This window comes from Rhopalosiphum maidis, chromosome 3 (genome assembly GCF_003676215.2).
Source record: "Rhopalosiphum maidis isolate BTI-1 chromosome 3, ASM367621v3, whole genome shotgun sequence".
Lineage (NCBI taxonomy): Eukaryota > Metazoa > Arthropoda > Insecta > Hemiptera > Aphididae > Rhopalosiphum > Rhopalosiphum maidis.
In genome coordinates this window covers 9,493,875-9,781,465 of record NC_040879.1, presented here as the reverse complement: position 1 = coordinate 9,781,465, position 287,591 = coordinate 9,493,875, and the positions used below count along the sequence as shown (strand labels likewise).

General features: G+C 25.9%; 12 protein-coding genes and 1 long non-coding RNA gene across 22 annotated transcripts; 5 read left to right on the top strand and 8 right to left on the bottom strand.

Moving 5' to 3' along the window:
• Window positions 1–21,365: 21,365 nt before the first annotated feature.
• Window positions 21,366–27,834, bottom strand: LOC113559858 (coiled-coil domain-containing protein 25). The gene is made up of 6 exons (XM_026965634.1): window positions 27,523–27,834; window positions 27,370–27,417; window positions 24,027–24,118; window positions 22,611–22,790; window positions 21,880–22,079; window positions 21,366–21,448 (listed from the first exon to the last, which is right to left on the bottom strand). Exons 1-6 carry the CDS (start codon window positions 27,545–27,547, stop codon window positions 21,367–21,369), a joined length of 627 nt encoding a protein of 208 aa, XP_026821435.1. The 5' UTR covers window positions 27,548–27,834; the 3' UTR covers window position 21,366.
• Window positions 27,835–31,445: 3,611 nt separating this feature from the next.
• LOC113559864 (TP53-regulated inhibitor of apoptosis 1-like) lies at window positions 31,446–34,771 on the bottom strand. Of its 3 annotated transcripts, none has more exons than XM_026965645.2 (4): window positions 34,491–34,698; window positions 33,566–33,737; window positions 33,343–33,496; window positions 31,446–31,740 (listed from the first exon to the last, which is right to left on the bottom strand). In XM_026965645.2, exons 3-4 carry the CDS (start codon window positions 33,385–33,387, stop codon window positions 31,531–31,533), a joined length of 255 nt encoding a protein of 84 aa, XP_026821446.1. In that variant the 5' UTR covers window positions 33,388–33,496; window positions 33,566–33,737; window positions 34,491–34,698; the 3' UTR covers window positions 31,446–31,530. The 3 variants fall into 3 exon arrangements, with proteins under 3 accessions (XP_026821446.1, XP_026821445.1, XP_026821444.1); XM_026965644.1 differs by having other exon boundaries at window positions 31,600–31,740; window positions 33,566–33,759; window positions 34,638–34,771; XM_026965643.2 differs by having other exon boundaries at window positions 31,600–31,740; window positions 33,566–33,759; window positions 34,491–34,693.
• Window positions 34,772–43,693: 8,922 nt separating this feature from the next.
• Window positions 43,694–45,051, top strand: LOC113559679. The gene is made up of 5 exons (XM_026965428.1): window positions 43,694–43,819; window positions 43,896–43,996; window positions 44,346–44,474; window positions 44,549–44,661; window positions 44,955–45,051. The coding sequence occupies exons 1-5, from the start codon at window positions 43,717–43,719 to the stop codon at window positions 45,049–45,051; spliced, it is 543 nt and encodes a 180-aa protein (XP_026821229.1). The 5' UTR covers window positions 43,694–43,716.
• A 7,410-nt stretch (window positions 45,052–52,461) lies between these two features.
• Window positions 52,462–55,610, bottom strand: LOC113559680 (uncharacterized protein PFB0145c-like). The gene is made up of 7 exons (XM_026965429.1): window positions 55,477–55,610; window positions 55,037–55,340; window positions 54,798–54,979; window positions 54,602–54,738; window positions 54,202–54,428; window positions 53,144–53,670; window positions 52,462–52,507 (listed from the first exon to the last, which is right to left on the bottom strand). The coding sequence occupies exons 1-7, from the start codon at window positions 55,608–55,610 to the stop codon at window positions 52,462–52,464; spliced, it is 1,557 nt and encodes a 518-aa protein (XP_026821230.1).
• Window positions 55,611–58,157: 2,547 nt separating this feature from the next.
• On the bottom strand, window positions 58,158–58,804 carry LOC113559856 (protein GVQW3-like). 2 transcript variants are annotated; one of them, XM_026965630.2, is made up of 2 exons: window positions 58,529–58,804; window positions 58,158–58,468 (listed from the first exon to the last, which is right to left on the bottom strand). In XM_026965630.2, exons 1-2 carry the CDS (start codon window positions 58,773–58,775, stop codon window positions 58,194–58,196), a joined length of 522 nt encoding a protein of 173 aa, XP_026821431.1. In that variant the 5' UTR covers window positions 58,776–58,804; the 3' UTR covers window positions 58,158–58,193. The 2 variants fall into 2 exon arrangements, with proteins under 2 accessions (XP_026821431.1, XP_026821432.1); XM_026965631.2 differs by having other exon boundaries at window positions 58,158–58,441.
• A 3,071-nt stretch (window positions 58,805–61,875) lies between these two features.
• Window positions 61,876–65,974, top strand: LOC113559681 (pre-mRNA-processing factor 39-like). The gene is made up of 7 exons (XM_026965430.1): window positions 61,876–61,948; window positions 62,014–62,103; window positions 62,177–62,263; window positions 63,562–63,669; window positions 63,739–63,798; window positions 63,862–65,435; window positions 65,903–65,974. The coding sequence occupies exons 1-7, from the start codon at window positions 61,876–61,878 to the stop codon at window positions 65,972–65,974; spliced, it is 2,064 nt and encodes a 687-aa protein (XP_026821231.1).
• Window positions 65,975–81,857: 15,883 nt separating this feature from the next.
• LOC113559646 (ankyrin repeat domain-containing protein 50-like) lies at window positions 81,858–93,198 on the top strand. Its single transcript, XM_026965400.2, has 17 exons — window positions 81,858–82,294; window positions 84,753–85,532; window positions 85,649–85,912; window positions 85,978–86,258; window positions 86,359–86,602; window positions 86,665–86,928; window positions 87,790–87,879; window positions 87,945–88,351; window positions 88,418–88,644; window positions 89,043–89,289; window positions 89,359–89,542; window positions 90,291–90,507; window positions 91,245–91,415; window positions 91,482–91,726; window positions 91,798–91,954; window positions 92,560–92,650; window positions 92,714–93,198. Exons 2-17 carry the CDS (start codon window positions 84,861–84,863, stop codon window positions 92,886–92,888), a joined length of 3,936 nt encoding a protein of 1,311 aa, XP_026821201.1. The 5' UTR covers window positions 81,858–82,294; window positions 84,753–84,860; the 3' UTR covers window positions 92,889–93,198.
• A 5,144-nt stretch (window positions 93,199–98,342) lies between these two features.
• Window positions 98,343–106,781, bottom strand: LOC113559612 (dynamin-1-like protein). Its single transcript, XM_026965361.1, has 12 exons — window positions 106,276–106,781; window positions 103,113–103,257; window positions 102,822–103,030; window positions 102,544–102,754; window positions 102,382–102,482; window positions 102,157–102,303; window positions 100,736–100,899; window positions 100,305–100,671; window positions 100,068–100,244; window positions 99,338–99,566; window positions 99,034–99,245; window positions 98,343–98,960 (listed from the first exon to the last, which is right to left on the bottom strand). Exons 1-12 carry the CDS (start codon window positions 106,375–106,377, stop codon window positions 98,904–98,906), a joined length of 2,121 nt encoding a protein of 706 aa, XP_026821162.1. The 5' UTR covers window positions 106,378–106,781; the 3' UTR covers window positions 98,343–98,903.
• Window positions 106,782–111,239: 4,458 nt separating this feature from the next.
• On the top strand, window positions 111,240–121,226 carry LOC113559723 (mucolipin-3-like). The gene is made up of 13 exons (XM_026965466.2): window positions 111,240–111,821; window positions 114,819–115,012; window positions 115,083–115,274; window positions 115,936–116,086; window positions 116,326–116,519; window positions 117,641–117,737; window positions 117,811–117,929; window positions 117,999–118,148; window positions 118,594–118,701; window positions 118,783–118,905; window positions 119,498–119,704; window positions 120,337–120,494; window positions 120,671–121,226. The coding sequence occupies exons 1-13, from the start codon at window positions 111,728–111,730 to the stop codon at window positions 120,735–120,737; spliced, it is 1,854 nt and encodes a 617-aa protein (XP_026821267.1). The 5' UTR covers window positions 111,240–111,727; the 3' UTR covers window positions 120,738–121,226.
• A 6,872-nt stretch (window positions 121,227–128,098) lies between these two features.
• LOC113559948 (trehalase) lies at window positions 128,099–218,564 on the bottom strand. 7 transcript variants are annotated; one of them, XM_026965737.2, is made up of 8 exons: window positions 218,200–218,564; window positions 204,185–204,378; window positions 154,501–155,045; window positions 147,728–148,510; window positions 147,311–147,444; window positions 143,635–144,188; window positions 142,967–143,241; window positions 128,099–131,140 (listed from the first exon to the last, which is right to left on the bottom strand). In XM_026965737.2, exons 3-8 carry the CDS (start codon window positions 154,626–154,628, stop codon window positions 131,035–131,037), a joined length of 1,980 nt encoding a protein of 659 aa, XP_026821538.1. In that variant the 5' UTR covers window positions 154,629–155,045; window positions 204,185–204,378; window positions 218,200–218,564; the 3' UTR covers window positions 128,099–131,034. The 7 variants fall into 7 exon arrangements, with proteins under 7 accessions (XP_026821538.1, XP_026821541.1, XP_026821539.1 ...); XM_026965740.2 differs by lacking the exons at window positions 204,185–204,378; window positions 218,200–218,564 and adding an exon at window positions 164,847–165,083; XM_026965738.2 differs by lacking the exons at window positions 204,185–204,378; window positions 218,200–218,564 and adding an exon at window positions 164,851–165,083.
• Window positions 218,565–242,238: 23,674 nt separating this feature from the next.
• On the bottom strand, window positions 242,239–250,095 carry LOC113559837 (MOB kinase activator-like 2). Its single transcript, XM_026965608.1, has 5 exons — window positions 249,470–250,095; window positions 243,356–243,516; window positions 243,198–243,294; window positions 242,871–242,995; window positions 242,239–242,805 (listed from the first exon to the last, which is right to left on the bottom strand). Exons 1-5 carry the CDS (start codon window positions 249,472–249,474, stop codon window positions 242,405–242,407), a joined length of 789 nt encoding a protein of 262 aa, XP_026821409.1. The 5' UTR covers window positions 249,475–250,095; the 3' UTR covers window positions 242,239–242,404.
• A 26,920-nt stretch (window positions 250,096–277,015) lies between these two features.
• LOC113560214 lies at window positions 277,016–278,166 on the bottom strand. The gene is made up of 5 exons (XM_026965982.1): window positions 278,033–278,166; window positions 277,798–277,941; window positions 277,567–277,742; window positions 277,242–277,395; window positions 277,016–277,116 (listed from the first exon to the last, which is right to left on the bottom strand). The coding sequence occupies exons 1-4, from the start codon at window positions 278,059–278,061 to the stop codon at window positions 277,316–277,318; spliced, it is 429 nt and encodes a 142-aa protein (XP_026821783.1). The 5' UTR covers window positions 278,062–278,166; the 3' UTR covers window positions 277,016–277,116; window positions 277,242–277,315.
• Window positions 278,167–279,086: 920 nt separating this feature from the next.
• On the top strand, window positions 279,087–281,182 carry LOC113560196. The gene is made up of 3 exons (XR_003406086.1): window positions 279,087–279,325; window positions 280,909–281,048; window positions 281,132–281,182. It is a non-coding gene; the product is annotated as an uncharacterized LOC113560196 (long non-coding RNA).
• The last annotated feature ends 6,409 nt before the right edge of the window (window positions 281,183–287,591 follow it).

The window sequence follows — 287,591 nt, the reverse complement described above, 5'->3', positions numbered from 1 at the left end:
TCCTCAAATTATTAATTGTATTTTATTAGTTGTATTGTCGATTTTATTGCATATCTATCTATTTTAGTATTTTACAGTCGTCATTTTCAAATATACGTATTTTAGAAATATAATTTTGTTTATTTATTACAATTTGTATCACATTCAGTGTCACTCATCAGTCATCACTGTTGCCTTCAGCATTCTAAAAAAAAACAACAATTTCTTCGTGTAAAAAAATGTCAATTTATAGATTCCGAACATTGCGTCGTTGTTAATGGTTTATAACGATTTGTTTTTTTTTTTATATACGTGTAAACACATAATGTAGTTGAAGGACTTTTAAAAGTTGTGTAAGTCAACGCCTTACTATATATTGATTGGAAATTGGACTAAGTGCCCATCGTATATGGTACTTAGTACTTACAATGGTAAAACGGAAAGGTAATTTTTTATTAATACATACACTTCAGAATAATACTTTAAAATTCAACGCAATAATTACAGTATTCCATAATATTAATATACATTTTATTAAATGTCAACAAATTATTATTGTTTATTTTTTCTAAGCAAAAAATATTTCTATTCTTATGATCATATTCTACCATAATAATTTATGATCTGAATCATTATTTAAATTGCATGATTTAATAATTATGCAATTAATACATCGATAAATCTGTTGATAATAAAAAATGTCATAATTATTTTCGAAATATCAACACGGGTGATTCCAAGCTCAGAAATCACATTTTAAATTCTATGATATCAGATTTAAAATATCAAGTACATATTAATCTACTATTTTTATTAAGTTTATTTTTAAGAACAATTTTCAGTTGTAAAAAATCTTATGAATCATCTTCATATAATAACTCTAATATTCTACAAATTGGAAACTGAATACAAATGGTACTTCTGACTTTCACAATGGCACTGATTTTTGGAAAAAATGTTTATAAGAACAAGAAAAACTATGAAGTAGTGACGACTAACAAGTACTAAATTTAAATGATGGTGTTGATGGTGAAATAATTTAAAATAAAATAGTTCACATTTTGTAGTGGGTGAAATGATCTAAAAAGGAGATTAATATAGGAATTTCCATTGAACTTTAAAACTTTATATAGGTAAGTACTAATTACTAAATTCAGAACTTATAATTTTCTTAATGATAACATTATTTAGTCTGTTATATAATATATTTTATCGTGATTATAAATGTTTCGAAATTTTTTGTTGGTACAGTACAGTATTATTCCTAAAAATAAATTAAACTTTTGAGCTCAGCACATAAATTTACATCGGTACCTTATCGCAAGTATCATCTTCAACAAGCCTCCGATATCGAATAACCAACATAACGGTGGAACGAAAACAGCTATGTTAACAATCGTTATAACTTATAATAGCAATTGTTCAAAACGAATAAAATTTATTAAAAAAAAATATGCTAGACGCTTGTTAAAAATACCATCGATTATTAATTCATTTTTATAAAAAACATTTTCAAATCTATTACAAGTTAACAATGCCTAAATGTATATTTTATAAGTGGTTAAATTTTTTAGAAATAGAAGATTCAATATATTTTGATATTATTAAAAAAAGCACTAAAATAATCTTTAGATTGTTATAACAGTTCTTAAACATACTATTTTAAACAATAGGTAGCACTCGTACCAGGTACGTATTTTCAGTGTTTTGTAGTAAGTAACGTTACAAATGTAACACGTTACTGCAGCGAAGTTACTTTGTTTACAACACAATATGTTTCATAATAATTTTCTTTTAAATTTTTCCACAGTATCGAAAATATAATGAAAAGTATTTCTGGTAAGTAAATTTAAAATATAACACGTTGCCATTTTGAGTGTTGAAAAATAAAATAAAAACAAATGTCAATTGAAAAAAATAATAGTTCTATAGATGTGTATTTTGAATGTAATCAGTATAATACGATTGTAAAAGTATAATGATGTATGTTGTATTAATTTATACTCTAAACATTTTAGTAGTCAATATATTGTACTTTTGTACAACACTACAACTTATTATTTACTTGAACTATACTTTATTTAATTAATTCTTCTCTTTTATCGAAATATACGTTCTAATCAAAAATGTTTCGTCGTTGGTATTTTTATCCGATGATTCAGTTATTTACATGTTTGTATGTAAATATTAAAGTTACGTCATTACCTCTCAATGTCCAAATAAAAATAAGGCACGTTGATGAAAATAGTGGATTTTTAAACCATAAACAACTAACATCAAATAAAAATAACCGAAAATTGATGTTGAATAAATATTTGGAAAATATGAATATTTATTATTAACAATCAAAATTATTCAATAATAAAAATGACGTAAAAATCGGTTTAATACCTTCAAACACATACTATACAAATTATCAAAGATATTTAGCTCGTTCTAAATGTACTCAGATTTTAACATCACCAAAGAAAAATATTTAGATATAAAATATATACAAATTAAACCAAGTCAATAACAAAATAGGACTTTTAAAAATATAATGAAAAAAATATATAAACACCGAATCCTATGATTCTAACAAATTTTAAGTATAAACGACAGCACTAATTCAGACTTCTCCACTAAACATAATATAATCATCAAATATGACATCTACCGTGAAACTAGGAACAAAAAAAGTATCCAACGGCACATCAAAAAATAATGAAATATTGAAACCCTTCAGCCCTTGAACCGAACTTTCAAATACCAATATACTATCATTCTTTCTAAAATCGGGACTGGACAAGTTAATATAATTAAAAGTATTTGTATGATGAATTTATCATTATTATTTAATTTATGTATTTCACTAAAAAAGATTATCTAAGGTGTACTAAAAAAAAAATTTGTTGATCTACTAACTCTACTACTAAAATATTAAAAATGTAAAATTAACCATACTAATTTTTGTATAATATGATACAAATAAAAAGTTTATCCGTTGACCGTTGATGAAGTTTTTATGAGAACTTTTTAATATTTTTCAGATTTAAATAAAATCTACATACATCCATCAAAATCATTAACAGCCAAATTTTGAAAGCTTCCTGAAAGCGAAAAAGAAAGTAAAAATTAATTAGGTGCGCTTTATAATTTACGATTATAATAAAACGATTTTCTCGCGTAAGACATTAGTTATACGCCAACATGACCTATATATTACCGACAGCTTGACGGATAATTACAATATATAGTAGGTACATATTTAGGTAAGTATATTATATTTTCTAAAATATTATATATAATGATGTAATATAGTATAATACAAAGAAAAAAAATAGTAACCAAGAAATTTTTAATAAATTGGCATGCTTACTAATGGTTTTATTCATAATAGTGAAATAATGATTTATTTATGTAAGATGAATAGCATTTTAAGGGTCGTTTAAGTATAAAATACTGCGCCTTCCGACGTTATAAGGTAAGTAGTTACAGTAATTATATTATAACATAGTGAGTGCATAATATGATGAGTTATGACCCACCCTCGTTTATCGTCTAATTCAATTACACTTAACCACAAGGTATATTGGTTGTGGTTAGTGGTTAGCAATTATCATCCTATGTCAAAAAATATTTTAGGGACATAAGGTAATTTCGAATTAATATAAAAAATACAAAGTTAATTAAATGGTAACTGGCCGGTATTATTCAAATTACAATAACAATATAAACAAAACCGGGGAAGTCACCCTCTGCTGTATAGCGGGTTTTCAGCGAACCTCGTCATTAAGTAGGTTCCTGTAGTAATGGATGAGTTAAATTTTAATTCAACAGTAAATCAGATTATTTAACCTATTTTATTAAATTTTGAATCTTAAATAATTATAAAAAGAATTGTGTCTTTGTAATTTTGATATTTTTTAAATTGTTATGAACACATTTTATGAAGTTATTACCTACTTATATTACCTTGTGATACATTCTCAAGCATTTTGGCTAATTATAAAATATTTATCAACTAAAAAATGCAAATATCTAAAATGCTTATTTTAAATTTTGAGTAACTAAAAATTAACAAAATTTTTTTCAAAACGTCACTTCTTATAATATTTATAATTAATAGTGGAATGTTTCAAGTTTCTTATATTAACCCTATTTTATGAATAACTATATTTTCATTTTATATTATTCTTCTTTTTTTTAATTCAATTAAAATAAAGCAAGCAAGTAGATATAATTGCTTTGCTATATAATAGGTGCCGAGTATACGTCGTAAATGAGTAGGTCGCTGTAACGGATGTGTTAAATTTTAATTAAATGATTAATCGTCGCATAGGTAAAAAAAACGATTCTGAGCAGATGGTTTATCAGTATAATTTTACATAAATAATAAATGTATAGGTATAGCTATAAATTATTATAGTAATTTATTTTACTATTAGTTATTATTATACAATAGATTTAATTTTTGTCAAAAGCATTTAATAAATTATTGATTATTTTAATAGTATATTATATTATATACTACATAATATTCACATTATATAAATTATTGTTATTAAATTTTTAATCAGTATCGACTTACTACTATAGAATGGTATGATGAATACAGGTTCGTATTATAAATACCCAATAGGCAATAATTTAATTTTCTAAATATTTTAGAATAGTATTGCGTAGTTAAAATATGTAGTAAAATGCAATAGTATTAGTGAAAGTTTATTTTTGCACGAACTTTTATTAAATACAACTAAAAATATAACTTAAACAGTTATTTTGTATTAAAAAATATCCGCTTATCTTAAAATTTGTACTTGAAATGTCTTTAAAAAAATTATTGTAAATCTTTGGTTCACTTTATTTTTTAATTTCAGTTTTAAAAACGTACGAGGAAACTTGTATTGAATTTTCAAGCTTACATAAAAATCAATAAAACAATGACATTTAAAAAATATTTAGATTAATTTTAAGTTGATTATGCCACGAACCTTCTCACACCATTCTACGGTACGTTGGTATTGACCTATAAGTTAATAACGGCCAATAATATAATTATTACCCTCATGAGGCCCAACACGTATTAAAAAAAAAAAAAATACCTAATGAACTATAATAAATATTATTACCTACATAATAAACGAAATTTATTTTTGGTATAATTGAGTCTACTTATACAATATTAATGATGGCAAAATAAATTATTATATCAACACCAATTTATAAAATATTCCTAGAAATATAGGCTAACATACCTAAGTAATAATGAATATATAAATAATAAGTATATACTTTTACAAAAATATTTATTGTTACGGGGTAGTAACTATAAATCGCTGTAATGTTTGATACAAAATATTAGAAGCCCAGCAATAAACTCAATCCTTATAATACCTAATGGATACATAGTTATTATATTTTTATATTATAATAATTCCAAATTCAAATATTTTGAAAATAATTAAAAACCAAATATTTTTTTTTTATTTCATTATATATTCATATCCTGCATAAACTTAATATATATAAGTGTTAACAATTAAATTATATTTTATAGGATTAACAACAAACATAACCTACAACAGCTTTAACAGTAAATATTACTAAAAACAACTAAAGAATAATAGTATGCAATATAAAATATTTTAAACAAAGGTTCGTTTATAGATACACAATTTTACTATTATACATTAATTTGGATAACACAACTTCCTTTTCCATAAGAAACCATTGGAAATGTTATTACTATTACTGTAATGACACTTTTTAGAAGGTATTCAGAATACTGCTATATCAGTAAAATTGATCGATTGTCCGTCAACGTGTTAACTAAATTGATTATATTTTTAAAATATTAGTTGAAATATTTCAAAACTTTCTGAGAGGTGTAAAATATATTCAAGGACCTAGTGTTATTGTTTATCAGGGAAAAAATGGTAAGCTGATTTTTAATTCACATGATTTCATATTGAAAATATGCATGGTTAAAAGGTCAAATATCTTAGGTAAGCCTTAATTTGGTCGAAAATGAGGTTTCAATGAAATAATAAATGTCTTAAAACTTTATTGTGTTGTAATTAAAATTTGTTTTTACCATATTATGATTTTAGATTCTAAGCGGAGAGATGAATATATGTGATAATGAAATGCATTTTTTATTTTTATACCTGGCATCACCTTTTAAAGAAATAAGCATTTTTAGATTTTCAATTTGGATATATTTTCTGGTAGGAAAGAAAATATAGTTAGATTCTTTAAGGGGTTAAAATTTGTGTAACCTTTTACTAAGTCATAAAATAAATAAAGATAATTTTGATGATATTTCCGGACTCGATTCTTCGTATTTTCATCAATTATCAAAGAGTAAAAAATAAGTACTTTGTGATTATATTATAGTAATTGTATATTAAATTGATAAATATCATGTTTTAAGTTTCCTCTTTAAAATTACATTTATACGGATAACGATAGTTGACTTTTTAATTATTGGTGATAACTTAATACCTTCCTTACTGTCACAACAAGTGAATGATTTGCATTGTGAGATATTGGCGATGCAAGTATATATATAGGTATCAGGGATACACCGGTACTAATACAGTACAATATTTTCATGTTAATAAATTATTAGCAAAATTAAAAAAAAAATACTTTAAAATACAATCTTTGTATTTGAAGTGTTTCAAAAATATGGATAGTTAAAATCCATGTGGTTTTAAACTTAAGAACTACTTAGAATTCCATTTAGTTTAATAATAATAATACAACTGAAGCATATTGTAAAAAATATAGCGTGTGCATTTTTGGGTGACATTGAAAATGTTTATTTTGATGATTTATTAGTGTTCGTTATTCGATGAGACAGTCACGAAGGTGGAACATATGATGAACGATGAGCATTACGTCAGGTTTTAGATTTAGAGCTTAAAAATAATATCAAATATATAAGGAAAAAGATTCAATTTCAAGTAAAAACTATATAAATAGCAACCAGGTCGGTGACATATTTTATTTTTATCAACAAAAAAAATGTATATTAATAACGTTTAAGGTATTAAAAGTTGACGTTAACGTGTATCGAAAGAATATTTGACTATGTAGCACTAATAAATTTATAATTAATTTTTTGTACAAAAACTCTGTGAAAATTATACTACAATTATTATATCCAAACAATTTATTTTTAAAAATTTTATTAATACAAAAAAAAGTTACAATTCAAACCGATAGTTTGACAATTTGGGTGTGTTTCATTACAAGAAGGTCAACTTATTGCAGTTTATTTTAGTAAGTGAAATCAATAATATCGTCAAGTTAATAATAAAAACTCTTTCCTAAGCTCGCTATACTATCATGTAAAGTGTTTCATCGTTATATTTTCGTCAGGCATGTAATTCATGATACGAACTGACCATTTTCTTACTAATATTTGAAGTATTTCAATAAATGTTTCAATAAACTATTATTAAAGATAAAAGCAAAAACTTATATTGACTTGAATAAATAAATAATATTAAACACATGTACATATTCTTAATTAGTAATTACCCATTTTGCCTACCTAATCTATCATAATAGTACAGATGAATTAAAAAAAACTTAAAAACTTGAATATTTCTGGTGCTGCAAAATAATAATTTTGAAGCGCCTAAAAATACAAGTGTTATTTATTATGGTATAGTTACCTAATATCTATATTTAATAAGTATTGTATACCTATACACAGAATATAGAACTAAAAGGTATTATAATATCCTTTCCCTGTTGTGTAGTATGTTAATTATCATTAAATTTCAAGCGTTTAAAAAAAAAGTAGAAAAAAAAACAGAAAAATGATTGAAAATGTACACATTGATTGATGTAAATAAGCTTAAACTTATTAATGTTATTATTTTATTACATTTCCTTTTTATAGTAGCTAATATATACATTGGATATTATTATAATTTTTAATTAGTTTCCAAAACTTTTAATTGTATCAAAGTACCAAGTTAAACTATTTATATCATTATAAATATATGTATATATATATGAAAATACATTAATTACGTTAACTGAAAATATGCGATCAAATCGCAAATTATACTAATCAAAACCATACAAATTATCAGCTTTAATCACTCAAACAACTTAAACCTTTTCTTTTTGCAGGAAAATAACTGAAAATATGGATAATTTGGTTCATTGTAATTAGAATCACGGTAGTTGTGACGCATTTCACTTTTTACTTTACTATTGTTTAAAGAATTGCTCATTAGTATATTTTATATTTCTATTAAAATACACTATCCCAGAACCCATACTTCTAGACCGTAAAGTCCAAATACAATTTTTAAACTTTCAAAACAATAAATAAATTATAATTGAAAAATGTTGATGATAAAAATGTTTTAAAGTAATCTGTATTCTATACTCACTACTCTATAATCGATAATGTGCCTATCACGTCAATATAATAGGTATTATATTGATGCATACACAAAAATACTGATAAATTAATTTTTTTATTAAATTGATAAGATATCGGTACTAGTTACATAAGGTTATTTTATTACCGATATGTATATACAGTACAGTGAGTTGTCTATCGCCCTGTTGGTATTACAATATTTCGTAATTTGTCCAACTGTAACGGAAATCGCACCATATACGTATTTTATATAACTCCTTTTAGTTATGAATCTCTTTAAAAATACATTTTGTTTTATTTATATAATAAATATATTATAATTGTCATCTCAACCAAAAAATAATTTAAATACGTTTTATCTAATATTGTGAGAGTTGGTGAATGTGGCAAACTCTCTAGCTATATATAAAAATAAATCTTTTAATAATGAATTGTAACTAAAATTAAAATTATAACTATACGTCTATACAATTAGGTTGCAATGATTCAAACTGTTACTCTAATGATGATTGATGTTACGTGAAAAAAATTGGGTTGTTTGATATTTAAATAGTTTTGGGTTTTTCACCATTATTTTGCTATTTATGTATTTTAGGTTTAAGATACCTAAAATCGTAAGTTAAACCAAAAATATTATATATCTTTGTTCATTACTGTTTATTAACTGTAAAGTAATAATGGGTAAAGTAACATAACAAATAGTGATACTTAGCGATACTCAAAATCGGTTGGTGTAAAAAAATTAAAATATCTATAAGTATCCAACTTAAAAACATACGAGTATCGAGTATATATTATATTAAAAGTGGAGCAAACTGGAGAAATAACGATTTTTTAAAAATAAAAATACATTATTTATACAATATACATATTACGTACTAGGTATTATCTAATATTATACTATTTACATTGTAACATAAAATTGTTGATTTGCATTGAAGGAAAGATAAAAATAGATTTTGTGGGCAATAGCTTTTGGTTTTACATATTTTAAATCGCGAACTCATAAATAATTAATATTTAAGTGTTTTTCACAATTAAAAAGATGTTTGGGTTTATATACATAATTTAATTTAAGAATTTATACATACAAATAAACAATTAGGCAATGATAAATTACCTAAAACTCAAAATAATAAGATATGAAATAATAATATAATACTAACTTAGGTATTATTAAATATTATATTCGTATTATAATCAATGACTCAATGAAAGCTTACAATTAAATTATTAATAATATAGGCACGTATTATGCATGGCGTAGTATAGAATGGATGACAATAAATATTCATTACACATTGTCACGAAAAATTGAGAAAAACGATAAATGATTTGGTATAAGCATAAAACATATCATATATAAATATAATTCATAATTAAGATTTCTTTATCCATAATTCCAGAGTATTTTTATGGATTTATTTTTATTATTAATAAATTATTATACAATTGTTAAAATCAAGTTTTTTCATAAATGTATAAATATTTCAATATCTCAAATATCAAATCAAAAATAAAATATAGGTATGCACTTTGTAAATTAATCATTTATATTGGATGTTTTTACATATTTTAGAGATCAAGAAAAGTACCTAGAAATTTTTATAAATATTATTTATGTAAAATAAATCATTATAGTCATTGTTTTATTATTCACGAGATTACTGAGTTCACAGAATATTATGCTAAAATACTAAACGGATGTTCATAAATTTACATATATTATCAAAATAATAGATTTATGAATTTTATGAGGTGTACCTATACATATTTTACTTACTATTATATATTTTTTAGTTTCCTAGTTGTTAATGTCGTTATTATAATTGATAAACTATTATATTTTGAGTGAAAATATATAATGTTGTAAAAAAAAAAAATAAGAATTGGCAGACTTAATATTATTATAAATATATAAGAGAACAATACAATTATCCGATTTTTCGCAATAAAAATATTATTACATAAAAACAATGAAACAACAATTTTTAACATCGGTATAAGCTGAATAATAATTAGTAAATATCAATAGATTAGAATGTAAGATATAAAAAAAAATCGGATACAATGGGTAAGTAAATACTGTCTATATATTATTTTGATCACGATTGCGGAATAACAATAATATAGCATAGTAAAGACAGTATTGGAATAAATAAATAACTATTATGCTAATGCTTACGTAGGTAGATATAGTTGTTGTATAGTTTACCACAGGTACTTTATGAAAATATTATTTTAGTTACACTTTATTTCTGACGTTTAAGCATTTATAATTCAAGTACAAATCAAGCACTATACCTTAAGTGAAAATTTGTACATTTTTTAATGTATACGACCACAAATAAATCTGTCCAACGTGACGACTATCCATTATACGTAGGTATTATATCTAAACCGATTCGAGATTAAAAAGCAAATAATTTATAATTGAATAGATTATAATTTATTTATACAATTTAATTATTTTTTAGATTCTGAGCAATAAATGTATTCATTTTACAATGATGTATTTTTTTCTTCGAGTTTCAATTTTGGGAATGGTTTCTGGTAGCAAATTGGTTCTAGATGGTATACTTTAAATCAAGGGTGACCAACCTCAATAGACTTGTAGTCGGCCTCTGAGTTTTCCCAGGTTGTTGCGATTGTCAAAAAAAAAAAAAAAAGTTTCTCAATAAACATAAATAAATTGTATACAATATATGCGTGTTTCGCTTATAAGTGGTGTTTTAATTTCACAATTTTACTCTTCACGTTACACGTATTTTAATATATTTGATTACAAATTATTACTTTTAACTTATTATTATTATGTTAATTTAATTAACCTATATGTATAACCAATGTACCTATATGTAGCAACATAGGTAGGTACTCGATAACAGTGTATAATCTCGTTTTTTCATAATTATTTATTGCCTTTTTCAGTTTTCTTAATCTAACTCTTATATTTATGGGTTTAACAAAAATACACAAATTTACAACAACAAAAGAAGTTATTTGCTTTCAGTAAACATCTTAAACTTCAAGAAAGCACGTGATCGATTCAAACATATGCCACGATCGACCTGTTGGTCGCCCCTGCTTTAAATAGGTCAAAATTGAAAATTCTCAGTATTTTTCAAAATAATAGAGGGAAAAAAATAAAGGGAAAAGTATAATTTTTACGCAAAACTTGGTTTTGATAATTCTATTTTGTTTTTTTTTTTTTGTGTAACTCAAAAAAGAACAACCGTAGATATTTCAAATTTTTCCTAAATACTTAAGTATATTAAAATGTTCTATACATGCTATACAATTTTATTTATTTTGATATTCTTTTACTTTGTTGTCTATAAATTTTAATTTGATAATTTAATACAAGGTTTGTCTAACATGCATTACCAATTAAAAAATATTGAAAAAAATAGCCACAACATCTTTTAAGTATTTTAATTGTTGAGTATATTTTTTTGGAAAGATCCATAGCATTATACTTATCAATAGTTATTATTTTAATATTTTTATTTACAAAAATTAATTTTTCATTTATATTTTATTTTTCTATGATGTGGGTACGACATGATTATAATTTATTATGAATGAATATTTAAAGTAGTTGTATAGAAAAATTCGAAAAATTCTCATAAGGTAGGTTTATTTTGATTATTATCGTAAATCTGGGAATTCAAATTTCGTGGCGAAAATGCGATAATGGCTCACACACACTAATGTTCATTTACTTCACACACATTGACATAGCCAAAATATACATATAATATGAAAGGCCTAAACACTAGTCCTTAAAACATGGTATGTTTCAGCCCCCTTAAGACCATAAGCGCCTATACCACGAGACTTGCAGGCATCTTGAAGTTCGCTCAACGTTAGAGAACAAACGGCTTCTTTTTTAATCATCTAAATAATTAAAATAATATTATTATAAATTAATAACATTTAAAATATTATGCAGTTCACCTTATCGTCAACTGTTAATGCTCGAAGTTTAAGAGTCAAGAGATATTTCAAAACGCTTGAAAGTTGAAGTTCCAATCGGTTGTAGATCGAGGACTTGACAAAGTGCAACCATTTGTGGTCGAGGTAATGAGTCAAGAGTAATTTCGTCTTTAAATAGTTTTGGAAACTTAAGTATTTCATCAGCTGGTATAATAAATTAACAACGTCTTCTTTTCTTACTTAATATGCAATCGAAAGTAAAATGTATAAAAATTAAAAACTTACAAAATCACTTAATTACCTTTTCGAAAAAGTCTGCAAATTCACTGGTATGCCCTTTACTACACACGGACAACATTGTCTAAAGTATCTTAAAGAAATGTAGCCATTTTGAGTTTCACTTTAAGAGATAGTTTAAGTATTGCTTCCTAAAATAATTTTTAAAAAGGTAGAATATGATTTTTTTTTTTAAATTAGCCAACCTTCTGATCCTTTGTTTCAAATGTTGTTGGTAACATACCCGGAAAAATATTTATAAAAATAGGCAAAGTAAACTCGAGGAATGGAACGATAATGAACACGGAGAAAGGTACTAATCGGCCATAGTTTGAATTAACTGAAATTATGTACTCGTATAACAATTAATTCATAAAATGAAAATAATGTAAAATTTAAAATTTAAAATAACATAATAATACATTGTAGAAATAAAAACATAATATATTATATATATTAAAACATATACATATAACAATATATATTATTATTATTATCATACACATTTATGGGTTAGTCACTTAAGTTATTCTCACTTCTGCTGTCTTTGTCTGTTGTTGCTGATTTTAAATTTTTATAAAATGTCCAATGACTTTTTGGAAATGCATTACAATGACAAAGGGATAAAAAATTTTTTTTCTTGAAATCAATTGATTTTCTTTTTTTTTGTCTTACATTAATATTTTTAAATGTTTTTTTCGCTATAGCTTGTCTTGTATTTCAATATTGTAGGATTATCCTTTTCTATTTTAAACATTTTGATTGAATCACAACACTTTATCACCATCTTCATTAATATTATTATAATTATTACCTAGGTCTGTTGATAGTTTTTTCAAATCATAAAATTCATCTTTTTGTACTTCATTAACTATATAGGCTTTTCCGTTTTTTTTTTTTTTGCACATTTGATTATACTCACCCAAAGAGACGGTTCATAATTTGGTCCCCCCCTTTAGTATTCTTTGAGCCTCACTTTCTATTCTTGCATGCATTGAATCTCCTTCATTTTGAGTATGACCTACAGTAAGAAATTTTAAAGCAATGGAATGCTTAGAGTCATAACACAGTACATTAATATTGATGCTATAAATTTATTTTTATTCTGTCCTCCACAATTATCACAGTAAAACATAATTTTTTTCCCTTTATTTTCTTGTTTTATAATAAACTGAAACAGACATGATCCAATTTCACATGAACCTCTGATAGCCATTTCTTCATGCCAAAAATAACATATCCCTTCTTTATCTTTCACTTTATAAACAGTAAAATTATAACATGCTAGGCGTCTTTTATAATAAAATTGAGAAACCTCTCCACGTGGTGTGATTAATATAGCCTGTAAATCAAAACAGCTTATTATGGTATTTTTATCTTGAGTGTCATATTCTTTTTCTTGTCCACTTAAGCATTTTTCCTCTTGATATTTGTTATACTTGTCTTCCACATCAATTTTATCTTCATCTGATTAATTTAAATTTTTGAACGCTTTAGAACACATACATAAATCGTTTTTTGGCTTAAATAATTAAATATTAAATTCACTGTTAAAAATATTTTGATACATATTTTTTTTAGCAAATTCAATATTTTGTTCTTTACATATTTCTATGTACAACCTGTACATCATTGTAATATTTAAACTTCCTTCAATAAACTGTCTGGAATTATTTGCCTTTTTAATTAACTTTTCGTCCAATATTACCATGTTTACCACGTTTATCAACACCAAGTATATCATCATTCATTTTTTTTTAGTGGTAGTAAAAATAACTCTACTTGAAATACCTAATGTTGACATAAACATTGTTTTACAAACTCTAATAGTAATATTGTTAACTTCTAGATTATAACCATAATTTAATGATCTCGTATTATCAAGGCGAGTGCGATACTTTGGATTTATTGAAAAAATATGTCTCATTAAAAACTCACGTTATCTGTTTAAATCTCCCATTTCCAAATACTTTTCATGTATTACTCTACGCTCATTAGTAGTTATATTATTAATACACTTTAACCTACATTTTTCATTGCAAAGAATTCCTAATTTTCTTGCAGCAACTACTTTCAAATTTGAATTTGATACATATGATTTTCCTTCATTTCTTAACTTTTTTGTACAATATTTTTCCATTTACCTTCATTCCTGATTCTTTTTCTTATCAAAGTCTTCTGTTTTTCTTGACTATGTTCATTGGATAAGACTTTTGATTCTTTATTTATTATGACTTCCTCGTTCAATTCAACAAAATCAGTTCTTTGGACTAATGGAGACTCATAATTTTTGTCTTTGACCTCATCATCATAAACCTCATCAAATGAATCATCTAATTCAATATCACCTAAAAATCAAATAATAATATTAATAATTGCTACAATAATATAATAATAATAAAATTATTTTTTTTTAATATTATAATGTTAATTTTACTTGTTAAAACACATCGTTATATACATTGATTGAAACAGGAGTCACGGTTTTATTTACCCATTCTTACACATCAGATAATTTAGTTGCATCCATAAATATTGATACATTATTTGTAGTTTTATCAGTGACAGTCACTTTCTGTTTGTAAAAATAATATTAAAAAATAAACAAATTGGTAGTAATAATAATAATTATTATTATTATAATACTGAATTTTAACAATATTATTTCAATTTCAAATTAATAGTGGTAAAAATGTTATTAATTTATACTTACAGTGTTAGATGTAGCAACTTCTGCCATCAATCTAGCCCTTTTAGAACGTATCATTTTGTTGAATAATAAAATAATCAGTATGTTGTTAAAACAATATTATAAATTATTTTCAACACGCATCTCGTGTTTAAAATATTTTTTTGGTTGATTGTAACTTAATTGTAATGAAATGTTGATAATAATCAAAACATTTTATTACAGTAATTTGTATCGACCACAGTTGTACATGGTTTATAATTGTGGAAATAATAGAAATATTCATAATAATATTGTTGTTATTATGTAGATATTCTATTTATAACCATAGTATCAATTCAGAAATTACAAACACTTTTCAGTTCAATAACGCAATATGTTTATTTAGTTCACTTTTGAAGTAACCATGCCATTACAAAACTACTGGTTCTATAATGAAATAAACGACAACGACGAGGTGAATAATTTAACTAAAAGTTATTGCATTATAGAATTGAAATCGTTGTAATTTTTCAAATAATATTACGTAGATAACTCATTTTTGAATATTTTAGAGTTATTGCAGTATTGAACTGAGGCGTCTTGAAGATAAAAATTCATACTACCTACTACTCACTAACTTAACTACTGGTATTTAAATAAATGTAAGTAAAATAATCTACTTCAACTTTTAAGCCAGTATTTTAAATTAATAACCTATTTTGGATATTATATATGTATATTGTCTAAAAATGTACTATACTTGAATATTGGATTGTAATCAAATCTATATTTAAATAAATATTATTAGATGTTATCATTTAAAAATAAATAAATAAATAATAGCTGTAAGCACAAAATTACAACTTTAATAACTTAACATTTTCAAAACCTAGTTCGTTTTCTTGAATATTTTCAAAAACTTTTTAAAAACGAATAAAGGTACCTATTTATAGTATTAAAAAAAATTGGTTGGCATAATTGATTTGTTTCTATACTTATAATAATCAAAAGTAATTTGTAACTTAAAAGCGTGACATAACTATATGTACAATATGTACATTGTAAAATTAACTGTATAAAATATTTTTTAAAGAAATTAATTGATTTTCTGGATAATTTATTTTATATATAAATACATAAATACATTCCTACCGGCTACCAAACTAAAATAATTAGCAAATGGACACTATACTTTTATGTGTGATTGCACTGATTGCAGTATTCGAAAACCATTCGCAATTACCAATTTCTTCAAATTATAAATTATAAATATTATTGGAAACAAACACAAAAAAATATTTACTTAAAACCGTCACTTACTTTTGTCGGTTCGTATAGAACTAATTTGACGACTCTTGTTAAATTCACTGTGAGAATGCTTTTATAAATAACTTTAAACGACTATTGTAGAATAATTTATACTTTTGATCCAATGAAGATGGGATGTAAGTATTACACACAGTATAACATATCAGTATTGTTTCCCAGTAATAATAAAACAAATTAAACGAACTCGTAATAAATGTGGGTCACAATGACTTATTGTTCCCCTGACGACAATATATTGTTCGTTACTACAGCGACTAATTAATTGATTACCGTTGGAGAGTAAAAACATAGTGATTGATTAAATTAAACAATAATAGTAATGTTATACACATTAATGTATTATTTAAATACTTAAAGTTTAAACATAAATTTCCTATTTTGTTTTAAATTTAAAAAACGGAGGTAGTACAGTGTGCTATAAAATCTTATACCCTTTATTAGTTCAATAGTACCTACGCTTTTACACTAACCATGACGTGTGATATCATTTAAATACCTACATATCTATATAATAATAGGTAACTATGTAGTTAGGCTTATATAATTTGCCCCAAAAACAACCTAAAGAAAAAAATATTTATGCAATTTGCGCCACGTTTGAAAATTTATTTGGTAATTTGCGCCACTTTTTAAAGTTGTAGTTTGCGCCACATAAAACTAAACAAAAGGACATTATATAATCTGCAATATTTTGTACCTTCAAAAATTGTAATTTGCGCCACTTTTTAATAACTAAACAATTTTTTTTACGAAATAACATAAAATACCATCTCCCATGTAGTTAGATACCTAGGTAGGTTAGATCCTACTCACTATAGTTTTACTTTTACAGGATATCCGCATGAAAATAAAGCGTTCGACAAAATTAAATAGGTAATTATAGGTAGGTATTATATTTAATGTTTAAATAGGTTTATTTGCATGAAAATGTTTTATAAAGGAAATAGATAAATAATAGATTAGATCTGTTTAGGTAACTGTATTTTATATTGAAATAAGAATATCATATGCTTTTATAATATGATACCCATCGTGTACCCAATTGAATATTTCTAGTTGAAAGTCTACTGACGATGCAAGTTATGTTTTGTAACATTGATACCAATGATTTAGTGGTCTAGAATATAATATATTTTTTTCACGTAGAATAGTTGTTGAAAACTGAACGAATGTCTAATTATTAATCTTCACCAGTATAAATCGGATCAGCTGGATACGGTTTTTTGGCAGCGTCTGTTCAGACGTTCAGTGTTTTTAATGTTTTTATGTTAGATGGTAAGTCTAAAACTGAATTCAGATTGAATAGACCTGCGGTTCATTGGACACGGTGTGCGGCCAGTGTAATTAAGTTTAAGTCCAAAGTTTAATTCACTCTTGTGTAGTGTAAGTACTAAGTAAGTGACCTAGTTAAACAATCCAACAGCGTCGAATTGTGAATTACGCTACAGTGCTATCTGATATATTTTGAATGGAAAAAAATTAAAAATTTAAAGCTGCGCGAGTTTAGAAGTTGAGCTTTTAAACATCGCTGATGAAAATCGATTTCCCCGTTGGAAAATCCACCCGTGCTGGTTTGAATACATCTCCAGTATACTTTGGTTTAAATTGTTATAAAAACCTACAATAATTTTTCAAGTGGGGAAAAAACTAAAAGCTGAGTCGAATTCTATTTAATGCTAATAGGTAGGAGGGTAACCAAAATCGCTTTTATTTCAATATATTCGAACTTCGAAATGTTGACATACTTAACTCAAATAGTTATAATTATTTAGTATATATTATGCTAACGCCGTGATGGGTATTAACAGGTGGGTAATATAGATGTCCCGGTAATAAATAAAAAAAACATTAATAATGATAAACGATGTTTTTAAATAACATTTTACACACGAAAGACGAACCGACAAGCTACTCAAAACTCCCACCCCTCTAAAATGTAATCAAAGCTCCGCCAATGCCACGAAGCTATATCAAGAAATATGCATTTAATAATTATGATCACAATGTTTGAAAGCAAGTTTTAAATCCATATTTATCCATGTTTTATCAGGTGACTCAAAAACGATTGACGTCAGAAAATATCAAAGCAAGTAATACAATGATGTCCTTTAAATACTCTATCTCCTGTGACAGTTTCTTAACTACATTAATTCACAATAAATGGTGTATAGGTATATTTATAAATGATTTTTTTTTTATCTTAATAAGTTCCTAATCAAAAGAATTATTAATTATTATGACCAGTTATGATCTATTTTTGCGTATTAAATACATTTATTTCGCAATATCAGTTATCAATTAGGTATAAATTATAATTTTTCAAATTTCCTAGACTTGTTTATAAGTTATAACATTTGAAGGTAAATATATTCATTGTGATACAATCATAATATGGTATAAGTTCTAACGATTTTCAAACTATTTCCTTTAAAAAAAATTCAATTATTACTTAATTTAAATTGTTTCGATGACAAATTTTAGGTAGCAATACTCTCATACATACACTATGCGAATAAAAGTGTATAAACTTGCAACTGATAACTTTATATATTAAAGTATATTTACATTTATAAGTATTATAGCTGTCAGAAGTTACCCTTCATTTGTCTTACGTGTTATTTTCATGGTAAGACAAATTTAGAAAAGTAAGAGGTAGGGACGGTAGGGTTCTCATAAATAATGATAAGATATTTTCTTTTAAATTTATCAACCATAATGATTATTATTTGAACAAAATAAATTTATAAAAAATCAACAAAAAGAAAGAATTACTTTGCCTTGTGTTATCAACAAAACTATTTAAAAATCATTATGTATCCAAAAGTACATAAAAGTCCAAATGTCACAAATGTCATATTATAATGGTACTTAAATTACAAGTATTTCAAATTAAATGAAGGTAATTTATTTCCATATGCGTTAATTTTTAAAGTCTTAAATGCCTTAACATATAAGAATAAAAATATTTAACTTATACAAAAAATGTTCAATGAATTAATAATTTATCTTATTAATTCATAATTCATCAATATAAATTATATAGCTTTACATAAATGTGATAGATTTATATATATTTTAATATTAAACAGATAAGCATGTTATACATTTATGTAGTTTATTTATGAGACTTAACAGTGCATTATAATATCCAAAGGTCGCAAGTATTCGACTTTTTTCATTCTACAGTGGCTTCTTTGTCTCTTCACATTTTGGGGCTATCAAATTATTAAGAATACAAAAAGAAATGTTTAATAATTTATTGAAACATATATTATTAACACATCAATCAAATCAAAACAATAAATTTAAATATGATTATGCATAATAACTGAAATTCAATTGTTTTAAACAATAGTTAACTAGATAAATTTATAATTTTTACCACTCAACATTTATAACCTACTAAATATCCTAGCAAAATCAGATAAACAACCCAAAACCAATCTTTAAAACATGTATACCCCTGTAATGAGGCTTATACAGTTTTCTGTATATTAGTCATTTAATCATCCATTTAAACCAGTTTGGAACTGATTTTATAGATAATGTGGCACATATCATAATAAATTAATACAAGATAATTGAATAAATATACCAAAAATATTATTTAAAATAAAGCATTTGTATTGTCATTAAAACTAAATTAATTACATTATTATTGGTGTATAAAAACTCAAATAGTTCATGTTGAAAAAAGATAAATACTACAGAGGATAATTATTCTCACCTTACATATAAAAATGCATTATAATACATTAACATATTATCATATATATACTAAATAAACGTATCTTATTTGATTTATTCTTTTATTAAATTTAAAATCCTATTTTTTTCTTAATTTTACAATTATATATGATTGTGTTCAATTATTTTACTATGAGTCATTTGTTTATTTATCTCTCAACATAAAATATTTCCATAATAATATATCTATTTTTTTAAAGTATAAATACATTATTTATGTTCTATTTTGCAAGTATAAAATAAATGTAGACACAGTATGATATATAAATGATATATGTTATAAAGTGAATGTATTTTAAATGTAATAATGATAATCATACACAATTTAACTTTATGATAAATTTGTTGATGTATTGTATATATGGCAGAGAACAATTAATAGATCATGTTTATGTAAATAAATTACAAATGGTAAACATTATTATTGTTATGCCAAGATTTAAAAAAAAGTGTGATACATATTTTGATAGATAAATTTCTTATTTGTATTCATATGAATAAAAAATAAATGAAAAAAAATTAAGTAATGCATTTAAATATTTTCTAAAAAAAAAAATAAGGGAAGGTGATAATGTAATAGTGCTTTTTTAAGTACACAAGAAGAGATAATATTAATGTTATTGTTCAACTTGGCAAATACATACTTTGATAAATGTAACAGGCATTATATTCAATATCATATTGAAGCTTTTTATTAAAAAGCTGCCCCTTTGCTAATAATAGCTATTAGTATATTGTAATTATGTATTTTTAACAACCTATTAAAATATTTCTTATAATAAATTTATAAGAATTATATAATAATAATAATATATTTGTATTTTTAAATGTAAAGCATTAACTTATCAAAAAATTTCATTACAACCAAATTAAGCTCATTTATTTTTATAAAAATACATTGATCAGACAGTAAAAAGGTATCAATAATACTTCTATGATTACAAATTTAAATGTAAACAAGTAACTACAAATAATAATATAATGATGATAAGCTCGCTGAATTTTGTAATGTACTTTTTTTTTTTTTAAATGTTTACATAAAACTGTCTGAATCATAGCCAGAATAATCAGTATTGGCTGTCATATTTTCCGTTTTCATAAGAGATGAGTAAGATCTGAAAATGATTATAAAATAAGTTAAACATTTATTGATTCATATTTTAATCAAGTAGGGGTAATTGTAAATAGGAACAATTATAAAAATAGTCATATAATCATATTATTACATTAGTTTAAAGGTAAAAACATATTTTGGTATTGTGCATTTGTATTTAGCACAAACATTTGAGATTATATAATAAAATATAAAATATTTCATTTTATAATACCATTTGTTTTCAAAAATAAAGATAAAAAGTACAGCTTTGTTTTGTTATCTTTCTTATTGTGTACAACACACAATTCAAGAATCCTTATTTTTAAAAAATCGTTAACTTAATTTAAGCACAGATACAAAAACTAAAAATAATACATTCAATTTTCTTTATAAAGATTGCATTATATTTTTACAATTACCCCACTTCACCTAACTATATTTTATAATTACTTAAGTTCAGCAGCTTCGCGATTTCTACGCTCTTCTTCCTTTTTCTTTTCTAAATTAATTTTTCTTTCTGCTTTCTTCTTCTCAGTTTCTTTTCGATCCCAATCAGCTCTCTCACTCTCATAATCAATAACTATACTTTTTTCGGTCTTTTGTAATCTATTAACAATAGTCTTTTCTTTTTTCACATTAACCTTTTTTACCTATAGAATATGAAATGTTATAAAAGTGTTATGCTATTAATATTAAACTAAAAACATATTGTACAAATATATAAGTATATGCTACAGTCAAAGTATTAATAAGTAGAATTGTACATGGTGATTTTTTTTCTATCAAATACTCATTCTTTCAAAATCTAGTAACGTTTATGAAAATCATTTTTTAGTTTTCAGTTGAAATGAATCTTTAAATAGAGTATCCACATATCACTCCACACACCAACATTTTAAATAGTTATAAGTTTATATAACTCATAAACTACTTGTGCAAAAATTAAATTTATACTTAATTTAAATATATTGTTTGGTTTTATAAGAATAAACTATATAAATAAATGGTGAATGTATAAAGAATAATAAACAATTATTTATTTTATTAGAATTACTCTGGATTTATATAAAATAATTAGTCAATTTTGCTTATTCTATAATATTAAATGACTAGAAATCGTTTAGAATTACTGAATTACATACTTTGACTGTAGCATAATATAAAAATAAATACAAACATACACTACTAGGATTAACAAAAGACACTTCACCAGGTTTCATGCCTGGTAATTTTTTAAGATTTGACCACATTGTGTAGACAACTTTAACTTCAGCTAATTTGCATCCTTGAATACTGTTTGCTTTAACTAATTGGCATGCATCCTCTAATAATGGTTTAGGTATATCATCAATTGTTTGGCCCTGTAAAAATAATTAATATTAATAAAACAAGCTATACTTCATTTCAACAGTATAAATCATACACAAATATATTAAATAGTATTTAAGAGAACACCATACACCCAAGGTGTAGTTTCTATGAACTATGTCTTACATTCATATAGTAGAAAATGTACGTTCGGTAGAAGCCATTTTGTGTTATTAAGTTTAATATTAAGAGTGAATTTACCTATTATTAAAGTTAAAGGTTAAAACATTAACAGTGATGTAATATTCATTTTTTTTGATATTTTAATTTTTAAACTAAATATGAGCATTTTTAATTTTTAATGATTTACAAACATGTATTTACATACTTATATTTGGCTTAAAAATAAAATATTGAAAAAATCTAAAGATACATCATTAATAATGTTCTAATATTATAACAAGTGAATTTACTCCAACATTAAAGCTAACAACACATTTGGTTAAACATTTTGGTATGTTGTGTTTATGTAAGACAAAACATGCAGGTATAGCGCCCCCTTAATAGATAGATTAAATGAGTTAATATTTATCAATAAAATAAAATATAATATGTAATGTTAATATCTTAGGGTAACTTTATTTTTCATCAGTTATAATGACCTAATTTTCTGGTTCACTAAATTTAATTTTGTATTTAAATAAGCAAAACATTAGATTTGAATGAGCGTTTAACTTTGCCCAATTCATAGTTATTAAGAAAAATAAAATCCTAGCTTTAGAATTAGAATAAAATATAGGTTTTTTGCTAAAAAATTATAGTTCAAAATAAAGTTGATATTTGGCTGTAATAATGCTTCAAATACTAAAATAGAAAATTCAAAAAAAGTCACTCAAGAATTAAATAAATTTATTTAATTACAATAGTTTAAATTTATTAATATATATTTTAATGACTATAAAGTAAAATATTAATCGTTTAATAATTTCACTGTAAAATATTTTTTAGTTACAGTTATAGTGTAAATAAATATAAGTAATAATTCAAATTCAAATTTTAAAATAGAATTGTTTAGAGTATACAAATATGAAGTTTAAACTTTTCTATAAACCTAGGGTCTTATTGAGCAACTCTTAGCATCTATCTAATTGAACAAACGACCAAAATCAATTAAATACATAACCTCCTATACTTTGACTTATCCCTTTTGATAGCCCAAAATAATAATAAATTCAAAATTAATTAAAAGCAACATAAATTTGATAAAATAATTAAATTATTAACAATACCTCTTTTAACCTTAGATACACATGAGCTGATGAGAGGCTATCCACATGAAACCACACATCTATAGGTAACATATTTTCAATAAGTTCATCATCTAAAAGAAAAACAAATATTGTATTGAAAAATATTTTATTTATTACATAATAATGTAATTCAAATATAATTTCCATGTCTATATTATAACCTATTTTTAATGTTAACTTTTATAATGATTATCTACATTTATAGTAGAAAATTACAAATGTTGGTGTAAATATTAATTATCATATTCAATGATGGATTCAAATTCAATATTAATAAAAAAAATTAATTAAATATTATATACATTGACTTTTCTATCTTAAGCTATTAATTAACTTTCTAAGCTATACATTTTAAATGAGTAAAAATAGAAAAAAGAATATATAGGCACGCACATAGAGTATTTTTTTTTTAAGTAAAAAATGAAAAATAGATAACCACTCTTTTGTACCAAATGTACCTTGTCGTTGAATGGGTCACATATATATAATATATAAACACATATAATCATTATTCATTGAACACAAAAATCCATTCTGAATAAAGAGGATCTGTCAACCTTTATTACCAATCATATATTTAAATTTTCATTAATTACATATTATAGTAATTCATTTTATTATGAATATGGTATAAACTATAAATAGGCAATAGCTTAAATAAATTTAAATATTTTGAAAATATCGTTGTGCAGTCTGTTTAGTAAAATATAATAAATAATGCAATGGATGCCACCTATAAGATTCACAGATATACAATTCAGTTGCTTATTAGACTAAAATTTGTCTAGGACGGTCTGGACGTATATTAAAAAAAAAACTGTTGCATGACAAATTCTGTAAGAAAAATGGTATTAAATTAACTTTTTTAGTAAAATATAAAAATAAATTGGTTTTGAAAAACTAAAAATTTGTGCTAGATTTATTATTAAATATTAATAGCCGTAAATTTCCAGTATACTAATTGAAAATAAAAACAAATCAAAATCACTAATTATTTTATTATTGATAAATGCATAATATTTATCTAAAAAAAAACTATAAAATCAAAATTGTATTCAATTACATATAAGTTTTTATTTATGATAATAAGTTCAAATAATAGTAAAAGTCCTGTAATAATATTAAATATTTAAGTACAATTATATTTATTTAATAATGTGAAATATATATTAGCAACATAAAATTATTTAAAATCTTGTTCAATTTTCCCCATTTCGTCTATAAGACTCATTTTGTGTTGGTCCCAAAGCTGCGTCTACTGTACTAATATATTTAGACATTTCAAGTATCTGAGAATATTTTTTAACTATAACAAAATAACTGAAATTGTTCTGTTTAAATCGAAAAAAAAAACTGTAAAAAAATTGTAATTATACAAACTTAAATTTTTGGGTTTCACTAAGTACTACACAATGGGAACGATGTTTTAAATTGTTGAGCCTTAGCTATAAAAATTTAATATTTTATTAATTTTTAAGTACAAAATAGTTAGGAAATTTTTATGATATTTACAAATTTTGTCAAAGTATAAACCTCACTCTTATAGAAAAAAAATGTGGATTTTTCTCAACTTTTTTTAAATTCTTGTATTAAAAAAGTATCTTTAGTATTTCTAAAGTATCTAAAGAATCTTGTCTTAAATGTTTAAGCTTTTGTAATACTAATATTAAATAATTACAAATGTTTGTATTTTTTTTCTGTTTATTTTAAAAATTATTAATAATTTTTTATTTTATTTTTCTATAATTACGTACTATATATAATTTGTTATTGGAAACCTACTTATATATATGTAAATGTTACGGTCAAGGTATATAATTCGGGCATTGTAATTTGTAATACAGTGCCTGGGAATTGTGCACAATGCTCGTCATATTTGGGCAAAGCTGAATCTGCTTTTAATTTGGGTACATTGCTTAGTCATTGTAATACAATAGCCGGGCATTGTGTACAGTGCTTAATTGTTTATGGGCAATGTAAGTTTATCACGATTCTGCAACTGCATGTATAGTTTATACCAGGGGTCGGCAATTGGCGGACCGCTGAAGTCAAAACTCTGGACCCTGTCAACACATTGTACTTTCTTCATTATATATAAAGACTTGAAAAAGATTTTTTTCACTGGACCTCATTGACTTATTATTTTAATCTTTAAGACTCCAATAGAAATTACTTGTCGACTCCTGGTGTATAACCATAAGCGCAATTTGAGGGGGCTCAAATTCATAAGCTCCATCAAAATCAATCATAGCCCCCCTTCCAAAAATGGTTTGTATATTCCTTTCCACCTTTATATATCTTAGGGACCATACACACAGTACATACATGCAAATTATAATAGCTCCCTTCCCCAAATTTAAAACTCAAACTGCGCCAATAGGTGTAACTGTAATCAGCAATGCAAAACAAATAAATGTAAGTGTAGGGTTGCAGGTAAACTATGTACTTCTAAATGTCATGATAGCTTAAGTTGCAAAAATAAATAAAAAAATTTGTTTATATTCATAAAATAAATTATTTTAAATTATTAAGATAACAAAAATTGTTTTATACATTGTACTACAACGCCCAATTATACATATTGACCGTAACATATTTATTACATAAATGGAATTTTTACCTTTAAAATAAAGAACAATAATATAATATTAACATATGAAAAATTACATTAAAATAGTAAATTAAGTTATAAGATTTGTTACATTTATTAAGTTTTCATTTCATTATAACTTTTTATGCATATATAATTTATATATAATTTTTTACTGCTTATAATAAAATTATGACTATGGTACTTTAAATTCTGAACTCTAAAATTGGTTATTCAGTTACAATAACAATGTTCATGTGTAGTATACTAATTATATTTAACAAATGTTTTTTTTTTTTTTAAGCACCTACCTAAATACACAAAACTTCTTATAATATTTATGATTATAAACAGTTGTGATAACTAATTTTATTTGCATTTTTATAACAGCAAACTAGGGAGAGACCGTTTTCAAAACTTTTCTAACATATAACAATACATAATTTTATCTTATTTCAAACTATTCAAACCAATACATATAATGTTAAATAAATGCATTAATGCAATAATTTACATACAAATTCAACAACATGCCAATTATTTTTTTTTTCTAACATACTCAACACAGCCTTCATTTAGGTATTTGAATATTGTATGAATTTATTAACTGCCTATTTACCAATTATATTATTTATACTCGTTGATAAAACAAACAAATGTTAATTTTTAAATTTTAATCTAAAGATTCAAGCAATTGAATGCAATCAAACAATAAAGTAACCTGGTACTTACTTTCATAGCTGTCGACACCTCTCAGCAGCGTAACAGGTGGGTCGACGGCTGAAAAAAAAAGAAACATCATAAGATCACAAAAATTTAAATGCTGTCGAGTCAAATGCACTCGTCGACGACGCGTTGAATTTGTATTGCATCTGATGCACGCACCTGTGCTCGTGTACTGTAACACCATCGTAGGTGCCGCTTAGATCTTCGGTGCGAATTGGTAGGCGGCGAACACCTAATGTGAAACTATAACGAGAAACGACAAACGCGATTCGTTACAGATGTGCGATGGTGAACGAAACACTGCCGATCGACAATCAAACGTCTACTGCGCTAGTCGAGAGCACTAATAAATTGCAGCGGACGGTATTGCGACGACACCAGGCAGTCGGTATTAATAGCCAATAATTTGTCAAAACGAATTCGACGACGAAACGTGCGCGCAGTGTATCGCGTCCCCGCCGATTTCGCAATTACCCACTATCAATGTAGGATATCGGTTAGTATCTAATGGTTGATAACAACTGTGGGTGGTCAGTCGCGGGACTGCGATACGTTTTCTACCGCGCGCGCATTAGGTTGCCCGAGTGCGATTTGACACGGCACCCGTTTCATAAAATTAAAAACGTCTACATCCGATGGATAATACATAATGAAAAAAAAAAGCACACACACGAAAAAACCAATAACAGGACGCCACACCCTCGTGTGTTGTCACCGTCTCACTAATGTGAGACACAGCAATTTTTTTACGAATCCATTTTGTACTGTTTTCTTTGATATTAGAGTCGATTTATCCATTATCAAACTTAGAGTTAAGAAAATGTTATGTAGGACGTCGGCGCTTAAACTCTGATATTTTTGTTTTAAAGTGAGTTATGATCACTTTAAACTTTTAATATTTTATTACATAGCTATAACTCACACTTAAAAATAAATATATCATTAAAGTCCCGTGCGATGTCCTGGATAATATCATTTATAATATGATTTACATTAAATTAAATTTAGAACATGGAACATGGAAGTCAAATAATTGAACCAAACGTTATTCGAATCAAGAAAATTAATTTAATATACATTAAAGATATGAAATATATTGCGATATAGCTGTGGGTTTATATTTAATTTAATAAATAGCTTAATATTTCCTACATTCGTTAAACATTTTAAACCATATTATAATATAGATAGTTATATAATGTATTTAGTTTTTAAACCATTAAGACTCACAATTTATTTTACTAGCTTAAATGTATAAGATACATTTTTAATTCTATTAACAATGTTATTTATTTGTAACTCTCGTTTTGGATAAAGGTAAAAAATATTACTTAAATATTTAAATGAATTACCTAACGTTTTCTACTTAATCACTCAACAATAATTGTAATTTTTATTTTTTATTTGAAAAAATGATTTATTTATTACATTAAAATACTTAAAAACAATGTAATAAAATGAATTTGTTCTTTGAAACAAAACATAATATTACGATTACCTGAATGAATAATTAAAAGCAAATATAGTACATACAAAATTATTAGTATTATTATAAATTCTAAAAACATTTATTTTGATTTTTTAGTGTTTAATGCCATAAAACTATGGTAAAACCATATATTTTGTTGGTGAAAGTGTGTATATAGTTTTGTCTAATATTAACCTAGGTATTATTAACAACTTCAGTTAAGATATGAGTATCATCAGAAAAAGAAATTAACTCAACATCTAAATACAAACAAAAAACACATTCAGTAAACTTTAATTATAAATTCAAAATAACAAAGGACCCAGTATGGGACCTTGGAAGTTGTAGTATAGTTTATACTGTGTACCATACTTTCAATATTATCTAATATTCACCTTCACACCTTAGTTCTGCTTGATAATTAATGATAAATAAATTTAGAACAATTTAATACCAGGATGCTCAAGCTACAGACTTCTTTATTCGTTGATTATAAATTGTAGTCAAAAGATTTTTTTATAATTTATTAGTTTATTTAATCATATTATTAGATTCTTTCTAATACAAAATTTGGCTTAAATTAAGGTATCTATAGTTGATTTTTCTGATTAAAAACAAAATTGATTTTTTAAAATAAAGTTATTATAATTTAAAAATATTTAAACATTTATATATACATTTTAAGAAATGTTTCAGTAATTTGACTTTAAGTCAAGCATAATGCAATTGGTGTATAGCTTTCACAGTATATTATTATCAGACTTATATACAAGTAAAATAATACATTTTCAATAATATTTAGAAAAAACCCATCGTTAATGCCCTTATTGCAAATTAGGGAAATAAGTAAGGATATATATTTAACAGTCTTCTTTAAAATTAATTATCTACCTATATCATATTCATAAAATTACAATACTTGTCAAATAGGGATTTAAGTGTTTTTTTCTTAAATAAATTATACATCAAAAATGAATTTTTATTGAACTTTTTTTTCTAGCAATATGCCAATGTAATTTCTTATAACTAGTATTTATAATTTTATTTTATATACTTTTACAAGCATAAGAAAATAAAAATATTATACTTGTTAACTATATCAGTTTTATTATTGAATTATAAAAATTGTATAAATGAGTATAAATATAATTGAATCAAGGAAAACCAAAAGAATAAATCTAAAACTTAAAAAATCAAATTTGTATACTTTATAAGATATGATAAAAACTAATGTTCTGATTGTAAACTTAATTATAATTGTACCTGATTAAAATTATTTTTGTCCAAATTATATATTTTTTATTATATAAAAACTGTTAATATTTTTCTGTATTGGGAAATTCTAAATGCTAGAAGTGGTGTCTTGTCTGTGTAAAAATGATTGACATTTTATAACTTTATATACATATAGGTGGTATTTTATACTATACAGCTTATCTGTGGTATTATTAAGATAAAAAGGTACCTATCAATTATTGTATATATTAATGTAATTTTTAAATAAAATTGGTGTATTGGTGTTAAAAATAAGTAGGTAACTAACATTGGATTTGGATTATACCTATACAAATTAACATTATTGGTCATTATCTGAAGTTTTGAAAATGTTTAATTTTAATTTTTGTTTTTTCTTATTTTTTAATATTTCATTTTAATTAATTTAAGCATAAAAATAGTTTTAATAATTTTAATTTTAATTTAAAGGTTATTTCATATTTGTACTACATTACTTATTAATTTCAATTGAATCCTATTAAAGTAAATAGTTATTTTAAATAATGTACACAAATCAATAGAGATAATTTGAAGAAACTAAAAATGTACAGTAATGATTGAAGTTTAGAATTATATTTTAAATATATAGATTATTAAACATGTAAATTTAAATACTTTATAGAATGTAGATTATCTTATAACTAATTCCTGTAAAATAAGAATAAATATGATAATTTTGATTACACAGATTATAGTTAGAAAAGCCTTTTAATATATTTATGAATGTACTTAACTTACATTAAATAGTTAAAACTTTTTATTATTATATTAAAGAAGCATAGATGCTAAATGTAAAAAATTTAAACATTACAAATTTTTATTTAATAATATATGAATATTATAAAATTATTACTAAGTAGCGAGAATTGCTAGAAATATATTCTTAAATTCAATGAATTCTCGAAAAATACATTGATCATAGTTAAAATCTTATTAATTTGTAGAAATATATATTATATACATAAATAAATATTTTTCTAAGTAAAATTAAATTTGCTAAATTATTTATAATTAATTAATCATTGAATATGGTATATTTAGTAACATTTAGATAGAGTAAAAAAACTTAAAAATGTTCTGAGCATTGTTGTTAATCAAAGCATTTTTCAAACTTAATTTAGAATTTATATATTATAATCTTGTAAACACAATTTTTCTTGTAGATATACATCAAAAAATTAATATAAAATCAATTACTAACTTAAAGTGAATAGTAACAGTATCTATATATCTATAATTACAACATAATTATAATTAAATGAATATAATATATATATATATATATGTATATATTGTTTTAAAAACAATTGAGCAAATTTAAAACAAATCAATCACATTTTATAGTTAAGTACCATAATGAAAGTATTATTTTTTAAATATAAATATTTATAAAGCAAATATGTCTTTAATTATAATAGTAATATTCAATCGGATTCGAGTAAATTATATTTTCGATGCATTTCGGCTACAGTTACTCCTTCTAGAATAGCTAATCTTCCCAAAACTTCTTGAGTAGCATCTTTAATGTCATTGTACTGATGTAATGCTTTCATAATGTCATCTTTTTCTTTTTTTTTCATTTTCAGCTTTTCCAATTCTATATCTAATGAGTTTTCCAGTTCATGCGAGTCCTTCTATATAAACATTAAGTTGTAATCAATTAAAACTTTTATGTAAGTAATTTTTAAAAATTATTAAACAATAAAATTAAATTATGATGAATGCAAAATATAACTATTAAAAACACTTTTATAAATCAATCAATAGTATTTTTACAATCAAATTTAAACATAATTAAAAAAAAATTTTAAAAAAGAAATAAAAGGTACATTTTTCCTAAAGCATCTAGACACAGCAAATAATAGCATGGTCTCCATCACATTATGTATAGACCTTGACTATGTCTAGATTCTGGATATTGCAGAAAAAATGTACCTTAAGCAAATTATTTTAGTAAAAAATTAGAGAGAAAATTAGTGAAGGAATCGAGAATGGAAATAGTACTGAATAGAACATAATAAGGAATATTGAACCTGTTAATATGCAGATAGATTAGTGCATTTTGTTATAGAGCAGGCGTGCCCAACTTTTTTTAACTTACGGGCCACATTTAAAATTTATATTTTTACTGTGGGCCATATATCAATTTTATTTTGTTCATTTTGATAAAATGTACAATAGATAAAATATTATTTTTGTTCACTTATCAAAGTTTTGGCTCTAATCATGTGTATTTAAAGTACTGAATCTTTCCACACTAGTCGCAAGTCTGTTTATGTCATTAAAAAATGCAGGTTTATATATCTTGTTTGAAAAAAATAATTCATTTCATTTCATCTATTAAAATGTCTCAAAATAAAAAAGTGCAAAATTGAAATTAATACCAGCTGAATGCTGGGTTTTCAATGATAATTTGTAATTTTTTAAGCTAATTATAATAACATTTTTTTTAAATTATAATTTTTATTTTTATTTATACATATAAAAAATGTTAATTTTTATAAAATAGTGACAGGTCGGTTGGAATATTCTTGCGGGCCACAAGTTGGGCACGCCTGTTATGAAGGCATATAAGATTATGGATTAAGGCAATTTTCTACAATGAAACCTTTAAATACCCTTGGTTGTTGAAATTTTGTTCGTTACTCGGAGGTGTCTGCTTTTCAGTGATTTCAGTTGTTTTTCTCAGAAATCATCCGCTATTTAGAAGTGTTTGTTAGGGGAGTTTTCAATGTCTTTATTATTTATTGAAGTTTTGTAATAGCTGTTGTAATTTTTTTAAAAGATAACCAAACAATAGTTTATAAATTTATATTATATAAACATTGTTTAGTTTTATTCACAGTATATTAAGTTTGTTATAAAAGTATAAAAATTCTTTAGATATTAATTTTTTTAGATTACAAGATCTTAAAATTTTTATCAATCATTTCATACTCTTAAAAGGTCATCATATCCGCATGTGTTGTCTCCATCTTGTACAACATAGCAAATTCTAATACAAAATCACTAATTATTTAAATATTTTCAATAACCTTATCTACATTTTTTTTATAAGAATCGAGTTTTATTTATTATATTCACTTTTTAGCTTCAAAAACACATGGAGCTACAAAAATGTTTTCCTGTTTTATCATTAATAAATATTTATTATTCATTGTAAATTGTATTAATTTTTTTTTTAACTTAAATTATCTTATCAATAAGTAAATAAAAATAAATAAAAATTGTCATACTTTTTCTGCCAGATTGTTTATTGCTATCTTTTTATCGTTGTTCATTATTCTACTTTGGCTTTTCTGTATCCGTTAATGGAGTTTTTTCTTTGTTCGTTCCCAAGTGTGAAGTAGTTGTTTGTTCGTATTGCAATCCGTATTCTTTCATACCACGCTATTTGAAATATTGATAGTTATTAATTCATTGAAATAATAATTCATTAGTTTGTTTATTTAAACATACTTTTACACAGTCTGTATACAACTCAAATACTTTATTACATCCTTCATTGTTATAATGCCCATTCATATAATGTTCAGTGAACCATACATTAAAGCATTCATCATACTTTTGTTTTAATTCATCGCAGTCAGGGTGGAAACTGTTAAGTCGATCAACCTTTGTAGGAGCAGGGCTAGAATTATTATCACCCATCTCTATTACACAAATGATAACTTTATATAAGTATTATAATTCAAAATTAATAATTTAAGAAGTAACAAAAATATATCAAAAAAATTAAGCATCAAAGCATGAATATTTAATAAAAAATTTTAAGTACAAATCTTTATGAACAGCCAATTAACAGTTTGGACAATAGACTATTATTGAATCATTACATATATGTTAATGCTATAGTGTAAAACAGTAATACAAACCCTCTTGGGTCACGTTCAAAAATTAAAAACTTTGGTGAGCCAAACAAAAATAAAAATGTGTATAGATTTGACTATAAAATGTTTAGTTAATAAATATGTAATTGGTTAATTAATTGAAAATATTGTTTATTATCTAGAAATTTATGGTTAAATTTGTATTGAAGTATCAGGAAAGAAAATTTAACTGTCGAAAAAGAAAACGTTAACGATTCATAAAGATTTGTACAGGCCAAAAGTGTGTTATTTCGGTATTTAATTATGGAGCTACAAAAGTTATCCTTTTTATTTCAAAAGATTAAATATGAGACTACATATCAAAAATAAATTTATTTTTATTTTGCAATTAATTTTGGAGTGTGCCGTAAGAAAAAGATGGTTGAAAATCACTAGTGTAGAATAAATAATATTTAAAATTTAAAATATGCACATGTACTTCTAAGATACGAAGAATAGATAGGTATTGGAATTAAACTAATACCCATCACTGGATTTATTAAACTGTTACATACCTACTATTTTTCTGAATGTACGCGATAAATGGAAAATAAACTAGTGAATAATTGTGTAATGGTACTAGGCGGACGAAATCGATTTTAATGATAGAGAACCGGTGGTAATTATTGAATTGTTATAATTTTCAAAGGTTATACACTTACACTTGAGTCAAATCAATAGCGTGACATTTACTATCAATTATCATGAAAATAATAACACTGAAAATATAATAAAATGAATTAAATTATTATCTTGGTTTGTGTTTACAATGTTTACAACGCGTGAAGTATCGAGATAAAAGAATTTCTTGATGGCGCGAAACCGTGAATGATAATACGGTAATTGTTACTGATAGTATGGTGGAAGGTGGAATAATAGGTACTATTAGGTATGTTATCAAGTGAACGACTGCCGACTAGTTAATTGGTTTCTAGTTTCTACTGAGGCACCTAGTTACTTGTCAGTTGTCAGTATAACTATACATTAGTCTCAAACGTATACACTCATACACTAATACGAAAATAATACATTTATGTTTTTAATTGTTATGATAAAAAGTTTTAGCTGATGAAATATAAAGTAGTATTTAATAAATAAAAAAGTTTATTTTGTTGATGATATTTTTCGTGTAACACAAATATTGCTTATACACAACCAAGTTACAACCATACAAGCTTAAAAAAATTGATATCTATGATGAATCGTGGAAGCAATTTTTAAAGATAAACACCTAATTATTAATTCCGTATCGAACATTTAAAACTGATATTATCCTTTTATCTCTCTCGTTTCACTGCACGACAATTATTATTCGAAAGATAACAATTTCATAGCAATACAAATTTACAGAATATATCTCAAATTCCTATAGTATTTTAATATTTTTAATACTTTCAAAATGACATATAATGTAAATAATGAAAAAATAAATTATAATAATGATGCTCCGATATAGTAGGTGTACTCTACACCTATGACATACTGCTTTATATGTTTAATAAATTTGATAATAATATAATATACGTAATCGTTATAAGTTCCAACAAATAATGTTTGTAAATCAAAATAAAATATTAATAAATTAACGGTTAAATAAGTAGTTTCGTCCAAATTTGAACTAAAAATATCTTTAAAAATAATTGTCTATACATTTTTTAAATTTTATGGTTTCAATATAAATTACTAATGAAGAATCTTATTACTTATAAGTTATAAGTATTACATTTTCAAATCTTAATCTATAGTAGGTACAATAAGACATTTTTTATATAAATGTCAATAAAAAAAAAAAATATTAGTTTAGCCAAAAAGCTTGAAAATAGAATAGAAGGTTCTTCATAATTAGTACTTATCATAACAATTTAAAAATATTAAATGTATTTAGATAAGCATGATTTTTTTTAAAGACTATTTGAAGTAAAATGCGATAATAGTCATCAAGAGCTTGAAAAAATTTCGCTTGAAATTTTAAATTCGTTTATAAATATAAAACATACAAAAATAAATTATATGCTTAAGAGCATATACTAATTTGAGAAATTAATATAGTTATATTCATTTTTGTGAACGTAAAATTTGCTATGTTGCGCGTAGGTTAGAGAGAGATAACAAATACTACGCTGGCATCCTATTAAGAGGACGCCATACTCGCTATGTTGTCTGTCTTATTAATGTATATCATAATAAATGTTCGTTCAGCAAAATATATTTTGTGATGTTAGCTTTAATATTGGAGTAAATTTACCTATTGTCAAATTTAAAGGTAAGAATATTATCTAAACAATGACTTATGCTTTTAATGATATTATTATTTTAAAGTGAATTACAGCTATGTAAAATATTGCAACTTTAAAATGTTCATTACACACTTTAAAATAATAATATCAATAAAATTATAAGACATTGTTTATATAATATTCTCATCTTTAAATTTGATAATAGGTAAATTTACTCCAATATTAAAGCTAACATCACAAAATGTATGCTTCTGAATGAAACTGTGTTATGATGTTAGTCAGTAAGACAGAGACAGCACATGCGGGTATGGCGTCCTCTTAATAGGATGCCAGCGTAGTATTTGTTATCTCTCTCTAACCTACGCGCAACATAGCAAATTTTACGTTCACAAAAATGAATATAACTATACTAATTTCTCAAATTAGAGTAAAATGACTTATGATAGAATTTGAAGTCAAAAACATTATCTAAGGCATTTCATAAGTGTTTTATTATATTTTTATTTTAAAGCGAGTTATGAGTTTTTTAAGATGTATAAGCAATTTACAATTTTAAAATACTCATAACTCGCTTTAAAATAAAAACATAATAAAACGCTTATGAGATACCCTAGATTATGTTCTTAACTTAAAATTCTATAAAAGGTCATTCCACTCTAATTTGAAAAATTAGTATGGTTATATTCATTTTTGTGAACGTAAAATTTTCCATGTTGCGCGTGAGTTAAAGAGAGATAACACATACTACGCTGGCATCCTCTTAAGAGGATATGGTACCCGGATGTGTTGTCTCTGTCTTACACACGTACGACATAGACAAAACGCGTTTACGTAGTTCGAGTAGAACTTGTTCAATTTTGATTCTAGAGTAAATATACCTATTATAAAATTAAAAGATGAAAATATTTTGGAGAGCAAGACGCTGAGTTTTTCCACGTTCCTCAATATAATGTTCATTATAATTGTTTAGCAAAAATTTCAAAATTTTTAAATAACTTTACAATTTTTCAAAATTTTAATTTTATAATATAAAACTCATCGTCTAGCCTTCCAAAATATTGTTTTATTTTAATTTTTTAATAGATATATTTTTTCTAGAACCAAATTTGAGCGACTGCGTAAACGTGTTTTGTCTGTCGTACGTGTATAAGACGGAAAAAACACATGTGGGTACCACGTCCTCTTGAGAGGCCGCAAAACCCGCATATCTTGTCTTCGTCTTACACTAGTAGGTACATAAAATAACAAATTTACGCTTAATAGATCACATCTAACTCCATTAGTTTAAAAATTAGTGTATCGACCTATTATAAAATTTAACGGTAAGAACATTATCTGTGTTTGAATGTTGGTTTTTTTACGATAGTTCAATTTTTTAGCAAGTTATGCGTATATAACATAGCGTAAATTAGAAATGCTAATAACTCACTTAAAAACTGAATAATTGTAAAAAAAAACCAACATACAACATAGATAATCAACATAGTGATCTGCTGAGCGAAAATTTGCTATATTATGTACTTGTAAGACGGAGACAAGATATGCGGGTATGACGCCCTCTTAATTCACCATCAAATGTATTAAGATGACGCCATACCGCATGTGTTGTCTCTGTCTTACTATCGTATATCATGACAAATTTTCGTTCAGCAGAATACATTTAGTGACATTAGTTTTAATATTAGAGTAAATTTACCTATTATCAAATTTAAAGGTGAGAATATTATATAAACATTGATATATGATTTTATTGATATTATCTGTTTAAAGTGTGTTATGAACATTTTAGAGTTGTTATATTTTACATAGCTGTAACTCACTTTAAAATAATAATATCATTAAAAGCATATGTCATTGTCTAGATAATATTCTTACCTTTAAATTTGATAATAGGTAAATTCACTCTAATATGAAAGCTAATATCATAAAACGTATTATACTAAACAAAAATTTGTTATGATTTATGTTAGTAAGACAGAGACAACATATGCGGGTATGGCGTCCTTTTAATGCCTTCAGATAACTATGTACAAAATATTGATTATTACTTTTATGTCTTTAATATATTTTATAACTTATAAGAATGATACAATAAGCACCTTTTTAAACAATATTATATTTATATTATTATAATTAATGTATAGTAACTTCAATAGTTATATCTTTAAGTTAAATAACTTAATTACTTTTTAAAAGTGACTTACCTTAATACTGTCGATAGTAGTTGGAAACTTGGAACGACGAAGAAACAAAATCGGTCGAAATCGTGATTGAGAACTTTTGGTGTGGAAGAAATACAAATAAAAGATGGCGTACTTAAACGGCGAAGAACTATATAGTCTAGAATATAGGATGCTAATAACGTGTTTGGTTTGGTTGCGTATTACGTTTCGTGTTGAGAGAGAACTATAGCAGTGACAGTAGTGTACGAGAGAGAGCTATGAACCATATTGGTCCAGTGCGTCCGCAGTAGCAGATTCAAGGTTTGGGCGCCAAAAATAATGTAAGCCATGACCTAACAGTGACGCCGAGGAGAATATTGTCCAGTGGCGCCAAACAAAATTTTAAATGAACTGGTCAACCCCATTTAAATTTTACAATATTAGTGATATTATAGTGATTTATAGGATAAATGCATTTATTATTCGTATACCAAACCTACCATTTAAAAATTTGCTCTGGTCATGACTAGACTTCAACCCCAAGTTCGACGCCATTGGGTCTATCATATTAACATAGGCCATTACAGGTCTCGGACTAATCCTTTCTCTGAAATAATCTTCTAAACGATTAAATCGGAGTAGATCAAAATGTACAAATCTCATTTCCCTTACCTAAAATGTATTTGTTTTTAAATTTAAATATTAATGCATACGTGTTTTATTGTTTGATTCAAATATTTTAGTAAAATTTATTCTATTATTAAAAAATTACTCTTACAAGTTAGCTTGAGTTTTTTCATAATAGAATATGTAATATATATAATTTAATTTTTCAAAAATCTGGCACTAAGGATTTTTAAAACCTATTGTTTACCTATCTTTCATATCAACATTTTGGAAAAATATTATTCGTAGGAACTTGAAATTTTTAACATAATAACATAAATCATGATATTATACTCATAAAAATATACGAACTAGTGATCAGTAAAATAACTGGAGGTTGTAATGATGAATTTTACTTATTGAACAAGGGTATGAGACTGATATTAATATAAAAATGTGTAGCCGTATGGTTAATAACAATGAATTACTGTTGAATTCATGATTGGTGTATTATTTTTTACATTTATTTTACTTATGTATACAATTATTGATATAATCATTAGAACTATTGATAATGTAACTATGATAAATGTGGTCAAAGTAAAAAATAAATTTAAGTATAAAGAAGGAAACGAACATAAATGGCTCAGAAATAAAAATAAAATTTTTAAAAGGAAAGGTTAACAGTACACAGGTTTGAAACAAAATAAAAATGGAGAATATTATTTTTCTTAAAGTAAATATACAAAGCAATTTGGCAAACGATGTGATTCTATTTTTGTATAAATAATTCAGAAATCAGAATATGTCATTTTATTAAAGATGAAGATAGAAAACGATTGTTTATAAATACATATATTATTTTACTTTTTGAAAGCCATAATTAACATAATTTATGATACATTGGTTTTTACTCTGAAATAGTTAATTAATACTATTTTAATAAAGCATTTTTGATATTTTCACATACAAATATTATTTTTCATGTAGGCAACTTATGTACACGAAAGCCGGATAGGCAATCACTACGATTTCAGGGGTCCATGTCGACGTTTGTGATCATTAACTGTCCCGTATTGTCATATAGAATATTTGGTATAATCAGGCACGTATACAGGGGTTTTGGGGTTCAATCCCCCCCAATATTTTAGTTTATGTGCGTGGCTATAATTATTGATATAAATAATGTTAACCTGACAATGGCCACTCGGCCTTGAAGCCTTAGGTCCCAAGATTTATGAAGTATTTTAATTTTAATTTTTTTTAATTAACAACTATTTCATGTATATTGTGCATATTATGTATTTATTCATAGATTAAAAAAATATATATAAAAAACGTCATTTAATTGATCATTGAAAGCTGCAATAAAATAATCAAAGTTTATAATAAATCAGTTGATTTATAGCTAAGAAAATTTTATAAAAATTGAGATTATTTTAATGTAGGTACCTTACTTATTTTAATTATTTGTATTCAACAATTTTAAAAAGTATTTTTTACAAAACTATTAGTGTTGGTCTCATTAGAAATTAAGAAAAGCGTGTATTAATTGTCACATTTAACCTAAAATGAAGTATAGTTATAATATGTCTAATTTTTAATTCAATATTTGGAATATATTTATTGTCAGTAATATTATAATATTGATTTTATTATTTTTATGGGAGATCATAATAATAAAATAAATAATACTTAGGATAGCCACCATTGTTTAAAATATAGATTTCAATGTATAAAATAATTAAAGACATTATTGCTGAAGAAAAATATCTGTAATTGTAGTTAGTAAAATTACTATACAATCAAAAATGTTAAGTACAGTAGAAACGATTTATAAGCAACCTCGTTTTTAATTTTAAAAATTGAACATTTTATTCATTATTGTCAACAAAATAGTTTGAACATTTTTGAGATTTTTTTAAAAATTAAAAATTAAAATGTTTACAAAAATATTGATGCGCCATTTCTTTTATATTTTACAACTGCTATTATAAAAACTTATGAAGACTCTTGTATTAAATTTTCAACCTGTTTGCCCCAGTGAAAAAATTTGTATTCATTATATTATATTTGGGTTATTTCATGTTCATTTAGTTAACTATTCGTCCATTTCAACTTGAAAAAATACGGTTAAATATTTTAAAAATATATAACCTTCATCAAACAATTGGTGATAAAACCATTGATGAAAACAAGAACATTTTTGAACATTTAAACAAACAGCAAAAAATGAAAACATAAATGATAAAGTATATCTTAATTTGATTTATAATATTTTAAGCAAAATTATAATTATGTTGTTTAATAAATAAATGTAGGTTGAACTTTATAAAACTAGTGGAGCCAGTGGAGAAAAGTATTCCCAAATTATGTCAAGTATCAGTGATCAGGTTTTGGGAATTATGGGTGATCGAATAGAAACTCTAGTGAATTCATAAAATTATGACATAAGCTATATAGGTTTATTATTGACGATAATTTTAATTTACATTGACAAAAAAATAAAACTTTTGTAAAAAAAATTGATTCTAGAATTAATTGATAACATTACTAAAAATGACAATCATATCATGTGCAAAATGTAGAAGTTGTTACTTTTAACGATCAAATAGATGAATTAAATGTATCATCATAAGATTTAACATATACTGGTGGTCCAAATCGGATAAAATACAACAGATTAATTTGACTGTTTCTAAATTTAAATTTACTTTAAACCGAAAAGAATTGCCTAGAATTCCTGTATGGTCGTCATCGGATATTTCTGAAAAATAAAAAATAAAAATATTCATAATAAAATATGTATTAATGTCGGAGGAATCACTAATCGGCTTTCGACAGCACTATTTAGAATTTTTGTTGGCACTAGTGAATCATCAGTCTTTTCGGTTCCCCAAATTCTCAACAAAAGATTTAAAAGGTTTATTTTATCTGTTAGTGACACGATTTCACCCAAAACTGATGCGACGTTGCCAGATGTAGTAAAAAAAAAATTACAACAATGTAATTTTGTTTGATTCTACCTGTACTTATATAATACCAATGGTTGACAAAGAATGAATACAACGAAAATCTTCACCCACCATGCACTGACCCCCGCACAGTCACAGCCCGCGCCACACGATCAGTTGCACAAGCTACAAGGACAACCTCAGACGCCAGACGTACCCGCCACTGCTCATTGTCATCAGTTATCATTTTCTTGGTCACAGCCGTCCCGACTACTTGCATAGTGCTACAGTTTTCGACAGTCGCCGCCGCACACTGCTGGTGAGTAAATACTGAATTTTACGTATCAAAATCGAAAATTATACTATAAAGTATAATTTATAATATAATCATAATTTACATCATTAATTTGCCTAATGCAAATTAAAAATTTGTTTGTGCTTCTAATACTGTTTCGAATTGAATTTTCACTAATGAAGTTTTCAAATAAACGTAGAACCTTTAGACACGCCACCGTCAACGTACGGAAACGATTTCTCGCGTACGGGTGCGTACAAACGCAATAATATAATAAGTCAGTGCTCGAATTGGAAAAAAAATTGAGGACGGACGCTGGTTTTAGTTCAGAAAACACCGTTCCATAGCAGATAAATTGTAAAGTAACCCGTTGTGGACTTCGTCCCCCACACTTCCTGCATATATAGTAAAGTACTATAGAGCTAGTATTTTTCCTCGCTTTATTAAATGAATGGGGATGCTGAAATCTATGAAAAAATGAATGCGGACTCCGTCTGCCTGCGTCCTCCCGGCTTTATCTGCTGCCGTTTAGCAGATCGTGCAAATGATACAGCGAAACGTAAATACGTGACACTTATCTTCGTCTTCGGCTACAGTTGCCAGCAGCTATCCTTGTGATCTAAGTTATTTAACGTACCTATCTGTTCGTTCGTTTATCGTTTACTTATTAATTGTGCAGACCATTCGTCGAGAATAATATTATATCTGTACCTATATTTTAATATTATCCAGTGTCAGACAGCGAGCTGCACGCTTTTCGCACATCATCCATTAACTTAACACGGTTTATGCATTTGATCTGTATTTTTGATACATGGCAACAACTATTCATTAGATGTTAAATTATAACAAAATTCTGTTCGTTGTAATTTTATATTTGTATCTATTAATCCATTATATACCCACAATAATTTTTTTTGACGCTGAAAAAATTTACTACTATATTATAATATCCATTTTAAACTGATTTTAGATTTATGTTTTTATTTTTACCTACATTACAAAATTTTAATTTTATCGTTTTCAAAAAATATTATATTATGCTTCAATAACAAATTAAAAATACCATACTATTCATACTATTTTCTATTTCACAGGCCTTAACAACATAGAAAACATAATGTTATCAGACTTAAATTTGCAATTTTAACACTAAATACTCATATATGTATGGATAATAGATCAATACTATTGAATTATAATAATTACTGATTTAATATAATTAGTAAAAACAAAACTAAATTTTAAATAACTACCTACCTATACTTACACAGTTACTTGTTTAGACAAGTATACTATGTATAAATTGGTAGGCACCTACTTTAGCATTTAGATACCTATTGATAAGTGATAAGTGATAAGTGATAACTAAAAAATGTTTGTATTTATATTTTTATTAATATATATTTTTAATGACAATAATAGTGGTAATATTAATACTTATATTTTGTTATGTATTAAACATTGTTGAAGAGGATATATTGAAAATGGACACCAATCCCAATTCAGACACCCATTTGAAGAATACACGTGAACTAGATAATTTATCAACAGAATTTGGCAAATTATCATTAGCTGGAGCTCAACAAAGTATAGTATTAAAAAAAAAAATGTATGTTAATATTTAATTTTTCAAATTTTAATTTAGGTATTAACCAATTTTTAGGTGATACTAAAATGAAGAGCTCTGATAAAATAAAATTACCAACGCCGCATAATTTGATTTTGCATTCAATGCTTAAACTTACTTTCACGGAAAAAAATGAGGTTTTTATGATATACCTAATATTATTATTATTAATATTTGTTATATATTAATAATAATTAAAATATAAGTTAATTAATATTATATATTTTTTTCTTATTATTTAAAGCTAATTTCACTTATAAAATTGCAACATTGAAATGTACAACTATTGAATTCTTTAATTTTTTAATTGAATGATCAATTCATTTGTTTTATAGATTATTAAAAAAAAAAAAAAACCTATGATAATGTCGAATATTATAAGGACATCATTAATATCATAGGTTTTAAACTTAAATTTAATAATATAATTTAATTGGTTTTATATAAATTCTAATCATGTATTTTTTAATATATTTTTATTAACAGACTTTTGATTACATCGACAAACATCTGTATTATTTAAACCGTAATATTTACCAGTCATTTTTAAAACTTAGAGTAAAAGTGTCTCTAAAGACCAAATACGAGTTGGAAATTCATTTAGAAGCCTTTCAGGTAAATTTTTAGTAAATGATTGCTGGTTTAACATTTATAAATGGCTATGTTACTATTATAATTTCTTTCTCCAGACATTTGTCAATAACCATGGTAGATTCTTGGTTGGATGCAAACAGTGGTGTGCTGTTGTGGACTATGTTTTTATAGCATGGAAACATGTTGACAATATACCAATAAATACAATGTATGTAAATACACGTAAAGATAGTTTTCGTTTATTGTTAAGATTTTGTATGATAGCACTCATTAAACTGAAAAACACACTTAGCAAAGAGAAAAAAGAACATTGTTTAAAATAGTGAGTTTTATATTTTGAACTTAGATTTAAAAATAAAAATATTTTAACTTTTTGTTACAATTATTTTAGATGACAAAGTAAATAATAAAATAAAATATATTATTAAATAATTATATTTGTTGTATGTATTTTCTATGAATATTTTAAATATAATTAAAATTATATTTTTTTTATTTTAGTTTGAAATTACTATGTGACACCAGCCAAGATGACATTGTGAAGAATACACAAGATCTGTTTTTCAAGTATATTTATAGTACTGATTTTCTGGAATAATTAAAAATTATAATAATATTATTGCAATACTTTATGAATTATTATTTACTTGATTTTAGTTTTTATATATTATAATACTATTTTGATAATGATTGATTGATTTGAATTCTAAAGTAAATTTAAATTTTATTTTTGTTATTAAAATTTCAGCAGTTTAAATTAAAAACGATGTTTCCAGATAAGTGTTTTTGTAATAATAGGTGAATTAATGTTTTTTTTTGCTTAAGCAAATATTATTTATTTTTTTACAATTAATCTCATAGACAACAGATCACATAAAATGTTTGATCAAACATAATTACATTCTATTTGGTAATATATAATAAAATATGGCTCTTATTTAAGAAATAAAATTCTTTGCCTGGGTAAATTCAAAACTCCTCATGCGAATGCCTATATATAATATAGTTGCGTCATGCTTGTTACGAATATGCATCATACATAAATGGGATTATTTCTATCATAGTTGGTGTTGTCTGAAATTAAACATTAGACTTAGTTTAATGAGAAGGAACTTTAATTTATATTTGAGAAAGAAGAGAAGGAGCATCATGTGGATCGTCGAGTCCTCAATCAATCTGCGTAAAAACATTAAATTTACTTCAACTCTCCTATCTATTAGATATAAGAGTTCAAGTTTATTCAAACTTCAAAAATAATAATTACACAAAATTGAAAATTGTAATTGTAACAAACATTTCCTAAAACAAATAAAACATTTCTTATAGATATTAAAGTACTATTTTAAATTGGTTGAATATAATTAATGTCTATTTATAATCAGATCTAATTTAAGAGATAAGTTCAGAATTAATACCAACGTCCTATGTTAGTTTGAATATTAGGAACCTAATTTTACACATAATTAATATTAAAAGAAACTAAAATTGTTTTAAGTTCAGCCATCTGTGTAAGTGTAATTAAGTAATAGATTACTTTGATTTGGATTATGTTTTTAATTGAAAATTGTATAGTTTATTCATGAGTCAAATTGTATTTATTTAGCTTTGATAAGTTTAAAATTGTTGGTTAATGTTTCTTAGTTAGTAGTTATTATAATTTAAATATTTTACCTAACTAATTGTCTATCGATTTTAACAATAATGCTAGAAGTTTTAACAGGAGATGTTAAAGTTAGATATATGAATAAATCGAAGTTGTAGGTTCAAAATATCCTTACTTGTTAAAGGATCCAAATATCCCATGGATGACTGACATAAAAATTCTCCCACATATAACTAATCCCGATATATTTAACTATTTGGTTTTAACTAAAAGCTCCTACACTTTAAATCAATTTAAAGCATTTAAAAGTTTAGAAGCTTATAATTTCTTTGTAAGCAAATAGATGTATAATTATAAATGGCTTGATTTTACTAATTATGTATTTGTAGTTGTTGAATTAAGATAGCCTAATGCATCATGGATACCATGCATATAACTAAGTTGTCTTAATAATTTTCAAAATCTAAATCAATATTTAAATATTGGCTAACATTATACTAACTAATTTCCAATGTTGACGTCAACTAGTTAAAAGTTGTTTTAATTCATTTTTTAATCTACTTAATAACTTAAAAAGTTGTAGAAATTATTGTAAGAACTTTTATTTAATAGAAAAATAATGCAATCATTTAAAATCATGTATCTACCTAGTACCTAGTAGACTCGTAGCATTCTGTTTAACAAAATCTACGGTTATTATATTAAAAAAATGATATTAAATTGGCATCCTTTGCTAACTTAATTGCAAATCATATTTTAAACATATTTTTGTGTATAAAATATAAAAATAAAAATAAAATATCTAGTTTACTGAATAAAATAATTAATGTATTGTTACCCATGACTTTAGATAATTTGTTACTTGTTAAAACATTAAGTTTCAAAAAAAATTATTAAGTTTTTAATTTTTCTAATTAACTGGTGGCTCATTCTCAACAGTTTAACAATTTTAAGCTTTTGTCTTGGCTTGAAGAGTTATGGGGATATTTGGGCTTCGCATTGTACCTATATAACAGGATTGGGTGTATGATGTTCTCATATTAATGTAATCCTATTTTACTTAGTGTATGTCTGTTTAAAAAAATCACAGTCATCTAAGTCAATACATATATGGTTCATCATATTGGGTATCTCCATCAAACAAAAATAATGTTGAAATCCAAAAAATCAATAATATTAATTTCAATCATCCAATAAACAGAATTCAGAATGTAGACAACCTCACAACCTTGTGGTATTTAACTTCTTTTGATTATCGCTTTCCATTTTAATTACGTTAACAAATCGTTAATAAATCGTTTTTTATATTAAATATAACGTTATTATAACATTTAAAACGTTAAAAGTCATTAATCTAAATTTTTCATTAATCGGAACTGTCTAGCTAAATTGTAATTCAGTTAATAATAAGGGATATTTAAAAAAAAACATCAGCATCAAACTAATCAATTAAAAACTGATGTAATACAAGCATAAAGCTTAATATACTTAGTACATGGATACAAAAAAACAAAATACACGATAACTAATTCGAAAAATATTTCTCTGATTTTATCAAAATAAATAACCTATTGTTCTTCTGCCACTCCCCCAGTGGCGTCATTTGGGGGGGGGGGGCAGGCGAGGGCAATTGCCCCACCCTTGTTTTTTATGGGCTGGTCAAATTTTTGGTACGATAGGGGCATAGGGCCGCTGGAATAGTGCATCTGTTTATAGCGGTATAGCATATAGCCACTTGCCTAAAACACATAACCGTAGAACACCACATTTAGAACTTTTCAGGCCGGATTCCAAATATTAAAATCAAGAATAGACCAGACTTTATTTTTCGATAAAACTTTTTGAGCCGAGCTTTTAAGGATTTTTTACATCTCACCTGGACTTTTTTGGTTTTTTTTTGTTTGACAAATAATTATTATTTAAAATTAAAATGATAAGTTTTAACGTTGTTTGACGTTGGGATAATCACAAATAACGAATATTATGACATTTTTGTACACGAGCAACTATTATTCACAAACATTTTTATTATATAGTTGAATATTATGAATTATGATATTCTAGTGTTAAAAATAAATCTCAGACTGAACCGAATTTTTTTTTTGTCTATAATTGAGATTATTTATGTTTTAATAAGTAATAATAAGTTAAAGTGAATACAGTTTGGGTTACATAAATGATAATATATAAAAAAATATGTTAAATGCGATTCGGGTTATCTAGCGAGCGAAGCGATCGCCTTTTTTTGTACCTTAAAAGTTTTATAGTTATAGGACCAGTCATTATTATGCCCTACCCTAATAAATATTGAAATGACGCCCCTAACTCCCTCCCCTCTCAGGTACAAATGCTTTTTTACGAATTTGTTCTGTAAATAATATACGTAATATAAGAATATTACGTTAGTTTGAATATTGGGTAAATTGACATATTATTAAAATGAAAAGAAACTAAAATTATATCTCATCGTTTATAATTTCCATTATTTATCAAGAATTAAAATTAATTAGAATAAATTAAAGATTAAAATATAATGTATATTCTCGAGTTTTACGAAGCGTATTTTCATTTTAAACCTAGTAATAGCTTTTAAGTTTGTGAACTAGGCTATGTGCCTTGCAGGTCTATAGTAGGTACCTAATATTGCCAAGGCACTCGTTACACGATGATTATTCGATGATCGGGTTAAGTAGCGGATCCAGAAGTCACCCAAGGTGGAGGTCAAATTTTCAAAAATGAAATTACCTTTTTATCTACTTAGCCTGTATTGGAATTCGTAGGCTAATTATTTGCATTATTTCACCTATACAACTAAATAAATCTGAAATTAATGAACTTAAATAATAATAAATAAATAAAATTTATTTTTACTATTTAATAATTTACAACATTTTAAACAATATACTATTGTCTATTATTAACACAATCTTATTTTACAATCAATACAATTATCTACAAAATCAAATTCTTACATGTTTTTTTTCTCCTTGGCAAATCTATCGATAATATCTTCCACATTTAATTATTTGTCCCTATGGACGTGTTAAGGCGCTAAGCTAATTAAATGTTCTTCCCCCATTCGAGATCTAAACCAGGTTTTTAATCGAATACATTTAAAGTAGGTAACAAGGAAGCAAGTAAATTATAACTATTTATAAATTAGAAACTCTAAAACATACATATATATAATATTACACAAGTAAGTAAAAATCATACTATTACATATATTGTAAAACATATTTTATTTTATTTTAAAATTATTAATAAAATAAATAAGCTAAACTACAAAGAGTAGAGAAGCTCCTCTCTACAGAGCCAACACTTACAAGTAAAGTATAAATTATAAAAAACAATTGATTTACAGTTGGATAAATATCAACAGAGCATTCATTTAAAACTAGCAATATTAGCTTTTCCTATAAAATTATTAATACTTAATCCAAGTTCAGACATTATATAAATTACAGTTAACCCAAGCATTTCACCAGTTATTTTTGGTTCAATAATAACTTCTTCTTCAATCTCTTCAACAGTCCCTACTATACCTTGCATAAATACTAATGTCAATCAATAAATGCAATACATTTTTCATATACATTTTCATGAAATGTTATTTCTTTTTCACAAACTTCAATTAATTAATTTTGAATAGTATAGATAATATATGTAGCTTGAGAACTTAACAATTTTAAGTGATTTTCTAATTTAGTATGACCTGCTTGTATTTTGAATCTTTACATCACTCTATAATTACCTTCATTCATAATGGACTTTGTCAATTTTCATAATATTGCAATCATCTCTGTGTCCTCTAAGTGCAATATTTTGCTTTTCTAAAAATATAATTGTTTCTACTATACGTTTAAGACACTCGATTTTATTTTATTTGTTTCATTCTTTTTGAATTTAAAATATTTACTAAATAAGTTTTTTGACAGTCAATAGCAAATTGTATACAGTTTTTGTAGTACCAATTTTTGTTATATTTTTTTAAATATCCATCTTTACTAATTAATTTTGAAAAATTCTTTAATAGTTCAGTAATATGGTTTTTCAGTTGCTTAGTATTTTTTCTACCATTCTTTGTTGACACCAAAAATATTACACAGTACAATTTACAAAATTATCCAGATTTTACAATTGAGTACTCAAGCCAAAAATATTTTTTAAAGTGATTTGATCTTAAAAAATATTTTTTTTATTTGCCGTATTTAAAATGGATAAGTAAAATCTTTAAGAACATTATAACGTTTGAGAATGGAATATTTTGTGAAATCACTTATTTCATCATTATTGTCAATAAAATTAGGTACCTATGTCCAAATTTTCTATAAAAGTGAACAAAATATATTGTTAAAAATAAATAGGTACAAGTAGGTACTAAGTACTTGGACATTCGAAAACATTATTTTTTTAGCACTACGCTGATTATAATAATTATTAAAAATAAATTATTAATTATTATTATTATTAGTAGTAGTAGTAATAGTAGTACATTTGTATAATCTGTATATTGTACAGACATGATAAATGTAATATCCACCTATTTATAATTGTAAAATATTGTAATAAACTGATTAACATAATTCTATGATTATTTTTAAAGTCTACAATAAAATATTTGTCTATATATTTTCTAAAGTATCATCGTTACGTTAATAAAGGAATCATTTTCATATATGGGAACAACTACGACATAAATATGTTTTTATATAGGCGTATAGTTATTAAATATTTTTTAAGATTTATTGTACTCACAACTCACTTGGTGTATTTGAAACACTATTAATCTTTTTTTTCTAAATGTGTTTATAGGACCAAATATTTCCTTACATTTCATTTTAATTGTAAAAAAAATAACTAATAAGTCAAAAAGCAACGAGTAACGTTTTTTAGTAGTTTGTTTTTATCGTTACCTAGTCAATAAACTAATAAGTATAATCTAATAAAAATTTTATCTCAACTTGAGATATGCTCCAAAGAGAGTCAAACAGGACTTCTGTATGCTGTCTGTCTAAACAATTGTATTTGCAATAGTCTCAAATCCGTGGAATTCATCAATAGTCAAAATACTGTTGTCGAAATATCCATTATAAACAGAATAAACGGGTTTTAGTCCACAAAACAATACATTGTAGGCATGGTAGTTAATTAACATCACACGTCAGTTAGATAATTTCATTTCAGGTAACTGTAACGTCCGTAACTACTTTCTCAAAACAACTAATAAATATTAAGACAAAACATTTTTTTTTTTGTATAAACATTTCTACAATTTGATAATAAAATAAATGAGTAGTTAGACATACATAAACGTATAAACGACGACCTTATAAACTATATTTACCTTATCGAGATTGTCACTGTTAAGTGTTATGAACGTTATGATCAACAAGTGTATGTTCTTTTAACGTACCTAGCTATTGCATATTCACCACAATATTTAAAACATTATTTTTTTTATCATTAATTTGGACACATTGATATTTTAATATATGTTTATAACATTTGACATATTTTCTTAAAAACTATTTAAATATATATTGTTATATATTATAATTGATTGTATGTTATTAATAGTTATAATCAATGATATTATAATATATAAATACAGTGCTTGAATTGGAAAAAAATAGAAGGTGGATGCAAAATTATAAAAAATATGTGCGTCCCCGAACGTTTTAATGTCTTATTGTTAAGTGATAGCATATGTCCCCTCCCCCCTAGCTGCAATGACATTTATTTTTACAAAACTATAGCAATAAATAAATATTCCTTTTTATTTAAAAATTAAAAACAAAAATATTTTATAGTACATATAATAATAATTGCTTTTTGTATTATAAATTTAAATATGCCCATAAATGTTTATATGAATGATCTATGTCATGTTAGGCTCGTCCTCAGCGTCCCATTAAAAGGAATTAGAAGGGGTACGCTAAAATATTTTTTAAATAGAAGTGTGACTCCGTCCCCCCGCGTCCCCCTAATTTAACTACTATATAAATATTGTTTTTAAATATATTAAATATTAATGTACTTGTAATTTCTACTTAGCTACTGTTCAATTGGTTTTACTAATCAATAGACCAATAGGTAGGTACAATTTGTTCAATACTTATTATTTTCTTTTCACCCTTCGTTATATTAGCACATACAGTCTGATAATTAAAATTGAACTAAATGTATAATTTTAGTTTAATCTTTATAATATTGTTCAGCAATAATATTATGTATGTCGATATAAAAAAATCTAAATAGTTTATATTTCTGTAGGATTTAAATTTTGACAATTTTTCATAATTTTCATTTAGGTACCTACCTATTTTAGCAGCACATTCATTCGCAATAATTATATTCTCATGGATGTTTATTTTTCAATTTTTCTTGTATTCTATCACTTATTTATATGTTCAGCATTGACTTCATTCGTACGATTCCAGCTTGCTTCCTAAATAAATATTTCATTGTTAATGTTTTACCTAACACATTTGTTGGATCTTTATCTGAGGCTTCGGTTAGTCTTAACAATTGAATTCAATTACCAAACTATCTGACAAATTGATAGTAATAAGTAGATAATGAATTCCTCTAAGATCGTGCATATGATATTATCTTATTTTTGTCACTAACATATTCGTTGTAATTACAATTCATAAGATTCGTCAAAGGTATTATTATAATATAGTAAGTAATAAATATTAATATCATATTATTGTATAAAAACATTGGAATTTTTTTAATATATTAATTAGAATGGACTGAGTAGGGTTTAGTTTATTATCCCTGATAGCTTGATACAATGGCAGCCTTCGTCTGGCATTAACCCTGATCAGAAATAAATGAAAGGAGGTCCAATTACCTAATCTAATTAACTATATAGTTCTATTTTCCTTTTAACCTTATCGCCAAAGAGGTGAATTAAAATGTAAATAGTATTATATATAAATATGTATAATACTAATAAAACATATTCTAGATATTTGTGAAGACTACCAGGCACAGGAAAAGATCCAAACAAAAAATGCGGCCGGCTATCCTTTGGGCCAGTAGACCACTAGGCAAGTCCAGTTTAGTAAATAGTTACTCTTGGCATGTAGTTAACGTCTGTGAATTATTAAGACCATTATCAGCCAAATCATGTGTTGAATGGATTTCTTCCATTTGTAGAATTTGATGCATTTTTACTTCTATGCCATTATAATCTTTAATAATTAGATTTTGTGTTGATTCTCCATCGGATGTCATCGGATCTTCGGTTTGTCCCGTTATACAACTGTTTTCAATGCAGTTTATTTTATATAAAAGTTCAAATGATTTATTTTCTATTTCTGTCATATATTCCAAAATATTTTCTTCGTTTAATGGCTCATTTATTTTAATTTTTAAAGGTCGACATATATACGTGTAGATCTTATCGCATAACTCTTCGTACATTGTTTTCATGTAATCCGTCAATTCTTGTGCCGATGTTAAAATTCGACCATTTGTTTGGATTGTTTCAAAATACTGTTTTACTATGCATTCGTTATTTCTAATTCTATTATCATTTAATATTTTCCTATCAATAGCAATATTTTGATCACGGTTTATAGAACTCTCCAATTCTAAACACTGTTTATTAAAAACAATTAACTAAATTAATCAATACAATAATTAATTTATTAGTTATATTTAATATTAAAAGCATAAATATAACATGTATTGAAAATAATCTAAAGAAGTACTTTCATAAATTTTATTCATATTACAAGTAATAAGTTTTTAATTATTTAATTTCATTAAAAATAGTTATTTTTTACTTTTTTAGGCAAATTTTCATTCAAATAGGTAATTACAAATTTAAAATGTATAAAAATCGGTATTTATATCACATAGATTAAGTCCGGACCCCGGGACCCCCCAGTCATACAACCATTTGTTCAAAAATAGATAATAATTTTATGATAAAAAATATTATTTCCATTTTCACAATTTAAAAAAAAATAATTCAAACTATTCTTTAATTTATCTTGTAGATTTAATACAATTGATTTACTATTGCTAATTATACCAAGATAATAGAAAAATATCAACACGAGGATTTCAAAGACACTTAATTACATAAAATTCACGAAATCACAATTATATAACAATTTTGCTTACTTGTTGTTCTAGAAACATTAAATAACGAAATAAACTCTCTTTATTAGAATTGATTCTTATTACATTTTGTACAATCATTTTTAAATCAGTATCTCCACTCATGTGAACCAAATGTTTCATTAATATTATGAGTTCTTCATTATCGTTATCGTTTTTATTTTGTATTTTGTTTTGCTCAATATCTTTTTTACTATTGTAAATAATATGGCTATTATGGCGTACGCCATCTAAACAAATTAATTAAAAATAATTTAATGATAGAATCAATAACTTATTAATTAAATGTAAAATGTTTATATTTTATTGTAGTTAACAATTATATAGTATATATACAATAAATAATAATTAACCGTAGACAACAATATTTAAGTTTAGATTTCAATAATTTTAAAGCGCTTACGTTTTCTTTGAAGAAATTCGGAACTTTCGAGGTCGTTTTTGAATTTATATTCTGTCAAATACATTCTCAATTCTTGTTGTTTTTTTTCCATCCTACTGGCTTCTTGAAATGCTACTAAATTTCTATGCGCTTGCTCTCTAAATGAAATTACAAAAACATACATCCTCACACTAAAGTATATTTGGGTAATACAAACCTATCCTTGTTAGATTTTATTGCATTTTCACCAATACGTTTTAAAAGCTTAGCTGCTTTATTTAGTTGATACATTATCGAATCATATTTTTCTTTTTTTTTCCCCAGTTGTTGAAGTAATCCATTTAATGTATGCTTTAACTCTTTTTGTTCTTTAACTTTACTGTTGTATATATGGGTATACTAAATCAATTTTATTATGTTGATTGATTTGTTTTGATAAGTTTTGTTTTCACTTACTCTAAATAATACATTGTTCAGGTCACAATTAATTTTCGGTTCATTGTACATTTTCGATTTATGTTTTTTTGAACTTTCGTGTTTTTCTGCATTTTTAATTTTGTTAAGATGAATTTCTTCGTTCAAAATATCTATGTATTCATTGAACATTCGAAGATTTTGGTATGCTTGTGTTTTTTTAGTGAATAGTTTATTAATATCTTTCCGGTTTTTTTTATCTTGTTTCATTTTAGACTTAGTTAATGCAATGTTTAAGTTTGTCAAAAGGTTAGCCTGTTCATTTTCTAGTAGTAAAGTTGCTAGTCTATGTACAGAAAGAATCTAGTTTAGGTAATACTAGAATTTAGTCATTATAACTAATAACAGTAATAACTATAGTCATTGTTAACACATTGTTCTGTAATGCATACATTTTAACCATAGTATAAATATATTTTTACTTATTGTTGTTACGGTATTTCATGGGCACTACATTTTTATGTAATTCTTGTCGTTTTGCAAGAAATGTATACTTCAATAAATTGGCTTGAATTATTTCACTTGTGTTTTCTTTTTTGATGAAATTTGAATACATAATCGATTTAAAATATAGTGGTTTATATTATATTAAATAGATTAAATATTTACTGAATAAAATTATTTATTAAAATAACAGTTATTTTGAGACATAAATTATATACGATGTATATATATATATATATATATTAGTTGATAGGCACTATTCGCATGGCTATATTATATTTTATTTAGTTAATACAATTGTAAGCCAGATAATTAAATTATTTAAATTATATTTGATTTACTTGCTAGTTTCGGCGCATCTTTATTATTTCGTCGAGAATATTATTGATCAAGAATACTCTTATAATTTTATAATCCGATAAGTACTTAATTTATGTTATCTATTTATTATTTTATTAACTACTACGATTTTACTCGGTTTGGATGTAACTCATTTTATGCAATGTACCTTAATTAAAATGGGCAGTACTTTACCATATTTACCCCTACTACAAGGTAAACGAATCTGACGCGCACTTAACCAACTTATTACAGCATTATAGCCCATATAGTATGTTCACCGAAATATCAAATGATAAATAAATACTCAATGTGAATTACGAAACGTAAATAATGAGTTAGATATACGCGTAACTACTCATGTACGACGTACGCAGACTAGTCAACAATAGTAGCCGTATAATGATAAATAATTTCCCCATTAATACAAGGGCACGGATTTATGTTCAAAAATAATTCTAAGAAATGCGTACATATTTATAAAAAAAAAATTAAAAAAGCATCTTAAATAAAGATAGGGAAATTATGTTGAAATGGTTATAATTTTTTTTTTATTATCAAATAAATTATTATAATTTATAATTAATAATGAATAAAATGTAACTGATATAGTGATATAATATAACTAACTATATAACTCATTGTTTCGTCAAGTATTAACTTTTTCTCATTTTTTTTTCAAAAAATATTCTGTCTCGAGCTTTTCTCAAACTATATGCAATTTTTACTTTTTTCACCCTTTAATTTAATAGTGAAACCTATTAGAACTAAATTAATAAAGCTATTTTTTTTATGAATTTGAACGTTCAAATTATTATTTTTCGTTAATTTTTTAGCGAGATTTGAGTTTTTCAAAGTGGGTGGTTTTCGGTTTTTTTAACACTTTTTTATAATCATAATATAAAATAAACTCATCAACTATTGATGTAGTGATGAACTTTGTACCTGTAGTTACCTAAGCCCCATAACCGTAATTACATGTAGAACAAACACCTAAAAACCTCAAACCACTCAACTTTGAGCTATAACTCGATCACTAACGGCTAAATGAAAAATAATAATTTTAATGTTAAAATTCATAAAAAAAATAGCCCTACTCCCCTACTATTTTATGACATTTTAAATATAGATTGTCATTTGAAAATTAAAAGTTTATAGTGATTTCATTATTAAATATAAAGGTGAAAAAAATAAAAATGTAATATAGATTTTGAAAAGTATAAAATGTAATATCTTAAAAAAAAAAAATTGAAAAGTCAAGATTTTTTTAAATAATAAGTGTTTAATGATAAAAGAATCACCCTGTATAGATGTTAGAATTTCACTGTTGTATCGATCGATTTTCCATACTTAACCGTTCGACAATAGCGCATATACTGCGCCTGCGGCCATGCAGGGTTGCCATGTTTCTTGTTGCCGGATAATGAAGTAAATTTTTATCCCCTGCGAAAACGTCCTTATTTTTATTATGGTGTCCATAAAATGAAACAACTCGTTGCAAAAACGAATAAGTTTAGTTCCAGTGATAACCAAACGGGTTTTTTCTAACCTGATCGTCAATAAATAAATTCATGTTTGTTATGTTTTAAACATGAATTAATTTTTTTATTTAATAAAATAATGTAATATTTACAATCTTAACATGCTTTAAAAGATGTACTTTTAGTACATAATATAATATATAATATATATTAACAATGATATATTACAAGGAGGAAGACCAGATAGTATTAAAAACTGTATTGTTTTAAACACTTTGAAAATTATTTTTAAAACCTTTATTTTAATTTTTAACTAATAATACTAAAGATACGAGGTCTAATCAAAAAGTATCGAGACTGTTAAAAAAAAAAAAAAAATATATTAGATAAAGTTATTTACATTCAATCTCCTTCAAAGTATGCTCCTTCTGAGTCCATACATGTTCTCCAACGTTCCTGCCATTTTTGAAAACACCTGTGGAAGTCATTTTTAGAAACTCCTCGTAGCTGCTCCGTCGCATTTTGTTTTATTTCATCTACATCTTGAAAACGTTTACCCTTAAGCGCCATTTTTATTTTTGGGAATAAAAAAAAATCACATGGAGCTAGGTCTGGTGAATAGGGGGGTTGAGAAACAACTGGGATACCATGTTTAGCCAAAAACTGCTGCACAACATGGGCTGAATGGGCTGGTGCATTATCGTGATGCAATTTCCAACTACCAGACTCTTTAAACTCGGGTCTTTTTCTTCGTACAGCGTCTCGTAAACGGCGAAGAACATCAATGTAGTACTCCTTTGTTATAGTCTGTCCTTTAGGAGCATACTCATGATGAACAACACCTTGGTAGTCAAAAAAAACGGTCAACATGACCTTCACTTGACTCCGAACTTGACGAGCTTTTTTGGTCGTGGTGAATCAGGTGTCTTCCACTGCGAAGATTGTACCTTTGTTTCTGGATCGTAGCCATATACCCAAGTCTCGTCACCAGTTATAATTGATTTTAAAAAAAAATCATCAGATTCGGAACACTCTAGCAAATCAGTGGCGATCTGTTTTCGATTTTCTTTTTGCTCACCTGAGAGCAGTTTTGGTACAAATTTGGCTGCAACTCTTCTCATGTCTAAATCAGTCGTCAATATGGTTTGAACTGATCCAAATTAAATTTGAAACTCATTACTAAGTTCCATAATTGTCAAACGACGGTTACCTCGTATTGCTGTTCGTATTTTTTGTATCATTTCCTCATTGCGGCTTGTTGATGGGCGTCCTTCACGTTCATCACTTTCAACAGTTGTTCTACCCTCTTTAAATCGTTTAAACCATTCAAAAACGCGAGCACGGGACATGGTTTCATCTCCATAAGCTAACAATAACATTTGGTAGGTTTCAGTAGCCGTTTTTCCCAGTTTATGGCAAAATTTAATGCACACTCGTTGTTCTGTATTTTCGCTCATTATGAAATCCGACGGGACGTAAAAACATACTTGACTTAATCGCACCTAGAAGCCGACTGAAACAATTTTAATCTAATCTATGTCTAATATATTTTCCCAACATATAAAGTTAGATTAATATAGCACATGCAAGTTCATACTCAAACTGGTTTACGATTAATCGTATCAGTCTCGATACTTTTTGATTAGACCTCGTATATATTTTAAATATTATATTAATGTTATAACTATGAACCTATTTAAGTAATTTTATTGAATTAATTTATATTTTTTATCAAAATAAGTATATAGCTATAAATAAGTCTATAACTTAAAATATTAAATAATCATACATAGGCTTATAATAATAAGACCCTTCGTCAAATATGTGACGGTGTGTCAACAGTTGACAAACATTGCAGTTTTGCAAACATTAAACACCCGAGGTCCCGGGCAGTTTATCATCCAATTCAGTGATTTGCCCTTTGCTGGCTCAGCAAATAATGTTCCTAACAACCGAGGGGTCGGTGCAGGGAAGGGTTGCGAGGAGGTTTCACTAATATTTAGGCGATAGGTGACGTCGAGCTACACCGTTTCCGGGCCCGCGCATGCGTTTATGGTTGTAATCAGTGACGACGACAGCGATAGTCCTGCAGCCTGTAACATCGTCTACGCCATATTCTGTTGGCCGTGGTGATTAGCGATCGTCGTTGCCGTTGTTGTCGAATTGCTGAAGTCTATCTCAAACGTATACATAGTTTCGTTATCATTTGTGGTAAGTCGCATTGTTGACATATACTATGCTTATCGGATCCGTTATTAGTTAAACAACGACAATACAACTATTAATATGATTGAAAAAATGCTATTATTTAAATAAAATTATACAGGTAATCGTCGTCTACAATATATTATTATCACTTTTTTTGTTGCATATGCTGTGCATAGAACCGCAATACCGCATATACTTCATATCTTTATTGCTTCATTTTAATTTTACATCTAGAGCATCATCAGTTGTGTTCTTAGGAAGTTATAATTGATTGGGGTGAAAAAAAGCATGATGGTGTAAACACAATGTGTTACATCTGTACATTCTCAAATAAATTGAATACAGAATAAAGTATAAAAAAAAAAAATAAAAAATAAACAGAATTTTTAATTAAAAAAATACTTGATTTGATAAATTGAATATATTAACAATTAGTGACTGCAGGGTTAAAGGTATTGAAACATATTGTTTGTATAGAATCAGTGACGAATTTACAATAGGTGATCCGTAGTAAATATAATAAATCAACCCCCTTTCAAACCTTTTTAAATTATGATGAGCGATGAGATGAATGTGTTGGTTTTTCAATGAAGTTTTAATAAAATGTATTTCATAAAATGAATTTTTCTGAAATTTATAAAAAAAAAATTGCGTTTAAGTTTAAATTTTAAAAAAGTTTATTAAAATCAGGAAAAATTATAAATAGTTTTATAATTAAAAATCCATATAACTTTTAACCTAAGGGCTTTACATTACATTACAATTTAAATTAAATAATATTTTTTTTTCATAACATAATTCTCTTGATGGCATTCTTTGAAAAATGGTAAATAAAATTCTTTTACTATAAACAATTAATAGCGGGGATAAACAAACAAACTAACGTCATATTTTAAGTATACATAATGATAATATGGTCTATTGATCCATATTAGTTGATCTCGTGAAAAATGTAAGATAACATAAAAGGGTTAACACCCCTTACTCTTAGGAAGAATACGCCACAGTAAAAAGTTATGTTTATATAATAAAAAAGATTTTCTGTGTGCGATTCATGGAAGATACTATGGTAGTGTATGTACAGTAAATTATTATTATAATAATGTATAAAGATTAAGGATACAGCCTTAAGAGGGAATACTTATTTTCGGGTACACATCATGCACACATCAACAATTTGTTGTCGGGTGTAATCACGTATTAATTATTACTATTATATTATTTAATTTACTTTTAAATTGATAAATTTACATTTTTAACTTTTAAATAATCAGGTACTTTCATTTTTCTATCACAGCTTGTGTTTGTTTTTTAATTTAACAGTCTTTTAAAATAAATGTTATAGGTTATCTTATCAATATATTATGCATTAATTTAAATAGCCTTTTAAAAAAATACAAACAATGAAAGAATTGAAGAAAACAAACAACTGGTGAACCATGTATTTTATTCAGAATAGGTTTCTAATTCTTTTAGTGTCTTCTTATGAATTTCGGAGAACTTATTTCCATAATAATGTATTTTTACAAGAAGAACAACTAATCTAGTTTCACAGGTCATCTGTAAAATGTTTTCGATTTTTCGATTGATGGAATAATAGTAATAATAATAATAATATCTTCTTTGTAGTACAAAGTTAAGCAGAAATTAGATAATTTTTTTTTTCTACAAAAGTTGTTATAGCTATTAAAAATTAAACTTAAAACCATACATATTCTTATTAATATATTTCATAATGCTTTTTAATATTTCTGATAAAATAAAGTACAAATTACCTGCGATTCAAAAATAAAGATGATGAATACAAAAAATTTTCCTGAACGTTGTTTTTGTGTATTTGTGATAAGAATAAAATTATATCATTTATATGTTCAATACATATTTTGTAAAAGGTAAAACTACTTTTTATTTGATACAATATTACCACGCATGGTGCAAAGTATCCTGAAAATACGGTATGGAATCCTTCTATATATTATCTATATTTTGTATTATGTTGACTTTATAATAATCATGTATAACTAATGTCTACTGTTTATTTTATATAATATAAATGTTTTAGGTTTATGTTATAAAAATATGGTTAAAATATTTCATAAAAATAAAATGCAAATATTTTAGTGCGTGAAAATGTTTTGATATTATGTTATTATATGCAAAATGAAAATATCTATAAAAATACTCGTATTTCTAAACCAATCGTTTTAAAAGATACATATAATGTGCCTAATTGGTGTTTACGTTCATTTGAATCTATAGGATCATATTTATTCATTTTAGTTCCTATCTATAAACTTAATAATAAATAAACTAATATAAATTCATTGTTTTCAGATTTTTTTTTAAATCATGCCTGATCAAAAACAATCCATTAATCTACAAAAAAAAAGTAACACTACTCTTAATGAAGAGTCTAGGAAAAGTAAGAATACCTATTTCAGTTATTTTTATTTTTATTAATATTAAAAGGTAAAATGTTTGATAAAGTTGCTGCTAAATTGAAATCGGAAGACAAAACAAGTATTGAAGGTAAATCTAAGCATGATGAAGAAATGTTAGTAAACAATCAAGAGTCTGGTAAGAGTAAAAATACTTCATTAAAGTATGTTTTTATTGATATTAATGATGATACACAAAATGTTAAATATAGTTGGTAATACTAAACAAAAACTCGAAAACCAAGTATTTTCAGATAAAGCATCTATGGAAGATGACGATATATATAATAAAGAGTCGGGAAAAAGTAAAAGTATACAATATGTAAATTAATTGAAAAAGCTGTAGTTGTATTTTAAAATATAATGTAGATATGCTATTGTAATTTGTAGTTTTTTTCAAGTTAATTTTTGACTAATACAATGGTCTAAAATAAAAAACCAGTTAGAATTTTTTTTTAAAAATAAAAAAATAGACATTTTGTAGATTATATATTAGATTTTATTTGTAATATGGCTAAAACAACAATTTTGAATAAATAAAAATAACTTCTATTTTAAAAATATGCATATTATTATGTGCATTATGCTCGGGTGGCTATAGAGATTGGTTGAACAATCATTTCCCAGAAATAAAATTCCTTTTTTTATTTTTTTTTATTTTAGACCATTGTAAAAGAGAATTAGTCATATATTACGTTGAAAAACACTGCACTACAATATCTTCGTTATATTTCAAATTACAGTTACTGACTTTCCCATTAATTTATACATTGTATAATTTAAGTTTGTGTCAATTTAAGTTATAGCAGGTAAAATTTTAAATATAGTTGGTGATACTGAACAAAAACCTGAAGAACAAGTTTTTTTTCAAAACATTGAGCTTTTCTAGATTCAATTATCTGTTTATACTTTATATTCCTTTACAAAATAAATGGCATTTTATAGATAGTTTTATTTTCAATCTAAGTGATAATAGTTATAATTTACATATTACTACAATCTGCAGTAATGCACTAAAATGTTAGTTTTTATTAAAATGGTAGCAGTTGAATTTTATTTTTTTCATCAAAGTTTTTTACTCGTATATTGATCCCTAGTATGTTCTATTCTAGAATAGTTTATCACAACTATGATTAGGATGCACGTTGAAAATAAGAAATTTTTATACTGCAATTTATATTAAACTTTAGTTCTTTAGTTCTTCAGTTATTTTGATATTTAATCCCTGGTTGATTTCATGAACTAGAGCAATATGTCTTCTCTAAGCAACTTAGTCATTGGTTCTATTAACTCTTTGGTCTTAGTCTCTGTAATAAATATTTAACTCTCATCATTGTCTACTCATTATATTACCTTTTAACAGTTTTACCACAGCCCTAAATCAGCTTAAAATAATCATGTAACAGTCCCCTTACCAGAATTATTATTACTTAATAATATAATTTCTTAGCATTCTGTATAATTATTTTTCAAAGTGATGTATACATCAGTAGTACACAAATAATTATTATAGGTAATTTATAAATATTTATACTACATAAGTATATCATCACTTTTAGGTTATCCCGTGTTTTATTAAAATGCTTTTTTGATTTAGTTGATGGTGAACTAATACCTGAAGACAAAATATGCATTGTCAATAAACCTAGGGCAAAGTATGGACCATCGTTTTCTCTTCAAATTAACAACCAAGAATCTGGTGAATGTAAATATTTACTTAACTTAATTGAATTTGTTTTATTGATAATATTCATAAATATAATATTTAATTTAGGCAGTGCCAAGTTCTCTCTTGAAGATGAAAAGCGGGTTAATAATAAAGAACCTATTGAAAGTAAGAAAACCTAACTAAATAAGTTTGTATTTGTATTATTAAAAAATACAATTTTTGATTTAGGAAATAGTAAGAATTTACTGGAAGGTGAAAAATGTATTAACAATAAATCTGATTCAGAAGATGGACTACCGCCAACTACTATTGTTGAGAAACATCAATGTGACATTTTGCCATGTAGCCTTAAAACATTGTCTACAACTGTAGTAGACAATAGAAAGCGTTACCAAAATCAAAACGAGGATTTAGATAAAAATGAACCATGCTCTTTAAAGAAAATTAAAATTGAAAAAACTTGTGAATATCAGTTTCAACAGATATGGAAACATCTTGAACGAGACCCTTCAAATTTCAAGGAATGGACACATTTATTAAATGTAATTGATTACCAAAATATTGAAGTTAACTCAAGAATGGCTTACTCTAAATTTCTAGAACTATATCCACTTTGTTACGGTTACTGGAAGAAATATGCTAATTTTGAAAAAAGAATTAATAATATACATGGGTTTAAAAAAGTATTAGAAAATAGCTTAAGTTCCATACCTATAAGTGTTGATTTGTGGACTTATTACATGTCATATCTGAGATTGGAACATAGAAATGAAGAGGATCTTATTCGTAAAGAGTTTGAAAGAAGTTTAAAAATGTGTGGACTTGATTATCGTTCTGATAAGTTATGGCATGATTACATATCATGGGAAGTGGAAAAAAACGAAATATTTAATGCAGTTAACATATACTATCGTCTTATTCGTATACCAACTTCAAACTATCTAAAAAATTTCTTCAAATTTCAAGAATTTATATTCAAAAATTTACCTGAAAAATGTTTAGGTCTTGCAGAGTTTACTAAAAGACGAAATATAATAATTGAATCACATGAACAAATATTAGATAGAAATTCATTTGTTGATGATTCTATACCACCTGGCGAAGATAGTTTACAGATAACTGAATATACTGAAAATAGTATAATGTCCATATTAAGGATTGATATTATTGAATCATGGTACAATATTCACAAGCAAACTGCCAAAGAATTTGAAAGTCGGAAAAAATTTGAGGAAAATATACGAAGAACTCACTTTCATGTAAAGGAGTTAGAGTCTAATCAGATAAAAAATTGGGAAAACTATATTAAGTTTGAAAAAAAATCTGGAAACCATGAACGCATTATTTTTCTATACGAAAGATGCTTGATAACGTGTGTTTCAAATGAAGGATTATGGTTAAATTATTTAGAATATTTATCCTTTGTAAATTTAGATGTTAATGCTTTATTAGTAGATGTATTCAAAAGATCATTATTCCACCATCCAAAGTCACTCTTGCTAAATTTGAAATATTTTGATTTTTCCGAAAACAAAGGTTGGATAGAAAAAGCTATCGAAACTATAACAAAATTAGGGATCATTTATCCAAATTCAAGGGATGTTACTACTAGAATAATGCATTTAGCTAGAAGAAAGGAAGATGAGACCTTAAAGATTTTATTTAAGCATCATTTAAATTGTTCTCAAACAAAGTCTTTTTCCAATTACGTTGCGGTGAAATATGCACGTTTTGTTTGGAAACACGATCGACAGTTAAATCTCGCGCTTGATATTTTAAATGATACCATACGAAAAAACAACGTAAGTGTGAACGACAATCTTGAGATTTATATAACGTTAGTTGAATTGAAAATGGAATTAAATTTAAAAAACCATTTACCAGTTTTACAATTAATTGATGATATAATATCGCAATGTAAATTATTCAAAGAAAAACTTGTATTTTCAAAAAAAAAAATGGAATACATCGAAGATTATATTCAAGATTATGAAGTATTACGTATAGCTAAAATTGAATACAAGAATTTTAAAAATGTGTGTTTTAAAGAAAAAAAACAGTCATTGAATAATACAATAATACATGATAGAAATCGTAGAATATCAACTAATTCACACCTTTAATTTTATAATTTATTAAGCACTCGCTTATATTTCTAGCAAGTTAACTCATTTAAAAATAAACATTTGTAATATGTTGTACTTAGTTTAAAAATGTTCTTAATGAAGCATTTTATAATTTACTAATTATATATGTGTTACTGTTACAGTCAGTAAATAATTCGGGCATTCTACGGGCCCTTATATTCAGGCAGGCGTCGCCCGATTGCGGCCCTAAGTAAACTTTTTACCTTTTTCACCTATCCCGATTGCGGCCCTTACACAATAGGTAGGAAATACTATTTAAGTGGTTATCAAAACTAAATAAATATTCAGATTGTGTTCGATACGTATTTCGACATTAATATAACTATCGATTATACACAATTCACACGATCAGCAATACTCGCCACTCGGTGCTGCCATATATTTAGCTTCTATTATACAACGGCTAAAATACAAACATTTTGTGATTATTTAGTAGACACTTACATTGATGATGATTCTGATTTTCGTCCTGAAATACGGGCTACTTATAATTCCAGTATGTATTTAACAACGATGTGTGTGACAGTTTCCATTCGAAATTAAATTGACTTTCCAAGTATATAATTTTTGGAAATTTTGAAAGAACGTCAAACAGATGCTAAAATAAAAATGTAATCTATTGTTTGGACTCAATTAATTGTATTTTATATTTTCTTTTATATTGTAAACAATTTATTATTTTAATATTCGACTATTTATTTATTGTATTTCATATATAATTTCAAATACAAATACCTCCAAATGGCTCCAATACAGAATTTAAAAATTTAAAAAATTACTTTATTTTATTAATTATAAGCTATTTTGTGAACCAATGTGTGCTTGGACGCAATCGGGATACTTACATTTGTAATAAAATACGATGAACTACATGAATTCGGGCCGCAATCGGGCAACTCCGATTCAGGCATAGATGAATCTATTTTTTTTTTTAATTTGTTTATATTGTCCGAACATTGTATACAGTGCCCCATTCTCCGTAGGCAATGCAAATTTTCTAACTATAATCTATACCTATAGGTAGAATTCTTCTAGATATGTATTTGTTTAACAATAACAGTTATCAATTACGTTCTCTAACATTGGTATCCAAATAATGACTGTATTACAGTAGCGACACTGTGTTTGATTTCAAAATCTGTAATAATAAAGTGAAAATGATAATTTACATGCATATTTCATACTTATTGTAACATAACAACTTTATCAGAGGGTATGTCGATGATAACCTAAGTCAGAAATATAATATAGAATTTTAAATCAGTTTATCCATATTAAAATACATTAAATTTTAACAACACAGATTTTTAACACAGTTATTTGATCAAATTTAAAATACAGGTCTAAAAAAATATCCAATCATAATAACTATTTTATTTTCTCTAAAGAATGACAACTCTATACAAACAAAAAAAATATGTACCTATTTTATCAGCTAATAAATCGTTATAGAACTTTTCTTTAAAATGCAAAATTTAAAAAAATAGCTTTGACGAGTTCACTTTTGGATATAATAAAAGTATAAAATTTCATTATCAGAAGTTTAATAAACTTAATTATGGATTGCTTATACATACACTAACATTGCCTTTTATTAATAAAGATTATTTTAGTTTATAAAATTCAATAGTTTAATTAAAATTACAATATACATCACTTTTCTAACATTCATAATTTACAAAAAAAAGTTATTGTAAATTATTATTTTAAAACAATAACTGTTATAAATGGTATCTTTTTTTATCACAATTTCCTACTGTATTTTGGTAACTTTATACAATACCTGGGTAAAATGGATCATTTTACACATTATTCATTGAAATTGAACAATGTCCTACAATACCCGATTATACACTGACTGTAATAACATTTATTTACATTCATATTACCTTCTACATATTATATATATAATATACATTATACTAAGTGTGCTGTTAATAAACATATTACCTATATTTAATTAATAATTTAATATAATTAAACTTTTTTAACCTAATATAAAAATAATATATAATATTTCAGTTAAAATGTGTGTAATTTCAATATATTTCTCAGATGCTCTAAAATTAGACACCTAGGAAATAAACTTAATTATTATAAGGAATTTATTTATCAAATAAAAATTATTTTTAAGCTCTACAAAACATAAATATTTTTTTTTTTAAATGTATTATATTATTATTAATATTAACTGGCTTTTATTTTAATAATAATGAGGAAATGTTAGCTTATAAGTATATAGATGAGAAAATATTATTATAATTAGTTATGCAATTATATTCCTTCAAATTTTTTGGATGTGACATTAATCTTATATTTTATTATTTATATACAAATTTATGATTTAATTTATTTAAATATAAATAATATAAAAATATGTAACTGTTTGTTTAATTAAAAATACGGAACAATAAAATAAAAAGTTGGGAGTTTTAATCAATTAGAATACCTATTGTGAAAATATCGTTAGAAACGAAAAAATTACAATTTTAGATTTTGAACGTAGGAGTGTTTTTTGGATCTAGTTTGTACTTTGGAGAGGTCAAACATATACATTTCTAGTATTGGCAGTATTTATTTTTATAATTGAAAAAAAAAACAAATAATTAATGAAAAACGGGAGTTTCTATGCTAATCTATTTTTTGACCAAAAATGATTTTATATTTTTTTAATGTAAAAAACAAATATTTAATATCGAAAACGAATAACCGCAAATACTTGAAATTTCCACAAGATGTTTAAATAATCATCTTATATTTATGATTAAATTTTCAAATTATTTCACCTATTTATGAGCTTATTATGAGAATATTATGAGAATAAAACATTATTTTTTTAGATTATTAAATGTCGATTAAAAATTATTTGTGGGTAAAAATGCTTGAAAATTTAATATAAAGCTCCTCGTAAGTTGTTAATATTTTTCAATTAAAAAATATCAAAAATCTATAATCATAATATTTTTTTATATGTGTTCAAAGTTGGAACTTTGATAAAATTCATAAATTTATTTTGTTTTTATACCTGAAATTTAAAAATACAAGGTTCTTTGTTCAATTGTTCAACCCATACCTATGTGAAAAAAAAATTCTACCGGAAAGCCAAATTAATTTTGTATTTTGTATGAACATTTTAAGTTCAAATATTTATGACATTCAATATTTTTTACAAGTAAATATCCGTATAATTATTTCTCTTCTTTGATTTTTTTATTGTATTTCAAAAAAAAAAAAAAAATAATAATAATGACAATAAATACCTGACATTTTCACGAGATGATTATACTATCATTTTAAACATATAATAAAATTTAACAAATGTTCAACTCTTTTTGAGTTATTTAATGGCATGAAAAATGTCCACCTTTTTTTGTAAATTTCGATAAACAATAATTCACTAGTTCAAAATCTTGAAAATTTAATACAAAATCCTACACAATATATTCTTGTACTTGTTTATATATTAAAAATACATAGGCATGCATTATTTTCATATTATGCATTTGAAGTTAGAATTTTAACGAAATTCGTGGGAACTCAAACTTTTATGTATTTTATATTATCATAAACTTAACTATAAGCAATAACATTTTGATATAAAATGTCTAGTACCACAAATACCACTTGATACCACCTAATATACAGCTGCAGAGCGGTATTACTTACCTTTTTCTTTATTTATGTTGAAAAATTTATTTATTTTTCTATTGTAAAGCTTAATAATGTAATTTGAGATATACGAAGTATATGAACTATCTGATGTTAGAGAGTTTAGTTTCATTGTCTTAACATTTTAACTTTTATGTAGAGCCAACGAGAATTTTTGGCGAGCTCACGAGCTGATCGATTCCAGGCCCCCTTTACTTACACTTATTTGTCCGCCAATATATACGTAGGTACCTTTTGAACATAACACAATACAAATATTGCGATTATTGTAATTTAGTACAATACAAATATTCAATTTTTATAAAATGTAAACATCAAAAACATAGTAATTTAGTTAAAATCATTTTGGGAAAAAAATGAATAACAATAACGATCATCAACAATAGATTAATTTAAAATTAATTAGATAAAATTGTCTAAAATAGTATCTTATGGTACAGTGAATAATTATAAAACAATTCTGTATAAAAGGTATCACGGGCTCTCTCGGAGGTATGGGCCCTGGGGCTCTAGCGCTCGCTGCTCCATCCTCTCACCGGTCCTGCTTTCGTGGACTTTCAAAACATAAAAATATAAAACATGAATAACTGTATAGAGTATAGAGTATTGAAAATATCTGTAAAAGTCACCAAGCTCAATAATCATTTCAAGTTGTTAAATTTTTTAAACTTTATTATTTTTTAGTGACTAACATAGTAACATGTATGCAAAATGTTTTATGCTATACGGCATGCATTATTTAGTATATTAAAAAAATTAAAAATGTATATAAATACTGTTTTATTTTACTGATGTGTTTCGTGAAAACCTTTTAAAATTTTAAGTGTTCCGTCATTCGAAAAAGGTTATAAAAACCACTGCTAAAAGCCAAAAGGTCTAGTTGCGGCTATGTTTTTTATATGATAATAATTAAATGATAACTTTTGGTTGTTTTTCATTTCTTTTATAGTAATATATATATTTTATTTTATCTAATTTTCATTTTAAAATAAGCCTATGAGTATTTTGAAATTGTAATTTTTTTTGAATTTTCAAGGGTTACTAAAACGATTTGATTTTCGACCTTGATGCCTGTGGTTTTCAGTACATACGCGGCGTACAAATTATACATCATTTAGTTATCTTACGGGTATCATAATATTTATTTTTGATCTAACAGATTTTTAAAAAAATACTCATATTAAAATGGATGATAAACATCACGACTGCCAAGGCGTTTTGTTTAAGCAGAGCCTGAACGGGACGTCGAGCGCGATTTCCAGCCATCCCGTTGAGTGCTGGCGACAGTGTTCCGCGTCATACGCGTGTAGCCTGTCCCGCTCGTCTCTGGCAAATCATCCGATATTTCACCGACGGCGGACTCGCCAAGCACGAAGATGCGGCAGCCACTGCTTCTCCTCTTCCTTCTTCTCCTCGGCTTGCACCCCATCGACCTCCGACGCGTGGATCTCCTTCTCCTCCTCCGGCGGCGGGTGCTGCCACAAGGACTTCCACATTTGCTGGCCGCCATCGTGAGGACGCTTCCGCCGCCGCTATACGACGAAGCTTCGTCAGTGGTCTCTGCGTCGTCGTCGGTGGTGTAATCGTCGTCTTCATCGTCACCACTACTGATCTGATATTGACGGCGACGCCGCCGGCTGCCACTTCGCCTCCTTCTTCTACTCGCCCTCCTCCTCCTGGATGTCGCATCTACCGCTGACGAATCGTCGTCGTCTTCTTCCGCGTCCGTGGTCATGTCGTCTTCGTCGGTACCGCTACGTCTCCTTACGCGACGGCGACCGGACCGTGACCGACTACGCCTCCTGCGGCTCTTCGGCCGACGCCTCGTTGATCGGCGGCCTATGCGCCGACGATTACGTCTCAGTGTTACTACGTCGCCGATGTCACTAGTCGACCGGCCACCGTTATCGCTGTCCAAAGCGTAGGTCGAAACGCTTGACGTGTTTTCGCGTTTTCTCAGCGTCCCGCCTCGCTCGGCCAACTTTTTCACTTCCGATCGCTTTTCAGTGATCCGTTTTCCGGTCATAATTGTGCACAACGTGGTTCGATCTCACGATTTATTTAAAAAAATAAAAAAAAGCCAGCGCTAGTTAAAACAAAATGGTATAATAATATATTATACGTAATGACTAATGAGCTTTCTTCACATTACTTTCTGATGACAAACATCGTATCCGTACGACGCACCATATAAAATACACAATCATATTTTGATTTTGGCCAGCAACGCTAAACTTAAGTAATCGCAATTGCGCCGTATTTATATGAAAATCATCGCACATGATAAAATAATATTGACCGGAAACAGTTTACCAGCCATTTTTTCTAAGGATAATTTATTAATTACAATACTTATAACCCTATACATAATACATATCCATTGCTAAAAGTAATTTAATTTTCTATTTTATATACGTTTATATAGGTTGAAATAATTTTATCATTATACCTAACTGTTATTAACTAATGAATTATAAGCTAATCATTAAAAATCAAAACATAGGTAATCGCTTTTTTAGTTTTTTGTTTTAAGTATCTAGGTGTCGTGCGTGTACCACATCAATACATCATTAATAAGTATCTAAGTACTTTAATAGTTCAATAGATATTTTAAACTTGAATTCAATGGTAAATCATTTTATTGTTTAATGCTGTAATTTCAACCAACGATTTCTATAACATATACTAGTGAGTAGTGGTTAAGAGTATAGAGTTATTAATTAAATTAAGACAATTTAGTCAAATAAAACATTTAGTTGATATATATATATGTTAAATAAAAAACACAGGCAACTTATAATAAAATCCTTGATATTTTACATTAAATTATTATATTGATATTTAACTATTTGTGATTTTGATGGTTATGTTACAACAACATTTTACTATTTTGTCAATAACCTTAGAGACTGGAGTGTCATTCTTTATTATGGTAGTATATTAGTATCGTTTTTAGGAATTCCCGAGTCTCATACTATTAACTTACGCTTATTAGCTTATATTATAAGCATACTAAAAACGATTCTCATTAGAGATTAGGTCAGTTTGACAGTTTATATCAATAATCATAATTAAGTATCATTTTTGTATCATGAAGTATAGAGTATCCTATATATTATATATGATAAAAATATAGGATACTCTATACTTCATGATACAAAAATGATACTTAATTATGTTTAATGATATAAACTGACATAATCTCTAATGAGAATCGTTTTTGGGTTTTAGTAAAAATTACTTATGAGGAATCTTTTATTCAATTATAAAACCTTAACCACAAAATTAGAACATTTTATAATTTTTTTTAGGTACAAATAATTTTAAATTTTACGTGATTTTGATGGATTTTATCAAATTTTGATAAATCAATGAGAAGTAATGATTAATGAGTATCGTGATTTTACGCGTGAAAGTCTAAATTCATAGAAACTAAAACTTCAAACATTCATAAAAATGATTGTATCGTAGGTACTAATTAATTATTAATTATTTATTTATTTAAACGCAGAAATCCTGTACATATGGCAACCCTAAAATAATTAATAAAATAATCCATCCATTTATATTTTATAATCTATGAATAAGTAGCAATACAGTTATTCATACACAACGTTATAATTTATATTACTTTTTAATATAATTATTAACGTATGGCGAAGTAGAAACGTACCTACAGCCAACCTAATCCTATCTATATTTGAGGTAGAAGTCTCAAATTGGTTCTTATAAAATTTTGGAATCGATAGTTTAAAAAAAAAAACAATTATCTGATGATTAATTTTATCCACTTGATGCACATCATGAAATTGTTTAAATAATATTTGACCGTCAAACGGAGCAAATGAAGTGGAGTCTACCCGGTGGGCATATATTTATAATATGACGGTCGGTCGACGAGTGCCGCACCACCACTACCAGTCCTCACCGAGGAGGTCCGCGCGTATTTGTGTACGTCGCATTGTAAATCATTATAAACTTATAAAAATAACCAAAACAGTAAACACCGATCGTAACCAAAATACGTAGGTAGCAACGGTAGGTATGTTAATAGTAATTATTAAATAATAAATATTATATAGTTTTAAACTTAGGTACTATATAGTTATGACTTATGGTAACTGGTATGTATAAGGTACAGAATATAGACGACCTCGAATGGTCCATATCATGGAGGTATGAAATACTCAACTTATAAAGTCGAGTCTTCACTAAAAGTGATCACTTTGTCATGTTAAGTAGTCAAGTTGAAGTTGATTATATTCAACTTGTAGCTTGTAGCCTTATACAGTTGTAGGTATCGTGTTTAAAATATTTGATTATATATTATGTATATTAAATCTACGAAACACAAAACACAAAATTTTTTTTAAACAATTATCTATTGCTCAATTAGTGTTAAATTCATATTTTTTGTACTTTTTGAACGATGATTTTTATACAGATATACAAATAAAAACAGGAAAATTAAAATTAAATATTTGGTATATCTTTTTCCTTTATTTATAATTTATAATAAAAACTTAATTTACTATCAACATTCAACATAGTTTATGACCTTTTTATTACCAACTAAATTTCAAAAGTCCATTATTTAATAATAATTAATTAGAAACATAACAACATTATACTAATGTTTTAATAATTAAAAAATTAATGAATTGCTCAGTTTTGTAAAACTTTTTCCAATATTATCAATGATAATATTGGTGTTGGGTATCAAGTCAGATTCAGTATCTATTAATATTAGTGACTCCAGTAATTATTGAACAATTGATGATCTCTAAAAGTTTTTGATTATTTTTAACTTTGAAAAAGCTCTTTCACAACATATTTGAGTACAAAATTAGGTTAATACAACATTATATAAAATGATTATCACTTGGTATATATGGATGTGTCATTTTATTACGAGCCGCTGTGCATTACTTGTTATACGTCATGTTAGTAATATTTATTATTATTTTTTAATTATTATAGAAATAAATTTAATCTTTATCTACGTTGAGTTAGTTAGTTGACAATTTGCACTGGATCAATAATGACGTCTCTATTTCAAAGGGCTAATCCAGTTAAACGCTCTTTATTTTTTTAAATATAAGATATAGGTAATTTTAAAAATAAAAAAATTACCTATATAGCTCATAAATATTCAAACTACACTCATATCCTGTATAAATGTATAAATGTATAATACTGTATAGTGTCTAATCGGACTTCAACAGAAAAATTACGTGATGTAATTTATTGTAAATCGGTAAATCGTAATGTCAAACGCTGAAAGGCAACGATTAAAAATGTTTATAAACAATTATTAACAGTATGACCCGTATGCGATCGCCATATGGTAACAGTATTTTTGAAGAAAAGATAAGATAAGATTAACTATTGCCTATTAGTTTTTCAGATCACTTTATTCCGCCGAACAATCGGAACATTAAAGCTTATAAGCGCAAAACGCGGACATTTTGGATAGTTGAGTAAAAATTAAAATAGTAGAACGCGGACATTGTACTTTTAAATAGGTACATAAAGTATATATATAATATAAATGAGTCAAAATAACAGGTACAAAATAACACGTTACCAATGACCACGGCTTCGATGGAGACACGCTAGTCTATGATTGCAGGATAATACTGCGACTATTCCTCTGGTCCTCCAAGCTAATAGAGCGACAGCAGCTTATTGAGATGCGAGACGATTTCACGTGTCTAGGGCGTGGGTAGCACACGCGAACACTGCGAGTATCGGACGACGATGACGTACCTATACACACAATATTGCCGTCGGACTCGCGGCTATACGCGTATAAGAGTGTGGCGATGTAACGCTGTTTTTCCTCACGACACGTCTTATACGTCACAGTTATAATGGACCACAAGTACGCGAACACGCGTGGACGTACGACGGATTGTTGGTGTCGACGATGAGTAGTATCGCTCGAATAAGACGTCGAACTAGGCGTAAAATACAACATAGCATCAGCGATCACGTTGGACGATCGCGTGTGAGGCAGACACGGGTAGGCACATTACAACCATGTGACCAAAACCAGTGTGAAGACTAGGTCCGCACAGGTCGAACGCCGGAGAACAAAACCACAGAGCTGAAAGAGCAACCGGTCAGTAACTACTATGTCGGCTGCGACAGGCGGTGGCGATGACAACTTCGCGAGCTTTCGCCTTACAGTCACACCATAGGCGGAGATTGGAAAGCTTAGCCCCCTCCCCCCCCCCAAAAAAAAGATCAAAAGCCCCCCAAAATAATTGAACATTTTTAAAAGTCATATGTAGATGGCCGGACGTTGGACTTATTTTACAACAATTGGCAATTACCAAAATCTTGGAACTTTACAAAATATATTTTTTCTGTCGCGATGAATTGAAAAATTTAATAACTCTTCAATATTATATACATTAAAAAAGATATAAATATCAGTAGGTATTGACAACGTTATTAATATATTTGCTAATCAAAATAGGTTTATTATACTAAAATAATAAAATATTTATTGTATTATAAATAAATGATTTTAAAGTACTTATGTAATTAGTAATGCGTATTTAGTAGGTTTTCTTTTTAGTTGATAATTATTAGTTGGTTATTTAGTAGTTAACTCGTATTGGAGGTAATATAATGGACGCCGCTTACAAGACTCACTTTGGGACCAGCATAAAGTGAGTCTTAAAACCGAATGAATCATATAGGCGAAGTGGAAAAAAAAGTTGAATTACATTTTTATGAATTTTATTTTACTATATTTTGCTTTAATTTTAATTTATTTTAATACATATAATATTACATATTATATATCTATTATTTAATAAATTTAAAAATTCTGATAAAAAAATTAAAATTATAATACATATTATACATATTATAAAAATTATTATATATTAATAAAAAAATATAAAAGATGTATGATGTATTTATAATTTATGAAAAATATTTGTAATTTTGGTTTGTTTTGAGTATTAATATTTCAAAAATATATTTCTCGAACTCATATTACAATAACAATAATTGCAAAAAATGTGAAATACGATAAATTTTTTGTAAATACACACATTAAAAAACACTGAATTGAAACCAGAAATAACCCAAAAAATATGTAATTTTTAAAAACTAATTTATTTCTAAATTTTAACCAAAAATGTTTATTTTTTTACGAAATTTGAGTCTTATGACCGAATTTTTTATAATGTATTTGGATACGTCCGGATCGTTCCAGACGATTTTGAGTCTAATAAGCGACTGAACTTTATTGTATCTGTGAGTCTTATAAACGGCGTCCCCTGTATATATTGATATTAGTGAGGGGGCGTGGGAGCAAAGCCCCCATGACTTATTTTGTAAAGAAATATTTAAGCCGCCCCCTAAAATTCAATTAAATCTCGTCGCATCACCTTAGGGGGACTGGTTGACTATATGGCGGGAAACGTATCCGTGTTCGAACAATATCTCTAGAAGCATATACACAGCACTACAGCAGTGCATACATGCAAATTATAATAGTCCCCCCCACAAATTTAAAACTCAAATTGCGCTTATGCATAAGAGACAAAAATCCAATGCTGGTGATAAAAATGAACTATTAAATTTATATAATTAGCATCAAAAAAGGAAATAACAAATTTCGATTTTTAAACTCTCTATATAGGCTATATTATACATGACATATTGACATGAATTTTATAACGATTTTTTCAGTATAATTATTTATTTATATTATACACATTTTTAATTTATTTTTTAACATAACTTTTGATAATATAGTAGTAATATATTAAAAAAAACTGATTATTTTGACTTGTGACTAAAGTATTATATTTTTTAACGTTTGTAATATTGACATTTTATAGACTTATTATTTAGATATACAACTTATATTTACAATATACGAACCTCGAGAACCTTCGTACTTATATATAAATTGTATGTATATAATATTAAATACATTAATACGTATAATAGTACCAAGTGTCCACGTTAAGCAGTTTATTAGACCATACAAAGTGACCGTTTTCCTTGATCTAAATTCTAGAGAAATGTACTTAAGTACTAAAACATACACATTTTTGTAAAATCGCATTTCAAAAATATTCATGTTTCTTCTGTCTTTACTCAGCTAGAGGGGGATTCAATAAAATCTACTAATACCTATACAGGATATCCCGCGAAAATTTACCCATTGCGATATCTCTTAAAATAACAGAGATATCATAATTCTTGGTTTTTTAATAAGATTCACAGGGACAAGAACTACAAATATTTCATGTTTTAATTATTTTTATGTTTTGGTAAAACAGTTAAAAAATATATTTTTTTATTTAATTATTTAAAAAAAATTGAAGATAGCCATTTTGTAGAGTTTTTTTTCTAAAAATATTGACGTTTTAACATTTTAATTTCATCAATTTCCTGATTTTCAATATTTTTTCTAGTTTCGAAAAAACTGCGAATTATTTAATTCGATAGTGCCATAGTGATATCATTGTATCAAAAATGTGGCCCGCGTGCTCGTACGGCTGGCGAACAGGTTTCAATGTGGCTCACAATAAACGTCATATTTTATTTCTTCAACATTGTTATTTTTAAATAAAATTAATAACTATTGTACAAAATATCGATATGTACATTTTTGTTATACCTAGTATTAAATACAGTTATATTATAATAATTATAATAAATAGATAAAACAAATGTATTTTGTTTACTTTGAATTTAGTAAAAAAAGGTGTTTGTCCGCAGTTTTTTCGAAACTAGAAAAAATATTAAAAATCAGGAAATTGATGAAATTAAAATGTTAAAACGTCAATATTTTTAGAAAAAAAATTCTATAAAATAGCTATCTCCATTTTTTTTTTAAATAATTAAATAATAAAATACATTTCTTAACTTTTTTACCAAAACATAAAAATAAATTAAAACATGAAATATTTGTAGTTCTTGTCCCTGTGAATCTTATTAAAGAACCAGAATTATGATATCTCCATTATTTCAGGAGATATCGCAATGGGTAAATCCTCGCGGGACACCCTGTATAGGTAAAAGATATATTTTTTAATTAATTAAAGATTATTAATTATATTATTACTTATTTATTTACTAATTGGGATTTTGGCAATGAAGGAAGTTTGACGGTTTGACCCCCCCCCAACCTTTTTTCCTTACCTACACAAATCTTTAGCGAATATAAAATTTCCTGGTAAATTTGTCAATAATTGCTTAGATTTTAATGTATTCTCATTTTTCCGGCTCAGATAGTCGGATGTGTTTTTCAGTTTTCTGTGTGACAGTAAAACGCTTTTCACTGTTGACTATTAATCTTGCACATTATACAAAATAGAATGTTTCCGTCAGATAAAAAATATTTTCTCCAAATTCCAAAACATATTTTACTTTTGATATTATTTTTAATTCATACACGACTACACAAGCACATAATATTACCCCGAAGCAAGGTCATATAAAATCTAAACCATTACTTATCTTACATTATCGTCGAAGAATTTACAAAAAACTTATTTATAATATAATATAATATAATATGTCATATATCTAAATTCTAAGATATGTATGTAATTCTTAATTCTTAATATAGCAAACCGATAATACAATAATCAGTTATTATTGACGATAATTGACCGAAAGTCGAAATACGGGTTAATAGAAATTTAAAAATAATCGAAATGTGAATAATATGTCTAGTAAGTTAGGTAATAGTATTATTATATAACTTAATACAATTTTCTCCCAGTATATGTATATATTTTAGAAAAATGCCAAAACATGCATACAAATTAAAGATGATGAAAATATGCAAAAATAAGAAAAATAAAATTATGTATTTTGAATCTATCGATTATAATTTTTAATTCAAATTTGTATTGATTGTAGCTGATATAGCTATTTTTTGGACTGTTTAAAAAAAAACATGAAAATGCATATTAATTTAAGACCTAATTTTATTAAATTATTATAACAATATATATTTATACCATATTAGTATAATATATTAATATTACTCGTACCTACTTATATCAACTTGCTTGTATAAGATATAACTATAATTTAATATTTTAATAACATCTCTGTAAATATTAAATAGGTACCGTAAATCAGCATTCAACGTGAATAGAATTCATAAATAGGTACCTAAAATTTTAAAATAAATAAAAATGTAATTGCGTACCTATAGTAAAATTTATAGTTATATAAAATACGTAAAAGTTGTTTCCACGAATATTTTTGAATCATAATAAAATAAAGAAATCAATTTAGTCAAACACTGGTTTAACATAAAAATTCCCGTCTTTCCTAAATTATTAATAGTTTTTCCCAATTATAAAAAAAGTACTAAGCATTTTTAATTTGTATCTGTCCAAAGTACAAACTAGATATAATTTTCTACCCAAAACAATCTTCAAAATGAAGAATCGAAGTAATTTATCAATAATTTTTACTTATCGTGTAAGGTGTAACACACGTCACACACACACACGCACACACACAAACATACATCATGACATCATTGTTAAATCTTAAATCAATACATCGCCCTGCTCAAAATTTAAAAAAATAAACATATATTTTAATTATTAGAAAAATAAATTATATTATTTATAAAAATGATTCTATATGTATATTTAAACTTACAAAAATTATAAACGTATTTATAGATTAAAAAATTAAGATGTTTTATGAAAATCGAATATAGATAGGCGATAGCGGATAGTCGTCGAAAACAACAACATTACACATTGTACTTTGCTGTGCTATAATGAGAATATATTTACGCTGCTTACACGTGACATGTATTCCTTATCGCAATATTATATAATTATATCTGCAACAAAACAAAGCGTTGGAGTATAATTTAACGATTTGAAGTTTAAACTACTATTGTATTTCTAATAAAATGTGAAATATTATTTTACAATAAAATTATCATTTAGATAAACAAGCCAAACTAGATATCCGCTTACCAAATTCACATTACATCAACATTTCCACGTGCACTATATACTATACACAGATACACAGATGTAAAAAAACAAATTAAGTAAAACACTATTTCCATCTGGCAAATCAAATGGAACATCCAAACAAATAAGCTAAACCAAATTAAATAAGCGGTCAAAAAATGAAAAGAAGCCCAAGTTTATACTACAAACAAAAAAAAACTAAATTGGGCTAGAATTGGCTACATAAGGCTGACACATAGATATTTGATTGCAAAAGATACTAAAAGACACTAAAGGCCAATCAAGCGGCACCACTCTCGCTATCGAATACATATCCCAGGAGTGCAGACAACGTGAGGAACTCCGAACCAAGAAAGGAACTTAACATAAGCCACCTGATTGAAATATGTCCAGATCTTAAAACAAAATCAACGAAAAAAATATAATTGAATTCTTCAAATTAATTAAAACATTAAATCTAATATAGACAACAATAATTATTACATAAAATATCTAATTAATAGTAATTATTTAATTTAAAATTGTAAATCTTTTCTCTTTTTCTTAAATGTTATAATGTATATATAAATAATAAATATAATGCTAATGGCCTGAGCAGTCGAAGCAGAAATGATTATAATCTCACGACCAAAAGAAAATAAATTATCGTTTAAAATGTGATTTATTATTATAAATTATTTATAATGAAGATGCCATTACATATTTTATTTATTTTTGGCCATTAACGCACCACTAGAACACCCCGAATGGTGAAATCGTTTTATCTAAAGAATATTATATGATTTGGTGAACAAAACGATTTCGAACACTGACCCAGTGACAATATAATATAGCCGTGTACATCCGCGGTGTCTATTCTTATTAACGCTTACTCGTTCTTACTTTCTTAGTAATTTTCTCGAGTGTCGCCGAACAGCGAGTTCTGTAGTTATACAGTCCACGGGAGCTATCACGGATTCCCAAATAGCAAAATAATTGTTTTGGCCCCCCGCAAAGCATAGACCTTATACCCCAGATTAACGTAACACCGGTGTTACACGTAATAATAGCTATAATAAAGTAAACTATATAATCACTACGCGGGCACCGCGGCGTTTTTCGGTGTTATCGACGATGATAAGACGACAACGGTGGCGGCGGCGGAGGAAGCGGTGGCGTGACGTCAGGACGACAACGTTCCAAACACAACGACACCCACTTCACCGCCACCGTATTCGCAAGTCGCAGAACCCAACGCTCGCGCACACGCACACGCGCCGCCCGCACGATCGCCGGATTTTACACAGCAGCGGCGACGGCGCGGATATCACACGCTTGAAATTTTTTTTTTTCTTCGCCTTCCTCACTACCGTCCCCCCCACCCCTACCGGTAGGCCGATTATTACAGCCGCCGCCGCCGCCGCCGATAGAATCCACCGTAGTGCGCATTCGGCCGCACACACACAAAACACACGCACACTCACAAGTCGCAGTCACCGACATCGTTCGGACGGTGCGGAGTAGGAGGAAGAGGCAGCGGTGATATTAACCAGCGAGTATTGGTTTCGTTTATTTATTTATTTTTTTTTTTTTTTTATCCCATTCCGTTTTGTTTTTGTTTACCCGACCGGTGACGGCTGAAATCGAACCGCGTCCGAACGATAACGTCGCGCGTGTCGTTTGTCGTATTTCTTCACTGACACAGAATCAAGTCGTCTGTTCACCGGGTTTTCCCGTTCGAACGTTTTGCCGATCGACGGACGTCCGTCGTCAGCCAGCCACTCACCCAGTGTTTCGTACCGGTCGATCGTTATGCCATCTTCTGTGCTACGGAGGTCCGTCTATCCATTTTCACCGTCGACCGTCGTCTCTGAGGTAAGAACAGCACGCCGCCGAACGTCGAGTGGCGACAGTCTGGTGATTGGACGAGTAGGTGTCACTGGGTAGGTCTCGTTGGCGCCGGGCTCGGTTTGGTTAAAAATAAAAGGTTAGGTTCAACAGCTCTAACCTACACTCGTCGTCCGAGACGCGAAACACATCTACGATTAATACTATTAACTCAATACTCAATTTGTCTCAATAATAAAACATAGATACTTGTATATTCACAAAAATCTATATGATTATTAGTGTTCCAAAGTGTATTCGTAAAGTAGGTATTTATTTTATTCGATAATTTTGTATGGCTCTGATAAATAGATTCATTATCAAAGCCCGTAGCACAATATATAAATATATTATAGACAATATAGAACAGGAAGGAAAGGAATGTACAACGACAAAATTAACATGAGTCATAGATTTTGATTCATTAATCATTATGAATAATATCATATAGTAATATTACTAATACTTTAATTGTTACGCAATTTTATTTATAATATACATATTTCCCTGTATGATGGCTGCCTATATGCCACCCTTCACAATTTTTTTTACAAATTCCCAGAAATATTTTGAGTATTTTAATGAATAATTATCAAATTATTTATGAGTTCAATTTATTTTGAATACAAGCAGCTCCTTTTCTATTTAACAAGTCCTCATAACAAATTTACCATGCTTTGTACTAATACACACTTCGTACCACTATTGAGGTCTACTTAAGGTCTATTAAAAAATGTGTTTATATATGTAATTTACTAGTTTGTGCGATGTTTATTTCTTTGAGCCAATGTGATAGGTAGTTGGTTATATTTTGGTCAGGAAGTACATTCCAGATTGACATAATAGACAATATGTAAAGTCAATATTTTGGTCAGTCACAACAATTATTTTGTCTTATTATACACATACCACGTAAAACAAATTTAATAATAATTGTGATTATTATTATAAATTATTATTTTCTGTACAATAGACTATTATATTTGGTATGAACTGAAGAAAAACACAAATCGCTGATAAAAAAATTTTTTCATTACTTAAGAATCTACATTTTTATGTTATCATTATGATAAAATATAAAAAGCATAGAATAAATATTAAAATTATTATAAAACTTTATATACATAGTTGAAAATAATTGTAAAATATGGTTAATGAAATTAATAAATTGAATATGAATAGAAAATTATAAATAAATATTACATTTTATCAACAAAAAAAGAAAAATAGGATTAGGTACTTAGTTTTAATGAATATTAAGTGGGCGCTTAACTTGTACGTATTGTCTTTGTCTTAAAAACATAGCTTAACATAACAAATTTTACATTCTTAAAAATCCATTTAACTTTTTTATACTTGACATTACTGTAAACTTGCGTATTATCAAAATTAAAAGTAAGAATATTATCTTATTCAGTGTTCCAGTATCTAGTCCCGACCTTTTTGTAATGGCGACCCATTCATTTACTGTTTGTTGGGTATACAACCCTCATTAAAAAAAATTGCTTAGGTCTTTTTACATATTATTATCAGTATAATTGCCTTATTAGTTTACAAACATCACGAGTCACGACCCATCAAAAATATTTCAAGACCCATAGGTTGAGAAACACTGATCTTGGTAACATCCTTGTCATTTTTTTTATTTTTATTTTAAGTGAGTTGTAAACATTTTAAAATAAAAGTCATTAAAAACCTTACTAAAGATATTCTTAAATTGCAATTTGATTATAGGTAGAATCACTGTAATATTAAGCATTAAAGAGTTACATGGATTCTTCATAATGTACAATTTGTTATGCATTTGTAAGACGGTGACAACGTATGCAAGTGTAGTGTTCTTTTGAGTAGTATTCCCACTTTACCTTATATTTTAACATTATTTAAATAAAAAATATTTATAAATTATATTTTGATATAGACCTCAAACATATTTTCTATGATATATGTTGTATATTAGGTATTATGAACATGCGTTAAGTACATTTTTTTTGTATTGCAAATCATGTTATTATTAATGAAGTTCAAGGATCATAAAATAATTTTCATTGAGGTCGACTCATGATAACCTCATTGGTATGTTATGAAAATAATGTTATAATTGTTTATAATGTATTTTAAATACTTTTAAAAAATACATTCATCTTAAATTAAGACATTTTTATCTATCCACTTCCTACATTTGATAAAAGTTATTTAAATCGATTGCTTTATTATAAATAAATATAATATAGTACAAAGGCGCAGTGTTGTAGAATTAAAACAAAACATAGTCTCAGCGATCACTTGATGTTTTTTCTTAATTTATCTTTTTTCACTAGCTCAATATTTTTTATTTTACCTATATGGTTTTATTTTTATAACTTGCTTTATATTTATGCAAAAATATACTAAACTGTAGTTGGTACTTATGATTAAAATTTAATAAAAAAATTTTATGTTTCAGATTACCTATATTTTATAATATATGAATAGTTAAATAAATACTTTTAAATTGACCTATGATATCAACAATTAAGAATTTTTCAACTAATATGAAAACAAACAGATCAAAATGACTTCAAGTGATTTGGCTCAAAAACCATTTTATTGCCGTGAATGGGTATTCCAAAAATTATTACATTGCTTTGATCAAAGAAGCAATTGGAAAACATGTGGAGCACTACTAGTTGGAGGTGCTGGATGTGGAAAAACTTCATTGTGCTGCGAAATTGTTCATCCATCTGGCAGACTACAACGTGCATTAAACAGAAGACTATTAGCTTATCATTTTTGTCAAGCTCAAAATATCAACACATTATCAGTCACACATTTTATTCAAAGTTTGGTTTCACAGTTATCTGATTCATTACCAAAGTCATATAAAGAAAGATTAAAATCTGATCCAGCAATACAAGAATCTTTATCTCCAATAAATTTAGTAAAAGATGCTGATGATGCATTTAAAAAAGCTGTTGTATTTCCACTAATTGATCTTGAACTACCAAAACATACAATGTTTCTTTTAGTTGATTCAGTTGATGAAGGATTATGTACAAATGATAGATCTGATCCAAAGTTTAAGAATAATTCAAGCAAAACTATTACAGAGCTATTAGCTTCTCATCATCATTTATTTCCTCAATGGTTGATGCTTATTTGTACAACACGTAGACAAAATAAAAATATTGCTCGTATGTTCTCTGGTTTTCGTAAAATTTGCATAGATGATCTCCGTAAATCACAAGTATGTATAACAATGTTTTTTTTTCGTAATTTATATTTATCAAAAAATCTGTTATAATATTTTCATTTGTTTGTTATCCATTTTTTATTTTATTATTATTTACTATTTATTCATAGGTCGTTAGAGATATACAACAGTACATATTGAGCCGTTTGGAATCTGAGGAATCTTTACGTCAACATATGAGTAGAGATACAGCTGAAATGTTAAATCAATTACATATAAAAAGTAATGGTTGTTTTCTTTACTTGGAAAGAGTATTAGATGGAATATCTGACGGATGTGTAGTCTTGAGGGAAATTAAAGATATTCCCGGAACTCTTAATGGACTGTATTTATGGTTTTGTCAGAGGCTTTTGAATTCAAAACATTTTTCAAAAGTAAGTATTTTTAAAAATATACTAGTCAACTCCTTATAATAAATCAAACTATATTTGTATTTTAGGTGCGGCCTTTATTAAATGTTATTTTAGCGTCCCCCGAACCTCTATCAGAAGAACAATTAAGTAGTATTATACATTCTGTATACCAATACATGACTGCTGAAGAATTTCACAAACGATTTAGCCTATTAAGGAGAATATTTTCGTTACCAAGAGATTCAAAAGTAATACAATTTCACCACAGTTTTGGAGAATGGTTCCTAGATGTCAAACATTGTACTAGAAGGTTTTTATGTTCTGCTAATGAAGGACACGCTATGATTGCTTTTCATTATACACTTAGGTATTTATTTTCTAAAATAATTTATGTTAATTGATAAAAATAATTATAATGATTTACACTTTTTATATTACCTATGTTTAATTTTCTTATATTTATTTAGATGTTCAAAACCCCCTGGGTATGAAGAAACTCATAAATTAGCTTACCATTTATCAAGAGTAAATCCATTACCAGTCTGGACAAATTTTTCTGACACAAATTTATTGCCATTACTATGGTTAATTGATAGTGGAGCACAAATTTCTGATAGTATGACAATTCCTTGTTATGATAGAAAAACTGTTAATTTTTTGGAAGGAGCTAGTAATTGTTTTAAATCAGATGTTGATCTAAAATCTAATAAGGTAAAAAAAATAAAAATTAGTTTTGAAATTAAATCAAATTTTAATTTGTATTTATTTTTTAGTTTGAAACAAATTTTGGATTAGTATCATCACCAAAATTTGAAAAAAATTTAGCAGTTTATTCAAATACTTCATTACCGTCAAATTTATATGAAGTAGATATCAATGGTAGAAATACTTTACATTTGCTTGCAATGGATGGAAATTTAAATGTTCTTCGAGATTTATTAAAAACTCATTCAGATATAAATTTAGAAGTGAATGACAATAATGGACAAACACCACTTAATATAGCTGCGCGTCATGGTTATCTTGAAGTTGTAGAGGTATTTAGATAAAATATTATATTTAAGTATCCCATCACTGAATATTACAATTTATCATTGATTAAAATTTTATATTTTACTGTAAGTGAAATTGTTCATACTTTTTAAAAGATGATGTCTTTTTATTTTTTGCATTTTGCTATTAATTAAACTTTAAGAGTAATGCAATTTCATTGAGTAGTATTATTTTTTAATTAATATCTAAAATTATGTTTATTACATATTAGTTTGTCTAACTATATTTATTTTCTTTACATTATTTATGAATGAGAAGTGTCAAATTGCATAAATAATATGTATATACATTACAAAATATAAAATTTAAGAGGACTTTATACTCATATGTGTACTCTCTATGTTACTAAGCATAACATACAAAGGATGACACTTGATGCAATAATTATTGCCGTACTTACAACAAATAAATATTATTTTTAACACAAAGTTTAATAATCGGTTATGAAATAGTGATATCTCTAAATAAAAATTATATAAAAGATTGGCGAGGTTGTTTATTAGGTAGTACTGCTTACAAAAAATAGTGTTTTAATCAATGATTTAAAAATAAATACAATTTTTGTATCATATAAATTTATAAACAAAATAGACAATACTTGACAGTAGAAAGGGCTTTTTTTTTTTATATTCTGCAATATTTTTTATTTTTCATCTATAAATATTAATAATTATTTTTTATGTTATTGAAATTTGTCTGTAAATGTTAAACAGAATTGTACTATGTGTGGTAATATCTTGAGAGTTAAAAAAAAAAATTTACCTTTTTATAGAAATATACGCTCAGTAATTTTTATTCATTAATATTTTCACAATAGTTGTTACAGTTAAATGTTTTTGTTTCAGCTTCTATTAAAATATAACTGTAAAATAGATCATGCAGACGTTGAAGGGTGGACTGCTTTAAGAGCGGCTGCATGGGGTGGTCACTCACAAGTAATAACATACATTTTTACTTACTAAATAATAAATTGATTCATTTATATAACTTATAATATTAGGTGGTGGAATTATTACTTAAACATGGAGCCGATGTAGAATGTTCTGATTGTGAAGGGCGTGGAGCATTACGTGCTGCAGCCTGGGGAGGCCACAATGATGTTGTTATAAAATTACTAGAAGCCGGTGCAAACCCTAATACTACTGATGGTGATGGTAGAACTCCATTGATTGCTGCAGCATATATGGGCCATGCACATATAGTAGGAAAATTATTGGAAAATGGTGCAAATATCAATCATCAAGATAGTGATGGCCGTACTGCTTTGAGTGTTGCTGCTTTATGTGCACCCACTAATGGAGGATATGCTAAGGTTGTCACTTTGTTGTTGGAATCTGGAGCTTTTGTTGATCATGAAGATAAAGATGGAATGACACCATTACTTGTTGCCGCATTCGAAGGCCATAGGTATTTCTATTAGTTAATTTTCAAAATAATTGTTCATATTAATTTAATTTATAATTGTTTTCTCAGAGACGTTTGCGAAATTTTATTAGAAGCAGAAGCTGATGTAGACCATTGTGATAAATTAGGTAGAACACCTTTATGGGCTGCTGCATCAATGGGACATCCTGCATGTGTTTCACTTTTACTTTTTTGGGGTTGTTATGTGGACAGCATAGATAATGAAGGACGTACTGTACTCAGTGTGTCTGCAGCTCAAGGAAACAACGTTGTAGTATCACAACTACTAGATAGAGGTACGTGTTTTTGATTTTTGGGCTTGTTAAATATGTTTAGGTTACTGTATCAAGTTTATTTAAAAAAAATATATATAGATCTGTATACATTGTTTTTAAATATATCCTTTTTTTACAACTTGAATCTTGAACCTTTTTTGCCAATTTAGAAAAAACTTAAAATTCCTTTTAAGTATTTTAAGTATTTGATAATAGGTGTTTTACTTTTAAAATAATTGATTAATCATTTGATATAATTTAATTAGTTTGTTTTTGTTTTATACTACATTTAATAAACAGAGATGATTTATTGATTCTTGCCTGATAAAAACTAGTTGTCACTGACTTTCTTATTTTGAATAGAGCCTAGTTAATTTTAACTGTAAAATTGTTATAGTTATAAATTTTTTTTATTTCAGGTCTTGATGAACAACATAGAGATAATTCTGGTTGGACTCCATTGCATTATGCTGCTTTTGAAGGTCATCAAGTTGTTTGCAGAACATTGTTAGAGAGTGGAGCAAAAATTGATCAAACTGATAATGATGGTAAACCACCACTAATGTTAGCAGCTGAAGAAGGGCATTCAGATTTAGTAAGTGAATTTTTAAAAAACTATGGAGCCCCTCCAGATCAAAAAGCTCATGATGGAAGAACTGCTTTAAGGTATTATTTTTATAGCTTAAATAATTAAAATTCTATTAATTATTCCTAATATTTTATGTAAACTTTTAGATTGGCTGCATTAGAAGGTCATATTGAAGTAGTTAGGAGTCTTGTAGAACACGGAGTTGACGTGAACAAAAAAGATGCTGATGGTCGAAGTACTCTTTATGTCCTAGCTCTTGAAAATCATTTAGCAATGGCTAAATTTTTTATTGATCCCGGCGGAGCAGATGTGGAAAGCACAGATTCTGAAGTTAGTACCATTTGTTTAAACAAAAAATTTCATTTTTAAATTTAAATAAAATTATTTTACATCAAATTAAGATCTAAAAATTGTTCAAAATAATTTTTCATATAAATTCAAAACAAATTGTTATTTTTACAAAAACATATTGTATGCATTATCAAATGATAAAAAAACATTTTTATTTATATTGTTCTATAAATAATATTATTATTAGTTATTTTGTAATTCCAAATTTATTTACCAATTGTTGAATTAAAGATTTATGTTTGATAATAATCATTTTTTACTAACAAATATTTATATATTATTTATTTAGTATACTAAGTTTTAGTCGTTTCAGTAAAAATTTTAAAATTTTAATCTTACATGTTAATTTAATTTGGGTTTACAAATTACAAATATATAAAATTACAGACATTTATGCTCTTAGTATAAAAAAATTCAAATCAATATTCATTATTGAAAAACAATATATGATGTAATTATTGTAAACCCATCAAAATATAATTTAAAATATTTGTATATTTAAAAAATAAAATAATTCTTTGTATAAATGTGTAAACTGTGATTTTAGATATTCATAATATATTAATTTTTAATGAATTGTAACCTTGATTTAAACTGATATTTTAAAGAAAGGGTTATCAATTAATTAAATATTTTAATAATGATTAATCTTGTAAAAATATTAAATTCTTATTTGTTTTTAAATTTTAGAAAAAATTTACTAAAAACTTGTGATTTGATATTTTAGGGCCGAACTGCTTTACATGTTAGTTGTTGGCAAGGTCACTGTGAAATGGTATCATTATTGTTAAAACTTGGAAAAGCAAATTTAAATGCAACTGATAATGAAAATAGAACACCTCTTCACTTAGCTGCATGGCAAGGACATTCTGTCATTGTCCGATTATTAATTGAACATGGAGCCAATGTTAATCATGCGTGCAATCAAGGAGCAACAGCCTTAGGTAAATTATTATTATACTCATGATTAAAAATGTAAATATCTTAATTTTAATATTATGCTCTTTAATATAAAATTTATTACCAAGTATTTTTATTGTTTTCAAAATATAAAAGAAATAAGTATTATATTAAATAATTATAATATAACCTATTATAACCTATATCAGATGTCACCAATTAATATTTTTAAAGGGCTATATTAGGAATTTGAAAATTTTTCACAGGCCACCAAAATACTAAGTATATTTTACATGATTCAAAAACCAATAATATTTAACAATAATAATAATGATAAATTAACGTATTATAATGACGTCATACTATTTCTTATTTATTCTTTGACTGTGGGCCAGATAAAATTGTTCCCGAGCCTCCATTTGGTGACCCATGATCTATACTTATATTTATTTTTATTAATATTTTAATTGTGTAATTCTAACTTAAGTAATTTATTTATGCATTGCTTATAATAATTCAATCATATTTTCTAGTTATTGTTGTTTAAATTATTATAAAATATTTGATTGAATATTTTAATGCCCATAAGATTTATTGTACAGTATTAACTTAATATTTTTTGTAGAATAAATTATATTATATTTCTTTAATATACATATATATATATATATTAATAAATACATTAAACTTAACTTCAGTATTAAGAGCATTGTGTTTATTTTAAATGTTATTTAATTTTAAACTTTCATTAATATAAATTCTTTGTTTATAAATTAAATAGGTATTGCTTCTCAAGAAGGTAATGAGACTTGCGTTCGTTTATTGTTAATGCAAGGTGCAAGCCCATTAGTATCTGACCATTGTGGACGGAATGCTATAAAAATTGCTGCAAAAAGTGGCCATGATAACATTGTTAAACTACTTGAACAATTTTGTCCTATAAAAACCGAAAGTAATATTTAAAAAAAATTATATTTAATATTTAATTAGGATTATATCAAATAAATCTTATTTTTAGGTAACGGATTTAATACAGCTAATACTTCTTGTGGCTCTGGTTCAACAACTGAAACTAAACCATCTTCAGCTATATTAGTTAATCCATTATTATCTTGTACCAATCATGCTCCGATTCATGATTCATCACCCATTGAATCACCAGATTCAACAGCAAAACGAACATCATTTGTTTCAAACTATAGCAAATCCAGTTCTAATTTGACTGATAGTACTAAAAGTTCTCACCAAGATTTACCAACACAAGTAAAAATATTTTGCCAACAAACATATTAAGAAGATATTTAAATAATAAATAATATCATTATTTTTTGCAGTTGACACCATTGACTTTCACACAAAAATTACAACAATGTAGTCGACGTATCAAGTCAAGACCCACTTCTAAAGTTCTAAGTCCTTTGCAGAGTCCTATATACGCAACACCACCTCACAGTCCCAATTCAGAAGAACCATCAGCTCCGAGTATTCATGGTATTCCTTGCATTTGAATTGTGCAAACTTTTTTTATTAACATAATATTTTTATGTAACTTAAAAAAATAAATTGCAATTATAAATAATTTATTGAGTGTTAGATTTAAAAGAATGTTTTATTTAGTGGAAGTTACTCTAAAGTGGCTATTTTTTTTTCATTTTTCAATTAGTATATAATGTTAAAAAATAACAAGATCACTTAAATTAAATTTTATCCATAATTGTTCCCAATTTAAAAATTGTCACTTTTAAATATTATTTTTAGCATTGCAACTCAATAGTATTTTTTATAAAGGAATTGTCTCTGTATTAAAAATATCTTATATATTTTCTTCGCTATTATTTTATGTTTTCTATATTAAATACGATAAATTTATAAAAAGCTTACTGTATTAATTGCAAATCTGAATTTAATTATTATTATTAAAATTCCTAAAAATATATAACATTTGTTGAACTTGATGTATTATCATTATCCAACCATGCATGTTTCATGATATATATAATTGCAAAGTATTTAATCGTTTTAAGTATATCTGGTCGGTCTCTACATATAACTTGTATTTTGTATTTGCATATATTTACATTTTATTATCATTTCAGTATTGACAGATGATCATTTCTCACGTGACACTCATATGAGAATTATTCTTGGTAATAAGGCTGTGTTAAAAAAATCGACTTCTGATTCAAAGTACTATATAATTGTGATATTTAATTGTTATTATGTTAATTTTTATAATATTTTGTTTTACAGTTACAATAAAAACTTGGGAAACGTCAAGCAAAAACGTAATGGTATTGTTACTAATCCAGCATTAAGAATTATGCCAGCTATTCGTAATGGTTTAGAAATGGCAGCTGGGCGTAAAAATAAAACACCTCATTTGCCCACTGATAGTTTTAAATGGCGAAAAGAAACGCCATTGTAATTATATTTTTTATAATCCCAAGTGAGTTGTTATTAAAGAGTATTTATTTTTGTTGTAAAAATTTTGATTAAAAAGGTTGCCATTTTGGTTTAATTTCAATGTATGAATTGAAAACTAACTCAGTAATAAAGTTATATATTACCAATCATTCTTTAGGCCTAAATAAATAAAATATATGTACTAAGTAATAATTTATACTGTAGATTTATAGTAACTATGTACATTTTGTATCGAGTTGATCTAATTTTGATGAAATATATTTTTTATATCTTTCCTTCGTTCTCTTAAGTATTTGTGGCCAATATAATATAATTATTATCTTTTAAATATGACATGTTACTAAAGCTAAGTATTTATAGAATTCATCTATTTGTAAGATAATTATTATTTTGGCTGTACAGAGTAATTTTGTAACTTCACATTAGAAAGAAAAAACAGATTAATTTGTACTTAGTTTATAGTATGGTTTAAGAATAGTTAATTTTAAATAGTGCAATCTAATTTTAAAATTAGATGATGTTTTTCAGTGTTTAAAACTGAAATAAATTTAAACATCACTAATCATCCTATATACTTAAGAAATTATTTATAATGGTATTTTTACTGTTTATTGATGATTAAAAATGCTAGTGATTGTGATAGTTTTGTAGAAGTGAGCATTTATGCATCATTGATGTAATAATTTTAAAGAATATTTTCAAATCTTACTGATTCAACACTTGTGTAATATTAAAATCCATTCTAAAGTCTGCATTTAAAATAAACTAATTCTGTGAGTGTATTCATGATTGTTGTACATCAATCAAAAACTTCATTTTTGTAAAGTATACTCTATTTATCAAAAAAAAAAAAGATTTTAATTCATTAAATAAATATTTATTTAAAACAATTGGTTATAATAATTTTAACTTAATTATCACTTATTGTATGATGTCGTATATTGCTTCATAAAACCATATACTGACAATTATACGTATTTTTAAAATTAAACAAACCATAATTTATGTTTATTTAGAATCTAAATACTTTAGCATCTAAATTTTAGATGCTAAAAGTTTGTTTATAGTAATTTATTTCTTGCAAGTCTTCAATTGAGTGTCTATCACTGTAAAATACATATTATGGTTAATGAATGAAAATAGATAACTTAGCATCTCTTTTTCTTGTGGTTATTACATTAACACTTAATATCTATCGCAACATTGTATTTAATGTCAGTAAACAAAACTACCTCAAGAATGTTCATGACAGTAGTTCAAAATGCATACAACTTACTGCATACTATACAAATTTCTGTCACATTTTGGCATAATTGTGATAAATCAAATAATATAGATTGTATTTATTATGATTATAAAATCTGGACTTTTATGAAATTCCTATTTTTTTACAACCTTAATCTTAGAAAGAATTATTATAAATCACCATTACTACTAATACCACTGTGTTCGGTGTAGTGTGTGTTCCTTACTACTTTTAGATTGTCCAACGAACAAATTTTAATTTTCTTGTTGTTGACAATTTTTTTTAATGTAGATTTATTGAGGTATTGTTTGTATGTTAGGTCCATTTTGAGTACATACACTATAAAACGTATTGCTTGAAAATTTCTATTATTTGTTATGTTGAAAAATTAATCGTGTCAATTTCAACAACTAGTTTTTGTGTTTTCGTGTTTTTTTTTTTATTATTATTTTTCTATTTGCAATTAAGTTGTTGAGGTTTGGTAATTATCATAATTTACCATATTAATATAATCATATTTAAAGCCCTGTTTTATAAACTACGATGTAGAAAAACAAGTTAATATTTATTTTTATTTAATGGCGATTAGTTTTATTTTACATTTTAAAGTTTAATCTTTTCCTACTGTTTGTATACGATAATAATAAATTTGCACTTATGTACTAACAAATTACTTGTCCGTATCAATTTTTTTACTGTATAACTGAAACTTAATACTATACTTATTGTATTTTTTTTTAAATACACCTAATAACTAATGATACATCACAATTAGTCTTTATTTATTTTAACTATTTTGTAATACGAATAAATCTTTCTAGTCCTCTTATTTTTTTTTATCAACATTATTACATAAATAATATAATTTATTTATTACTATATTTTTCCTTTTTTTTGTAACTGAAACATTTGTACGAAATAATAACTTTTTTTTAAACTACTTTAAGTTTCTAGTCAATAAATTTGTTAGTACAATTTTTAATGTCGTTTCTTTTGTTTGATAATATTGTACAAGCAAAGCTCAACGGCCGATTTATATACATAATTTTTTTTTTTTTTTTGGTACTTAGTTTTGTATAATTCTAATGTGAAGTAGACTGATAGAATTTTCTTAGTAAAGCTTGAATTATATTGAATTAAATAAATGAAAATATATTTTAAACTATGCTGTGTGTTTTTTTTTTTTAATTATTCCATGAAATTTCTTGTGGTTATCAATTTACAGGGAGAAAAATGCTCATTAAAATTTTTACAGTAGAACTAATGTGTACTCTAGCAAGTATTATGAAAACAATTTTTTTATAATATATTGCATTAAGTAGTTAATTTTACTTATGAACAAAAATCTTTGATAAATCGGAAATAGTAAGTTTTCCTACAAGAGTAATAGCTGATAAAACTGTACAACATGTGGAAGCTTCTATAATAGTATAGATCAATTGCACAATCTTCTTCCTCTTTTAAGCGTTTCATCGGTATTAAAATGCTGAAAATACCTCTAAGATATGAAACAAAGTTACAATTACATTAAAAATATTTAATTTACATAAAAATTGCTAAATTAAAATGATCTAAGTTTAATTAAATAAATTCTATGAATTAAACAACATCGAAAAAAATATAGTATGGTTGGTCAAAAAATGTATCATTCAAATACAAATTTTAACTCAACTATTTAAATAATTAATTATAAGCATTTTAAGGTTAGTTCAAAAATCAAAGATTCACAACAACTTCTCAGCACTTAACTTCAAAAACTATTATACATCTGAAAATGACACAATTTAATATCTTACAATAAATACAATCTGAATAGTCGAATCCAAATTAAGAAAAATGTGCCTTAAGCCAATAATACTATCAGTGTCCTAATATCATAGTTGTTTGTGGAGGCTTTAGTTAGGCAGTTCATGTGGTAGAAAAATTAAAAACTTTTGGATTCCTATAGTGTCCCCTCTCTCTCTCTCTTGTTTAACCTTTGATCTTCAAGATCCTATGAAAGCACCTATTGGTTCTATTAATTTTTAATATATGAATTTAAATAATTAGGTATGTATTAATGTTCACAGTATTGCAAATGATTTACCAGTTGACCTAGTAGTTTTACGAATAAATTATTTTTCAATAACCGCTTATTAATTATGTATTCATTTTTTTTTTTTAATTATTACCAACAAATGTACTGATTTTATTAAATATTTCTTTAAGATCATCACTATAGTTATACATTTTACTATTGAAAATATAAGATATAAATTAAAGTAAATGTAAACATTTATTATTTACATTAAAAATAAAAAATAAATATAGTTTGTTATACATTCAATTTTTTTCAATATCCTGAATTTTCATTATTTAAATGACCCAAAGGCCTTAAATTTTTATAAATATGTTTAACAAATTTACATATTTTACATACTAGTTATAAAATAATATATACAATTTACATTGAGGAAAAGGCATACTTTCAATGAAATGGCTTCTGCTCTTAATTTAAATTGTATTGTTTAATTGTAAAGACCTTAGAGTTGTCTAGTAATTGAATAGCCAATAGATTGACATGGTGATCTTGTCTCGGGATTGCGAGAAAGCCTTTTGAATTTTATCTGCTATTGTAGGGGCAGCATTATATCATAATGAAGTATAATATCACACTCAACTTTTTAGGCTAAATAAAATCAAAGAAAAAATAAATTACCACTGGGAATCAATATAATACTATTAATAGAACATTTATCACAGATATCACAGTTTTTTGATGAATTGTGATTTGTATGTATAATCAATGAATGTTGAAAATCAACAAATTGCTACTATGGTAAACCATTAACTTTATGGTTAAAATTTAAAATAGAAGACAATATACGTAGTTATTTACAATATTTGTTTGTCCCACACCAGTTACTGGTTTTGATACATAGTGCACACTACAGTACATTTTACCTAAATTATGTTATTATCTCAATAAAAAATACAAATAATAATTGTGATGTTGCTACCTTGAGTTTATTACTGAAAATAATTACCTACTAGAGGGATTCAAAAGCATTTACAGTATCACTATAATCACTTACGTCATACGTTCTGGCACCAATTGATAAAGGAATTTTCATGTACGAAATATGAACTGCAGTCGACTTTATCGACTACTGTCATGCTGTATTGAGCATGGTCTTAGAATATCTCTTCAAAAACAGTTAGTATTCTCTACTATAGGCTACATTGACTTATGAGCAAAAGTCTTTATAATATAAGCTTACTTATAAATGGTGACTACTGACTATAGAAAATAGATAAAAATGAACAGCACTCCATAGCAGTAGTATTCTTGTCTATGCTCCATGTGTTATTATTGATATTTTTTCATTGTAATTAATAATAGGTGCAATGAGTAATTTTTAAACTACATTATATAAGTGAATGAAATTTTTCAATTATTCTATTTTTGTATAGTTTATAAGTTCAAAGACATTAAGTTCTAGAAAATAGAGAACAGTCTAATTTTGATTAACTAATTTAGAAAAATTATGATTAATGTCATTTTTTTTTTTTTTTTTTGAAAAAATTGTTATCAAGTAATAAATAAATAATTGAGTTTTTCTACATTTTTGTTTGCTAATTTACAAAACAAATATAGCAACATGAGTACATGTTATAAATATATTAAAGACACATAATTTACCTATTATGACTATAAAGCTTAAAAAATATAATTAGTACATAAGTATAACCAGGGAATATCACCCACAAATTTTTCAACGTTCTAAGTAAATGCCTATTTTAACCTTGCTTTCACCATGACAATGAACATTGTTTGTACCTATTAGGTAAAATTAAGTATCAGATTTGCAGTATTTAATAATTTGATTTAAACATCACTTAAATGTATCATGATTGATTATCAGAAAAAAAAAACTGAAGTTATGGTGGAATAAGAAATATCATTTAGATCAAAGTAACAAACAGACTTCCTACAGACAGTTTGTCACATTTATTATAATAATCGCAAACATCAATTATTATCTTTGAATAACAGGAATATCATATAGCTATTATAAAAAAAGTGCGTTAAGTTATCTTAATCACTAACATTAATTAATGTAAACATTGAACAATTAAACTTGAACGATCTAAAAAAAAAAAAAAAATTATACAATTGAGTAACTAACAGACCACACTAGGTATTGTGTGAAATCAAATATTATAATTATACCACATATGAATAAATAATGTTTTTAAACATAAGTTTTTTTGTTTCATAATTATTAATACAGTATTATAGATTAAATTTAAATATCAAACTAAAAGGTGTTAAAATATTTTTTTATACTGTTTGTAGAATAAAAACCATACATAATATTATAAATGCATTTCATGTTGAAATCATCAACAAATAAAAAAAAGCTGATGGAACTATGGACAAAAAAAAAATGTCTAGTTCTAGTTTCTACATTTGAAGCATACAATAATTTCATACCTAATAAGTTTTTATTGATCTTTTGTAATTATATGTACATGAAAAGTGTAAGGATGATTTTTATTCATAGTAGAAAGTAATAACTTACGCACGTTAAGACATCATTGTGGGGGGGGGGAGGGATTGAATTAAACACTAATGGTACCCCATAGTATGTACTAGGTTATTTTGGTCCGTACATTACATTTAATAATAATATAATAATAGTAGTAATAATAATGGCGGATTCGTAACAATGTACTGAGTGGGGATTTATTTAAAAACTATATACTACACGTTAAATCTTGACATGTTCACCAGACATGCACTTCACGGATCTCACTAATTATGTTGTTAGCATTCTGTAAGGCCTGTTGAAAAGAGAAAAAAGTTTACAACCATTTTTTATGTAGAAAAATGATGGTGGACATAAACACACAATACCTTAAGCATATCGATGGCTTCTTTTCTGCGATTAGATATATGTTCAGATTCATTAAGTAACTCTTCTACTTGTTCGGATTTGTATAAATGTGTTACTAGTTCTGATTGCAAGTAGTTCTTCACAAAATTCACTAAAAAGTGCATTATAGCTTTTGGAACACTATCTTGAATAGATTTTCTGACAATGTAGAAATATGATTTGATCAATCTTTCTATAAATCAATAAGGAAAACAAAATCAAAATAAACATTCAACGAGTTAACAATATCATAATAATTTTCAAGTGTAGAATAATATTATGTACCAATTACGTCACAATCACGTAGTTCTTTCTCAGATAAGTTTCTGTTTGATGGACTCTGCAAATCCATGCTGTTAAAATTGCTGACTACACTCGAAGGCCCACTCATTTCATTTTGCACTTGATGCACTGGTGTTGTCGCTGGAGATGATTCAACAGAATTCATTTCACCGTTCATGTCAGCTTGATGCTGTCTTGGTGTTTTCTTCATTGATCCTGTGCTTGCGACACTCTTTAAGACATAAAATATATTAATACATAGAGACAAAAAAAGTTTTATAGGAACGTGTCCTATTTTTTTCTCTACACTTTTGTGGTAAGCAACAAATACTGGTAAAATTAGATATTATTTTTTATTTGTCCTAGAAAATTAAAAAATTGTTGGTTATCAGTAAATTATGATGTATGGAACAATATTTCAATGTTCAGATAAAAGAAAATAAGTTTTTCAAATGAAATTCAACATGCAAATTATTTACTTTAAAAATAAAATATAATAAATAAAACAATCAAAAACTTCAGCATATAGTATGATTAATTAATATGAATCTTGATTTGTTTTTTCATTCATTAATTATTATTCACTTTAATCATAATTCAGGATTTATAATCTTAATAATTAACAAAAACTTCACAACATAATATATTATATTATAGCTGCAGATGGTTTTGTACGCAAATAGTAATTATCAACAACGTACAAAAAAGTTAAGTATTATCATTGCACACTTACATCTCTATCACATCCAGTAACAGAATTGTTCACATTGTATTTTCTCAACATGCGTTGTCTTGAAAATTCGTCTTCTTCAGCACTTTTCATCATGAGTGATACGAGTTCTGCATCTCTATGAAAATCTGGGTGCTTAGTGTTTATGTATGCAAGTTCAATAGCCACCAAATTTTCAACCTTTAAACAGTAACATAGTAAATATAAATATAATTATTTTTTGTTGTGACTCAAACTTACCATTGCATTTGTTGTAGGTAAACGTCTACGCAATAACTGTGTAACAACATCTACAATGCTTTCATGGAGCTTAGGGAATCTGATCATTTCCTGTTGTGACTCAATTCCGCAGTGTTGAATCATACGCTGCATTTCTTCGTGTACAAGTTCTACACATCGTAAAGATGGTTCTTCTAGTCGGCGTATTTGTCTTTTTACCAACAACTCAAAAGATACTTCTGGGACAAATAATGCGGGTCTTGGCCCTGTGGCATTCCGGATGGCAGTCAACACATCCATTTTGGATAAACCAGTCAGAGGATGAATAGAATCCAAAACCTTGCCAAACGTCTCATGAAATATATAACATATTCGAGCACCACCACACCTATAAATAAATAGAATTACATAATAGAATATTTATTAAAAAACAAATCAATATTTTTAGTTACAGTTCAGTTGTTTCGATATTCTTAGAAGTACCATCAATTGTTGAACAATATGCTGCAGCAAATTTTGTAATGATTTGCAACAGTGTTTGGCTCTTATCTGTTACATCATCACCAAAAGAATATAAAAGTGATTGAAATTGTGAAACCATAACATTCACTCTTGTCTAAAAACACACCATTTATAGGTCAAATAAACTTCTTCAAATTATTTATATTGCTATATAGCAGGGAAAGTGAACCTTTCTACACCCATATGTCAAATAAAAAATTTTAGCGGAATTGTATTTTCCCTTACAAGTCAACTAATTTAATAACTTTTTTCTAGTTAATCCTAAAAAATTTCTATTGCTTTTGGATACTTCCTTGAGTCACTAAAAGTCATAGATTCACAATCTCTGCTATAATATAGCATATAATTAATATCATATGACTTAACCATTTATTTATTTTTTAATACATATTCAATGTTTTGATATATTAAATACAATGGACATATTAAAATGAATAAAACTATACTAAGCATAGATGTTTTTTCTAATAAATCAATCCCTTTTGTGGATAAAAGATATTAATGATCATCAAAATAATTAAATATTTTACTTTTGATTTAATGAGAATATGGTTCTATTTTTAAAATATTAAAATCATACCTATTCTTAAAAATATAATTAAATATACAATTGTTTTATACATTTTTTAATTTTTAAGCAATCAGTTTTTAAAGCTTTTTATTTTTGAATGACGGAGTACATATATGGGTTTTTAGATGTACAATTTATTATTAGAAAGATGTTTTTTAAAACTGTATTAACCCAGGAAAATATAAAACAGTAAAATATTAATGTGGAAACGTATTTTTGAGTATATTATATATTATGTGGAATCATTCCCGCTATTCATTATTCTACATAAATAATATACTCAAAAATATTATTTCAATTTATACAAGCTTGAGCAAAATTTTCCTTATTTAGATGATTTCGGAAAAATACGGTTCCTCATTAATATTTTACTGGGTTAATAGTTTTGAAATATATCATTCTAAGAATATATTCATCCTTGTAAATACTATTTCTAAATTATATCATTTTTTTGAAATACCATTTCATGAAAATAACAATTCTAGTTTGTTTTTTCCTGTTTAATATTCTTCAAATTTATATAGCCCTTCATTAATTATGTTATCGACTAATAACTTAACTTTAATATTAACCATATAATTATAGTATTTAAATTAATAATAATTAAATGATAATTTCCATTCAAAGTATTTAACGTATAATAATACCTAAATACTTATACCTTCATACACTTTTATTAGAAACTATTGAATAAATAATTGGCAATAATAATGATTGATGACCAGTGGTTAATAAGTAAAAATAGTATGAAAGTAGTAATAGACTTTTCTTGATAATTACTTTTAAATTTGGCAAACAATCTCGAATATGATGCATTAAAAGTCTGTTAAGTGTCTTAGTTAAGTATGGAGTTCCATTTCGGTTTGCCAATGAAGGATATTTTCTTTGCAAGAAAGTAGATTCATCTTTTAGAGCATCAGAAATTGACTGCAAAAAAGTTGAAGGTAAACAACAAAATATGTTTTATATATAAAACTAATGCTATATTTAGTTCTTCATAAATACCTTATTGTCATTTATATCTTGTTGTGATCGATTAACAACACCAATTATTCCTAGTTTAACAGGAATCACTCGACCACATAATATATCAACAGCATCAGTACCTGAAAAAAAATTAAGTTACAAATAATATAGCAAATTTAATTTAAGAAAAATAAGTATTACCTGCATCCATTAGATCAAGTTTAGTAATTACAGCTAAAGTTCTCTTTCCTTCGGAATCTACGTCTTTGGCTAACTTCAAACTTTCACTAGTTGACATATCTGTGTTAGCAGTACTTACTGCCAAAATGATTGAATTAGGATTTTGAATATACTTGACAACTAAATTTTTCACTTGAGATTCAATATCTTCTGGTTGGTCACCCACAGGAACCTAAAATATTTAAATTAATAATGTCATGAATATATTTAATTTTAAATATTAAATCATCAGTATCTACTTTAGTTATTCCAGGTAAATCTACGAGTGATAAATTCAATACGTGTATGGAATATATTTTCAGGCTAATAGGTTCGGGACATATTCCTTTATTACTGCCAGCAACCTTGTTAGTCTCAGATTGAATTTCTTCTCGTATTTCATTAAAATCTTTAAAAATTTTATTTTTACAATGCAGAAATTCACCCCATTCTTCCAAATTAACCGTACCTATATTATTGTAAAATAAATAATTAAAATTAATACACTACTAGTTTAGTCATTAATAATGTATGAAAATGAATACTCTTACCATTTTCAGAACTTCTGTGTTCCTTATCAGTCAAAGGGCAGTTGACAAGTTGAAGAATTAAAGGACATCTAGTAACGATTCCAATACCTCTGGGTAAAAATGATCTACCAACAATACTTTCTATTACAGAACTTTTACCAGAACTCTGAAAAAAAAATTATGTATATATAATATTATATATATATTTATGATCGTGTTTCATTAAGATTGATCAAACAGTTTTATAATGAAAGTATAATATTAGAGCTTGGATGTTTAAGCCTTAGCATATTTTTTAGTGCAATCAGAATTATACCAAAATATGAGTTAAATTTGATTCATTAAGTCTATATTCTGTTTACAATAAGAAGGAACTTTGTAGCAGTTAGGCAATTGCTAGTCGATCACTCGCATCAAATCTACCATCCATATCTGCTATGTAGTTATGCCATGCCCTAGTACACAAGTTGGCTGCCGAGATTCCTTCTTATGTATCATTAATTGTTTACGAGTATGACTATATGAAAAACTAAACGTAAAAAATCTTTTTGCAAATTTATATACAAGACATACTCATAGCTTAATGAGTTTTACTTATGAATACAATGAATAAACTCTTTTTAGTTAAACAATACATTTTTCACATTTAAATATATTGCATATTTCTTGTATTTTTTTATGTTATTTTAGTGTATTATATACATAATTTTAAATTTTAAATAATATTTACCTTTTCTTATACAGATTTGTGAATAAATAATCATTAACCACATTTAATAAATATATATTAAGGTATATAATTACATATTTAATTAATTTGTGGTCATTACTCATTAACATAAGAGTTCTAATAATATTGATAAATTGGAGAATCAACATTTAATAAATACATACAAATTCATACTTAATTTACAGTAAATTCTGAATTTAAATTTATGAAAAAGATATTAATTAATAATATTAACTATATTTTTTATTGGATTTATTCTTATTAAAAAATTAAAAAATCAACAACATGCCAAACTAGTTAAATGCTTTAAAATTATTATTTTTATATTTTTTATTATTCAGTAAGTTTATAACAGTTAAATAAAAAAATATATACCTTACTTTTTAAAGACCATAAAATTTTGTTAAAACAGTTATATTTATTTTTAAAAATGTAACTCCCTGCTCTATGGATCTTTAGTTATAGCTTTAAATGTTTTAAATAATAAAATATAATATATGTCATGTGGAAAAAAATTATAATAACTGATAAAGTATTAATACTTGTATTAAAATCACTTTTTATAATTAATAATGATTCTCTACAACCTTTAAATAATTTTAAAAACAATTAATAAAATATTAATGGGTGATAGTGCATTTAATATTTACAAAAAATAACAATTTAAGTAGTATATTATTATTTTAATTATATGCTATAAATCAAAATCATTATTTTCAACAATATTTTTCCTATGCTCAGTGATTGATGTTGTTTTTTTAGCTGGTTGAATGATTTCTATTATTTAAAAATTTTAATTTTTAAGTAAACAATTAAGTAATGACTGAATGTTTTACTGACTAACTACAAAGTAAATAGTATAAGTATTTACAGTCCATATTAACTTGACAGAGAATAAATATAGTATACTATAAGATAATATATTATTATAAAAAACAGCAGCAGTTTCAAAACTGTGAGGCGCGAGGTAAATATTGATATTTTTAAATAAACAATTTTCTGCAGTTGTGGTATTAAAATCTAAGTGTTCAAACTCAATGTTAAAAAGAAATGCGAATAGAAGGAAACATCATTGATGCCTAATTTTGAAGCATTAATAAACAGGAAAAAAGCCCATTGTTCACATCGAATTCTTCATTATATATTAACAGTCATCAATTTTTTAAAAATAATTTTTGTTTTACTAAACAATATGTTTAGCTGAATATTTGTCATAAAATTTAAATACTTAAATATTTAAATAATATGAAATTGTGATTTATTTATTCATGGGAGGCGCGATTATTTATTTTTTTTTTTAAGGATGCGTGAACCATAAAAGTTTGAGAACCTGACCTAATCCTCTGAAACACAGTATAGTTATTACTTTACTTCTTGTTTGACAAAATTAAATTATGTCCATTGGGAAAGTATATACATTTTATCAGCAATTGATGTTCAATGAAATATTTAAAATAGTTAACAATGTGAACAAGTGTTGATAAACAATACCGAATGGTTAAAATAGAAATAATTAGAATAATTAATGCACTATAATTAAATTTATCAATTTTGATTTTAAAAAGCTTTAGGTAGCATAGTATATATATATTGCACCGTGGAAGTAATGCGAAAGCAGTTCTCACCGTGTCGTCAGTTTCAAACATGAAAAAAAAAAGGTAACATAGTATTATTTATCTCACTTATATATAAAAATGTATTAGGTATACAAATAATTATAGAACAATAATATAATGACAGTGAGTAAAATGCTATGTTTTTAAAATGGATAATTTTCATTTTGAAAGGTTGGAACTGACTAATTCGATTGAACCCAAAATCCGTTACTGGACATATCACTGCTATCTTATTTTTTCAATTAAATAGATTTTAGTTATTGTTAAGTACAGTAAATGAACACTGTATACTAGTTTCATTTACAAACAAATACAAATTGATAAATCTTAGGTATATGTTAAAGGACAGTTTCAAACTGTTCAAATAAATAACTCTAGATTAATAATCTATTATTAAACAAAAATAATTAAATTAACTCTAATAGGAATAATTTAATAATTTTAAATAATTGGACAAAAGGAATACTTAATGTTTTTATTTAGTTATATACCTATGTAGATAGAAAAAATAGGTCCTTCTATTATAATGAGTTAAAAATGATTCATAAATAATCTCCTAATATGAAACATATCCAAGGTTGTTTTTTATATACCAGAATAGTTAAATGACACATTGTAATTATTAACTATTGAAAAGGACACAATTAAATTCATATTGCATTTTTTTTCATACAGAATTATTATGTAATATAATTTATAAAATTTAACTTATGATAGAAAAAACAAATACATATGGTAGGATACTTATTAGTAATATGAATCTACACAATTATTGCCTCTAACAAGTAACAGAGTTGGTAGAATGGTGTAGTCTTATTGTGGCAGAAAATTAACATACCTGCGATCCGACAACCACAATTTGAGGAAGCTGTATGGCATCGTAACCGACAGTGTTGAACACATCTTGCAATCGGTTGATGACAGGAATCAATGCCTCCATTGTAAGCGCCGTTGGTCCACCGGCACAGACACCACACAGGCTAGTTTCTTTGGGCACGGAACGATATTAGACCAGCGTGTACTGCTTGTAGGCAGTAGAGCGGGTGACGATTAATTTCTTTATCTTATTTCTATGTATATTAGTATAAGTATGATCGAGTGTATGGAATTCGGTTGTTGATGGCAGTTTTTAGCAAATGTTCTAAAATTCAAAAGGCAACGTCGTGACCAGTGACAATATCGATATAATACCTAACAGACACGATCGATGGTGAACGGAGTTGCGCGAAATGGAAATATTACAATTTACAATGCACAACGACAGCAGACAGCAATGTTCAGTGTTCACGAAATGTCGGGAATCGGGATCGGTGATCGACGGCCGACGCGCTGCTCGTGATAACGATAACGATTTTTATGCCGCGACCCGACGATCCTCCTGTGAGTTGCGCGGACCGTGGTAACAGACGCATCCACTAGTGGACCGTGAAAACGGCTGTGGCGGTCGCTTGATAAGCAAAACAGTGGTGAAGTGATAACCGATTGATTATTATAATATTAATGTTTGAATTACCTATGTATTTAAATTTATAATAATATACGATGGTGTGAACTGTAAAGTCGATTAACTGAAGTACGAATCATTAAGTAATACTCTATATCGACTAGATCTTTGTAGACTATGGTTTGAATACTTACTATATAGGAGACCGTATGTTGTTTTAGTTTGTTAATTTTTGGTAGGTAAGCAGATACCTAAAGTTTGCAGATAATTTTAAAATTATTACCAGGCCACAAATCACAATATACTCATTACACGTGTATCGCATATTTACGCATGATAATTGTTTTTCACAAAATCGATTTTATTATTTGTTATAACTCAAAAACGGATAACCAAACGTTGATGTTAGTATTTTATATGTATGATCAAATTTAAAAAATATTTTAAATCAATCTTCATTTGGTCAAAAACCATCAAAATTTAACGCAAGGTTCCTCATAAGATGCTCTGCTGAATATCTAGTAGACACTAGACATGTAGATGAGTAGGTCACTATAATGGATGTGTTAAATTTGAATGCAATGACAGCCGACAGGTAAGGTATCATATTGTATACGGAAAACGATTCTAAACGGAGAAGATTTGTAACTTAATAAGTCTAGTATAATTAGTAGGATATATTATATTTATATTATTACCTATATTTAGATAGTAATTATATTGTTATTTTATTCGATTTCGTAAACAATAAATTTCATACGCTCATAAAATGTTTTCTTTATTGACCGCTGGAGTTATTTTTTACTGTTATTTGAAGAAAAAGTTTTGAGAACTTTGTGTTGGTTTTATTAACCTTAGATTTAAATCACAAAAATTTTATGAATTTTCAACTTCAAAATTCCTTGCTAATTTTCGCGATTTTGACATATTTTGTAAACATTTGAACTTTTAATACTTATAAACAGAAATTGTGACTAACGATTTTTTTTTTTTTACTACAACAAGAACAACTTATAATAAACCTTGTATTAAATTTTAAAGATTTTTTTGGAAAGTCAAATTTTTTGTCGGCATTTCAAGAAAAAAAAATTCAATGGCCTAATAGTTTAAAAAAATTCTAAATATTTTGAAAATTTAATCGTAACTTTATATTAGCGTTATCTATACGATAACGCTAATATAAACATTTGATGAAAAATCCAAGTATTTACAATGATTCGTTTTTGAGTTACAGCAAAATTAAAAAATCAATTTTGTCAAAAAGTGATTATGCGTAAAACTTCACGTTTTTCCTGATGCTTTTGAAAACTACTAGAGATTTTTTACTTTTGACCTCCTAAAGTACCAACTAGATTCAATTTCCTTTTCAAAGAGGGGCTGAAGTCAAAAATCGAAGCACTACTACTACTACTCCACAACGTGATGACAGACACAAAAAAAAAAACACACATCATTGTAAAATCAATACTCCGTTCAGAATCTAAAATAATAATAAAAATAAATACTTGAAATTTTCACCAAATATTTCCAATATCATTTTTTATGTACAAAAAAACTTTTAAAATATGTCAATAAAAAAATATTCGCTGGGTTCTTAAAGTTGATCATACGATTATTTGTGTTCGTAAATAACTTTTTGCTTTGAATACCTATTATACTAATAACAGGAAGTTATAATTATAGTAGATAGGTATAATTTAATAAAACGTTTTAATTTCTTGCGACATTCATGTGACCTTTATTACTGTCGTAGTATATTGTAAGTTTGCCTCATATGCTTTAATAACTACCTATTTAAACCTTGTTAAATCGTTGTCTGTTTAGGTAGGTACATTAAAATGATATATTTCACTCAGAAACTAGTGACAAAATCACACGGATTTGGATCAGAGTGTTAGGTTTATTTTAATGAGATTTATAAAAATTAAAATAGTCTAATAGTTACCAATTTGTATTATATCTAATCATAAATTCACAATAGAAACTCATACCAATGCGACTACGATGGTAAATAGATTTTTAAATATATAATACATTTATACACATAAATACATAATAATTAAAAAATGATTTCAATTAAAATAAAATTATTAAATCATAAGTATATATTATGTATAAACTTGTAAAGTTTTATTTTAGATATCAAAAACACAAATTTAATTGTTTATAATTAATGTTCGTAATTCATAACAGAAGATTGATCATTCAAGTAAAAAATAAGTGCATCTATATAATAAATTGTAAAAGTTAATGACAAATTTAACTAAAGAAGAACCTAAAAATATTACATTGGTTCTAGTAAATGCAATAGTTGGTGATGGGTGGATGGGTTGTTTAGAAACTTGCTCCTTGACCTTGAGTTATGAGGATTCAAGATTTTTATAGTCTTGTAACTTGTTTTAGGTCTTTTTTGCTTATCACTAGCTTAAAAGTTAATGTAGTTCTAAAATTCCCAACCAGCAGTCCAGCACAAACAACACATAAGTGTACAAGTATACTATTTTTTGTGACGCCTCTACTATCTCTGAAAACGCAGAAAAAGTCATAATCCATAACATACTTTTCTTGTGGTTATCGGTATTTAGATTCATTGGACTATTTTATATAGAACATACTTACACACATTCCACTTACCAGCTAATTGGCAACTATAGTACCTATTTGATATAGGTAAGTAATAGATGAAACTTATCGATACGTTGATTCAGTCATTGGCGACCTTTTGGACTCTCGTGCCACATAAACGAATTAAAAAAAATTCGCGAGCTGAACAAAATAAAAAAATTATATTCTAAAATTATTTACTATGAAAAAAAAATGTCAGCCGGTTGCCCACCACTGCGGTTATTTATGGATACATCTGATTTGAAAAGTAACGAGGTGCCGAAGTCTTTCCACTTTTCCACCCGTTACGTATAGGAATTTTTTTATTACCACATCAGGTAGAAATAATTCATTTACTGTCCGCTGGACGTAAAAAGACTATTTTCCAACACTTCAGTTAGGATTGAAAATTAAACTTTAGTGTAGGCATGACAAAAAAAGTATTTAGCTCAATCTCTTGATTATATAATATGCATTTAGTATTCACAAAATAATATGATGTTATTTATTTTTAAATAATTTGTCCAATTTGTTTAAGTTCAGTATTATCGTCTATCTGTCCCCGTTATATTTACCCTTGACTCTTTCTTTTAATTGTACACGAAAGATTTGAATCAGCTAGCGTGTCATCGGTAATAGTATATTTTTCAATACAGTTTTATTTTCATTAAATACTGAAATAACTCTGTCTAACTTTGATAATTTATTGAACTTGAAGTACCTATACCAAAGTTTGGCAAAATATTATCTAGATAATTATTCGACTGATTTTTAAGTATGATTATTCGAATGTTTTTTTTTTTATAATCATTCCAAAAAAATGTATTTGAATAATTTTCAAGCATAATGCTAATACAAAATACAAATACATTCGAATTCTTTACTATCTCGTTTCTTCTTCTTTAAAATTGTATATAGTTCTATGTTTGTTTCATTTATAGTATTTTTCATTTATTTCAAATAAAAGAATATTTACAATAGTGAACTTAAAATACAATGTCAACTATTATTTTTTAATACGTAGATATTTTAATTACCAAAATACCAACCATATGTTAACTAAGATAAAATTACTGAAAATTATTCAACTAATAATACATACCTACCTATAGGTATATACTTATATTTACCTATATTACTATATTAGTTATGTAACATTAATACATTATACTATTATAGAACACTTAACAAATTCGAAACTGTAGACATGTTATTATCAATAAAAACATAATAGTCAATAAATATGACATTTCTACGAAATTAGATAAAATTAATAAATCGTCATACATAACTGTTAAACTATTTTTTTAACTATTTTAATTTGCGAAAAAAAATGCAATGTTTTAATTCTTTAATTTCAAATGCTTAGTAGTTAGTACTTTATTGAATATTCCTATATGTTGAACGTTCTACATTATACCATATTTCTTACATAATCTATGACTTTTTAATAGAATATATCATCATGTCAAAGTTCCAAAATCAATTAATGCTGTTGGTCTACAGCGTACAATCAAGGTTATTGAAACGTAAACCGAGTACCGATGGCGTAATATCATAATAATATTCATGTTTACAAATTTACAATACTTATATAATATTATTATCTCCGTCGTACGTCTCGCTCACCAGCACATCATATTATCAATAGGTAATTATTATAAATTGCATAGTGTTTATAATATAGTCCGCGCCACCGTTATCGGTAATGTCGTGTTTTGTTTTCCATTTTGATAACGTGTTATCTCGCGCATTTCTATAATTATTATACTTTCACCTGTTACTATGGCCTATGGGTCGATAATCGATACAAATTAAATCATCGCAACGTTAATCTTATTCACACTAATCCGTTTCTGCGTGTCCCGTAATAATATTGTAATAATCCCTAATTAAAACGTAGTATTAAGCCGACTGGCGACTAACGGAACACGTTAGTATCGCTGTGTACAACAATTACAATAATCACTCAATCACCGTTGTGTGGTGATCGCGCTTTTATCGCAACTGTTGTCACTTGTCGTTATTGACGACATTATATCACAATTTGTGCATTTTCGTGTTGGTTTTCGTTTAGACGCATCACACGCACAAGTGCTTAACAGGTTATGTGAGAGCCGCGCCTTATAGGTATGTGACGGCAACGATGTAATCACGTTCATATTATTTTATTTCTATTCACGCGGCCAACGGTATCCATCAGTGTTTGCTCGTACGGTTGTTTAGAAGGCAATCAAGCACAATGAATGGTGCGCAGGATAATGCTAGATACGGACTCACCGACCAGTCTAATCTGTCGAGCGGATCGAACAATGTGGATTTATACAACAGTTCTGGTATGGTTTTGAATTTTCATTGAGCATCCGCTGAGTATGATCTTAACTGTATTTTTTTTTCCATTTTTTACTTAGTTATTGCCTACAGTTTGTAGGCATTAACTACGAAAATGGCTTCGTTCAGTAAATGTGCTTAGTTTTTAAATTCCTTGAGGTATTATAACTTATCTTATTATATTGCTATTTAACATTGATAAGAATTATAAGAATGCATTAGATAAACACATAATGAATTTTGACAATAAAAATCTGAGTTAGACATGATGTATGTGCTAATTCAGTATAGGTACATTCCTCACAAATATGAAATGTGGAAAAATAATATTGTAGTCTAAAATAGATTTTTGTTATACTAATTTATCTAACTTATTAAGATTGAATTATTATTTAAACGTATATTAATAGTATTTTTCTAAAAATGTAGGTGACACCTCCAGAAAATAAGCTCATAAATGCCATTAGGCCAGGAACAAAATGCATGTTACTCATGCTTATTAAATTTTTTTTCTTCAAAACATGTTTTTACTGTTTTTAGCCACTTCATTTGAAATTATTAAAATATTGATTTTTTCAAAATAAAAGTATTCTCAAATTACAAATTAGGTACCAATTAATATGTATTAATAATTAGTATAATTAGTATCTCTAGATATTAAGTTAGTACTAATGACCAAAATTTGATTGTAAACAAACACATTCAATTTATTGATCATAAAAACAAATAGAACTAATAAAAAAATGACTTGTAGTTTTTTGACATTTGCATTAAGGCTACTAGAGTTAAAAAAATTTATTTTAATTTTTGAATATAACTTCTTTTGATAAAAAGATATATATTCAAATACTTTCAGATACCAAAACACATATTTTGAAAAAATATAAAATGGGAATAGTATAATTACATTTACACTGAAAATAATTACCTGAAAGTTCTTCAATTTAAAACTTTTTAAAGTAGAAAATGTTTTACTAAGTATTCTAAATTTTATATATTTTAAATATTTAATGTATAATAGGTATTACATTCTTCAATTTTTATTTCTCAGGATTTATATGCATTAAAGTCCAACCAAATATGCACTAAAAATCTTAGATATGCATAAATATATGAACCAAAATGTTATTAAATATGTGTAAAAATTATATATATTAAATATATTTAATATACTATAGATACTTATCTACTGTATCTACTTTTCTTAATTTTTTTCATCACTCATCATTTTGGTATATGTATTTATTTCCTTGATTATTGATCTTACATCGTATTTAGGAAAACCGTTTACCTATACCTACAATGTACCTTTTAATTTATTTTGATATTAATTGATACTCTAAAAATATTATTGTAATAGACAATTGTATGTATTTCCAAAATGTCTAAAAAAAACTATCAAAATATGTATTAAAAGATGAAATTTGTAATTCAAATTGTAAAATAAGCCTTTAAAATAGAAAAATACGCAAAAATATTCATTGAAAATTAACTTTTAAATCATTAGGTCATGAAACAAATTTTGTACTCAATTAGCATACCATAGGATCACTCAAAATAAATATGCAAATGCATAGAAATCTGCGCTCTATTAATAAGTATTTGGTAGCATACAAGGCCCTTGTGGGGTACACCTCCCATTTGTCTTACTGTTACAATACTTTATTTTTTTGTAAAAGCAAACAACCAAAAAAGTGAACAGAATAAGAAAAATATTTTAAGAAACCTAGAATATTACACTTTTTAAATTATTTATAGTTAAAATTTATAACTAGGATTATTCACTTACTAATATTTTTGAATTAAACTAAATATCTAAAGTCCAGTTCAGTTCAAATTTTAAACTACCCATTTATAATTCAATAAAATCCAAAAACAATGTCTTCTTCAAAAATGTATTTCATAATCTACATTTATATTTTAAGTTTGTATTAATTTATTTTTTAAGACATTAGTGATAATTGTTAAAATTTGAAGTCTTGGAGTTTTAGACTAATATTTTTAGAGTTATGACTAAATAATTTAAGTAAATTTCACAAATTGACCAAAAAATTTTTTTATTTTGATAGTTTTTACTAAATCTTTTTAAAACTATATTGATAATAACACTGTAAAGAACCAAGCTTCAGCAGATTTCAATCTAAAAATAATTTTTTGGACCAGTATCCAAAAAATGTGAATTCGGAATAAAAAGGCAACAGAAACAATATTGTAAATCTTCTCTGGACTCATTTATGCTCATTATTACCGGTTTCCATTTACAAGTTATAGTAATGCATTTAGTGAATAAATAATGTACTTAAATAAGTGTCTGATGATTATTAATATTAGGCATAATTAAAAGATATACAGGTAGTATATTGTTATGCATTTTAATGAATTTAATATGTTTAATATAAAAAGGATATGATTATAGGGCCTTCCAAATTGTTTTGTTCGAGGCATATAAAAATTTAAAACACAGTTTTACATATTTTAGTACTCATTTAAATATTCAATATGCTATTTAGCACACATTTAATGGTTTAGTATGTTATATCCAAAAATATAGGTACCTATCTACTAATAACTTTTGGGTGTAAGTTATCATTTTGAAATTAAGATTAGACATTATAGAAGTGAATATTTAGATGTTTTATGACAAAAATAAAATTATAAATCTGCTTGCAACTCATATGGATCTACATAGTCCAATATTGTCTATTCATTAAGAGGACATTATATTTGCAAGTGTTAACTCAATTTTAAAAATGCATTTTTTATCAAATTTTTAATCTGCATTATCAATTTTGAGTTTTTAGCTTTTAATATTATAGGTAATTAATTTATTATAGAATTTAAAGGTAAAAATATTATTTGTGTTTTTGGTATAAAAAAAACATGAATAAAAACAATATGAACTGTTCATTTTTAGATTATTAACTATAGTTGGTGTGCTAGTAAAAACTTGTTTATGGAATATATTTTTGAGACTCCTGCTTATAATATTTTTAATTGTTTAGAAGCAGATTTGTTGTTGGACAATGAAGAAGATTACATTCATCCTTATTCAGATGAATATGTACTTTTGGAGAGGAAGATGCGTAATCGGTTATCTTTTTTCTTTATGAATCCAATTGAAAAATGGAAGACAAGAAGGAGGTTTCCGTACAAATTTGTAATCCAAATTATCAAAATAATATTGGTTACACTTCAAGTAAGTGATGAGATACAAATATTTTATTATTTCTATTATAATTTAAAATTGTTTATATATTTTTTTAAAGCTTTCATTATTTGCTCATACTCGCTACAGTCATGTAAATTATACATGGGGAAATAGAATTACATTTTCACATTTGTTTATTAAAGGATGGGACCCAGCACGAGAAATAGTTTCTTATCCACCTGCTCTGGGACCATTAGCTATTTATAATATTGAATCATTTTATTCAACTATTAACTATGCTGTAGTTGGAGTAAGTATAGAAATTACATATTGTAAGTGTTATTTATTAAATATTCTTAATTTTTTTTTTTAATTTTCTAAAACAACAAAACTAATACTAAATAGTTTCATATATCACAAAAGCAAAGCTTTCTTCTTTTATTGATATTTTTAGAATTTTTTTTATTTTTACTAAAAACATCAGTATACAGATATTTATCATTAATAAATATGTAAATATAAATAATGTTAAACATTATTTCACTAAAATTGTATGGCATTCAAAAATCAATAAAAATATATAAATCATTTTTTTATTTTTATAGATATAAGTAGTAATAATCGAATAACTAATGAACCATCAAAATAATTTATAATATTTGATGTGATTTCTCATTATTTGTTTTAGTAATAATAAATTTCATATTTTTATGACAGTTTTAAATGAGTTAATTTATTTAATTTAAAAATTTCTAGGTACAATCAAATTAATTTACTCTCATATTTGTTGTTTTTAAAATATAATTATTTTAAACTATTGACAGTTATTTAAAAAATAATAAGATTTTTATCAATTAGAATTTATGTGAATGAAATTTTTTCAATTGATTTATGAATATATTATTATTATTTTTATGATTTTTCTAATGAAATATGAAGTATTTTATTGTAATTCTTAAATATTTATATAGTATGCTAACATCAGTAATGCAATCGGATCATACTCATACATAAGTGAAGATAGTAAAGTTGTGGATCCAATATTTTGTACTGTTCATTATAAAGAAGGTAGTGTGTTTGGTTTTAACGAAAGTTATACTTTTGATGGAGAAATAATACAAGGTAACTTAAACTTGTGCTGTTATAAAATTTATTCTCAATCTTGATAAGATAATACATCACTTCTCGAAAAGAATCGGTTTTCTCTGTGCATCCTTACATAACACCCTGTTATAATGGAACCAGTCTTGATGGCAAGGTGTCTAGTAGGGATTCACAGAACTGATGAATTTTATCACTGGACAGAGTATATGTTTTGGTTACTGTATAAATAATATATATATATATTTTTTTTTTTTTAGAATGCTTGAATGTCACTATAACAGATGATATAAAAAGTAAAGGATTTTCAATCAAAGATTATCTAATTCAACATAATAAGACAATATATTTTTCGTCTTTATTAAAAGCTAAATTAAAATTTGCATTAAAAACTGTTAACTTCAGAGTTGCTGGAAAGTATTCACCTCCTGATTGTTACAAATTTGAAATTCAAGTAATTATGATTTTTGTTATTTTTTAAGAATAATTTAATTTAACATTAATTAATGACTAGATAAGTTAATTTTTTTTTAATCTGAAATCACAAGCACAAGCTTATTACATTTAAAATAAAAAATTTGCAAGACTTTTGAGTCATCTTTAAGACTATTGATGAAAACAAAAACTATGCTATTGTATTATAAAATAATTTATAAAAAAGAAAATTAATTGATATTTTAATTGGTTAAATATATATATATATATATATATTACTGTGAATGTCCGCAATTGGTGAGTGCTGGCAATCACCTAATGAATGTTGACATACACCTACTTAATTGGTGAATATTGAAAAATTAAAATAATATAGACATGTACTAGTGGATGTTGATATTTACATTAGGATTTTGGTCAATGTTGATATATACAACATGGTTTTGGTTAATGTTGACATAGGTTACGTATTCACACATAATATTATAGTATAATACTGTAGAGTATAGACAATAATATAAAATAGAAATGATATGTTTATTTATACTTATAAATATTAACAATTACTTTTATTAATTATGATTATTGTTATTAAACAATATTATACCTGTATTATTAAGTTAAATTATGATTATTTTGCCATAAAAAAATTATTATTTTAAAACAACGGCAAAAATTGTTCTACTTATAGCAACATGATAAACTGTCATGACATTTTGAACTGCATAAAATTCCAACATTTCTACAACCACACTTTGTTTTGTAATTATATTGTGTATAGATAGGTAATAGAATTTTAGATAAGATCAGATTAAATAATATCGGCATTATCAACATTCACCGATATCGTTATATAAATGTCGACATTCGCTAGTAAATGTTTACTAACAGTACAAATTTAATTAATATGCCAATATTCACTAATGACATTGGTGTATGACAACATTAACCGGTGACTGTCAGCACTCACCAATTGCGGACATTCGCAGTAACATATATAATCTATGATTAATAAAAATGTATTTTATACAATAATATGTAATAAGTAATAAAATAAAAAAAACTATAGATTTGTTGTATAATTTTATATAAACAATCTAAATCTTAATACATTTATGCATTTAATGAATATTTTTACAGATAACATTAAATAATGAAGATATGGATGGACAAGTGTTAGTAGACTTGGAAGTAAATCCATTTAGGTTAAATTGTAAAGGTAGCGTTGAATACATAAGTAAGTTTAACAAATAGTTTTTATGGTATGTCAAATTGGTATTAATAATATTGGTATTTTTCTTTTATTTAAGTTGACAACAAAGTTGAGTCGTTTTTGAGAAGTGTATTAAATTATTTTGTCATCATAGTATGTACTATTTCAATGATATTATGTACAAGAGCTATATTGAGAGCACAACTACTGAAATATGTAAGTATTGTAATTTCGAAAATATTAATGTCATTTGTAAATTAATAAAATTTATTTTTTCAACTATAGGAAACTATAAGGTATTTTGAAGACATGCTAAAGTCGACATTAAGCTATAAAGCTCGGTGGGAATTTTGGAATTTGTGGTATATAATGATAATCATTAATGACATACTGATCATATGTGGTTCAGGAATAAAGGAACGAATAGAGAAAAAGGTAATGTCATATATTGTTAAAATTTGAAAATTTATATGTAACATCCCTCTTCTTTCCATTGAAAATGTCAGTGTAAACAACTGAATTATTATAATTACACTAGTTGACCCGAAAAACATTGTTTTGTAATGGTTCAGAGTATTGTTGTAATTAGAACTATCTGTATGCAAAATTTCAACAAATAAACGCATTTGGTCATGAATTCATATAATTTCCCATAGAAAATAACACTCAGTTTTTTCCAAATTTTTTAATTTTTCGGATAACTTTCCCAATTCTTCTTTTCATAAAAACCTCATTTAGGCTATTACATATTTGAAAAAAAATGAACCTAATCGGTCCATCTATTTTCAAATTATTTGCTTATCAACGACAAGCATTTCATTTATATATAGATTAATATTATAATGTTAATAGATTTTGTTTAACTATTATATATTTGTAGCAATTTATTGGTGACCAATGGAATTTATGTAGTGTACTACTTGGAACTGGAAATTTGCTCGTCTGGTTTGGAGTTCTTAGATATCTAACATTCTTTAAAACTTACAATGTAAGCTATACTTTATTGATCATAATTCTTAGTTAATTTATATTATAGATTTAGATTTGTATGTTTAAACATTAATTTCAGGGTGTAATATTAACATTACGGCAAGCTTTTCCAAATACTTCAAGATTCATTTTATGCGCGATTTTGTTGTATGCTGGCTTTACATTTTGTGGTTGGTTGGTATTAGGACCATACCATATGAAAGTAAGTGTTGATGTCAAAGTCATAGATATAATGTTTTAAATTATTTTCTAATATATCCATAAAAATAAACAAGAAATTTGGTTTAAATTATATATGCCTGTTGTAATATTATTCATACTGTAAATTATTATTACTACAAAAAAAAAAAACTATTTGTATACTCTATCCAGCAAGAGAACCTAACTAATTTCTGTTAGACTTTGGTGTGTTCTCTTACGCAACTAAGTATAGATATTAAACGTTTATAATTATAATACTAATGTAATAAGTTGTGATAAAAGTAATACCCTATCTTAAATTTGTAAAATAAATTATTTTCATATTTAATACTAAACTTAAAATACTCTAATTATATTTTTATTTATAACAACATATTTAATATTATGTGAATCTAGGAGTTTTCACTGTTTATGATTAAATAAAAGTAATGCTTTAAATTTTCACTATTAAAAAAAAAAAAAAAAGAAATTGTTAATATCTATTCTATTTAGATATTAAATAATCCTATTTTCAGCTTAAGTTAAATAATTATATAGTGAAGATACATACCTTTTTTTTTTAATTGTTTTAATAAGTGTATTTGTATGTTTAGTTTCGATCATTGGCAAGTACATCTGAATGCTTGTTTTCTTTAATTAATGGTGATGATATGTATGCCACATTTACAATCATGGCTACAAAATCCTCATTGCTGTGGTGGTTCAGTCGTTTGTACCTATATTGCTTCATAAGTCTGTTTATTTATGTGGTTATTAATCTCTTTTTATCAGTAATCATCGATTCTTATGAAACAATTAAGGTAAATATTATATTAATTAAGATATTTATATTTCATTTAAAATTGCTTATTATCATATAAAGTAATTAATTTTAATATGAATTTTTAAGTCTTATTTAATTTTACAGAGTGCTTGCTTATATATTAAAGTTAAATTTATCTAGATTTGTTTTTAATTCTCTAAGTAGTTGTTATAAACAATTGGTATGCATACATTAGTATGAAAAGCTACTACATAATAACTTATGAATAGCATATGTCCATTGATAAAATATGATATATAACTAAAGAATAAGAATTTTTTTAAATCCTCATGTTATGTTACATCAAATGAGATTTTTCATTTGATTTTTGATTTTATCTTTACCTACTTTTTCTTATTAAATATAAACACTAAATTGCTAAATTTCCTCCTCCCAGCACTTAAATATAAAGCTTGTTAAAAGTATTAATTGTAGGCAAGCAATTGAAAAAATAAATAAGAATTATTAATAATATTAAAAATTATATACTTTAAAGTAATATGAAAAAATTAAAAAAAAAAAATTGCTGAGATAAATCTTTATTAATCATGACAAATATTTATAAATAATAATATAGAATATACTTTAGATCACCTATATTATAATTTATATTAAACATATTTTTTTTAGAATCAACCACGTGCTGTTTTACCTAAGACTGACCTGGAAAAGTTTATGGTTGAAGGTACATTTCCTACATCATCTTTTGATATTACAGAAGAGACTGATAATTGGGCACAAGTATCTTTTGCCCAAACAATTAGGAGAATATTTTGTAGTTTTTGTATGTAAGTTCAAGTTTAATATAATTATTTCTCAATCCAAAGATAACAAAAACGAATTACGATTATCGAATTTAATATTATAAACAATAATTGACATACAAGTGACGTTATTCTAATTTGACAATGAGAATAATATGTCTATGATGACATGTTTTTTATTTAACAAGTTTTGTTTTCAGTGATTTCAAAAATTTACGCCAAACATGTTTGTTTATTTATCAAAGAAGCCGACATTTAATTATTTGATTTGAAGATGGCTATGTATTTTTAATTTTGTATTTTCGTTACCAATATTTATTATTATCTAAACTCTATATTTTATACACATATTATAGAAGTTTATTATACTGCATACATATTATAGACTGATTCACTGTGTATCCTATCCTATAAGTGCACTTCACTAATTGAACTATAATTATTAAATTAATTTAGTCTCATAAGATAGTGATCTGATAGGAGTATAAGACAAACTACTATTATAGGTTCATTATGTTTAATACTTAATGTTCACTCAATAGTTTGTTTAAAGATATTTATGATTAAACGTGCCTGTTATTGTTATTGTTTTGTTTGGTAAATATTGTGAGAGATCAGACATAATAATTAATATTGCTTTCATGAGGCGTTCCTAAAGTCAATTATTGTTAACTTAAATAATAATTATGAATACTGTTTATGTAATATGAACTATATTATAATGTTCGATTAATAATTGTTTGGTTATGCATGTTATATAATTTTTTAAATGATATATTATATCTTATTATTAATCTTTGATTTAATATAAACACGAATTGTTGTAACATTATATTTTGTTTGTTCCCATTTTGGGATTTTAATTATGGTATGCCAATGCTACATAAAAGTAATATGTGTATGTATGAAATATTATCTAACTTATACAAATATAATTTGATTTATGTATTAAATGTTTTGTTTATTTTTTAAATAGTGATTATAAATTTTCACCAAATATTTATAAAAAAGTGTTAGCATTTTTTAGAAAGTATGTATAGAATTAAAATTTTTTTTTTTTATGTTTGTTGATGCAATTGTACTTTTAGTAAAAAACATTGAATATTAATTAATATAAGGTTTCTCAAAATTGTTCTTATAGCAACTATAAAACATTGAAAATACAATCTACATAGCTACAATTTATTTTGGTAAGCGTATTTGAACTTCAAATGTTTGTCTTCTTCTTGTTTGTTTTTAGTATAAAATGATTTATTATTCAATTCAAAGTTAATGATGGGAACATGGAATAGCTTATTATTTAGTAGAATTAATTTCTCTGTCTTTATATAATTAATTTCTAAAATATTTATCTGTGCTTGTGCTTATATAAATAAAATAATTACAACTTTTACTTAGAGAATAATGTTCTACATATTTTATATACCCATAAGTTTAAACAACTTTTTATAAATTAAAATTTACTTGTAAATTAAATTATTAAAATAATGTTATATTAATTATAAACAACATTTAAAAAAAAATGTAAGACCTAATACTAACAATGTGTATCTTAAACAAATAATTAACCGATTATTAAAAAATGAGTGGTTTCTTTTTTTACAAATACTCATTTCCATCAAATGAATTATTAGGATATTCACATTCATTAACACAAACACAATTTCTATTCTACTATTAAAAGCTCTTAAATAGTAGTTTTATATAAGATAGTTTAAAATATTGAAAAACAGAATATTATATATTTTAATAAAATGCACAATATATTTATATTAATTGGACATTGTATATGCATGTAGTATGTGTAAGAATTTATCTTATTAGCGTAAAAAATAGCAAATTTTACATTTAGAACAATTTATTAATGTGAATTGGTCAATTAATTTAAAGGTATTACTCTTCTAGTTCATCTAAACACTTGGCAACTGTTAATGATTGAAAAATGTATTAGTTTTAAAACTAATATATTGAAAAAATTATCATAATCCTACAGACCTAGAGACAGAAATTAATTTAATTATAGTTTTTTGGTCCGATGGATTGGATGGGTAAAATATTGTTTTGGGTAACTTGTAGCCTGTAGGATTTTTCAATATTTTAATATGAAAGCAATTCATAAGTTTTTAAAATTGTAAACTATTAAATGCTCATAACTTGTTTATAAAGTTATAACTTACTATAAAAATGAATACAATGTAATAAATTACTTTAATTCAAAATTCAAATAAATACACATTTTAGAAAAAATATGATATATATTATTTAAAAGTATGAAAATAAAATTTGGTGTTTATCGAATTCAGCATTGTTATAACTTAAAATACAATTTAATCGTACTTATCATTTTTTTGAACCATATTATAAAAAATATGCAAATGCATTAAGTCCCAATCTAGTCTTATAAATAATAAAATTAATATGATCAAGTCAAATAAATAATATTTATTTTTATTTTAAATTAAATGGGACAGTTTTTGGTAAATGTTTAACAAATTATATCCATTTTTTATCCAAAATATACAAAAAATGTACTTAAGATTTAAAAATTCTAAAATATTCTCTAAAAGAATTATAATTAAAAAGTTTCATTTTTAAATTCTTTGATGAATGAAATTAATACTGTGCTTAGAAAGTAATGCAGTTTGTATTCAAATCAGCGATCTATTCAAAAGTGATCATTCTGAAGCAGTAAAAATGTTTACGTTTTTTGAATGAAAATCGCTCATGAATTTAAATGTCCATACCTACACAATATGTTGAATATCAATTATCTACAAAAAAAAAATATTTTGTAGTGTCTGTGTAGTTTGTATAAGGTAGGTACTTAAAATTTTCAACAAATATTAGCATTTTCTAGTCATGTATTTTTTAATATTTTTAGCCATTTATTTACAAAGTCATGATATTTTGATAAAATTAAATATTAAAATGAAAAATAATAAGTTAAATCTTGAATGCAATATTTAACAACCTAATATTTTTAACTCAAAATTAAATTAGTTAATATGCAAGATAGATTCCCTTTCCAAGTTGTCACACGGCTTCAAAACTGCGGGTCTATTTTGTACGCTAATTGTTCTGTACATCGAACAATGTACACACGATCGTTGTGTATAACTACATTCGTATGGTGTACAAAATAGACCCCTAGGTGTCATGAGCTAATATTTTTCATCTCATATTCTCATTTGAAACTATTTAAAAGAATTGAATAATTACACATTTATTAGTCTTAAATTGTATTTATAACTCTAGGACGATTAAACCTTCATTAAAGAATATTTAAAACATTACAAGACTTCTCGATTAAAAGCACTCACTCAGTATTTTAAAATCGACCATAGTCGATTTGTTAATTTTTTATGCTTCCGAATACAATATTTTACCAGATGAACGAAGCGATGAGGACAGTATCGATATTATTTTTGTTGTGTATTTCATAAAGCAATATAAACATATATATTAGTGGAAATTTACATCAAACATTTATAATGAAATTGTTATTTTTATCATAGTAAATTATTTGTATAATTAATTTTCAAAACATCTAGATGGTTTTGGGTTATTTATAGCTATTTTAATAACAATTTTTTTAAATTTCAAAAAGCTTAGAAAACTTAATAAAAGATCTTTTAAAATTTATTTTTATAGAGTTTAAAAAATATGGTTTTGTTATTTCAAATTTAAACAAAGTAATAAATATAATATAATATATCCGTTAAATAAGTTATTTTGTTTTAATTAAATAAATAATCATCATAAGAGGACGCCATACCCGCATGTGTTGTCTCTGTCTTACTAACGTACATCATAACAAATGTTCGTTCAGTAGAATACATTTTGTGATGTTAGCTTTAATATTAGAGTAAATTTACCTATTATCAATTTTAAAGTTAAGAATATTATCTAGACAATGATATATGATTTTATTGATATTATCATTTTAAAATGAGTTATAAACATTTTAAAGTTGTAATATTTTACATAGCTGTAACTAACTTTAAAATAATATCATTAAAAGCATATGTCATTGCCTAGATAATATTCTTACCTTTAAATTTGATAATAAGTAAATTTACTCTAATATGAAAGCTAATATCATAAAACGTATTATACTAAACAAAAATTTGTTATGATGTACGTTAGTAAGACAGAGACAACACATGCGGGCATGGCGTCCTCATAGGGATTGGGAACTTAGTGTTATACCTTTCGTAAATTATTGTTTAATATTTCCTATACACGACACACAATATTTAGTGTATTTAATAAAGGTACTTGAATACATTTAAACATTATCATTATTGATTTAAAATAGTTAATAGATGCAGGTTTAGTAAAAAAGAAAAATAATAATTAAGGTAATAAAAATTGAAAAATGTATACATACAAAAGAAAGAAAACAATTTTTCTTGAATTATTATTCCTAATTTAGTTCAATGCGAAACTTAACATTTAAAATTTTAAAACAATTCAGTTAATTAAAGTATTTTGCAAAACCAATGAATTAATCTCTGATTAATTTGGTATATTGAGATTAACTAGATTTTGTAATTTGATGCATATAAGTGTGGATAATATGCACCTAAGCCTCTCTTAATGATTATTAATACAATTATTTTTAATTTGTTTTATTACCACCATTTATCGTATTCCTTTATTCCTTATTGATTCGTAATACTATTTGTTTATTTAATGGTTGTGTTCAATTATTTGTTTATTCATATGGTTCTATAAAATTGTGTTTTTACGGTGTTCTATTGGGCACTAAACACGTTAATATTATCTACTTCAACGTATTTTGTGTTATAATATTAACGTTAAGTACTTGTCTTATGTACTAATGACTTGACTGTCTGACATGTATATCTAATTTAAACAATTCTAACCTGGATGCATTGACAGAGGTTTAGGGGCAAGCTAAGTCCTCCCAAATATTGTACGATTAAATTAAATTTTCAAATAACCATAGCTCCCGTACTCCTAAACTTATATTATCATATGTTATCGTTAGTATACCAAGTGAAATAACGGAAGTCAGTAATTACCTACAATTTTGAATTTTGATTTATATAAATAAATATAAAAAAAAATCATCTCCTTTTTTAACAAGAATGGCTTACATTAAAAAAAAACAGAAGTTGGTATTTTGAAAAATGATTATTATAAAGTTTGTATACTCTTTCAGTATGTTTAAAAATTTAAATCAATTAATTTAAATATTATTTAGTAAGTAATATGCAATATGAATGCTTAGTGAACAACCTATTACCTACGTGAATTTTTTAGAATAGATTATATATTAATCATTAAAATATTATCTTATTTATGTATAAAAATAGAAATAGGACTTCCGCAATTCTTCCAAATATAAGTATATCATACACTGCGTATGCCAAGAGGCATATTGCCTAATTGTTCTAAAAATTAAAAAAAAAAACAACAAACCGTAGTTATTGAAGAGTTGGTAATTAACTAATGAGAACAATAATAAAACAATACAAAATTACATTTTTAAATTTTATTTTTATTTTTTAAAAACAGCCACTATACTTACGGCGAGTACACCAGCTTACAATAATGGTAATTATTATAATAATACTTTATAAATCGTAATAATAATAATAACACGGGCGGTCTACCCGTCACAACATTTGTCAACACAATAATTTATAATATATTATATAGGAATACATTTATTTTTCGAAAGACTCTGCTGGCCGATCACATGTCGAGAGGGTAGACCACACACTACTTACATCATTGCACTCGAGAACCTGACAATAATCAACAAAACGAATTAACAATGTATGATGATGCGCACAACACATGGCACACGTCTCTGTAATTTATACAAACAATAAACATTAAACATTTATACACAATAGGTACTGCCGACATGGTAATCGGGTCATCACGTTATGGGTAACGATTCACAAAATCTCGTGTTAAAAATATAATATATTATTACAATTTACAATACAAGAAACAGCGCGATTCCTAATATATATTACCTACACGAGTATGTATAAATATATGCGATCCTAATCATCTATCAGTCGTAATATTATACCTATATCGTAAGAATTTAAGGAAAAGAGAAAAAATTCGCAAACGTCACAGCTATAATATACCTATTATAAGCATGAGTACCTATATATACTATAAGTACACGCAAAGTAAAAAGATTGTCTTACAACTATGGTTGTACAGCTACAGTAATACACTGCAATGTTTTATGTATCAACATAATATATAAAGCGCTTTGTTACAAACATAAGACGAAAAATACCATATATAATAATTTATATGTTTATGTTGTGTACGATATTTCTAAGAGAATATTATAGATTAGAATAAAAATAATGACGTCGAAGTGTCCGACCGTGGTCGAGCACGTTTTATGTAGCCACGTTGGTAATGTATACTATTATAATTAACTTGTGTTAATAATTATTGTAATAGGCGATATTATAATACAAACACGCTTATAGTACCTACGCTATAATTGCAGATATTAAAGTCACGTACCTACGTGAATATCATATTATAGATAGTGGTGGGCATGCATTCGCTACGCGTCTGAGGATTGAGATTTTGGTGTAGATATTTAACAAATGAAAATTGTCATTTACAAATTTTCGAACATTATAATTGCTAAATAGTTCAACAACGGTTATGGTGGGAGGGGTTTATAAATCATTTTGTTATAATGTATTCTAAGAATGTTAATTTTTGAACTAATCGTTAAGTTTTTAGTTTCAATGCGGCGACATTTTTGCGGGTTATTATATTATAAGGATTTACTGGAAATACAATACATTTTATTTTTTAACTGAAATTTTATTGGAAGAGCATTATTCACATATTGACGGAAGATTAAAATAGTCTCCTTTGCCAACACTTATTTACCCCAGTGCAGTGACCTCGACCCATAGGGATGGCAGAATATACACCATCTTTTTGCGTTTTATTGGTCTACAATATACAATTTATAAATTCACCAATAACCAATGCGTAAAAAGTTTAAAGCTACAAAGTATTATGGTAACGTATTGTAGGTAACGTAGATAATCTATGTATTAGTATACATATACAGGGTGATTCTTTTATAAAACAACACTCATTATTTCATGTAGTATTAATGTTTTTGAAAATATTTTTTTACATAGTTTCAAATTGTTAAAAAAACAACGTTTTTATTAAAAAATTATATTTTTAAAATTTTTTTATCCTTATAATATTTTAAGTTTCTTACTTTTTTGAACGACAACATAGATTTTTAATTTCATATTCCAAAGCAGAATAATTGTTTGAGTATTTTGATACATAAAAATCGAATTTAGGGCGAGTGTTTTATGAGTATTTTACGTATTTAAAATTTAGTTGTGCGGAGTGGAGTGGTACGGGGTTACCCCGCAAAATGTTTGTCCACTACTCCGCTTGTATAAACTTTAAATAAGTATAACTCATAAACTACTTACCCTAAATTCGAATTTTATGTATCATAATACTTCGAAAATTATTTTGCTTTGGAATATGAAATTAAAACACTATGTTGTCATTCAAAAAAGTAAAAAACTTAAAAAATTATAAGTATAAAAAATATTTAAAAATATAATTTTTTAACAACTTGAAACTATGTAAAAAAATATTTTCAAAAACATTAATACTTTTTGAAATAATGAGTGTAGTTTGATAAAGAATCATTCTGTATATATTTGTATGCGTAGCATATGGCACCTCGTACACCAATCGCAATTTCAAATGGCCGTCTATTATGCGGTACAACTTACTAAGTTTTTTTTTCGAATTTTAATGTTTATTTACATAAATTCTCTATGAATTTATGGGATATATAGTATATAAATATTAAAATTTAGGCATCATAACTTTTTTGATGTAAAAAAAATTAAAAAACATCAGAAGTGCCGTGAAAACGATGCTCGAGATTTTTTTATTTATATTTCGTTGACAGCAAACCTGTGCTTTAAAATTTATAATTTAACACTAATATGTATTTATACTCTGCAATGCTCTTCAAAGATTTTTGAAAATTACAAAATTATAATAACGAACATATTTATTTGAAATAGAGATGGATTAAGTTATTTTGAGTAGCATTTTATTGTTTATGTATTTGTATTTTACGGATAAGAATGTCTTGAAAAATTCGGCTTAAGTTTCTGTTTGCCTACGGATGATTTAGTCCGGCATAGGGTCAGTTAGATTACTTTTTTTCTTTAATATTTAGCCAAATAACCAAATCGGAACACGACGGATGGTCATTGGTCAATACACGTTATTTCAATTGTTTATGATAACGTAGCCACTTAGGAATATATTTGTATACATGTATTAACGCTTACGCATACTTAAATTTTGGTCATTAATTTTTTCATTAATATTATTACTCTATTTACTATTAGGAATGATTATAAAATATGTACCTATACTCGAGATAAAAGAAGCATATTATATTACACGAATAGAAATGAATCATATTATTATTACTATTATTATTATCATCATATTAAGAATACCTAATATAGAATGAATTAATAACCTAGATAATTTTTGCTTTCGTTGGTTATTGCCTTAACGCGATTTTTGATTGATCGCTGCGCAGCTAAATCCGAAACGATTATTATTATGCACTTCACTATATACTATATACCTATAGTATGTAATTTAACTATTTGATAGATGGTAATCGTACACATTTTAATAACATAGGTATCAATATTGAAAACCTGTCTGCGGTGAGAGTAGTCAATAGAAATAAAATTCATAATTTTACGACTCAGCATCATCGTCATTGTCACTCGATAATATAATTAATATTTTCACAGTTGCCTAACGTTTTAAAGGAAGCATTTCGGTAATTGTATTAGAAAAATAATGTGTTCAAATAAAATATATATATATGTCCCATTAAAACCTAAAAATTATAAGTATGTATTGAGAACATATAGATATAGACTATAGAATATTGTTTACCTATATATAAATATAGATACATCTGTATACTCGTGGTATACCTGAGCTTTCGCGAAGTGTTAAAAATATTTAAAACTCGAGGGGTAAAAAATAAAACGTTTTAAGCTAACAAGCATTGACGTTATCGGGGGCTGTTTTTTTATTCTCACAATATATTATATTAAATTATATACACATTAAATATACGTCAACGATTAGATGTTTAAATAGATAATATATAATACGAATCTACCTACCTATTTACAGCATTAAATTGTCAAAGCGCGTAAAATCGTTCGAATATGATTACATTTTGTAATAGGTATTATAAACTTATAACAATAAAATATTATTGTTGATTGGTCGTTTACTACCAATGTAAATCGATATTCTATAAAAAAATCTACAAACGACATTTAACTCGATAGTTTTTAAAAACATAGGAAAACACACGATTGCGTGGAAAATCATTAATAAATAAAACCGAAATATATATTTTTTATTAGTACGGAGCAAGCGGTCCAATTGAATGTTCTCCGTCGTTGTTTTCAGCCTGAGTCAACGACGAGCGGTTGGAAAAAACCCAGAATTTTACTCACGTCGTCACAAATAAATTAATAGTAATATACACAGGGAAATTATAGGTATAGGTACCACCGATTCGTGAGGTACTCACATTGCAAATCTGGAAAATATAATTGTACTGAAATAAATCATAAATTGCACGTTTGAAACATGAGCAATCAAAGAGAAACGTGTACTTAACCTCGTGGGTTAAAAATTATCTATCTGAATATCTGATGCATATTATACGAATATTATGTACAGTCATATACATTACTAATGATTATTTTCTGTACCTGTAAGTATAAGTGTATAACCGAATGCAGACCGTGGAAATCACTTTCGTGTCTATTAATGTTCGATATCGGGCTAAGTGCGCGTGGCGTTCCGAAAACGTAAAAATCAAAAAAATCGACGATAAGCATGTATAATACTTATATAATACTTATAAGTTATAATACTTTAAGACCACGAGAATATACATAAAATCATGTATATTATACACGAACGTCGTCTTATATCTATATTGCTCGTGTCGGTTTCGTCAATCTTAATATATTTTTATGTTCCAAGACAACATTATCGTTATTAATAGTCCTACTACTACTAATAATAATAAATAAATAATAATAAATTAATAATGATAATATTAATAATAATAATAATAATAATAATATAACAACATCAAAAATACGTTGGCCGGACGCCAAATATTACGGTGTACTATTAACAATATGTGGTTATATTATATTATATAATATAATATCATCGCACTCTGCAGTACAAGTGGTGTGAGATTTTCGGATCATTTTGTATTCAGAGTGAGTGTTTTTTAGGGGGAGGATAGGGGCAAAGTGGATACGCCTCGCATGGGGTTGACGGAGGACGGGGACGATAATATTATAATATAATATTATAATTATGGTGACGCGCGAGCACCGGACGACTACGTCCAAGAGCGGATGCAGTGAATCGACGAACAACGGACGACGTACTACGGTGTGCAAAATTGTCGGCGTCTCTAGTCGCTCGTCAGGTCTTTGAGCTCTGTGTAGCCGCCGCACATTTTTTTGCACAGGGCTCGGTCGGACGCGTAAAGCTGGTACCGCTTTTTGTACACGGCGAACCTGAAATATATAAATGAAAAAGCAAATTATCCATCGATAATGTTACACATTTATACTCGTAACATATGTATCTATTATATTAATATTATTTATTATTATTGTATAGACATTATACGTATCTATTAATTATTATTATGGTCATTGTTCGTATACCGTACATCAGATATCACGGCGTCGGTCAGCCAGCGATTGTCGCGGCCTTATTGTCGTGGGTTTTGTCAACGAATGATTTTGGCCTTTTATACACTAATCATCGTGTGCATGGCGATTTTTTTTAACATAACTTACTATTTCACAAATTTTTCGATATATTTTTTTATTTGATTAAGATAAAATATAATCTAAGATATTCATTATAGTATTTTTAGTGTCAATTATTTTTACAAAAAGTTGTTTTAAACTTAAATGCATAATATGAAATTTAGTTTATTTGACGAGCGGAGTAGACAAGACGAGTAGAGCAACACCATATACTATAATGTCGTGATGTAGATACTCATATCTATTTATTTATTTCCACTCCACATTTATTGTTGTCGATATTTTTATAGCGTATGCACTATAGATAGATTATATACTACTAATACTACAAAAAAAATTCAAATTCATAAATAGATAAAACCTTTGCAGACAATCGCTGGTTGTGGGGTCTCGAACTAGAATAACCATAATAAAAACGGTCAGGGATATATTAATATGGCTTGAGTATATCTTGTTATCGAAACGACGCAGCAGATGGTATTCTATAATGTATGCGAGGATGCGTATAATATTATTGTTGACACTAAATAATATTCTTATTGGCCCCATCGATTGCTACAAAATGTCACCCACAATTTTGGATTTTAACTAGGGTTTTCCAAATTTTCTGATAATAACCAAGGTTCAAAAATTATTAAAAACATACATTTTGGCAAAAAATATTAGTAAGTTTAAACACCAACTAAACCACATATGGATGACGAACGCTGTTTTGTTTTAAAACCAATATTATCGTGGCGCGGTAGAGACTAGAGAGAGCTGTATATATTTTACCAAGAGATCATCAATTTGAGCGAATGCCACATAAAAGTTCGTTGTTTTGTCTCTCTCTCCGGTTATTTCGAAAAGAAACACGTCCGTGAACAGATGGATAGTATTATTTAAAAGTTTCTACAATGAAGATTTTTCTTCGAGATTACTCGAGAAAAATTCCTCTTAGTTGATCGCATTATGAACGTTTCTCTCGGAATAACGTTATATGTAGGTTTTAAAGTCGTTTGAGTTCAAAAAATCAATTAGCGAGAATGTGAGAAATGTACAGACACAAAAAATCTCGAAGTAACGATTATATATCTAGATACTTTAGTACTAGACACGTCACACGTGTCTATACTAAATTCTGATAGATACCGTCCTTTACTTTCTATATTTCTTTAACCCCATATACGTATGGCGATACGTTATTATACAATTTTCCACTATTATTGGAATGGACCTATATAATGTTTTGTTTTCAACGGGTCACAAGTCTTCGCACGGGGTCGGTAAATTAATGACGACGTACCTAAAGCTGTAGGACGTGATCGTCCTCCTGTAAGTTGTTAATAGATGGCTGTAATCGGTGTTGGATAGTTTCTCTTTAAAATGTTGCTTGACCTACCCTCCTTAACATAAATCACAGAGTAATAGGAGTAATCTTATATTGCAATTTGTGGGTGGTATACACGTGGACGGGATAAAACGCTTTATATAGGTTTATCATCCACAGGCGACAATTAGCAGTACAAAATCACGCCTACATAAATAGTTAATGTGTACGAAATTATAATTGTAAAAATGATTTATCTATTGGACGATAAAGATCCCGTTGTTCGTTGTAAATCGTATTGTTTGTCTATTTAAATATCGTTGATCTATAACAGTGAGAATGTTTTCGAATTTAATCGTCATTTATTAATACGAAATGGCGGATTCAAGGGAGGGGCACAAGGGCACGTGCCCCCTATCAATTTTCTATCGACAATTTTTCTTATGTAACTACGAGTATCATATAAATGAAAAATACAGTACATAAGAATAATACTATTAAAACATAAACAAAGACTTCAATTCGACCTATAAAGGCTATAAAGTATGAGAATCTATAAAGATATTTTTCCTTATTAATGACTACGTCGTGTATATTACCTATATCTATAAATTATTATTTTGATATGTGATATTATGTAATCAACTTTATACTAAATAAAATTACCAATTTTGTTTAAAAATAAGAGTTGGTAGGTATGTATTATAAATTATGATTTAAATTGTACAATTTATGTCCCCCTCATCAAAATATCCAAGATCCGCCAATGTTAATACGTGTTATTCTTTATTGTTGATTGATTGATCGCAATTGGCCCAAAAGATAAATAACAAACGAGTGTATATATATATACACACATGTAGAAAACTCGTCTCAGACGGTAACATAGGACTCACCCCCTACAACCCCTACTATTGGGAATCGCGGTGCAATGGAGTGGTTTTTATTTTCATCAATTTGTCAAACGATATACACGAAATGTCGCAGCGCCACCAATGGTAATTTTCAATGCTATATAATAAATAATAATAATACATAAACAAGGCACATGAAAATATTATTAACAAACTACTAAATAATATTATTTAGATAATAGGTTTATATTATAAATTAATTATTATTATATTACCTGTAGATGATGTCGATAATGTATGTATGCGTGTGTGAACAGCGAATGATTTAAGCCTGAACTACGCGAAACAACAACGGTGCTTGCCCACCAACAACTTACAAAGCATGCACAAAACTAGGTAGGAATATATTAATATTAATAGGAGGTATAGGTATAATGTTATTGTTGTATAAAATCTATTATACTATACGCAGTAAAGTACACACGACTGAATGCGTTTGCAGCTGGTAGGCATGATATGTTGTCGGGGTCGAAGCGCTAATATTATAGTATTATGATATCAAATTACTTCTACTTAGGTAAACGTAACATGATGATTGGTAATGCAAAACACATGGTCAAAATATTGTATATGATGTTAATCACTCTTCATTCGATGACGACATACGTATAGGTATAGCAATATATAAGCGGGGCTGTGAATTTGCATATTTATTTCCTGACGCAACTGGATAGTAGAAAAAATCGAGTTCAATAAAAAATCGTAATACGTATACAAAATTATATTTTTTATATCGAAGCGCATTAATTAAAAAACTATATAATTTTTAAATTTTGTTTAAAATAAACTAATTTTGCCTTTTTTATTTTCTATAATTATTTTTGCATTATTTGGTATTATTAGAGCATAGGTACAACTGAAATAGAGCATAGGAATTTGACAATTCTTTAGTGTACTTATATATAAGTTTATGTTTATAGTTTTGTATAGTTTATACTTTTTAGTGCATTCAATTCACAGCCCTGTATACAAAGACACTCGGTAATACGTGTTCACGTATACGCGTGCACATGAATAAATTCAACGATTTCGCAAAAATATTAATTTTGAATTTATACATGTAGACAGAAACGTATACGTATAAATTTATACCCATGTATAAACACCGTATGTAATATTTTGAATTTGGATATGAGTTAGATGAAAATAAATAAATAAATGTACAAATAATAATATTATACGTATATGTACATACATATATTATTATATGATACAATACAAATTATTTGGTAAACGTCACTGTGAGACTATAAACAAACATCCGACAAAGCGTCCGTGGGATTCGTATAACACAATATTATATTATATCATTACAGGCGACGTCCCGTTCGTACGATTGCCGGACCAAACTACGTTATAAATTATGTATATGCATTGGTATTAATATAGGTAATATAATATATTATAATATACTATTATGTTACGGGTGAAAATGAAAAAAAACACAACAAACTTTACTAGAAATAAAATTGTTAACGGTAATATAATAATAATAATAAAAAAATACGATGAGACGTACGATTGGTTCGGTAGCTGGTTATTAGCCGTTAGTTATAGTATTATTACAATAATAATAATACACCACACATAATATGCGTAATATTATACGTACGGATATAACTATAATGGTAAATGACGTACAGGAATTATTATACGTAAATATTGTTTGGATTTTAATATCACAATTATAATATGAAAATAATGACTGCAATGCATATGGGTATAAATAATTAATAATATGTAAAATGAAAGGGTAGGTAGCCGAACCAACGTAATCGCATCGCGTTTTGTACAACATTGTTATATAAATAAGTATATCCATTCTCTAATAAATTATAACTACTAAATTAAATTATTTAATCATAATGGATAATGATAGTAAAGAAATAATAGTAGTAATAATAATAAAAATAATAATAATTATCATACAAGTATCGTTAAGAAACAAGAGGGAAAAAACAATCAAAAGCCAACTTACAAATACTAATCAAAACGTTATAAAATACAGGCTTTTGACAAAATATAATAATATTAATAATAACTAACAGATTATATTAGATAGGTAGGTACACTTTTAAAAGACGATTAATGAACATGTTTAGCATAAAATTATTGAAAACAAAACTAAATGTATGTATATAAGCTTATAACAGTGCAAATAAAACAATATAATATGTATATATGGATAATATGTTATATAATACATATATACATACAATTTTGATGCATATAATATATCATTATTAAATTTAAAAGTAAAAATGGTAACAAAGCAAGCAGGTACAAATCGGTGCGCAAAATGTTTACTGTTTCTTTTTTCTCTTTTATAAATAAAAATTCTTATAACATATATAAATATGAAATAATTGCACATGATATAATTCCCACTAATCGATTTACGTTTTGATCGTATAATAGTATTACATCAAATCGGCAAGATATATCATATGGTCAGATGTACAAAACAATATTTATGTCATGGTAACATAAAAATGCTATTATTTTGTTTTTGAACGACGGACTACACACACACACCCACATATAAGTATATATATATATGTATGTGTGTATGTACTATATAAGTGTGAGTTGTAAAAAATAATAATACTTGTAATGAATATAAACTGTGACAAAAAATTTAAATTTAATTAGATCGAATAAATCTATTATTTAGTACTATTAGATAAAAAATATTTAATAGTAAAATGTATGAACTTTCAACGCCAACTACATAAACGATTAAAAAAATAATTACATTAATTATGATAACTAGAATTTAGCGAAAGGAGAGGGATTTTTTTATGGTCAAGCTGCTTTCTACAATCATGGATCGTTCTTGTTGCTCGTTTATATAAGTATATGTGTGTGTGTGCGTGTGTATGTATGTGTGTGTATGTATGTAGTTTTTGTATGCGAGTGTGAGTGTGTGGTGTACATAAAACAACTGCCACTAAGGCGGCATTATGAAATCGGTATGCGTGTAAAAAATTAACTTTTTTTTCTACTTATAAAGTCCGAAATTTTAGATTATTTTTCCCTTTCAACATAGCTGCACTCGAATTTTTAACAATTTCTTTCTTCCCTCTCTCTATTTCATAAAGGTGAGTGGTGGTACTTACATACCTTACCATCTCATATTATGTATACAGGTTTATTGGGTGATTGTTTAGATATATGCTTAATGGAATAATCGTGCCAGTACTGTTTTAATGTTTTTATAAATGACTGGCAATTGACTAGATCCGATTGCAGCGCGAAAGTGAAAAATAACCCATTAAATTATACAAAATGTTTACTATAATATAAAATGTGTTTTGTGCAGTATATATATGTATGTATGTTAACAACAGAGTTAAAATATTAATGACGATGTATTTGTTAATATTATTGTGTTAAAGTTACTAGGATTCTACTGTATAGGAACTACTTGGAAGCGGTATAATTATTTCGAATAAAACCTTATTTGCACTAGAGCTGTTATGTTAAAAACAAAACAAAATAATTATATAATAATATAAATTAACTTGAGCCAACTATTTCGATATAGTCTTACACAGCACCATTGTTTTAATAAATATTATATCGTTCACATGAAAATCAAGAAACAGACACCCATATTATAATTTATAATATATATATATATATTATGGAATGTGTATAAAATGTTACAATGGCATTAACTTATGCTTATTATTAGTTTATAATTATTTATCGTAATCGAAATAATTATAATGAATTTATCATTTTAAATATATATATTTATATATTATTATTGTCATGAAATAATTATGTGGTCTTCTGTGACATTCATTGTTTAATTGATACGGTCTTTACCACGTGAATTAATATATTTTTACATACAAATGAAAAAGTTTATTTTATTTTAAACGTCATTAATATTACCATTCAATTTATATATTAACATTAATTTATGCCAAATATAAAATATAAAATAAATAAATAAATAATAAAATATTCCTAGTTATACATTTAAATAATATTAACTATTAAAGAATAATAATTAAAAAACATATAGGTATATGCGATACCATATAATATTGATATTTAGTTATATGTGTCTTTCTAAATGGGTGATCAGAACGAATTTAGATAGAAGTATACCTAAATATTTAATATATTATTTAAAAATATATAAGGCAAATGTCATGGACACATTAAAAATTTAAAAAAAAAATTCAAAAACTATAATAAATTAAAGAAAAAAAAGAATGAAACACATAGACCGACTATACGAGGCATGTACACATTTTGTTACCCGTTAGACTGAATTAGGCGCGCAAATTTGTTTTTTGTTTAAATCTCACTAAAACGTGTTTAACTATAATTTATAAAATCTTAAAGTATTACATCACTTTGTTTTATTTTTCAATTAAAATGTCAAGCAAATATCATACTGTGCAAACAACTCTATAATTGATTTGGTTGAATTCACAGAAATACGATTGCTCGAAGGAACTTAAACTCCATTAATTAATAATAGTTAATAATTAATATTATATTATTTTTACTATAATAAAAACACTAGTAAGTTCAGATTAAAACTTTAGATCTACTTCTGGACTACTATCCATTTAAAGTTGGTCTTTCCGTATGCCAGGTAATGTTTTTTTTAAATATAACTTTTTTTCCTTTTTTTGACCATATAAAACTTGCATGTGCCAATAAATTAAAGCATAACACTAACTCACATGTACAAAAAAAAAAAAAAAAACAAAACAAAACAAAAAAAAAACAATAATTAGGCTAATGTGATAGCACAAATAAAGAAACTAATGATCAACTAAGTAAACCTCTTTGTTAAATACGTCTGACCTGATAATTAAGAGATCCTTCCGATTTTGCATAAGGGAATGTTCTTATAATAATTTAACTACATAATTTAACTTGTAAACATCTGAAACAAAAAAAAAAAACACATAATATATCAATTAGTTGGTTTAGTTTAAAAAATACCCATACACATATAAGAAAAGTATATATAAATTTACTCATTTATAATTCGAAAAAAATACCTTCGTAAAAATTGTTCGTTTATTTATTTAAATATATTGTTCACCTAATTTTTATTTAAATTCTAAAACTACTTAGTGGTATGGGGATGAATTTAGTAATACCGGGCCGACTGGGTTGATTTAAAATATATTAAGTTATTATGATTTAATCTACTAATAAAATAGCTAGGGTCCAACTATGTTAACGTGTATTTTTTTTAAACCTATATCGTACATTGAACTGATTAAAAATTTAGAAATTATATTTTGATTTGGCCGTGTAAAAATATATGTTTGCATCTCCTTTAATAAATACATAGTTATGGCACTCGCACTGAATGACATAACATAATCGGATCTGCAGTATTTTATACGGATATAAATATATATAATATATTTGTTTATAATTTAATAATATTTTGTTATATTTTAATATCAATATTGTTAAACAAAATATTATAATATGTGTATTATGTAGACTAGTAGACTGTAGAGGTATCGGTTATACTCATACATATGCATGCCATATAGTTTTGTTCGTAATTGTTTTATTCATAATAAAATGATTTATTTTTTCCCTTTCTACGTTATAAATGATACGCAAAACAATAGTAAATAGGTACCTATATTGCTTAAGTGTATAAAATAAACAATAATGGAAATATAAATGCAATTGCACAATGTGAATAGTTTGATCTGGAAACATTGTACGCAAACCGCATAGGTACAGTATTCTAGATATTTGTATATATACAGAGTATATCGTGTTTTTCATCGTATATACCCATTTTTCTACTATATATTAGTGGCCTAAAATTATGTGTCCCCTGAATGACAAATGTGTGTCCCAAGTTTTATTACGTGTTTTTAGTTTTGATTACTGAAATAAATAATAAGTTTTCCAAATAAGATAAACTTTTTTTGTTTATTGACATTTTATAAAAGTATATTATGTAATAATTAGTTGATTTTTCTATAGTATAAATTATGGTAAGAAAATTAATAGACATCGTGTGAGTGATAACAAACGAAAACATACGAATTTTATTACAGTAATTTTCCAAAATCATAATTTTTCTAGTACGAGAATGATTTTTTATTGTTTGTTTTGAATACATAAATAAATTTGTTATTTGTGATTAATGTTTGTAGAAAAAAAATTAATTTTAGTTAAATATCATTAATGGTATCTAATCTTATAATATTAATATATTTTTATTTAAAGTATAACAATAGAAAACACACCTATTTATTTGTGATCAATTAATGTTTTTTTTTTAAATAATATATTTTGTAAAAACGTGTTTTATCTGTATTTCCATCGTATTAATACATATGGGCATGTATCTATAAAGCTGATAAAAAATTTTTTAAGAGGTAAAATGTATTTTCAAGAGCTATTTTTTGGTGTAATTCGGCCCCGTTATGCGAATATTTATTATAATGGTTATTAAAACGAAATAATAGTATATAATATATATTATTATAACATATTTAGGTATAAAATATTAGGTACTCGTTGATTGTATTTTGTTGCAGAAACATTGCAAAATTACGAAAACCATGGACATGTAAAATTCAAGCTGCACTGACGAGACCTGCTAAGTAGGTACCTACTGTTACGCGGCTATGACAAGAAAACTTCTTTAGACAATAATAATATAGTTTTGTATATTGCACGTGCTTATTTCGATACCACGCTATCTTATGGTCGTATATTACAGACACGTTCTAATCGCAGTATATACGCAACGAAATATTTGTAGGTACCTATTGGTGTAGCAGTTAGTGTCGTACAGCGCGTCTGAAATATTATTCGTTTATTATTATTATTTATTATGTTTGTTTAAACGCCATACAAATTACAGTAACAACTGTCTTTAGTTGAAAAGATAAATAGAACGGTATACTTATATGTGTTGTCCCTTGACTATTTCTTCCGTACAACTAACATTGCAAATTTACGTTTAACAGAACCAATTTTGTGAGATTATATTCGTTAATAATTGAGTAAATAAATTATTTGGGCTTGCAGCATGATTAGGGTTTAAAAAATTGCGAATCGAAACTATAATAAAATGCCATGTGTTAACATATTTACACCAAAATTGTATGGTCCTACCATTTATTATTATACTATCTTAACTAATATAACTTATATCCGATATCCCTATCTACCTACCAGAGTCAAAAAAATCTTATTATAAAGTAATATCTAATTTACAATGGCTTAGTATTACTGTACAAAAAGTTTTTTGTTAAAACCAAATTATAATATTCAATTGCACATATAATGTATAGGTACATAGGACATTTCGATGCTAGGTAGAAATAATATGATTATACTGCGCCAGCCATCAGAGACATTTATTGTTTTAACAAAATTAACATCATAAAATATTTAAAATACCGATACAATTAATAAAAATATATAAAATTTGCTAAATTGTTGAAAGGAAATAGAATCTGAAAAAAATTATCCTATTTTTTATAATTTGGTAAAAAATAATAATAGTAAAACCAGCTGATATCAAGAGGAAACGATATAATGAACTCGTGCTACTCGTCGACCTACTTATGACCAGAGCGTCCAGAGCGTATGCAGGGTTTGAATATTAAGGCCGGGGCTATACACGTCTTAAAATTATCCATCTGATGATTGTTGTTCAATTCGCACGAAAAATGTTAATAATTATTCGTTTAAACAAAACTAGTTTAAACTAGTTGCTGAAAATAGATGCTCCTTATTATAGTTGGTGTGTAACACAATACGAATGAACAGTAAGTATACAACTGTCAATAGTAATAATATGCAATAATACATTGTATTTTTGTCATAAAATGAACAAGCAATCGCTATCGAAAAAAACTACCAACTATGTAGAAAAAGAAAAACCATTGTGATCGCGTATATAACCGTTTCATAATCATTATTATAGTGGCTATGTCTATGTATAATAATTATTTTATATTATAATAAGCTGATGAAATAATATTCCATAAAATATTTAAATTGTATCGATGACATTTGACACACAAAGTATACTTTATCTGGTGAGCGAACACATTTATTATAATATTATAATAATAATTTATAAATTATAATCCATTAATTTTAATTATTTTGCTAGTGGGCCCACACATATATGATATACACATTGGTCGTACGAAAATTGCCAACATGTTTCACGAGAATTAAAGAATATACACTATTACGGTACATATACATGTACTAGAATTAAAATATTATTTTGATATAACCTCTCTGGAACAGCACTTTTTAATAGTTTAATTAAAATTTTTAAGCAGAAATTTAATCGACTATTCTCACATTAACGAATAATTCACTGTGAGATTTTTTATTTATATTATTAATTTGTTTTAAGTTGTAGAACAAATGTCACTTTTTTTATAAAATTATTAAGCATTTTTCTAAAAAGTTCTTTAAATTTTCAAAAATGTTGGCTAATAAATTTTAATATATTCAATATTATATGCAGTAAAAATGTTAAATTTTAAAAATGAAAAACAAACAATCCAAATAAAAAATACACTTCAACACACCTGTTTTAATTCTTTATACCCATACACGCAATTTAGTATTGAATGACTGGTAAATACTAGATAAAATCATTCGATTAAACAACAAGACAATGTGTATCCAGTCTTAGAGATCTACAAACAATGAGGAATTTTTTCCCGTGACAGTTGTCTAATTTCAGTCCATTTATTTTATACTGTTATCAAAATGATCAAGAAAAGGTAATGAGGTATATGTCTACTAGTTTCTGTATCTCAAAAGTATAACATAGACGATTTGCATTCAGTAGAATCAACTTTGTATAGTTAACTTCAAATATTAAAGTAAAATCTATTATCAAACTTAAAAGTAAGAATATTATAATATTATATCTGTTTTACGTTGATTTTATGATATTTTAATTATTATGCGAAATATGAGTATTTTTAAATTCCAAACAACTTACATATTAATTGTAAATTACTAATACATTTGGTTTTGCTGAGTGCTACAAATGTGCTATGTTGTACATTTGTAAACAGAAACAGATAGGTACAATACAGCGGATTTCATCTTCAGCTATTTTTACAAATAACAGTAAAAAATATAATAAACATTTTTCTGTAGAACTTTAAGCTGTAAAAGCGATAGTGTAATTATTTATGAAACAATTTTTATATTATGAGTGCAACAAAGGTTTAGTGTGATTGTTATTTACACTAATGATTTGTTTTTCACACATTTTTTGGACTAACACATTTTTGAAAAGTAAAAATAGGTTTCAAACATGATAAATGACACTCACCTCACCCTATGCATCCGGCCGATATTGTGGCCAGTATCGCGAGCGTGGCAGTCATGACTTGCGTTGCCGAAGACACGGTCTTGGTGTTGTAGTCAGTGCTGCTTCTGCTGGCATCTATGTTGGCGCTGGTCTGCGGTGCCTCGATGAACTTGTCCTCGGCCGTGACCCTGGATCCATACTTCTGCAGGAACTCCAGGATTATACCGTTGGTCCAGCCGAAACCTAGCTGCACCTCGTACTCACCTCCACTACCGTGGCCTCCAGGTACAGTCGCATCATACTGTCGAAACACGTGGCGAATGAGTATATACGAAAATCGACGAAAATATAATTCAATGAGCGGGAATAAATGAGTTTATTGACGCAGTGTGTGTTGAAAAAAATTACTGTTTCTGTATCTCACGTGAGATCCGCCCACCAGCTAAACTATTTTCAATAATCGACTTGCAGACCAATCAATGAGTTCGTACACCTATTTGTATAGCTTTTTTAAATATTTGTTTAAAATAAATATACCCTTATGATGGTATATTATAAATGATAATGATCAATTTATAATCAAAAAGGGTCAAATAAATGTACAATATACTAATATAAAATAATAATTTGTTCACTGCATAATATCCTTCTCCACTTGATAAATTTATTTAGTTTGCTTAAACCACCAACTTACCTTTTCATACATGGCGTTGGTCTCGTTGTATGCTTTATAGTTGGACCTCATCCATCGCTCAGCTATCTCAAACGCTAAGTCCTGGGCCCAGTTGTCACCTGAGTTATCCAGTGACATGACCATTATGTACTGAAGAGGGGGCCATGCGTTTGGATAGTCCCACTGTTCACCAGAGTGCTCCAAGGTGGTTGGTATGCCCCCAAGGTTGTTCATTATTTGTGTTTTTTCCAAGTACTTAAGTGTCCGAGACACAAAGTCATCGGTCTTCTTTGGGTCGTAACATCCTGTCCATAGCGGCGATATGTTGGTTGGGTAAAAGTAATCACGCTTGATTTCATTCAGCATGTCATAATCCAGCCATGCTCCCACCTCTTCGTGCCACAGCACCGCCGTTACTGCTTCTATCCATTTGTTGGCAATGTTTTCGTACTTTAGTGCCTTGTCGGATACATTCAACTCTCGGTAAAAGTCACTCAATATCTTAGCATTCCAATATACTATAGCGTTCAAGTCAACCGGAATGATGTACCGTGTTTTCAGGTTGGTCAAGTTTCCTGCAATAATATAATTCCATCAGTTATTGTATGCAATGTTTCGTACGCACCCTGACCTACGACAATGTTATCTGATAAAGTGCAGCTTTCTGAGCCCTTACTCCAAAATATGATTGTGATATCCACGTTTAATTGTATTTAAGTATTTATACATTTTTTTCATTATTGCATTGAAATATTTTATTTTATAATGTGCAAAATAGATATAATAAGTAATACAATTAAATCATTTTCTAACCGACTTAGATATTATGAAAATCATAAATTATCTCGATCGGACCTGAAGTAATTATATTATATTCATTGAAATGTCGTACTATCAAACGTGGGGTCGAGCTATAATAAAATGTTTATAGATAAATATACAATAAAACTATTCATGTTTCGCATTATTATGGACGTGTTCTAGCAAAAAAATAATACATGTATTGGAAACCAGCGGATTTACGACAAAAATAAAATAAATTAACGTGATGTTACATATTATAGGTACATATCGTTTATGTAGTATATAGGGTAGGTAATGTAAAATCATTATGAAAGTGCTTAGTTTCATTCACGAGACATTAATACATGTGGCATGCACATGCGCAGTAATGGTTTAGAAACGTTTTTTTATAGACCCAACTGTATTTCGAATAAAAATTTCAGACCTAATAAATTAAATACTAAACTAAACTATGTTGAAATCGTGTATACAAAGAGAAAAATAATAGACATCGTTTAAAGTAAACTGGTAATTATTCTAACAATGACCTATAACATTCTGACATTATAGACTCGAATGTCTAAGTCATTTAGTAAATTAACGATGGTTCTTAATTTTATTGAAATATTAATAACTCAAATTTACTTCTGTAATAAGCAATACTTTCAACTTTGTTTAAGCTTATTAGACAATCTTAAAAGAATTAAGTTATTTCATTATAGCAGCACAAATAAATTAAATGTAATATACTTACATACCTACGTTAATAAAAATAATGCAACCACCAACCGTGAACCTAGTCCTGATTTAATTGTTGACTGACAATACAAGCTTTAATTGAACACACACACACAGACATACATACATATATATATATATATATATATATAAGCCTATTTCAAGGTCATGACAATTTACAAACTTTATTCACTTTATGATGCGCATATATAAAAAATTATTTTCTATTCATTTTTATCCAAGCTTAATTTATAATCTGCATTATTTTTGAATACTCAAAAACTTTTAAAAATACAACTATGCACCTATATATATTTTATGATATACTAATAATTAATAACTAATATATTTTATTTATTAATTATACCTTATGTATGTTTAAATAATTAAAATAATTGTCTTTACTCATATAGTTAATACATTACTTTAAATATTTAAATTAATTCAATACCTTGCATGTGGCTGAACTTTTTCAATCTACAAATAAAGTCATCCTGAGTTATTGAGATCAATACATAGAAATTAAAATTAAAATATATTTAACTTTATATTCATTAATATTTTTTATTAAATACGTGACATTTTATTATTTTTTGAAACACGTGATATTTTTGAAATAATATGAATTACATTTTTAAGAAATATTTTTATTTTTATACTTTTTATTTATACCTATTTCCTTTCCATAACACGTTTTGACAAAGTAAGAAAAAGCATTTAGACATCAAGCGTTAAACGAAATATTATATTTTTCTCGAAGAGTGAAGAGTAAATATTTTGTTTCAAAATTCATAATATTCAAGGTTTTTAGTATAGTATGTATAATATAGTTTATAATATGTGCAATAATATAGTGTTCAAAGGCGTTTTGACCATTTTGTGAAAATATATTATACATAATGTGATGTAACATACAATTATTACAATTAAATAATAATATGCCAAAAATACCATTGTTTCATGTAATTGGTTTTAGATTTTTATTTAGAATAATCAATACTATATATTTATCTAATAATTTTAATATTTATACATCATTAACAAGTTTTAATCTGACCATTTCTATGAAAATATTAAAATTATAAATTTAATATGTATTTTTAATTTATAATACTTCGTTTGTAAATATTCCTAATGAAATTGTGAAATTATTTTAGTAAAATTAATTACACTTAAAATAATATAGGTTTATTTTATGGTAACTGGTTTGGATCAAATGAATATGTATAATATGTAGTAGTAATAATAATTAAGTAATAATTTTAAGATGCCACGAACGCTCAAATCAAATTTCTAATTTTATGAAAAAAATTAATGATATAATAATATGATTGTTTAAGTGTTAAACACATTTTATGGGTTTTTCATTAATTATTCATTAAATTATTTTATGTAGATAAAATATATTTGTTTAGGGTAATAAATTACAAGCGATTTTTAGAAATTTTTGGAAGTTAATTTGTTTGTTAATTGTTATTGTGGCTATACCATGTAAGTATTTACAAAACAAAACTAGGATTTTTTCGAATTTAAACTACTATTTAATAATATAGCGTTTATTTTCAAACAATAGATTTTATACTACAGGCAAATTATAATGTATTGTTATTTACTACATTTCCGGCACACGCGTGGTATCATACGTGTATAGGTTCTATAGGGCAAAATATGAACAAAAATTTCCTATAGAAACCTATATATACAGAATAGTAGAAAAAATTGAAAACTATACTACATTTAACAGTAATAAATTAATAAAAGTAAAAGTCCCTAGATATGAATCTTAATGGAGATCACAGGTCATGGTTGACCAAGTCATGATTTTATAAAAAAAATTTACTTTGTAAAAAAAATTAATGATGATAAATAAATAATCAGAAAAGAAAAACCATATACATAATATAACCTTGAGCTATACAAGAAAAAATATCCGGTAGTGCTAAGTACAGATAAAGACAGTACACTGAGCCCAAAACTATTGTTTTAAAATAAATGTATGACTTTGCGCTTTTATTTCATTGTCTTCAATATAAATTTTGTTGTTAATATTACAGTAACAGTGGTAATTTTTTTTTACCTATATTTAAGTAAACACGGTAAGCACAATATACTGTGGACGGCTTTAAGCGTAATTGAAAAAATAAATAATAGATAATAATACTAGTCAGTTATTTACCTTTATTTGTTCCATTTAGAATAAACCATCTACTGGAAAAATCCCACCCAGATTCCGCAGCGGCCTTTAGCTCAGAATAGTAGTTTTCTTTATCGTTATCGGTCTTGAATGTTTGTGCGCTCATGATATCTTCCCTGTAAAAATACAAAAATTAAATAATAAATATTGTTTAATTATAATTTTTGTTCTAATAATACCAAGTAAATATTTGTAATTTGTAGGCGAATAGGTAATATTAATAAATAAATATGCATATTACCACAGATAAAAATGTAAAATTCTAATTTATAACAAAACAGGAATTATTAATTCCTCCTTGCTAGTATTGAATCAGAAATAATTTGTAATTTCAATTAATATTTAGAAAAAACATAAATTAAATTTGAATTAACTTCTATGAAATTCAAAACTAAATACCTGTATGATTCGGGCCTGGGTCCTGTCGACGAATCCTTATATCTAGCCAATGTGTATACTTTTCCGTCTTTTTCTATGTCCACTGTATGATTTAACATCCAATAACTGAATTCTTTTTCCAGTATATCTACATTTTCTTTAAGGAAAATTGTATCATTTGTAGCCTCGATGTAACTTTTCATCATTGGTACTAGCATGGGGGGTTGAGACCGCATGGCATAATAAACTCTGCCTCCGTTTGGAATATGACCGTAAGTGTTAATAATTGATAAAAAGTTGCTAAGCATTCCTTTGACTGTAGTATACATCTCAGATAGTAACAGACCTCTAATAATCCAGTAAGAATCCCAATAGTAGAATTCACGAAACCGGCCACCGGGTACAATTACCGGATACGGGACATAGATAATTGAATAATGGTCGGGATGTAAACGTACATCATCTTTAATTTTTTTACCGAGAAGTTTCCATAATAAATGTAAACCTCTAGCCCATTCTTGGAAATTTGGGTCCTTAATATCACCAATAAACTTGGGCTCTGGCTTCCAATCGGAAGGATCCCAAATTTCGAATTCACTACCTTCCTTCTCAAAAGTATCGTTGAGGAAAATTTCCAGTTCTAATTTTGATGGCCTTTGTCCCGTTCTTTTCATCATATCCAAGAATATGTTCATGGTCTCATTAGGCGAATATTTCATTTTCATGTCAACAAATGTTTTTGAGTCCGGGAATATGCTAGACATTTGAATCGCATGCAGCAATGGCCCATAGCAGTAAATATTACTGAAATAAAAACATATTAATTGTAAACACAAAATTAAATTAAAATATTTTTTATTTATCTACTATAGCTTACTATTCATTACATCTTAGTAACATTCGCTCTCATTTAATTTAAATGATCTTTTTTAAACCATTGTTACTTTTATTTATTTTAAACATGAATAATTTTTGAAAATAATCCTTCTTAAAGTTTGAGTTTAAAGGTACTAATCATAAATTATAAATACAAGGGCATGTGTCATTGAAAGTATCGTCACACTTTTCAATGAAGTACGATTTCGACGGTTGAAAAATGCGTGAAAATGTATACAACGTCCTTGCATAAGGAAAATTATTAAGATATCTAATTAACTGAAATCACGTAAAATAAAGTACACTTTACCAAAAACATTCTATACTTAATTAAAAAAATGGTTAAAATACCAAAAATATTATTTTATTTTAATACATCGTTCAATATTGCTGTACAATATTTTCGTTATTCATTCTGTAAGCTTAAAGTTATAAACAATTAAGTGTATTAATTTTTAATTATTTGATGTTTTGATGTACGAAATAATATAAGAATACATTAATAATAACACATTAAAAGTTATCCGCTGTTTCATACATTTTATCAATACATTTCAATTTTCAATTTTATCAATACATAGTATGAAAGTTTAGCTCAAGTAGATAAATAGTTCATAACTCAATATCATTAAAATTAAATATTTTTAATAAAATATTCTATATCATAATTTAGAATAAAATAAGGTATGCCTAGTAAGACTGAAAGTTATGGGTACACATGTTGTTATATCTAAATTACCGCACACTATATTTATAGATAAAGAGTACCTACCTAGTTATTTGATTTATGTCTACAAAATAACGTTCAACTTTAAATTGGCACCTACAATTTTCTAATAAAAAAATGTTCAATGGGTACTAGGTACTATAAAAACAATACATTAATCTGTAAAGTAAGTATTTATAGTAAAAATATTCCAATAATTTATGTAATTAAAATACAAACGATATGAGAAATAAAGTCCTATGTTAACTTCTAGGTAAAAGAAGCTCGAAAATTATTATTATTAGAACCTACCATATAATCAAAACCAATGTGTAATTAGATATATGGAAATATTTCATAACACAATATTCAAAATTCAAATGGATAATTAGATGATATATTAATCATATAATCAGATCTATAATCCTGTTTTAAACAATAATTTACTAATTATTTTATAAAATAAAAGAAATCGCAAGTAAAATAATATATATATACAAATACTATTTAATCTTTAAGTGATTTTTTTTTTAATATTTGTAATTGACGTGCATAAACAAAAAACAGAACATAATAAAGTTGTGATACACAATTAGTGTGAAAGGCAGTGCCGCAGTGACTGGAGTTGCAAATCAGACAACGATTTCAATCCGATGTCAAGCAAAATATCTATGCCTACTACCTTGAGAAAAATTGTTCTTGAATTTTATTAAATTTATGTAAAAATACTCTAATAGTTTTCATACCCGAATGATTTGTATCATTAAGAAAAATTAGAAAGTAAGTGCACTATAATATACAAATAAAATGGGTATGGCCGAATAATTTAGTATCGCAAAGAATACAATATAGAACAAGAATTATTCAACTGAATAAAAATTAAATGAAGCATTTTTTAATTTAATTAGAGATGGCTATAACTAAAAGTTGAAAAAGTTATAGTCATATTTCCAAGTGCATTTTATAATAAAACAGTAAATGTAAATATCGTAATGATTCGATATAGTGAAAAACGATTTAAAGGTAAAAGTAAATTATTCTATTATTTCAATTCTAAAAACAATATTGCTGTTGGATATCATGAAAAAAATGTACTGATACCAACAAACTTTTCGTTTCTTAATGATCGTAATTTTAATTAGATTTTTTACCATTTTTTTTCAGATGAATATGAAATCTAATGATCAATTAGACAATGTGGATTTAATATTTATGTGACATTATTCTATTGTTTTGGATATAATTACGATTTTTTAAAAACCACAAAAATATAACCATTATAACCCATTATTTATTTTTTGACGTATATGTTCTAGTCATGAGTCTGAAGCGGCCTTGACACATCATCACCTCGCATTTTCACGTAAATGGTTGATTGCGGTATATCATACAATTTTGATATCCACTGATAATATTATTACAAGAAAGTCGTCTTGGAAATTGTATGACCTTAATTTGGGTAATGATAACTGTACTATGCGCATCATACATATAATATAAAAGACAATTTACACTTTAAATTAGCACCTATAATGTCCTCATCTCAAATGGCTCGGTCGGTTGAATATACTTTAGCGACACTCTTGTGTTGTTAAATACAATGTTAATAAAGTGATAATAATAATAATAAAGAGAAAAAACCTAACTACAGCAAATTGGCACTAGGTGTGCTATTACATAATAATATGGTTCGTCTGCTACACGGGTTACGAGTATAGGATGTACGTAAAAGGTCACGTCACGCTCGCGATGGGGATGGTCATGACGCAATAGTAATATATAATATTGAAATATAAACGACTGCGAGTATGCACGAGCATCCAATAAAGCAATTTGTGCAGTTCGAGCGTTGTAATAACTTTATAGTGTACCACATAGCAACTATGTATAACGTACACGTACGCGTACATAATATGTTATATTATAATATAATAGGTGCTAGCGATGCGTACACTTAATAGAGTACGGTGGTGACTTAACCTACGAAATGGATTGTTTATATTATATAATTTCACATGTATTGTACAGGTTCCGAAACGTTTTAAAACGATTTTTCTATTTCTCATTATATTTCCACTAGCGCGTAAACACGATAATTGAAGAACAAGTAAATAAAAACGGATTTGATTGACATTGACACCGATTAGAACACTGTTGCCCGTCGACGACGATGGCGGCAGCAATCAGCCATATGTATAGGTATATGTAACTCTGGTCTCTGTCTCTGTCTCTGTCTCTCTGTCTCTCTCTCTCTCTCTCTCACACACACACACACACACACACACACGGAGTAATTGACGGGTTGCCAATACACAGCTTACACAGCTATTTCGTTAGACACTACCTATGTCGCGCGCGCCACAAGACGAAACATACACAGACACAGGTACGAATAATAAATAACAGTACATACGAATATAATGTGTACACACGCAATTATTATTATGTTTTTTTTTCATGACCTACATCCTAGGTCCGTGAAACGAAAATAACGTAAAAAACAAACGCCTGAGATTGAAAATATAATATATATTAAGTAGGTACTATTATATTCTGGAAGAACGCACCGCGAAGTCAATGACAAAAATTGTTATTATAACATAGACATGTAGATGATAATAACAATAATAATATATACCTAATGTGTAACCTATGTAAATATACTACATCGAACGATAACCGTGTGCAGATTTTAAAACGATTTGTTGGCACGCGCAGGTAAATAATACATATAATATAGCCATAGGTACTGCAGTAGAATTTGTATTATACGATTAATAGTACCTATAATAATAAGCCAGTCATAAACGTAACTTATTATGATCGCTGGAACTAATAGACCGAACACTAATCAATGGAACCGATTTCGAATAATTTGACCTACACAATTCACTTTCAAATAGTACTACGCTGTGCGACTATTCACCAGCATTAAATTGAATTTAGAGAATGATGGAGAGAGAGAAAAGGTAAAAATTATTATTACCCATAAAGCCATATCATTGTATTGATAAATACCACACGTATGGATGACTGGCGTAATAACAAATATTTTTGTTTTAGCTTACGCACAACTACTTCAGTGTATGCTTTCATATTTTGTCGCGCGTCCAAGACCCCGAAATTCGAGAATTCTTACATAGAAACTGCAAACGGTCGTTCTTTATAACTTTTTTTTTCTGGTCAAAGTTTTCATTGATATTCTTATTATTGTTACTTGCTGATAATAAACAAGAGCATGTTATTGTCGTCGTACAAATAGGTAACACAAATGTACCGAATCGTGTGGACTTTTTTATGTAGTGGAGCGCGGAAAGTTGAATGACATAAGATTGAGAAAAAAATCTACCACTAGGGTAAATCTTTGTAATCTTGCCAAAATTTTTGTGAACACGAGTATAGGAAAAAAAGCAAAATGGTATTAATAGATGGAACCTGAAATCACGCCACAAAAACTGAACTATCTCGTAAAAAAAATAAGTAATTTTGTTACAAAATTCTTCAATAAGTCTTTAAAAGTTTAATTTGCTCGTTACAATTATTTGGTGATTCGATATAGATCACTCAAAAAGTATACGATACTGAAATAAAACTTTGAAAATCCATGATTAGATTTTTTCTGATAAAGTGCACAGCAATTAAATAATCAAGAAATTATTATATTATTATGTATTTCTTTTTCATTAATCATATGTTTATTGAGACATTCTCTGGTGAGACTTGAGTGGAAATAATAAAATGTTTATTATGTAAGCTGCGGAGATAATGATACTATTTAATATGAATAGAATTAATAGTGTAAAAATAGTGCACATTGTAACTAAAAAAAATAAAAACGTGGTACACACAATAATGACAAAAATAGAAACTACAAGACAAAACACGGAGTAATAATTACTCTACATTTTACTGACATGAGATTAATTTTAGAGAACATATTGTCAAGTTTCGTATATTACGCGATGACGTCAGGAGTAAAACGAGTTCTAAATACGTGATTTGACAACAAGGAAAGCAGATTAAGTATGAATTCATCTTAATAGGTACATTATAACTACCAAAAAGTATTGGGAATTCTTTGAAAAAAAAAATAATTTTAATTATCTTTTCAAAACCGTGCATATAAGTATAAACCTATATAAAAACGGCCACATTGTATAGAATTCTCTGAGAACGTGTTTGCAATACTTTATGTTTATGTATAATTTTCGAGTTGAAATTTCAATGGTTAGTACACTAAAAATAAGTGACGGCCAAGATAAATATCATATATAAACCTTGAATTAATATTTTAATTCAATGCGGGAGCTGGTTCATATTAAACAAGTTATAATGTATAGACAGAGATCGCCTAGAAAGGAGAAGTAAAAAAAAAAAACAACTTAAAGTTACCAGTCAGGGCGTCCCGGCATGTCCCGGAGGGGGTAAACAGGCCAACTCGTTGGTTTTATATAAAATTTATTCGGCGAGATTGCATGGAATTTTTTATTTTTTGGCCAATATTACTAATGTAATATTGTTTTTATCCTTATCAAAAAAGAAAGAAATTATGCAATATGGCGTTTACTTGTTCGATAGGTTTATTATTATAATATTAAAGTAAAAAATAAGCAATGAAACGCCAAATATATCAAAGAAGTAGGTACGGAGAATATGTATGATATGAAATCGCGTTAAATAGCATTATGTAGAAAATTTAATGAGATTGACAAACTCGACTATGTCAAATAGTTTAATAATTCGTGTTAAATTTACAAATCTTAGTTATGACTGTTATTTACGACTACTATATATCCATATGTTTTTTTATTATTATTACAAATATTGTAACTCTAAAAACTCGTGAGAATATTTTTGAATCCAGGAAGATTAAATTTAAGGACTTGTAATCTCTATCTCCAAAATTATTTCTTCAATATACTGTAGCTATGAAATTAAGTATAACGAGAATAGGAGCACAAACGAGGTTTGGAATTTTAATAACTCGCGCAAGGAAGGCCAATCAACATTATTATCCTCCAAATTTGTACACGGCGAGTTTTTTTTTAGAATATTAAAATGAAACTAAAAGATAATAAAATTTATAAATCATAATTTTTAAGTTAAGTAAACTAACAATATATACTAACTAAAGCAATAAAATTAAATCATCTGTGCCAAATGGATGCAATTAATGGAAGATAATAAAAATGGCATTTTAGACCTATCTTACCTGTCACATGTGGGAGACGAAGCAACATGTTGATCCGCATCAGTACTCCAACATCCACACAAGGAACTGATCAGTAGTATTAAAGTTATCATAACAGAATTTGTAAGTACGCCCGCACTTTGAGGCATTTTATTAATTGTTTTCTCGATAACTTTACGAAGCGAAATAAAAATTAAAATAAAAACGAAAACTATATGTGATCTCAATAATAATGATACTTAAAAACGGTATTTAAATAAAAAATAACACTATCACAGATTAAGCTTATTTTCTCAGCAAAATGACGACTTGTAATTTTTATAAATTATTATTATTACTTATCATTATTTTTGTTTTATAATAAATTAAAATATAAATTTTTGGCCTCGATAAGTTTAGTTAGATTCTTGAAACCAACGGGGATGAAAATGTGTGTTTTGTCGAGAGCTTACTTCCTTGTAACAATCTTTGACGCAGCTGCTGATTTGCCACCTAGCGTTCCAGTAGTGTTGACTAGTGTCTTCAGTTTGCTAACGCGCCGGTGGCTCAGTGGCTGTACTCGGGCCCTGGAAACAGAGTGGAGAGTTTACATAGGACGTGTGTATTAAAACAAAATAAAACATAAAAATAAATGAGTAAAAAAAATAATTAAATAAAAATAATATAAACAGTACGATTATATATAGTTGGGATATCTTCTCTGTGGTATGATATATTTTCGTCTGTTCGTGACTTGATATATATAGGTACACGACGAATTTAATCTATGTATACGATGAACTCATACGTAGTGTAAAAATATATGTGCTTATTTATAAATATACACATAAACGCGCTTACGTATGTATTTCAAATAACAAAAAAAAAATTATAAAATTAAATACAATGAAACAGCAATATTATTGAAAATGTTCGATATTCGTGCGTCCGTCTGCTGCGGTCGTCCGCGGCCACCGAAACGGGTTGAGAAACAACGCTCGCACACGACACCACACTTCGGAAACACGCACAGAAATCACACACAGCGGAGAATAAAAATTAATAAATAATAGTAATAATTTATATTATTATTATTATTCAATTTTCAGACACCCGCGCGCACGGGGACACGATCTCGGCGGTGTCGTCGTCGTCGTCGTCGCCGAAGTAATGTGCTGTAGCGTAGTGGCTAATCGTCGTTGTCAACCACTCGACGACACAGTCGCAAAAAATAATTTCGGTCGTGTGTGTGTGTGTAAGATTGTATTGAATTTTTTTTCTAATTCGTGTTTCTCGTCTGCGTGTGTGGACCTGTGCTTTTTTTCGGTTGGCGCAGACACTCCACAGAATCGGCACTGACAGCCGAGTCTACCGCCACCGTCGTTGCCGCGGCCGCCGCGCCGTTCTGCCTTGGTTCACTAAATATCCCTACCACCGCCGACGACGTCGCGAATTATTATTGCCATTGCATAAATTAGAGGGAGATTGTAATCGCGCGCGCACACACGCAAAAACGAACGTTCGCGCACGCAACACACTCGATATTCACTCACTCGCACGCGCGCGATATACTCTGCTGCAACGTGCGATTATTATTGAATTATTATTGTTTATTATTAAATTGTATTACGGTCAGTATAAAAATATAATATAATAGTTTAATGTTTTGTCAAAAAATACCACTTACCGGTGATATGCAGATAATAATAACATCATCGTTGTCGATTAGATAATACGTGACGCGCATTAAACTAGGTACATGATATTGTAATAATATCACAGATTATATAATAAAATAGGTAGGTACGATATAATGAGAGGCACACACTCACATAATCGGGTCCGAAACGCCACAGACCACGACGATTACTGCAGCGCAGTCAGACGACTACCTACTACAAAGACGAAGAAATAATCGTATGTGTGGAAAATGTCAAAACTATAAGACGGCTGTTATTATTTTAATAACCATATCATCTCGATTGCCAAGGCCCTAGATAACCTTTACTGTCGATTATACTAATTATTCATTCGTGTGGATGTTTGATATTTCATATAGTGCCAGCGACCGACTACAATCAATTATTAATTATTACTTATTGCCAATTGTCATTTGTTTTTTCACGATTAAAATATGTAACAGAATATAATTTGGATTCCATGTGCATCCCATTTCCAGAAAAATGTGTTGGTTTTAACTGTTTCAAGACGTTTTTGACTGTATCATTGCTACCTACCTACATAGTACATATTATAAATTCAGTGATATTTTTTTTCAGATAAAAATCCATCGCTATAAAATAGTTTCTGGATGATGTCTCGACAGTCGACCTCATAGAAAATGTGAGGTTTCTCGCGACTCTTTAAAACGTTTGTGCAGTAATATACGAATAGTTGTATCATTAACAATATATTACGCGATTTCACGCTATTAAATGGAAATTCCGACAGAAACCTAATGGATAAGTATTAAAGTTAATGGTAATCGTACGATTTATTAGAAACAGTAAACTCAGAGTGCGATTTTATGAAAATGTATAATGTCCAATATCCATTAATTCGACCTATTTTATTCGAGTAAATCATAAAATTCTTTTATAAAAATAATTATATTTCATAATACAAGGGGTATATGAATATTTTTAATATTGACGAAAGAAAATTAGAAAACATTTAAATTTTTAAACTAATAATATACTTCGAAATTTTTATTTATTAATCTGTATATATATATTAGTTGTAGATATACTTATTATTTATTATCTACAAGTATATACAGCACAAACAGATACATATAAAGGTAAATTAATCTTTTTAGGTAATCCTCTTTAGTGCCTGTATGCAAAATCGTTATGTCGTTAACATATGAACAGTATGAAGATGCGAGAAAATTGTTCCGTTGCAGCATAGGCCATGGATAAACATGATGAAATTCGGTCACGTCTTCTCATACACCATACATATCATCCATATTTATGATTAAATCTAATGAAATTCATAATACCAAAACCAATAGCCTGCACTGGAATAATCAAATTTTATCATATTTATTAATTATAAGAACAATGATTTATGCATAATATTTATATATAGGTAGTATAATAAGTTCTATGAAATATAATATACTCGCATCTAAGAAAAATTAGAAAAACTATTTCGCATTATTCATAAGATAATTAATAATTACAGCTAAAATATATAAATATATTTTCTAAATTATAATTTATCAATTAAATGTATTGTAAAGTATGACATAGCCATGAGTTGCTTACACGTCGTGCATACTTGAAACATATTTTGAGGTTTTTTGAATATGGCCTACAAAGTAATTACTTTGAATTAACCTCAGATAAATTAGAAATCAATGGTACAAGGATAAAATTTGCGAACTTTAAACTGCATTTACTCAAATAAATTTTAAAAAAATTCTTCAGTGAAACACATTTTTATTTAATACATTCAATAACTACATATAATAATTAAATATATCATACTATTAATTTATACTGAGTAAACTACAATTAATAAGTACATTGTTGGTTATAAGACAAACTATGTCAACTTCTTATAATAGATGCTGGGTATTTTATAATAATTATTTAATACATTTTTACATAACTACCTAATACCTATATAAATTATGTAATTGAAAGCCATAAAATAAAAATCTACAAAAGAAATAAATTAATATAATAAATAATTTGATATTTATAATAATTAATAGCTATGAGCTTTATGTTTCATCTGATTCGTTTTATTAGTTTCTGAGTTAAAATTATAGGACTACAAATTATTTAAATATCAACACTACTGTAAGTACTCACTTATATAGGTATGTGTATTTATACATAATTAATATTTTGTATTAGGCCCGTGACTTGAAACAGGAGTAACCTATGTTATGTTTTGATAAAGTTGAGTTTATTAGCATCATACACTTATTTAAAAAATATTCCATATTTATATGCGAGAAAAACGAATAACAAACTTAAAGTAAAATTATCATATATTCAGGTCATTTAAAACATATCTATATATTTAGTACCAAATTGGTATTAATGTAAAAAATACCATAAAAACAAGATATTGAAATCAATAATTTTAGTATCAGTTATTCATGTCATATTAATATTATTAAATTTAAATATTTATATAATAATATAATAAATATTATAATATGAATTTAACTGTTAGCTTCTTCGAAAAATTCTTTAGATTAAAATAAATCAGCTTGAATAATAATAATGATTTTTTAATGATTACAGTTAGGTTTTAACTACTTAAGATTTAACCTTTATTTTGAGCTATTAATATATAAACATTAAAACATTATAATAAAATTTAAGTGAAAAAAATTTCTTAATTACGCTGTAATATTCTAATTTGTAAAAAAAAGTACTCGTATAATTTAAAAACACGAGATTAAAAAAACATGAGTATTTAACCAACTTGACCTTGATATTTTCGCACTCTTTGAGGCCTAAAGGAAATATTACCAAGGCTAATAGAAAATAATAAAAGCAATTTCGTTTACCGTAGAGCAATACATACAAATCGTTTTAAATCCGAAAGCATAAATTAAGAGTGACGTCACTTTAAATAAACTCATAAAAACATAGTTAGATTCTTAGGTACTTAAAGTAACATACATTATTTACAATAATATATCTCATGTAAGTTAATTTTAAAATATACATATTATCCAGGTAAATTAGAGTTAAATTTGATTTGTTAACATAATTGTATAGAATTAATATTCTCCAGTTACCATTTACTTTATAAATAATTTTAATAGTACGATTTGCAGAAGCGAAACTAATGATTACAATTTTACAATAACTTAACGCATAAATAGTAGTAATTATAAATATTTTATACTATACAAAGAAATATTTTTTCTAAAGATGATTTATTGTTGAAGATGATCAAAATAAAATCATATCATAAAACTTAAATAACAAGACACATTAAAAATGATTTAATTATTAAAATGTTAAAAATAATTTGAAAAAAAACAACTTAGCAAATGTCCTGATAAATTCAATATTACAAAATGTATATTATTTACTTTTTTTTTTTTATAGTTTTAATTAAAAACAACGTGATATAATAATTAAAATAATTAAGTAATTATTAATAATTGTGTGTATATATTATTATATCACTGTTTCAGTCAATTTCAGATAAGAAACATAAAATGTAATATATATTATTAGTATTTTTGATTATTTAAATATTACGTTGATTTTAATGCTCGTAGTTCATACGATTAAAAAATAGAATAAATTTGTTTTTTATTCTAAAATTAAAACCCACATTTCCCATATCATAAACCGCAATATATACTTATATTTTATTGTTAGAAATCACACATTATAAAAATAAACAACTAGTATAGTAGTTTACTTTATGGATGATAATCCATTAAATAAACAATGTTTGAAGAGATGTAATAATAGTTGAATTGTATGTTGATTGTTGATACACTAATAAATTTTATTTATTTGAGATAATATAATATAGACATATAGTTGTACACAAATAATTAAAGGACACGAGTTTAAAATAATTTTTACTTTAGGATTTTACATGAAATATATTAACAAATAATTAAGTTGTAAGATTTATATTGTTTCTATTTATTTTAAACAAATCAAGATTGGCATTATACTTGTATACACATTAAAAACCATATTATTATGTAAAGCCATTAAAAAACGAGTATGTTATAACCTGTTGGTTGTTCGTATTTATGAATATAAAACCATAAAAATACTGAAAAACATATTGAGTTTATATAAATTACGTATAAATGCAATAATCGTGCATGACATTTGGGATATTTTTTACGATTAATTTACCAGTTATTATTTAATTTACAATAAATAGAAATAAATCGATATCTTCAAATACTTAATAAGTATAATATATTAATACAACGTTAATAATAATTGTTTATACTTATTATACGTTTATTAATTGTACATAAATTACATATAATAATTAATAATAAAAGTTAACTTATTATAATTCTTATTCGATTAAATGTTATTTAGAAGTATATAAAGAATAATGGAGATAAATTATTTCAAATAATATATATACTCTGTGCATAAACATGAGGGAGAAAGCCTGGTGTAGAAAGTATAAGAATTAAAACAGCTTGCAACTTCATTATAGAATGATATTAAATGAAAAAAAGAACATTTGTAGATACACATTTGGTATAATTGATAAATGGTTAATTTGTCTCTAGAAATATGGCAATTAAAGTATTTTTTTCAAATATTTTTAATTAATTTTATTATTTTAAAAATAGCCATTGTTAAATTATTATCTAGTGATTATTGTTGAGAAAAAAAAATAATAGTCAAGTTTTCGAAAGTGAAAATTAATCGATATTTTATGGTTTTCTTAGGATGTTAATAATAATGTAGGAATACCTACGTACTCCCATAAAATGTACAGATGAGTCTTAAATGGAGTTCTTAGACTTTTTATGCAGTGGCTCAACCAGGAAGCTATTTATCTTTCTAACACAATGGAAACTATAAAAAAAATTGAATATATAATATCGTGGAAATTCTGTATACATTATTATTAATGCTATAAAAAAATGTTTATTCCTTTTTAAAGCGAGAAGGTGAATGAAAATGAAAATCGATAATCGAAGATGAGGCGAGATCTTTCACATGTTTGGTTTTTAATGATACAAGTAATTTTTTTTTCATTTATCCTTTTAATGTATTTAATGTAACCTATCAATGTTTAAATAAACTTCAACAAAACATAATACTCTAAAAATAATTAAAATTTCAATAATTTTAACAATGCTAGAAATACACATTTATATAACATGTATTATATATATACAGTATAAAAACACATCCTTAGTAAAAGGGCACTATAGCTAGATATTATACATTTTCAGAGTCCATTGAACGCTAAAAACTAATAGTGCAATCAATAATGATCATCAGTGCAAATTGCAAATTGCACTGATGATCATTATTGTGAAATACTTGACTGATAATCCTGAAGGGCCGGTGTTCATTTAACTTACTAAATAATAAAAATTTAAACGCTAATACATTTAGAAAAGAAAATAATTCATAATTCGACCAACAGATTAACAACTAGTACAATTATTACGAAAATATATACGGATGGTGACCAAACGTACTATTTTTCGTAGGACAGTACTCTTTTTTGATACATGTCCTATTGTCCTAGTGTCCAGTGTCCTTAACAATAATCTTAAGTATATAAAATTGTACTCTTTTTTTGAAAATATGGGTTAATACATATTTATGATTTTTATAACTTGGTATTAATTTATATTTTATGGTTCGAAGTAATGCAATCTAATATGGTTGGTAGCATAGTTTATTTAATTTGTTGTATGATAAATATGTTTCCTACACATTAACAAATTTTTGTATTTATTTATTCAAACTTTACACATTGTATTTTTACCAAAAAAATTTTTTTTTTTTAATTTTCATATCTGGTCACCATATATATATATATATATATACGTAACATGGATAATTATAATTCGTTAAATGCACTTCTTTAAAATTCTACTTAATATTTGGCTAAAATAATTTTAAAATTATCTCTACTAGTAGAATATCACCTATGCCAAATTATTTTTAAAAAACCAAGCGTTTTCAAAAACAAGACAATATGTTGCCAAAGTTATTAAACTTCCGATCTTATTTAAAGTATTTTAAATTTAAATAAATCCTAACCTACGTCATTTTAACGTCAGACTGTAACTATATGTATAATATATGTAAAGTTTTAAGAACTATTGTTTTCGACAAATAGTAATATTTTATGATACAAAAATTTAAAAAATATTAAGTATCTAATAACAATTACGACTAAATTAACTAAGTTAAAGTTTCATTTTTACAATCACTACGTTTGCGTTTGTTCTTTGGGTATAGAAAAAACGATATCAACAGTGTATTGATGTCAATGAAAATTATTATTATAGCGACCTATATTTTAGCGAATATTCCAAGTCTGGGGAACATTTTGTGCAGTGTTATCTAACTGGCATGCCTGTTTATTTGGTTTCGATAACAATAACATAACGTAAAGTCGTAGACAAATGTTATAATTGTTATTTTAATTTTTCATCTAATAAAAAAGTAAAGGTTATATTATACAATTGTATATAAGATACAATACAATTATACTAATACATTAGATATCTGTGTACATTTTAAAATTATAGTACGTCAAAATCTTATAATTGATAAAACTTAATTAACCATGATTGGGCCATCTTTATAATTATAGCATAAATCGATGTATAATTATATCATTATATAATCACGTCATCGTCAAAACAATAATTGACAGTCACGATATACATACCTACTATAAACATATAGGATGTATTAAATGGCTCAGTTGTGGTTTTAAAAAAAGTTTTAGTGGAGTGGGGAAATTAAAATTATACAAGAAAATCTGCCGAAAAATTATTTCCTTCTTTTTTCTAAAAACCGTTTTTACATTTTATTATTTTATATCTTAAAACTTTTATAACATTTACTGATTATAATTACCATACATCATTATTTTTATTATTTACATATTATCCAAATCCTCACTACCCCACTGATCTCCTAAAAACCATCTTGTACGGTGAAGGTCACTTTTTTTTCAATCATTTGAGTGTTTAAGATAAATTTTAAGACCTGATCTTCTAAAAAATACAAATATCTAATTAAATTTAAATTTATTTTTAAAAAAAATCATCTTTGAAAGTTAAATATTTTAAAATTTTAATTAACATAAAATATGATGTATAATTGTAATGTTTTTAAATTAATTACCATCATAGTTCTCTTTAAGAAGGGTCTTACTTTTGAGTCTATCAATACAGTAAATAAATTACAAAACTCAGATTTAAAAAAAAAAATTGAATTAGAAGAAATGAGTTTAATGATTAATACAGACGACACTGAAAATAAATACACAAGTCATTAATATGACTTAATCGTAAATTAGTCTTATCATAATAATATAATATAGTTGAACTTTTGATAATGGCCATCTGCTTAAATATAATATTAGTAATTTTTTTAATCATTATATTTTTGATAATTTAAGATTTAATAGCTGTGTAACTTTAAATAATTGAAAAATGTGTTTAACATTATTTTAGTTAGTTTCTACCAATTTTAGTATTTTATCTACAAATTAATAATAATATACTTAATACATAATATAATGAGTATATCATAATAAACTTGATAGACAATTATGAAAAACAATTTAAATAGTTAGGATTTTTATCATGAAAATAATAAATCCTGTTTAGATATGGGAACTACAATAAGTATAAAATAAAATAAATAATTATTTTTCGTTATCCAAATTTAACTATACACATTGAAATTAAATTATACTCTTTCAATTCTATCCAAATTACCAGAGCTATATTTAAGTAGTACATGATTAGAAATGAATTATTTTTTGAACTATTTAAATAACATTTTAGTTATTATAGTCTACAGATTTAGTTAAATTTCTAATCGAGCTCATAAATAATTATCTAGTTATAATTAAAATTACCACAGATTTAATCTATTCACCAATGCATCCATCATCAATCATTACGTAAGAAAATACGGCAGGTAATACACACGATTGCATGTATATAGGAATATATTATCAATTTCGCTTGTGTTTAAAAACATAGATAGAGCCGGTAGCTAGACACCCGTTTCAATTTGACAACTATTTTTGTACACGTCGAAATTAAAATAATAATTTATAATCTTTTTAATAATAAAGTAGATCACTATTCTTTCGCTAACATAACAAGATATTATAACGCTATGTACTCTGTAGTTCTGTACGTTAAATATACTTTCGGTGACTACTAACTAGGTACTATTATTTCTATTAACGCGTAAAACTTTTATGCACTCATATATGAAGTATGAAAGAAATCATAAATTCACAACTGTTAATAAATCGACTAAATTACTAGACTTTACTTTCAAGGGCAAATCATTTTTTATTTTTATCTTATCAGACATTTCAACGATTCCGTTATCATTGTTGCCGGTATAAACCATAGAGTAATATTAATCTATGATATTATAAACACACAAGAACTGCCTGAAATACAGTTACCGCAGGTAACGGAGGAAATAACGAATATTGTTATTATTTCAAATGTCTTATGTGAATTATTCGTAAAGGTACTGACGAAATAGATGTGCGTGCTGCCGAAAATGAAACATTTAAAGCATTAAATAGCAAATTATATAGCATTTGAAAATATATTGTAGTACCTTGGTAGGTTAAATACGATTAAACAAGATAATATTCATTACTAGTTATTGCTAAGTACAGTGTACCTACTTACTGCAGCCAATTTGCAGCAGCAGTTTCTTGAGGCCATTGACAATAACGATGACGTCGACGAGATCGAAATGTGTATGACGGTGGATTAACAAAATGAAGAATTGACCAGTAATCGGAACGAGAGAAACGGTGAAAAACTAAAATAAAATCAAAACGTGAAGACGGAACTGCAAAAATTACGTTCGTGACGGCAATCGACGTTACTGTGCCGCGTGCCGCTCGTCGTATTATTTTCTTTGGCTACGGTCACCGCCACTGCTGCCACTTCCACCACCGTCGTCGTCGTAGCTACAATGCCGACTAAAGACGACGAATGGAAGAGAGGTTGGCGCATTAATAATAGTTGTAATGCTGTTGCTGCTGATGATGATGATAATAATAATAATAGCCGTATGATATTATGATGAATGATGATTGGAGGTTTATGGAATCACGAATGATCGAAGATATTATATGATGAGAGTATATAAATGAACAATATATATATTATAATATGATATCATTTAATCGAGCATAACGTTATTTAATTTAATCGCGGGTTCGTCGTCGTGCTATTTTAACAATTTGACACGAGCGTGGGATGCCGATTTCCGTCTTAATTTAAGCAATTGTTTGCTGATGTAAGCTTGTTCGGTCGCCCGACTATGTTCTTCTATATATATATACATTATTAATACACACGATTTCTCAACAGTACGTAACCGCATACCGCACTAAATATCATGGTAGGTAAGTGCCCGGTGTCTCATGGAAGAGCAACTATACGAGAGATCAATTTTCCTACTCTCCGTTTACGTCGTGCCAAATCTGTACATTCCATCCCTAATAAGTTGTGACACGCGTAATTATTTACCACGCTGAATAACTGTTATTTTTACGAAACGCGTATTATTATCAAATAAGTAATGCGTGGTACATTCGGAACATTAAAAAATAGAAAACTATAAATACCTAAAATTGTTTTTTCCTTTGAATCTCGATTTTGTTTTTTAAAGACAAACCGTGTAAAAGGTGCTTATGAAACATAATGTTTGAATTGTATCATTAAAACATTTAAAACTGATAGGTAAATAGCTCACTAGGGTAAAGAGAAGATAAAACCAATTTATATATATCAATTTTTAAAGGATATTGTTGTTGAACATAGGTACAAATTACAACAAAGGTTTATAATATTTAAACGTTGAAAATTTGAACAGGCTATACTTAAAATACTTAAAATAGTATAACAGCCTACACGGCTACAACGCAGCAAAATAATTTATGTTGATTTTTTTTCAGTAATTAATCATTATTAACAAAAACTCGGTGACAATTCTGAGGCATAGATTTTGCTGGGTAAAAGTATATATGTTTTATAAGAGTAAAAATATCCTTAGCTAACAAGTAGTGTTTATCTTTGTTCTTTTACTCAGTCTCCTATATTGGAATTTTACTTTAAAACATTATAAATTTGTTAACAAATGAAAACTATTAGTCATTCAATGCATATCTAATAATATATCTTTAAACATAGCCACATAGGTATATATTATTAATATTTATAGTGTACCTATATGTAAAAAATATGTGTTGATGTTCCAGTTTTTCTATAGTACTAAGACAATTGAACATTTTTGTGATTTTTTTCACAGTTATTCCAAATACTTCCTTTCCCGTGAATAAATTAGTCTAATTTTTATTTTTGAAAAAGACAGGGAGGAGGGTGTGTATTGAATGTTTTACTTTTTCAATGACGCAATTGAATATTTTTGATTTTTTTTTTATCAGTTCGAAATAAGTCTCGTCACGTCACCATTTTTTATTTTGTTTCCGAATTCTAGACATCATCTTTGTGTTCGAGTAGTTTATAAGTTGATAATAGGAAATTGATGTACAGCTATACGCTATAATATGATATATCATATATATATATATATATATATACAACAAAATATGTGCAATAATGGAAGAACCGTTTATACGCCAAAAAATAAGACTCATCAATGATAGATACAATTAAATTTATAAATAAAAACATATGTAAGCTAGCTTGTAATTTAACTAAATAGTATCTATTTATACATGGATATACAACAAATAAAATTATATGAATAAATATACCACTCGGGCGAAGCTTGGTAATTTCACCCAGTTTATATTTTATTCTATATACATTATATAGACATAAACCTTTTATTTTTATTCAATTATAAATATTAAATAGTAGCAGGTTCTTTCTTTCTGTGTCTAAAATTATAAGATTTATTTTAAACATAATAAATCATGGCTCGTTTAACGACCACAACAAATGAGTAGCCACTATTAACGAAAATAACTAAAACATACCTAATATCATTATATTTTTACATATAATAGTAAATCGATATGTCTTTTATGGTTTCTTAATAGTAAATGAGTCGCTATATATATTTCCGCCAAGACGACGGATAGCTGAAAATGAACTTGCCTCCGAAGAAATAGATTATAGTCTTTGGAAGTTCAAATATAGCGTCACCTGCTAAAAGGTTACCAAGACATTACTTCTTCAGTACGTGGACACCAATATGAAAATATCAAGTCCCCGGCATTGAGTCTTCCCGTCAACGCTTGCCTTCTTTATAACCAATAATACGTAAGTATGTTTTATTTATTTCGCTTATTAAAGATGCATTACCTAATATTACAATTTCAACTAGGATTCTACAAGTTCTACAAGCTGTCGACCTGCAGAAAGGTAAGAATTTATTTTTCTCAATCTTATAATAGGAATGCACAATGACTTGTGCAGTGTGTTTGATTAATTCTCGGATTTATAATTACGGACTTTTTGGAACTTCTAGAGAAAGGTGATTACGTAATTTTTCTATCCAATTAAATCTTCAGTTGTTATTGTTTATTGAAGTTACTTGCGTAATTACAAGTAGTAATATATACATATTACTTAATTAACGTATGAACGTTGTTGTCTAATTACAAACAATGTAAAAAAACATTGAAATCTGCAGTAGAGAAAATTGGTAGTATTGTGATTGATCATAAAAGTCATAATTTAAACTGAATCTAATATTTTTGAAGATGATATGGTGACAAATAATTATTTGCAAACACTGACTGAAGAATAATATTATATTTATATTAGATGTTTAACTAGCATCGATGTCATAGATTATGAATACTTGATTTGTTTTTCATGGAAAATGGATCGTGAATCGAAAACTGATGAATCCGAGAAAACATTATCAATCGTAACAATATTAGTGTTTATTTTTGATTATCAGTGAAGTGCCAATATCAAGAAATTTAAATTGAGTAGAACGGTGATATATTTTTTCAAATTTGTTTATGACTGGTATGACGTATGTAATACATTTTGAATTATATAAGTATTAATCTATAAGTTGCCTAATAGGTATATAGTATGGTTAGTATACATCTAAAATCAAGTTTTTGATATAATTCATAAATCCATATGTAATTACATTTTCGAAAATGTTATAATAATAATTTATCAATTCCTAGGTTGTAATATTACCATAACTTCTATTAGATAAGTATACTTACTACTGAGGTGTGTAAGTAGATATATAATATAACTCTTATATTATTGAGACGCATTAGAAGATTTGTTGCACATGCGCGAAATACCATAGTGACAAAACTACCGAGTCGGTGATGTGTTTCGCCGACGGAATGTCCGCGCAGATTGGAGCTGCGGAAGCCTACAGTATGAAAAGAGCACAAACAAAACAAAACGCATCGCACACATTCGAAAGAAACCGTTGAACCTGCGGACGAGGACGACGACAGTCGAAAACAGAAATATTTCTCTTGCGCGCCGCCATCCACCGCCCTATCGAACGAATATCAATAATGTGTAGTGTATACAATATTATACACCTATACCTAACCCACCTATATAGTATACTGCATATACCTAAATAATGATGCGATGCATATAAACGGCAAACAAGACAATATATAATAGATATAATATATGTGGCTGCCAACTGGAAAGGATAGCTGGCAACTAGTCGAAATAAATAATAATAATACAACACATAATATGCAAACCGTAAACGTAATAATAACAGTACCTACCTAATATATTTAATAATAAACATAATATATTGTTATCAAATATTTAGCGATGTGTGTAGTAACTACCTACCTACCTACCTACCTAGTACCTATATAATGAGGAACTACAGCGGAGTACAGGACCCAGGCATTATGTGGATCGCGGTGGCGGCGACGTTTGTCTGTTTACTTTTAATATTCAATAGGAGGCACACTTTAATGATACGCGATGATAGTGATTATCTAATAATTCTAAAATATTATTAATACACGACAATAATGTAAGTATATGTAATTATTAGTAGAGTAAAGGAGTTGTTGTATATTCGCCACTTTACACGCTTTAGTGACTACATAATGATACCGAATTCACATTGTTTATAAATTTATAGCTATAAGTAATACAAATATGGCATGTTCCATAAAAAACTAGCAAGTAGAAAAAGACCAATTTCTTTTTATAAAACAAAGTACATTTGTGTACGGTATTTTTATAATGGGGTTATTTTGGGATTTTTAGAGCGTTTTTAAAAAAAATAAATATTGTATGTTTTTTAAACATCATGTCATAAATCTAGTACTTATAATATTACGATATGATTTAGTATTGGATATATTTCGTGAATAGTTCTATTTAGTATTTTACCATACTAACATTATAATATAATTTATATATTACTAATATATACATTACTACAATATTGTAAAACGCTGTTCCTGTACGACAGGTTCGTTTCGGACAGGGGGAATGTGATATAAAGTAATAATAATAATAACGAAAAGAACTTGCGACAATAATAATAAAATGTAATAATATAACGATGCCACTTCCCAAGGTTCACGCAAGGTCAACGAAAATCGTCTCCCCACCGCAAGTCGTCACTGTCGACAACTATAATGTACACGCAAACACACGCACTTAGGTTAAATAATTTATTTATACGTATGTACCAATATAAACCAAATTATGTGGAATAATAGGTATACAATGATATTATTTATTTATAAATAAGTTTAATGTGTTATTTGTATATATTATACTTTAGACACATATCATTATCAGCAAATGCTGACATTACAATTGGCAAATTTCGATGTATATATTTATGTATTAAATAAAATATATATATCTAGTAGGTACTTACATGTATTAAAATGTGTAAAACAAACATTAGCCTACCAACCAACTAACCTAACTTATCTATATATATATATTTATATTTTATGTGTGTGTGTGTTATTGCTTGCCTATATATAATATATTATGTACCGCGCGAATACTGTTAAACGTGCACCACGCCATCACGCAGTGCGTGTGCATGTGAGCAGTGTTAATAAATCGATTTAGCCTTCGTCCAGTTCTTTTCCTGGTGAAAAAAAATCGTTTTGCAGTAATCACGAGAACGAGATGACGGGACGATGTAAATACCAACTCAAGTGTATATAATACATATTATTATTTATATATAATATTTAATAATAGATACCTACTACATTATATAATTATGTCGTATGAATACAATATATTATTTATAATATAGGTACACACTTTAATAACATTATCCTAAACAAACGACTTTCTGGAAGTCACTTCGCCATGGGCCAAAAATTAGGCACTATACTATATTATAATATGTGTATAATATAACAATATTATCATTATTCATTATTATTATTATATATCAATATTACAGTGCACAATTTCACTTGCGACAACCACGCAACGCTATACCACGACTAAAGTATATTGTATTTATATATGTATACAGTATACCTATATTTCGCGACTAAACAGTATAGGTACACGCATATTATATGTAAGTATGTATACATTATAGCTGAGTACAATGTAATATATAAATATCTACTTTACTTGGAGTGTACAAGTATATATGACAATATATATAAAAAAAAAAATAGTATAATAATATATTATATGTTGCTATTATTCGATTATTCGTGCATATCTCTGAAGTTTTTTCGAATTGTTGCCTATAGGCAAACCTACGACAGTATAATGACATTATTGAACACAGGGCTTGAATTTGAATGCAGTTGCATTTTTTCACGATTGAATACGCACTCCGTGTAATGTAGCTTGTAACTCATATGTATGAGAATAAGCACAAAGTACGTTTTAAAACACCCATGTATTTTTATGAAATAACATATAATTTAAGAAATATTGACATATTTAACAATTCGAGACAAAAAGAAAACCAAATAAATAAAACAATAAGAAATTCTTAAAAAAGACATAAGTGCGTTTAATATATTTATATATTTTACACAATTATTATATTAATTTGTTCAATATTTATATAAATAAAAAATAATTAAACATGATACTAATTTTTCTTTTTTTATATAAATTGTACAAAATATAATACTAAAATAATACTATAATACTGTTTTTTTAAAACATTTTTGGGGTTTTTTTACTAACATAATATTTGGAGCATACAGACATATTTTTAGAGTAATTTTATGGTTTTTTTATATAAACTAACCCTTGGTATATAACACTATACGTTTTATACCTTGTTACTCGGGACTCTGACCTCCCGAGAAGGGATTGGGTAGCACTTAAATAGACTTCGAACGGGCCACGGAAGAACAGGACACATGCTCCACAAATGGGGACTGCAGAGACTCTCGCCGGGATGTGATTGCGGACACGAAAAGCAAACTACTACACACATCACTGATGAATGTACTATCCAATGATACCAAGGAGGAATGAAAGAACCTAAGCCACAACAGACGCAGTGTAATGGCTGAATTCCTTGGACATAAATATTTAATTGAAGACCTATGTAAAACATTCACTCATTCTAGTCAACGTATTACCTATATAATCTGTTATCACTAGTTATATTTTATCTATTAATCTATTTTACTACTTGTACCTATATTTTATACTGTGTTACTTATGTTAAACCGTGAATGTTATATTTAAGCCATACGAAACAATAATAATAATACTTATAATCCGTATCAGTTATACTATACGCCCATATAACTACTAAATATAATATAGTAGATGTACTTTATTCAAACTTAATATATTTGAATATTTAATACAATCATTATTCCTACTTATTTTAACTATAAAAAAAATATAATATCAATATGTAATTGCACACAAAATAATTGAACACGAGATATAAAATACAATTTAAATATTTAGTTATTTATTCGGAGTTTAAATTCACGGTAAACCTATTAATATTTATATAAAGTATATAAATATATAATTTATGTCCTAACGTATATCCTTTACTTAACCGTGAACCAAATATTATTGCAGGATCATTACTGATCGAGCGATCGTATTTTTCAGACGATCGGAAGACAATAATTTAATACTAATGTTATAGTCTTATACTTGTTGAGGCATCATCATAAACGGTTTCATATAGAAAATCACGATATCCCATTAAAGGAAGAACTGAGGAAAGTACAAACAGTTGTAAGGGGGAGCACGCGTATTGTCGAATTATAATGTAGTATTATTATTATTTAAAAGTTAAAAAAAGGGGAAAAGTAAGTAACTGCTCATCTGCTGTATAGTAGGTATAGATGTCAATGTACGTTGTTATAAAGTAAGGCACTGTAATGAATAATATGTTAAATTTGGATTCAATGAATAATGATAAATCATTACACACAGTAGCGTATCCAGGATTTATTTTACGGGGGTGTTTTAAAATTTAATAGATTATGGTAGGCGGGGAGCTCCGCCACCCACACCTCAAATATTACATTAATAAATACCATGTATTGATATAAATTATCATATTAATGAAAATGATTATATTAAGACAGTATGTGTAAGATCTACAAATTATATAAGACTTTTATATTACATATAACTAATAATAACTTTTATAGCAAGTACTGAGATATTTACTTATTTATTTTTACTTTAAATAAAACTTGCTACCAACTTGCAACCTTCAAAGTTGAAATCTATGCTCCGAAATGTGACGATGGAAAGAAAAAAAACATCATTGTAAATGTATACGCTTAGAATTTAAAATTTAAGTGCAAGTAAAGAAATTAAAAATTAATTATGAAACAAAATCTTGATAATAATATTTAGTTACAATAATGAATATTAATTAACTGGTATGGATAACTTTTACTACGTATTTAATTCTCTAATTGTCATTAAAAAAAAAAATGTTTATTTACAGAAAGGTATATTGTTATGTATTTGTATATACATAACATTATATTATGATTAATATGTAATATGTATACTATATTTGTAAAATAAACAATATATTACACTACAGCCTCGTTAAAATGCATTCCTTTGAAAAAAAAAGTTCATAATGCGATTTAGATGGTTCCGTTATTCGCGAGGTTAGATCACGTAAATTATACCATTTATACCTACTATAATATTATAGTACCTACTCACCTCACTGGCACCTACATAGAAACGTATAGCGGAACCAATCGTCTATTAAAATGTTTCCGTTATCGGAAAGTGTGTGTAAATACATTAGAATGGCGTATAATTGATCACTCATTGGTTGCTAACGTTTGTATAAAAAATAAAAATAAATGATAGAAAATAATATAAGAATTTTACATACTATCATAAATGTTGATAAGGTATCTCTTATTGCAAAGTTATTAATTAATTACTTTCTTAACCGATTCTCATTGTTATACATACCTACGTACGCGTGATATTTAATTTAAACTATTAACCTTCAAGAGTATTCATGACTTGCTAAAAATATGTACCTACCTATTTAGTCAATATGTTAATTCATACATCTGTTACAACGCAAACTCTAAATAAAACATTGTCGTAAGTGTTTCTATACTAATGTCATGTAAGTACTTCAATATAGTTTAATTATGACAAGTCATTGAACGCTAAACAAATGTTTATCATTTAATTATTGACCTAGCAATGAAACCATTGAGACCATATTTTAATCAAATAACAATTAAAATAGTTTTATTACAATAATTATGTTTTCAGAAACCATGTTATTATAAATATGGCGTCGTATATGTAGTATTAACGTATATTAGCGTGAGTCGACTTAGTCGTTCTATCTCGAAATTTGATAATTTGAATAAAATTTAGTCTCCTAAAATGATAATAATGGTCACAATATACACATATATATATTATAGTGATCACAATGGTATTTTAATCTCATTATGTCGCATAAAAAAATTAGGAAATTGTTGATGATAAGATATCAAAAAGATTAAGAGTAGGTAGTGGATATTTGATACTCTCAGAAATTTGAAAATGTCTAATATATTCATATACGTGCATTAATTATAACTGAACAAACATAAATAAAAGTTGACCGAGGTGATTTGGGATATGGCATGCGTGATGCATATAATATAAGCATTACTATAAAAACAAAGTCTCGAATAGATTCCTAACAACAGCGCAGTCAGTGCACTACACTTCATAATTTAGTTTAGAAAATCTAAAACATATTATCTAAATAACAGTTGTGAGTTAAGTACCACTAAAATAATATAAATAATGTTGTACATTTCAATTAAATTTGCCGAGTAGGTAAATAATAAGTATAGGTATGCATAATTATACATGATATTATTGATATCTTTAAGATCTAATATTTTTTATGATAGAAATACATGTAATGAGTATAATGTTCTAAATTTAAAGAATTTTTTCATGTTTGGAATAATTTAAAAAAATTTAAAAACTTTCATAGTGTCTTTTAATATTTTTTTTAAGATTTTATTTATAGTAGTAATATGACGAGCTATAAATATTTTGAATGTTTTTTTATTATTTTTGAATGATTTTATATTTTCTCATTTCTAAAATGCTAACTAAGGAAAATAAATAAATATGTTATACATTATAGAAAACACCAGCTAATTCTATTGAACTATCTAAATCGTTCTATCACGACTTGAGTCCATTTTATGATTTTTAAAAATATTAATGTGCTACACAGTACACACATTTATTCTAAGAAATAATTAGTGACTGTTATATATTTAACTATTTAAGTCAATTTCGTTTTTTTTGTTTAAATTATAGTTCAAGTTAATTATGTTTTCTTTAAATTATATCGATAATCTGTCTATATATTTTATTACATCGATATTTAAAGATATAACATAAACATTTATTTTTAACTATCTATTGGCTTTGGCTATTTATATATATAAAACATAACTTAAGTTAGTAAGAAAAATATTGGTTACTATGTAATTCTTAAATCAGTTAAAACAAGCTATCAGTAGTTGTACATTTAATGAATAATGAATATATTAATATGTTAGTTAATGATTTATTGAGTTGCAAATTTACTTATCTAAATTTAACCTAAAATTATTCGAATTTTCGATTGTTTGCAATGATTTAGGGTTGTAAAGATTAACGTATTGCGACTAACTAACAGCAATGTTTAATTAGAAAGAACCTACGTTTATTTTATGACTTGGCCACCAAAATATATTTATCGAAATTAATTAAATTTGTATATATTAAAAATTATCACATTTCATCATTATTCGTTAACATAACTGATAATTATACGAAGTTAGAATATAAAATTTTGATTAATTTACTACTAACGCCCGAAAATTTTCATTTTCTTGATAATAGAAATCATATTTATTTTATTTTATATTAGTTGATTGATCCTGCACGGAGTTTATCGTTACTTTAAAATGCAAAATTAAAAACACTTAAGAAATGTATAGCCTCGGGTAGGTATAGGAATGATTAATGAATTAGTATGTATCTATCGCCTATATGTACCCATTTTAGAACAACGAGTTCGATATTATTTTTTTTTTGCTGTTTATTGCGTACACACACTTCATTACCTTTTATTAATATAATATTTTTTATTTTTATTAATTGCAATAATACATTAAAATATTTTTTGCTACTTTCTACCGGTTTAATTTATAACACTTTACTATTTGAATTAATTGAATCATTCACTTTTAAAATATTTTTCATGGAATTTTAATTAAAAAAATTATTAAAATTCAAACAAGTAGTTAATTAGTTAGGTAAAATTTTATAAGTATTTAAAATTTTAATGAGCATAGGGATGAAATACTAAAAACGTGTGTCTATTAGTCTATGCTTATCTAAACTAAAATACGTACCTAACTAATTAACTATTCATTTTTACCTTATGTATTCAAATCTTATGAAAAATATATTGCTGAGAGAGATAAAATTAAATTAGCTAGTTAGGTTTATTTTAAAAAAAGACTTAAAATATTATTATGACTAAAAAAAAAAAATATCAAAAAATATAAACGTTATTCAAAACGTTAAATTAATTTTAATCATGAAATATTTGGTTTAGGTTTTAAAAAACTCATCATTGGATATACTGCAGTATAGATATTTATACAAAACACATGCATAATAAAGATGAACATATAATTTATAGATAATATATTCAACCAAAATTATTTTAACATTTTATATAGATATTTCCCGATATAAAATATTGTTTTAGTTAATAATCAATAATAATTAAGACGTAAATTTATTTTTAATTTATTAATTTATTATAACAATATCAATATGTATACTGCGAATAATAAGTGATGTCCAGTGTTGAGTCTAAACAATTTATAAATGAAACGTTATTAATTTATTATTGTACAGGCATATGTGATATTACTAATATTTAAGCTCTATAGTATATGTGACCAATGCTGAATTATCATTAATAAGAAGGCCGTTGTTCAGTATACGTTAAACGTTATCAGATTATTTTGAAATGAAATGATACAAATATTTAAAACATTTAAATCAAGTGAGATTAATTATAATGTAGCGCGTAAACAGTTTAATCCATAAAACTTTAAAATGCATATATATGGTATGTAAGACATTTAATGTTTATTTTAGGAATCAAATGTTAAGAAATTAACATAATAACATCTACATTTCTATGATGATATTGAATTTGTGACAGGGAAAATGGGGTAGAATAAAATCAGATTTCAAACGACAGATCATAGATATAGAGCGACTCTAAGAATATAATATTTTATATTAATATACAAGTATATTATACCAATAATTTAAAATTTAAGAAATGTGTCAACCTACAATACAATAATTGAATTCTTCATTTTCTGTATAAGTTATGTAATATAAAAATAATTTAAAATGTATTTTATAACTAATAAAAATAAAACTCGACAAAATTAATATAATTTATCAGAGTATGATTACTTTCAATAGGTATCTAGTTTTTTATGGGCAAATTATATTTATTGTAACATCAATGTTACATCATCTTAGTCCATTAGTATTGACCAATTAATTTATGAATGAATATTTATATTTTATTGAAATGAATCAATTTTATATTATAGCACTGGAGGTGAGTGATTAAATACGATTCATAATTTAATCATTTTTCTTTATATATATAGTAATCGGAATATAAAAATAAATACGATAACACACGATTAAAAATGTGTCACGTGTTAAGACATGGTGTGTGAAGTGTGAATTATGATGTCTCGCTTTAATTATGTCTTTATAAATAAATAAAACAAATTTATAATAGTAATATTCCTATTTCGCATATATATATATTATTATTATGGTTTCAGCTAAGAACTCACGGCTGTTCAATGGCATTTACATAATTCTATGTCGGTGATATATCAAGTCACAAAGACCAAAAGTTCAAATAGTACCTATCAGATGAAAAAAATTATACTATATAGTTGAATTTCTTCTTGAAATAAATTTATATAAGTCGATTAAATAAAAACACATAATAATTGCTTAATACTGTCTAAACGCATAACCTATAAATAGTACGATTTGATTTTATACCTTCATTAGGTATAAAATCGATTTAACCTTTAACGTTTTCATCTATTGTATAACACAATATGATATATTTAATACGACTTTGCGAATAGTCTAGATTGTTTTAATTTTAAATTAAATATTGATAATTGTGAACCAATATGAGGTAAGTACACATATAATGTGTATGCTGTATATATTATACTGAATAAATCAATAAATGTATTCTGGTATTCATTTAAAACTGCAAAATTACCGAATAATTAAAGCTAGTAAGTCATCAGATAGATCTTTATTTATTTTTGAAAGTGACAAAAGAATTTCGCATTCGTCGGACAATTTTTATGGTATACTTCATTGTGACAGTTAATTTCCAAAAAGGATTATATTTTTCGATTGACTTAACTATTAATTTTTTTTTACTTTGTAAATTTACGCTTTTCTTTTATAGTTAAGTTGAAAAAACAATCCTCATGGTTGGTAAAATTAGCTCAAATCTCAAAGTAAGAAATATAAAGATTTGTATGGTTTAATTTAATAATTATACTTCACAAATGTATTGTTCATTTTTTTGCTTTTAAAAGTTCGGGGTAAAAAATTCGAATAAAAAGTCCGGTATATATAATTAGGTAAAAAGAAAAAATACAGTATGATACACAATTAACGTATTAATTAGTATCAATTTTTGCATACACACGCTAAGCTTAATGGTAAAAATAAAGTTCGGTTAAATGAGAAATAGGTAGCATAATACTCGTAATAGCTGAAACTTTGTATTTTTCAAGCTATATCAAAAGTTATTTCATGAATAAAATATTAATAATATTATTTTTTTGACAACGTAATATGTATTATTTATAACAATTTATTATACATTAGCCATTAGGTATTCATTATATCACATTAGCTAAAATTATTTATAGTATCACTATAGTACTACTACCGGGTATTGTATTTAATGTTTATTTGTATTTTTGAATAATTCTGCAATGTGGAACACTGGGACACTTTATATATGTTATTGTGCGAATTTCAAAAAAAAAAGATAATAGTAAAATGAGATTAATCTGCATAGCTATTATATAGTGTATATTAATACACTATATATTAATAAATAAATAGTAAAACTATTATTTTGTCAAGGCTTTGCACCGGTTGTGTGCACATAAATTAAATCAAATATACAGTTCATTTATAGATGCATCACAATGCACAGTATCACACTACGTACATTCCTCTGTATAAACTGTTTGAACTATTTCTAATAATTGCTTTCTATTATATAGCAATAACTAAAATGGAAAATGGAAAAATGTTGTTTAAAGTAAATTGTATTTTGAGTACAAAATCAATTAATTTTTAATCATTTTGTTTTTTACAAGACATCTACTTAGTTTACGATATGTAGTATAATTGTTTTTCTTTGCATGTTATTGTTCAGGAAACTACGAATATGAATAATCGGGCGAAGAATTGATTTTCTCAATACTGAGTATGTAAATAATTTCATTTAAAGACAATTAAAGAGATCTACGCATTTAAAAAATATATTTTTGTTCTTACTGGTTATAACGAAAATAATTTATACTTAATTGTATCTCGGAAAAGACAAACAATAAACATTTATCTTATAGAGATGTTATACTTATACCGTATATGACCAGAATTAAAATCATTGGTAAGTACTTAATGATTTGTTTAATAATTGTATATTAAATGTTTTTAAATTTGAATACTTTAATACCTATAAGTAATCACTAAGATCATAATAGTTCATTAATGTATATGACGTGTAAATCAATATTTTGCATTATGCTATCAATATGAATATTATGTGCTAAAATATGTTTTAGCCATGAATACGGAAAAATATTAAGCAGTATATTTATATTTTTATTTAGTTAGGAAAATGCTCTTATAAATTATTGTAAAGTTTACAATTATAATTTTATATATATATATTTTTTTTATATACAGAACAATATAATAGTCAAAGCTGGTACAAATGTTATAAAACTAGCTATCTTCAAAATTAAAAATGCATTCTTGACTTTTATAATAGGATAAGTTAAACAAGTATAATTGACATAATAAAATTAAACTGTTGTCTCCATATTACATAGTTATCAAATTATATATATATTACATTACTACCTATCTATAATACTATCATTCTTTAGTTTAAAATTTTAATATAATTAAGTCAAAACTTTCATACTAGTGGGAGGTTTATATTTTTATAAATAAGATCCTAATATTGGTATTTATACGTATTACGTATGATTAAAATATATAACAATTGTGATAGGTATTAATGAAAAACAACACCTAAATACCTGTAATAAATTAACAACTATACAATAATTTTAAATAAGTAACTACCCATTATTTTGAAACTTATAAATGTTGACATATATTAAGTTTAAAGTTTAGTATTTAAGTTTCTAGTAAAATTTTAAATATATAAATTGTAGAAAATGTAAAATTAAATTGTAAGTAAAAGACAAAACTCATTGCATTATGATATTTACATGGGCGAAGAGTATAATGGCAAAAAAAAATTAATGTATTCACAGCAGTCAACATAATATTATAAAAGACAGTAGCGTAATAACTGTGAGGGGATTAAAATATTTCTTCCCTACCAAAAAAATTGATAAAAGATCACATTAAATTAATAAGTAAGTTATGCAAATATATTATAATATATTATATTTACAGTTTATCAAATGTATCATTTAAATAATTTAGAATATTAAATCTGAAAAAATAATTATATTAATTAAAGCGTGTTATGATAAATACGAATATTATCTCAGTGTATTTGATTTAGTTATTATTATTAGACACGTTTTTTTGCGGTTGCTCGTTGTAAATGTAATTAAACAATGAAATAGCTGTAAGAAAACCTACCCACTGTTTTCACCATTAATTTTAAAGCACCAATAACACAAATAATTTTTCTAAAAGATATTCGGTTTTAATGTTTAAATAAATAGTTTATATTGAGAAAATTATACGAAAGAAGATAGGTATTTGTATTTTGTATGCGTGTATGTGTGTGTGTATATAATATTCACTAATATTTAATAATACCGATAATCAATATCGCTGTTTATATAAATTGAGAAACTAAATAATAAATTTCTCAAGCAAAAAATATGTCAGAAAAATAATTGACGAAAAACACGAGGGGAGGACATAGTTATTGTATATCGCATGTTATTTATCATGGATACCCCATGTTGTACTTTTTAAGTAGAGAGTGGGCTAATATTATGATGCTTAAAACCACATGTGTTGTTTCTGTCTTACTGACGTACATCATAACAAATTTGCGTTCAGAAAAATAAATTTTGTGATGTCAGCTTTAATATTAGAGTACATTTACCTATTATCAAATTTAAAGGTAAGAATATTATCTAGAAAATGACATATGCTTTTATTGATATTATCATTTTAAAGTGTGTTTTGCTGAACGCAAATTTGCTATGATATTTGTTAAGTAATATATAGTAAGATAGAGAAAACACATGCGGGTATAATGTCCTCTAAAACTTTAAAATATTGTATTAAAAATTGGTAAAATATACCCAACAAAAATTTTAATTATAATGTCTAATAGATAGATTATATATTATTCTTTATATTTAAAAATACATACCTAGGTAAATTGTGTTTATGAACAAAAAGTTATTCAAAATACGTAGTTGATTGGGCATAACCCGTTTGGGCGCAGTTTAAAAAATTACCTGAAAATTGTTAAAACCTTTGAGCACAATATTGAATATTGTAACTAGTTATCGAAAGTCTTTTTTAATTTAATCTAATATTAAGTACTCAATCCAAAATTTTATAAACGTATTGATAGAAATTCAAATGGAGAAACTGAAGAAAAACAAGTTTTTTCAAAAATTTTGGGAAATTTATGAAATTGAAAAAATATATGAAATTGCATAAAAAAAAATAGGACCACGTTTTGCGGCAAAAAATTAATTATTTAAATTATACAAAAGGTCATAATGTACAATAATATTAAATAAATAAATAAATAATAAACTAGTAATATACAAAATTAAATTAGGAAATTTAAAAAAAAAAAAATCTTTAAATATGTTTGGAAGACTATTGAGCCAACTTACTCGAGGTGTCTTTTGGGTAAAGTTATAATAGGCTCAGCTTTAATATAATATACTAGTACATGTAAAAAATGTATGGGCCCAAACGTACTATTATGAAAGGAAATATTACGTCCAAACGTTGTAAGCCCTATAAAGTGTTCTGTTTTGGGTAAATGCACTCAAACGTATTTCCCCCAATTGATTCTAAAAAAACAAATTGCTTCTTCTATTTGTTCGGTAAATAAAAAAAAATTATTTAAAAAACATGAAACATATTTCAATAGTTATCTAAATTAGAGATAGGACAAAATGTAAATTATAATTTACACAAAGGTAATAGAAACGTCTCATAAGTTAAAATTGTCAATATTACCCTTACACCGCTAGAAAATTGATTAATTGTACATAAATAATATGTATAGAGGTAATAATAGAGGTATTGAGTATCTAGATTATATTTAAACACAAGTGTTTAAAATTCTCTTCTAGTTTTTTTACGTATCTATTGTATCTTATTAAAACAGTTAAGAAGAATGTCCTAAAATAAACATTATTGATACATGTTAGGTAATCAGAATGGACAGAATGGTAGAATAAGTATTGTATTTTATTACTTAACTTATAATCAAAGATTTTCGATGAATTTTTATTTAACTTCATTATAACTTATTATTAACTAGGTATATCTATATAATATAAATAGTATACAATAGTCCGCAACGACTGATGAGTCGAGAAAAAAAACCGAATATGTTACAATAAAGAGTATGTATTTGAATTCAACGATAAACCGTTGCTTGGTATAAAAAATAATTCTGAGTAGAGATGTGCTGTCAGCCTATATTTCTAAAAATATTTTATTATATATATTTATATTGCTATAAGTTATTTGTTTTTATATAACTAGTAGTAAGATAGTCTGAACTCGTCGTTGCCAAAAAACGAATCACATGTATTATAATATTATTAGCTATTATGCTTTTGGTGACAGGAGAGAGTGATATGATAAAAAATTATTTTGATTTTTTTAGTGGAGACAATTTGTTATACTTTGAAAATTGAATTTTATGTGTGTGTGTGTAAAATAATTTTCAAATTTTAGGATTAAATATTTTATTTTTTTCATTTAAGACAAAATGTTATGTTATATAAGGAACTTTTACTATTTTTAGGATTTTTACTCTTAAACTAATATTTTATCACATTTAAAAAAAAAAAAAACAATATACAAATTTTAATGACCTATAAAATGTTATCGAAAACTTATTTAGCATAAATATTTTATAGGTTTTATTGAAGGATATTATTATATAAATTATTCTAAACTTTAAAGCACAGGTCACAGTTAGACGCATATCTTATAGTCACAACTACTACTTACTACTACTTATTTAATATTCTAAAATTTGAAATGCATTTTTATTTAATTTAAATTATCTTATGGCTGTGACTTGTGGGTATAAAATAATTTATACTTACAAAGTCATAAGAAGCATTGAGTTGAAAATGACGTTACCATATAAACCAAAAATGGCTTAATAGTATTTATGACCATATGATAAATATATTCTACCGAAATAATAAATACGATTATTTATTTTTACTTGTATATTTTATAGTTTGTATAGTCAATGACTTATATTGATTACAGCGGCTGAAGCGTTTATCGAAACTGAGTATATAAACATCATTCAATTAGTGATTTATTTTTAAAATTTGTATTTTAAGAATTAAAATTTTAAATTTTAATATTGCGTTTATTTTTCAGATTTATTAGACGTAGGTAAGATATAATGTTAAAATTACTAATCAGTCGTGTAGGAATGTTGATATACAAGAATGCATAATATTATATACTTACCTAGTAAAATTTTAATAACTTAAAGGCTAGTACGTAATGTCCACGGTATCAATAAAGGGATGGAAAAGTATTTTGTTTTTCATGATATGTATAATCGGTTATGTAGGTACACTGCATCTCAATAAAGCTTCAGCATTTCAATGATACAATTAATGCCTCATGTATGCGTAGAAATAGGTGTGCGCAGACTCTATTAGCAAAGTGTATACACTACAGACAATTGACTCTTTCCTCTTAAAAGAAAAATTACAGTAATAAAACCATTATTTGTTGTCATTAAAATATAAAATGTATTAGTATTACTAACTCTCCTTATTTGTTATTTAAGACATAATATATTCAACTGTAAAAATGTGGTTTGCTTCCATTATACATAGTACATTCATTTTCTGTGGTGATTTTATAATCTTCTCGATATTTAGTGGTATAATCGTCAGACACGATGGTCTTATTTACTCCTCGTTTTAACGCGGATTAATCACATTAATTGTGTCCAGAGGACTTTTGCAGTTAAGAATTACTTCTAGATTTAAGAAATTATTAATTTGTTTGGTTCAGAAATAAATCTTATCTTTATAAGTTAAAATTAATTTAGTGTTAGTGTTAGTGCGGCCTTTTCTCCAGTATTGCATGAGCATCTCTACACCCAGTAGTCCTACGTTGTCCGTTGATCTTATTCCGGTTATTAATTTACTTATGCTATTTATCTTGTTTACTGTTTCACTTTATTGATTGTCTTGGTTCACAAATAATTTAATTGATTTAGTATTTCAAAAGAGAAAAGCTCGTGCTATTTTTAAAAGAACGTAAAAATCAGACAGTTATCGTAGTTTTTTTTTTATTTGACTAAAATATAAATACATGTTAAAATAGCATTATATAAATTGATAATAGATAGATAAATTTAATAATTATATTATATTTATTTTATTTTATTTTGTATAGAATGTAACCAAAATAAAAATTGTGTTAGCCCAATGGCGTAAACAAGGCAAAGGGCTCACCGGGCTGCGTCTTCGCGGAGTTTTTAGTGTTCTGCCTTTTGTGGATGTATATTATAAAATACGTATTGATATAATATTATAATTTTAATTTATTTGAAAGTTAATGCAAAAGTATAAAATATTTCTCTAGACATAATCAGCATACCAAAGATCAATCTTATTATGAAACTCTCAAACACCTACTTCTATTGTTTTCAGAAAAAAATTAGCAAAATTATAATGCTCTTGTATATCTATTAAAATTTTTAATTCAATTAAATTATCAAACGTACGAAATATATACATTAGAATAAATCACAGTAAATGTAATCGTAGGTAGGTAATGTATAACTGTATAAGATTATGAGACATTAAATTCATGACACAACGTGTTATTCAAAATTCAACGTAAATAATATGTTTAGTCCATTTAGAGTTAATAAGTAATATCTGGGTAGGTATCACCCAAGATACCTATCATTAACTAAAATCAAAATAAAATCTCGTGTTCTGTGCAATTTAAAGTATTATATTTTGTTAAAATCAATATAACCATATAGGTATTGATTTAAAAATTGTTTTTAAATAGGTTATAGTTAGGTTAGGTCTTCGTTGGACTGATATATCAATCATTGCGTGTATGTGTACAGTGTACACATATAGATATATAGAAAATGTTTTGAAACACGTGCCGTACTCATAATAAACAGAAACAATAATATTTGAAAGTATATTTTAGCGCGGTAGTATTATAGGTACAGTTAAGTAAAACAAAACAGAAAATATTATATGATGTAAATAACAATTTATCAGACGAGGTCATCGTGACCCATGGAGCATCAACGAAATCAAAATATATTATATACCTTCCATTGCACATTACAAGACGTACCTATCGGTACACGCGATGAGAATATTAAGATGTTTTATCTAATGCGTCTTCACGCATACCTCTATACCTACCAATCGCAAATTTGAAAAGCACGGGATTATTTTTTTCTTCCGTCGAAATCGAGATAATGTTCGAGAGAGTTTAGATTAACGGTGCGCGCGGATAATTATTATTTTTATGATTATCAGCCGCACTCGGAAACAATATAATATACAATTTAATGTACACATACATACACACACACATTCATGCATAATATATAATATATGTAGTTATTACTATATTACACAACGCGAATATCGCGAATACAGCTATTACCTATATACGAAACCGAAGGGCGTTCGTTCGTTGGTTCGAGGTAGGTACCTACGCCGCGGCAGCACCTGCAGCGCCTGTGTACATATGTACAGCCAGACTGAAATAATATGACGTGTGTGTATTATAATTTATATATGTAACCCACAAACGTCGATGAACGACACGATACGTAATTTATGAAACGTGTCGTTAAAACAAACAAAACGCGCATACCTAATAACGCTATATAGGTAGGCAATATATAGATGATTAACAGCAGTTTTTTTTTTATCCTGAATACCTGCAATTAAACGGAATTGCGATAGCGGCAGCGAATAGGTAAGGTACTATATACATAAGACATAACATAATAATATAATATAGCGTTTATACATATATATATATATATATACTCAGTGAACATATATTATAGTGCTATTAAATTACCCGTAGCCTTATGAACCGTATATTTACTATATTATAATGTCGCGTAAATTATACGATAAATGTATTATGAATGTATCGGTGTCTGTGTGACTGTATGAGCGGTTGCGATTTCCATACCTAATACTCATACTATTTTCATATTTCATTTATGGTGTAAGCCAAAGTGTATAGAGGATAGAGGGTTTAATGCTGTTCTATATCAGGCCAAGCGGGCCGTATATAGGTACTGGTGTGTGTCTAACGCATACGCAACTTTTAAATTAAGTATCTGCGACGTTCAATATCAGACGTCACAATACAATATCGTAGAATAGATAAGTAAGTACTGTATGTTCGAATGGCGAATTGCGTTTGGATACAGTACCGAAAGACGTGTATACGAAATTACCTCCTTTACCTACCTAGAAATCTCACAGATTTTAAAATAACATCAAATAATTTCAATTTGAGTTTCGCTAATTGCAAAAAAGTATAAGTATTTTTTTTATATAATTTTTGTAATTAGTACCTAGTGTCTGCGCAGTGATTGTTAAGACTTCGTTTTTGTTACATGTTTTTTCTTGTTCTTATAATTGTGACGAATTAAGTAGTTAAGTATACCAATCACTCACATATGGTCTATTTTATAATTTTTTCAACGTTTTCGATTTAATGTATAGGTACGCTAGATCGCTAGAACGACCATTGAATTCCTTAATGCGACTCCGAGTGGCGGTATTATATAGTTTTTTTTTAGGAAGGTGTTACTATAAAATTCCGATGTGTATTATATTCAACATAAAATCAAATAAACCTTAAATAGGTGTAGTTATAATAACACTTATAATAAATATTTCTACAGTTATCATAGACTCTTAACTAATGAAATGATTCATTGGTATTTTGTAAACTAATAACTGATAATAGGTACAAGATATAGTATATTTTCATATGGATTAATTTTATACCGATTTTTATCTTTTGCACCCAAGATTAAATAACCGGATACACCAAGTTGTATAACATTTCTACTGATATTCTAACAAATACGATTAAAACCGATTTATAGTCGTCGACCTAAACTTAACGACGTGCAGGTAGACTCATCTCTCGTGCATCTATAAAGCATCATTCTTATCACGCAGATACGACTATATTCTTATATGAGGCAGGTACACACGAGTACCTGTACTAGCATTTATATGAGGTGTCTACTATGCAGAGTATTTGCACACACACACACACATTTATAATAATAATATAACAACATATATTATATACGCAGCTATACGTAAGTGTTATACACTGCGATTTCTGGGATATTAACCGCAACAATAATAACCATTGGGTGTGGGTATGGTTGTTTTGGTGTTTGATACACAAACCTTTATTGTGCCATCGCGTTAGACGGCGGTTAGGTAGGATTTTAATTACATACGTCATCGGGTTGGAGACGGACGAATTTAGACAATTATTTACTTCCGGTAACGCATGCAGACGGCTGCGCTACCGCGCAAATGATGAACAGACTGATGTACGTATAGATATAGATACACGTATATTACTATGTTATACATATATATATATAACATGTCATATGGTGTATACTGTATAGGGAAATAGCAGCGGCCGTATTATTTTTATTATTAGGGCACGGATTTTCGTGTAAATAAAATATATTAAATTAAGTTAAAAAATGTGTATTTCGGCAATCGTTTAAATATTTATTAAAAATGAACAAAAATTATTTTTTTATGAACTAGATAGTAAATGGGTACTAAAACAATTAAACAAAGTCAACCAGCGGCAAAACGCGTATATTCATGATTTTTATCGTTTGTTTAAACGCATTAGTACAACGTTTTGAAAATAGTCGACTAAGTTATTTCATGGCCAATAAAATAATGATTTTGAAACTACATAGGTACCTTTAAATATTTTTAAATTTAAAAACTCATAAAACCTTGCCTAAATTCCAGTTCAAACCTAGCTGTAGTGACTTGATGTATTATAAATTGCACATGTTGTAATCGTAATTGCATTATTTAATTAAATGTTTTACTAAAAATCTCCTGTTATGTTTGCATGATTTAATTTTTCAACAGTATTTTTGACCGATAATTTTAAGGCATTCTGTAGATATAACATCTAACCTATACATGTACCCTTTTTTAATTATGATCATTATTGATCATAGGCATAGTCTCTCGCGGTATCGAGATGGAGCAAATTTCCAGCCCACGAGTAATCTGTTTTAATAATAATAATCGAATAATATCGTAAAAAATAAGTACTAGGTATTATAGTAAAAAAGTAAAAAATAAAATCGAAACGTCAGGCGAAGAGGTGGTGGCGCGGATCGACACCGATACAGAGAGATGCTGAATTGATCCGAAGGCCACAGTTGTTATTTTGACCCCTACAGGAAATAATTTATAACACAATATATCGCACACGCACGCGCGCGCACACACACACACACACATATATAAACACACGCATATAGCTACATATAATGCAACGAGCGAAATGACGAACCATGCAGTGTCGAATTACGTACGACGCGTTGGTCCTTGATTCTTCAAACCGTCGTAATGACGGCAATATATGTGTATAATAAAATATAATATCATGTGTTTGGTTTTGACGTTTTCGCATGGAAGACGTACCTATGTTTCAGGGAACGCCGGTCAGAAATTGTTCGATCTCGGTCGAATACGCCTATTTGTGACGAATTAATATATTATATCGTTTAAATGGGATAAATAATAATACACCCGCATTGTCGGTAGAAAGTGGCGTAATCGTCACAAGTGAGATCCTGATGAATCGATGTTAAACCCATCGTCGCCAAACCCTTGCCTCACTTCTCTCCGTGTTAGTTACACATTATTCTGACTGTTCCAACTGTTGCATGGATATCCAAACGTAAAATGATTCTTTACGATGAAATATCAAGTATATATTCTATACTTGTACTTGTACATATTAAATATTATTTTATACCTACCTATAATTATACTATGCTAAATCTGTACGTCTAGTAAAATCTGAATTCGAGGATTTTCTCCTTAATTCTCAGTTTATCACGTTTAAACATGTATTGTAATTTGATCAGCATTTAAAATCAAAAAGAGGTATTATTTTTAAGCTTAATAAAAAAAATTAAATGTACCTTACCTAGTAATCTATACATTATCATAGCTTCCACTCACAATCAAAAAAAAATATTTCTTATTCACGTATACATAATAAGGCAAACTTATATATAAGTACATGAAATTCCTACATTGATGGAAAATTACAATAATAATATATTAATATTTACAATGTACGCTAGTATGGAAACTAAAAATGTCACGAAGGGAGAAGTGGAGGGTCCATATATATATATGTATAAGTATAATCATGTATATTTTTGTTTTACTATTTATACTTATTATTACGCAAAATATTATTTTATTACAACTTTTTAAGTTAAATAAATTATAAAAAGAATAAAATATATTATTTTATATAATTCTCAGATAAGGCTAGAGTAGGGGTTCTATGCTCGAGATTCTCCTCCCAATCCGTGCTACTGACTTATGTTCGTAACAAAATGTACCTTAAGTTTTCATGTACGCAGTATCTCATTTGAAAAATAAACTCGAGAGCATTAATATAAAAATAATTGAGACGTTTTTTTTACACGTGGCACGTAATTAGTTTTAGTAGGTATTAGTGGGTACTTGGATAGGTCGTTGTGAAAGAACTCGAAGAAAGAATACATTTGAATGATAGGTAGTCGTAGTATTATATGCTGTCTCTGTCCATTTATATAACCGAAAATAAAGCAAAATATCAGAACTCAAAATCAAAATCTATGGCAATGTATTTCAAATCTGAACATCAGACATTTTCAAATATGACGTGGATAATATTTTCGAAATAATATCATTTACATAGGTACTTGTTGTAAGATTTTGTCTAACGAAGTAGTTATTTAAGTTATATCTTTTATTTTACATAATTATATAATAGTATAAGAATATTTAAAACTGTACAACTTAATGTTAGACAACATTTTATAAAAAATATAAAACATAATTTCGAAAATATTCTCCTTCTCATTATCATATAAATACACATATCAACATTTTTTAAATATTTCAACTCCACGGTTATTCGTTTTTTTTAGTTATATCAAAAAAATGGGTATACTAATAATAACGTGATAATTTATAAATTATATTATAATTAATAAAAACAATAATTGTAGGGAATATAGGAATTACACCATTGTGTCGTCCCGATGCTCAAACTTACTACATATGTAAGTCATACTGCCTTATAAGTATAGAAAAATAACTGTAATAATTAAATTTAGTTGTTACAAAATGTGTAAGTATTGAAAGGTGGGTGGGAAGATTTTAAACATTTTCGGGCTAGTATACACTATACGGGGATCCTAGAAATAGGCTTAAAACGTATAGGTAATGCTACAGCTTCCCATAACTACCTCAATATATCATGGATAAACAGTTCAATATTCAGATAGATATTAGATTTTAAAAACTATAATAAATACAACAATAGTTATTGTATATTATTATATTACCGATTTTCATATTCAATTCATAACTTTAAATTTGATAACAATAAATATCCGATCAAATATGATATCTTTAATATATATATCTTTATATCACATTAATTTAAAGTGCACTAATTATAGATACTCATGACTCAGATATGAGTCATGACTTAAGTAAGTAATTACTAATTAGTAAATATTTATACCAAAATAATTGAAAAGATAATATAAATCTTGAAATGCAATATTATAATTAATTGAAAATATTTATTATTTAATCATTTATATAGATATTATTTAATATCAATGTATAAGGACGATGATACACACAGAATAATATTTTATAATAAATGACTTGCAATAATTATTAATCAAACAATTCATAAAACTTATACTTATAACTTAATTAAATTTATTTATGGTTATTATTAATAAACGAGAATTAACTATTGTAAATTATAGGTTTATCGTCAGGTGATTCATAAATCTCCAACGGGACCCAGTAATTAGATAGAAGAACATTAATATTTCGGTGATAAAATTATTAACATACTTAGGGGATGATAGGAGAGAGAAAGTTGATTACATGGTAGGAGTCACATTATTCAGCATATTGTGTTAAATTTCGAAATTCAAAAATAATTTCCAAGTCAATGCCTCTCATTATAATTGATACAATAGCACCATAGGTAACAAATCTTGTCTCTTATTTAGTTATGACTTAGTATACGTATATACGAATAGTTTTAAAGTAAAATAACATCGATTCAACAATAGTTTAAAAATACTCGATTAATCAATTCATAAGTTAGGCAAATTAACTTTAAATTCTTAGTCTCACTTTTATTTTCTTAACTTGAAAAAGTACAAATTTAAGTAGAAATTTTTTTTTTAAATCAGCTATAGATTTTTTCTTAACTGAACAGTTACTTATTATACCCAAACACAATAACTAAGTTTGGTTAAAGTATTTATATACAAATAAATAAAATGTCTAATACATATAATTGTAATTAACCTTACCAACAGAAGTTATTAATTATTTAGGAAGATTTTTAATGGCACTAACTCAATACTAAAAACTCATATACATTCATAGTCGATAATTTCCTTGGTCAATGTTCAATTCAAATTGTAATTTTATATTTTAATGAATATTCCTATCACGCTGTATAGTTAAAAAAAACAATGCTTATAGATTTTTTGTCTTATATATCTACATATATTTATTGTCTTTAAGAGCTCTATTATAATTATAATACATATAGGTATATATATAGGTATACATATAGGTATTAATTTAATACAATATAATAATTTATTATTAAATCTATTTTAGTTCAGACAAAAATATTGATGGATAATTAATTCAATACACATATCTAAATATAATATCATAAATTAAGTATTGTCTTGTAAGACTGAACATTAAAAAAAAAAATTTTTAAAAATATTGGCATCCATATAACAAATAACATCTAATCAAAAATATGAAACTTTAGAGCTTTTAGAAAACTTTTTTCTACCTATTTTGATAAGTATCACCCGAATAAAAAAAAAATCAAATATTATACTTCATCAATGCTTCATTAAGCATCACTAGTGACTAGTGTAATAGTGTCACAAACTTCTTTATTGCTAAAACAATATTATAAGTATAAATTAATCCGATAAATAATTGTTCAAAATAGGTAACTAAAGTGTAAAATTCACATTTATATATATATTATAAATATCTTGTATAAGAATAAAAAAGTTAACTTTATATAATACATATAAAAAAATGTTCATCATGATGGATCTTAGATTATTCACGGATAAATACATGTAATATAAGATACAAATTTTTTGATGGTGGCTCAATTGGATACTGCTCGAATAATAATAACTATATTTAAACTGATCGTTTATTATATCTTAACAAGTAAATTCCACAGTTGACGGCAATATCACGATAAAATATAAATTCAAAATTATAACACACAATATTCACATAAAATTATATTATTAGGTTTTTACAAAACTACTATTAGGATTCCGTATACTAGCGACGCAATAAATTTAATATGTTGATCGTATTTACATTTTTTGTTTATCATCACATCAAATAAATATCTGTATACAATCAAAAAAAATATTTGAAAATAATTTTTTTAGAAATAATTAATTTTGCATTTCAAAAATGTGTATTCTTGATACGAAATTATTAAAACCTATACATATGCAAATTATATTTTACTTTATAACTAATAAGGAAAACGATGAAATTAATAAGTATGCAAAGGATAAAGGATACAATTATGTGTATAGTGTATACCACAGAGTAATGATATACTACATAGTAAATAAACTCCAATATGTGTAATAATTATTATATTAATTATTTATCTTACACATTACCGTTTTTAATCAAATTGGATGGATTCTAATGTCCTATACATAATATTAAAATGATTCTATTCTGTAGAAAATTGTTTTACCTATTAGTATTAACACAAAATTCAGTAATTAAACTTAGGACATTATAAAAACACCTAGGTAACCTTGAATTGAATGTACTAGATGGAATAAGTTATTTAGGTATAGTGTTACTATAATTATAATATACTGCACGTCATTTCTAGTGATGAATAGTGTATAGGTACCTACACAATCGTCATTCAGTTTCATTCGACAATTAAAGTTCTGAAACAAGAGGATTTTATGGAAGCATAATTTATTTTTAAATGGCAATGGGTAACGCAATTATTGGGAAAAGAAGTTAATATAATTGTATAGTGCAATGAAATACCAACTGCTCTCCAAAGTTCAAGTAGATAGCATTAAATAAATTACAGAAATTTACTGACAGACATTTATGAATTAATGTCGAAAAAATCTGTTGAGTATGGTCAAAAACACTGAATATAACTAAATTACTACGAAGGTCAAAGCGAAAAATGAAATTGCTTTCGATAGAAATCGGCAGTAGGTACGTGAAAAAAACCAATGACCTCCACATCAACTGTGGTGGCCAATTAAAAAATAAAAACGGTGATTAGCGCACTTTCATCTAGATACCCATGAATAACACTGTTCGAAAAAAACCCACAATAGTAGAAATATTTAGACAACAATCATTTTCATTATGATATATAAGAATTTGATTAAAATTATTGATCAAACGGAACAGGTATCACGAGTTGAACCACGGAAGCAATAATAATAATAAATTGTATGATGGAATTTAATCTCGTTCTCCATGTAGTAATATTCTTGTGTACCTATACTGTATTATTTATATATTCTATATAATCGAGGAAATAAAATTATGTTACGAGGTACATATTTAAACGAGAAATCATAATATTATATCATTTTTGGTTCACGAATTTTCAACACGGTTTCTGGGATAAGTAAAACATCCGCACGGTGAAGATCTGGAATTTTATAGCTTAAGTATATTTAAGTTAGAAAAGCCAAGAACAAATAAATGAATAAATGTACAACATCAAAAATGCGTACCTACCAATATTATAATATGAATCTCCATTAAACTTGTATAACATATTGTATTGTAAATATAATAATATATTGTAACTTACTAATGTACTTTAAACCATTTAATATAGCTATAAGATAAATGTTCAACAAACTATAATCTAAAAATAATTGATTATTTTATTATTAGTAGTAGTGTGTTTTAGTCGGTTCTGCGCCTGCTAGGGTTATTAGGTTTAATTATTTATTCTAGTTGAAATAATTAAAATGAATTAAATTTGTACGGAATTATCGTTTTCGTCACGCAATTTGTTGTATTATAATACACTCAACCAGTTTAAACATGCCTATAACAGATAATATTATAAGCCAAGTAAGCAGAATTCACCGAATTTCAATTGAGAATTATAGCCACACAGAAAATATAATGTATATACTTAGGATAAATATATAGCACATATTTAATCAATATATTTTAAATATTTTATTATTTTAATAAAGTATTCGCAAAAGGTCAACAGGTAAGAATAATATTATTTTACATAATTATTGAAGATTCATTTTAGAGATTGAGTATTAGTTAAAAAAAACCTTGGTGACCTTAATATAAATTAATAGAATTAAGAATTTAAAAAGTCAGTACTTAATATGTATTATTTTAATAAAAGTGTAACTATACATTTTATTATGGGACGTATTAGCATGCCAATGTAATTATTAACATATGATTTTTTCATTATTGTAAATTTTTGTATAAACGAATTGATTAAATATTAAGAGTCTTAAGAAGTCACATAAACATTCGTAATATTTATGTTTGTAGCATATAACACAACAAATATATCATAAATAATAAAATTAAATGTGAAATCACATTTTATTGTTCTAACGAGTTTTAACAAAAAACGTCAACGTTATAGTCAAAGTAAAATTACATTTATATAATTTAATAAACTAAAATTGTTATACATCTACAAGATCTTAGAAAAAATTTTTCCATACTCGATTATAGTAGATAAGTACTAATTGGTAATTAGTACTTATAATGTGTTGACAATCGTGTATTAGAATAAAACGTGTCATGGAAATTATAACGAAACGTTTTCCTAAAATTGTTTAATATACATACCTACTAAACAGATATGTTGATACCGATCCTCAGAAATTGCCAGTAATACAATCAGAATTAGTAGATAGTTAATGTTAATGACAAAAACAAAAAAAATAATCTTTCCAAGAACCACCTACACGAACAAAAAAAAAGAATAAAATGAATTTCATTATACTTTTAGATTCACAGCTGTCGCGACGGAGCAATTGATTTTACATTGTGTACTTTTACAATAGCCAGACAGTAAAAAGCACAAAAGTAGTTTCATGAAGCATCACTGTATATTGATTGGAAATTTAAAAATGATAAAATTTTACAAACAGTTTAAAAAATGAACAGAAATTGCAATATCGACCTACCTGCATGAATAATACATTATGCACATATTATACAATCTGTAAATAGCAAACGTATTTAATTAATACACCGTTGGATTGATTATATAAACCTACTACTACTACTACAAAAGAAAAAAAAACGTGATACGAAACGTGATAAAAATTAATTTATAAGTACAACGATAACCTTTAGAAAAAAATAAAATTAACCAATATTAATTCAGCCAAATTCGATATTATTTATTAAACGATTATAATTATTCAATGCAAGCATTATAAAATTATTATATTTTAAACTATTATAAATTAAATTATATTAAATTGTAATGATTTAAATAAAAATCGTGCAAATACCTAAATAGATTCATTTAAATCTTAACATAAATTATTTTGTTTCAATAAAAAAAAAAAAAAATGTTTTGGTGTGTATATAGCTGTATAAAATGAGATAGTATAATAACATCTATACAATCTATAAATATAATATTTCATTTTTATACTATAAATAACTATAAAACATTAGACATTTATTTTAATTCATAAGCTGAAGAAAAAATGTACCGTAAGATAAGATAACTTCAAATGAAAAATCATATCCGTCAAACGTTTTAAATGCTAATAAATAATGACCTTGTAGGTCGATGCTAATATGCTATGAATCTTAGAAAGGTATTGCATAAAATAAATCTAAGTATAAAGTAGGCGATAGTAGGTATTTACTCGGTATTATTTGCAATTTGCGCTTAAAATTAAATAAATACCTAAAATAGTTTAATGATTAATATTGTTTAGAATGCATTTTGTGCTATCAGAAAACTGGAAAATTAAATTATAATTAGTATACAATTTGAAAATCTAGAATATGAATACACCTACTATAATTTATTTTATAAAAAGTTCACAAATCAGTTTTATATCTTTATTGTATGTGATTAGTTTTCAGTCAATTTGATGCTAAGAAATGATATAAGTACGTTTCGTAATAGTATATCACTAAAATAAAACTTCAATTTCAAAAAATAAAATGTGGAGTAGACTTGCATATTAATGGAAATGTATCAAATTACATGTTCGACTCCGGGGAGCCCAATAAATTATCCTCATTCCCGTAACGTCAAAGTATCTTATGAGTCGATCACCTAACTCATGTTCCAAAATTCATGGTTAGGTTCCACAACAATTATAATATTAAATTTAAAATCATGAGCCTCAGGCAAAAGAATAATTGTTTACGTACCTAACTATTTATAATAGAGGCACATACGATTTATCTAACTTGAGTCTTAAATGGCGTTTTATTTTGAACCACTAACTGGCATAAGTTTCAAATGAGTTCAAACTGACGATCGACCACTCCTCTAGACCACAGCCACTATTTAAAAACTACACAGTGTTGTTATTTGTAAACAATTATTGTGACATATTTAAAATCAATTTTTAATATAAATACCTATTGTTAAAAAATTTTTTTCTAATTCCTAATGACACAACAAGACTCACAAAAAACTTGAACAATTATTATTGATTAAAAGATTTCGCACAAATTATAAAATTAGAAATTAGAAATTCAAACGGTTAAATATATTATTGTTTATTTTATTTGGCAGTTATTACAAACTTAAAAATAGTTTTACGATTTACATCAAATATTATATAATAAATGAGATGTTGAATAATGATTCTAATTAGGTATGGTATTCATTAAAATTATTTTTCAATATTAAAAAAATACATAACATAATAAGATAAATTACTGACATGGTACATGTAATATTAACATAGTAAACACATTTTATTAATTAATATAATTAGGTAATTCATAGTATGAAAATCTTCTGTGTATAATATTATTCACACGCGTTTCAGAATATAATTAGAATCTATATAAGAAACCCAGACCCCGAGCTAAGACATGAACTCTCAACTATAGTTAAAATTGCATTCTAAAACGAACTATAACATAGTAACGCTAATATTATTATTAAGAAAATATTATAGGTGTTCAATACCTACTATAGAACTAATTTTTTATTTTTAGGATACTATATACACATGTGGCTCATTTATCATTTTTTGTTGTCTTCTTATAAGCCCGCAATACAAATATTGAACAACGTTCATATGTAAAAATGACACTAATTTATAAACTAGATTTTAAATTCAGCAAAAGCTAATTATTGTATGAATATTTAAAAATAAGTGTGTTATTTTTTGTTTTGAATGTGTTCATTTGACTTTGAACGGTTTGGCTGTGTGTCAAAAACTCATTGGCAACACCTTTATTGTACGACAACACGATACATTATAATATATACCTACTAGCAATGCTAATAAATAATAATTTAATTCAAAATATCTTAAATCTCATGTAATTTTTTATTTTATCGGAATTAAGTAATAATGCTTTTAATTCCTATAAATTTGTTTTATCTAATAATATGATATAATATATTTCTATCGTTTACGCGTTTTTATTCATGTATTCACATACAAGTTATAACATGATGTCATGATATTTTATACAAAATTAAGTATAATATATTACATTTACACTAGGACTCAGCAACGAAATATTTGAAATACGATTTATCTAAATTATTATTAAACACGATGTCTTATTGTTATCATACAATGGTTTCAAATAGAAATCGGAATACTTTTCACCTGCATAAAAAACTAGCTGCACTAATGTTCAAAATTTTTAAACAAGACATTCTAATATGTTTCATTGGTACTGTTATCAGTGTTTAATCTATACCGTATAACGTATCTATCTATACCGACCACTGCCCGGTTTTAATATGTTATATATTTTGTGTCAGAATCCATAAGTCACAGCATATGATTTCAAAAAGTATTAACCAGCAAATAACTTAAAACTGTTTAACTTAATTAGTTTAAATTAGCATTGTAACGACTTAAGCTTTTTTTAATTTGAGTAAGGAAGCTAGTTTTAAACACTAGTTTTAAGGAGTTTAATATAGGCAATTTTAGTGAAATTATGAGAGAAGTTAAAATTTTAAGTTTTAAATACAAAGTTAAAAGAACATAGAAGTGATCCTATTTAAATACCCCAATGTTGGATTTTGCATAAAAGAACCACTCAAACCATTATCAAAGTAAGTTAAAAAAATAAAACTAATACATAATAAATAAAACAATACACTTGATGTATCGCTGCGTTATAAATACGTACCTACAAGATCAGTTTTTAAATTTTAAAAATATAAAAATAACAAAGTTCATGTAATAACTTCTTTTTGAATTAATTTTATTAAAGAAATAAAAACTTTATAGCATAGTAAATATTTTCTTCTATACCGTGTTTTAATTTAGTATAAGGTTTTATGACTGTAATGTCGGAGATTCTTTCTCACACAAAACGATTTTTTCAATAATTTATGGCCAAATGGTCTTTTACAAAACTATAAGACTATAACCAATAACTATGATTAAAATAAAATGTATGGTTTTTTTGTTTTATCACCACAATGTACATATTCGTATATAACACCCTATATACAATAATGATTTTCAATAAAAAATAAATCAATAAATATTTATTGATTTAACAACTTAGTAAACACGAACATGTTATTTCCTAACCATTGCAATATCTGTTAAGTAGGAAGAATGTTTAATAAAATAGTTAATTAATCTTTAAAATAATTTAAAGTTGCACAATCACTATAATACGTGACCCAGGTGTGGTAATTAAAAAAATTAAACTAATTTCTTTTTTAACTAAGTTTAGTTAGTACTAATACACAATTCCCTGTACTGACTTTACACTTTAAACTTAAGGGGTTATATTTAGATAAACCACAATATATTAACTATATTATCAACATCGCATACTTCGCGTTTATTTGACTTAAATAACCCAATTAAAATTGTCTATCATCTTGATTACCTTTGTATTATATAGGTATTAGAGCAGAATCCATGTTTGTTAGATTTAAATTGGTTTTATAATGTGTTTTGACACATGCAACAGAATGACCTAAAATCAATTACTTGATACATTCAAAACATCAAAACTACAATAGAGTCAGAGTGATATCACAGGATTTTTTTAGTATAATTTTGTATAGATTTGAATTTATCAGCACACAAATTATTGTGTGAAACTTCATAAAACAGTTCGTGTACCCCACTTTTATCCATTTAGACAAAAATCGTGTACGAAAAATTTTGTGGGGGACACAATTTGTTAACTATGGGTCTAACAGCCTTTATCAATAAGTATATTGTATATTTCATGATATTTTTTTAAATCATTATTAAAGTTATTTATTCTACTAGGTGTTTTAGTAAGTTGATTTAATTTTTGCCAAAAATATCGCATTTGTGATATTATTAATATTAAATTGTTGTTAAAATGGTGAAAATAATAAAAAATTTTTTTTTATTTTTTGAAAAATGTTATTTTTAAATTTTTAAAAACCTTAATATTTTTAAAAGTACTTGAGTACTCTAAGTAAGACATATTACCCTATATGATATATATTTTTTATTATAGTCAAATTATTATTCATTAAGGTACAGAAAAGAATGCGATTAAATATTTCGACCGAATAATAAATAACAATAAAAATAAATAGTATAATTTAATGTATTATATATCTAATAATTAGACATTTGTATTTAACATAAAATAATACTATAGGTACTATTTATTTACGTATACAATGTGTTGTATTAAGTTTAGAATTACATAATATATTATTATGATAATTTCTAATTTAAAAAAAATGTGTTACTGTACCTAATTTGTATTTACTAGTCCCTCCCACCCCTATTTATGGTATCCGGCCAAAATAGCGAAACAATAACCGCGAATGTAAATTCGCGAAATAATAATGGAGAAAATAAAAACAACGAATTTTAAAAATGAGCGAAAATTACGATTAGGCATTTAGTTAGTGAAAATAATTTTTAAAAAAACAATTAGGTTAGTGACAAATTATATGCTACATCACCATTTAAAAAGTTATTATTATTATTAGTATTATAATTTGTAATTAACAAATGAAGTCTTTTAGCACAGTCCTTGTACTTTTTTTTTCCGTGGTTGTTCTCCAGCATTATACTGTTCTCGTTTCAATTCTTCTAAATTTTGAATTTTCTTTATTCCGTCAATACATTTCCATATAGTAAGATGGTTTCCTCCTAAAGAATTTACAAACTACACATTGACGCACTGCTAAACTACAACTGTATTAACTTGTCTTAGCTCAAATATAATACGATTGACAATATTATCTCGGTATATTTCCAATATTAAAATAGTTATAATAGTAACTAAAATAGCACATTGACGATAACCCGATACGTCCGTGGGTACTGGGTATATATTAATTTATTGGGCCAGAAATTACAGGTAAAAATAAGTTATTAAGTTATAGTTTTATATGTTTTATATAGTATTTGAAAAAGAAATTATAAAAATCTGCTGTTTCGCTATTATGCATAATCGCTTATTTTAAAATTCGCTATTATCAATTCGCGATTTTTACATTCGCGGTTAATTGTTTCGCTATTTTAACCTAGACCCCCTATTTATATAATCCTAACTACGCCACTGGATGCCAGCACGTCGTATACCAATATGACTGCGTAAGATTTATAGACGAGTACTATTCATTCATTCGTCAGCAGCACTTCACCTGTCCTTTTTTTTTTAGCTCTGATATTGCAAATTCATTCGATTAACCTTGATGAATTTAACGACAATTACCACTTAGTTTTATTGAGCTAAAAATAAACACCATCCAGTTAAAATAGGGATATAAAAGGGTCTTGTATGAAGGAAAGGTCATTTTCCTCCTACACACAATATAGAAAACAGTTTACGTGTCATAAATAATTGGTTTATAGGAAGTTAGCCCGCGGTACTTAATTTTAATAAAAATACATCAACGCAATATGTACACGTATGTGTTACAATAATTCAACATTTCAAATCTTAATTGAGTGAAAAATATGTTTTAATATTTAATCTATTAATAACATACGCAGCATTGTAACCACTATACAAGTCTACAAACCGTTTATAAATGCGTTATAAACCGTATCCTTATTTCGATACACTATAACGTGACTGTGCAGAATTAGGTGCTTAATAAATACAATATATAAAGCTCAGAAATTATTGCATTTATATATTTTTGTTTTCCTTTATAAATTTATTGCTGAGTTAAGAATAAATCTATTTTATGACAACGTGAGTAGAATAAAAGTTCTTAGTAAATATTTTTATGTAGTTACAGTGATATTTTGTTGTAAGTATCTTACCTATACACATGTTTTCTAATTTTAAGAATTTTACTATTTCATAATTATTGACCCAACATTTTAAGAACCAAAAAATATATTTTTTGAGATAAGATTGTAACATAATTTGTATAGTATTTTCTGTACTAGAAATATTATTAAATTTGCCTAAATTAAAAAAATTTTAAATTATGAGTGATGATGATTAAATTGATTTTACAATATTGTTTTTTACGCATCTGATGTCACTATTAGGAGTAATAAAAAGTATAAATCAGAATCACAATTTTTTTTTTTATAAAAGTCAAAATTATAAAAGTTTTAAAACTATTTTGTAGTAAAAAAATATCATAAACTTTTCAATTTGAGTAGGTAATACCGTTTGATAATTTAAGACATGGTCCATATTTAGTTTTTTATACAGTAATCTAATAATATCAAAAATGCATATTTACATTTTTTTGAGACGTTTGAAGTTTTGACAAAATTGAACATTTAAACGAAAACTAATTTTTATTCTTCTATTAGCAATTTTATATTTATTTGTTGTGATTTAAACAATATTAACCCTAGGGACTTTAAACTGTTCGAATTATCTACGTATAAATTATTATTTTATATAGGTACATAAAGACATTTTCAAAATGTTTAGACTAATTTTAATTTATTTATTCCGAAGATTTTATTCTAACCACTTTAGTTAGAATTATAAACTATAATACAACAAAATAACATGTTACTTGCAAGTAATGACTTATAAGTTAATGATATGAGATGAAATAATTGTATACATATAATTATATATAACTCGATATGTTTTGGCAAAAATAAATTCAACTTAAACTTTTAATACTAACAGAAAAATAAATAACCCATATTAATAGAAATAAATGATAAAATATTCTTCCTAACAAAGACACCGTTTTCACTTAGATTCGTTAATCGCGAATATTGTCCGTTTTTTCGTCATTGTTTTTACCAACACCACTTGCAGTTTTACCATAAAATAATTTGCCACATCGCCCCGTCAGCAAAAAATAAAACTATTCGTTTGAAATGTATACAGAACTTATAGACTGTAGTTGATAATAATTCAATGAATTTTGTTATCATTTATTTGTTTCTTGACAAATCAAAATGTTAACTTATAACAATAGTTATTAATTTATTATAATAACTAATAATTAATGTATATTAAAAATATACCTACAGACTGATTGTATATTCAAATTATAATTTAGTGGCGGACTATACAGAAAATACCTTTATGAATTTAGCAGCACAGTCATAACAGACACATTGAAATATTTAAACATATACAACGCATTTTTCAGGCATAATTGGAGCACTCTCTAATATTGTTGGACTTTATTTTCATCAGCATAGTGCTTTTTAATTTATGATTTTTTATTACAATGACCTACTCAATAACGAGGTACACTCAAAGTCGAAACCTAATAAATAGCAGAGAATTATTCTCTATTTTTCTTCTTATTTTGTATTAATAAAAATATATTTTGAATAAATTTATAGTTGATGTTTATCGGTATTTTATATAATAATATGACAATTAATAATTTAAATTATTAATAAATAATGATTATACAAGATTATATTGGCGTGTATTTTTAATAATTTTATTAGATCATTAAGTTCAGAAACCTAAATTAATACGGTCAGAATGGAACACTGATCTTAACAATGAACAATACATAAATAGATTTTGACTTTTGAAATAGATGTTGATCATTTCAGATTACTTTAATCATGGGTTATTATTTAACCTGTATTGATAACAGCAGACGGACAATATTCATCAATATACATTATACCTAATCATAATATTATAATAAACAATGTTTACACTTCACTGTCTCCACTGATAAACAAAAAAAACAATTAACGTTTGCCAATTTACAATATACACTATACACACTCTTTTATAATAGTATAATACTAATATAATATATCATATACATAATCTTACATATGTATAATATAATTGTCGTAGCTCATTAGTCGTAATTGTCGATGGGGACGTAATAAAATATATTATTAATTATTATATATAATATACTCACAATGCACTCTTCAGATTGGAATAAACGTGATGCACCATAGTTGAAGAGTTTGGAAAGTATTGATTATAGACTTCTGATGTTAGTAGATACGTAAATACCTTCAATTACTGTAATAGATGATCGGAAGATAGCGATGTATAATAAAGACTGGTAGTTACTTAGCTACCACTTGATTGGATTCACTAATCAAAAACCTGGAAAATAATGCATAAAAAAATGACGAATAAGATTATAATTCTTTTAGTTTTCCTAAAATATGGGAAGGATGGGGTTCAAATATTTAATTTTTCCTCCTCTTATTGATTTTTATTTTAACATTATTTATTATAAATTTGAGTGGTTAACTAATTAACTTATTTTATATTGGTTATTATTATTATTTTATTGTAAAATATTTTAATTTATTGATACCTAACGATGACGGTGTGCTAGAATGTTGTACGAACATCGGACCAACCATGAAATAAAATTGCTACCTACATAGATAATAACGACAAAATACTAACATACCTAATCTCCTTTATTCTTTGATAATTTTAAATCATAGTAAGTACATAATACATAAATTATTAATATTACAACCTATGTTTATGGCTAAAATAATTAGATCAAATACAATATAAACATTAAATTGTAATTTTTGTTGAAAAACGGTTTTGGATCTCTTATATTTAGGGAATTATTTTGATAAGAGAAAGTATTTCTGGACAATCAATAACACCTAATAATAATTTATGTAAGCATTGAGAAAGCAAAAACAAACGTCAATCGTTAAGTGGAGATAATTTAAATATATTTTGGTATGATCCGTGGACGGGTCTAATAACATTAAATTAAATCAGATAAACCAAAATATTTTATTCTATAGCTTTTTCAAGCTTATACGAATTATTAATCCAAACCAAAAGACAATATTCATAATTGGAGCAAACGAGAGAGTAGTAGTTTATAAATTGTCTTCTTTTTTACTTTCTAAAGTATTCAGTTGAACATTTTATGATGTTAAACCGGCTCATGACTTTTATCAAGATAATTTAAATTAAATCTCATACATATAATGTACATTCAAATTAAAAGGAAAATTTGAGTTATGGTAATCTAATATAGAAGACTAAAAAATAGTGACTGCATGCATTAATATGTTGTTTGGAGGATATATTTCCTAATTTTAAACATTATTGAAAATATACTCAATTTAACCTACAACAATAACAAAAGCAGTCAACTAAAAGAAACATCTTTAGTCTGAAGTAAGTATATAAATATCAAGACATATTTAATATTATATTCTATTATTGAAAATCAATTATATAGTTTGACTCTACTTAGTATATTCATAGACATTCATTTGCTTCTCAAAAGGAAAATCAATCTAAATCATTTTTGTTGAAAACGGTTTTGTGTAAAAATTTCTATTTTTCTTAATTTTTTGAAAAAATTTTTCCTTCTAAAGTACCAACTATCTATCAAAGACTACCTTAAAAATTAAAAGTTGAAACATTTAATTTTTACTATTCCAAAAGGAGTTTAGATTTTGCTACATAAAAAAACACACACATAATAAATAAACCAATAAATTCATCGTTTCGCTCAGCATCTGTTAAAAAGTATTTTTTTTTCAAAATCTATGTTTTTTAATTACAAATTATCTAAAAAAATATATTAATAATTTTACAGAGAATAATTGTTTATATTTAAAAATCACCTTGTATATATTGGCAATATATTATTCTAATCGGTTAGAATATTGCTACTTACTAGTTTTAAGTAATGCAAAGGGTATAATACACCAAAAGACCATATTTAAACAATGTTTTATTTTTATACTAATTTTAATTTCCGAGCAGAGCATTAACGTTATTACGTTTCTGGGTACCTATATATTTTTGATATTTTGTATTTTAGTGGACCGTCGTTTTAACTTAATTATTTCGGATTAGTCATTTGCTGATAGTATTTGGCAAAAAAAATATTTTTAACATTATACTTGTAGATTACTTACACAAACGTTATATAATTTTTGTAACAATTTTATCAATTTTAAGGCTCAATCTTGATGAATACCCAAACTGTATAATTCCTAGAATCTCAAAGAAATGTGAAAATTAACTACATTGCCAAATAGTATAATGTATAAACATTATTCAACTATATCAGAAATAATAAGCATATTGAATAAATGGTATAAAACTATAAACTGTTTTCAATGGAGTATGCACGGAGAGAGACGATGAGGGAATAAGATAAAACCTGTACTTATCTCAATAATTTACCAACGAATTTGTTGGATTGGCAATTGGTTGAATCGATATCTGATAATGTTGCACTTCCAAGTGCATAGGGGTGTATATATATTTCTATCTTAACCTTATTTTTTAATAATATTTCCTCTATGAAAATATTGTATAAATATTTCAGACTAAATTAACATTTTTGGTTCAGTAAATTTTCGTCAACATCGCAAAAATAAATGTACCTACTTGTACATACTGAAGTAATATCGGTATAATATCACTATATGGTGGACACCAAGTAGTAAGTGGTATAATCGAGGTTTGTGTAACGTATTATATTATTATTACCTACATCACCACGAACGTGAACGTACAACAAAAGATAGAAGTATTGTAATTTGAAAGTATTATTGCAAAAAATCTTGTAATAATAAAATTCGTAATATATTAAAAAAAATCTTAACTTGAAATATTTTATACAGTATTGAAGTTATAAGAGTAATATCAACTATTATAATATACGAAACGCTAATTGTATATTCAAAAATATATATAATATATATAATTATTAATAATAATAATGTATATTATATTATTATAGTTTATTAATATGCCCTTGTTCACACACGAGTAGCTAAGTATCGACTGATAATATCATCACGGGTTTAATTAGGAATACAATTTTTAGCTATTAAATTTAGATAATTTATATTAATGTATAATATTGTTCAAAATATTGATTTTTCTTGTCAAAGAATATTTTTTGTAAATAATTAATAAAAAATACAGAATACTCAAACGTAAAATAAAATTTAAAACCGAATATTTCAATTTTTCTATTTTATTACCTCTATGCGCGCTTTATTAATTGATCTGCCCTCCACCCTCTCCTCCTCTGCAAAACTAATTTACAACTAAGACGTATTTAACGTTAGTTTATGGTAAACACAAATAATTTTGTACATATTTACCACTTACTAACTTTGCCTTTAACCGAGTAGCACAAGTTATAAAAGATGTGGTTTAAAGGGATCTGAGTCAAGATTCCGACATTTAAAATTTCGATAAGTCAAAAGCGTATTTTATTACATAAGTTTTAGTAATATACTTGTACAACTTTATTGTTACCATATAAATAAATGTAGTTGTGTTATTTTTTAGCATGTTTAATAGGTATGTACTTAAAATAATTGAAAAGTGTTTGTTTGTTTTTTTTTTTAATTTTAAAAGAAATTTTGATCAAATTTTGAACTCTTGGATTTACTATTTTTGATATTTAGAACGGATCTTAGGTCAATAGTCATAATAACTCATTACCATCCAGAAACTTCATTCGTAATCATTTTTACGATTACTTCGTACAATTTATGTTAAATTTAATTTAAGTATTTTACTCTATGTTCGCCATAAAACACTCATTCCATAAAAAAACCCATTTCTTCATATGTGATAAACTAAACTTCGCGAGCTTAGATCATAAAGTTAATTAAATACCTATCTATAAAAAATTCATAACAACGGCATTTAACTACCTTAAATAAGATTGCATCAGTTAAAGTTGATTTTTTTTTTTAATATAAGTATATCGTTCTTTAAATTTGTGTTATAATTATAATACATTTCAACATTTTTAATGTTAAAATAGTTCTTATTGAATTGAACTGATTAATTAACATCTGCAAAAATAATATCATAATAATGTATACTTCTTTTTCTTTTAAGTAATTATTAAAAACAATAACAGTATATCTATCTATATATTTCATTGTAAATTCCATTATTATTGATGTATTTTTAATTTTCAAAATCCCAGATAATACATCGAAACATTTCAAAATGTTCACGATTTGAGCATAGATACGTATAACTTTCGTGTGTTGTGTATATAGATATAACTACATAGCTACATCACTATAAATTCACTGTGAATTTTTCGTGATTCACAAATTGTATGCAGTTTTATTGTACATAATATGATTTAATAATATACCTATAAAAAAAATACTATATGATTTCGAAAGTTGAAATAGTTAGTGAAAACATCAATTCGTTTTTCGTTTCTCAAATTGTATGTAAAATATATAGTATGTCCTAGAGTCATGTATCTCCATGAAAATCTGTAACAAATTTAAATGCGGTATTTTTACAAAAATTAGTAATAATACTCTAATTGAATGACAAGTTTTAATTTTTTTTCTCGAAGATTCAAAAATTAAAAAAAAATTTTTTTAAGCAATTTAGTTTTTAAATTTTCAATAATAGTCATTTTTTAATAAAAAAAATTAAATTAAGTGAAAATTGACCAAATATAAAATATATCAGTTAGCGTATGACTAGCAGCATAGTATTGAGTAATTTCATTGATTTTCTAATTTTATTAAACACTTAATTTTAATTTTTAAGTTTCATATTAGTATGAAAAATAAGTTAGCTAGATCAAAAAGTGAAACAAATTTTAATCACATAAATATCATTCTTGGAAATTTAGTAGTTGTAACTCAAACATTATCCATATGACCATACACGTAATCAAGCTCGTTCGTTCATAAAATGAAGATATACAAATCATATATAATATAGTGATGAAGAAAGGAGTTTACAATTTTATGAATGAATACTACATAGAGTAGTCTAAGATTCAATATTAATACAATACTAATTATTAATTATTAATAAAAATTAGGTAAAATAGGAATTTTTATATCAAATCGTATTCGATAAAATCGATTTGGTTTTTTTGGTCTAACTCAATAACGAATATCCTTAGATATCTAAATGTTATCTAATGTTTATATTAGCATGATGAAATTTATTTTGCAAAATATTTCGCCTCTTTTAGAACAATTTATATTTAATAGACGTACCATGAAAATGTCATTATTTTTCTATTGAAAGACTATTAACAAAATTAAAATTAGATACAAAATGTTGTAGTTAAAAATACTATATATATTATATACTATAATATTGTATAGCCAAAGTTTGAAAATTCAATAACAATTTTCTTAAAATTAATCTATATACAGTAACCAAAAAATCTAAAATTAGATAAACACAATTTTTTAAGTTCAAGTTTGGATGAAATTATATATTTAAAGAAATAATATCTATTTTAGTTTTTGTTGTACCTAATTTAAAAATATTATTCATGGATAGTTAAAAATAAAAGTTTAATGAGTAAAAATATATAAAAACCTAGTATAACTAATAATGTAGTATTGTATTTTATACATACAATGACACTTTCAATATCTTCGACAAAGATTAATTCAACTTACCGTATAACTAATAAGTACCTATCTAAAATAAATTACTACACTATATAAATAAATATGCTAATAATATAGGTGACTGTCTTCCCTCAGAATCGTTTTTCGTATGCGACTTTAGTGGCATACATAGGCCTTTCTTATGGAGGGGGGATATATTTTCACTCACTCTGTGTATACCTAGTATAAAGTGTATATCAAATTTTTATTTTTATATTAAATAATATATTATAAAAATAAAATCAATCATATAATCAAGGTCATCGATATTGGATGCTACCTTTTTCAATTAATCGACTCATAATTTATAAATCTATATTTATATACAATTTAGGTGGAAATATCTAACGAACAACTTGTACAGTGGCGTGCGGTAATATTTTATACTAGGCAAGCGCTAAAATGAAAAACTCTGGTTAAATTTTAAAAAGGCATTTTATTGATAAAAATTACAATTTAAAATGTATTTACAAAATATAAGTGTATTGATAAAGTTTTTTGAAAATATCGATAAGTACTCGGCGCAGCGCTTTCAATCGCTACATAAAAACATAGCTATCTATTTCTATCGCAACTAGTCATCCTATAATACGTAATAACGATACGGACCGGACAACCTGAAATACAATCGCTTTTGTAAAAAAATTGCCTAAACAAAAAATTATTTAATTTCTTCCGAAAAAATCCGGAAATATTGATTTTAGTTGAGTACTCAAATAAGAATTAATTAATATAGTAAGTATTTTATATTTATTCCTTTTTGACCAGGTAATATGCGTCGTTTACCTATAGCTTGCCCTTACCACATGCCACTGTTGTATATTTATGCTTAATTGTTGCCTATATGTAAAACGTAAACACTGAGGTCACCACATAGGGTCACTAATATATCATGATAATCCTATAACATGCTAAATTCAACAATTATAAGAATGTATTAAACAAATTTCATTAATTTAACATATAAATCTAAGAAAAAGAGGAAAAGTATTTTGATTTTTTGTAGTAAAAACCTAAATGGTCCGTACTCCGTAATGTTACTTAAGGGGCCTCGCTACGGTTATTATTTAAGGGACAATATTTAGGCAATTCATAATCTCGTCTTAGCCGCCTGAGATCTATGTATTAGTTATAAATTATTATTAGTGTAAGTGAAATGCGATGCGGGTACCAGCTGGAGTACACGCATGTATATGTCAATAATTAGATAACAATAAAAATTCACTATACGAATTTTACGACAACTTACTTATTGATTTGACAAAATTAAAGTTAGTTAATGTTGTCTGATCTTAATTCTGAAAAAAATATTTAAATTCAGCAGAAAAATGTCTGTAGATCGTATGAAACATTCCGGTTTTAGTTTTAATTTTTACAAAGTATTCCGTACGATCTATAGACAATTTTCTACCAAGTTCAGAATTTTTTTTAGAACCAAAATCGAACATCTTAAACTAACCTTAATTTTGTCAAAACTTTACGTATTTTGAGCTCAAATTGACGGCAGTAGTGAGGCTCCTTAATAAGTCAACTACCGATCCATAACCGCAAAATAGTTGAGAACGACTGGTCTATACTTTAAAATATATTTAGGGAACCCTAAAAAATTGAATATTAATTTAGAGGACTGCCTGCAAGGAAATCAGTTTAAAGCTCGAGAAATACTGGTCTACCACCGTTTAATCCTATCTAACATTACTATGTAGATAAAGTAGGTAACCTAACATACAATTACTGAGCCATAAGTAGACAATTATTATCTATAAGCAAGTATTATAATACCATCCATGGTCCGTCACTCATTTTCCTTATAATTGCTTCAATATTTTTTTTAAATAAAAGTATCTAATGAATGACAGTAATCCTACTTTCATTATGAAAATATTAATTTAGGGATGCAATGCAGTTTTTGTTTGATATACAATGCAATAATACATTAGCTACACAATAACTATATAAAATCTATGAATTTTCAACTCATAAAGAAAGTATATATCAAGTACAATACCAGGTATTTAATTTTTGTAGAACCACTTGGTGGTTGACTTTTTTTAGAGAAAAATACAAAATTCAAAAATGCAGTCGTATCGGGCGCATTACAATATCGATATTAAATTTATATTTGTTGACATCAAGTGTATAGTTTTAATATTAAATAGTAGAGTAATTTAAGAAAGTAATTTATACAGACGGTAATTTTTTTAAATACGTAAATTAAAATTCAAGTATAACTTAAACGGATCTATTTATAGTAATGTAAAAGTATTTTTTAAATTTTTTATTATTAATCAAAACAGTCTGCAAAACTTTCTTGAAGGTAACTACCAACACATCTCCTGGAGTGTATACCTCAGTACAACACATAATAAAGAAATTAAGGCATCTAAATGTAAACCACACGACCCGGAATCGCCGAATTAATTTAATTTATAAATATAATTATATACCTACATACACAGTTTATTAAATCAACACGATTGTAATTAAACTGTGTTTTTAATATATTATTATATTAATGTATATTTAAGAAATTTTAAATATTTTCAGATACTGGTATTAGATGAATTTATATTTTTTCTTATCTTTACTACTCTCAATTCACCGAGTAGGGTTTATAATTATTATAAAAAAAATAATATAGTAATATTATTTTTTTTGTTTTAATATTGATTTTTTTCGTAATGCGCTTTCTTTAACAGATAACGAAGCATTTTTTTTATCTATTTTAGAATGTACAAAATTATAAATATTAGAAGAAATGCAGTTTAGTTCCCACGCGATTTTTTCTCCAAAACGTGTATTTTAAAGCACTGAATACAAAAGTCTAATTCAAAAATTCTCGCAAATCATTATTTTTAGGAAGTTATATCTTTCCAAAGTTTACGATTTTACGCATTTACGTATGCATGCGCGAAACGCTGTATACTTTTCTTTCCTACGTTTTCGTATTGGATTGTTACCTCTTATTAATTATGTTAATTTATCTTGTAACAATATTATTATCTAAAGAAGTTTTGATGAAAAATTTAGGTTATTATATTAAACGCCTTTTTTTACTAAAATGGGCAGATATAGATATTAAAATAATTGAACACTAATATTGGTAAAATAAAATATCGTCTAACAACTCAATTAAAATGTACAAAATGCACTCGTCTCACAGGTCTAGTTAAATTAAAATAAATAGAACAATATATTATCATAAATTTATAATAAGTACCTTTTGGATTCATTCAGTTTGATAAATACTATTCAGTATTTAGGTTCTAATCAATTTTCGTTGATACTATTAATAGGTACACAATTTTCATAAATATATTATGTCAAAAACTGCCAAGTACTTTCTTAATACTAAACAACGTTAATGTTTTAATTTTTCTTCTATTAAATTATAAACTATTTGAACACATTTATTTAGACTATTTTGAAGCATTGGTACCAACTGTTCAAAAGTTAATAATTTATTAAGAATTAAGAGTCCCCGGGAAGCGATTTATCTCCAAATATTAATACACATTTTCATCAGATGTACCAAAACCGAAAATAAACTATTACCACAAACGATGATGACAAAACAATATAGCAAGTGAATGTAGTGATAATACCGTTGCATAATTTAATCTTCATCACACCTTACCAAAATAGAAATTGGTATCTAATTAAAAAATCAAAATTAACGTCGAAAAGTTTGTCAATTTACCTTTCAACTTAAGAAAAGAAATCTCATCTGTTCTTTACTTTGGGGAACGAAAATTCCAATTAAAACTCAAATTAAATATTGGGCCTGACCCTAGACAAACGTCTTATCTAGAGCCCAAATCTAAAATCAACAAAGAAAATCAAACACAACACTTGACTACACCGTCTACACCTCAGTCTTATACTTACATCAAATTTTTCTATCAACAATAGAATAATAATTTACAATCATAAATCAATGTTAAAACCTTTTTGGACTTATGGAATACGGTTATAGGGTTGTGCCATACCATCATAGACTAAAACTATTCAATTCGTTTTTGGTTTGTATTTAATATACCTAGGTATTAACAAATTAACTTACATAATTATGGTATACAACATACAAAAAATATTTTAAATTATACATTAGAGACTGGAGTAATAAATTTTGTAGTAGCATATTTTCTAAATTTGTTGATACAAAATATTTTTATTAAAGAAACGTTAATATCGTATAATACTCATTAGTCGTGCAGAGCTAACTACTGAGTACCTACCTATTTCTTTGAAGAGTTATTTTTATTATTGTTCATCAGAAAAATGCAGTAATTTAATACCTATTAAGTATTCATAAAAATATACATAAATCACCTGCAAAAGGTAGGCTAGCATAAACAGCTATACTTTGTTAATGACAGTATTATGACAAATTATTATTATGTATTATTCATTATCACTTAATGTTTACTCAAAAATATAATTCACTCCTAATTAAATTGTATGAATTTAAACTTAAACTAGTTAACAATGGCCTAGATCATTTTGAAAAACATGAACAAGAAATTGAACTAGTTCATTTTTAAAAAGAACTTTCTGATCACTGCATTTAACATATTACATATATATAGGCGTTCCAGATATTTTCATTTATCTTCTTCCTTTATAAAATCTAAATGTTAGTATGTTACTATAGTGAAAATAACTTTTTAATTTAATAAGGAGATCCATCTTAGTAGTTCAGAAGCTTAACTTAAAGAAACTAAACAGAAGTTCTTATTAAATTTATTAATATGATATTGTAAAGTGCATCATTCATAATTTTTTGAAAGTTATGAGTACCTATATTATAATCTTAAATGTTAAAGTTATACTTTATACTTTTAACATATTATATGGGCATAGGAATTGCCAGTATGTGTAAAAAATAATATACTAATTATTGTATATAAGTAATAATATCAAGTATTCAAAATTGTAAAATAATTGTAAAATATATCACTATTGATTTCACTTAGACAATACAATTTAAGTAAATAATTTTTAAAATTTAAACTATAAAACAATTTAACTGGGTATATTTAAATTTATAATTAATTAAAAAGTTTCCAATATATACTTAAAAACATAAGCAAAATAATTTTTGATTATTGCACCTCCTTTATTTATTGTAAAATTACATAGTCAAAACATAAATGATGAAAAAATAAATAAACTTTTAATATTAAACACAATATATTTTATGATTGTAATGAAAAAATATAAAATTTATTCGTTATTGGCAAAACAATAAGTACCTGAAAATAATATGTTCCATATTGATCTCAGTTAAATAATGACGATGGTTTGTAACAATATGTTTGTAATTTAGTATGCAGAAAAACTTTGTTTCACATCAACGCTTGTTGTGGGTGATAGGTGTATATTTGAAAAATATCAATATTTTCTGCGATTCAATGAATCTTACGAGCAGCATATTTTTAAAAATATTTTAAATATTTGTGATGTGGAACAAATGTGTACATAATATGCATAAACATGTGTTTTGATGGAAAAGATCCACTTTTACCAAAATATGTAAAAATATGCAAAATACAATTTGTAATATTATTTATTTAGGTATGATTGATGAAAATTAATTTATTACATGTAATCTTTTATAAAAATATAAACATGTTTTATGCAAAATCAGATCTTTAATAATAATATACTTCATTTGTTTTTATTATTATTATAACTGTTTTATCAAGTAAAAAAAAATTGTTACTAAATTATACAAACCTAATTTATTTATGATGATAACTGCTCAGTTATTTGTTAGATTTATTATTATAGACAGAGGTTTGATGTTGTTGAACAAAGTAATAGTAAACAACTAATATTAAAAATAATTTTTTAGTTATATATAAAACCTATTAACTAATGGAGTTATCAACAAGATGGGTTTATAAATATATTATATTACACAGATGACCTTTGAAATTAAATGACAAAGTAATTATAGGTGTTGACTATTTGTATAATAACATAAAAATGGATTATGTATCTATTAGATTAATTAATGTTTATAAAAAATGAAAATAATAATTTATGTCCTCTAATTTTATATTAAGTAAACCCTATTTAAGTTGCGATATTTACTAAGCATTATATTACATTATTTTTTTAATGTAAAAATGTGTGTATCAAAAATATTGACATAGTTAATAAGTACTTGAAGCCAATGATAGACTGGCATCTTTAAGACCTGGGTACTAATTCCATGAGAACATAAGAAAAAAATTAATTTAATTATGAAACATATTAGAAATATGTTTGATGAATTTAATAAATTCAACTAACAAGCATAACTATAATAATATAACTTTTTTTTAAATATTGAAACATTTATATTTATAACACTATATATTATGTTCAAATATTAAGTTACTTATTTATTTCTTAAAGAAACTTAGTTTTCATAAAAAAAATATTCAAATCTTTCCAAAATTATTTAACCTTTTCTATTAATTTATAAATTATTACAAATAAAAGCAATAAATCACTAACTTACAACATAATTGTAACAACTACCTATGTAAAATAAACTAAAAACAATCAATCAGAGATAAAAATAAACAGAAAAACGTTATAAGTTATTATTTTTTAGGAAACGTGCAATTGTTAATTTTTTTTATTACATAAGATGGGTTACATCATTCAATTGCATTCTTTTGTGGATTTGTACTTCTTATTTAAAATTTTTAAAAATATACTCATAGTCTTACTTAGTACATATTTAATAGAAAATGTCTCCTAGACATTTGTATTTATGCATTTTAAATTAAAAGCTAGCAACTATATATTAAATCAAAAATAAAATATCAATTACCAGCAAATTAATAGAATTTTAATACATAACGAGTTTTTACTTTTGACCAATTTTTGAAATATTGTAAGTAATTTATAATTTAGTGTGGTCCTTATTCTTTATAACTTAGAAGTTAAAAATACCTTTATCAGATTAATTTTGTATATATCAGTCAGGTAAAAAAAAATAATGATTTAGATTTATTTAATTAAACCTGTGCAATTTGTGTAGATAACAATTGTTTTAAAAATTAAATACATTAAAATAACATAAAGAAGTAGGTTAATAAAATGTAGTATTTGGATAAAATTGTACTTGGATTAATTTTAAATTAAATCCATTAAAACTATGTGAAATAATGCCACTAAACTCTTAGGATTCCCAAACTATTACTATAATACAAATCTAAAAATGGAGACTTGGAATGCTTAACATAAATAGGAAAAATATAGTGTTCTACTATATATTGTATCGTTAAAATATTGAGTATACAAATTCACTAGTAAATACAGTAAGTATATATTTTTACTATTATCAAGACTTAAAGAAAACAAACATTATATATTATACATAATTTATATTTAATAAATGTAGAAAAACTATTTCAATTATGTAGATAATGGTAGTATAATAGATGCAAATGTAGAGAAAAAAGCTACAAACATATTAAAGTTTACAACTAATGAAGCATTCAGTTAAAAAAGTTAAGTAATTTTTTTTATACTGTGACGATTTATTTAATTTTAATAAAATTTAAATACTCACACCAAAATACCAACAATAAATATAGCTTTAGTTTAAATGTCTTACTATTCAAAAATGATACTGTCAATTACTGAAAATAAATAAGTATAATTTAATTACACAACATGAAAAAACATTAATACAAATAATAAATATTGTTAAATCCTCAAATTAAATATTTTTTTTAAATATAAAATAAGTATTTTAACTTTTCTTTAAAGAATAGTTAAAACACTAAATTTTTACGTGAGATTAATGAAGATAAATTATCTTTTTAAGCATGATCTTGAGAAAAAAAAACGATTAGAAATTAACTAAAAGTATATATTTTTTATTTTATAGTAACTAAAATATAATCTTAAAAATAAGTGTCTTGACCACAGGAAGATTATGTGAAGTATAAAATAGCGTTAGTTAACAAATTCCAGTTAAACTAACACAGAATACAACTGATTTTGAAAACTGTTCCTAGGCTCTATCAAGAACATTGATGTATCAATGATAATCGATTAAATACCAGGAACAAACGCAGAAACAAACCTGATCGTATAACACAAATTGTGTACAAATTATATTTTCTATCTACAGTACAACACATAATAAATATAGTTTCAATGACAATCATCTGGTAGATTGGTCCGATCGTAATACATATTAATCATATTATGTAATTACAGTTAGCCCAATGTAATATTACTATTGTAGATACTGGGTAGGTCATCGACGACGTTTGCTAGCAAACAGTTATTTCCTCCAAACAAGCACTCAGCCGGTCGAAAGAACGGTAGGACAGTGACGTACACTGCCAACGCTTGTCGTCGAAAGGGTGTCACACGCTTCTTGGTAAAACAAAACAAAACAAAAACAAAACAAAACAAACAAAAACAAAAAAATCTAAGTACTTCCCATACAGACGTGTCGAGGCCCCGTTCAGGGTCAATCGGTGATGGGCATAAGTACCTGAATTTCGGCATTTTCATGTCCACGCCGACCACGCCAGCGGCGGCTGATGCAGTACAGCGGCGGCATCGCGGCAGCAGTTCAATAGGAACGGTCCCGGAACGGCGCGGTGGTGGACGAAAAGAGGGCGGCGGGAAAATGACAATACCTACGCCACGACGGGGCGCGTCGAAGACCGTACGCGGTGCGCGCGCGAATAGCGTATAATAACGCGTACTCGTAGCGGCGCGCAAAGGGTAAGAGCGCCGTCACACGAGCGCGCGGAGTGTCTGTGCGTGCGACGTGCGCGCCGCCCCGACCCCTTTGGTGGGCGTGCGGGGATGTGGAAAAGTCGCAAGAAAATGTCCAACGACGGGTCCTGCGGCGGCGGTGGTGACAACTCGCGGTTTGGAGGCACATGTCCGCGAACGTGATAACAGAGCGACGCGTGATAACCACACGTGATAACCGCGATCGAAGCCGCCGCGGCCCACGAGTCCGTCGGGCGTGGATGCGTCGGATGCGACATTGCGCGCGTTGCGGCTCCTACTACGTTTGGCACGTTTATGAATCATTTTATTATAATAAAAATAAACGGTGTTAATATACATTAACATTACTATTTACTATATATATTTGGTGAGTACGTATTTGAAACTGCTGTAGTAATCAAATTAATTGTATACCAGTCGTTGGTGTGATATTATAATATTGTATGAGTAAAATATTGATCTTGATAATATTTAATATGATATTCATAAAGTATAATGACCGCGTGACTGCGTGAGTATCACAAATTAATAAATGACAATATTTACGCAGTTGCGACTGTTGTGTGGTGTGTCATTAAAAGTTGCTGCGAGTTTGGTTATCTCTGACAAGTAGTAGGTAGCTCAGTAAAATATAAAAACCATCACATTATTCAAAATTTCTGATTTATTGATCATCAATAATTATATACCTGGTACTATTTTTATTAGACCGTTAATCGTCAGCGTGGAGACTTATCTGAGTGCGTTTTATTAGTTTTTATTTTTATATTTTATTTTAACATTGCCACCTGGCTTCACACTCATTATACTATCGCTGCACTCCTATGGCCAACAACACTATTTGTTATTGTTGAAATTCACATTTTGCTAACCTCAATGTTCGTATTTAGTGTTATAGATATGCTTTGTTAGCTTCCCAAAATGTTCTGAACTATCTACCACTGAACTTTAATGCCTGGGAATAATAAATAGATTTCTCTGTACTTGTGGACAAAGTCTTAAAGAGTTATCTGCACTAAAATCTCTTTTAAATAAGCTACTTATTGAAATCGAGCATCGGTAGTTATCAAAATGATTGTTCTAGTGATTAGTTGTCTATTTTTGTATTCTTATAATCAGTAGAAGTTACGACTGTCCGTTGATTACAAAATAAATTAGAATAATTATAGATTGGATTGGCGAATCGAAAATAAAAGGCGTTAACATGCCTTTTTTGGTTGAATGTATGTATACCTACCCTTCTCTTATTGGCCTGTGTCACTTTTCGGCCAAAACTTACCATTTCCTTTTCAGCTTGTACAATGTTCTTTAACATTTACAACTAGATTTTACTGTCAAGAACTAAATATTTTTTTAATTTAATTAAACATAATTTTACCCAAAAATGTGATTTTTAATGATCAAAATTATAACACACAGCTGTGGAAAAAATAATAAAAATAAAATAATTTGCAATAAAATTGTTTTTGGACCCAAATGAAATATTAAAATATTTTGTAAATGATTTTATGTTGAACTATCCTGATGATAATAGATTAAAAAAATACTGGGACTACTTGACAGACCATTTCATAAATAAATAAAATTTATTTCCAAATATTGGGCTGTTACAACGGCGGAATTGACTTTCTTCTATTATTTTTTCAATCAAAAGCTTTCATAAATATATTCCACAAATTTTATAAGCTGGTTATTAGATGTCCTTAAATTATACATATAAATTAGAAGTACTAATTAACATTTTAAAAATACCTTGTGAGTTGTGATATAAAAAATAATAGAATGCAACGATAGAATGAAGCTTACATTGAAGATATTTGAAATACAAAATGTGTCGTTATAAATTTTCCAAATAATAAATAAAGTATCTAGGTATAATTATAAAAAATAAAACTTACTACAAAAACTATATTATAATTTTTAACATATTTATGAAGATATCATTATCATAATAATTATTATAATATATTATATTAATATATTTATTTTTATTATTTATTTATACGTAATAATTTTAATCATTAAAATACATATTTTTAAATACAATTATATTTTATTATATTTAGCTAAAAAAGTATTTAGTTGTGTTGTTTTAATTGTAAATTTTAAACAAAACTGTATTGGTTTATGTTTGAAAGAGAACAATTTTATTTAAAATCAAATAGATCAGAACGGCATGACTTCGTGTCTTCGTGATCCTTACGTGTACCAGGTCTAGGTGATAAGCGATGGTGGGTCTTAGTTAGAACTTAGAATACTACCGTCAAAACTGAACTATCTATAATCTAACTTAACTCTTTCACTACGACTCTGCTAATATACTAGACTAAATAACCACTCATGTAGATTTTAATGTAAAATAATATATCCAGTAAATTAAGACATAAATAAGTAAACAGACACCAATAAATTAAGCAAATGTAGAACTGTTTTTTTTTAATATTAATATACAGAATATAGTTTTTAATTTAATCAAATACCACCGACTGTTTGACTAAATTATCACTTAAATTCCAGACCAAAGTTTATATTATATCGACGAATTATAATATGATAATTACCCATTAGGAGCACGTTTGCAAGAGAAGAGAAGATTTGGTTGAACCCATCATCATCATCATCATCATTGGTACAAACACATATGCATCATATATTCGTGCTGCATTTGCGTATTCAATATCTATACACTGTTTTATAATAACCTATATCGGTACGTATAAAAGTACAAACGTATAATCATGTATATTGATCGCGTACGAATTTTTAAAAAGTTCACCAACGTTAAGGAAACGTAACGATTATTATAGCAGAATGCGTAAATTATTATTATTGTTCGGATCAATTTTTTGTAACATATATTTATTAATTATAACATTAGAGTTGAAAAAATAATAAATGGTACTGTTGTATTATTTATCAATGATATTACTACAATAGTATCTAATATAGAACGCGTACTAAACTGCCCGGAATAGGTATAGAATATGGATTATAAACTATATTATAGGACATAGGTGGTACCCACGCGCGCGTATTATTAACTGTTGGGATTTTTCCAACCGCACCTGCCTGTTGTTGTTTTTTTTTTGACATTATATTTTTTATGTACCTATATTGAAAACAATATGTACTCATATCGTCACACCACAGTAAGCGAAAATTAAACAATATCATGAACAGAAACGGCAGGTTATTAGTTTAATGCTTGTATTAATAATTATTATTAGATATTTTGACGAGACAGTAGAAGATATTACATACGTAATACACTTTAATATGTAATATAATATGTAGGTATATTATGTAATGCATGATATCCGTAACACAATATAGCTCGGTAAACGGTTAGGTTAACTATATAATATTTTGATTTATCTAAAACTATTTTTGCATCGGCTGCACATTAGTACACCGAGCTCAGTAGTGCGGAAAAGTCCAACGGGCGCGCCCGACACCACACCCCGCCACCGTCTCAACCCGCCACGATTGGCAGTAGGGTCAACCGAGACGGCCGCGTAATCCACTTCTTCTATACGCATTACGCTCGGCGGGGGTGACCGAATACGCGCAGTTTATGCTTTTCCTCGTACGCGACGGCGGTGGCAGCAACTATTCTTACCACCCATCCCGTCCCATCGATCCGCGGGCTTCTGAAAAAGTTCACCTTGACCTAATGTGAGAATTTCAAAAAAACGGTCTGATGATTTTTTGTTTTGTTTTTGACAAATTCAACGCTGGTCAACTCATTAACTTGAAATAACTAACGATTTTCGATATTGTACCAAACGAGTAGGCACTTACGTCGAAAGACATCGATAAACACTTAAAACGACTAACATAATATGCTAAAAATATTTATAATAACTAAAACGTCTAAAACCATTGATTTCATAATATATATATATGCAGTATAGCTGCCACTTGCCACATCCGCACACGTATTCAATGCTAAAACTATGTATACTATATTACTATATAGAATAACGATTAAAAGTAAAATGTATTTATTTGAGCATCGTAACGTACAACGAATTTTATAGATAGCCTACAATAGGAATTATTGTTGTATGGACTTTTTGTGCTGTGATGTGAAACACTTATGTACAATATGTACGTATGTAGTGATTAGTGGTCCGCAAAAGATAAATAATATTGATCTGTAATGTATTTGGCACGCGTTTAGAATACATTCAACATTGTAACGGTGTCCTTGAATTAAATCTCCAACAGATTTATTATACATTCTTAACCCATATTGACCAAATTAAAATAATAAAAAAAAAAAATACATAATAAAAATAATGAATCGACTATAGGTTTATGCACACAAAACTAAGATAGGTATCCCATATTATATTTATGTATATAGGAATATAGGACAACATTATTAGGAGGTATATCGGCATAATTATACGCCAGCTTACACATGGCTTCTTCGTGGTAATATATAATCCTCCCTACGTGTAAAGCATAAAAATATAATTTAAATTCCTACTAAAATTTAAAGTTACCTATTATGTACTTACGGGCTATATACATGACACGGAATATAACTTGTACAAAGAAAGTGACAAAACCTGCAATTTATTATGTGTTGTCGCAATAAGTAGATGATTTAGGAAATAAGATATGATGTCTTTGATCAATAATGCTTCTCAAAGTTCATGGTCAAACAGATAATCTATACAATAAGTAATAATAATCATTAAATATATTTGTACTTAATTCCACAGTAACTTTCACAAGAAACTTTTAACAGGCAATTTTATAGTTTCTGTAATGAATTTTATTTTAGTGTGAAAGTTAGCATCTTCTTTAGTTCTTTGGTAGATATTTTTAATACATGAAGAGCTCTTATAAAGTCTTATATTTTCTCATAAAATACTGAGTTGCGCCTATAAAGTGGCTAGTTCTGCAAAGCGAAGCTAGTGTACACATCGAAGTGACGAAGTAATCACGCGTCCGTCGACCATCGCCACATCACTGTGTTTTTTCCGTATTCGTATAATATATTTAGTAAATGAACACATTAATACATTATTATACTTGACAACAGATAAATAATAAGTTATCAATCATAATATAGGTACCAACGTTTATTTCAGCTTGAAAATTGAAAACCATTTATATAAAAAAAGGTGAACAAGTAGATACTACTTTGATGTATAGCAGCTACTGTAGGTGTCGATAGGGTCACTTTAATGGATTATGGATGTATTAAATCTGTATTCAAATACTTAAAGTACATTTCATGATATGGTTTTATTTTGACATTTCTATCAAAGTAATTTATTTTGCCATTAGTATTATAGTAGATCGATTTAATTTTTATCGAAAACATTTATTATGTTATTAATATTTAATTATTATTTATTATTTATTATTTATTTATATTTATACCACCATTACCATCATGTTATTTTATTGTTAATTATTATTATTAACTATTGAGCTATAATAACATTTTACTGTAAATACCGTAAAATAGTGTGAATAAGTTCATGGTATAAATAGCTAATATCTTAAAATTAATCTATATATTTTCAACATTTCATGGTATATAATAAAATTCATAATATATGTAGAGTCATAAAAGTTAGTCACCCGAATAATGCTTTTGAATTATGTAATAAAATAATTAATATCGTTAAAATATGTAATTTCGGCCAAATTTGAATTTGAATTTTAAATGACTATAAAAAAATAATTGTGTTTATATTAAATGTATTATTGAAAATGTGAAAATTTTAAATATCTACAGTAATTACCTTATTGATTTTTGAATTACAACAAAATAACAAGAATCGTTTGAGGAGAAATAGTTATTTTGCAAATCAATAATATGCAATAACGTAAACATATGAACTTATAAATATTTATTTGATTTTTTGGTAGATATATAATTTTTTAATAAAGGTTGACAATTTTTTTAACAATTTTGAAGCATAAACATTAAAAATATATATTAATTTTTAACTACAAAAAAATTTGCTAATTTATGCATATTTACGGATTCTAAAACTATTTTGCTAATTAGAGTTGTAAGTGCTAGAGTTATAGGTATATTTTTATATTTAAATAAAGGAAATAAACAATACAACTCCAATATAGTTATAGTGACCAGACGTACTATTTTTGTAGGACAGTACTCTTTTTTGACGTGTGTCCTAGTGTCCTTAACAATAGTGTTAAGTACATGATATTGTACTCTTTTTTTAAAATTATTATGGGCTAATACGTGTTTATGTATTTTTACTGTTTTTATAATTTGATTGTTAATTTATATTTTATGGTTCGACCTAAAGCATTTTTATTGTTTGGTAGCATGGTTTAAGATATACTGAATCGTATATATTTAAATTTTACACTTGGTATTTTTACCTTTGAAAAATAATCTATGCTTTAGTTTAAGTTTACTTTAAATTCTTCAATATCAAAGTATTTTCATAATAAAGACACATACTAAATGAGTTGACATTATAATTTCAAATAATTGGTTTTTATAATTGATAATAATAATAAAATAAATAGAGTAATCAGATGAAAAAACAAAAACAATTTTTATAGAAAGATCTATGGAAATATGGGTAAAACGGGTTAGGTTGTAGGTTTATAGTACACGCATTGAGCAATTACGACAGAGAAGGAGCTAAGTTTTAAAATGTACTTTTTTTTAAATTTTTATATCTAGTCACCATAAATATAGTATACAAATAATAAACGAAAACATGTACCTTTTTTGATTTTCAAATAGTATTTACATTATCAATCGGTTTTTATCACTGATCACATATCAGACAATTTATTCCACTTATTGGTTATTTTTAAAATAATGTCAGTCGCATTGTACTGCATAGAGCAATAAATTAAATTATCGGATTCGTCAACATTTACGTTTCGAAATTGGACTAAATACCTAAAGTTTTTAAATACCTATTATCACATTCTAGAAAAAAATAAAATTTGTAAAATAAAAAAAATAAAAAAATTTTATTGAACATTTTATTTTGAATATTTACCAATTTTAGTGCTATTTTTAGTGTTTTTAAGTATATATTAAAGCACTAAAAATGTATTTTTTAGTGCTTTAAATTCCGAGCCTTGCTTATAACATTTTTTTATGTATTTACGTTCAACTTTTTTTTATTCCTATTAATAAAAATGTATGAGGAACCTTGTATTAAAGTTTCATAATTTTTTGGTTAAACAAAAAAAAAATTAAATTATCTAAAAATAGCTAAAAAAAAATGATAATGTAAATACTTGGCAAAAATTTCAAGTTTCTATGGTTATTCGTTCTTAAATTATAGAGCTATAACAAAATAAAGAAATAAATAAATGTTGAAAAATGCTAGTTTAGCCTAAAAATTCCGTTTTTCCTTGAATTTTTTTTTGTTTTTTTCAGGATCATTAAAAAATACCGGAAGTTGGAATTTTGATGCCCGAAACACCAACTAAATCCATTTTGCTAGCAAAAACTGAAACCACACCAAAGTCTTATAAATTGAAGAATTTTTACTAATCCAAAAAACAATGAAAGACACAAAAATAAAAAAAAACACATCATTGTTAAATCAATATATTCATTACTTCACTCGGAGTCTAACAGATTTTAAACATAAAAATGTACAGAAATAATTACTTACATGCGACTTATATTCCATAAACAAAATTGTTCAGTAACAAAAATAAATGACGTAGGTAAATGTAGTTAATATTTTATATTCACTGCTGAAGTCCGAAATTTTGGTGATTTAAAAAGTAAACAGTAAAAAGTAACCAAACTCATATAATAGAAATAACGTCACGCAACATACCGTTCATAAATACGGTTTGTATATTACCTATAAAATAAATACAAATGTTCATAACACCGTATAAATCTAGTACCTACCAATAATACCTTCCGGAAACGCTATGTAATCATATACCGAACAGAAATGGGATGTATTGTTAGCAATACCTAATTTTGTATTCTATATTATAATTTACTCAATTACGCTTACGGCTATTGATAATGTGGTTATTACTATAGTTAGTTTTTCGAATACAACACAATTTGTTTTAAAAAACTTTGATATAATAGTTGACCATCTTTGATATTATTTTAGTATTATTATAATTATTTACATAGGTAAATATAAAAAAAATATTTATCTTTATTAAAATATTCTTATGAAAACAATTCGTACTGTACGTCCGTTCCTACCATTGCTTTAATACAATACCTATATTTTAAAAGAAGTTATAACTATTTTATAGTTTATTTTGGTTTTTATTTTTGATTACTAGGAAATATATTCGAATTAATTGAATTAAATAAAAGACAATTGTAGCAATTTAAATTATTAAAAAAATAATAATAACATTTATTGCATATTTCACTATTATGCCTCAAAGTACATATTTTCTAAATGCTAGTGAAACGTTTGTTATGTCGATAAACAGACGTAGGTGTATAACAATGTACTACATAGGTATAGTGTGGTGCATGGTAATCAAATGACAAATAGATTTTTATATTTTTTTTATAGTTTTAATTACTTAGCCCCTTCCATACTATTAAATTTCCAAAAATATGTTATAAAATAGTGAATTAAAGTCCATCTGAATATAAATCATTTGTATATATTATATATTCTATTATAGATAATTCGTATGTAGCTTAATACAGTTAATGGCTAATACAGTATACGGAATAACAATGTGTTAGCCATAGACTAACCTAGATCTATATCTATAATAAAATGGCTGCATATGAATTGCGTCCCAAAATACAAAAATATACATCGTGATATCCGAGTTGCATCCGCGATTTTTTCACAACACATCCAAGTTGCGTCTGCTATTTTCTCGCGACATGTACGAGTTGCGTCCTGGTTGATAATTGATTAATTGGTTAGTAATATACATATTTTCCTTCCCACTTTTATTCAAATCGTTAATTTTTTCTAATAAACTATAAAACGCATCTTTATATATTGATATACCTAGTATTAAATTATTATTTAAACATTTTTGAAAATCGAATTTGTATCCATTAATTATTTCAATATTTTCTATTGCAAAGTTAAATAAATATATATAAATAAAAATATACATAACTATGATGATTTGTCGAACAAATAGAATGTCAAAGTATGACTAATGCTGACATGAACAAAATTAATTTCCAACAATAAATTGTAAGGTAGTATTTACGATAATCGAGATTATCCACGAGTTTATCACCAAACATTACATACTGAGTTGCTGAAAAACCATGAACGCAACTAGTATATATCGTGAGAAAACCATGGACGCAATTCTGACAAAATATTATTTAGGGACGCAATTCGAATGCACCGGTGTATTATTATAATAAACAAAGCCTATTTAATATGCCTGATTTTGTGTTTTCGTTTATATATATTAATAGTAGTTATAGCAGCTGACATCCGTAGACCATTTATAATAATAAAGGTCATTATTTTTATTATTTATTATTTTATATTGTTAAATAGACAAGTTAAACAATATCATAATAAATTAGAGCTCAGAATTGTATTGGAACATTTTCTAATTTTCACCATAATGGTTCAAGCAAATTTAGAAAATAAATTATTTATTATACTTAATATAAATTGAAATAACTCTATACCTAATGAAAAGTCTAAAAATTAACTATAAAGATTACATTTAATTGTAATATTAAATAATTTATAATAATATAATTGAGACTACCAATTGTTGATCGTGAACGGGTGTGTGGACCTGGAATTTGGAGAGAGGTTAAATCCCATCGAACTCTTTGTAAAATGTTGGTCTTCTAAAAATAAAACCATTATGGATTTAAAATTTAAATGGATGTCTGTATGCTTTAATAAAATTAAATATGCAGTAATGCAGTATCAATTTCATTAACATTTGTCCAATATCTAAATATTTAGTGTATATTTATTATTTTTATTTAAAATTTAGTATATTATGTAAAATCTATACCAAATTATCAACTAATATCAACTATTTTAAAATATACTATACTATACTCAAAAATATAACCAATTGCAGTTGTATACTATCTGTTGGTTTTATGAGACTAGCCGATACCCCGATAGTGTCCATTTTACAAAAACAACTAGGTGCAGGGTAATTTTGCAGTTTTGTGGTATACCGGTTACACTATGCGTCAATATAGGACATAGGTATGTAGTTTTATTAATTATTATAATAGGTATAACTATTTTTGATTCCTGGGCGACTGGGAAATATCTAACTATTCAGCTAAATAATATTTATTAATTTTAAAGCGCACCAAAACTTATTTTAAAGCTATAGTTGATATTATTTTAACTCAATTAAGTGGTACTTACCTGTATAGAGTATTACATAATTGATGAGTTATATAGTAAGCACCAAAGAAGAACAATTCGTTAGTACTATTGTACTTTGTATAAACTTAGGTTGATATAGGTAGTTTTGTATTTTGATATAAATGATATAAAACATACCGTCTACTAATATTACTAGAAGACTTTATTTTAGTTATTCAAAAAACAAGACCTAATTATCTAAATTACCTAAATAATCTGCTCATTAATTTATCACGTGACTAATTTTTTTTTTTTTTTTAACAACTATAATAATATAAATTGATATATTTATGTGTAATATGAAATATATATTGTAATACAACCCAATAAATAAACCAATTATTTTAGGGATTTTTTTTCAATATTTTTTAACTGGCATTAAATATAATTATTTAATTTCCAGTGACCTTACATACCCAAAAGATGAACCATGGAAGCTTCAGCCCACTCTTTTGATCGTGTTAAAATATGAAAATACAAAATATCCACCATTAAAAACTTTAAATGTAATCATCGTGTTACCTATTTTTACGTTGTATATATATTATAATAGCAAACCTAAGCTATGAAGTATAATAGATGATAAATTTCTACGGTTATTTATTTAAATATTTTACTTTTTGAATGCTACTGAACATAATACATACTTAATTCTATACTCAGAAGTCAGAAGTAGAATATTTTTTATAGTATTTCATATATCAATATACAAAAAACAAACTTCCAATGATAAGTTATTATTATTTAAAGTTAAGTGAGGAAAGTGAAGTTATTGGTATCCCGTAAAATGTTGATTCATTATTTCATTCATTCATGTAATATGTATACTTTAAATAATTGCAACTATAAAACTTAATAACCATCGATTGAAATTTGATTTTTATAGATGAATTAAAATTTACTGAAAAATATTCTGCTAGGAATATAAAATTTAAAATGTACCTAATAAAAGGAAACAAAAAAGTAAACATTTTAAAACTCTAATGATAGGAAATAGAAAAAAAAGTATTTTATTCAAAAATTTTATTTTGTAACATCATAAAATTATGTAAAAATAATATTTAAAAAATGTTAATTGTTTATTAAATAATGCGAGTCTTTCGTTAAAAAATTTTCCTGTGTATTTATTGTAATCAAATGAACTTCCAATAAGGAAGGCAAATTATTTGATTAGGCACTCAGAAGAATGCAATTAGATAATTAAATGATTGGACCAAATAATAAATTTTCCTGTACTTAGTTATATAAAAAATAAAAATAATAATTATTAATATATTTTAATGTAAGTACTAAATGTACCTTAAAACACTAGATACCCACCAAATACCATTAATTAAATATAGGTAATATTTATAATAATTTATAATGAAAAAACTATAGTTACGGAATTTGTAATTACTATATTTAGTCTCTTTTAACCCATTGAAAAATCCTAAATATTATATAATTTTAATAACTATGCATATATTATAGGTATATTGCACTAGTATTTAGTTATTGTACCTTATAGTATAATAAATGTCTGTATATCATAAGAACATTTTTTATTCCAGAAATATTTTATAAACTATAAATTCTAATCTATTTATGATATTCTATATATTGTATGATATTAAATTACAATTAATACATTCCCATGGAATTCATGTATTTTTTTTTTGTCCTCCCCTGTGTGGTTGTGTGCGCCTTTTCTAATATATATTATGTATATTTATTTTTATACTCGCAAATGAATGTCGTACGTAAATTTTTTTTTTTTGTGTTAGATTGGTACTAATATGATATATACTATATATTTTATTAGAATATATAAGATATATCAAGGCTCGCGCAAATAGGTCAAAAACACATAATTCTATAAAGTAATATTTAAAAAATATTATTATTGTAAATAGTTCAATAATTACACGATAATATCACGTATTTTATTATACTATTTATATAATATATAACTATATAATCTACATTTTTCACAACTAGTAATTTTTCTTGGTATACAATTTTTATTTTATTTTATAAAATTTCCTTATTTTGTGCATTAAAAAAAATATTTTGTAGATATCGATAATCGATATGGAATATTGCATGATGGCATCATACATAGTAACAGTGAACTTAACGACCTGCAAATGCACGACGTCATTATACCAACGCTAATAAACGATACTTATTGATACTATTGTTCTGGACGTTTGGTGTTATTTTTTGTTACTTATTAGTTATTAGTGTAATTACCAATATCTCGGACTACGGTATACTATTGTCTTTTTGTAAACAATGCAATTCAAACTGAAAAATTACGAATATTTTTTTTTTTATGAAAAAATCAATTGTTACTTACACATTTTCAAACATATAAATAGCGGTTTAAAACATGTTTTGGAAAAACTAAATTTAAATATAAGCGGGGACGCGAGGTACTCGCTAAGCTATATGTTATTCGCCATGTATTGCACCAGTTGAACTTCTGGAGGCGCCCTAATGTAACTCGTAGAGTGACAAAAGACAAAGCACACTGCAGGCCGCGACGTGAGGCGCGCATGTTTTGCGACGTTCATTTAGTGAATTAAATATGGAAATATAACAATTATTGGCAATTGTAAAATATTTCCTAAATAAGTAATACGTTTAATTCAGAAAAGTAATACTTTTTTATAGGGTCATTAGATACTTTAGTAAAAAAAGATTGGAAAATGATAGCTATACATACAAGGGCGGATCCAGGGGGGGCACTGGATGCAAGTGCCAACCCCGTTAAAAAAAAATAATACATATTAACAAACATACATTTTTATCATATTGTTTTTTCTTGTGGGTGGAGACTATATCTATATCATATAATTTTTCTTATAAAGTGCCCGGACCGTAAATACATGCTGGATCCGCCCTTGTATGCATAATATTACTGTAAATACTTACTTAAAAAACAAAATCAAAAAATTTATTTTGCAAATTCCCATTTTCTTATAATTTTTTTTTGTTTTTCTCAATTATTGAGTAAAGTTCTAGGAATATTTTACTTTTGATTCTCCCAATGAGTACCAATTTTATTATATTTCTATTAGATAAAATGTCGAAGTGAAAAATCGAAGCATTTTATTCTATTATAAAACGTTTTTGCATACAAAAAAACACATAGATACACATACAATACAATTGAATTCTATAGATTTTAGCTCTTTTTTTAAAAATACCATGAATGGCATGAATAATGTACAAGGTTATAAATAATTTAAATCCAATAAATTTGACGTTGATTCAAGCAATAATAGTTAAGTGACCCCCCCCCCTCAAATAAAAGAGGAGGTTTGTAGTGTTTGTACATATAATATTATCTGATGGTATCAGATGATAACTGATACCAATATAATGTGAAATTGTAATAAAGACAACAGTAATTTGAGTGAAGAGTCTATATAGCATTGCATGACATTTGATGTATCTATGAGTCATTAGAAATATAATAAATTATACCTTTATTTTTCATTCCTAGTATTGTACACAGACATATAGTTTAATATTTAATATGTAGTATATATATATATCGTATAAATATTTAAAATTTAAAAACCAGAGAATTAGACTTATATAAAGTTTGGGTTTAGGTATAGCTGTGTAGCTGTGTTATCATTTTTTTTTACTGCAAATTTGGTACGTAACGGGCTCGAATACCTCATTTATTATACTGATAGATTAACCTAACAATTGAAGTAACTAAATACAAGAAATAAAATATGGACAAATTAAAGATGAATTTAATATTTTTCGCTTCCCTTGGAAATATTATTTTTATCTAAACCCTCATCGTGCAAATTAGGTACAAGCACACACATACACTACACATATATATAAATTATATAAAACAATAAATATAATACATATTATAAAATATGTTATATTATTAAATAGTACATCAATTTTTTTGTTGGTGGTTTGATCTTTGATTCTCAAAATATTATTTTACAATCACCTCATATTTTTACAAAGCACTAACTATCTGAGAATTGAAAATTGCAAATAATTACAGACTATTTTGTTTACGTCAATGCAAATTCCATTAGGTTACTTATTATCGTACATTATTTAGTGAGTATATGTATAGGTATATTAAAACCAAAGAAGTGAATATAAATGACATACCTCTTTATACTTCCGCATATCAACTAATGGCCCAATAGTCAATACATCACAGATTAGGGTACATACTAATTTTAGTTTGGTAACCATTCCTTAAATACCTAGCTTTCGCCTAAATTTTTCATATACTTCCTACATGACGTAATTTTACGCCATAAATTTTATAGGTATTTAAATAAAATCAATACTTGAATAGGCTAAATAGCCAATTATCTAATAGTTAAAATAGTTTTATTTTTGTATTTCAACAATACGCTAAAAATAAACTGCACTTTTTGTCTGTCAAGAAATTTGTTTTTATGATGATTTTTTATTTTATAGGGAAATTTATTTTTAATGTACGGTTATTTTGTTTTTTCTGTTACAGCTATTGTGACTTAAAAGCAGTGGCGTAGCCAGGATTTTTTTTATAGGGGTGCTAATTAATTTTAACCCGAGTTATTGAATCAAAAACTACAACAAAACAAAAATACTAGTAATATATTAATGTTGATTTGCCGTTAACGTATTTACTATTTTAAATAATTCAAATTTGCAAGACAATTTCCATATTTAAATTTAAAAAGGGTGCGCAAGTTGGTATCGCTCTGTTGTATAGTAGAGATGAATAGTAGGTCACTATAGTGGATGTGTTAAATTTGAATGCAATAACAGGTATCATTGTACATGGAAAACGATTCTGAATGGAGATAATCTGTCAGTCTAGACTTTAGGATAATTAGTAGGATATATTATATTATTAGTAATTACCTATATTTAAATAATAATACATCGTTATTTTACGCGATTTTGTAAAAAATTAAATTTTATACGCTCATCAGTTGTTTTCTATATTGACGCAGGAGTTTTTTTTTACAGTTATTTGAAGAAAATGTTAAGTGGGTAAAATATTAACCCTTGTATTGAGTTTTTTAACCTTAGATATAATTCACAACAATTTTAAGAATTTTCAACTTCAACATTTTTCGCAAATTTTCCCGATTTTTACATATTTCGTAAACATTTGAACTTTAAACAAAAATTGTGACTAACGATTTTTGATTTTTTTTTTTTACAATAAGCACAAGTTATCATAAATCTTTTATTAAATTTTAAAGATTTTTTGGAATGTCAAATATTTTTTATCGACATTTCAAAAAAAAAATTTAGAAAAATCAAAAATTTTAATTGCCTATAAAAAGCTTGAAAAAGTTAAAATATTTTTATTTTATTTAATCGTAAATAGATAACGCTAATATAAAGACTTAGTGAAAATTCCAAGTATTTACAATGATTTTTTTTTGAATTACAGCAAAATAAAAAAATCAATTTTGTCGAAAACTGATTATGCGTGTAAATTCCCGTTTTTCCGTTAATTTTTGGGCTTTTCCTGACGCTTTTGAAAACCACTGGACATTTTTTACTATTGATCCCCCAAAGTACCAACTAGATTCATTTTTATTTTCAAAAGGGGGCCGAAGTCAAAATTCAAAACACTATTACTACTCAAAAACGTGATGAAAGGTACAAAAAAAACATACATAATTGTAAAATCAATACATTCATCACTCCAATCAGAATCTAATATTTCAAAATATAAAAAAATACGACTAATGAGGGGGGATATAGCTTATAATTACTTTTAAATGATTATCGGAAATAATGCATATCCATGGTTTTTTTATAGATAAATTGTAAAATTGTAATGATTCTTACTTAAATATTTATTATCTATGTAGCTAGGTTCAACACGAACAAAATTAAAATATACACACATAAAATATAACACCTAAATAATAACGCCAATGTACTTAGGTAGGTGCTTAAAAATATCCACTACCTACCAGTAAACTGCAAAATATCTAACTCATATTATAAACAATTGTAATAGTTCTTAAAATAATTATTGCCTATTAGCAATTATTGAGTATCTTTTAATTTGTCTTCATAAAATTAAATATATCATCATATTTTAATATAAATCTATTTATATCTATTATAAAACTTTTTTAACAGACAGCTAGTTTATTATATAAAAAAATGTCCAACTTACTATAGGTTACCGAATTGCAGGTACCTTTCATTTATCTATCAATCTATAATAATACAATTTTCTAACTAACCTATATGTACATTGTACTTACCTGTATTATAGTAATATATAGGTAGTAATTGTAAGTTTAGACTTTTAAAGTGTTTATATGGAAACAAAAGGCTGCAAGGCTTTTTATATTTAATAATAAACTTATATACAAGTGTCGAGTATTTATATATATATATATATATATAATAGCACCTATTAAGTATGCAAGTTTATGTGTTATTTTATATTCAAGTATTCATGATAAATTTGATTTAGTTCTGACGGGTTTTAGTATCAATATATTTTAGATTAAACCGATTAAGCTCAATTGACCATTTAAAATTTAAACTGCATATAAAGAGGTTCCATTATTTGTTAAATTATATGCAAGAGCTGCTCTTGAAGAGCATAATATTATCCATGTGAGATATCTAATACTTTACCCTTAGTCTATTTATAAGATCTTTTTGTAGCTTATTCGTTTTAAGAATTCAAAGATTTTTTTTTCAAAGCGTTTTCGTCAAAACTGTTGATGAGATGATAATATACGTTTGTCAAAATATATCAAATAAATATAGGTAGGTACCTACTTATACTCGTATGAAATTTACAAACCACGATTAATCGCATTACATTATTATTGCTGTTACCTCGTGGGTTTGTTCTATTTTGGCCACATTCTACTTCCATCACATATTCACATTGCTTTAAATTAATGATGACTGCCTCTTCTGTAGTTTTCATTGTACATTTGTACCTAAATTACTCTACAACAACTTCATGATCTTAAATTTTCCTCCAACTCTTATTCTTCCACTTGTCCAAATTATTATCTCAACGTCCTTTTTTAAATCTCCCATCATCTCCCTTTAGTATTCGAGATATATTCTCCACCTCATAGGCTTCAACGAGCAAATATTACTTTCTAGTTTCTACATGGATTTTATTGCATGATTATAATATATAGACATAATCATTTGATTTTTGTTATATATAATTACCAGAGCTCGGGACTTTAGCACTTAAAATCATTAACATAAGCGCTTACCTATAATCATCATTATAAGCACTAAAATAACCATTTAAAATACTTAAATTTGAGCAAAAATATTAAAATATTAAATCAAAAAAAAAAAAACTTTCTTTTTACATTATAAATCAGGTACTAAATTTAATTAGAAACTGTGCTAAAGTAATATAATTAAAGTTTACAAAAAATATTGAAATGTTTCTAACTAAAAAATAAAATAAAAAATTTATTTTTTGTTTTTTAAATAATCACACTTCACTTACGAAACATTTTGCTTTATTGTTTATAGATTCTCCGAGGGATTTTCTGAAATAAAAACCATAAAAACTGGTCAATAAAGCAAAAATAATCAGAAAAACTAGAAATAAACATCTTTTTAAAAAATCGTTGAAAAAAGCAAAAAAAAAGCACTTTTAAATTTCATAATTGAACGTGTTGTAATTTAACATACACTTCCATACCATCACTCTGGTACATTTTAAGTCAATCCATAAAAATAAGCAAATGCTTTAAGTCCCGAGCCTTGATAATTACTATAATATATACTTATACCTAACTTGTACTTAAAAATTAACGTTTAAATTACAATTAATTATTTTGATTGTAATATATAATTTAAATGAATAATAAATATATTTTTTTAAATTAGTAAATTGTTGAACATTCATTAATACAAATACCTACCATTCTACCAACAGACAAAAATAGGTAAGTATTTATAAAAGCAGTAATATATAATTTAAAATTGAAATAAATTACCAAAATGTTTAAAAGAATTTTAAAATATTTCAATATTTGTAACAAATATATTATAATATTAACAGATATTATTTATAAGTACCTATTATTTTCTATACCTAATCAATTAGGTAGGTATTTTTGGTATTTTTTGTACGTGCTATTTTTATACATTACGATAGGCAAGTAGGAAACAATTTTTCATAAGTAAATATCCTAAATCTGTACATAGTGTTTTAATAGTTATTCGTCGATAATAAGTTATGTTTTAAGTTTTAACGCTAACAACTAACGTAGGTAATATATATTTTAGGTTGTATAGTGTTAAATTTTAACCGTCGAGATAACTGAAATGCGTAGGTATAGTTAACATCATTATTGAAGTAATCTTTAAATAGGTATAAAATATACACTTAAGTTTAAAAATATTGGTGTTTGCTTTTAACCTTAGATATAAATCACAAAAATTTTAAAAATTTTCAACTTCAAAATTCTTTGCAAATTTCCCGATTTTTACATATTTTGTAAACATTTGAACTTTAAATGCTATAAACAAAAATTGTGACTAACGATTTTTGATTTATTTTTTTTTTTTAAATAAGCACAAGTTATCATAAATCTTTTATTAAATTTTAAAGATTTTTAGAATGTCAAATATTTTTTATCGGCATTTCAAAAAAAAAAATTAGAAAAATCAAAAAATTCAATTGTCTATAAAAAGCATAATAAAAGTTAAAATATTTTTATTTTATTTAATCATAAATAGATAACACTAATTTAAAGACTTGGAAAAAATTCCAAGTATTTATAATGATTTGTTTTTGAGTTACAGCAAAATAAAAAAATCAATTTTGTCGAAAACTGATTATGCGTACAAATTCCCGTTTTTTCATTACTTTTTTGACGTTGTTGAAAACTACTGGAAATTGTTTACTATTGATCCGCCAAAGTTCCAACTAAATTCATTTTTCTTTTTAAAGAGGGGCCGAAGTCAAAATTCAAAACACTATTACTACTCAAAAACGTGATGAAAGACACACAAAAAACACACATAATTGTAAAATCAATACATTCATCACTCCATTCAGAATCTAATATTTCAAAACAATATAAAAAAATACGGCCAATGGGGGGGGGGGCTATAGCCCCTTTAGCCTCCCTTGGCTACGCCACTGGAAGTAAGTACTTACATACACTATAGATACAATATTACAATCGTAATTTTATTTTCGATTTAACAACATACAGATTATTTTTTCTTATGGTTAATGGGTAATATAACCTAGAAACATAATATGAATAGTATGATGTAGTCACAAATACAGTAAATCTGCAGTAGATGTAATATTACCTACATTCAACTAATTAAGTATTAAATTATTGATTCATCTCATTGAGATATAAGATATGGTGTTGATCATTTACAGTTAAATAGTTAGATTACAACGAATTTTTATGATGGTATTATAATACTTTATAAAACCTCTATTCGTTGTTGAAAATATGTGAATAATTGTTTAAGTTTTTCAGATTATTAATTATTTATTTTTCGATATTTATTATTGATAAATTTGAAAATCACTATTATTTCATTGTTGTTTTAGCCAATTTTGAAGAAAATAACCTTTCACCGGTTGGTTAACTTAAGGGAATAGTGAAAATCATTTTTAGTAATTTATACAAATTTGAATATACGTCTCCAGTAGGCTACCTAATAATTTATTTAATATGATTAATACCTATCAATATTGTCTTTAATTTTCTTCTTTCAACATCTCAAACTTTAAACTAACTAATGATATAAATGATATACAGTAGAATCCGCTTATTTGGGACACCACATAAAGGGAACAACCGCTTAATAGGGACAGATTGGCATAGTCCCGAACGAATGCATCGGTTTATTTATTCGGTTAATCGGGACAGTCGGATAATGGAGACAAATAGGTTACCGCGCAATGTGTCCCAATTAAACGGATTCTACTGTAATATGTATAACATCCTTAAAATAAATAAAAATATAAAATTATTAATCAAATTTTAATCAGTTTTTTCATATAAAATATGTATAAAGACATGATAGGTTTTACTAATAGGATTTCACAAACATGTGTTCATTATTATACATGATACATCTATACTTTTAATTTGAATTTACCTTTAATGAAATAAAATCCATTAATAGAACCCATTTTACCAAAACTATTGATTAAGTTGGTCTATTTTAAACTTTCATTTTCATTGAAAATCTATATTTTAGATTAATTAGTATTTGTAGTGTTTGTAGTGAAAGTATTATTCATCACTTAAATATGTCTATGCATTGTCTTATAATTTATATTGTTTGGAGATAATTACCTACCTAGTTGAGCTAGTAGTCTAGTTTAAATGATTTGGATATGTTTTTATCACATTTAGATAGGCGATGCAATGTGTAATATCAATTTTAATAGGTTTCTATACAATATTAGAGTGCCTCAAGGCGCCAAGAAGGTTATCCGCCACTGAGTTAAGATTAATAAAATTATGAAATGTCACAAACGATAAAGACTAAAGAGTTTTATTTCCTCAATCCTAACACAATAACACTTATCTATACATTTAATACATTAATTATTAATTGTAACTTGTAAGCCATCACTTCTCTGTGCCTAATATCGGCCAGTATCTATTTCTTAATACAAACATAAGTGGAAATAGAAATAATTTTTTTAACATTGATTTAACTTGTCAAATGCATATAACAGATCAGTTTATAATAATCTACACTGTAGATACTAGCTTTGGGGTTTGAAAAATGTACTATCCATTACCTATCTAGGTAGATACTGAAAAATACATCAAAATTGGTAACACGCGATAAGAGATTTGAGAATGAAACAATAGTCAACCAATACATAAGTGGTGCCTAGTACAAAATTTAATTATGTTTTGAACATATTAATTCGCTGTAATTTAGGCAGGATCAAGTATAAAATAAAAAATTGAGGGACTGTCAGAATTTTCAAATAAAATTGTTGTTAATTATATCTACAATTATAACATATTATCATTTTACATATAACTATAAGTTTCAACATTGTCTCTCTTTGCTTAGTCAGTAACATTAATTGTAAATATAATTTATTTTATACCTAACATCAGTAACAAAAACATTAATTTATAACATTATGGTTTAAATTTTAAATTTTTTAAATTAATAATAAGAAAATTTAGTTAATTTATTTTAATTATTTATTTAAGAATGCTAGAAATAGATAAGGACAATTTTATTTTAACTAAGATTCTAGGCTATTGAGTAAAACAACAATATTAATGTTAGGAGGTTACAATCGTTAAGGGATCAGATATTATTATAGACAATTTCATTGAAATAACAAGAAAACTTATATTCAATAATCAATTATCATATTACATAGGACAGTCAACAAGAAATATAGGTAGCTTTAAATCAAAATGTTTATTACATATATATTTTAAATTTAAACAACAAGTATAACATAGTTAACAAATTACTATCCTTAATATTACAACACTGTTTTAATTTCGCTTATTTTTAAAATAAATACATCATTTTTTTTTTCACCTTGAACATTTATATAATATAAAATCTATTAAGATAATTAATAAAGGAACTCGCTAGTTACACCAACTTAAATATGTTTTTAATATATCTATTAGAAACCTCCAGTAAAATATATTCTAATTAGGTAAACAAATTATTAGTAACTAATGGGTAGTTATTTACCAAATGTCTTATTATTTAGAATTTTCCTACTAAAAAAAAGCAAGAAAAAAAAAAGGATCCAATAGTATATCAACATACAGATATTAAGATAATCTAATGAAGCATTAAGCGATAAATTACATACAATATAACAGTGCTCTCAAAAGTAATATATTTAATTAAACCAACATTTCATAAATACCTTAATTCATTCACTCAGCCTTATAATAATTAAAATAATATATTATATGAATATTTATATATACCTATTTGTATATTATATAATTTTTTTAGTTTTTTTTTTTATGTTTTTGTACAAAAATATATATTATTTTTATAACACATACATAAACTTTTCACCCAAAACAGTGATACATATACAAACTACTCACATAATATTGTATATTGAATAAATTACTAAATAAAATTATAATAATAATTAATAATTAATCATAGATAGTAATATAATCTAAAAAAAACTCACAATTGTCTTATTATCATAATATAACATTAGACATACCAATTTTCTTTAGGATTCTAAGAAATAAGGTTAATGACATTTTAATAAATTAGGTAGGTAACTCAAATGTTTTATTAACAAAAGTGCTATTTGTTTTTGGTTAAAAATACAATAAACAATCTGAAAACACATAATGTTTTTCAATGTGGTAAAAGGTAGTTAAATGAAGGTTTAACAGGAAACATCAATAACAAAGTTTACTTTATGGTTTTACAGTAGAAAGAAAAACAAGAAAATTAATAATAATATAACATAATCCCATAAAGTTAACAAAAAAAAACATTCTAAAAGAAAAAAATTGGACGGTTGTATAATTTGCCATCATAAATAAAATCAAAAACAAATCTTGGAAATTTTCTATCTGATCAAGCCTACTAAATACTTTAATATATTTTTTAACACTTATAAAAGCAACAAAAAACATTAAGCTAAAAAATTATATTTCTCTAATTTGAATATTTAATTACCATCACATATGTTATTGTAATGATAAACACATGTGGTTTGACAATTTTATAATTAATGGCTTGGAAAAAGTAATTAAAACAATAATTACAGATAAGTACAATTTCCAAAAATGAATAATGATTTTAAAAGGGCATATTTTTGCTATCACAATATAAATAAATTACATCACAAAAGATAAACAAGATAAAAATTACAAATGTTCACAAATTGTCCAGAGTGGAATCCGTACATTATTAAAAAATATTATAATATAATTTATATTCAAAAACCATATTACAATTTTGTATAGATCTGAAAATATAAATATTTGAGCTGAAACAAGTTGTTAAAAAACTATTATATAAATTTAAATAACAGTGCACAAGAATAATAATTTATACAGTTTAAAATATAAATGTTTTCAAATAACTTTAATTTAGATATTCTAACAATAATTTAATCAGTTAACAATGTAAACCTGTGAATTAGTAAATTGAACAATATTAAATAAACACTTAAGTTTTTTAGGAATAGTGGCAAACAATATAAATAATATTCTTTTCATAGATAGTATAACTTGAATTATTTTATACATGAAAGATAAAATTTCAATAAATTATTTTAATTTACAAATCAATGGATTCTACGATTAAATCTATTTAAATCTAACCAAACAAAATTTATGAATTATTGCAAAAAATTAATATAAAAACATTTTTATACATTAAAAATGTATTATTTATTTTATAGATAAATATACTTTATTAGACAGTATTTTAATATAATAATATAGTTGATTAAAAAGCTTTGATATTAGTTTATTGTCTGCCAACAAGTGTTTTCTAAATTATTTAACAAGAAATTCTATGTACAGTATAATTAAACATATGTAATATGTATTACAAATATACTTAATGCATTTTAAGATTTTATTTTCTAGACTAGAAATTATCAATTTGAGTAGCTAAAGTCTGTGTATTAATAGGAGAAGGATTAGGGAACATGTTAATAGGTTGATCTGCTAAAGACATGGTTGGTTCTTTGTTGATGACGTCCTTATATTCATCAATAGATTCATTGACTACGGTAGTTATTTCTTCATCATCACCTAAAATTTTTAAAGCTACCACTAGATCCTGTAGGATTTCAGTTTCCCGTAGTTCAATTAATTGATAACGATGGTTAAATACTGACAGGTGAGCAAATACACAATTTAAATGTGTATGCAAATTTAGTAGTACTAATTCACGAAAATGACTATGATAAAGATGTGCTAAAACGTGAAATAACAATCTTAAAATTTTTTTTACTACAACCTCAAAGCCGACAGGAAATTCATTAGCTGTAACAAAAAACATAGATTATATATAAGTGAATTTACAAATTTTAAAGTATTAAAAATACTACCATATTTAGTTGGAAAGATTGTCTCATCATTAATAGTTTTTTGAACAAACGTCATAACATAGTCTATATATAATGGAGCAGCTACTCGAGATTTTTTTCCTTTTTCGTCAAACCACAAGTAGGTTCTAATGAAAACAAAATTAAAAAATGAAATACATTATTAAACAGAATCACATGGATAAAATTTTAATAGATCCACAAGACATGCAAGTTTGTATATATATATATTTTATTATAGGTACCTAATATGTTTGTAAAATTAATTCAATATGATCAAAAAATTAAATTAATTAAAAATTATTTTCCAATTTATAGTTCACGAAATACCTATAACTTGGTCCAACCATATCAGGACATCCCGAAATAGTACAGAATTCTGACACAGTTCCATAAATCAAGTTGGTGTTGTCAAAAATTGAAAGAGCTAGAACAAATAAAAATAGAAATTAAAATAACTAATAGATGTCAGCAAAAAACCTACTTACTATGAGAAGCAAGCCACTCATTAAAATCTATTCCATTAGGCATTTCAACTAATATCCTAAGATCAATGTCAGGTAACTTTTTTTCCAACACAGCTTCTTCCAAATACAACTTATTATCATCATTACATAATGATTCCTTGTCTTTGGCCTTTCGACCTTTCCTATAAACAAACAAATATATTCATTAGAACTTAAATTAATTAATTTAAAGCTGTTTAACAAAATGCATTATCAATAAATAAATTAAATAAATAAATTTGAGTTAAAACTATAATTGCCAACTATTAGCCAAGGAATTCATAAAATATTTTGATTTCACTAGGTATATGTGATGACCAAAAACTAAATATAATATAATATGTATAAAATTAATTTGAATGAATGGTATCCTTATTTTATACTAATATAATCTAGACAAAGCTAATACAAAGGAATAAAGGCTATTATATATTTACATATCTTAATAATAAATTATTTGTATTATATATAGTACTATACTATTTATAAATGTATGAAAAAGAGTAAATATAATAGTCTCAATACCAAAAATACTTTATAAGTTTATGGTTTATATTTTATAGATTTTTAAAATTTTAATTTAAATTTTGTTTAATCTACCATTTTTATTTCTCAATCCACTCATGGGCATAACTAATATAATATTTACTATGCAATGTATATTATATTATTTAATAATATATGACAGTAAATGTAAAAATTATTTTGTATCAATACAACTTCTATAGTACTGTATCATTTAAAGATGTACTAATAGATTAGTACCACTATTCAAGTATATAGAGTTAAACTTAATCTTTCAAATATTTTATGTGAAATACTAATTCCAAATCAGAAAACCAAAACCTTTCTATTTTTAAATTTTATTAAGTAAAATATTTATACCAACTACTAACAATATCTATACTTTAATCAATTATTATCTTTATTATATACTTTATACTAATTTTTAACTATGATAGATACATGTGAATACAGTGATATAACTTGGTAAGAAAATAAATAAATAAACTTTGTAGGTACAAATAATTTCAGGAAAAAACATTTTTATCTTATAAATGTGTGAAATGCATTCATTCTTTGTTTTAGAAGATTTAAAGATTTCTACTGTTGGCATATCTGGCAAAATAATACCTTTGCACCCAGCATACATATCAGAGGAAGTGAATACCCCCACAATTATGCTACTGTGTATATAAATAAAAATGAAAAAATAATTTTATATTAAGATAATATAAATACACAGGAATTATTGATAATTGTACATAGCATAATTTAAACTCAGATAATTATTTATACTTTAAATTATAAATTTGGAATATATATGTTACAATATGTACATCGCTTAAGAAATTTGAGCCTGCCAGGGCAATTTAAACTATGTATACAAAAAAATTATTTTTTATACAATAATTTTTATTAGATTTATTATAACTAATGATAAAAAATGTATATAGCATTATTAGTTTTAATTAATTTTTGTATTATTATCTATTAATTATAATTTATATTTTGAATATTTTAAAACAATCATAGAAATGATAATAATTATTTACCTAATATTGAAAGCATAACACCATACAAAATAAATAATAAGTTACTATATTTTATTATTATATAAAGATTATTTACAATTTTATTACTATCTATTTATTTGAATATAATTTACTAGAATAATACTTAGAATTATAGTTTATCTGATTTTTACATTTTTATTAATCCAATATGACCATATATAAAAACAGTACTACTAAAATAGTATAATAAAAAAATAATAGACAATTTTATTTATATGGTATGTTTCAAATCAGAATGACTGCAATTCTAAGTGTCACCTTAGAAAATTATGCATAAATACATAGTCAAAAATAAAATTATAAATAATCTTAATATCATAATACCTAAATAATAACTTATTTATTTTAAATGACATTGTGTCATAGTATAAGAATATAACTATTATATTATTTTTATAATTATTTTTAAATATTCAAAATACAATAAATAGTAAATCATAAAATTATAATGAATAATACACGGTAGATCATGGAGATATGATAATTTTACATTAAAATTACATTTGAATGCGTTAAATCATTGTAATACACTCTACATATTAGCAATTTTTTTTGTGTTTATTATTTCATCAATCAATATTATAATTATTATTAGTAATAAATTTAAAAAAATATATTGTACAAAAAATAATTTGTTTATATTTACAGTTTAATTCGCATGGTAATGTACAAATTTCCTGTAACAAGTATTATCACTCCACCATTGACTTCAATAATAGCAATAGTTATTAAATTATCTTAAATTTTTCTAAATTATGAAATTTTAAATTATATAATTGATAGTTATTATTTATAATTACTTATTCATTATGACATAGTCTACTTTTATTAATATTTTGGTACTTGTGTAGTATGCTACCTACTAAAAAAACTGTATGCGTATAGTATGCTACCTACTGTAGTTATTTTTATTTCATTTCATTTTACCGTTAAAAAGTAAATTTGAGTCATTATCATAAATAAAATATAACAGTTGTATTATAAAACTATAGCTAAATAGCCATTATGATAAATATTCACTAAGACCCACAATAACTTACTTTTAGATTAGATATTTTTTTATATATTTGTCTATGTTGTGTCTGTGTTTTTCGTTGCAAGTTTTACTTTGTATTTTTTTATTAAAATAATATAATAAATAAATCAATGTGCTATTAGTACAGGTATTTTATATCTGATGAAGAAATATGTATTAATTATTTTCAAGAGAGAAACTTGATGCCAGAATTTAGTAGTTATTCCAAATTGAAAGATAGTGTCATTTGTGAAATTACATTGAAAGTATATAAAAAATAAAATTTTAAAATACGATAAAAGTTTTTTGGTAGATAGCATACTGCACCAATACCAATATTTTTTTAAAATTACTGATTCTTATGTTTTTTAGAAGGAAAAGGACAAACCAGAATATTCAAAACCTGTACGGAGAAGTGAACATTAATTGAGTTTTAAAAAGTAGTAGATTTAGCAGGGCAAGACACGTGCGGAAAATAATGGGAATATTTGGTTAAGTTAAAAATTTTAAATGAAACAGAAACATGACATCCCAGACTAAGACGGAAGAATAGAGTAGTCAAAGATTTGAAATAGCATTTAATAGAGAACGGGGAAAAACAGGGAAAGGAGAGTCTGTTTGAGGGTAAGTGTTATATGTAAAATACCAAAGAAGAAATGATTATTTTTTTTTATAAGATAATACATGGGAAATACAATGTCTAAATGAAAAATTTTAATAATATTATCACTGCCTTTTAAAAATTGTATTTATAATTTAAAATTTAAGTATATTATTTATTATTATAAATTACAAATTATTATTCACAAGTTACAACTACTTATCACAGGAAAATTATTATTTTGAATAATACTAAATCCACAAATGCATATAAAATACTATCAGTCAAATTGTCAGTTTTAAATAAATTGAATAATTATTGAAATTTGGTCCAACTAATTGTCAAAGTACAAAAAGTTCATTACAATTACATAAATTATTAATAATTATTATGTGATCTATCATCAAAATATGACTAAATTAAAAAACTGTCAACAGTGACCATGAATTCTTTTTTTGAATAATTGATCAATCATTTATTTATTAGAAGCTGTTAAACGATAAGTATATAAATAATAAATATTCAGAATGTAAATCATAAATTAAACTTTTAACAAAATAAAATTGCATAATATAAAATATTTATTTAAGTTTTATAATCATTTGGTAATAAATAATTTCAATAAAAAAGATTATTAATAAATCATATAACCAGTTCATCTGTATATTGTACTTTTTAGATTTTAATGAAAAAATTTGATTTCAATATTTATAAATACATAATTTCTTATTACAATGTAATGGGTAATTTTTTAATAAATATTCATTGTAAGTATTGTATTTAATATAATAATATATTTTGAGTTGATCTTGAATTTGAGAGTAATATGCTGTTGATCATTTAAAAATAAACTATTTTGAATGGAGATTATAAAAGCAAACATTGAGAATTGATTTTCTTGGCCATTAGAAAATGTTGAGAAAATTTATAAATAGACGTTGTAAAATACTATCAATATTAAAAATTTAAAATATAATTTATAAATAAATATTAGAAAAAATTTGTACTAAAGAATTTTAAAAATAGCTGATAAAATGCATTTTTATATAATGTATGTTTTGGTCATAGATTCATAAATATATTCATAAATATCTTAATTGGAGGAAAACTAAATAATAAAAATGTTCAGATAAAAAATTTCATTTATAGCATCCAAGATTACTGTTATTTAACTGCGATTAATTGATTGAATTAATAATTAACTGAATTAATTTTTATTTGGAAAATTTGATGGTTTGATTGTTATTTAATCAAAAACATTACAAAGAAATAATTACATTATTTACATCCAAAAATGTAAATGTAATGAGTACATATGTACATGGAATATTGCAATATAAAAAGCTTTTAACTCAATTAATAAATAAAATATTGTAAAAACTCATCTACTAAATATATAATAATATAATGTTCTTAGTTTTAAGTTTGATAATTAAATATTATTATTAATGTTGTATATTCAACAAATACCACTAAACTAAAACATTCTAGGTAGGTCTGAGGTCAGTTTATCTAAGAACCAATCATTTGATTTTGCTTTGAATTATATCAAACAAACTCAACAAAGACTATGTTATAGAAGTTTAAATTAACAGGAAATTGTAGTCAAGCGATTGATAATAAAAAACTTAGTGAACACTAGCAATTTAAAGAAAACCATTACATAATAATAAAGATGATAAAAGAATAAAACTATACATAATAATAATATTAATTATATAATCAGTAAAATTTAAAAGTTCTACCTAGATCAGAATAATTTATTAATTATTAATAAATAGTAGATACCTATAGTAGGTTTAATAAAGTATTTTAGTTTAGAATTTTAGAAGATTATTTGATCTATTTTAGTAGTATAATAAAAAGTTAGACTTAATAAAGTAACAAATCTGTTAATACCTTAATGATCAGTATTTACAAAATTTTGTAGGTAGTATAATCAGCTGTAACTAGTAACCTTTAGTTATTAAATTATTAACTTAACATAAATATATATCTAATTATTCTTACTTATAATTATTATTCAACCCATTATTTATTACAAAACCAACACATTTAACACATAATTAATGAGTTACTTCATACAAACTAGTGAAAAGCCAAAGCAATTTAAAAATATTTTTATTATATTTTATTAAATACAACTCCTACACAATGTAGACATTATTAACTCGATACATTATATATTATAATAGACGTGTGTCTATACATAATAATCATAGTACCTAGGTATTGGAACAATATTTAGACCAATCCAATATCAAGATTATAATTATATAATCCAAATTTTAGAATAAATTTATTTTGTTCAAATTTAGGATCAAATATACTAATTTTCCTAAAATGTAAGTATTAGAGGTAAAAAGTAGAAACTAAAATATTTCTATAATTAGTCCTTTTGGCACAAGAAACTTGATACTGAACAGGTAATGTTTAAAATGTTTTGTCAAAGAACTGTAACAGATTGTATGTGCCAGTATGAACATTAAACTTTTATAAATATACAATGCATATTTATTATTTAAATACATTTTTATATTATATAAAAAAAATTTTAATTTATACACAAATTTTTATTAATATAACCTTTTGTCAGAACCGAAATCAATATCATTAAAAATAAAAATAAAATAATTATCATATTATTGTTAGTATGATAATAGTATAATCCAGATTAAACGGATCATGACGTTTGCTTCAACTCGGGATAAGTAATCGAAAAATGGATTGACACGGATTTGATGGTGGTCAGCATTGAACTAGGTACAACACGAGTAGAACGATTGTGCGACGGATTTATTATGACGGACGTGGCTGCGAAAAAGCGAAATGAACAGTGCCGTCCGGTGGGTTCGAGCCCACGGAGGTACCCACTCGAGGCACGACTGACAGACAGGACTTACCCCATAAACCAGTCCACGGTGTCGCGGAGATACTCGGGTAGCTTGTCCAGTTTGTCGGATTGTCTACGCGTCCACCATTCGAGTATTGACGGGCGGATTATGCCGCGCTAACACCACCGCGGTGTTGTCGATGATCGGACGTCCAGAGAGACGGTCGTCAGGTGTCCATGTCCGGCGTTGAACAACGGACAATGGCACGAGTCGCGGTGTTTTTGATGCGGCGTATTATTATTGCGACGACGACGACGACAGCGGCTGCGGCGGCAGCGGCAGCGGCGACGACAGCAGCGGCAGTAGCGGCGGCGGCGATCGTGTAGCGGCGTCGGCGACGGCGGCAGACGACCAAATGCACATCGCACTCAACTCAATCGGGGCCGAAACGACAACGGAATAAACCGACATTTATGAACAAAACAACGAGAAATACACATAGACATTCGTTCGTTGAGTTTGACGGTAGTACGACGTAAGTTATTGCAGTTGTTGTTGTTGTTGTTGTTGTTGTTGTGGTCGCGGTCGTAAGTTTTGACTCGGAAAAAAAATAACAAGCTGGAGGGAACGACGTAAAAAAGTCCTTATCATTGCGTAGCTCCTGTGGTGATAAGCATTGAGCGCACGCCGTCGTCGTACTATATGCACAACTAACTGTATATAATTATTATTATTATTACAGTAGTCACTATACGCTATGGCTATTTAGTATTGTCTACAGCTGCTGCTGCTGCTGCTGCTGAAAGCTGCGTGCGCTCGATAACGCTGCTCTGACGGCGATGCGAAGTCGAAAATTAACGATATATTTTAGAGTACGGCACAACACCGTCCCCCTGTCGTGTGACGTGCGGCGATAATATAATTATTATGCAGTATATGATGCACCATTGCGGTACGCCAGCTGAGCCGAAACGGCTATTGCCGCATATTATTAATAACGACGAATATTTTTTTTTTTTTTATCCTCAGAGATATAAATACACACCGTGTGCTCGTACGCTTGTACACCTACGACGACACGAGTATATATTGTGTGACAGTTGTTTTTTTGTTTTTTTGTTATCCGTCTTCGCGGAGCAGGTGTAACTGATGGCTCGACGTCGACGGCGGCGCGTTACGGCATCTGTGGCGGCGGCTGCGAGGGGGGCACTCACGCCTAACGTTGTGCGCCGAACCGATCGGAATATTACGAAATGTCGATAAAATAATTACCTAATAATACATTCAGCGGGGCTGCGAATTTTGATAGACGATACTAGTGTAGGTATTATGTGATGACACCGATGACTGATGCGTTTGCATACGAGCGTATAGCGAGTCGGTGGGAAGGGGGGGGGAGGGGTAAAATTAATCGAGTTCCGTCAAAATGTATTTTACGTTATTAGATAGGTACTTACTACCTATATCGTACTACTATTATTATAATAATAATACATTATAGAAGACAGACACCACCGACATGGCAACATGTCAGGGGTACTGCATAGTACACGAAAATAAGGATGGCATATTTTTGTTTGTTTGTTTTTTTTTACATATTTCAATGTTTGAGGGTTCGAACACATTATTAGGTATTTTAAAAAATTCTGATGATTTGCATTAATCTGCATATTTATCATTGTTCATTAAATGATACTGCCAAGATTGACAAAAATGAAATAACTTACAAGTTATTCGATTATAAAAATTGTATTTTAGAATTTATTTTATATTATATGATAAATAAACAGGCATGGCACCAAGGGGGGCAAGGTGGGGCTTTAGCCCACCCAGAAAACAGTTCAGCCCCCTCCTCAGAAAAATATGTACGGTATAATAAAGTCATAAAACATTATAAATTGAGGAATAAATTTAATTTATTATAAATTATAATAATTGAATTAATGAAGTTTGAACAAATAACATCTTTGGTCTTTTTATAATGGATTAACCTACTAGTATTATCTAATAAGGAAAAAATTTACTACAATTTCAATAAAATATGTTTAGAAATTTGTAAAATAAGAAAAAAATCTTTTATTTTTTTTATTATTACCTTTATTGAGTACCAATTACTGGATGAAAATAAACAAACAAATGTAAATCATTGCATTAAAGTTGACTCAAATAAATTCATCAGTTTATTATTAAACACAATTACTTTAATTTATATTTATGAAAATATGTAAGTAAAAAACATAATCATTCATTCGCAAAGGTAGTATTATTGATGTAATAAAGAAATTGTCATTTTTGTACAACATTGTTAATACAGTTGTTGAAGGTCTGTGATTAAAAATTTTTCTTACATAAGATATATAAAAAATATTTGACATTATTCTTAAAACGTTTTTAACTATTCACAAGTTTGTAGGTACTATATAGCTAATAGCTATATTATGTTATGTTATATGATATGAAAATATTTATATTTTATTTAAATAACCTCATTGATCGCTGAAAAAACCTTAACCCATGTAAAAAAAATATTTGCCCCACTTTGCCCCCCCCCCTTGGAAAAAAATTCTAGTACCGTGCTTGTAAATAAAAAATATTTAACAAAAAAAAATATATATATCATAATTTGTTATTAATATTTTTAAATATTCATAAAAAAAATTAGTATTGCATATGATTTTTTCCAATTTCCGTGTATTTTTACATAGGTAGTTTTCCAATTTGCAGTGTATAAACTATAAGATCTCGAAGAACTTGTTCAACAGTTTGTTAGTGCATTCAATTCACAAGTTCTGATAATAATCAAATAAGAAAGTAGGTAGATATACGATAGTATTGTATATACCTACAATTGACAAATATTGAAATAATACTCGTATAATGTAATATAGGACGTGTATATATAGTTTGCTACTACAGTACGCCAATACCTATTGAATATGGCCACGAATGTCAAACACAGATGTCACTAATGGCGCACGTGCCACGTTCGTTATTAAAATACATCGTGGGTTTATTTGCAGTGTTCTTGTACACCCCATCGTCCCTATCTAATCTGTACGCGCCGTGGCATCGTCAGTTATCGTTTCGACTATTTTAATAATATAATGATCGTAGCCTCGTAGGTATTGACAACAGTACAACGCGGCTGTTGTACATTGGTCTCGAGGACGAGTCGAAAAATAAGAGACCCGCCTGACACAATATTATTGTCATATACATAATATAATATATTACGAATTTACGAATTATAATACCCATCATCGTCATTCGTCACGTCCTCAGACTAAGTGTTATAAATTATGTCAATTATGATTATGTGACTGATGTGTATATTATAGTATATGTGATACTAATCTATTAATTATGTTGAACATTTTCTGTAGCCCTCTAGATACACGCACTTTCTCACCATAGGTTCATGCATAAAAAAATATAAAATAATTTTAAAAAGTAGGTAATACCTGTAGTATGAGTAAAATTGTTAAAAATTAAACTATACCTATTCAGAATATTTATAAAATAATTATAATTCATATAAGTATAAATTATAATTTATAAATAAATATTCTGATTAGGTATAAATCCATATGACTATTATGACTATAATATATCATGTAGCATTGTAACTATATGTAGACATGTATAGTAAGCATGTTGGTATTAAGTACTTTAACAACTGTTAACTATACCCACTCAACTCTCAGTAGTGTTCATAAAATATTTAAAATACTACATAAAATATGATATACTAAAATATACTACGCACTGTTATACAAATACGGTTTTTTATTATTTCAAATGTATGAATTTACTTACTAGATTACATAAAATTATATAATATTTTAAATAGGTAATCGAAATCATCCAGTATTATTAATATTCTATAAAAATAAAACTAAATGCAGGTTGCAATGTATGTTCACAATTTTCACATATAGGTAAACAGTTTGACCTATCAATCGATAATTTTTACTTTTTACTATAGCGGTAAAAATAATAGTAATGTAAATTATCTACTTAATTAGTAATTTTGTAGTTCAATAACTTGTATTACTGTATTAGAGCATTAAAATTTAATTAAAATGTGTATTTTATATAAAAAATTAATGTTTTTCACTAAACATAATAATTGTATCAAAAATAAAAAATAAATAATTATAACGAGTCCATTAATTTATACTTATTTAAGGAATTAAAATAATTGGTTCATTGAATTTGGTTGTAATTATTATAAATATATACAATATGGTTTTATAACTTTCTATTTCTATAATTTATAAAAGTTACAAAACGAAAAAACACGGCAGTTGCCAGTTATCAAAATTTTAATATACGAATATTATTATTCACTTTTTTATTAGTCATTGACCCATATCATAATTATTCCCCTATTATAGCTTTGAATGATGACGTCTATAGACATAGAGACGCTTACAATAAGTAGGGCTCAGATTTCAATGCATATCCATTTTTTTTTTTTTTTTGAATGTTTTACTCGATGCTTTCCAAACTACAAATATGTTTCAAGTAGATACTCCATGTTGTAATTACAACATTTCTTTAGGTCGTTTTATTGTATTTTTATCGAATTTTATACTTTTTGGGACATTATTGATGTTTGTAATGTATTTTATAAGACATTTTTGATCCATTTATTCATTCTTGTATTTTGAATAAAATAAAAAAATGAACTTCATTCATATATAAACATAATATAATACATAGTACAAATGTGTAATATATAATAATGAAATAAAAATTTATTTTGTCAAATTTAAGTTTTTACTCATTTTTTTAAATTTATAAACGTAGGTGTCAACATAATATTTTTTTTAAATATGTTTTAGAGTTTTTAGGTCATTTTTTAATAATTTTAGGGCATTTAAATTCGATTCCTATTAATATGTAATTAAAATTATAATTAAATTCGTTATAAATAGGAAGCTGTATAAGTTGTTATCACACTATGACATGAACTAATAAATATTTACCAAAAGTTGCCTATATATTATGTACATATTACATAATATATTAATATATATGCTTAAACTATGTATAGTTTCTTATAAAAATAAAATAGTATATACTAAACATAGGCCTAAATTGGGGCGGGGGCTTAGCCTCCCAACAGTTTTTAAATATTTTCAAGAAATTTAAGGTTATTTATTATAAACAATTATAAAATGTAAAACATAATTCCTAATCAGGATTTCGATAGGTATGTGTTATGTGAACATTTAAGCTTCATGTATGAATTTTGTATAGTAAATTTTTAATTAAATTAAAATGATTGAGCTACTTATACGATAATATTTTATAATGACAACGATAAAAATGTATGTATTATACGGCGTTAAATAAATAATTTTGAAGTTTTTATATAATAAATATTAGAATAAAATTGTAAAATGTATATGTAGGGGGTTTGAAGGGGCAAAGCACTCCGCGGGCCTGTTTATAATTTTAGCCTCCCCTTCTAACAAGGCAAATGTACGCCTATGATACTAAACCAAAACACTTTGTCATTTTCATTTACATTAAAAAAACATCATATAATTTTTGAGTCCTATACCTATTTACAAAAACTATAATTTTTGTGAAAAAAATGTCAATATGTTACACAATAATTGGCAAAAATTTCAATTACTTAACTAAAAACTTTTATAACTGAAGCTTACAATTTAAAAAAACAGGTGTTATAATCGGGATTTGGGACTTGGAAATGTTGTAAAGTTCCTCATCGATTGGTTTTATTGTAAAAAAATATTTTATATATGTACTTCAGATATCTAAAAAACAAATTTTGAATTTTCAAGCCTTAGCTATTAATATTTAAATATTTTAACTATAGAACAGTATGCTAATATTGTCGTGATTTAAATAATTTTAGTTCACATACAATTATAATACATAAAAAAATTGTTACTACGTATTTCTGATAATTTTTACTTTGTGAAATAAACTTCATCAGGAGCCTTGTATTATATTTTTAATGCTTTTACTTGCAAACAAAAATTTAATCACACAAAAAATCTAAAATAACATTATAAATTATAAAGAATATAGTAAAAACAAAAATATTTTGATAACTATATGATATCTAGTAAATTGCGTAGGTATATAAATATTTGTTGAAAATGTCAAACCTACGGTACATGTTTTTGAATTAAATAAACAAATTCAATTTTATCAAAAACAAGTTTTATACAAAAAAAAATTGTTGTTTTTCTCTGATTTTTCCTGATTATTAAAAGTGCATCGAATTTTTAATTTTGACCACGTCAATCAATAATTTGATATTTTGATTAATATTAATACATTTCTTAAGTAGGTATATGATTTATATTTGAATGTACGTATAGTACGTGTGAAAATATATTTTATGATAGTCAATAAAAAAAACTATTTTCCATTCAGCAATATAATTTGTTATAATAATATTAGCAATGAGTTTGAAATTATGTTAAAATATAATAATTATAAAAAAATACTATTTTCACAAAAAATGTTTCTAAAAAATAAAATAACCTGATAAAATGTATTTAAAATTTAAAATTATAATAAATTTTCAATAACATTCAGTTAAGTAGGTAAATATTTATGTAGGTAGTTTAATTTATAAAATAAACATAAATTACAACAGAAACAATTACTATTAGTTAAACAATTATTTTTATTTTAAAAATAAAATTGTAATTAAACAATTACAATTTTTTAAACTTCTTATAAATTAATAGATACTTACACCATTATATCTTTGAAATTTATTTAACGATAAATGTAATTGATACCTTGTATCTTTCTAATGCAATATATTTTTATTACATCAGACACACAAAAAAATATTAAACTATTAATAATAGGTAAGATAAATAACATACTTTTAACTTTATAAAAGATACAATTTTATTGAAATTAAACAAAATCTTATCGTAATTCAATTTATTATTTATTCTCGAGTCAAGATAAAGATTATAATATCGTTTTGTTAAAAACTACTACGTTGCTTATACTTTATAAGGATTATTATTAAAAGGTATGAGCTAATTTTATTTAGAATTAGAAACGAGATTGAAAATTAAAATTAAAAAGTAGAAGAACGGCATTTATCGTATCGTCCATCTCACACGTACCCATATTTGCATGGTATTACACAATATATGGAGTTACTTATTTTAAAATATGTTCAGTGCGTTAAGCCAAACATAGGTATACCTATAAATAATACATTATTATAATGATTTAAATTTTTTTTAGTTAAAAGAATTTTTTATTAAAAGTATTATATAATTATATCTATAACATATAAGTATTTATAATCATTTATATTATATTGTAGTATTAATTGTGTGTGACTAATAAATACAAAAAGTTTCGTTTTTCGGGAAATTACATAATATTAGTACATTTTTATTGAGTATTAAAATAAAAAGTAAGTACCCACCTACTAAATAGAATCTAGGATCTACCTACATATTATACTGTATATGACAATATCCCACCCAAATATTTAAGTTTTCCGAGTAATGCCATCGTCTTATTAAACAAACAATAACTTTTAAAAGTGAACGCTTCTTGCAAAACCTTCTTGAACTGTGAAAATTAATAGTGCAAAATTCAAATGTTATGTACGTATATACAATATATATACACGATTCTCCTATTACCACTATTACAGACACACCGACTCTGCGTTATACGTCATATATAAATGTTTACTTTCTGCGGCGTTCGATCGATATCCAATTAATTAATAACCCACCCAAGTCGGTGTGTATAGTTATATTTACGCAAGAGTACGACGAGAACACATGCAATATATATATTTATATATATATATATATTATTTATGTTTAGGTCTCTCAATCAAATGTGTATAACTACTGCATCTACACTTAGCCGCCAACGCTCTATTTACGTGGCGCCCGTGGCGGTGTTTGAAATATTAATATTTACAAATATTAATTTTAGATTATATAAAAGCTGGGATGCTTTATACAGTATGATTCTTTTAGAAACAATACTTGATGTGTAGAGTGGTGTAACACAGAGTAGGTACCCAAAAAAATGTTAGCCCACGCGTTTCCACTCATTTTGATTTAGAACACAATTAGAAATTTAAAAACAAAGTATCTACATCTACATGATTCACTAATTGTTTTAATTTTATTATATCCAAATTCTTAGAAAAAGTATTAATATAAAAGTATTGAATTATAATAAAATGGGTTGTTGTTCGAAAAAAAAATATATCGTACAATGATGAAAAATAGTAAAAACCTAATATTTTTAGAAAACTGTTGTTTTGTAATGTATGTAAGTTATATATAATTTTTTTTTTTTAAAACATTATTTCTTTTTGAGCGTTTGAGGTAATTATAGTGTTCACTGTTAAAAGATTCACCCAGTAGGTAGGTAGGTACACAAAATATATAAACGCAGCTGATACCAATACGTATGTCGTATAAACTATAGAATGTAATATGAAAAGTCGCGCATAATTTATTATATTACCTACATATTTTATAGACTATAGTATATTAGTATATATATCTACTTTTGTATACATAGTATAATACTATTACATAAATATCACATATTATATTAATACAATTATAATATTATATCATGTATGCGAATATGCGATGTATAATGTATATATACATTTTGTTTGATGTTCAGGCGTAGTTAATTAAATTTAAGATCGTATACGCGTAGGTGGTAGGTAAAGGTATACGTTATACTATGATATGTATCTACGTATGAAAATTATTTTATAATTATATTCTGACTTGCTTTAACTTTTAAAATTGTATTGTAATTTCTTTGTTTTGGCCTCATCACTGTCTTTTATACTCCCTCTATATTATATATATTGCGTTTACACGAAGTAATTATTCATTTTTCAATTTCACGACACGATTATTCTTTTTAATTTCTATAGTAAATTGAACAAAAATTACTTAAGAAATCTTTAACAAAATAATTGTTTTTTAAAATTATTTTTTACCTAGATGATTATTTGAATATGAATATTGATTGAATATTATTAATGCACATATGCTATTATGTATACGTATACCAGTATACAGTACACCCAATACTATATTGTTAAGAAATAATTTACTGCTACATTTTTTTACAAGTTATATAATATTGAATATTGATCAACCTGTTATATTTTACATTGTAGAATCGACGACTGGTAGCGGTACTGACACCCCTTTGTCATTTTTCCAACCCTCGTCGTTTATAATATAAGCACTTGACAAACAGTGGTGTATGTATGTTTAAGTATTAATGTTACAGACAATGTGAAGTACTGGGAAATGTGGTCCTGCGCGACCAATGTGAACGAATAATTTCTAGTTCAATATTTCTTATTACATTTATCATTACAAATAATTATACAATAATAATAGAAAAAAATTAATTATTATTAGCATTAATATTTTTTATATTTAGGTATGATTATTATTTGTGATGACTGACAACTAAAATATTATTATTTTATTTTTATTATAAATTATACATTATAATTTTGTTATTAATAATTTATTTATATAAAATTTACTAGAATGGCACTTGATATAACAATGTCTGCCTGCTTTCCTACACTTGCATTTATTTGTATTAGCCTGTAGTTCTCCAGCTTTTAATAACTGGAATTATTCAATGCGCACATTGGCCTTTTCTACTCCGTGTAAACGGGCATAAATCTAATTAAAATGAGAAAACAATTTTAATCAACGTACTTATATATTATCATTCAATTTTATTCGGTACCTATAGAGTTAATAAAAACATTTTTATCACAATGGAATTAAACATTTTTTATTGCAACTCCAACACGATAATTTAATCATATTATAGGTGATAATTGTTGATAGGTAGTATAGTACTAGATATGTACTTAATATTAATTATTACAATTAATGTAGTTATGTATTAACAAGATTTACAACAAAATGTTGTGATAAAAATTTACTATCAGTATAATTTATTTTTTAATTGAGCCATTACAGCGAATTGGGTTCATAAAATATATAAAAGAGAATAATATAATAATATAAATAATCTCAAATTATTTGAAATTAAATAAATATGCATACATAATAAACATTCTCATAATATATTATTTTAATTAACTTATTATTCTGTATTTTCTTATAAACATGATTAAAATAAGAATCATTTTCCAGATCTTAACATTAAAATTTTTTTTTAGTTCTGATAGTCCAAATTCACGGACAACAATTTTACTAAATATAATTACCAATTGGTTTATTGACTTATAAAAAAGCAGGTATCATCTAATCAACTTATGTATTATATTTTGTAAATTTCTTATTAATATTATAATTAATAAATGTCTAATTATTATATCTTGATTTTACAGTATTGTGTTGTTGTTTTATTAGTATGTAATTAATGACGAAAAACTTGGCATTACCTTTAATGTTTCAATTGCTGTTATTTTTGTATTAAAATTATGATGTAAAAGCTGTACTTATAATAAAAATGCAAATTTAAAAAAAAAAAAATAATAACCAATTTTTTATTTATAGTTTTTTTGAATTTTTATTTGATAATTTTATTTTATTTTTTATTTTCTCGAGAGATATCTATTATAAACAGTCAATTTATCTACATCAACTTTATAGCTATACATACGAGTATAACTCGTAATATTGAGTATAACTCAGAATATTAAACCTATAATGTACCTATAATACTTATTACTTATTGCTTATTATCTAATGTCATTTTATTAGATACATATTAATTTTATTTGTACTTGTAGGTATGTATACGCCTATTATTTAGATATATTAATGTATTCTCAATTGTCTTTCCTACATATACAATTTTAACAACAAAGATTTCATAAAAATAATTTTCAATATTTAAATGGTTAATATTCTAATTTTTCTATTTCAATTATTATTTACATGGTTTCACTTGTTTTCGCATGATGAAACTTGAAAACCTCATTTATTAATTTAATTTTACCATTAAACTGTTGTAAACAGATGTAAACCATAATGTCGTAAGACCTTACATAGTCATGTATAATAAGTATTTACTTAATAGATGTATATTTTTTTTATGCAAAAATACAAAATTATTTAGTAAATATACTCAATATTGTATAAAAATCTCACAGGAGTTGAGAAAAAATAAAAGCTAAACAATAATTAAAAAATTATAACACAGGCAATATTTTAGCTGAATGGGTCGTTATAAAATACATGTAGGTATGTCGTATGTACATATGTATAAATACAAATTAATAAGTTAAATAAAAATAGTGTATTAACTATTTGTCGTAGCTTTTACTCACAAGCTAATCACTAATATTTGTATGTATTAATTTACAATAGTGTCATATTTTCGGATTTCATTTTCTAAAATGTTATTTTTTCTCTAAATTTTTTCCGGCGTGGTTTCATTATATTAGAACTTCTTATAATAATTATTGTATCAGCTTGAATACTATATATCTAATATATTTAAAAAGTTGATTATATTTGGATATGGTATACTGGTATTGTGGTGAATACAGTTTTGAATTAAGACTATATTTGAGTGCAAAGTGCTAATGATGCCGTAAAAATAAACGCTTATAATAAGAGAACCCCTTTTCTAAACAATAATATTTTATAGTTTAAGGAGCCATCGGCCAATTCGTCAATTCAATTATACATTTTTCGAGAGCTAATTCAAGGGTCGATTTTGTATTAACCCAAATTTGGAAGTAAATTCAATGGTAGCTAATAAATTACCCAGCCCAATAATTTAGTGTGGTTATGTGTTTCATAAATAATTAACATAATATATTTTTGATATTCTTTGTGTACCTATACTAATTTACCGATATAATATATAATAAAGGCTTTAAGGCCTATAAAAATATATAATTTATTTACAAAATAATAGATACAACTATGGTATAATTAAAATAGTATCCACATGCGAATATTCTGCATAATATTACTTTTCTATATAATATTTTAAATTCAAATATGTGTATATTATACCATTCGTATAAATTGTTTTCATAATTCTGAAATGCAGTTTTAAAATATAACACTCTACTAATCGACGCACTATTTAATTATTGCGTAGGTGACTTTGTAGTCTTTATTGGCTTATCAAAATATACAATTTTATTGATATATATTAGTATACACAATTATAGGTATACGATTACAGTATAATTAAAATAGTAGGTACATGCAAATATTATGCTACATAATATTATTTATCTATACTATATTTTTAATTTAAAACACGTATATAGGTGAATGCGTTTTCTTTAGGTTATGTGGACAAGAGTTCAATTTATTATAATTTATAATATTTGATGTAGTGAACTGTTGTTTTTATAATTGTAGTATTGAATTTTTGACAAACATTAGGAAATTATCGCCAAATATTGCATCTTTTTCACAAATGTGTCAATTGACAAATACTGAAATACCTATTACCTAACCACTTTAAATGCGAAAAATAAAAACTAAAAAATATACATAATATTATGTATCTATTTTACTTATGTGCTCAATTATAATATTATATTCACATGTTTTATTATTATATATATGCAATGTGTTATTATCAATATGACTGACTAATTGTCGCAATTTGTTAGTTAAATTCATGCTGTACTATTTGCACCTAGCAATAATATTAATAAAAGAATATTGCGTATACAAAGATTGGGTGATACATTATATTTTTACATTATTATTATTATACATTAGGGGCCGACAGAATATAGTATTAGCATAAAAAGAAAACGATTTTTTTTTTTGTTTTGGTGATTATAGTCTTTAAAAATGAAGAATTACGGAAATAAAATCGCACCTATACATAATATATATATATATATATATATATATATATATGTATATGTACACTGTCAACTATGTACAATATTGCTTTGGTGTACAAAACGTATGCAAATGTAAGCGTTCAATACATAAATATTAAATGTACGGTAAAATCACTTAAATCTTAAAGGTCATGTACACATATAGTAGTCACGTAAGAAAAAAAAATGCTCATCGTTACCTAATAATTGATATATATATATATATTGATATATAGGCATTAACATTTAACACTATTATAGTATTATCCACGGTATATTAACCGTCCGAGAACTCCATAAATATACATACATATACATTTTAAGATAAGACGAAAAAATAATACTCTCGATGGGTGGGTAATTACCTATTAATAGAATAATATAACCAATAATCACATCGTCCGTATATTATCATAGACACTGAGTTATACATTATAGAATCGTTTACAGTTCAATAATATCAGATAGCAATTTAATGGATATTTACATAAATAAAATGGTATACTGTTCGTAAAAATATAGGTACACGTACACATTCACATACATAATATTGATAATAAGTATTAAGTACACTATTTTTGTTTTTACTAAATGAAGACGTTTTTAATGTTTTTTTCTCATAAATAATATATTAATAAGACATATACCTATATAATACGAATATATGTAATTGTATAGGTAAGTACAGGGTATTTTGGGTTTTTTAATTGGCATACACTTTGAGAAAGATTTTATGTCGTTAGTGAGTGAAATCGAAAACCTTTTTTGCGTTTTTATTACATTTTATTTGTAATTATATAATTATTTTGTACTTTTATTTAAAATATGAGAAAAGGATATTTACATTCAAATTGAATGAAGTTGAATACTATACTTCCTATATAAAATAAAATCGGTATAGTATAGAACTATCTATACACAATGGTAATATGTAAAAATGTATTAAATATTTAAATGTAAATATATAATATTTAGGTATACCGTATACAAATAATATAATTTATATTTATCGATATTTTTTAATTATCGGAATATCATTTTTAGTAAGTTATCGACATACTTTAAACCACTTATTGTAATCACCTAATTACTATTATAATATACCTTCAAATTAGTATTTCAAAATGTACTAATTTTTCACATTAAACAAAGCGGCGTGGGAATTATTATATTTCGAAGTACGAAGAACGATTTTTGCACAATTTTAATGATAAGGAGAATGTCGAGTATAATATTAATAATTTTGTAAGACGTGTGACTGTGTGGGGCAGGTACAGGTACTTATAAAGCAATATAAGTAATATACTGCGTAAGGTATAATAGTTAGGATATATTGTTGTTTTCAATAGGAATACGATTAATCGTTTATAATAACATAAAAAAAAAAAATGGAAAAGTAATAGTAATAATAGAAAACCATTAAGCATAAGCCTAATATATATGTCGTTTATTGTTATTAAAGCTAGTGATTATGTGTTGTTAATTATTATTTGAAACTGCATTTATATTATTTACTTAAGTACTGTGTTATAGATGCACAATCTGTTTTAAATATGTATAACACTAAGTATAGTTACAAATAAAATATAATATATAGGTGCAAAGTGATTCACTAGCCAATCGTACCTAGTTTTATGATGGAATAAAAGGAAATACAATACTTTATTAAAAAATATAGTGAGCAATGTACATGTTTAGCAAGAACCTTGTGATTACGTTTTCGATGTACCTATTACCTACATAATATAATATTATGATTCATTATAATATTTTAATGAAATTAATCGTATTTATTTTATTGGTAATCAAGTATAGTAAGTCGTTACATTGATTATTTTTATAGAGCAATATTTATGTAAGTATTAGCTTATATTTTCTTGCTTGCAATTATTGAAATATAATTATATAATTTAATTATACATTAAATTATGAACGATAAATGTATTGATTTTACAATGATGGTTTTTAGCTTCAAAATCTTTATTAGTGGTTAGTACTTTGGTAGGTGGAGGGAGGCCAAAAGTATAACATTTCCTGTGCTTATTTTTCTTAATAACTGTGGAAAACAAAATAAAAAAAGAGGTAAAGTATAGGTAACCACTCAGCTGTACAGTATGCGTAGTGCATCTCGTCATTGAGAAGTATGTTAGTTAAATTTGAATTCAATGATAAATCATTGCATACAAAAAAAGATTTTGAGCGAAAACAGTATGTCAGCTAATACTTTATGATATATTTATATTGCTGTAGTAATTTATTTTACTATTAGTTGTACGACATGTTGAATTCATTTTTTTTAAAAACATTCATTTTAAAATGTCATTGTAGTATGTGTAAAATATAATAATAAACTTTAAAAGTTTCAAGTACTAGTGAAATATATTTTTAAATTACAATAAAATAAGAGTAAAATTATTATTCTTTATTGAATATCTACTCCAGTTCAAATTTAAATTTCAAACGCTTATGAAAAATAGATGTGATTTTCCAATAAACTTATTTGTATTAAAAGTAGAAAAACTTACGAGTCTTGTATTAAGCTTTCAAAATCTTATAGGTGTACAAATGCATTTTTTTACTTCAGAATTGTTCATGATTTTGACGAATTTAGTTCAGATTTAAATTTAAAATACCTATGAATAAAAATCTTGATTATTATTTTTATTTTTTAAATATGTAGCTACAATGTAAATTACTACAGTTATTTGTTTTTAAATTACAACAAAATATCAAGAATTGATTTATAAGAAATAATTATTTAACAAGTATAACGGTTACCTATCTCCCCAGTTTTTTTTTGTTTGTTGAAAGAAGAAAACATTAGATTAGAACATTGGGTCGCATTAGATTCCGATATTTGAATCAGCTTTAAATAACAATAAAAAAATTAATTTCAAAATACTAAAAATAATGTGCTAAATAAATGTTTTAATATAATAACTTCTGAAAATCTAGGTATACTATAAAATCTTCATCTTTCAAACTCAAACATTTTTATCAAAATTCTAATAAATAATTCACGAGACATAATAGTTTTCCCGTGTGGCAAGTTTTTGTATTAAATAGTGTCGTACCAAAACGCAAGATTTATTACTATTATTATTTTTTATTATTATAAATATTATTCACTAATTGTTAACGTTCACCTAGTGTTAATTGTAATAAATATAAATAGATATTTACAATGATAAGATCACTAAGTTTTTTTTTGACAAGAATGGATATTTAATGAAAATAAAAAAGCCGGTTGTATCATTTTATTTTATTTTGATTCAAATATTTAATATTTTCGCATTTCGTAAATTATTATTTTACACAATGAAATTATTAAAATATTTATACTAATTTTAAATGGTATCAACGTTGATTCGGTCTCCGGGACATCGGCCTGCATGGTCTGCTTATATACGTCTAATGTGTCAATTAAATTGGTTGATATTTTAAACATTCAACATGCATTATTATGACCTTGTTTAAAATGGGAAACAATAACAGTTTGGTTAAGATTTCTAGAAAATTTACCAATCCGAGTGATAGGTAATTCTTCTTATTATTAGTTGTGCAGATGCAGAAACTCTGATATTAATACTACAAGTCTATTAAATATTATATTTATAAATTCTATATCATATAAATATGATAAACAAGATTAAATTGATGTATTTGGTGTACAAATTATTTTTGAACAACATACATAAATCAATTTATTTTCGATTTTTTTTAAGCTATCGAAATATAATCCTATCTACTCGTATAATACCTAATAAATAATAACAGTTACAAAAATCAAAAGAAACACTATCATTATTTATTACAAACCTATACTGATAAAATATGCAATATTGATAATATATTTTTAATTTTATTATTGAATATTTTTGTTGATATCACAATATGGCATTATTACCACGATTATTTATAAATATAAAACTCTATGCGGTATGGTTACTGCCTTACTGCCTACTGGTTTTGTTATAGTGGTTATAGCTAATTTAATTTTTATTAATTTATAAATTCCCCTCCATTGGACAACTGGAACCCTAAATATTATGTTAAAACGTGGCTGGTTCATCATAGAACAGCTGAAGATTCAAGAACCAAACCAATTCTGCAAAACAAACATAAACTCCAAGAAGAAAAAATGAGTTTGTGGAAAATATTATAGTAACTAGTAATAAATTATTTAAAGTTGTATTCGTTATGAATAAAATTGTCAATATAAAGTTTAATATTATTTATTAATAAATTAAATTACCAATCAGCTATTAATATTTGTCTAGAATTTGCTAATTTTTAGGTATATGATTAATTTGTGAAAGACATCACTATTTTTAAATCAAAAATTGTATTAATAATAAAATTTTATCTATTGAGTATCTGAATAATAGTTAAAAGTATATTAACAATTAACATACAAACTGAGTGTAAAAATAGAAAAAGCGAAGATTATAGTACAAATTGTTGAATGTAGTTTGTAATATGTGTAAGTAAGTAACATTTCCAGCGTACAATTTTTTTTTGCAATAAAATATTTTAAATTGCGTATACCCAAAAATTTGTTCACCAATACATCACTGAACATGTCATAATATATAGGGTACTGTATAGTGTATACTCTTGTCTCTTAAGTAGGTACCTATTCTGTTGACCGTTTCCTTTCGAGCTTACTTTATAGAAAGTTATTCTATTTAACATATAATACAAATTCATAGATTTTATGAAATTTCTTCGTTTAAAATGACACACATTTTTATATTTTATACATTTATTCATCTGCCTAATTTTAAATTCTATAATATTAAGTTTGTTGTATAATGTCACTCATTATCACTGGCATTGTGAAACAGTTATCGACCACCCTTCGTGATTGTGAGTACTTGGAGATAATATGATTACTGACATTTCGGGCATCATTCCTACTCATAATGAACACTCAAGTTAAATTGCCTAATTCATCTCAATTAAGGCGTAATTAATTCTCATCGAATTAAATTAAATCCCATTGTCAATTCGATAGATTTTCGGACGCTATTGTTCATTTGACAAATTTTCTCGTAATATTTTTTTCTATTTCCTACAAGTCCCTTGATTCTTCCAAACTATCGATTTTTCTTCATTATTTATCACATATTAACATTTAGTTATTGAATGATCAAAATACAAAAAATATCAAAAATAAGTTAATATTTTTATTAAATTACTTTATTTATAATAAATACATAGCAATAGAAAAAAAAATTAATTTGAATAATTTGAATTCTTGGAAACTCGAACTTTTTTCCTGGTCCCTTCAACTTCGAGTTAACCAAGTTCGACTATATGAGTAGTTTTTATAATACATTTCAAATGTGTTTAACTTTATTTTGTCATTTAACATGTTAGAAAACAGGAATGTATTTATTCCTTACACTATTAAACAATCAATATGAAATACGATAATGATTGTAGGTATGAGGCATGAATTGAAACCACTACAATACAAATAACTTTTTAAAAACTAAATAAATTAAAGTTTATTTCTTAATAATGGATTATACTGTATAATTATTACAGTGTATTATTACTGTATTTGTCAATATTTAAAAAAAGGTTTGAATTGTTTGATTTCTATTTCCATCAATAATCTATTAAATATCCTATTTTGAGAAAATTATGATAAGTATACCTACTTAAAATCCATATTTTTAGAATATTATAGCAAATTTTGCATTTTCATGTACTTACATAAGTACGTAAACATTTATCAGTATTGTGGTGTATATATATATTATATTGTATTAAATGTGATTAATTAATTAATTATTAATTTATTATTATTAATTATTATTTTATTATTTATTATTTATTATTTATTATTAATTATTTAGGTATATTTAAAATTTATTAATTTATTTATTTCAACGGGCTGAGCCCATTGAGCTCAATTACCTACTAAACTGTTAATAACTAACACAGTAAGAATAGTATAGTAAAATAGAATAGAAAAAGAAAATAAAGTATTGGTTAGAATAATTCATAGTGGTAGAATATGTATATTAAATAATTAGATTAATAATAAGTATTAAATTATAAAATTTTGATGTAAAGTAAGTGACACGTGATGTTAAATGACGGAGAAAAAAAATATTGATATTTAGTATATTTACAGAACATATTAATTGGATGGACAGGCTCTGGGTATTAGAAGCATAATTATATCTCTGACGAATAAAAGTAATATTAAATTTAGTAAAACAAGCTGGAACGTAGAAATTTAGTGTATGTAAAAATTAATGATAATCAATATTATTATTAAGTATGTTATAAAAAAAAAATTCAACTTAATTTAGTTCTCCTAATTTCGAGGAGATATCCAGATTTAAGGTCACAAAAATAGGACTATAATCAGAATGAGGCACTCTATGAAATTTTTAATTACAATAAAGGAAACGTAAAAAAACACATGCTAAACATTTTTTAGAGCTTTTTTGTGACCTTGTAAATAGGGAGACCACTTTAGTGGACGTACTTTAAATTAGATTAGGTATAAGAATAGAAAACCTGATGTAGAGCATTAATATTTTTGAAATACTTATAAGTTATAACAACTTTTTATCTATCCTAATAGTTTTATAGAATTATTTCTCATAAATGAAATGTGATTATTGAAGATTAATTTTTTATCAAATAATATCCCTAAAAGTTAAATAACTTGAATTTGTTCCAGTTGAACACCATCGATATTATTGATAAAATTAATAGTAGAAAAAGATCGATTGAAGAACATATATTTACATTTCCTAGCGTTAAGGGATAAATCATTAACTTTACCTGAATTAGAAAGTTTACTTAAGCTATATTGTAAAAGATTTGAATCATGATGTTATTTAATAATAAATCAAAAATGACCTCATATCGGAACACCAGACAAAGTCAAAAATAAATTAGATTTTATGCCAAACATTTTTATCCATTGATATCTATTATCTGCCACTATGGTAGAACTGGAACCAATACCGGATTCCTTAAAGACACAAATAAAAACAGTATGATTAACCAAATTGAATGTCTTGTTAAAGCTATTTACGTTACATCAACCGGCAATCGATTTATGAAAAAATCATTTACATAATCGCTAAACATCAGGTTGCAAGTATTTGTTGAGTGCCCATGGTAGAATCCATGCTTTTTTTCCGTAAGAGAACCATAAATGGTTGGCTAAATAGTGATTAAGATTCAAATATTTTACAAATAGTATTGGTTGATGACATTAACATGGAGCAGAATTGGAAATGGAAACAATAAAGATCCTTGCGTGTTGGTCACTTTGAACGTGAAAAACGTCTTCAATCCCTTACAATTGGCTGTCATTGATGAAGTATTTTGGAGGAGAGAAACTCTCGAATATCTGAAGGTCATGGTTTGTTTCCGGCTTTTTGAGCTAATGATTGAAAAGAAAAGGGTCTTAAAGCATCCACCGGCGTAGGAAAATTCCATGGCGTGATTTGTAACCTAACCAAACGTAGTCTATGATGAACTTTTCAGCAGAAGTCTACCATCTAGGATTCGCTGGAAATCTTTAAATAATCGGACATCACCTTTCGAAAAAGCTATTTGAGGACTTGATGAACCCGATGTTAATCAGTGTTTACTGATAGGTGACGGGTCGCGGGCTCCAGCTAACTTATCATAAGACTGAGGCATTCGTGCTATCGCACTGAGAAAACACGTCAGGTACCTTAGGGTGATCCTTAACACAAGGTTGTATTTCAGGAATCACGACCATAGCGAAGAAGATTGGGTTAGCGGCCCCTGCCAATGTAGGTATCGAATATCGATCATAGTAATTAATTAACTTAGCAAATTAGGTGTTAATTATCACAACTTTCGGAAATGCATTGATTATGATAATGGTTGTCAAATAATTCACAGATTTGGTGAAAGACGTGGCCTGTGACATTAAATGGAAGCTGTGGTAGTTATCAACAGCTCATTCCATAATTTGAACGTCATTTTTCATACTTTGACGAATATTAATCACTACGAGTGTTTAAAGGTTTTGTCCTTGTTAAAGCGGTTTTGGTATAAGTCACAAAAGGACTGGACAAAGATCGCAGTTTGTTTGACGAGTGACGACACGATTCACGCAAGGTTTAGCCTTGAACTTGAAGGTTTCATAATTGATGAAAGGTATAATATAATATTTAAGAAAAGAGTATTTAGACTTTAGAGGCGATGAATATATGTGGATTTGAAACTTGAAATTGATGTTTAAGTAGACAGTAGACTGTAATAAATAACATTAGTTGATAAATGTATTTTATGATTAATTTATTTTAATAGTTACACCAATACATTTTTATTTTATAAGTGATGAAAAAAAAAATATTAAGTTATGATTATGTGAATTAAGTTTGCAGAATCCAAGCAGACCTCATGACAAACGGGATAATGCCGGAATTACTCCAACTATTACCACTATTGATTATCTCATATACTATACATTGATTACGGGGAAGAGTATAGTTATTTAGTGTATAAAAACAACTTTAAAATAATTTTACATTTTTCAATCAAGAAAATATTTTTTTCATTGGTACATATTATAATTAATGTTTTTTATTTAAATTAAAAAAAATCTTTTTATTATACTTACTACATTATCATTTTATTATAGCAACATTTTTAATTTAAAAGTTTCAATTTTGTTTCAACAAAACGAGCTTTTTAATAATCAAATATTTTATTTGATGTCAGAAACTGTGTACTCTTCAAGAGATGTATGAGAAAATTCTAAATTATTATATATGTTCAACTTCCAATGAATCGACATGTTTTGGAACAGTTCTTTTACCTGAAAATAATTAAAATTTTTAATATTTTTATACTGTCTATCATGAAATAAAAATATGAAATAGCTTAGAAAACATTCAATATATTTATTAATAATTGAGTCTATTTATATAATATCAAGAATAATTAAATTCGACGGATTTATAGTCCTACTTAATTGTTTTAAATTAATTTTTGCAGTTGGTCAGTTTTTTTTAATTACAATTTAGTTTTGTTTTTATATTTTGTGAAATAATAATTCTGCGGAAATGTAGGTGTTTTGTGATATAGTGATATACTAGTGAATAACTAAATAAATAAGTAACTAATTTATAAATACTGAAACTTAAAATACATACAATAATCATAATTAATATTAAACTATCAATTAATTGAATTTTCAATATTTATACATTTAGTAAAACTATGATTAGATTTAAAAAATAGTACGATTAAGATTTATAACTGCTTTTAATAACACAAAGTGAATATCTTATTATAGTATAGGTATATGTAAAAAACTCACCACATTTAGGACATATTTTTTCATAAATGTTCATCTGGTAGATATGCCACAGTTTTCTAATAAAAACACAATATGCAAGAAAGACGACTATCCACAATATAGTCTTTGAGTAAATGGATTCATAACTTGATTTGTTCTTCATACCAAATGTACCTAATTAAATTTTTTTTTACACATACTTTGTATATAACATAAACCTTATTAAAAAATGTAATGTACCTATTTTCTGATGATAAAAATATTCTAATAAGAATTAATACAAATATAATAAATATACGTTTAAAGTTTAAAGAAAATGAATTCGTCCAATGATATCATAGATAGTCTGATAGTGAGGAAAATCCACTTTAACATTGATCCTGAAACAAATATAACAATACATACGTTAAATTAGAATTCAATGATAAATTTTGGTATACGAAAACTCAGAGCAAAGAGAGAGACATAAAAACACTCAAGACAGTTGTTATTTGTTACTCCGGACTAAGGTGAAATGAACTAGTAACGAATTGGTCCGTGGAGAAAAGGTGTCAGATCATAAAATATTTCTTCCTTGCTATTCTACACATTCTCTCAAAGGTACATATAGTGTCGAGTGTAATCAAACAAACAATCATGATAAATGATAGAAAAATAAACTGTGTTGAATTTATTTAAAGACAGAATATTATGTTCCCGCCTAGAAAAATGTGCACACTGCACATTTCAGTATTTGGTATTATTTTTTCTTTAAATGTGTGTTTTCGCATGTTTTTTTTAAAAAAAATTCGCTCAAATTTACTAAGGATGTAATGGTAAAGAAACAACAAAATGCTTGATTTTTCCAAAAATCCTGAAGTATTTAATGAAATAAAAACAAAATAAGCAATCAAAAACCAAAATATACACTGTACATAGTATAGGTATGGGATTGTATTTTATTTATTTGGTTTGTAATTTCAAAAATTATGATAGTATCTACGAATTGTGTTTAAGTTAGGTTAGGTTTAATAATATTTAATTATAATAAATCATCATGGTAAAAAAGACTGGTTTAATTGTTGGGTTATTTATAATTCTATCCGTAATAATAAATGGAAATTTTTGGTGAAATGGTTAACAATGAAGAAAATAATTTTTTGAGCGCTCTGCACACTAAATACTTTTACAGCCACAAATTAGAAAACAGCTATAACTTCTAAACTAATAACATCCTATTTTTTTTTTAACTTCATGGTTTTAATAATTTCATAAAAATTTGGATTTTTTACTACAACCATGTAAAATACGATACTATTTAAATTTTTAGAATTTGTGGCATCAGGCAATGCTTCCAATAAATCCCATCAACATTTTAAAATAACTTAATATATTATTGTTTATAATGTAATCGAACAGATGGTAAGTTTTTATAAACAAACATATTTAAAGTATAAATAAAAAATGAAAATAGGACTTTGAAGCAAATGGTTACAGAATTTCAATCAAACAATAAAAAATTACAACTTCAGATTCCTGAAATGCCTACTGGGAGCTCTAAAGAAATGCTGAGCCCCCCTCCCCCCCAAAAAACATTCCAAAGTAACGAAAAGAGTAACGAAAACTTCTATAAAAATCCAAAAAATAACTATAATGTATGTGGTATACATTATTTAAAAAAATTAATGATTAATTTAAAACTGGAAGAAGCTGAAGGATCCAAGTGAAAAAATCCGATAGGTAATAGTGATACTAAGTAATAATAAGATACTAACGGGCGATAACTTCAAATTTATCAAAATATACCTACGTACAAGAAATCTAAACATAAAAAGAAAAAAGTGCTACAATGCAAAATTTGCAGTGTTCGGTTAAATTAAAAACTACTGAAATGTTAGTTACAATGTTTTAGAGTGGAAAATATGGTAAAGAACATCTTTCGCTAAATTGCACAAAGTTTAAAAAATCAAAATATACGAACTATGATGAAGGACACATTAAAAGTTGTAAAGGATGCACTGCTTATACAAATGCAGTAGAAAAATCTCATCTAAAAAAATTGACAGTAGTACAAAAAATATAATAAAATCCTGTGAAACCAATTACTCAAGATGCTTCTTTTGTACAGATGATTAGTTTTTTAACGAAAAACAGAAGGGCCCAAAGACACAAAACAATATATGGCAGAAAAATATTTACCGTCATTATCTAACGCGATGGCAACATTATTAAAGCTCTAATTCCAGGAACCTACTCACTACATGGACTACTCTAAAATTATATGGCTATCGAATTTATGAAACAGAAAATCCAAGAAACCGCATTCGTGGAAAAACTGTAGTGATAATAAAATAACCAATTAAGAATTATGAACTTGATTAACATCTTCAAGAAACTTTATAAGCTTTGTCTGTATTAATGATGAACTCACTATCTTAGCTATTATCTGCCAAGATATAAAGTAGATGACATAAAAGTTTACTGAATTCTTCTAAACACTGGGTGGTAGATTCATTGCCAAACATAATGCCATCATTATAATAGGGATCGAGGATGATTACCGCCAATGGGCATGAACTGTTCAAATCTGCAAATAAAATCAATGCAGAATTCATTTAATAGAAAAAGATACAGAAATAGAAGTAAAGTCAACGTAAAGAAAAAACATTTTCAAAACTAAAGAACCCTGTATTTAAATGCAATAATACATATTTTGAGGTAAATTTACTTATATCAATTTTAATTTTAATAAGTACTTAAAATATTTAGTGAAATACATTTTTTTTTTTTTTTGTTATTTGATAAATATTCAGGTTTCCTCTGTAAATTGATGTTGACCAATATCAGGTGCGAACGCAGGAAAAAATTTCAGAAGAGGAACGTTTGGAAAAAATGTCCATAAATATTATAACCAATATTAATTTGTTGGTCAGATAATTTATTTTTTGTTCCTGATATTTCGTGGGGGGGTTTAAACACCTTCCCCCTGCGTTCGTGCCTCACCTATGTAGTTTAACAGTTAATGAACCTATATTAAAAAAAATTATATAAAACAGATATTTAAAAATTTTATTTTTAAACGGTATCTACTATGTAATTCAAGTATTAAGTAAACTGTGTTCAGATGATACCAATGATAAAGATTTTATTTTCCATATTTATTTTATGTACATTTATCTATGTATCATTCATGGAAATATTAAATTTGATATTGTAGATATGAATTTTATACATAAAATATAATTTAAAAACGCAGATGGATTTGACTTATTTTAATTTCATAACTTTTTGAACAATATAGAATTTAAAAATATAGATATCCTGGCCAGTTATATATGGTTATGTTGTAGAATTTAGTTTTTTTTATCTCTGAAATTAATTCATCAATGAATGTTAAGAATAATAATTAGTTAATAGTAACTAATTAATATATTATAATTTAGTTTGACAAAAGTAGATATTTTGTTTAATTATTTCATTGATTTTTAATTTATTTTAATCATGCCTCATAATATCTTTTGGAGTATACATCCATGAAAATTTATCAAATCATTGACATATAAAAAAACCAAGCACACACTGTAATTTTGCATGGCATGAAGCGCTCAATACCTCTATACAATTGTATATCCATTAATTGTAATAAATAAACTTAAATTACCAAAATAAAATAAGTATATTTTTCAATTGAAGCTGTTTTGAAAAATTAGAATAATTCACTGTGTACACTCCTACAGTCTACAGTTATTATTATGTATACATTTTAGTAATAAACCTAACATTTTAATTCATCTTTAAAAAATGAATAATTTTCATAATATCTTAAAGAATTAATTCCTGATAATGTATAATTACCCTTATCATGTAGTCCCAGGACTAAAATTGTATGCACTAAAAAATTCCGAGTGTACTATACAAAATTAAAAAATGTGTTATAGTTGTAATAGCCGAACTACCAAACTATGAAGTTTTGAATAATTAAATTGTATCACTACTATAAATTATAATAAATAGTACCTAGTTTATTACTAACCTTTTGATTTATTTTAAATTAAGCACGCGCACAATAATGGATAATTACCTTACGCGTACAGCTAGTGTTAGAATGTTTATCTGTTTTGATGCTTGGAACCATCAATCAACACATGGAATAAATAATGAATTTACTTGATACCATCATAGCTTTTGATGATATTTTCAATGGTAAATATAGAGTACTTTGTATATTATGTCAGATAATATAATACAAAATAAATAATGAAAAACACATCTAATGAATACATGATTAGACATTTTTTTTCATTTGTTTCAAATGTAAATAGTAATATTCCTTATTATCTATATATTATATGTATATGCATATATAAGATTTTATAGTACTCCTAATATTAATAATACCTAAGTAATTATGAAATTGGTAATAATAGATTGTATATTATACTTTAATTTCATATAACTTTATTTTAAAAAACAATGTTTTACCATATTGTACGAAATTATACGATATCATTGCAAGAAAGTCGGAGTCGATGGATGGTTATTAGGCCCTGAAATTTGTCGTATAATACCAAAGAATCTGGTATAAAAGTAAGATAATTTCATAGTTAGGTTTATTTATATATATATATATATATACACATTCCTTTTTATTTTAAATTATTTACCTTTAGACAATTTTGATTTAATTTACTGGTTAAATTAGCAAAACCACATAACCTAACCACAATCATTAAGAAGATAATTGATCAAATCTATTGTTGACTTCAGAGTTGCTCTTAAACCTTCTGCTGTTTGTTTCGTCAAAAATTCTTCTTCCTTTATTACATTATTATTTAAATTATTCTTCCAGTTGTTTAGCCATACTAATGCATCATTCAACACCTTGAAAATGACATATTTGTAAATATACAACATAAATTAATACAATAAACCTACAAAATTATAATATGCATAACAGAACTATATAAGAATTAATTATTTTGTTTAATAATTTAAAAAATTGTGTTAATATTCAAGTATAAAACTAAAAAAAGCATTTATTTAACTGGAATTAAATACTTACAATATTATAGAATAATTAATATCTAAATACTTCCCTGGTAATAGTGATGAACAAACATAAAAACATGCAACACATAGGACACATATATTTATAAACCTTGATATCCCGACTATTTTTTTTTAATTCCTTCTGCACTAAATTTTCGATTAAGAGTATCAAAAAATATTATTTAATAATAATATAAATTCTACGGTTTCTTCACTTTCATCAAATCCTGAATAATTCTTACTTTTCAAAAATACATTCCCATCAGCCATAGACTTACTAAAGATCTATAAAATAAATAAATATTAGAAATAATACCAAATAGTAATGTAGTAAAACCTCACTTGTGAAGCAAATTTAACTTTCATTTTTAAAAAATTGTTCAGTTGAAAATGGCTTTTGGTTAATTTTGGACATATATTTAAATATGATTTAGAATCGTGTTCAAAAACCGTATTATATATTGTCCTTTTAATTGAAGCTTTTTTAGTATGAATCTAAAAATTATAATTTTTCTTAATTTAAATATTTTTAGTGTTTAACATACTTTAAGTTCTTTTTTTGTGAATAATCGATTTCTTATGGTTTTGAGTAAATGTGGTGCATCGGAGAATATATATACCTTCTTTTCTACTACTGTCAGCTGGATTTTGGAAATAATTTTGAAGTTGGTCTAATTTTCCACTAATACCCAAACTAGCCCACATTGTTCGATTTGTCGATGCACCATCGCTTTCCAATGACTTCAACTCCTGCATTTTCTGATAATAGTATTGCTTTCACAACAATTTTTGATAAATCAATTCTTTTTTCAAATTAAAATAATATTTTTATCACCAGGTGCATCAATATTTATGTGATTAAAGTAATAAATATTATTATAAAATAATAACTTTTAATATATTCGTTACTTATAAATACATACATATAATAATGTTAATATTTACCTTTTATAGGTCCTTTAGATGCAAATACGGCAATAGGCTGGTGTAGACTTTCAGCTAAGCTTTGTATCATCAACATCAAAGCATGATTTGCCAATTCAGCCTTATTATCAACATCGTACCCCAAATAATTTAATCCCAAGTATGTCAAATTTTTTGAATTGACGCTTAAACTTTTCCTAAGAAAAATTTTATCCAATACTACTGACTTTTTTTTTATATAATGTTTTATACATAAACTTTTTTTTCAGTATTTTGAAAAACTTTTCATCGAAGCTATATCCAATCTTAACAGCCATTAAGTGTCTTTTCAAGGTATCTACACATGGAAGTAGTAAAATATTTTGCTCTCGTAGAAATGTATAGCCACTTGGAGATCTAAATAGTAAATATTATCAAAACAAAACTTAAATATTTCAGCAATTTAGTAATAAAATAATTAATAGGTACTACTGATAATTTGTTTTACCTTATTTGAAACAACAAGGATAAAAGCATCCAATTTTCATTATATTTTCTATTTATTGTATTTTTAACTTTAGCAGCTGAAATTATTTCAGTTATTAATTGATATTGACCGTGAGAAATGCTTGAGTTTTCCAATAAATGTTTAAGTTGTTATGTCTCTATATTTTTAATTTCATTTTGAAAATTTGAACCCGATTTAAATGATTTTGCAACCGATCTATTAATTTGATAGCACAACTATGTGTTTTCCTAATATTATATATCTTTAATCATGTATGTTTGATAACACAACTTATCACATAAATACAATTTGGAGGGAATTCAATGACAAGATGTTACGTACAAAACAGCTTGTTGTATACATAGACCTTATACTAGTATACGGTAATATCTTTAGTTTTTTGTTGGCATATCAGGTGATATCAATTTTTTATAATTCATGTCTTCGTGATACATAAACTCGAAAATATTTTTTTAGTCTAGACATTGATTAAATATACATTATAATATATTTAATCAACGGTGTAGAGAACATAAATGCACTTGTTTTAAAAATACCAAATTTATTTATTCTAACATTATTAATTGTTGAATTTTAATACATTAATAAATAATTTAAATAAAACCATACTTTATGTGTGCATATCATTATATCAATAATGTATCTAAATCTAATGACAAAACATGTTATATTATAAATAAATTACGAAATAATATTAAATGTAATTTAATAGCATTGTTTTTTTGTTTTTTAATATTGTAACTTACTTATTAGTTTTTACTTATTACCATTATAAAATCAAATTTATTAAAGTAAATCGAATACAGATGACTGAATATTTGTTATCAATCGCAATTATTAATTATCATTCCCAGTTTACCAGTAATCGTTAATAGTTTGAAAAAATATTATCATTACGTGTATCTATCTATTACTCTACTAGTATCTAGCATTAGATTATCAATATCGCGATTAATGAATACATTGTGCATTATTACTATTATATTATTAAGAAAGTAAATCGAAATTATCATTCAATGACATATCACTCACCGTAAGTATTTCACTACTATCCTCGTGGTTGCTGTCTGTTGGTAACTATTTACTGTTTACTCACTTCTTTGTCAAATTTTAAATATTGACAAAATAAGTAAGTTATTTAAACTTTTGTAGATATTGTCACTGTATTCAGTTAATTAAAAGAAATTAAATTCTATTGAACACAATGTTTTTGTAGTGCGTTTCACATCAAGATTACACCGTATCCAGTGACAATTTCTACTTTAATCAATGGTTTGTAAATTTATATAATAAATAATAGTTCTGTAAATATAATAATTTTATAATTCCCACCTAATTTACGCAATTTTACGGATAATCCTAACCAAATCCGCCTCCTAGTACGCTATGATTGAGTCGCATTTGATGGTAATGTTAATAAAAGATTTGATTCAAATGAATCAGTTCATCGTTCTTTTGAATTATATTGTAATATACATTTAAGTACTTTATTTAAATAACTCATTAGTTTAATTCAAGTTTTGATATTTATTTTTAGCTTTGATAATTGTTACGGCTGCAATCTTTAATCATGTATCTAATAATGAAACTTAACCAAATATTTTTATTGAAAACAAAGGTCTACTGATTATACCATGTATAAATGAACAAAATTATTAAATTAATTAGCTTTTTGGACCAGGGTCGGCCTGGGTACCTGAGGGCCCAAGCAGGAATTATTTCCTGGAGCCCAATAATAATTTTATACTGTATTTTGAGTAACACAATAAAGGGGCCCAGGCAGGAATCCCGGCCCTCCGACCCTGGCCAGACCGACCCTGTTTTGGACTAATAATAATAATGTATCCCATCATCGTTTCGTAAATTATTGAAAATTAAAAAAAAAACCCATTCAAGTATAAATTTTGTTTTGTGATGCCAGAACTATTCTTAATAGGCACTCCGAAAAATATAATGATTAAAAAAGTAGTTCAAGGAGAATATTGACATTATGGTTTACAGTTAAGTATTGAATATTTTTTGAAAAAACATTTTAATTATTACTGTGCTCATGGTCAATGGATTGAGCTAGTACTAACTGTAGATGGTTTACTACTTGTCAAGTTATTTCAAAGTCAGCTATGGACAAAACTTGGATCAGTACTTGGCTTCAGTAATGTGTTCATAATAGGGATATATTATGGTCATAGCAAGCCAGCTGATAGTATCTGTACAATATTATTTATGAAAAAATTAAGTATGATTTTGTGTTAAAAGTAATATCGATAGAGACTCCAGCAAAATTATTTATTTTTAACACAAAAGGTCATTCTGGTTATTCTAGCTGTATTATAATGCTCTAATTATGGAACCTTTGTTGAAAGAAGTATTCATTTTTCCAATAAAAAATTATTGACTGTGAGGCCCTGAACAAGTATTTAAACACACCTATGCAAATTTGAGTTTTGCTGCCCTTTACATGTCAATACTACACAAATCTAGAATACAAAAATGTTAAATGCTGTCCTAGGCATGGGCCTATGTTACCTACTCCTTGAGCCGGGTCTGTTGACAGTGATTTTGAAACTAAACTAGATCAATTATTTCATTTTGGATTTAGAGCTTTAGAACTTAAAACATACCCAAATTAGGTGTAGATACTAATGTTCTCTTGGATTGTCAATATTTAATTTGTAGTAAAAATACTTTATTCATAAATTGTATGGTGATTATAGTACATATAATATTCTTAGGTCCTATTTTTTTTATTAAACTTTCATTGTATGAACACTAACAATGCTTTGATTATAAACATCAATAATAAATAAATATAAATGATAAACATATTGAGGATTAATTATTTGATTGTTTTTCAGATGGTTTTTGAAAATAAAACATAAATTGAAGAGAGGAAGAGTACAAATAGATTTAAAAAGTGATCTCAGATATTGATGATTACTTATGGAATTCAAAAATAACCACAAGTCCTTCATATAAGTTTCTCAGTTGTAACTATGTCAGTCTTTTCTTTTTATGAAATATTAATATATTATTTAAAACTTTATAATTATTCTATTATTTGTTACTTAATATTTTTAGCCAAATCAATCAGCTTTAACAGTTTTTCAGGATCAAAAAAGTCAAAATCAGGTAATATCTTCTAATATCTATCTGGTATAAAATAAAAAATATTTAAATTTTTTTAGGTCAAAATGATTTTAGCTATAATGATAAAATTAACGTATTTCAGAAAAGTTTTGATTTAATAGATAGAATAATATGGTAATTATTCTATTATTAAAATTATTTTACTCTTGTATGTATTTGATTTAAATAATGAGAGTATAATAAATAATGTTTATAATTTAAATTTAATATAATTTGTTATAGTAACAATATGTATTATTATTGACACTTTTTTTCGGTAATATAAACAGTGAAATATTCCTAACCTTTGGTTTTTCAAGAAGCATTCAAATAAGTGAAGTTAACAAAGCATCATATATTCTTTTTATAGTTGGAGTAATTTATTTTTATTTTTTTCTTATTTTATTGCTCGCACAATAAAATATTGTTATTAATAACAGAAATATTCAAGTGAATGATAAATATTCAACATCAATTATTGTAATACTATTACAATTCATAAAAAAAAAATACGTAAAGATTTTGGTTGAAAATTATTACCAGATGAAAACCAAGGATCAACTAAATGCTGACTTCCATGAAACAAATGCATAACAAATTTAATCAAATTTAATCAATGTTTTACATCTATTACATTCTCATCAAGCCGTACAAATATTAATATGTTTCCCGCTACTTATAGGTAAAATTATTATGGAAAATACAGTATTTTAAAATCAGTTGGTTAATAAAAATAGAAGTATTCTAATTTCGTAACACAAAAAAATTATGTTCATATTATAAATGAATTATTTATCGATAATTGGAAATAATATTAATTCAGTAATTTATTATGCTATGAAATAACTAGTTTTAAACAAATTAGCTTTATTTATTACTTTGCTAGCAAGTGCAGTACTAGAATTTTTCCAGGGGAGGGCAGAGTGGAGAAAATATTTTTGTATCATATAATATAATATAGCTATTAGCTATATAATACAAACTTTTGAATAGTTAAAAATGTTTTAAGAATAATGTCAAATATTTTTAGGTACCTTATGTAAAAAAATATTTTATCACAGACCTTTAACAAGTATATTAATAATGATGTACAAAAATGATAATTTCTTTATTACTTTAATATTACATACCTTTGTGAATGAATAATTATGTTTTTTTTACTTACATTTCATAAATATAAATAAAAGTAATTATGTTTAGTAATGAACAGATGAATTTGTTTGACTCGAATTTAATTCAATGATTTGGGATACATTTGTTTGTTTATTTTCATCTAGTAATTAGTACTCCATAAAAATAATAATACATAAATAAAAGATTTTTTTCTTATTTTACAAATTTCAAAACATATTTTATTGAAATTGTAGTAAATTTTTTCCTCATTAGACAATACTAGTAGCCAATAGGTTAATCCATAATAAAAAGACAGAAGATGTTAATTGTTTAAATTTCATGAATTCAATTATTATGATTTATAATAATTTCAATTTATTCCTCAATTGATAACGTTTTATGACTTTATTATATCATATATATTTTTCAGCGGGAAGGGGGGCTCTAGCCTCCCCTCTTTGGCGTCATGCTTGTTTGCTGGAATGGCAGGAATAAAAAAAAACATTATATAATTATTAAATCTATTATGTAAGTTTAGGTAAATAATCTTTTACCAGTAGATTCAATATAATAAAATAAATTTCTTCAACAGTAAATGAGTTTAGGGCCGTAGCTAGGAATTTTCTAAGAGGAGGGTATCCATAGATAGGAATTTTACAACTTACTAGGTGCTCTTGCTCATCAGTTAAACTACCGCCATTAGCATTAATAAATAAAACAATATCATTATTTTGAGGATCAATAAGACAATAATCTTTAAAAAAGCTTAGATATTAGGCAAAAAGCATTGGCATACTAAGAAAGTAAACTAATAAGCTATTATAATTTATAATTAATATTAAAAAAATAGAAATGCAATAAAAATGTTGTTTCGGGTTTACATAGATAATAAGCTGAATAGTCACTAAGGTAGACGGAAAAAAAGTCTCCAGTTGCATTATAAATAAAATGAAACAATGACAAATCTGCAGATATTCTTAATTTTTTAAAACAAATGGGTCAAAATATAATAAAGATGTTTTATAACTGAATAAATACATTTTTATATTTTTAAATAATATAAGATATTTTTTTTAGTTTTAATAAACTTATTATAATTTTATGTTTTATATATTTTTATATATGGAATGGGAGACTTTTTTTCTTAATATCAGTTACTAGACCAAAATATGCAATATGTATGCAGTATGCCCAAAAACAATTGATAAATAAAACAAAGAGGTTTTTTCCACTTAAATTTTGAATTTTCACTGATTTATTAGCTAATGCATATCAACTTTTTATTTAAAAATACTGTTAAATAAATAATAACTTCTAATTATACTGTATTATATTAAATTATTTTAACTAATTTATAAAAAATACTTGATTTTGGTCAATACCAATAGATGCTAATTCAGATGAAAGAGAAACAATTTCACTATTATTATCATTAACATTAGTGTTGACTCCAGAAAAATAACTAATGATTTGTATGAAATTCTTTTTTGTAGTATTTAACTACATATGCTAAATATTGTATAAAACGTTAACTAAAAAATAGCTCGTGGATCTGTAAATACAAAATTGTGTCTGATATCAATGATACTACTATCAATATACATCTTGAGCTGGAGCACTGTACTATAATATATGTACTATATTATATTAAGTAATTATTCGGTTAAAGAAAAAAATGGTTTAAAAAATTTTAAATTTTAGAATATACTAGAAATTTTTACATTTTTTATTTTGTTAAAGAGGGTTTGAACCCCCTAAACGCTCCCCATAGCTACGGCCCTGAATGAGTTATATTAAACATGTTTTAACAGCTCAATTAATTCAATGTATTGTATTATTTAATATTTAGTTTGACTTTATTATAGATTTTAGATTGTTTAAACATTTACTCAAACATTTAAAAAAGAAGATATTGTTTAGACATAGTAAGAAGTACTAATCTATCAGGAATGATGAATATGAATGCTATTGATAAGCATACAAATGAAATTAAATAATGTGTCAAAGCAGAAAATTACATAGGATAAATCTAACCAAATAATTATTAACAAAACTTTTTTTTGTTATTACATAATAATATGTATATACCTATTATAGATAAACAAAATAGTTATTATGTATTAAATAATTTATTATGTACAATTTAATTTAATTTATACTTTTAGTGTAAATGTATGTTGTATGTATATACATAATATATATATTTAAATTTATTGATTTCTTAAAATTATATATTTTGTAATTGTTACTATTTCTAATAAAAAAATAAGTATAATTTACTATTATTACTATTATTTTTATTATACCATTGATTATTAATTTAATTTTTTAATATAATATAATTATATTATTATATGTAATATTTATGTCAGTTACTAATCTTAATTTGTATCTCCAATGTTGTTGATTGAATATTATTGTTAAAAAAAAATATCAAAATTTTAATTGCAAGTATAATTTGTCTAGTAAAATTATTAAATATTAAGAGGACGCCAATTTTAAAATGAGTTATGTTGTTATATTTTATATAGTTATAACTCACTTTAAAATGATTATCAATAAAAGCATATAAAATTTTCTAGATAATATTCTTACCTTTAAATTTTATAATAAGTAAATTTACTCTAATATTAAAGTTAACATCACCAAATGTGTTCTGCTGAATGTAAATTTGTTATGATGTACGTTAGTAAGACAGAGACAACACATGTGGGTATGGCGTCCTCTTAATTATATTTGATTTGTTAATAATTTAATAGTTAATTGCTAATAATGCTTGATTATGTTTATATATAATGTAAAAACAAATTTATAAATATTTTAAGTTTATAGATTTCATTTTATATTATTATATAAATTTATAATTGTAATTATGATGTCTATGAAGTCTAATTAAGTATTCAAATACACATATTTAAATACTTTTTTTGTATCTTAAATACTTTTCGACCAATGTATTTTTGAAATACTTAAAAATACTTTTTATTTGAATTTTTATTCTAGAATAGTAAATATTTTTTTTATTTTATTGTTTTACTCCAAATTCTAATTACTAATATTTAAAAAATGTCGGACCATCCCAAAATTTGTTTTTAGTTTATTCTTGTCACAAATACTAGTATGATAAGCGTACTTATCTAATATCTTGTACTTATTAAAGTATTATATTTATTAACTTGAACATTTATAAATAAGTTTAAATACCTATATATTTGCAAATAATGTTAATTACCCATATATTAGTTATTAATAAAAATAAATATTTTAATATGCAATTTAACTGAAATAAAAGTATTTGCTTAAGTATTTTGAATACTTTTAAAAGAATTTATTTGAATACGTAATTTAAATACAAATGATACCAAGTATTTAAATACGTATTATGAATGCATTTTAAAAGTATTCTTAACAAGACTGTCTATATGCTATAAATAATTATACATTTTAATAATTTGGATCACTAATGTTATTAATTCAATATATTATTGTTTATCTAATATATTAATCATTTTTAAAATTTGTATAATTTGTTTTAAAATTAATAATTAGTTATGTTAGTTTATATTTTGAAAGTTTATTAGTTAAAATTATAGGTAATGAATATGCAGTCCAGAAGTATTTAAAAGTTAGTCTATTGGTAATCAAACAGTAGTAAATAGATAAGCAGTTGGCATTCATTTGGACATAATAAGGATCATTGCCATATTTATTGACAGAATTTTGTTATGAATAAAAAACTAATATGATAACTATTCATTAATAATGAGTGTACTATTATTATATGAGTATTATTTTTATATTCTTAATCATGATTATCCCATCTATGTTTAATATGTATCTATATTATATATATTCTGTCAATATGCAATTTAACTACTTAATTTTTAACTTGGTAATGCCAAGCTTTAAAAATCATAGGTATTTATTGGCCCTGAAAAGAGCTTTTATTTAAAACTGGCGAATGCTACAACATGGCAAAAAAACCTTTACTTTTTTTAATATTTCGGAAATCTAAGAGTAGGAGAATCCCTGAAAATAATCTGAGGTGTCTCAACTTACAAAATATTCAACAATTTCTTTGGTTCTCAATACCGTTTTGGTAATACTGCCGTCCTTGTATCTGAGTTAATCAGTACTGCTATATGAACACTATTTATAGAACAGAGTCACCAGTGTTATCGAAAAGACATTGTTATTATTTATTAATACTATTGTATACTATCTAAATTTTATTGACAGTTGCAATCAGTTTACGTTACAATTTTAATTCACATTTCCATCACATCTATAGAGCACTAATGGTATTTTAGGTTGTAAGTGATATATCACTAATATCACTAGTTTAAAGTTATACAATATTATTTAGTTAGTGAAGTAAAAATAATTTTAAAAATAATTTGAGTTGTATCTAATACACAGTTAAAAAATACTATGAATGTGAACAAAACTATTTGATGCAAAGTATTTTATACAATGAAATAGTATTAATGTTTATTAAAGCAGAAAGAATTTCATGTTGAGAAATGAAAAAAGATATAGAGTGTATGATAAAGAGAATGCATAGAATGTTAGAAATAATTTATATGAATGGATGGAAATAGAATGTGTGGTCTATTTTCAAATGTAAGAAGGAGAATATTATTTTCCTAATAATTTATTATGTGTTTTGGAGAAAAAATGTTCCTAAACTATGCGGAAAAGATAAATCAATACTTCAAACTATTATAATTGTAAAATGAATTATAATATCGGTTGTTCATTACCAAAAGACATTTTAGTTGGCCATAATTATAGGTATATTAGTAATTATAATAAAAATAATGTAGAAAGTAATCGACTTAAAGTTTGAGGTTCGACAAGCTAAAAGGCAATATCATAATATATTTTATATTTAAAATATTATATTTTGCCGCGCACCTTCTGAAATGTAACACTGCTTACCAGTGCTCTGCCTACCCATGTGGTAGAAATATTAACTAATAACCGTAACAAGTTCTGACCATTCGGCGGCTAGCGATAACTAACCTTTTTATCTTAAATTGTGATATTGATAAATTAATCGACATATTTACTACAGTCGACTTGAATTATTGTTAAGTATTTCATTCTTAGTTTATATTATTACTAATTATTAATAACACCATGTCTAAATAAATGTATTTATGTAAATATAATTTCTTATGACTGTCACAGCATAATTCGACAATCATAATTTAAAATTTCAAACAACGATTTTCTGAACAAACGGTTGTAATCAGATGCTCGTAATTCACGTTTTTTCAAATAAGTATTAGGAATC

Excerpts from the sequence above, each read along its gene's own strand:
- LOC113559680 (XM_026965429.1), bottom strand. The coding sequence starts at position 55,610 with ATGTATTCAAATTTCATCAAAAAAGAAAACACAAGTGAAATAATTCAA. Across the intron at positions 54,980-55,036 it reads TGAACAATGTATTATTTAGA|TATACCCATATATACAACAG; the intron begins GTAAGTGAAAAC and ends AAATTGATTTAG. Across the intron at positions 54,429-54,601 it reads CGAATTTCTTCAAAGAAAAC|ATGGCGTACGCCATAATAGC; the intron begins GTAAGCGCTTTA and ends TAATTTGTTTAG.
- LOC113559681 (XM_026965430.1), top strand. The coding sequence starts at position 61,876 with ATGCCTGATCAAAAACAATCCATTAATCTACAAAAAAAAAGTAACACT. Across the intron at positions 63,799-63,861 it reads TAATAAAGAACCTATTGAAA|GAAATAGTAAGAATTTACTG; the intron begins GTAAGAAAACCT and ends TTTTTGATTTAG. Across the intron at positions 65,436-65,902 it reads ATACCATACGAAAAAACAAC|TCAGTAAATAATTCGGGCAT; the intron begins GTAAGTGTGAAC and ends TTACTGTTACAG.
- LOC113559948 (XM_026965737.2), bottom strand. The coding sequence starts at position 154,628 with ATGCCTCAAAGTGCGGGCGTACTTACAAATTCTGTTATGATAACTTTA. Across the intron at positions 147,445-147,727 it reads CCCAGGCCCGAATCATACAG|GGAAGATATCATGAGCGCAC; the intron begins GTATTTAGTTTT and ends GTATTTTTACAG. Across the intron at positions 143,242-143,634 it reads CCAACGCCATGTATGAAAAG|TATGATGCGACTGTACCTGG; the intron begins GTAAGTTGGTGG and ends GTGTTTCGACAG.
- LOC113559723 (XM_026965466.2), top strand. The coding sequence starts at position 111,728 with ATGAATGGTGCGCAGGATAATGCTAGATACGGACTCACCGACCAGTCT. Across the intron at positions 115,275-115,935 it reads TTAACTATGCTGTAGTTGGA|TATGCTAACATCAGTAATGC; the intron begins GTAAGTATAGAA and ends ATATTTATATAG. Across the intron at positions 117,738-117,810 it reads AGGTAGCGTTGAATACATAA|TTGACAACAAAGTTGAGTCG; the intron begins GTAAGTTTAACA and ends CTTTTATTTAAG.
- LOC113559856 (XM_026965630.2), bottom strand. The coding sequence starts at position 58,775 with ATGAGCGAAAATACAGAACAACGAGTGTGCATTAAATTTTGCCATAAA. Across the intron at positions 58,469-58,528 it reads AATACGAACAGCAATACGAG|TTCAAACCATATTGACGACT; the intron begins GTAACCGTCGTT and ends AATTTGGATCAG.
- LOC113559858 (XM_026965634.1), bottom strand. The coding sequence starts at position 27,547 with ATGGTGTTACAGTACACGAGCACAG. Across the intron at positions 24,119-27,369 it reads AGGTGTCGACAGCTATGAAA|ATGATGAACTTATTGAAAAT; the intron begins GTAAGTACCAGG and ends TTTTTCTTTTAG. Across the intron at positions 22,791-24,026 it reads TGTATCTAAGGTTAAAAGAG|GGCCAAACAATTGATGATAT; the intron begins GTATTGTTAATA and ends TTATTTTTACAG.
- LOC113559837 (XM_026965608.1), bottom strand. Across the intron at positions 242,996-243,197 it reads ATGGTTGGACCAAGTTATAG|AACCTACTTGTGGTTTGACG; the intron begins GTATTTCGTGAA and ends TGTTTTCATTAG. Across the intron at positions 242,806-242,870 it reads AATCTTTCCAACTAAATATG|CTAATGAATTTCCTGTCGGC; the intron begins GTAGTATTTTTA and ends TTTTTGTTACAG.
- LOC113560214 (XM_026965982.1), bottom strand. The coding sequence starts at position 278,061 with ATGCTTTTATCCTTGTTGTTTCAAATAAG. Across the intron at positions 277,743-277,797 it reads ATACTGAAAAAAAAGTTTAT|GAAAAGTTTAAGCGTCAATT; the intron begins GTATAAAACATT and ends AATTTTTCTTAG. Across the intron at positions 277,396-277,566 it reads ATCTAAAGGACCTATAAAAG|CAATACTATTATCAGAAAAT; the intron begins GTAAATATTAAC and ends TTGTTGTGAAAG.
- LOC113559864 (XM_026965644.1), bottom strand. The coding sequence starts at position 33,757 with ATGGGTGATAATAATTCTAGCCCTGCTCCTACAAAGGTTGATCGACTT. Across the intron at positions 33,497-33,565 it reads TGTATACAGACTGTGTAAAA|CGTGGTATGAAAGAATACGG; the intron begins GTATGTTTAAAT and ends TATTTCAAATAG.
- LOC113559679 (XM_026965428.1), top strand. The coding sequence starts at position 43,717 with ATGGACACCAATCCCAATTCAGACACCCATTTGAAGAATACACGTGAA. Across the intron at positions 43,997-44,345 it reads CTTTCACGGAAAAAAATGAG|ACTTTTGATTACATCGACAA; the intron begins GTTTTTATGATA and ends TTTTATTAACAG. Across the intron at positions 44,475-44,548 it reads TTCATTTAGAAGCCTTTCAG|ACATTTGTCAATAACCATGG; the intron begins GTAAATTTTTAG and ends TTCTTTCTCCAG.
- LOC113559646 (XM_026965400.2), top strand. The coding sequence starts at position 84,861 with ATGACTTCAAGTGATTTGGCTCAAAAACCATTTTATTGCCGTGAATGG. Across the intron at positions 85,913-85,977 it reads ATTCAAAACATTTTTCAAAA|GTGCGGCCTTTATTAAATGT; the intron begins GTAAGTATTTTT and ends TTTGTATTTTAG. Across the intron at positions 88,352-88,417 it reads GCCGCATTCGAAGGCCATAG|AGACGTTTGCGAAATTTTAT; the intron begins GTATTTCTATTA and ends TTGTTTTCTCAG.
- LOC113559612 (XM_026965361.1), bottom strand. The coding sequence starts at position 106,377 with ATGGAGGCATTGATTCCTGTCATCAACCGATTGCAAGATGTGTTCAAC. Across the intron at positions 103,258-106,275 it reads TTGTGGTTGTCGGATCGCAG|AGTTCTGGTAAAAGTTCTGT; the intron begins GTATGTTAATTT and ends TTTTTTTTTCAG. Across the intron at positions 100,672-100,735 it reads AATATCGAAACAACTGAACT|GTGTGGTGGTGCTCGAATAT; the intron begins GTAACTAAAAAT and ends ATTTATTTATAG.